Below are 245,825 nucleotides of genomic sequence, written 5' to 3'. Positions count from 1 at the left end.
GGAATTGCTGACAATTTAGAGATGCCTCTATAATTAGCAGCGTCGGATTTTTTCCCTTTTTTATGCAGCGGAATAATGAAGGATTCCTTCCACATAAGGGGAAAGATCGAAGTTTCCAGCGATAGATTAAAGAGTTTAACAAGCGGTTTGCGCAGTGCCTCGGAGCAGTACTTCAGAACACAGCCTGGTACTCCATCAGGGCCTGGCGAATACACGGGCTTAACCTTAAGAAGATCCGATAACACACCACTTTGATCGAAAGATGGGCAAAATATAAGGTTGGCTGATTGGATATTATAAGTGTAAGGCTGAGCTAAACTGCTGCTAGGTGAATAGGTAGTTTGAAAAAACTGTGCAAAGAGATCGGCCATTGCCTGATCGGTGTTCGCATAAGAGTTCTCAAACGTAAGCAGTGGGGGAAAAGATACATGTTTACGCTTAGTGTTTACAAAGTTATAAAACTGCTTCGCATCCTGAGTAAACTGAATCCTGCAGCGGCGAATATAACTCCTATAACATTCTGCGTTATGCACGGTGAAATTGGACCGAGCTACTAAGTATCTTGAATAACTAACTGTACAGCCAGATAATCTATGTTTGTTTAAAAGTCTACTCATACTATTCTTTAAATTTATGAAGTGCCTTGTATACCAAGGCGGATTCGTTGAAGCGGACGGATATTTCCACGGCACGATGCGATGCTTATATCCTCGCATGCCAGTAAATCAGACCAATCAAATTCCAAAATTAACTTATTTAATTTCGTAAAGTCAGCCTTACGAAAGAAACGATCTTTCTGAGATTTAACTGTAGACTTAAGGTCAAAAAAGTAATTATTTTCGATTGAAACCTCAAGAGTGGGATGATATGGATCCTCAGGGTTAGAAAGGGGCAAAGTTCTGGAAAGAGTAATTCCATCAGGATCAGAAACGAAACATAAGTCCAACAGCCGACCTAAAGAATTTCTAACGTGGTTAATTTGCCCCAGTGACATGTCGAACATGCCCTCAGGGAAGTCATGGTGGGAGTTAAGCTGTAAAGACGGTGAATTATCAACATTTGACAACATAAGTTCTGGGATATTAAAGTCACCCAGAGCTATCAGCTGGTCACCATCAGACAGACGATCGAAAACCAAACGAATAGCGGACAAATGTTGCCAGTATGTTGGCGGTTCGGACGAAGGTGGTATGTACGAACAGGTAACATACAAAGATTGATCGGACAAAGTAATTTTGTTGCAAAGAAATTCAATGTTACCAAACTCTTGTGATTTTACCTCTTCAGAAGCGAATTTGGAGTCTACAGAAATTAGCACTCCTCCTCCCCTTCGCAAAGTTCTATCATATCTAAAAGTGGTGTACCTACTAGGAAAAACTTCGGAGCTTAAGATCTCCGGCTTTAACCAAGTTTCTGTAAATACAATAATGTGGGATGCAAAAAAAGAACTATCAGAATACAGTTTGGGAAGTTTACTACTTAACCCTCTTGTATTCTGATAGGTAAGTGTTAATGAAGACATTAGTTTTTTGAGATTGAGGAAGATGAGGTGGAAGGTTGATCAGTGGCCTTAACATGTGGGAGTTTTACACCCACAGGTTTGGTTATCTTTTTTTTCACCGTACTTGGCTGATGTTCTTGGACGAAAATGTTCTCTGGCCAAAAGCTGGCGGAACAGATCGTCTTGAACATCTGCAAGGCACACGTATTTTGAAAGGTGACGTGTGCCTGGTGTAAGAATATTTGAATTTTGTAATATCCACCACCTTTATGTCGGCTTTTGCTTTGGCTTTGATGTAAGCCGAGATATCAATCTCCGAAGTATCAGGGGCAAGCCGGGAAACAAAAATGTGTTTCTATGGTGGGATCACCTGCAAGGGTTTTGGTGCCGCCGTAACTAATACTGCGGCATCAGTGCGTACCGGGGGTCCGGACGGTTTATTACCCTGTTTGGTGACTGTTACAGGAGTTTCAATTATTGGGTCTGGGATCACTTGAAGCGATGCCACAGAGGACATATCGCACAATTGCTCATTGATTCCGAGACATTCGGAAGCCGAATTTTTCTCAGGTCCGGCCCTTGGGGTGGCCAGAGATATAAGCGGCTGCATAGTTGTCGGCTGAGCAGGCTGAAGATTATTCGACCCGAGCACATCACTAAAAGCGGATTTCTTACGCTTTGGAGACTCATTTAGTAGTTGAAGGCTACTAAACTGTGTATCAAGCGCACAGAGTTGGTCATTGATTTTTCGAAAACCACTAATCAACTCCTTGAAACCGCTTTTAGTCTGCCTCATGAACGACCTCATTTCGTCCTGAACAGCACGACAACCATCACAGCAAAAGTGGAGACCAGTCCTACGCGAGATTGCATGCGAAACTGAGGCCGTGAACCCGGCACACTTAGCGTGTAAAACGTTTTCACAGAGCCAGCAATGGATGGTAGGCTGGGAAGACGAGATTGTCTTATTGCAAGACTTTAATGCACAGACCAATTTAAAATCCATAATTATTAAAAATTTAAATAATTAATTTATTAAAAATTATTTAAAATTAAATAATTAATTTATTAAAAATTAAATAATTAATTTATTAAAAATTATTAAAAAAACAAGAAAGGAAAGCTAACTTCGGGCGGAGCCGAAGTTTATATACCCTTGCAGTTGAGTTGCAGTCCGCTAGGTGGCGCCACGCATCTTATATTATTAGATATATAGCGGATCGTATATAGTCGGCCGATCCTTATGAAATTTGGCATATCGAATTATTTTGCCAAAAGAGGAATCCATTGAAACTCCCATCCTTCTAACTTGAAAAACAACGAAGTTATAGCATTCCCGATCAATCAGTTATATGACAGCTATAGGATATAGTTGGCCGATCCTTATGAAATTCGACAAATCAGATTGTTTTTCCCAAAATAGAATCTGTACCAAATCCCATCTTTCTAACTTAAAAAACAACAAAGTTATGCCAATTTCGATCGTTCTATGACAGCTATAGGATATAGTCGGCCGATCCTTATGAAATTTTGTACACAAGATATTTCGGTCAAATATAACATGTGTGGAAAGTCTCAACCCTCCAACTTAAAAAACACCAAAGTTATGGCATTTCCGATCAATCAGTTATATGGCAGCTATAGGATATAGTCGACCGATCCCGGCCGTTTCGACTTATATACTGCCTGCAAAGGAAAGAAGGGTGTGTGCAAAGTTTCAACTCGATAGCTTTAAAACTGAGAGACTAGTTTGCGTAGAAACAGACAGACGGACCGACGGACAGACGGACAGACGGACAGACGGACATGCTTATATCGACTCAGGAGGTGATCCTGATCAAGAATATATATACTTTATAGGGTCGGAGATGTCTCCTTCACTGCGTTGCACACTTTTGACCAAAATTATAATACCCTCTGCAAGGGTATAATTAATAATTAATTTAAAAATATTATTTGATTTTATTAATAAGGAACCTTGAACCACTGTACCAAGGAAACGAGAAGGGGAGATTAAAGAGAGCAGTTAGTGCAAGTTAGTAAGATTTAAAGAAATAGAGATAAGAATCTCTATTGAGCGAGAGTAGAAGCAAAAGAATGGCAACAACACCGTAGGAGATGAAGAAGCAGAGCAGGGCTATGTTTGGAAAGTAAATGAAATAAATTATTATTTTACCTCCAAATATATCACTGCACACGCGACGCGATACGGATCTAAAAAATTGCAATTTGTTTTATATCAGTAAAGAAATAAACACCGATTGTTTATAGAAAGCTTATTGCAAATTTTACAAAAACGGTGTGCACAAAAAAAAAACACGTCCGTCCGCTTTAAGATAAAGAGAGGAAGTATTTTACCGTAAAATCAAACTTAATATTAATTATTTTATTATACAAGGATAAACAATATATTTTACTTTGGGTTCCGCTGACTAAAAAATATTTTTAGATCACACTTCTTAGCTTACTCGCTATCAATAACAGAATAATCTCAATTTGCACATATACTTGTTTCCTATCAAAATCCGACCAGTTTCAGCACATGTTCCTAGAAACGGTACAACGAATGAAGTCCAAAGAGGACCGTTGAATTAGGAGATGTTCATAAAAGATAAGAATACAAAACTGCGTACTTACAAAAACTGTACCGTTAACTTTAGAGAAAATACAAGCAAATTAAAATGTGCACATATACTTCTTTCCCTGAGGTACATCAGATCGTATATACATAGTTGTCCCATCCCTATGTAAATTTCACCATCAAATTTATTATACCCTTGCAGAGGGTATTATAATTTTGGTCAAAAGTGTGCAACGCAGTGAAGGAGACATCTCCGACCCTATAAAGTATATATATTCTTGATCAGGATCACCTCCTGAGTCGATATAAGCATGTCCGTCTGTCCGTCTGTCCGTCTGTCCGTCTGTCCGTCTGTCCGTCTGTCTGTCTGTCTGTCTGTCCGTCTGTCTGTCTGTCCGTCTGTCTGTCTGTTTCTACGCAAACTAGTCTCTCAGTTTTAAAGCTATCGAGTTGAAACTTTGCACACACCCTTCTTTCTTTTGCAGGTAGTACATAAGTCGGAACGGCCGGGATCGGTCGACTATATCCTATAGCTGCCATATAACTGATTGATCGGAAATGGCATAACTTCGTTGTTTTTCAAGTTAGAAGGTTGGGACTTTCTATGGATTCTAATTTGGTCCAACTTATACGATCTGCCAAATTTCATAAAGATCGGTCGACTATATCCTATAGCTGCCATATAACTGATTGATCGGAAATGGCATAACTTCGTTGTTTTTCAAGTTAGAAGGATGGGATTTTCAATGTATGCTTCTTTGGTCAAAATAATTCGATATGCCAAATTTCATAAGGATCGGCCGACTATATACGATCCGCTGTATATCTAATAATATAGATGCGTGGCGCCACCTATCGGACTGCGACTGAACTGCAAGGGTATATAAACTTCGGCTCCGCCCGAAGTTAGCTTTCCTTTCTTGTTAGAAAACAGTTTGGCACTTTCAGTTGTGCCATTTCCGATCGTTCAGTAATATGACAGCTATAAGATATAGTCGGCCGATCCTTATGAAATATGTAATAGATGGAATAAAATTGCCCAAAATGGAATCCATAGAAAGTCCCATCATTGTAGCTCAAAAAACACCAAAGTTATGGCATTTCCGATCAATCAGTTATATGGCAGCTATACGATATAGTCGACCGATCTCTGCTGTTTCAAAGTACATATATACTGCTTGCAAACAAAAGAAGAATGTGTGCAAAGTTTCAACTTGATAGTTTTAAAACTGAGAGACTAGTTTGCGTAGAAACCGACAGACAGACGGACAGACTCAGGAGGTGATTCTGATCAATAATATATATACTTTATAGGGTCAGAGATGTCTCCTTCACTGCGTTGCAACTTTTGATCAAAATTATAATAGCCTCTGCAAGGGTATAATAAATGTAACGACCATATACTGCGCGACACTAGGTTTGCGGCCCCCCGGACATTCAATGTAAAATGTTTTTGTGAACTACTCAACTTTGAGCTACATTATATATATACATGTAACATATACGTTTTCTTTAACCAAAAAACTAAAGTGACGCAAAGTACGCATTCCGACAGCAAAACATCTTCACCCATAATTTCACTTTCTCCATAATTGTTAGATTCCCTTAGTCCAAAGACCAAAACAGATAAAGGCACCATCACCCATAGATTCCTCGGTACACATAAAAAAAAAAAATTAAAAGCTGCTCTCTAACTGCAAGGGTATATAAACTTCGGCTCCGCCCGATGTTAGCTTTCTTGTTTTTTTAATACGTTATATTTTTTAAATAACAACTAAATCGAATAACCTTAGATTTAAATGCACTCAGTCAACTTTGGCAGTTTAAATATGTTTTTATTTAATTTTAGATGTATTATAGACATATTTATTTATTTTTGACAAATTTTAGACATATTTATTGTTAAAAAAGTACATAACAAATTAACTGACAATTAAACTGTTAATAATCAGATAAAAATGTTTTGCCTTTAATACAAAACGCTCTTACTTTATGCCCGAGCGTTTAGTATACTTATATACTTAACGACATTGATTGTTTTGAATATTAGTAGTTTCGATTCTACCTTTCATGTGTCAAGTGCCCGGGTCTTATAACGGGTGAGCTCAAATTTTCTGATTTGCTATTAAAAATTCATAGAAGGTTGTCTTTCCAATAACACGTTTACCTTAAAGTAATAATAAAATAATTGAATATTGTTATTGTTGTTCAGTGCTTAGTCACTTAAAATGTAAACACTCGAAATATTTATTAGTATGTATCTACATATGTACATACATACTTATAAAAGAATACAAAAGCGATTTTTAAAAGTTTTAACTTTACATTTGTATTAACTTAATCAACTTATACAATTCCCAGTAAAAATATGTTATATAATACATTTTTATTTAAGTTATATCATTTACCCTTTCAGAAAAAAAACTTGTTTAGCACATAAGCTTAACCACCGGTTTTTAAGAATGCATGTGTTTAGATTCGTAGCTTGCATTATACTCATCGCGGTGCTCATAATATTTTCGGAGCAAAGTGCCGCTACAAGGCTTGAAAAGTTATTAAGGTAACTAATAATTATAACACTGGAATTAAATATATATTTTTTTAACTTTTAAAAATGAATTTTATACCCTTTTTCAAAAAATTAACATTTTAATCAAACATAAAATGGTTTATTACAACTAAAATAAACATTATAAAATTGCCAGAGTAAATTAAATTTCATATAGATCTATGATCTCAAAAAATTGTAAAATTAAATTGTAAAAAATGGTATTAATATTTAAATAAGTGGAATAAAAAAAATGGTATGAATATTTAGAATCTAGGCTTTCAAAAAGAATTCGATTAATATAGAATTCTTATCCATTAACGGGTTTCAATGGTAAAAATGGAAAGAAGTGAAGATTGAGTATAGAAATATATAACATATATGAAAGCGTTATTTCAATGTACAATTATTTAGGTTTTAGTAAACTCACTCTCATATTGCGTCCACCGTCGAAATCTTTCAGGCTGGCTGCTGCGCTGTGAAAAAATTTAACGCAATAATTATGTAAACTCACTCTGCGTCCAACGTCGAAAGCTTTCGGGTTGGCTGCTGGGCTGAAAATATATGAACAAAATAATATTTTTTCCATCGAACATAAAAACTAACTATTCTTAATGAAAATAGTATTCTCGACACCGATGTGCTCTTGCGGCGAGGTACACCTCATTGCATCCGAACCAGGGATAACACCAAGGATCTCGAAATCCCGCCGCGACTTCGTTGCCTTTGGACCGCAAACCAATCCAGTCCCGAAGCTTTGCCTCATTCGCGTAGGTTTTCTGCCTTTGGTAGCGGTGTTGTCTCGAGCCTAGACAAAGGTACGCGGAGTTAGAATCCACCTCCTGGAGCGTCTGCACCAACCGAACAAATTATAATTATATTTTACACACTTCACTTTAAACTTTTTATGGGACACTATCGTTTTCCCCTGGATCTTAGTTTTTTCGTTTAGGTTTGAAAGGATTAGGTCTGTACCGTTCTGGTCGGTTTCCCGATGGGAAAAGAAAGGTCCTCCAGCCGAGAGTTACGAGAAACCTAGGGCCACCTATCCGGGAGTTATTTACCGAGATTACCCGGTGTTAAATCTCTACAAGTCTTTTAAATTAGTTTGAATAGATTAAGGTATTCAATTTGGCATTTCGACTCTTATGTTACTCACGAAGTTAAAGCATCAAAATATTGAGCGGCAGAATTCGAAAGAACAAAATCAGAACACCGTATGCTTCGGAACTTTATTTGTGACTGAATTTTTTGAAGTTGAGGAAAAAACAGAAAAATTGATATACATGTTTTCTTAATCTCTATTTCTTAAAGCGGAGCAATTATAACTACTCTAAGATCTCTTTCTCTTTCCTATAACTATAAAAGCGTGCATTGTAACATACTAAAATATACAGGGTACCTTATTTTCTCCACCCTTTCTCAATGCAAGCTTGTTTACAAATAATAAACAAGTATAAATATATATCAAAACAAATTAAACATTTTTGTAAGCTCTTCGTGTTTTGTTTTAGGAAGATTTTTGTCAAAATATCTGCTATCATTTCAGTTATACATTTGTATTTCAACAAAACTTTCCTTTCCTTAACAACTTTTCTAATAAAGTGATAACGTATTTCAATCTGCTTTGTTCTGGGATGATGAAAGGGATTCTTGGTTAGCCCCTGCGCACTAGATTATCCCCATAAATGACAATCGGGGTGTTGTTGTCTCCGCAACCTATCTCCATATTTAGCCTTTACATGATTATCGCCTCCTTAAATGCCGTCGATAGTGCCATGTACTCCGCCTCGGTACTGCTTAACGCCACACTTCGCTGCTTTTCCGAACGCCAAAAAATCGGACCACCTGCTAACAGGTAGATGTAACCAGTATAGGACTTCCTGTCAAGCCTATACCCTGCCCAATCCGCGTCCACGTATCCACAGAACGATTGACCACATTGCCGGTAGTGTAGTTTCATGTCAATCGTAGATGAGAGATATCTAAAGATCTGCTTTATTTAGATGTGTTCAGCATGCGGGCTTTGATTCCGTTGTGCCAATTTGGGTGGCACCGAATGCAATATGGGTGGCCTTGTTGTAAGAGCTAGCCACATAAGCTCTCCTACTACGGACTGAAGTAGGATTCACCTTTTTGCATTGGGGGCTTGTGCAATCTATTTGCATATCTATTCTATTTGCATATTCAATCTATTTGATGCTGCAAAACCAGCATCCATAGGGGTCTTCGCCAACTTGCAAAAATCCCTCCCAAGGGTATGTAATAAGTCCTGGATATATTGCGTATGTCCCAAGGTATTGCTCCAAGATCGCTGTCTTGTTTGATTTCCATGCCCAGGAAATGGTTAAGCTGACCCTTGCCAACGCACTCGAATGATCGTGATAACCTTCCCCACAATGTTTGTACAAACATGGCTTGTTATCACAGGCCATATTCCCATATTAACCAACACGCCATTTAGCTTCTCGTACCAGCCCCTTCCTGATTTCTTCAAGCCATATATTGCTTTTGTCAGAAGCAATACCTTGTCAGGATTTGTTTCATCTGAGTACCCTTCCAGCTGCTTCATGTAGACCGTCTTACTCAGATCGCTGTTGAGATACGCGGTGCATACATCCATTTGATAAAGATGTAGCTTGAGCTCCGCCGCCAGTGCTATAATAAAGCGCACACTCTCCAATCGGTATACCGGCGAAAATATTTCTTGGTAATTGACGCCAAACTGCTGGGAGCATCCTTTTGCTACCAGTCGAGCCTTGAAACGTTCTATTTGGCCATCTTTATCACGCTTCACGTTGAACACCCACTTGCATCCAATTTCTCGCTGATTTTTGGGTAAATCAGTGATTTACCAAGTCTGGTTGGCATCCAGAGAATCATGGAACGTTTTCCGAGACAAGGGCGCCTAGAATATTGTACTGCTTCTTTGGGCGTCCAGGTTTTCCAGTCCTGATGATTTTAGGATGACCGGGGCCTCTGCGTGTCTCCTCCACGACATGCTCACCTTTTTCTTCGGCACTCTCGTACTTATCTGTGCCCTCATCGGAGCTGCCGGCTTCGATGGATAAGTTAGAAACGATTTCTGCAACTCCGGGTGCCTACTGCTGGCGGGCCTCCTCCAGTTCCTCCAATTTGATCGTCACAGCATCACCCTTGGATGCCACGTCATGATGTTCATCAAATAACACATCCCGTTTTTCGACCAATTGTCGAGTTGATGGGTCATATAGTCGATAAACTTTTGCTGCCACAGAGTACCCAACTATAATGTACTCTTTCCCCTTAGGTTGAAATGCTGCCCTTCCTCGGACCCTTGGCCAGAGCAAGTGCAAGAGATCCAATAACCTTTAGGTGTTTTACGTAAGGTCTCTTACCCGTTCACGCTTCCATAGGAGTCATACTCTCTAATGCACTGGTAGGGGAGCGGTTTCGCTGATAAACCGAAATGTTGACAGCTTCTGCCCCAAATCTCCCAGTCCCGCCTGGACCAGAAGGCATCTTGACATCTCCACTAGCATACGATTTGTCCGTTCCGCTACTCCATTTTGTTGGGGAGTATACGCTATTGTTAGCTGTCTGTCGATTCCATGTTGCCTCAGACATTCGTCCAACATTCGTGTTTATTGAAAAATTCTCCGCCATTATCACTTGGCAGGCATTTAAGTCTTCTTCCTGTCTGCCAGGTTCACCAGGTTCTTGAACTCGATGAATTTGGGTAGCATCTCGTTTTTGGCTCCCTCTCCTTTTTGGCTTTCACTATGCATTCTCCATCTTGCATCACCTTAGCATTCTCTATGTCAAAGGTCACCTTGCACCTGTTCTGGACACAACTGCTCACGGAATAGAAATTTCCGGTGATCTTCAGAACGTAAAGAACATTTTTTAGTGTCAACATGCACTGGCCTGTCTGTATCTTGACGTCACCTATACCTTCTGCTTGAAGGAAACCAGCATTGGCCAGTCCAATCTGTTCAGTGTGCTTCTCAAACTTTGTGAATAGCTCTCTTGCGCCACACTATGGCTTGTTACATATGGCTTCAAGCACCATGTTGAATTGTCAATGTTGTTGACGTCACAAGCGTGCAGCAGGCTGCTTTGGCGATTCACTACATTTCTTGTTGCCATGCGGTGATCTCCCTCACCCTCACATCGACACCTCACATCGGAGGTTGATAAACCTCCTTCAACTTGGTCCATGCCTCCACAGCCGTCAAACAATTATTAATGTAGGCCAATTGAGATGACTTTACACTCAATGTTATTGTTGCCAACGCCTTACTGTCTAAGGCAGCAAACTTTTGTCCTTCTGGAACATTCGTTTCAGTTAGCTCTCCAGACGTAACACTCCACAAACCGAAATGCACCAATACAGATCGCATCTGTATTTTCCATATATAATAGTTCGTCTCCTCTAACTTATCAATTTTATAAAGAGTACTCATTGTTCTTAATAACGAGTCACACACCAAATAACTTGAATTCTCCAGTGCCTGGGCCCATAACCTTTTGAGCGGCAGAATTCGAAGCGACAAAATCAGAACACCGTGTGTATGCTTCGGAACTTTATTTGTGACTGAATTTTTTGAAGTTGTGGAAAAAACGAAAAAATTGATATACATATTTTCTTATTCTCTGTTTCTTAGAGCGAGACAATTTTAACTACTCCAAGATCTCTTTCTCCTTCCTATAACTATAAAAGCGTGTATTGTAACATACTAAAATATACAGGGTACCTTATTTTCAACACCAAATACAAAATTTAAACAAAAAAATAAAAATCAAGAAAAAAAAAAAAAGATAAAGAGGAGGAAAAGCTAATTTCTTGCTAGCAAAACGATAGTGCGAAGTTTGCTCTTTATATATATATAGCGACATATACTTTGTATGCTATTAATATTTTTTAATAGCGGCCGAGGTTTAGTTCAATTTCCAATATTTAATTTTGGAGTTAAATCTAAACCTAAAACCGCAGCCGCTCAAATCCATTAAAGCTTTTCATTAGAAAGTCAGAACAAGGCATTTGTTTATCATTTCGTTGGCAAGAAACGCATACCAGGGGAAAGCATCCTGGTAGATGAATCTTTGCTTCAACTCGATCAGCTCATTCTTGGCACACATAAAATTGGTGCCAAGAAAAAACACTGACCATATCTGTCCGTGTTAACGTCGCGTACAAATAAATCGTTGGAGCGCGCTCAGAAACGAAGCTGTAATAAGGTCCTTGACTAACTCCAAATGGATTGCCTTTTTACTAACGCAGATCAATACGCTCACATAACTTTGACAGGGCCCTTATTCCGAGACTCCGCCTTGTAGAAAAACGGTCCGAAAAAATCCACACCTGTTACATCAAAGCTTTAGAATCCCTTAACTTTCTGGGTCGGAAGATCAGCCATAATATGCTCCAGTAGACGATGATTATCGCGAAAACAGCGTATGCATTTGTTTAAAATGAGGTGGCAAAATTTGAAAATAAGGCGATATCCTTGGGTGGAGCCGTAGCCAATAAGGTCTTAGCGCGAAGTTCGATGGTTGCCTTTTCGGCAAAATAGCGATAGCTAGGGTCCTGCGACCAAAGCTGGGAATTCAATATCTCTGTCGAAAGAGAACCTCTTGACAGTAGATCGACTGGGTTAAAGGCAGTAGGAACATAACGCCATTTCATTGCCTTGGTGAGCTCCTGTATGGAAGAGACGCGATTAGAAACAAACATGTTAAATCGATCAGGTTCGTTTTAAATCCAGGATAGGTCAACCGAGGAGTCACACCAACAATAATAATCTCCTTTATATGCCATGGCAAATTTTTTCTGCACAGCTTCTTCTTAAGATCATGGTGTCGACAGGACCTACCATGCCCATCGGGTCATAAAACCGAGCGACGGAAGATAGTATAGATCTCCTGGTTGGTTTGGCGGTGGGCTGAAGAAGGATCCCATGCTAATCCAAGTGTCTTTGTGAACGGACTGCCATCGTCAAATTTTAAGTATGACTCTCTATTACCTTCAGGTACGCCTTCCAAAACCTCTGGGATGTTGGAGCACCATTTTCTTGATTGAAACTGAGCCTTGTTCAACAGGCTCGATGTCTGAGCTATTATCTCAATGGCTTCAGTCTTCGTTGGGACACCAGATATGAGGTCGCGAAAAAAACACACATAAAAATCCTGGAGGACAACACGAGAGCCAACTGGAAAACCGGCACCTTCATCGTTAGCCAGCTGGTGCATTGAGCGAACAAATAGAAACGACGCTGGCTTTGTGCCGTACGTCACGGTGTCGAGCTTAAAAACCTTCACGTCATCATGGATAGAATCTCTCCAGAGGATGCACTGCAGCAAACTATCATCCGGAAAGACCCTTACGCAGCGGTACATTTTGCAAATATCTCCAGTCAAAGCTACAAGGTGAGACCGAAACTGAAGCAAGGTATGAAAAAGCTTCGGTTGAATCACAGGGCCGGACATCAGGACATCATTGAGGGAATAACCAGAGGATGTATCAGCTGAACCATCGAACACCACTCTTAGCTTAGTAGTGGAACTGTCTTCCTTCAGGACGCAGTGATGGGGGAGGAAATACTGGCACTTACCTCGCAATTCCTGCGGCACCAGAGACATGTGACCCAGATCGAAGTATTCCTTGATGAAAGACGTATATTGGGTCCTTAAATTCGGATGACGATCCAGCTTGCGGTCAAGTGAATGGAACCGCCGGAAAGCCTGCGCGTAGGATTCCCCTAACAGCTCCACACTGTGCTTGATTGGAAGGCGAATTGAATAAGCACCTGATTCAAGACGGACGTAGTGCATGACGAAGTGGCCTCGCAATCGAGCTCCTCCTTATTAGCTTGAACGATAGGCGCAGTGCAGGCATCCAATTCCCAGAATTGGTGGAGAAAATATTCGTGGCGATCGTCAAAAGGGTTTTGCGGAGTCAGCGGGAATCATCTTACATGAGTCGGCTAAACGAGGTTTTCCTGGGGTGCCACCTCCTCCAGAAACAACCCATCCAAAACGAGTCTTCTGCACCAGAGGCAGACCGTCTCCTAGCTGGATTTGCCCAACTGAGAGCTAATCAAAAAACAGTCTTGCTCCAATCAGCAAATCCACACGCTGAGCTCTGTGGAAGTTCAGATCAGCCAGAACCACATTGGCAGGAACGGTTCAGGTGGAGACATTTATGTTTAGGCCAGGTTGACGCTCTATGATGTGAGCCACAACTGCCTCAATGTGCACATAATACGTGGATAGGCGTAACTTCAGGCGTAGTGAATTCAGCTCCAAGGCTACAAAGCATTTGGACCGATGCAGCTGACTAGATAATTGCTCGCAAGGATGCAATAGAGCATAAGAGCATGATTCAATTGCACGTTGGGCAGCGGGAGGATGAGCATCCGCGGGCTAAGTGCTCAGACTTGAGGCAAACAAAGCACAGGGAAAGACGCCGAACCCCATCGTTTCGTTCCTTAATTGACAAGGCGAGGAACCTTGGGCAAGAAGGCACAGTGTGTGCCAGGATGCCGCACAAGGCACACGAAGCAGGCGGAGCATTCAAGAGCATGCACGATCGATTATTAAATGGCCTAAGTCGACCCGGCTGATTCGCTGGTAAATGCGGAGCTAAGGCCAAATCCACAATCTCAAGGGTACGGCACCTTTGTTCCAGGAACCCAGCCATAGATTGCTAGAGAGTATTCCCACTTGGCCTTTGTAGCAGGGTCCAGCTTTTGGAAGATGATCTGGATGAGGAAGCACCCTCTTCCAGGAGGGGCGCAGAAATCCGGCAACCTCCATCTGGATGTCAACGTGCACGTCCGTAGCCAACTGAGAGAACTTTTAATATAAATGGCTTCCGATCTCGCTATAGTTTACCTCCTCCTGTAGGAAGTAAAGCGCTCGTGCAGACGCTTCGGCATTGACTGGAGGGTTAGAATGATAGAGTCGTCGGTCTGCATCGCAGCCTTGACCTTCCGATACAGGACCATTCCTGACACGTCACTTCTGCACGTCTCGCAGCATCCTCTCCCTACTTGACGCAGCAGATCCAGTAGCTTCAGCTCCCGACTCCATTGTGCAATTAAAAAGCAACTTTGTGACAACAAAAACAACTGCGTTTTGGGGGCACTTTTAATGCTGATCACAATAATCAACCAGGATGAAATCACGCTACCATGAAAATGTTACGCTAATAATATTTTTATATATTTGTTCATCCGTAGAGCGTTATGCGGCCACTACGTCAAACTTGAACTCGCGGGCATAACGGTAGGTCCCGGAGTCGTAGTCAAAGGAACGTATAAAGGTTCTGACTAAATGTACCTGAATTCTGCAAGGGACTGCTCGGGTTGACCAGGTGATTGCAGTGATCAGGCTGGAGTTGATGTGGGGTACTTGAAGTCATGGGCTGGTTCTACTTGTGGTCCGTTTATACAGGAGCCACTCGCAGTAGGCTGGATGACGCGGGGTCTACTCGTGGTCCGTTTCACGGGAGCAACACTCGAATTAGACTGGTATGCCGCGGGTTCTACTTGCGGTCCGTTTACACAGGATCCACTCGAAGTAGGTTAGATAATGCGGGGTCTACGCGTGGTCCGTTTCACGGGAGCAACACTCGAAGTAGACTGGTATCCTGAACCGTTTTACACAGGATCACTCGAAGTAGATTGATTTTAAGTGCCGTGGTTCAGACACTGAGTAACGAGACGATTCACTCTGATTTCGCAACTATCTTTATTTCAGAAGAACAATTCTTATATAAGATGCTAAATTATCCATAATTAAATCTAAGGAAGGTCAATGTTATGGACGTGCTAAAACTAATGTTTATGCCAGGGTCACCCACCTCTGACTCTGCTGACCCAGATTGTTTTTTCATGTACTGCTTGTACATGCATTTCGGCTTAGCTAGCTGGTTTTTTGCTTGCTTCGGTCAGTCGGTCATTCTTCCCGCTGATAATTCTGATTTCAGCTTCTGGCGCCGTCTACTAGTGCTGGGTTGTTAGGTTGGATATTGTTTTGTGCTTATTGCTAATAGGTTAGTGGGTTTGTATATTGCAACATGCTGATGCATATTGATTGGATCAAATTACTAAGTGTGCATATAGGGTAGTAGGTCTTAACCCTAAAACCGCAGCCGCTCAAATCAATGTCAAAAATACAAGTAAATTAAAGCTTAGCAATAGAAATTCAGTATAATACATTTGTTTATCATTTCATTCATTCATCACAAATCATATCATACTGGCTGCTTGGCCCACCATACTTCGAGGGATACTTTGGAATACACCAAACTTCGAGATTTGGTTGGAAAAGATGAGTACCAGGCATAATAAAGTCGGGAAACTCGACTCTTTTTTGTATCTGCGAACCATTTCTAGAGAATTTGTATACTTTTCATTCTGCTTCCCTAATGTGAGACTCTTAGACTAGTTTTAAGACTCTTAATATACTTTGAAAGGATAGTTAGAGTAAAAGAAACTTGACTATAGCCGTCCTTGCTTTATTTTTAAAGCAAGCATTGAAAATTAAGACAACAGCGAGACAACAACGTCGGGTATAACTGTACGAGTACTGTACGGCTCGCTGAGGCCAGGATGAGAGAAGGTTTGCGGGATAAAAGTTGAGGTCCTGCTACGAATGGTTTTCTTAGGGTGTGAGTTCGCTGTGTTTCAGTGTTCCTCTGGTGGGAGCAGCACACTGAGGCTATTACCACTAACCATACATCATATAGAGCACGCATACATATATAAATTAGTTTAATCGCGGGATAACCTTTTTGATGATGCGCTTCTCTGCAACTGAACAACCAAAAAGTTAATTGAGATTATGAGCGTAAGAATGAGAGCAAACTTTTCTCTGGAGCCTGTTGGGGTATGTCGCACTTTTTGCGTCTATTTTCGTTGTATGAAATTATAAGCTTTAGAGATTTTTTTATGGCTGGAATGATGACTTAGTCCGGGCAGGGAGGTGGGCTTTGGAGGGTTTTTTCGGTCGGAAACCTAGGGTTCTCAAAAGACAGCCCGTGTGGATACGGTTGGGGACCGTCTCGGCCGGGCTCCGCTAGCCTTGGTCCTGCTTCGAGATAACCTCGGAAACGCATAGATTAGGTCTAACGTGGGCTTGTGAGGGCAGGCCAGAGCATTAACCATACGCAGAGATTACTTTGGAAGGGCAGTGGTGAAATGCTCGACAGGCACTCGGCTCGTGTCATCGAAAGTTTCTCGTTCTAGCGAGTAGGAGGGCGACTGGATTCATTTGTGACTGGATTCCACTTGCACCTCATGGGGTTCGGACTCCAAAAGCGGATCCGCTCGGATAAGTTCCGTCATGCGCAGAGATTACCTCGAAAACGCAACCACGGGTCTTTGCCGAGTCGTCTCGTGTGGTCAGTCACAGGCATGCAACTCTCCGATAAATATGTTTCGCACTTGAGTTTTCCTTCTGTATTCCTTTATTTCACTGATATGTCTGTTTGTTCTTCCTAAAGCTACCTCGCACCTGTGGTAATCTCTTATGCCGTGATGGTGATCCGGAACTGCTTATTTCCCTTGGTGGCTCAATATCCCGGGTCCGGGCCTTGTCTAGGATCGTATAAGTGCCGTAGGCAACTGCCTCTCATGCGTGTCCACGCGCCATCCATCCGGTGCCTGCACTTAGTGATCCTCGTCCTGCACATCTCCTGCTTCTGGACTCCCCCGCTCTCCTCCTTCTCCAAGTCTTCGTCGGAGCTACGTCGGCCTCCGAGGTAGAGGTCTAATTCCGCCAGTGTAACGCTTCGTCCTCGCCATAGTTCCTCCAGTAGTTGTGAGTGTGGGTGCTTCCTGAGCGGTGGACTACTCGAAACTGCTGCGCCCAGTGCGGGCCCGGAAGGAGTCTATTGCGTGGCGGCGGTTAGGCTTCGGGATAGACTCTCCAGTGTACCCGTGTCTTCAGCTTCGTTATGGCTGTCGAGTCTACGTCGATATTCGTGCCTCCAGCCTCCTCGTCTGCCTCTTACGGATTGTCCTCGGCTGCCTCCATATCGGCGTCGCGTGCTTCCCTTCCGATGTCGTTTGCTTCCATTTCGATGTGTACTACTTTCTCGTCCTCGGCACCACCGATCTCCTCCTCGTTCAGGACCATGTCCTCCACCCCGCTTTCTTTCAATGAGAGTAGGAAGTATAGGGTCCTTCTCTGCGACCCATCCCTAGTTGATTTAAATTTATTACAAATGTTTCTTAACATTACCCTTTGTGACTTGAGGACTTACGTCGTCTTCTAGGTCGTTGTTGGTCATCGCTTGTGGGGGTATTTCTTGACCTCCCCGATACTGGCGGTCCTTCGTCTCTTCGTCTTCTGCTGTTGAATTTGGACTATGTTCGGAAATATAAATTTCAGTACCTCGTAGGGCCCTGCGCACTTGGGAGCAAACTTTGCGTTGAAACCTTTGCTGGCCTTCGAGAGGTGATGCAGCTTGACCATCAACAGGGAACGTGTCTTCTTAGGTTGTTATGTCGCCCCTGTTCGCGGGTTGCTCTCTGATTGGTTTCCATGGCCTTGGGTGGCCCCCGCCAGATGGGGACGTACCTTACGACGTCTCGATGCGTCCCGAGCCAGAAGTGGCGCTGAGTGATTCGTAGTAGCGTCTTCCGGATACCCATATGGCCCGCTGATGGATCATCAGGGCTCTTCTCTAGTTTTCGCAAGGCCCAATCAATGACCAGGGATTCCTTCTTCGTTGGGGAGTAATTTTCCTCTCGTTCTAGTCGTCGGCTTGCGTATTCGATGACCCTTTCGTTCCCGGTCGTGGGTCATGGTCGTGCATTGTGGTCGTGGGATAGCCCTTTGATTGCGGCTACTTTGTCCGTTTTGATCCCGTAGGCGTAGATCAGATGGCTCAGGAAGGTTAGGTTAGGTTAGGGCGGTGATGCAAGGGGGTCATAGAATACCCCCTCGCGTCCACTTGAGCCGCTAGGGCTCCTTGTGCTGCCGCTGGAGCAAGGGTTTCACCGAGATGCTGCAAGTAGCCTGCAAGTAGCCAAGGGTATGCCTACAAGTTCTTTCTCCGGTAGGAGAGGGTTGGTAGTCCCTGCCCTAGCTAGTTCATCTGCAGCACAGTTTCCCTCGTGGTCCCTGTGACCGGGAACCCAAATGAGGTAGATGTCATGCTGTTCAGCCATCTCGTTGAGAGATCTGCGACAGTCATTGACTGTCCTGGAGTTGGATGAGAATCCGTCAAGTGCCTTGAGCGCTGCTTGACTATCTGAGAAGATACATATTGTGCCCCGATTGCCCCTTAGAGCTGGGGATTCAAGTGCTTCCTTAATGGCTACTACTTCAGCCTGCAGTGGTCGGGGAGTCTGAAGGACTCCTTTAGGCTCAGATGCTCGCAAAAGTAACCGCCTCCCACCTGGCCGTTAAGTTTTGATCCATCTGTATAGATATGAATGGAGCCCTCCGGTCCCGGTATCCGGGCATCCCATTCCTCCCTCGAGGGGATTAAGACTTTGTAGTTAGTGGTGGGTTGGTCGACGGGCACACAGTAATCCGTAACCCCCTCAGGCATGAAATGGTGTAGGTCCAGTCTGGTATGACCGAAACTATTTTTGCTCCATAGGTTTGCCTCCCGCAGTCTTATTGCTGCCAGAGTGGCTGTCTTTACCCCCATCAGTTCAACTGGTAGTAGGTCAAGTATAGTGTCTAGGGCATCACTAGGCGTAGTGCGTAGACTGCCTGTTATACAGACTTCCGCCATGCGTTGCGTCTTCCTGAACTTTTCCCTGCATGTGGAGTTGTCCAGGGCGGGCCACCAGACAACGACACCATAGAAAAGAATTGGTCTGATGATCGCTGTGTATAGCCATCTGACCATCTTCGGGGACATTCCCCATTTCAGGCCTACCGACTTGTGGCAGGTATAGAGTGCTATTGCCGCTTTCTTAGTCCTATCAGCGGTGTTCAGCTTCCAGTCCAGTTTCCTGTCTAATGTGATACCTAGGTACTTCGCACTATCACTAAGAACAAGTGTTTCTCCTAGGAGCTTCGGAAGTCTTAGGTTAGGTATTTTGTACTTCCTGGTGAACAGCACGAGCTCTGTCTTGGACGGATTGACTCCCAGCCCGTTCTTTTGCGCCCAGGCCGACAGAACTTCGAGCTTCCCTGTCATTAGGTCTGTGGGAATTTCCTCACGAAGGCAATAGCAACATCGTCCGCGTACGCAATGATCTTACATCCGCCACCCTCTAAGGATCGTAGTAGGCTGTTAACCGCCACGTTCCAGAGTAGTGGTGAGAGTACACCTCCTTGTGGGGTGCCCCTCTTGACGTATCTTCGAATAGTCGAACCTCCAAGAGTAGCCTCGACACTCCTGTTAATCAGGATCTGCCGTATTAGGTGAGTTGATCGATTGTCTATTCCAAGTCCCGTCAGTGCGTCGATTATTGAGCACGGTAAGATGTTGTTGAAGGCCCCTTCTATGTCTAGAAAAGCCACAAGTGCGTATTCCTTGAAATTAATCGCTCGTTCGGCGATCATAGTGATATCGTGCAGGGCTGTTTCAGTTGATCGGCCCCTTTTGTAAGCATGCTGAGAGCATGAGATGTCATTTGGGTTAATGTTAAGTTGTAGATGGAGACTTAAGAGTCTTTCCATAGTCTTAAGGAGAAAGGAAGACAGACTTATAGGTCTGAAGTCCTTGGGGGTGCAGTGGGATGGTTTCCCCGCCTTGGGTATGAATACAACCTTCGTGCACAGCCATGCCTTTGGTATCATACCAGTAGTGAAGACTGTGCTGAAGATTTTCTTAATCCATTTCCTTAGGTTAATACCGGCTCTGGATAACTGAGCTGGTAGAATACCGTCCGGTCCCGGAGATTTGAATGGTTTAAAACTGTCTATTGCCCATTTAAGGTTTCTGTCACTAAGTAGGTAGTTGAGCGAGCCCTGGTGACCCTGGCTACGCATCACCTGGGTTGTTCCTTCCGATGAGCAACCCGGGAAGAGTGCATTGATAAGGGTCTCCAGGGTTTCCAGGCTTGAGGTTGTCCAGCACCCCTCCGTGTTCTTAATGTAACCTGCGATGGGGGCTGTAGTAGAGAGAATCTTTCTTAGGCGGGCGGCCTCTGATGTCTCCTGAATGTTGGTGCAGAAATTGGCCCAGGCAACCCTCTTTGCCTTGCAATTCTTTGTTATATTGCCTAAGTTCAGCTTTATAGGTTTCCCACGCCTCGTCTGTGTTGGTACGGTGCGTGTGGTTGAAGGCCCTACGTGCATTTTTTTTGTACGGGGCTAAAGACGAGGTCCACCACGGAGGCTTCTTCGATCTGTTGCTACCTATTCTTTTTTTGGGGCAGGCCTTGTGGTAAGCTTTTGCACTAGTCGCAATAAGCTTGTCTACCATGGCGTTGAGCCCCTCATAGGTCTCGATGGTCTCTGAAGGCGGTTCACCTAAGGATCTATCTAGTATATTTTTATAGAGCTCCCAGTTTGCCTTTCTAGGATTTCGTACTGCTTGCTTGGTGAAGTTTTCAAAATTTACTACTATCTCAATATAGCGATGGTCTGAAAATGAGTGTTTGTCAAGGACTCTCCAGCTGGTGATTGCATCAGCCAGGGAGTGCGAGAATAATGTGACATCAAGAACCTCCCTTCTGTTCTTGACTACGAAGGTGGGTTCTCAACCTCTGTTACCCACTAGAAGCTTAGAGCTGAGGATAAAATCGAAGATTGACTCACCCCTCTCGTTTGTGTCAGTGCTTCCCCACTGATTGTGATGAGCGTTGGCATCGCATCCTATTATTAGGTCGATGTCCTTCCTTTCGCTGTCTTCCACAAGCCGCCTGAGTAGCGAATGGGGTGGAGGTCCTAGGTGGTCGTGACCCATATATGCCGAGAATATTCTTAGATGGCCGTCTGGGCCCTCTATCGATGCGGCTACGTGATCTTCATTGCTGAAATTTGGTAGCAAGAAGGTATTAAGGCTTTTCTTTGCGAGTATGCATGCTCGCTTTTTACCTGTTACATCGGCTGTGTACAGCCGGAAGTCCCACGCCCCCAGACCGAGAATCCTGTCTCCGTGGATCCAGGGTTCTTGGATGAGGGCCACGTCAGCTCCATTCTCTGCAAGATGGAGAATTAGGGCGGCGGAAGCTACCTTACTGTGATGGAGGTTTATCTGCAGGAATGTCAGGGACATCCTTTAGATTCTCCACCACAGTAACCTCCGCCTCGGTGTCGGAGCCCAGCAATGAGTCCTCCTCCATGCCGACGCCTGGGTGCCGATGGCCCAGGTACGCTGGAAAAACTTTCATTTTCCCGATTCAGTCGCAAGTTGGCTGCTCGGAGTCGGCGGAAGACCTCTCGCTGGTTCTGGGCGTGCTCTTCCTATATTGCTCCGATGTCTATGATGTCGTCCAAATATGCGAAGGCGTACGGGTCCATGGTTGGTCCAGTGACGCTGTCTAAGGCTCGCTGAAACGCTGTGGGCGCTGAATGGAGTCCAGAAGGCGAATGGAGTTCCAAAAGAGTTCTAAGATGTGATAGATGCGCGGAAGTGGGTAGGCTTCCGGGACGGAGTTTGCATTGAATTGCCCGTCCCATAGTAGTTAATCTACTTGTTCGTTTATAATGTGCTGCTTGGCCACGTTCTTGGAGAAATAACGCTGTTCCAATGTTCTGTCGTGTTGCAAGGTAATCGAATGCTCAGTGAGTGTTGTGAAGTTAGTGGGTCCGATGAGTTCCGCAAATAATTTTAGCTCATTCTCTAGAAACTGGAGGGTCCGCGTATCAAGTGGGTCTTCGATATCTTGGAACGGTAGCGGGTCTTCCGGTAATGTGGCTTAATATGTATGAGGGCTTCCCCCTTGTGCTCCGGCGCGAATCTGTATGGCGAAGCGGTTCCATCTCGCTTCTGCTGCATGGTGGTCCTTTCATCTGAATTTGGACGGCGTCGAAAAGGATTGTTTTCCCGTGCCCTGGTGGCGTCTGCTTATGGCTGCAGGCCGTACGTATTCTCCTCCTTCTGTGGTGCGTTGCTGGGGCTGCATGGCGGCGTCGTAGCGTTCTCCGGGATCGGCGTTAGTCGTCTTGGAGTGGGTGAGGGTCCGGCGACTTCCCCTCTGGTGGTCTGCGTTCGTGGTTCTGGAGTTGATAGGACCGTATGTCCAAAAAAGGGTGACCGTAGTGACCGTCTTAGGCAATCCGTCTGCCAGAGAGATCTTCGTAAGGACGTGCTTCGTGTTGGATCCTGAATCTAGAAGACCGGCGACTGAATCGCTGATAAAACTTTTGGAGATGCCTGTGGATATGGTGGCCGAAAAGTCCTTCGATCGTGATCCGTGCTACGATTTTTCCTCCGATCAACTGAAGTGGCACATCTAATACCGCTACTGGTGCTAAGTCTCGGCACTACGACTGAGTTCCCCCTCCCTGGTGTACATGTCTATGAGGGATGATGAGGGTGTGCCGGGTTGGGCCCCGGTCTCGTACATTCTCCATGCGATGGCGGCTACGTCAATGCCGTCACTGTTTTAAACTCGTGTCGGCGAATGAAAAACAGTTTGTACTCAAGTAACAGGTTCTCGTAGATCCGCTCGAGCTCCTGCTCGACTGAGTAATTGGCCCGTTGCATCATCAGCCGTAGGTCTACTACAAATACCTTAAAGGGCTTTCAGGTTCTGTGGAACCCGGCTCTAATGGAATCCTCCTGGTAATATCGTGGTGGAAGGAAAAATTCCAAGAATTCCTTCCGGAAAGTCTGTTCTGGTGATACCGCGCTGGCTGTGACAAATCGTGCTTAGGGCAGTTAGCTCACGTTTCTGGCATGGGCGACGTGGGAAAACTGACCTCTGCAAAACGTTCTCGCATGGCTGGATCGTGTGTGTTCCATCCTATGAATGTGGGCAGGCGTGAGAGTAGTTCCTCGACCGGTCCCATGATATCCAGTTCGAATTCCTTGAGGAGGGCTTGGAGTTCATCCTCGCAGCGGTAACTTACCCAACGAACCCCCATAATCGTGGTCGTATATTTTCCGCCTAGCACGGTCGAAAACTTATCTTCCTCTGGCTGTGACATTGGACCCACCTCGCTGAGAGGGTCGTTCCTCTTTTCAGCACCCTCCGACGCTGTACTAGTTGAGGGTGTGGAATTCCTTAGTCCGCTATTAGCAGGCTTCCCCGTGAAATGTGGGTATTTTAGGTCTGTTGCGTCGTTGGCTTTTTTGGCCTGCTGCGCCATAGGCTTCGGCGTTGGCGGCCTCGTGTGCTTCGCCGTCATAGTTGGGCTTTTGAACCCTACTATACGCAACTCCTGTTGCGCTTTTCACTCCTCCTGTGACGTGGGCTTAGGCGCAGCTAGAAATGTTGCTGTGCTAAAATTTTTTGCGTAGGCCCCTTTTCGATTCTTCGTCGGCAGTGCGCCTATGCAGTGGCGTCGTGGTTTCGTCTGGCTTCGTCCACCGATTTCCGTTAAAATTCCTAGTTCCGAGCGTCCTCATGGTTTTCCTTATTGGCGCTGGTTCTTGGTAACTGCGTCGTGGCTACGGGCGTGGCACCTTATTCTACGTCGTAAAATTTGATCGAATTTTTTTGATGGCAGAAATAATACCTATCCAACCGCTGGGGTGATGACTCACTCCGGCCAGGGTCCTCCACAGCTAAATTCATAAGATTTGTGGGACTGAGTTGGGCTTTGAGAGGGTTTTCCGGTCAAACACTTAGTATTTCAAAAGGCAGTGGATAAGGTTTGAGAGCAGTCTCGGCCGTGGTCCGCTAGCCTTGGTCCTGCAAATAGATAACCTTGGAAACGTACGTTTTCATCCTCACAAACTGTATGTTTTATGGTTAGAGCTATTACGCAACGTACTGGTCCTACTGACGGTTCTTCTCACGGGAGCAACACTCTAAGTAGGCTAGTTTAAAGTACCTTAAATTAATACTGATTTACTAACCAATTACTTCTGTATTCGTAACTGTCTTTATTTTGGAGCATGTGAACTTTTATAAGATCAGATAATTACATATGTTGTGGCTTAACAATGATTAGCTGGTCTATGTTAAAGAAAGTACGTGGTAGCTACTGGGGCTACTGACTCAAACCGCTTGGTATTGGGCTTTTACTGAGCTCGCTGGTGCAGCCCCAGTATAATATTAATGCATAACACATTAATGCACACACAATCCAACCATTTCATTGATCCTTCAGTTAAACATAGATTTTATGTTCTGGGAATTTAATATGCTTTGTTAACTGAACGAAATTGAACAAATAAACGAACACCGTCTATACTGAGGCGGCGCCACAAACTTCATAGATCCGCAACATTTCTTTAAATTCTTTTCGTGCATTCTATGAGAATACTTAAATCAGAGTGTCTGCTATCGGAGCTCACATTTTTGGAGGAAGGAGATAAATTGTTGCAATTGCGACAGCAACTTGTAGGCGGCAAGCACTTCTGTGTAAGCTCCCAAGGGAGATGCTATCAGAAGTAGAGATGTTTCCTGGGGCATCCAGTACATGGTACCAGAATGCTGTTACGGAAACAATTTCCTGTGTGAAAGAAAACTGTGATACGAGAGAGAGCTCACGCTCAGCCCTCTAGATCTATTCTACCAGGGGGTAGGACAACTATCCCACACATATAACGAAGAGAGCTATACCATGCAAGAAGTGAGGTTTTGGTCTAGTGGCTCTCCTACCTGTGCCCATAACTTGAACAACAAAAGCGCAGGGACGTTTAATATGCAGTACTCATGCGCTGTAAATTGCTGAAGTCTAAGGCTAAAATAGTAAGATGACTTAACATGGCGATTATATGGCGCATGTTTGCATTACAGGCAGTCTGCGTACTACAAGCGGCGCCCTAGACCTAATCTTGAGCTACAACCAATTTAATTAATGGGCCGCGCAAACGGCAATACGGCTTCGTTTTTACTGCGTGTTTTTTTGTCTCATGGAGTGCTTCCAATCTAAAGTCATATATATCAGAGAAGCACTTAAATTCCCAGCACTTGCGGCCAATCAGGATACAATATGCATCTTCTCGAACAGTCAGGCAGCACTTAGGGCACTTAACGGCTTCTTATCCAATTCCAGGACAGTCGATGACTGCCACAAATCTGTAACGAGATGGCTGAGAAGCATGAAATCTTCCTCATTTGTGTACCTGGTCACAGGGTCAATGAGGGAAATTGCGTTGCAGACAAACGAGCAAGGGCAGGAAATACCAACCCTCTACTTCCGGAGCAAGAACTCCCCTAGCAGCTTGCAGGCTTAAGGAAATGGACCTTAGGAAATAGAGACCTATATGAACTCGCGCGGTAAAGGCAATCACTGCCACCATAACCAAACCTAACTATCTTAGAGCTATACTAGGCTCAGCTTTAGAAATAACTTCTTTAAAACAATGCCTTCTTTATTCTAGGTTTGGTTTGTTTACAAACTTATGTATTAAAATCGTGTATCGTGTGTACAATCGGTTACTTCTGCTTGGCTCCGCCGTCGAACGCTTGTCCTCCCGGTGTTCACCGGTCATCGTTCCGGGTTGGTGCCAATATACACACCCCCCAAGCTCTCGCCCGGCAGGATGTGTGGTCTTGGTGACTGGCGCCAGTTCGGCAAACGGTTCCCTCAGTTTGGGCTCACGTTCTCCGGCTGCGGAGCCTACGCTGCTCCTCCTCTGCTGTTGCCGACACTGCTTGAGTTCCTGAGCTGGTCACACCTCACTCTCCAGGATCACACTTGGTCGTTGCGATCAGGAAGCGATAAGGCGTACGCCGGACCGATCCATCCCTATTGCTCTGACACCAGGATACCTGCCGTGTCCGGGGAATGAAGCCACCCGATACGTTTCACCCTGGCCTCCTTTTTGTATACTCGCGCTGGACTCGGTTACAGCCGCCGGACTTTCTCACGGGGGCTCCTTGAGCCACGGATCACAGATTCTTTCGCACTGGATCTAATTCTCGGACTTGAGACGGACTTACTCAAGGGCGGTTCTCCAACTCAACAATTCCAGCTTCCCTAGAAGATTCAGTCCCGTTCTCTGAAGTGCCCCGCTTTATATGGCGCCATTGGCACACGTTAATCTCGCTTCCCGCCGTTAATCCTTATTATAAGAAATCACGCAGCACTTCCATTGGCGGGTTCTCTTTCCTCTTCTTCCTGGCATCCCCCTGCTACCTTTTGAACGTCCTGACCGAATTTCTTCTCTTCCGTTTTTTCTATACACAGCCGCCTCCGTTGGTCGTAACGTTCCACGTTGTCCCCGCTTTCGCCTGCTCCTTTTTGAATCAATCGAGCCTTTTCATCGGTCAGATAACTCCCGAAGATCCTGGCTCGACCACCCAAGGCTTATTGAATGACCTTGAAAGATTTAGCGTCGACTACTAAAACTATTACCAAAGATTATAGAGTAAATTAATAGAACAGTTCCTACAGCTGGTTCTTGCACTGGAACTCGCTGGAAAGTGGGGGGTCAACTTTTTTTTTTTTTTTTTAACCTTGCTTTTATTTCTTGAATCTTCTCTTTGGGAGACTAACAAGAGCAAATCTTATATTTTTAACTTAACTAACCGTCATGTTGACTGATACAGAGTAAGGCGGCCCTAAAAATCGATTGCTGGGTTGGAAGGTCGTTGCGTCGCAGGCGGGATCTGCTAGAAACCCGAGTCAATCATTGAGCGAGGGGATTTGGGTGCGAAGACAATTTGTCTTTGTAGGACTCTTTTTGCTTCTGAATTTCGTCTTTCACTGCGAGGATGCCCATATCCCGGTGGATGTTTTTGTTGCGAAAGTCGGAAGTGCTCTTCAGTCTTGGTTTGCACCTTTGTTTCGTGGATATTCCCTTTGATAAGCGGGACAACATGAAAGTTGTCACCGTTCCCGATCAACGCCGCAATTCGGTTGACCAGGGCACTCGAGTTTTTCTCCCTGATATAGATTGGAGGGGCTTGGGTTTTTTGCGGTGTCTGGCGCTGGTTGGTTTTCGTCAACCTCCGCCAGTAGGGTAAATCTGTTACAACTGGATCTTCCTGGTTCTTCGTTGATCTTCTGGACGCGGGTAATTTTTGTTTTATTGCCTGCCGGATAACTCTGCGGGCTGAGCTTGCGCCTAAATTGGATGTAGCGATCCAATCCAGTCTGTATGGCCGGGGCTGTTTTGGCACTTTTCGAAGTTGTTGTTTTTGTACTCACTGTAATCGTTGATGTCGCGATATTTTGAGTTGCAGTGGATGTCGCTGTGGTTGCTGAAATTGCAGCACTGCTTGTTGTTGGTGCGAAATTTGGTTCCGTCATTGGAGGGGGGGCTTTACACTGCGAACTCCATGACGCGGGAGTCGGAGTGAGCAGAGCGGCTAAACAGGACCGTGCCCTATGGGCTTTCAGCGGTCAGTAGAGCCGGCTTGCTCTTAATCGCCGATTTTTCCATTTCGATATCGCGGGTTGAAAAGTAATAGTAGAGGCCGTTTCTTTGATTCACTGAGCTTTTACGCTCGTTCTTATGATCGTTGCTCATTGCGTGGCACTTATTTATTTAAAACAATGCACTAGTTTTTTGTTTTAGCACATCACAACTGTTAGAAAAAGCTTGTCTATTGCTTTTAATAAATTGTGGTTAAGCGTTTTTTCGCATATATTGGGTTACCCCAGATTTTTTTTTTGTGTTGCAGTTTTCCTTGAGCTCGGGCAAAGCACGTCCACTCAGTTCGGTAGTTCGTCGACAACGTCCAAGCAAGCAACAAGCAACAACTTATGTTTGAGAAATTTTTGGCGCAATAACGAGTCATATATAGCCGAGTGGTAGAGTTATCGGCTGGTGAGGCATCCACTTAATTTTTAAATTGAAATTGATTATTATTATATTTAAATTTTTTTTGGTTATGTCAAAATTATGTACATAATATATATATATATAAATAAAAGAGAAATTGAATTCTAACATCCTAAATTGGAGATGGGTCCCACGGCATGTTGTCAGTTCTCGTAGTGGAACCCGCTGTAAAAATTAAAGCGTATGTTAGCGGGTTCCACGATTGAACGCCAGGCTGTTGTGAGAGGAAAAATTATATTTTATATTTTATATTTTATATTGGAACGGTAACTTTGACCCTAGCCTCACAGTGTAATGTCAAAGATATCAGCAATATAGTCAACTATCATTACTTCTTAACTCCATAGGATTCTTCTGTCACTATGACATCGGCCATAAGATAAAATATTTCCAAATTCAAAAATTAGTCAGGGACAGCAAAGCGGTAGAGCATTGGGCTAACTCCCGGTGGACCCGAGTTCAATTTTGACTAGGTGCCCTAGGTTTATAAATTAAATAAACATTTATGTAAAAATGTTTCATTTACTCTCACATAAAAAGCTCTAAAGATATAATCGTATTTAGGTGCGTTCCCCCTCACCAACACTCATTTTGAGCCAGAGCCGACATGGGTATTACGGAATCATTTTAGCGCCTGAGGAGGGACGCTTGGAGATGGTTCAGTACCAATTTATAGATTAATTAATGCAACTAGCTCAAAAACGGCGGAATGGGCGATCACCGCTTAAAAACAAAATAGTAGCGAAGTAGAATACGGTTTGGCCGTGAATTGTATTGTGAGTTATTTTCGCTTAGTGAATTCATAATAGATGATGATAGTCAAAAGAAGATAGAAATAACCTACTCTTTTTTAAAATTTTTTTTTATTTTAAGCTTGATTTTATTTATTGGATCTTCTCTTTATGAGTCTAACAATAAGGTTGCAAATCTTAAAATAATACGTTAACTAACAGTTTAATTTAACTGAATAGAGACTACATGGTCCTAATAATTAGCGCTGGATTGGAAGGTCGTTGCGGTGTAGGCGGGAACTGCTAGAAATTCGCGTGAGGGCTCTCGCGAGATGATTTGGATGTACTGATAGCCTGTTGTAGTAGTTTGTTGTAATTTATGCTATCTCTTCTCTGACGAGTGGTATGTCAAGGTCCCTTTGAATGTTTGCATTCCGAACGTACCACGGTGCCCGGGTGATGGTTCTGAGAATTATTGACTGTGTTCTTTGCATTATATCCATACAGCTGTTACTGGCATTCCCCCACAACTGAGAGCCGTACATCCAGATTGGTTTCAGAAATGTGTTGTATAGGAGTACCTTATAGTCCAGGCTAAGGGGCGAGCGGCTATTGATAAGCCAGTGGAGGTTGCTGGCTTTGAGCTTTAAATGAGTTCTTTTGGCTTCAATGTGGCTGCGCCAAGTAAGACGTCTATCGAGTTGTACGCCAAGATATGTCACTTCATTTGCTACCGGAACCACTGTGTTGTTTGTAATAAGTGGGGGGCAGTCTTGCCTGTTAAGTGTGAACGTTACGTGTTTGCATTTTTGTTCGTTATCTTTGATTCGCCAGTCGGATAGCTATTTCTCCACTGCCACCAGGTGTTTAGCAAGTTGCGCCGTTGCTTGCTTGGGGCATCTCGATCGGCTTAGGATCGCTGTGTCATCAGCAAAAGTGGATGTGGTGAGTTGCATGCTCGTTGGGATGTCCGCAGTGTAGATAAGGTAGAGTGTTGGTCCTAACACGCTGCCTTGAGGAACCCCGGCACTGATGATGTAATCATCGGACATGGCAGCATTACATCTTACTGAGAATTTCCTGTTGTAAAGGTATGACTTCAGAAGTTTATGAGTGTTGGTTGGGAGCATTTCTGTTATTTTGTGTATTAAACCTTGTAGCCATACTCTGTCGAACGCTTGTGATACGTCCAGAAATATCGCAGTGCAGTACTCCCTTTATTCGAATGCATTTCTGACTTCTGAAGTTATGCGGTTGACTTTCTCGATGGTTCCATGTTTTTCTTAAAAACCGAATTGATGGGTCGGGATTTTGTTGTGTGTTCTGAGATGTGGGGTAATATGTGCCAAGAGGCATTTTTCGAAGAGTTTTGATAGACACGTTAGTAAACTAATTGGTCTATATGATGAAGCAATTGTGCGGTCTTTGCCAGGTTTTGGTATCATTATGATGATAGACTTTTTCCATCTCTCTCGGAAGTGTCCATGTCTCGTTATTGCATTGAAGAGTTGGCAAATAGCTCGAACTGCGCAGAGAGGAAGTTCTATAATCATTTTTGGTGATATTAGGTCGCGTCCTGAGGATTTTTTTGGGTTGAGTTGTTCATTTATGATTTTGAGCAACTCGTGTGGTCTGAATACAATTGGATCATACGAAGATGTGTCGATATCTGATGTTGCTGGCAGTGAGATCCCGTTTGATGCTGTGTTGGGCTGAAATACATTTTGAAGATGTTCTGTAAATCTCTCGGCTCTTTCTCCGTCGCTGCGCGCCCAGTTGCCTGTGGAAGTCCTGGTATTGCAGGTTCTATTGGTGCGCTGAGTGATGAGTGTGCTCTCCAAAGTAGGAACTTGGAGCTCGTTGGGGATAACTGCTCTATGAAATGTTTTTGGGACCTTTCTTCTTCTTGACGGAGTGCAGCTGTGAGTCTTCGTGTAGCATCTTTAAACCTTTGTTTTGCAGAAGGTGATCTGTTGGATTGCCAGTCTCGCCGTGAGCGTCGCTTTGCTTGAACAAGCTGTTCTATTTCATTGATTGTACTATTGATCTATTGATTGTACGAGGTTTCTTGCGTTTGTGGGGTTGACATGCGAGCTGCTGCGACCAAGACGGATTCAAGGGCGTTTGTGGATAAGTTGATATCAGCTTCGTCATTCAAACGTGGATTCAACTCGATGTGCGAACTTACATACTTTTTGTACTTAAGCCAGTTGGTTTTATTCGTTGTTAGTCTGAATGGTTTATCTACCGCAACTGGATGTAGATTTAGTTGGAGGAGTGCAGGCGAGTGTTCAGACGATAGATCTGGTAAGGAGTTGGCGCTTATCAGTATGTAGGTGTCCCAGGTGACACACAGTCTAGTTTGTTGCTTGGTTTTATTATTGCATTGCATGGTACAACTGCCTTCCCTTTGGAGTCACCAGTCGAGATCCCCATTGCGTATGCTTGGCATTAAAGTCTCCTGCTGCTATAAATTGTTCGCTCAGAGAGTTGAAGTAGTCCATAAAGTGGGATTCGGATATTGTAAACCGAGTTGACAGTTTCCACACTTTTTGCTGCTGGGATCCTCTTTGTTTTTTTGGGCATTTGTGGGAGTCATGAAGTTCTCCACAAACAACGCATACTGGACGGAGCGTGCAGTAAGTCCTTGTGTGGCCGTATTCCTGAAAATTATTACACTGCACCGGCCCGTTTCTCTTATGCGGCTCTTCTACGGTTATTCTGCGGTGAAGTAGGAACTGTAGAGTAAAAATTGGATCGACTTCATTTTTTTTCTGAGGCTTGGATTTGGTTTCGGGTTCAAGTTATACCTTGAACAGAGGTTGAGGCTTTCTTTCTCTATTAAAAATGTTAGGAACATTTTTAACATTAAAACCTTTTTCCTTCAGTGCGCCTGTAACGTCAGCTGGTGTTACTTCCGGTTCAATACCTTTAAGTACTACTTGCTGGCCTTTACTGCTTTTTAATTGGTACGTGTAGAAGTTTTTATTGTTGTCGTATAAATACTTCGACAAAATTTTGTAATTTACTCCCGTATTAGTCTGAACTTTTGTTTCGTGAATATTTCCCTTTGTTAGTGGAATTATGTGGAAATTGTCGGGTCCGATTAGATTTAGTATTGAGCTTACGAGAGCATTAGAACTTTTCTCTCTAATGTAAATCGGCGACGGTTTTGGCTTTTAATTGTCCCCTACGATGTGTTCAGGGGGTATTTCATCGGATTTATCTGCCAAAATAGCAAATCTGTTTGCTTCTATGGGCTTCTCTGGTGTGGATTGTTTTGAGGTGCCGCGAGTTATTTTGGCCGAATTACCAAGCCTAGAGTTCTGCGGGCTGAGCTTACGTTTTATTTGTATGTACCGATCCAGGTTCCTGTACTGGTGACCGCGGCTAAGCAGGTTGGCATGAGGGAGCGGAATGAGGTTTTGTCCAACAAGAGCGCTGGAAAGCAAGAGCGCGCCCTGCCTAGCGATATTGGATTAAGTTCATTACTCGGGCTTGGAGTTATTGATCGCGGTTGGGTAGTTTTTGTTGGGTTAGCGGTCGCGTTGTCGTGGGTTGACACGAATGAGTGGTATGCGTTGTTTCGTTGCAGAGAGCTTAATGTTTTGGATTTTCTTCTTGGTTATTTACACAAAATGTACGAAGTTCATCGCACTAAGCGTCTTTTCGCCCACTGTGTGTTGATGTTTATAGCTTGCACTTCTTTTATTTAAATTACTTGTAAGAAGATAAGAAAAAAAGAGAAAAAAAATAAACACGTCTGCACTCGCCGACGATCCGATTCCTTCGTTAATTACTTACTTAACTAATAGTATTGAAATAATAATGTGACTCGTGGCGTTAATATCGTAAGATACCTTACGGTTATGGTCTGATTACTGAAAGCTCTTATTAATTATAATAATAAAAATTCCTTATACGTTCCTTATACACATATTATAAGCATAAGCACGTCTTATTGTTATACACATTACACGAGCAATAGACAAACAAAAGATCGAGGCGAGAACAAATGGATTAATTTGGCTAATTTGGAGGCCGGAACCGCACTTAGTAAAGGTCTGAATTCCAAAATTCAAAATCCTTCCATCTCACTTCACAGCGGACAACATGAAAGTTGTCACCGTTCCCGATCAACGCCGCAATTCGGTTGACCAGGGCACTCGAGTTTTTCTCCCTGATATAGATTGGAGGGGCTTGGGTTTTTTGCGGTGTCTGGCGCTGGTTGGTTTTCGTCAACCTCCGCCAGTAGGGTAAATCTGTTACAACTGGATCTTCCTGGTTCTTCGTTGATCTTCTGGACGCGGGTAATTTTTGTTTTATTGCCTGCCGGATAACTCTGCGGGCTGAGCTTGCGCCTAAATTGGATGTAGCGATCCAATCCAGTCTGTATGGCCGTGGCTGTTTTGGCACTTTTCGTAGTTGTTGTTTTTGTACTCACTGTAATCGTTGATGTCGCGATATTTTGAGTTGCAGTGGATGTCGCTGTGGTTGCTGAAATTGCAGCACTGCTTGTTGTTGGTGCGAAATTTGGTTCCGTCATTGGAGGGGGGGCTTTACACTGCGAACTCCATGACGCGGGAGTCGGAGTGAGCAGAGCGGCTAAGCAGGACCGTGCCCTATGGGCTTTCAGCGGTCAGTAGAGCCGGCTTGCTCTTAATCGCCGATTTTTCCATTTCGATATCGCGGGTTGAAAAGTAATAGTAGAGGCCGTTTCTTTGATTCACTGAGCTTTTACGCTCGTTCTTATGATCGTTGCTCATTGCGTGGCACTTATTTATTTAAAACAATGCACTAGTTTTTTGTTTTAGCACATCACAACTGTTAGAAAAAGCTTGTCTATTGCTTTTAATAAATTGTGGTTAAGCGTTTTTTCGCATATATTGGGTTACCCCAGATTTTTTTTTTGTGTTGCTGTTTTCCTTGAGCTCGGGCAAAGCACGTCCACTCAGTTCGGTAGTTCGTCGACAACGTCCAAGCAAGCAACAAGCAACAACTTATGTTTGAGAAATTTTTGGCGCAATAACGAGTCATATATAGCCGAGTGGTAGAGTTATCGGCTGGTGAGGCATCCACTTAATTTTTAAATTGAAATTGATTATTATTATATTTAAATTTTTTTTGGTTATGTCAAAATTATGTACATAATATATATATATATAAATAAAAGAGAAATTGAATTCTAACATCCTAAATTGGAGATGGGTCCCACGGCATGTTGTCAGTTCTCGTAGTGGAACCCGCTGTAAAAATTAAAGCGTATGTTAGCGGGTTCCACGATTGAACGCCAGGCTGTTGTGAGAGGAAAAATTATATTTTATATTTTATATTTTATATTGGAACGGTAACTTTGACCCTAGCCTCACAGTGTAATGTCAAAGATATCAGCAATATAGTCAACTATCATTACTTCTTAACTCCATAGGATTCTTCTGTCACTATGACATCGGCCATAAGATAAAATATTTCCAAATTCAAAAATTAGTCAGGGACAGCAAAGCGGTAGAGCATTGGGCTAACTCCCGGTGGACCCGAGTTCAATTTTGACTAGGTGCCCTAGGTTTATAAATTAAATAAACATTTATGTAAAAATGTTTCATTTACTCTCACATAAAAAGCTCTAAAGATATAATCGTATTTAGGTGCGTTCCCCCTCACCAACACTCATTTTGAGCCAGAGCCGACATGGGTATTACGGAATCATTTTAGCGCCTGAGGAGGGACGCTTGGAGATGGTTCAGTACCAATTTATAGATTAATTAATGCAACTAGCTCAAAAACGGCGGAATGGGCGATCACCGCTTAAAAACAAAATAGTAGCGAAGTAGAATACGGTTTGGCCGTGAATTGTATTGTGAGTTATTTTCGCTTAGTGAATTCATAATAGATGATGATAGTCAAAAGAAGATAGAAATAACCTACTCTTTTTTAAAATTTTTTTTTATTTTAAGCTTGATTTTATTTATTGGATCTTCTCTTTATGAGTCTAACAATAAGGTTGCAAATCTTAAAATAATACGTTAACTAACAGTTTAATTTAACTGAATAGAGACTACATGGTCCTAATAATTAGCGCTGGATTGGAAGGTCGTTGCGGTGTAGGCGGGAACTGCTAGAAATTCGCGTGAGGGCTCTCGCGAGATGATTTGGATGTACTGATAGCCTGTTGTAGTAGTTTGTTGTAATTTATGCTATCTCTTCTCTGACGAGTGGTATGTCAAGGTCCCTTTGAATGTTTGCATTCCGAACGTACCACGGTGCCCGGGTGATGGTTCTGAGAATTATTGACTGTGTTCTTTGCATTATATCCATACAGCTGTTACTGGCATTCCCCCACAACTGAGAGCCGTACATCCAGATTGGTTTCAGAAATGTGTTGTATAGGAGTACCTTATAGTCCAGGCTAAGGGGCGAGCGGCTATTGATAAGCCAGTGGAGGTTGCTGGCTTTGAGCTTTAAATGAGTTCTTTTGGCTTCAATGTGGCTGCGCCAAGTAAGACGTCTATCGAGTTGTACGCCAAGATATGTCACTTCATTTGCTACCGGAACCACTGTGTTGTTTGTAATAAGTGGGGGGCAGTCTTGCCTGTTAAGTGTGAACGTTACGTGTTTGCATTTTTGTTCGTTATCTTTGATTCGCCAGTCGGATAGCTATTTCTCCACTGCCACCAGGTGTTTAGCAAGTTGCGCCGTTGCTTGCTTGGGGCATCTCGATCGGCTTAGGATCGCTGTGTCATCAGCAAAAGTGGATGTGGTGAGTTGCATGCTCGTTGGGATGTCCGCAGTGTAGATAAGGTAGAGTGTTGGTCCTAACACGCTGCCTTGAGGAACCCTGGCACTGATGATGTAATCATCGGACATGGCAGCATTACATCTTACTGAGAATTTCCTGTTGTAAAGGTATGACTTCAGAAGTTTATGAGTGTTGGTTGGGAGCATTTCTGTTATTTTGTGTATTAAACCTTGTAGCCATACTCTGTCGAACGCTTGTGATACGTCCAGAAATATCGCAGTGCAGTACTCCCTTTATTCGAATGCATTTCTGACTTCTGAAGTTATGCGGTTGACTTTCTCGATGGTTCCATGTTTTTCTTAAAAACCGAATTGATGGGTCGGGATTTTGTTGTGTGTTCTGAGATGTGGGGTAATATGTGCCAAGAGGCATTTTTCGAAGAGTTTTGATAGACACGTTAGTAAACTAATTGGTCTATATGATGAAGCAATTGTGCGGTCTTTGCCAGGTTTTGGTATCATTATGATGATAGACTTTTTCCATCTCTCTCGGAAGTGTCCATGTCTCGTTATTGCATTGAAGAGTTGGCAAATAGCTCGAACTGCGCAGAGAGGAAGTTCTATAATCATTTTTGGTGATATTAGGTCGCGTCCTGAGGATTTTTTTTGGGTTGAGTTGTTCATTTATGATTTTGAGCAACTCGTGTGGTCTGAATACAATTGGATCATACGAAGATGTGTCGATATCTGATGTTGCTGGCAGTGAGATCCCGTTTGATGCTGTGTTGGGCTGAAATACATTTTGAAGATGTTCTGTAAATCTCTCGGCTCTTTCTCCGTCGCTGCGCGCCCAGTTGCCTGTGGAAGTCCTGGTATTGCAGGTTCTATTGGTGCGCTGAGTGATGAGTGTGCTCTCCAAAGTAGGAACTTGGAGCTCGTTGGGGATAACTGCTCTATGAAATGTTTTTGGGACCTTTCTTCTTCTTGACGGAGTGCAGCTGTGAGTCTTCGTGTAGCATCTTTAAACCTTTGTTTTGCAGAAGGTGATCTGTTGGATTGCCAGTCTCGCCGTGAGCGTCGCTTTGCTTGAACAAGCTGTTCTATTTCATTGATTGTACTATTGATCTATTGATTGTACGAGGTTTCTTGCGTTTGTGGGGTTGACATGCGAGCTGCTGCGACCAAGACGGATTCAAGGGCGTTTGTGGATAAGTTGATATCAGCTTCGTCATTCAAACGTGGATTCAACTCGATGTGCGAACTTACATACTTTTTGTACTTAAGCCAGTTGGTTTTATTCGTTGTTAGTCTGAATGGTTTATCTACCGCAACTGGATGTAGATTTAGTTGGAGGAGTGCAGGCGAGTGTTCAGACGATAGATCTGGTAAGGAGTTGGCGCTTATCAGTATGTAGGTGTCCCAGGTGACACACAGTCTAGTTTGTTGCTTGGTTTTATTATTGCATTGCATGGTACAACTGCCTTCCCTTTGGAGTCACCAGTCGAGATCCCCATTGCGTATGCTTGGCATTAAAGTCTCCTGCTGCTATAAATTGTTCGCTCAGAGAGTTGAAGTAGTCCATAAAGTGGGATTCGGATATTGTAAACCGAGTTGACAGTTTCCACACTTTTTGCTGCTGGGATCCTCTTTGTTTTTTTGGGCATTTGTGGGAGTCATGAAGTTCTCCACAAACAACGCATACTGGACGGAGCGTGCAGTAAGTCCTTGTGTGGCCGTATTCCTGAAAATTATTACACTGCACCGGCCCGTTTCTCTTATGCGGCTCTTCTACGGTTATTCTGCGGTGAAGTAGGAACTGTATAGTAAAAATTGGATCGACTTCATTTTTTTTCTGAGGCTTGGATTTGGTTTCGGGTTCAAGTTATACCTTGAACAGAGGTTGAGGCTTTCTTTCTCTATTAAAAATGTTAGGAACATTTTTAACATTAAAACCTTTTTCCTTCAGTGCGCCTGTAACGTCAGCTGGTGTTACTTCCGGTTCAATACCTTTAAGTACTACTTGCTGGCCTTTACTGCTTTTTAATTGGTACGTGTAGAAGTTTTTATTGTTGTCGTATAAATACTTCGACAAAATTTTGTAATTTACTCCCGTATTAGTCTGAACTTTTGTTTCGTGAATATTTCCCTTTGTTAGTGGAATTATGTGGAAATTGTCGGGTCCGATTAGATTTAGTATTGAGCTTACGAGAGCATTAGAACTTTTCTCTCTAATGTAAATCGGCGACGGTTTTGGCTTTTAATTGTCCCCTACGATGTGTTCAGGGGGTATTTCATCGGATTTATCTGCCAAAATAGCAAATCTGTTTGCTTCTATGGGCTTCTCTGGTGTGGATTGTTTTGAGGTGCCGCGAGTTATTTTGGCCGAATTACCAAGCCTAGAGTTCTGCGGGCTGAGCTTACGTTTTATTTGTATGTACCGATCCAGGTTCCTGTACTGGTGACCGCGGCTAAGCAGGTTGGCATGAGGGAGCGGAATGAGGTTTTGTCCAACAAGAGCGCTGGAAAGCAAGAGCGCGCCCTGCCTAGCGATATTGGATTAAGTTCATTACTCGGGCTTGGAGTTATTGATCGCGGTTGGGTAGTTTTTGTTGGGTTAGCGGTCGCTTTGTCGTGGGTTGACACGAATGAGTGGTATGCGTTGTTTCGTTGCAGAGAGCTTAATGTTTTGGATTTTCTTCTTGGTTATTTACACAAAATGTACGAAGTTCATCGCACTAAGCGTCTTTTCGCCCACTGTGTGTTGATGTTTATAGCTTGCACTTCTTTTATTTAAATTACTTGTAAGAAGATAAGAAAAAAAGAGAGAAAAAATAAACACGTCTGCACTCGCCGACGATCCGATTCCTTCGTTAATTACTTACTTAACTAATAGTATTGAAATAATAATGTGACTCGTGGCGTTAATATCGTAAGATACCTTACGGTTATGGTCTGATTACTGAAAGCTCTTATTAATTATAATAATAAAAATTCCTTATACGTTCCTTATACACATATTATAAGCATAAGCACGTCTTATTGTTATACACATTACACGAGCAATAGACAAACAAAAGATCGAGGCGAGAACAAATGGATTAATTTGGTTAATTTGGAGGCCGGAACCGCACTTAGTAAAGGTCTGAATTCCAAAATTCAAAATCCTTCCATCTCACTTCACAGCGCACAAATATTAAGAAAAATGGCTCGTATTTTGGCGAGGCCATTATATTATTAGAAATTCCATTTAATTTTATTAAATTAAAATTTCGTTGACAAAGATTGACCTGTATATTCAGAAAGTTTTTTTGTACAGATTGTATGTTGAGGATGTATTTAATATTTTTGTTATGTGTAGGTCATTAAATTGTTTTCACCGTCTTTTAATAAAACCAAGCACCCCATTGCCTTATTAACCATTGAACATATATGATTGGTAAATTTAAGTTTCAAATCTAATAGGACATCCTGATGCGTTAATCGTTCTTAGGCGTACCCATAGAGACAGTCCGTATCCTGGTGAGGACTAGATCGAAAAAAGAAAGGAAAGTTAACTTCGTGCAGAGCCAAAGTTGATATACCCTTGCAGTTAAGAAGCAGCTTATATTATTAAATATATATCGGATCGTATATAGTTGGCCGATCTATCAATTTTCTAATAAAAATGTTGGAAACAGCCCCAAGAATCTTTAAAAATAGGTCGTGCCATATCCAATCGATCAGTTATATGGCATCTATAAATTTAATTTGGCAAATCGGATTACTTTGCCAAAAATTAAATCTGTACCAAGTCCCCTCGTTCTAACTAAAAAAGAAACACCGAAGTTATGCCGATAGCCGATCCTTTTGAACTTTTTTAGATAAGATATTTTGGCTAAATTTATTGTTTTTTAGTTAAAAAGCACCCAAGTTATGGCATTGAGAATCTGTTATATGGCAGCTATAGGGTAAAGTCGAGCGATCCCGACTTATACACCTGCAAGGAAAAGAAGGATGTGTGCAAACTGAGAGACTAGTTTGCGTAGAAATCGACAGACAGACGGACATGGACATATCAACTCAGGAGGTAGTCCTTATCAAGAATATATATACTCTATAGGGTCAGAGACGTCTCCTTCACTACGTTACACACATTTGATCAAAACTATAATACTCTCTGCAAGGGTAAATAGTTTATATTCGTAAATAGTTTATATTTCGATCGATTTTTTCTTCATCGTTTTTGGCTGATGTTTTTGCACGTAAATGTTCTCTGACCAAAAACTGACGGAACAAATCGTATTGAACATCTGCACGGGAACGCGTGTTTTGAAAGATGACGTATGCCATCTTTATGTCAGCTTTTGTTTTGGCTTTGATGCCAGCCGAGATATCAATCTAAGAAGTGTCAGCGGCAAACCGGGAAACAAATATATGTTTCGAAGGTGTTATCACCTGTAATGGTTTTGGTGCCGCTGTTACTAAGACTGCGGCATCAGTTCGTACCAGAGGTTCGAACGGTTGATTACCTTGTGCGGTGACTTTTAAGGGGGCTTGAATTATTGCGTCTGGTGGCATCACTTAAAGCGATGCCACTGAGGACAATTGCCTGTTTATACTGAGATATTTTGAAGCCAAGTCCGGTCCGAGAATTTTTCCAAGTCCGGTCCTTAGGTTGGCCAGAGGCTACATGATTGTCGGCAGAACAATCTGAAGATTATCGCCACAAGCACATCCCTAACTGCGGATTTCTTACTCTTTGGAGACTCATTTAGCAGCTGAAGACTACTAAACTGTGAATCAAGCTTTCGCAAAACTGTGAATATTTTGCGAAAACCGATAAACAACTATTTAAATCAACTTTTGATCTGTCTTATTAACGACCTATTTTCGTCCTGAACGGCACGACAGCCGTCATAGCCGAAGTGGAAACCAAACAACCATACGCAAAATGTCATTCGAAACTGAGGCCGTTAACCCGGAACTCTTATCGTGTACAACGATTTTTCAGAGCCAGCAGTGGTTGGTAGGCAGGGATGATGAGATAGTCACGCATTCAGATAAAGAAACAAAGTTTTGTCAAAAGGTTTCATGTGCCAGATAGTGCCTGAAGACCAAACATTGGTTGGTCCAGACCCCTGGTCTTCAGGCACTATCTGGCACATGCAACCTTTTGACAAAACTTCGTTTCTGCGGCACAGAAAATAAACATGCGCCTTGGTGTCAACTTTTTCATTAAGCTATTTGTAGCTGGGGAGTATAAAATGGATGAATGGACGAGGGCAACCAGTGTTTCAGAAGGTGAATACCCTAAAACCAAGAGGGACTTGCCTCATATATACCCGTAGAACACCGCATTTTATTGAATTTGGTACTTGCATGCATCGTCGTGACATTAGCGGCATGGTTTGACAGAAGCTTATTGGGTGCGCGCTTGAGCTAAAATCAGGTCCGTCGCCCTTGTTGCAATGAAATAAAAAGGAGCATACTGGGTACAGAAACAAATACATAGATACTTTAAAGTGCCGAATGGGTCAAGAAAATCTTCTGATCAATGGACTGTTAGGTCAGAGCTAATAAGCACATTAGACATAAGAAATGATTTGGTGCGTAATGGCAAATTGGCAAGGGGTTTTTAAAAGACTAAACCATCATTAACATGATTTCGTGGGTTCATTTCAACCAGGCTTCAACCACTCTCCGTAAACGAAATGAATTGCTTTTTACTTTAAAAGAAAACTTACAAAGTTTTTAATATTTAGCCGAACTAAATAAGCTACCAAGAAATAAAACTTTAAGGACACAAAAAATTCAGAGTCGATAGAATAGAGCTTATCAGAAAAGAAGGACGATTATCACACGCGAACGTTCCTTACGTCAGAAACATCATTTTTTGGCAGCTTTATTTTAATATCATCATCGATGTAATATGCACATAGAAGCATTTAAGTTTTAAGTGCTTTTTATTTAATTGCTTTTTAAGCAAGGATTGTTATTGTTAGCAAGTATCAGCGGCACTAAAAAGATTTTTTGATCGACGTTGGATCAGAAAGAAGCTATTCTGTATTCGGTATCCAAGAGCCGGATAAAATAGAGCAAACATTGAAATGGTACAAAATTTTATACTCGGATCACCAACAAGTGCAGCCAACTGCAGGTGAAATTTCATATTTTACCACCTAACTGTCTTGTTTTGGTTTCCACTAGAAGTGAGCAATGAATGTCGCCAAACTTTTATAAGTGTGAAAGTAAAATGAAGCAGTGCTTAACTACGAGGAGATAGCGAATGTTATAGTGCAGACTGAAGCCCATATCCACGGGAAACTACTTGTCGTCGGACGAAGAAGTTTTAGAAGAGTATTGGAATTATCAGGCGTCAAGGGCTTGCCCAGCGGACCTTTATCAAACGACCAGTAGGGGCTCAGCCAACACTCTTATTTGAAAGAGCACCCTCGAAACTAAAACCTCTGACTTTGCCGATCAAACAATTACGGAGAATTACATCTCCTGAAGGCAGGCTGAAATAGCAACATATAGAGTACTTGAGTCTTATGAAAGCAGCAGTCGGTTTTATCCAGTAGTCGCGATCCTCAGAGACAAAATAAGAGGACCAGCGTCTGCGTGACAAATTTCCATGCCATACTGGCACGCTTAGACTTCACGTGTGCGGATAAAACTCCGACGCATGTAATTCAACAAGAATTAAGTTTGGTAAGGCAAGGAGATTTGCCTTAAATACTCTGAGGTAGAACGGAAGCAAACTCTTCTAACAAATTAAAATGTTATGATCCATGACGCTTACGCAGCAGCCGTTCTGAACTAAAAATTCAGGACGCCCTGCAAAAGTTCATATCCGGCCAAAAAAAATCATTTAAGGTGGCCGTATTTCCTGCACAACCACAAGATTTGCCATCAGCATTGGCTTTGGCCCAAGAAGCCGAATCGAACAACGAAAGAAGTGCTTTTGCGGAAAGTTTTGCGCGACACAGCGAGGAAAAGGTGAATAGACCAAGCAACCAGCGACAAGCGGGTGGGATGAATTGGCCCACAGACTAAGAACAGAGCCGGAATATGGGGGCAATGCAAAAGACCCCTTACTTTGCCAGAATATCAACCAAGCAATAATCAACCCGGTTCTTCTAAACGAAAATCATATAATAATACGGGAAACGTCCACAGCCAACCAAGGGCGGAGCCAATGGATGTCGATACCTCATCCCGCTTTAGACAGCCGTCGGCATGGGTAGCAGGGCACTCGACAAGGACCCAAAAAAACGACAAATCAACTTCATGCCCGAGGAACGGTCCGGCGATGAAGACTACGATTCCGTTGCGCAGACATGCGCCACAAAAATAGAGGATGATCTGGATGCGTGAGACTCTATTAATTGTTTTAGGGTAAATTAAAAAAAAAAAAAGATTGTAACAAAATAACTAATACAATAAATTTTTTACGAACAAAAATATTACAAAATTATATAAAAAAAAATAATGACTATTACACTTCCTGCAGCCATTTTTATACCCTTGCAGAGGGTATTATGATTTTGGTCAAAAGTTTGCAACGCAAGAGACAAGAAGAAGGAGACATCTCCGACCCTATAAAGTATATATATTCTTGACCAGGATCACCTCCTGAGTCGATATGAGCATGTTCGTCTGTCCGTCTGTCTGTCTGTTTCTACGCTAACTAGTCTCTCAGTTTTAAAGCTATCGAGTTGAAACTTTGCCCACATCCTTCTTTTGTTTGCAGGCAGTATATAAGTCGGACCGGTTAGGATCGGTCGGAAATGCCATAACTTTGGTGTATTTTAAGTTAAAGGGTTGGGATTTCAAATCCAAATTTCATCAGGATCGGCCGACTATATCCTATAGCCGCCATATGACTGAACGACCGGAAATGCCACAACCTTAACTGCAAGGGTATATCAACTTCGGCTCCGCCCGAGGTTAGCTTTCCTTTCTTGTTATTATTAATTCTGACCCATGTCCACGGGCCGCAACCAACACTTTTATTCGAAAGAGCGTCCATGAAACTAGGACCACCGAATTTGCCAATCAAACAATAGAAATGACTCATAAACAACTTCTAGCCTTCCAAAACGCCATGAAAGGCGCACTCGAAAAGCAAAAACTAGAATTTGATGAGAAGGTAGCAAAACTCATTAAAAATCAAAACTCCAGATAGCAAAACGTATCAGGAAGACTCTATTAATTGTTTTAGGGTAAAGTCCCTACTCCCGTATAATACACGTACGCTGGCAGGAAAGGAAATACAGCTTTTAATCGATACAGGTACTTCAAAAAATTATATTACCCCACTCCCGGGGCTGAAAGGCGTCATGGCTGTGGACATCTCTTTAAACTTAAAGTCAATCCACGGCTTTACAACAATTTACAAAAAATGTTTGGCTTTAATATTCAATGTTAAATCACCAATTTTTATTCTTAAAGTTCTGAACAATTTTGACGGTATTATCGGTCTCGACTTACTTAAATAAGTGAATGCGAAACTCGATTTTTACCGGAAATATTTTATATACCAAAGCAGAAAATGTCAAATGATAGGGGAAAAATACAAAGCCTTCGCTAATCCATGCGAGGAACTTCCTTTCAATATAAATACCATTTCTACAATAAAAACAGATGGGGAGACGGTGTACTCAAAGGCGTACCCGAACCCCTTGGGTGTAACTGAGTTCGTCAACGCAGATGTTAAACAATTTCTAGCGGACAGCATAATAAGGCGATCCAAGTCTCCTTATAATAACGCAAAGTGGATTGTGTACAAAAAAGGAACCGACCAGAACGGGGTCAAAAAGAAGCGACTCGTTATCGACTTTAGAAAACTAAACGAAAGAACCGTAGGTGACAGATACCCTATTCCTGCGATTTCGACAATATTGCCAAACCTAGGCGAGTCAAAGTTTTTACAACACTCGACTTTAAAGCCGGCTTCTACCTAATAGAGCTAGCAGAGAGAGACCGACAGAAGACGGCTTTCTCAATAAAAAATAGTAAATACGAGTTCTGCAGATTGTTATTTGGTCTGAAAAATGCTCCGAGCATTTTCCAAAAAGCTATCGATGAAGTACTACGAGATGGAGTTTTAAAGATATGCTATGTTTATGTTATCATAATATTCTCGAAGACAAAAGAGGACGATCTTGATGAAATAAGCTGGGTCCTGGACAACTTTCTGAAGAAAGCATGAGAGTATCTCAAGAAAAATCAAAGTTTTTCAAAAAATATATAGTAACCAATAATACCAATCGAGAAAAATGAGCAATGAAATGAACAAGGAACAGATAGAAACATTTTGCAGAATAAGAAAAATCTTAACATCAGAAGTTGTTTTAGTTTCCTATCCACGACGTGTTTTTTATTGTGCTCCGGGAAAAAATATTCAATTAAATCATAAAAGCGCAGTGACTGGTCTAAGAAATCTACAATAACGCGAAAAGACGCTTTTTGCGATGAAATCGCTAATGTTTATATTGATTAATTAATTAATTAATATAAAACAAAACTCTTAAAACTCAAACTAAATCAACCTCGACTGCAATGAGCTTAAACGACGTTCGCACACAACGTCAACGTGAGCAAGACGAGAGACGGCTCTCAGTACAAAGAAACAACGCGTACTTCTCTTTTAAAGCAACGGAAAACCATGCAAGCTCTGATCAAGCGCGGTCAATTACCCCCAACTTGACCAAATTCTTAAACGTAGAGAGCGAGAGAGCGCGTTCCTGCTCCCCCTCGATACCATCGATGTCTCTGCAGCCAAAGAGTGCAGCAACTAGCACCTCAATTTCTTTGACAACGTCAACAGTAACAACAACAACAACCGCAACTATATCGACAGCGCGTTTAACGACGTCATCAGCTAGCAGCACAAATAGTAATACGTCCGCGCTGCCCGAAAACCAAAACAAAAACAATGACTATATTAAGCCGGCTGTGCAGACTGGCATGGATCGCTACATCCAAATCAAAAGGAAGCTGAGCCCCCTGAATTCCAAACGCAAAATAACCCGTGGCAATGCTAGCCTAGCAGCAAAAGAAACGCCCATTAACTCAAACCGATTTAAAATTTTGGCAGACGCCGATGAGGTTGAGGTGGTCGAATCCACTGAAGTTAAGAAAAGGAAGCCAAAACCTCCGCCTATCTATATACGCGAAAAAAGTTCCAATGTTCTTGTCAACAAAATTATTGAGCTTATTGGTAAGGATAACTTCCACATTGTAAAGGGCAACATTCAAGAAACAAAATTTCAAATGAAGTCTGAAGATAACTACAGAGTATTATCAAAATATCTTACCGAGAATAAAAAGAACTTTTACACGTATGGGCTAAAAAGCAGCAAGGGCCTGCAAGTCGTACTTAAGGGCATAGAGCCCGAAGTAACGCCTGCAGAGATAAAAAAGGCGCTACAGGAGAAGGGTTTTAGCGCCAAGACAGTCTTTAATATCCTTAACAGGGATAGAAAGCCGCAGCCGCTCTTTAAGGTTGAGCTCGAACCAGAAACCAAGCTCCTGAAGAAATACGAAGTGCACCCAATATAAAATCTTCAGTACCTGCTGCACCGCAGAATTACAGTTGAGGAACCGCACAAACGCAATGGCCCGGTACAATGTGCGAACTGCCAGGAATATGGCCATACAAGGTCATACTGTAAACTGCGCCCGGTGTGTGTAGTTTGCGGAGAGCTTCATGACTCCGCACACTGCCCAGCGAGCAAAGATGACAGCAACTCGAAAAAGTGCGGCAACTGCGGTGGCAATCTCACTGCTAATTATAGAGGATGCCCAGTCTATAAGGAGCATCCACCAGAAAGGAATAGCTGCCCGCACCCAAAATGGACAGTTCACGGCGTCCAGATCAAACCCTGAAGTCTTCTTCTCGACTGCAGCCAGATCCTCACTAGGACCCATTAACTCTGACAAAAATGTGACATACGCAAGCGCCTTAAAATCAGGACTGGCGAAACCTGCCTGCTCATCTCTGCAATCAGCATACCAAGAACCGAACACGGCTCAGCAACATCAACCAACAGAGCAGCCAAAAAGCAACTTTGAAGCTATGATATGCAGCCTACAACAAAGCCTGACGGAATTTATGTCGTTTATGCGCACAACTATGCAAGATTTAATGCGAAACCAAAATCTATTGATTCAAATGCTGGTTTCACAACAATCCAAATAATGGCTTTCCTACGGATATCTACGTGGAACGCTAACGGCGTTTCGCAACATAAACTTGAGTTAGCTCAATTCCTACTCGACAATCATATCGATGTAATGCTGCTTTCGGAAACACACCTTACAAACAAATACAATTTTCAACTACGAGGATATTCATTCTACGGAACAAATCATCCAGATGGTAAAGCACATGGTGGGACTGGAATTCTAATCAGAAGCCGCATAAAGCACCATTATCAAAACAAATTTGCTAAAAACTACCTACAGGCCACATCTATAAATATACAACTAAATACCAACCAACTAAATGGCAACCAACTTACACTAGCCGCCGTATACTGCCCCCCTCGCTTCAATATAGCTGAAGATGAGTTTATGCAGTTTTTCAACACACTTGGAGACCACTTCATAGCAGCAGGAGACTACAATGCCAAGCACACACACTGGGGATCCCGTCTCGTGACTCCAAAAGGGAAGCAGCTCTATAATGCAATTATTAAAGCCAAGAACAAGCTCGACTATGTTTCTTCTGGCACACCAACATACTGGCCGGCAGACCCAAGGAAACTACCAGATTTAATAGACTTTGCGATTACCAAAAACATCCCTAAAAATCTGATAAGCGCCAATTGCCTATCGGATCTTTCATCTGATCACTCGCCTGTCCTGTTTAATCTACTGCGACATCCAGGAACATTGGAACAACCATTAAAATTTACCTCACAGAGAACCAATTGGGTTAAGTACAGAAAATATATCAGCTCACACATTGAGCTAAGTCCTCATCTCCACGATGAAGCCAACGTAGACAGCTTTGTTAATTCACTTGAGCCTGTACTCGTCTCTGCAGCTCGAGCCTCAACATCGCAAACTATATATACACAAAGCAATAAAAAGACAAATCTACAAATCGAACAGCTCGTCCTCGAAAAGCGGCGTCTACGTCGCGAGTGGCAATTCCACAGATCGCCATCTGCTAAGTAAAGCTTTAGACATGCCTCACGTCAACTTACTAAAGCCCTTCAGCAAGAAGAAGCTTATGTCCACCGCCGCTATATAGAGCAATTGTCAACTTCTAGTACAAAACACTCACTATGGAGAGCTCACCCAACTCTAAGCTCACCGAAAGAAACCGTGATGCCTATTAGAAATCCCACAGGCGGCTGGGCGCGCAGCGATGCAGACAGAGCCAGCACGTTTGCCAATCACCTTAAAAATATCTTCCAACCAAATCCGGCCACTAGTGCCTTTACTTTGCCGATTTTACCATATGAGCCTCAGCTTCAATATGAACCAATCGAGTTTCGCCCAAACGAAATCGCCAATATCATCAAAAACCAACTAAATCCGAAAAAATCACCAGGCTGCGACCTCATAACTCCCAAAATGATCATTGAGCTTCCATATTGCGCCGTCTGCACTATCACCCAGTTCTTCAATGCCATCGCAAAACTTGGCCACTTTCCAGCGAGATGGAAAAAGTCAATTATAATAATGATAGCAAAGCCGGGAAAAGACCACACAATTCCCACGTCGTATAGACCTATAAGCCTACTTTCATGCTTATCTAAACTCTTTGAGAAATGCATTCTGACTCGAATAAACACATACCTAAGGATCCAGGAAGGAATCCCGTCACATCAGTTTGGGTTTCGTGAAAAGCACGGAACAATTGAGCAGGTCAACCGGATATCAGCAGAAATTCGGAATGCATTCGAAAAACGCGAGTACTGTACCGCAATATTTCTAGATGTCTCTCAAGCATTTGATAGAGTCTGGCTAGAAGGTCTAATGTACAAGATCAAGACAATGCTCCCTTGTAATACCCACAAGCTTTTAGAGTCTTACCTTTACGACAGAAAATTTGCTGTGAGGTGCGACACTGATGTATCTGACGAATTCACTGTTCGGGGTTCCTCAAGGAAGTGTACTCGGACCAACATTATATGTTCTCTACACAGCAGACATCCCGACAAGCACACGACTAACAACATCTACGTTTGCTGATGATACAGCTATTCTTAGCCGCTCAAAATGCCCGATGCAAGCAACTGCGCAGCTAGCTCTTCATCTGGTGGATGTTGAAAAATGGCTATCAGACTGGCGAATTAAAGTAAACGAACAAAAATGCAAGCACGTTACGTTCACCTTGAATAGGCAAAACTGCCCGTCCCTTACGCTAAACAACACCCTACTCCCGCAAGCAAACGAGGTAACATATCTAGGAGTACACCTCGATAGAAGACTCACATGGCGTCGGCACATAGAAGCTAAAAGAACCCACCTAAAGCTAAAAGCCAGCAGCCTTCATTGGATTATCAACGCTCGGTCTCCCCTTTGCCTTGAATATAAAGTCCTGCTGTATAACTCGGTACTTAAACCCATATGGACGTACGGCTCCCAGTTATGGGGGAATGCTAGCAATAGCAATATTGACATAGTCCAGCGAGCTCAGTCGAAGATCTTGAGAACAATCACCGGGGCACCGTGGTACGTTCGCAACGAAAACATACATCGCGACTTAAACATTCTTCCAGTCAAAGATGTGATCGCAGAACAGAAGGAAAAGTACCTTAGCAAGCTATTGTCGCACCCTAACCACCTGGCGAGAGGTCTAACAAGGTTGAGCAACCAATCACGACTTCGTCGCAATGACCTACCCACCCAGCGACCGTCTTGAGGAACGTGCAACCAGAATGCAGTCTTAGTCTACTGTTAGTTAAATGTTAATGTTAAGATTTGAAACTTATTGTTAGTCTCAAAATTAAGAGAAGATCCAATAAATAAAAGCAAAGTTTAATAAAAAAAAAAAGTTTCCTATCTAAACTATAAGAAATCTGCGTGATAACAAAAAGAATTTTGCAGCTAACGAGCGAAAGCTCCTCGCTATAGTTTGGGCATTAAAAAACCTTCCCAATTATTTGTATAGAGTAAAAAATATACAGATTGTTGGGCCAAGCAGCCACCAAAGATTGCATATAAAATAATAATAATATTCTAAGCTGCAGCTGTTGTTATCAGCATGTTTCGTCTCTATTTTGTCCCCAGTTTCGCATGCGCTTTATTGTTATTTGTAGCGTATGCGCTTTGGGGAGCTTTGGTTGAGCTTCTGCGCAAGCTCTTGGTTTGGCGTTTTGTTGTGATTTGGAGTTGATTGGAGCCGCATATATTATGGTTAAATTGAGCCCAAAATAAATATATTGAAACTATAATTTGAAACGCGTATAGTTATTCGGCTGCTATTAAAAACTATTAATAGCTCAACATTTGGTGACCCCGACGTGATTATCATCCCGTTCAATTCTTGTGATCAGCATTAAAAGTGCCACTAAAACACCGTTGTTGTTTTTGTTGTCGCAAAGTTGCATTTTAATTTAATTGCACAATGGAATCTGGAGCTGAAGCTACTGCATCTGCTGCGTCAAGCCGTGAAAGGATGTTGCGGAGACGAGCAGAGGTAACATGTCAGGAAATGGAGGTACTGCATCGGAAGGTCAAGGCTGCGAAGCAGACCGACGATTTAACCATTCTGACCCTCGAGTCTATGGAGAAGCGTCTGTGCGACCGTTTCACCACGCTGCAGGAGGAATTGGAGGAACTAAACTACAGCGAGATCGGCAGCGATTTATATTGGCGATTCTCTCAGCTGGCTACGGACGTGCACGTTGACATCCAGGTGGAGGTGGCCAAGCGTTCTATGCGGGTTGCTGCTCACTCTACGCTGTTGGATGCTACCAATGGTGCTGGGATTTCAAACGCTCCATATAGGCCTGCTCCCTCATTGCCCCCGTTGCCAATGCCAACATTTAGCGGCGGCTATGCCGAGTGGCCGGATTTCTGCGCCCTATTTAGGACAACCATTGACAGCCACCCGCACTTTACCAAGATGGAGAAGCTCAGGTGGCTAATTTCCTGCCTGCGGGACTCAGCCCTGGAGACTGTGAGGGCGCTTGAGATTACCGACGCTAACTATGATGTTGCCCTCGACCTTTTGCGCAACCGTTTCAGCAACCGTCGCTTATTCTTCCAGGCTCACATCAACGAGATCCTGCAGTTAAGGGTAGTTGAGCCGGGATCCGTTGCTACTCTTCGAGAATTAGCTGACCGCTTCAATGGACATATGCGGGCCCTTATGAGTTCTGGAAGGTCGGCCGAAATTCAAGGATGCCTCCTCATCCAGATCATTTTTCAAAAGCTGGACCCTGCCACAAAGGCCAAATGGGAAGACTCTCTGGCAGGAAACACTGATGATAGCCTGCCAACTTGGGAGTCTATGGCACGATTCTTAAAGCAAAGGTGCCGGACTCTCGAAAGCGTTGACTTGTCTTTGGCGTATTCACCAGTTAACCAAGTAGGCCGAGGTAGATCCTCCAATAACCGATCCTCGTGCATGGTTATTAACGCCAGTCCGGCTCTATGCGCCCTGTGTGGTGTTTCGGTTCACGAGCTTCCTGCTTGTCCAAAGTTCAGTGCTTTGCCAATTGAGGAACGGTACGACGAAGTGCGGCGTCTGGCTCGCTGTTTTGTTTGTCTGGAGGATGGCCATCTCGCTCGCGGATGCTCCGCTTCCCGCTGCTCGACTTGCAATCACCGTCATCATATTCTGTTGCACCCTCGCGGGCAGGTTTCACCCGCACGAGTCTCACGTCCCATCGGTGCAGTTGCTGGTGCGAACCCATCCCGCTCAATTAACACTGTTCTGACCCAGGATCGCAATGCTGAGCTAGTGCTCCTGCCAACAGCAAATGTACTCGTTCGTGGTCGATCTGGAACCTTCCTGCCTTGCCGAGCGTTGTTGGATTCCGGTTCACAAGTGCATCTCATCTCGTCGCGGCTGGCGAATGAACTTCAGCTTGGCCGCTCCAAATGCTCCACAACGGTGGCCGGTTTCGGCGGCGCTGGATTTGAAACAGATGGAGCATCCGTTAATGTGTGCTTGAAGTCCCGCCTTAGCACATATTTAGTGGAAATTGAGGCTGTTGTAGCTTCACATATAACGGACTATCAGCCTAGCCAGGACATAGATGCTTCGGGCTGGAAGATTCCTGGCAATATGGACCTAGCTGACCCCAACTTCCACAAAACGCAGCGAGTGGACCTGCTGATTGGAGCCGGCTTATTCTTTGACCTGTTGTCGGCTGGCCAAATCCAGTTAGGTCACGGGCTCCCAATTGCTCAAAACACTCGATTTGGCTGGGTGTTTTCTGGCCACGGTGGACTATCACGGGATGTGTCGGCGCTCTGTGGTAGGGAGGACAACCCATGGAATAACCTCTGCAATAATGTGACTGCTGCCCCTTCCAAAATTCTTATTGAAGGCCCACCCTTCAATGGGGGGAGGATGTTGGGCCAAGCAGCCACCAAAGATTGCATATAAAATAATAATAATATTCTAAGCTGCAGCTGTTGTTATCAGCATGTTTCGTCTCTATTTTGTCCCCAGTTTCGCATGCGCTTTATTGTTATTTGTAGCGTATGCGCTTTGGGGAGCTTTGGTTGAGCTTCTGCGCAAGCTCTTGGTTTGGCGTTTTGTTGTGATTTGGAGTTGATTGGAGCCGCATATATTAGGGTTAAATTGAGCCCAAAATAAATATATTGAAACTATAATTTGAAACGCGTATAGTTATTCGGCTGCTATTAAAAACTATTAATAGCTCAACACAGATCTTTACCGAGCTCATTTGTGGACACGTTCATTCTGTTTTAAGGTAAAGTAAGACATATAGTAAAAGTAAACGGCCGCCTTAACTTACTGAATACCTTGCAAGAAGAGGTTAATGCTGAAGTGGTAAGCGCAATACATTGCTCCCTACCAATCCTGGCCTTTATTTAACACTAACTAGTGTGGTTATTCTAGAACACTTCATTCAAACATTCAAAAAGATTTGTACAACACATAACGGAAAAAAACAAGCAAATAGAAATCATGGTAACCGAACACAATAGAGCGCATTGAGGAGCTAAAGAAAATGTGAAACAGGTCCTAAGAGACTATTTTTTTCAAAAATGTTCCGGTTAGCAACAAACGTAGCATCGAACTGTAAAATCTGTTCCACGGCAAAGTATAAAAGCCATCTATCCAAGCAAGCGGTGGCACAGGCACCGATATCCACTTCCGTGGGGGAGATCCTCTTCATCGACATTTTTTTCACAGACGGAACTCTTTTCCTTACGTATGGGGACAAATTCTCGAAATTCGCCACAGTACAGTTGATCGCATGAAGGGCTATTGTGGATGTGAAAGCTCCAATAATGCAAATAGCGAACTTTTTTCCAAAAGCAAAAACGATCTACTAGCGATCTAGCGATAACGAGAAAACCTTAAATTCCGAGACTATAAAATCTATTCTCTTGTACACCTATAACATTACAGTTTCTAACGCACCACCTCTACACAGCACTTCAAACGGTCAAGTAGAGAGATTTCACTGCACCCTGGCTGAAATAGCACGATGTAGAATTATTATTACAGACCTAGAAACCATTCTTATGGGCCTAACCCAAACAAAATTAAATATTGAAAGTCCAGCCATTCTAGATGGTACCGACGTAAGCGAATTCAGAGATAAACAGCCTCTTAATATTATAACTTCCTCAACTTCCTCTCTTTATCTCAAAGCGGGCGAACGTGTTTTTGTGCGCACTGCGTTTTCATAAAATTTTGATTATCAGCTTTCCATAAACAATCGGTGTTTATTTCTATTTACATAGCCCTGCTCTGCTTCTTCATCTCTGACGGTGTTCTTCTATTTCTATTGCTCCGTTTCTCGCACAATAGAGATGTTTATCTCTATTTCTTCGCATTTTACTAACTCGCACTAACTGCTCTCTTCAATCTTCTCCTTTCATTTCCCTGGTACAGTGGTACATGGTTCATCAATATTATTAATAAATTAATTATTGAATTTTTAACAATTTTTTATAAATTAATTATTTAAATTTTTAATAATTATGGAATTTAAATTGGTCTGTGCGTTGAAGTCTTGAAGACAATCCCAGCCTACCATCCGTCTAACCAGCCTACCATCCACTGCTGGCTCTGTGAAAACGTTCTACACGCTAAGTGTGCCGGGTTCACCGCCTCAGTTTCGGATGCAATCTCACGTAGGTCTGGTCTCCACTTTTGCTGTGACGGTTGTCGTGCTGTTCAGGACGACATGAGGCAGACTAAAAGCGGTTTCAAGGAGTTAATTAGTGGTTTTCGTAAAATCAATGACCAACTCTGTGCGCTCGATACACAGTTTAGTAGTCTTCAACTACTAAATGAGTCTCCAAAGCGTAAGAAATCCTCTTTTAGTGATGTGCTTGTGGCAAATAATCTTCAGCCTGCTCAGCCGACAACTAAGCAGCAGTCACCAAACAGGGTAATTAACCGTCCGGACCCTCCGGTACGTACTGATGCCGCAGTATTAATTACGGCGGTACCAAAACCCTTGCAGGTGAATTTTTGTTTCCTGGCTTGCCCCTGATATTTCTGAGATTGATATCTCGGCTTACATCAAAGCCAAAACAAAAGTCGACATAAAGGTGGTGGACATTACAAAATTTAAATATTCATACACCAGGCACACGTCATCTTTCAAAATACATGTGCCCTTGCAGATGTTCAAGACGATTTGTTCCGCCAGCTTTTGGCCAGACAATATCTTCGTCCAAGAACATCAGTCAAGTACGGTGAAAAAAAAACAAATCTGTAAGTGTAAAACTCCCACATGTTACGGCCACTAAGCCACCTTCCACCTCAGTTTAAAAAAAATAATGTCTTCACTAACATTTACCTATCAGAATATTAGAGGGTTGCGTAGTAAACTTCCCAAACCGTATTCTGATAGTTCTTCCTTTGCATATCACATTATAGCCTTTACAGAAACTTGGTTAAAGCCGGAGATCTTAAGCTCCGAAGTTTTTTCCTAGTAGGTACACCACTTTTAGGTGTGATAGAACTCTGCGAAGGGGAGGAGGAGTTTTAATCTCTGTAGACTCCAAACTAGCTTCTGAAGAGGTAAAATCACAAGAGTTTGGTGACATTGAATTCCTTTGCATCAAAATCACTTTGTCCAATCAATCTTTGTATGTTACCTGTTCTTACATACCACCTTCGTCCGAACCGCCAACATACTGGCAAAATTTGTCCGCTATTCGTTTGGTTTTCGATCGTCTGTCTGATGGTGATCAGCTGATAGCTCTGGGTGACTTTAATATCCCAGAACTTATGGTCAAATGTCAAATGTTGAACATTCACCGTCTTTACAGCTTAACTCCCACCACGACTTCCCTGTGGGCATGTTTGACATGTCCCTCGGGCAAATTAACCACGCTAGAAATTCTTTAGGTCGGCTGTTGGACTTATGTTTTGTTTCTGATCCTAAAGGAACTACTCTTTCCAGAACTTTACCCCTTTCTGACCCTGAGGATCCATATCATCCCACTCTTGAGCTTTCAATCGAAAACAACTCCTTAATTGACTTTATGTTTACACTTAAATCTCATGAAGTTCCTTTCTTCCGTAAGGCTGAATAAGTTAATCTCGGAATTTGATTGGTCTGATTTACTGGCATGCGAGGATATAAACATCGCATTAAAAAATTGTATTTCACTTTAAACTCATTTTTCGACGCTTGCAGTTAGTTATTCAAGATACTTAGTAGCTCGGTCCAATTGGGAATATCCGTCCGTCTCAACGAATCCGCCTTGGTATACAAGGCACCTTATAAATTTAAAGAATAGTATGAGTAGATTTTTAAAAAAACATAGATTATCTGGCTGTACAGTTAGCTGTTCAAGATACTTAGTAGCTCGGTCCATATGTGCATGACGCAGAATGTTATAGGAGTTATATTCCCTACAGCGGCGAATTCAGTTTACTCAGGATCCGAAGCAGTTTTATAACTTTATAAACACAAAGCGTAAGCAGTGGGGGAAAAGATACATGTTTAGTATCTTTTCCCCCACTGCTTACGTTTGAGAACTCTTATGCGAACACTGATCAGGCAATGGCCGATCTCTTTGCACAGTTTTTTCAAACTACGTATTCACTAGCAGCAGTCCAGCTCAGCCTTACACTTATAATATCGAATCAGCCAACCTTATATTTTGCCCATCTTTCGATCAAAGTGGTGTATTTTCGGATCTTCTTAAGGTCAAGCCCGTGTATTCGCCAGCATATCTCTAAATTGTCAGCAATATCAAAGCTCTTTGGAAACCTTATCACTCCATATTTGCAACTACATAGTTGTTCAATAATAACTCCGTGCCATGGCTTCATGAAGCGCCGCTCCACCACTACCAACTTATTGGAGCTAACATCTTTTATCACGGATGGCTTCCGGAATGGCTTACAAACAGACGTCATATACACTGACTTCAGTAAAGCATTTGACTTTGTTAACCATTCGCTTCTTATAAGTAAACTCAGTCTTTTGGGATTCCCAACTGATCTTCTAATCTGGATTTCGAGCTACTTATCTGGGAGAACCCAACGTGTTTTCTTTAAAGATGTTACCTCGCGTTTAGTCCGCGCCACATCTGGGGTGCCCCAAGGAAGCCATCTTGGACCCCTACTTTTTACACTGTTTATTAACGACTTTCCCTTGCCTTAACTAATTCACTTGTACTTATGTACGCTGGTGATGTTAAGCTATATACAGATATTCTTTATTAAGCGAAGACCGTAATAATGAAGTGAATACGGAAGTTCCCAAAGCCAAGCAAAAGCTGCCACCCATTTACATACGTGATTAAAACTGCACCGATATGGTAAACTGTCTCGCTAAGCTAATTGGAAATAACAATTGTCATATAATGCCACTGACCAAGGGCAATATACGGGAGAACAAGCTCCAAGTCTACACGGCGGAAAATCATCGCTTAGCCACGAAATCTATACGACAACCAGAAAAAATATTACACCTACCAATTGAAGAGCAGCAAGTGCCTTCAAGTGGTCATAAAGGGTATTGAATCGTCGGAACCAATAAAAGAAATCATCGAAGCCCTTTCAAGCGCAGGTTTTAAAGTTAAGGGAGCCATTAATATCATCAACAGACAAAAAGTCCCCCAGCCTATGTTCAAAGTTGAGCTGCAACCTGAAACGAAAACAACTCCTAAAAATATGATTCATCCCATATACAAACTACAGTATCTTCTGCATAGAAGAATCGCGGTAAAGGAACCTCATAAGCGCAACCAACCTCTACAGTGTTCAAACTGCCAAGAATATGGACACTCAAAGTCGTACTGCACCTTGCGTGCAGTCTGTGTGGCTTGTGGCGGCCTCCATGGCATTGCCTTCTGTACCATAAATAAAACCGACCATAACTCTAAGAAATGTGGCAACTGCGGTGAAAATCATACTGCCAATTACAGGGGATGCCCAATTTATAAAGAGCTAAAATATCGTATGAATACAAAAAAAACCCTTACAACAACGTTCGTTTGCCATTCACACTAACCACCAAACCACCACGGCATCTTTGACTACACCTGGAGTTTCCTTCTCTAGCGCTCTACGATGGCCAGGACTACTAAATAGTGTAGGTTCAGCACCACTGGATCCTGAAAATATAGGATATCCACCTCCGCTTACGGGTACTACGAGGGAAAGATAAGGCCAAGAATCTGCAACCCCCGAAATAAAGGGTATGCAAAATAATATGCAGGAGCTCATGCAAAACAAAAATCGACTAATGGAGCTTTTAGTCAAACAAAAATCCAATTAGATGGCTTATTTGAGAATCTTTCTATGGAATGCTAACGGCATTCCAAAGCGCAAAAATGAACTTAAGACATTTCTTGATGATAATAATATCAATATTATTCTCCTCTCCGAAACTCATCTAACGAACAAAAACAACTTCTATCTGACGGGCTATATATTTCATGCAACAAATCATCCAGATTGGAAGGCTCATGGAGGAACTGGGATCCTCATAAAGCAGCGCATAAAACACCATTCCCTCCAACGAGTTGCTACAAATTCCTTGCAGTCAACTTCAATACGAATTCAGACCGTGGGAGGTCACCTAAACCTAGCTGCAATATACTGCCCACCACGCTTCTGCATATCTGATATGGGGTTTATGCAGTTCTTTGATACACTAGGCGATTGCTTTATAGCAGGCGGCGACTACAACCCAAAGGGTAGACAACTATACAACGCTTTGATACAGCAAGGACTAAACTAGACTTTCTATCACCGGGAAAGCCTACATACTGGCCAGCGGACCCACGGAAGAAGCCACTTTTGGATGACCTATCGTCTGACCATTCAGTTGTCCTTCTTCATCTATTTCAACATGCCGAATTATAAAATAATCAAATTTATCTCACATCAAAAAGGACAAACTGGCTTAGGTACAAAAAGTACATAAGCTCTCACATAAACATAAGACCGTAAATTAACTGTAGCAAGGACATTCAAGATGCAGTCAACCACCTGGAAGACATGATGACCTCAGCAGCAAAGCTCTCGACTCCTGCGACCACAGAAAAACCTCCATACTCCGCCACAAATTGCTTTATAGAAAATCTAGTCCGAGAAAAGCGGCAGCTCCGCCGTGAATGGCAGGCACACAGATCCCCTTCTTCAAAGGAAAGGCTAAAAACAGCGACACGAAGGCTCACAAAGGTCCTACGGAGCAGAGAAGAACTTGCTCAAAAATCATACATTGAACAGCTTTCCCCAAAAAGTACCAGGTGTCCTCTATGGAAAGCCCATCCTAACTTAAAGCCGTCCATAGAAGCAGATATGCCCCTTCGAAAACCAGATGGATATTGGGCGCGCAGCGATGAAGAAAAAGCAAGCGTCTTCGCTGGTCACCTTTGTAAAGTTTTTACTCCAAATCCAGCAGCCTCTCCTTCCATTCTTCCAGAGCTACCAATTCCAGATCCAATCCCAGCTATAGAATTTCAACCAACTGAAATCACTAAGGTCATCAAAGAGCACCTCAAGCCAAATAAGTCTCCAGGGTATGACCTCATTGCGCCGAAAATGATTATGGAGCTCCCTGCGTGCGCCATCAATTATATAAAAATTCTATTTAACTCTATTACAAAGCTTGGCTACTTCCCCCAACAATGGAAAAATCCATTATAATAATGATACCGAAACCAGAGAAAGACAAAACTTTGGCCTCTTCATATAGACCAATAAGCCTACTTTCATGCTTATCAAAGCTTTTTGAGAAACTTCTACTGCTCCGTATCACGCCTCATATGACTTCGAATAATATAATCCCTGAACATCAATTTGGCTTCCGAGAAAAGCATGGCACCATAGAGCAGGTGAACCGTATCACATCTGAAATTCGAACCGCCTATGAACAGCGAGAATACTGTTCTGCTATATTTCTGGATATATGCCAGGCATTTGACTGGCTGCAAGGACTTATGTATAAAATAAAGCTATTACTCCCACAAAACTGTCATGAGCTGCTCAAAACATACCTGCTTAATCGAGTGTTCACTGTAAAACAAAAAAACTTTAAAACAGAAGAGTTCGAAATTAAGGCGGGCGTACCCCAAGGAAGCGTCCTCGGCCCCACTCTATATCTTCTATATACAGCAGATATCCCAACAGACCAGCGTCTAACTATGTCAACATTTGCCGATGATACAGCCATACTAAAAAGATCTAAATGCCCGCTGGAGGCATCGAGAATCCTCTCCTCTCACCTTGCACTAATAGAAAAGTGGATGGCGGACTGGCGTATAAAGGTAAACGGTGAAAACTCTAAACACATTACCTTTACTCTCAACAGACAAAACTGCCCCGCTCCAACTCTAAACAATACCATAGTCCCCTCTGTGAATGAGGTCACATATCTCGGCGTCCACCTGGACAGGCGTCTTACATGGAAAAAAACATATTGAAGCGAAACGGGATCAATTAAGAACTTTTTTCCAAAAGCAAAAACGATCTACTGCGATAACGAGAAAACCTTAAATTTCGAGACTATAAAATCTATTCTCCTGTACATAACATGTATACCATTACAGATTCTAACGCACCACCTCTACACAGCACTTCAAACGGTCAAGTAGAGAGATTTCACTGCACCCTGGCTGAAATAGCACGATGTAGAATTATTATTACAGACCTAGAAACCATTCTTATGGGCCTAACCCAAACAAAATTAAATATTGAAAGTCCAGCCATTCTAGATGGTACCGACGTAAGCGAATTCAGAGACAAACAGCCTCTTAATATTATAACTTCCTCAACTTCCTCTCTTTATCTCAAAGCGGGCGAACGTGTTTTTGTGCGCACTGCGTTTTCATAAAATTTTGATTATCAGCTTTCCATAAACAATCGGTGTTTATTTCTATTTACATAGCCCTGCTCTGCTTCGTCATCTCTGACGGTGTTCTTCTATTTCTATTTCTATTATCTCTATTTCTTCGCATTTTACTAACTCGCACTAACTGCTCTCTTCAATCTTCTCCTTTCATTTCCCTGGTACAGTGGTACATGGTTCATCAATATTATTAATAAATTAATTATTGAATTTTTAACAATTTTTTATAAATTAATTATTTAAATTTTTAATAATTATGGAATTTAAATTGGTCTGTGCGTTGAAGTCTTGAAGACAATCCCAGCCTACCATCCGTCTAACCAGCCTACCATCCACTGCTGGCTCTGTGAAAACGTTCTACACGCTAAGTGTGCCGGGTTCACCGCCTCAGTTTCGGATGCAATCTCACGTAGGTCTGGTCTCCACTTTTGCTGTGACGGTTGCTGTTCAGGACGACATGAGGCAGACTAAAAGCGGTTTCAAGGAGTTAATTAGTGGTTTTCGTAAAATCAATGACCAACTCTGTGCGCTCGATACACAGTTTAGTAGTCTTCAACTACTAAATGAGTCTCCAAAGCGTAAGAAATCCTCTTTTAGTGATGTGCTTGTGGCAAATAATCTTCAGCCTGCTCAGCCGACAACTAAGCAGCAGTCACCAAACAGGGTAATTAACCGTCCGGACCCTCCGGTACGTACTGATGCCGCAGTATTAATTACGGCGGTACCAAAACCCTTGCAGGTGAATTTTTGTTTCCTGGCTTGCCCCTGATATTTCTGAGATTGATATCTCGGCTTACATCAAAGCCAAAACAAAAGTCGACATAAAGGTGGTGGACATTACAAAATTTAAATATTCATACACCAGGCACACGTCATCTTTCAAAATACATGTGCCCTTGCAGATGTTCAAGACGATTTGTTCCGCCAGCTTTTGGCCAGACAATATTTTCGTCCAAGAACATCAGCCAAGTACGGTGAAAAAAAAACAAATCTGTAAGTGTAAAACTCCCACATGTTACGGCCACTGAGCCACTTTCCACCTCAGTTTAAAAAAAATAATGTCTTCACTAACATTTACCTATCAGAATATTAGAGGGTTGCGTAGTAAACTTCCCAAACCGTATTCTGATAGTTCTTCCTTTGCATATCACATTATAGCCTTTACAGAAACTTGGTTAAAGCCGGAGATCTTAAGCTCCGAAGTTTTTTCCTAGTAGGTACACCACTTTTAGGTGTGATAGAACTCTGCGAAGGGGAGGAGGAGTTTTAATCTCTGTAGACTCCAAACTAGCTTCTGAAGAGGTAAAATCACAAGAGTTTGGTGACATTGAATTCCTTTGCATCAAAATCACTTTGTCCAATCAATCTTTGTATGTTACCTGTTCTTACATACCACCTTCGTCCGAACCGCCAACATACTGGCAAAATTTGTCCGCTATTCGTTTGGTTTTCGATCGTCTGTCTGATGGTGATCAGCTGATAGCTCTGGGTGACTTTAATATCCCAGAACTTATGGTCAAATGTCAAATGTTGAACATTCACCGTCTTTACAGCTTAACTCCCACCACGACTTCCCTGTGGGCATGTTTGACATGTCCCTCGGGCAAATTAACCACGCTTGGACTTATGTTTTGTTTCTGATCCTGATGGAACTACTCTTTCCAGAACTTTACCCCTTTCTGACCCTGAGGATCCATATCATCCCACTCTTGAGCTTTCAATCGAAAACAACTCCTTAATTGATTTTATGTCTACACTTAAATCTCATGAAGTTCCTTTCTTCCGTAAGGCTGAATAAGTTAATCTAGGAATTTGATTGGTCTGATTTACTGGCATGCGAGAATATAAACATCGCATTTAAAAATTGTATTTCACTTTAAACTCATTTTTCGACGCTTGCAGTTAGTTATTCAAGATACTTAGTAGCTCGGTCCAATTGGGAATATCCGTCCGTCTCAACGAATCCGCCTTGGTATACAAGGCACCTTATAAATTTAAAGAATAGTATGAGTAGATTTTTAAAAAAACATAGATTATCTGGCTGTACAGTCAGCTGTTCAAGATACTTAGTAGCACGGTCCATATCACCGTGCATGACGCAGAATGTTATAGGAGTTATATTCCCTGCAGCGGCGAATTCATTTTACTCAGGATCCGAAGCAGTTTTATAACTTTATAAACACAAAGCGTAAGCAGTGGGGGAAAAGATACATGTTTAGTATCTTTTCCCCCACTGCTTACGTTTGAGAACTCTTATGCGAACAATGATCAGGCAATAGCCGATCTCTTTGCACAGTTTTTTTAAACTACGTATTCACCTAGCAGCAGTTCAGCTCAGCCTTACACTTATAATATCCAATCAGCCAACCTTATATTTTGGCCATCTTTCGATCACAGTGGTGTGTTATCGGATCTTCTTAAGGTCAAGCCCGTGTATTCGCCAGGCCCTGATGGAGTACCAGGCTGTGTTCTGAAGTACTGCGCCGAGGCTCTGCGCAAACCGCTCGTTAAACTCTTTAATCTATCGCTGGAAACTTCGATCTTTCCCCTTATGTGGAAGGAATTCTTCATTATTCCGCTGCATAAAAAAGGGAAAAAATCCGACGCTGCTAATTATAGAGGCATCTCTAAATGGTCAGCAATTCCAAAGCTTTTTGAAAAACTTATCACTCCACATTTGCAACACCTATGTAGTTCAATAATAACTCCGTGCCAGCATGGCTTCATGAAGCGCCGCTCCACCACTACCAACTTATTGGAGCTAACATCTTTTATAACGGATGGCTTCCGGAATGGCTTACAAACAGACGTCATTTACACTGACTTCAGTAAAGCATTTGACTCTGTTAACCATTCGCTTCTTATAAGTAAACTCAGTCTTTTGGGATTCCCAACTGATCTTCTAATCTGGATTTCGAGCTAATTATCTGGGAGAACCCAACGTGTTTTCTTTAAAGATGTTACCTCGCGTTTAGTCCGCGCCACATCTGGGGTGCCCCAAGGAAGCCATCTTGGACCCCTACTTTTTACACTGTTTATTAACGACTTTCCCTTGCCTTAACTAATTCACTTGTACTTATGTACGCTGGTGATGTTAAGCTATATACATGTTAAGCTATGAAGTGAATACGGAAGTTCCCAAAGCCAAGCAAAAGCTGCCACCCATTTACATACGTGATCAAAACTGCACCGATATGGTAAACTGTCTCGCTAAGCTAATTGGAAATAACAATTGTCATATAATGCCACTGACCAAGGGCAATATACGGGAGAACAAGCTCCAAGTCTACACGGCGGAAAATCATCGCTTAGCCACGAAATCTATACGACAACCAGAAAAAATATTACACCTACCAATTGAAGAGCAGCAAGTGCCTTCAAGTGGTCATAAAGGGTATTGAATCGTCGGAACCAATAAAAGAAATCATCGAAGCCCTTTCAAGCGCAGGTTTTAAAGTTAAGGGAGCCATTAATATCATCAACAGACAAAAAGTCCCCCAGCCTATGTTCAAAGTTGAGCTGCAACCTGAAACGAAAACAACTCCTAAAAATATGATTCATCCCATATACAAACTACAGTATCTTCTGCATAGAAGAATCGCGGTAAAGGAACCTCATAAGCGCAACCAACCTCTACAGTGTTCAAACTGCCAAGAATATGGACACTCAAAGTCGTACTGCACCTTGCGTGCAGTCTGTGTGGCTTGTGGCGGCCTCCATGGCATTGCCTTCTGTACCATAAATAAAACCGACCATAACTCTAAGAAATGTGGCAACTGCGGTGAAAATCATACTGCCAATTACAGGGGATGCCCAATTTATAAAGAGCTAAAATATCGTATGAATACAAAAAAAACCCTTACAACAACGTTCGTTTGCCATTCACACTAACCACCAAACCACCACGGCATCTTTGACTACACCTGGAGTTTCCTTCTCTAGCGCTCTACGATGGCCAGGACTACTAAATAGTGTAGGTTCAGCACCACTGGATCCTGAAAATATAGGATATCCACCTCCGCTTACGGGTACTACGAGGGAAAGAGAAGGCCAAGAATCTGCAACCCCCGAAATAAAGGGTATCGAAGGAATGTTGTCCACACTTATAAGTTTAATGGTCACAATGCAAAATAATATGCAGGAGCTCATGCAAAACCAAAATCGACTAATGGAGCTTTTAGTCAAACAAAAATCCAATTAGATGGCTTATTTGAGAATCTTTCTATGGAATGCTAACGGCATTCCAAAGCGCAAAAATGAACTTAAGACATTTCTTGATGATAATAATATCAATATTATTCTCCTCTCCGAAACTCATCTAACGAACAAAAACAACTTCTATCTGACGGGCTATATATTTCATGCAACAAATCATCCAGATTGGAAGGCTCATGGAGGAACTGGGATCCTCATAAAGCAGCGCATAAAACACCATTCCCGCCAACGAGTTGCTACAAATTCCTTGCAGTCAACTTCAATACGAATTCAGACCGTGGGAGGTCACCTAAACCTAGCTGCAATATACTGCCCACCACGCTTCTGCATATCTGATATGGGGTTTATGCAGTTCTTTGATACACTAGGCGATTGCTTTATAGCAGGCGGCGACTACAACCCAAAGGGTAGACAACTATACAACGCTTTGATACAGCAAGGACTAAACTAGACTTTCTATCACCGGGAAAGCCTACATACTGGCCAGCGGACCCACGGAAGAAGCCACTTTTGGATGACCTATCGTCTGACCATTCAGTTGTCCTTCTTCATCTATTTCAACATGCCGAATTATAAAATAATCAAATTTATCTCACATCAAAAAGGACAAACTGGCTTAGGTACAAAAAGTACATAAGCTCTCACATAAACATAAGACCGTAAATTAACTGTAGCAAGGACATTCAAGATGCAGTCAACCACCTGGAAGACATGATGACCTCAGCAGCAAAGCTCTCGACTCCTGCGACCACAGAAAAACCTCCATACTCCGCCACAAATTGCTTTATAGAAAATCTAGTCCGAGAAAAGCGGCAGCTCCGCCGTGAATGGCAGGCACACAGATCCCCTTCTTCAAAGGAAAGGCTAAAAACAGCGACACGAAGGCTCACAAAGGTCCTACGGAGCAGAGAAGAACTTGCTCAAAAATCATACATTGAACAGCTTTCCCCAAAAAGTACCAGGTGTCCTCTATGGAAAGCCCATCCTAACTTAAAGCCGTCCATAGAAGCAGATATGCCCCTTCGAAAACCAGATGGATATTGGGCGCGCAGCGATGAAGAAAAAGCAAGCGTCTTCGCTGGTCACCTTTGTAAAGTTTTTACTCCAAATCCAGCAGCCTCTCCTTCCATTCTTCCAGAGCTACCAATTCCAGATCCAATCCCAGCTATAGAATTTCAACCAACTGAAATCACTAAGGCCATCAAAGAGCACCTCAAGCCAAATAAGTCTCCAGGGTATGACCTCATTGCGCCGAAAATGATTATGGAGCTCCCTGCGTGCGCCATCAATTATATAAAAATTCTATTTAACTCTATTACAAAGCTTGGCTACTTCCCCCAACAATGGAAAAATCCATTATAATAATGATACCGAAACCAGAGAAAGACAAAACTTTGGCCTCTTCATATAGACCAATAAGTCTACTTTCATGCTTATCAAAGCTTTTTGAGAAACTTCTACTGCTCCGTATCACGCCTCATATGACTTCGAATAATATAATCCCTGAACATCAATTTGGCTTCCGAGAAAAGCATGGCACCATAGAGCAGGTGAACCGTATCACATCTGAAATTCGAACCGCCTATGAACAGCGAGAATACTGTTCTGCTATATTTCTGGATATATGCCAGGCATTTGACTGGCTGCAAGGACTTATGTATAAAATAAAAATATTACTCCCACAAAACTGTCATGAGCTGCTCAAAACATACCTGCTTAATCGAGTGTTCACTGTAAAACAAAAAAACTTTAAAACAGAAGAGTTCGAAATTAAGGCGGGCGTACCCCAAGGAAGCGTCCTCGGCCCCACCCTATATCTTCTATATACAGCAGATATCCCAACAGACCAGCGTCTAACTATGTCAACATTTGCCGATGATACAGCCATACTAAAAAGATCTAAATGCCCGCTGGAGGCATCCAGAAGCCTCTCCTCTCACCTTGCACTAATAGAAAAGTGGATGGCGGACTGGCGTATAAAGGTAAACGGTGAAAACTCTAAACACATTACCTTTACTCTCAACAGACAAAACTGCCCCGCTCCAACTCTAAACAATACCATAGTCCTCTCTGTGAATGAGGTCACATATCTCGGCGTCCACCTGGACAGGCGTCTTACATGGAAAAAACATATTGAAGCGAAACGGGATCAATTAAGACATAAATCCAGAGGACTGCACTGGCATAAAGCCTATCTGGAAGTATGGCTCCGAACTTTGGGGCAATGCAAGCAGTAGCAAAATAGACGTTATCCAAAGGGCACAGTCTAAAGTGCTCAGAACCATCACAGGAGCTCCATGGTATATTCGCAATGAAGGTATCCATAGAGACCTAGGTATACCTCTCGTCAAAGTCGAAATTTCTCAACTCCAGGAAAAATAGAAAAGGAAACTCTCCACGCACCAAACAATCCCGATTAAGAAGAAATGACCTTCCAGCCCGTTGACATCGGAGGCCCCGTAGTATAGATGTTTACAAAGATAAACTAATTATGTATTAGATTAAGATTTTTAAAATTGTTGTTAGTCTCTTAATAAGAGAAGTTCCAACATATAAAAGATAAAAGTATAAAAAAAAAAAAAATCGGTATAAAATCGGTATTCTTACTTTTGCTCTTAGGGGACTTAATTGGGATGCAAATATTTACCTCCCCTCTTATCGTAGTAGACTTTTACTAATCAACTTACCAGTACGAACAAACCGTAGAACTATGCTGGGTGTCATGTCTCTATATAATCTTATTTATGGAAAGATAGACAGCCAGCATTTACTAACACGCTTAAATTTTAACGTTCCTAGTAGAAGGACTAGAAACTTTCGTCAGCCATTGTAATTCGACATATGCCCAACACGATCCGTTCAGGGTATTATGTTCGGACTACAATGGTCTCTACCACATCTTGTCACTTTGCTCTACTAACAATCTTAAATCACTTATAATAATCGCCTTATCTGTGCCCAACACGATCCGTTCAGGGTATTATGTTCGGACTACAATGGTCTCTACCACATCTTGTCACTTTGCTCTACTAACAATCTTAAATCACTTATAATAATCGCCTTATCTGTGCAACACTCTTCCTCGTGATATGTTTCTCCTACTTTTCGCTTAACTATCTGGGATCTATTCCCGCGATTCGAGTGGTACGTCACGCGGCAGCGTCCCTCGGTCGGTTGGACGGGAGGTGGGCTGTACGTATGCAGTGGGAACCGCGCAAAAATATTAATATTAGTTGGGTAGAAATATTAGAAGTATCTAGCATAAGTGTTTTTCATAATTGTGACATTTTGCATTTCTTTATTTAAGTTCCTAATCCTAAGCTCGTATGTAAGAGAACAACAGTCTACATGGTTCAACGCCATAGTAGAATCCTGAACTTCGATAGCGGAAATTTAGTTGCCGAATGCCCAACAATTAATCTCAATATCGGCGACTGCAAGACAACGGTAGGCGCCGCATTCTGCAAGGAACTAAAAGACGGCACATGTGCTCAGCATCTGGGGTCATCGCGCACTAGGTCACCTAGATCCAGTCACCATTGTGGACTACGGCACCCTCATCATCAACGATGCCAACATACCGTTGAATGACGGCCAGCGGGGAAGCTCATTGAAGAAACCTGCCGTATCGGCAATGACGATAGTATTCGTCACTGCCCACCACAACCGGCTCAGCCTCCCGTTTCTCCATGAGCTTAGCCTATGTAACCTACACCACATTGGGGCCTTAGAGAGACTGACATCCCTGGATCCCGTTTCAACATTTGCCTTATTCTACTGGCCGCCCTTTCACTATGCGCACTCCTGTGGATTGGCCAGTACCACATTAAAGCCAAACGCCGCATGAAATCGAGGGTCGACTACGATGTAGAACATGTGGGTGACCATTTAAGAGAGGAAGGAGCAGAAAGAATTTCGGAAAAGTGCCAAATTGCACGCCGGATCCGGTGGACCGCACGCATAACGAAATAGGTGCTGACCACCCGTTCCAAGGGCAACTGTCCGTAGACCGGCTGGAGCACTTGCGCAACAAGTGATCGTTGCTGGTAAAATCCACGATCGAAGATTTCAATATAATAATAACATATACATTTTTATTTTTCTTCCCTACTGGTTTGAAGCGATTAATAGTAAATTTGTTGCATACTTTTGGAACATTTATGGAAGCATTATTTAGGCACAATAATGCTTCCATAAATGTTCCAAAAGTATGCAACAAATTTTTATTAAACAATCTATAGAGAAAACTACTGGCTTTTTCTTTGCCAAGAAACCTAACTTTATATAGCGGTGCTCTCTTGTTCTCATATATTTTTGTAATAACATTTATTGTTGAGCTATCAGAATTTTGATAGCGACCGAATTAATACACAATCCACAATTCGATTTCAATATTTTTATTGGGTCAATTTAACCCCAAAACAAATTCCGCGGCCGGTCCAAAACAATGCCGAATTACAAGTCATAAAACCTAAGAGCTTGCGCAGAAGCTCCACCAAAGCTCCCAAAGTGCATGCGCTACAAAAGAACAACAAAGCGCATGCGAATCTGGGAGAAACAAAGAATATAATACAGCTGATAACGGGCAATTAGTGGACTGCTGCGGCTAGTTACACTGGAAGAATTAAATTGAAATAATTATGTTATTTAATGCTGGCACAAGTCCCAACATTTATAAAAATAAAATAATTTTCATCTTACAACCTATTGATATTAATTTTATTGTACAAATACAGAAATGTAAATAAATCTGCTAACATTGGTTATGATAAAAACGACTGGACAAATATCAACGAAGAAGTTGACGTGGTAACACCAATGGTGGTTTCACATCTTCATAAGCTTGGAATCGAACATCTTCAGCTCCCAGACATGAAGGAAACGCTAACAATAGTAAGTATTTCCATTTTATAAATATTTGAAATAATGAAAGTCAATATAAAGCAGGGACCGTAAATAATGATTATTGTTATAGTTTGTATTTAAAAAAAAAAAAATCAAAATTAATCTTTATTATCTGAGCGAAAAAGTAAAAATCTAAAATAATAATTATTTGCGGGCTGTGTATGAAGTTTTTCGAACTTACATACATACATGAAAGCATATCTCCATAGATCAGGTATATAGATCCAAATTATCACTGTGGTTTTTCCGCGATTACTCCTCCAAACCATTAAAAATTAAAAAAAACATAAATTCAAGCAATTTTTTAAAATATTTTTTCAATGTTGAAAAATGTTTTAACGTTGGTCTCAGCAACTGCCCCTCGTAGAGGAAATTGTAAGCTAAGGGCCATAAACAAGCTTATTATTTCCTCCAAACATTTCTTCATTGATATAGTTTGAGGATTCAAGTTAAGGGTTTGAGGTGTCTATTGACAAAGTTAAAGTTATTGAAAAAGTCCTCAAATGTTAAAAGTTTTCTCGACATTTGGTATGATGAACGTGTGGACACATCGATAAATGGTTGCGGGAGAGATCTACATTGTACATTCATTACCAATTGAAAAAATTGAGTCAAATAATTTCAATTATATGTGAGAAGAAAAAAAGTATCACCGGTATCCGCAATAATTTTATTTGTTTGCTTGATTCTATACTTTGCCTCTGAGGATAGAAAGAAGAAGGGACGATGCAGGCCATGACACTTGCAATTTGGTCGTCGTGTGTGCAAAACCGAAACTCGCTGTGCTAATACGATGTCGGAAAATAACGGTGCTGCAACATCAAAAGTGGGATCTGGCTCGCTTCCTAATAATTCAGAAGGACCATGGCGAATTTTGATGGAATTACAAAATAAAAACTTGATTGAGCTTATTAAAGCTGTACAATCGGCGACACCTAAAGCAACAAATATAAAATCAATTGTGCTACCAAAATTCAACGCAGACCTTGACGGCGCTGACGCATCGGCCTGGTGTTCAACCGTAAATATAATCCTGGCAGAAAATACTCTAAAAGGCAGCGAGTTGCTAAAAGCTTTGAGTGCATCGTTGGAAGGAAGTGCATCGCAGTGGCTTTCGCAAATATGTTATCCTGAGATAACTTGGGACGAATTTAAAGAACTTTTTATGCAGCGTTTTGGCACTGTAGAAACGCCAGCGGCCATGTTTCTTTTAATGTTGGCTAATTTTCCGACCGATGGCGAATGCCTCTCCAATTATGCTAGTCCTATGGTGACGTCACTTATCACGAAATGGCGTGACATACACGTAGAGGAAATTGCAGTCCCTGTGACGCTTGCGAAGATGGCTCATGTTAATAACAGATTGCAGCGTTTAACCTTTACGTCAAATATGTGAATTACAAACCGAGCTTAAAGCATTGACGTTCAACAAAAGAAAGAAAAATCTACAAGAGGAATTATCGACAACTGACATAAAGCGTTCGAAACTTTCAACAATAAAGTGTCATTTCTGTGGAAAATTAGGCCACAAGATGATGGAATGTCGAGCTAAACAGCAACAAAATCATCCTTCGTCTCATGCTACAAACAGTAAAGGTAGGAGTGTATATGCCCACCATCAAAAAGCGAATGTAACCTGCTTTAAGTGTGGAGAACTTGGTCATATTTCAACGCATTGCAGTAAGCCTAAAGTGGAGGAGTGTATATGCCCACCATCAAAAAGCGAATGTAACCTGCTTTAAGTGTGGAGAACTTGGTCATATTTCAACGCATTGCAGTAAGCCTAAAGTGGACAAGGTCAAGGATACACACCAGACGAAAAGAGTGGAGCTCTGCGAAGTTGTTGAGCCCAAAGGAGAGATGGTTCATCGAGGAGAGACTTTTATAGCGGAATGTTCATTAATAAAACAAAAGATAAGTGACAAATTAGCTGGTAAAAGAATTAACAATGTAGTGATGTTAAAGGGTATTGGTAGTGGCGGAATAGCACATTGTATGTAGCACATTGCAAATACTTAGCAAGGTAAAAATTAACCAACATTGTATTGAGGTTTTGTTTCATGTTTTGGATAATGAGTATTTGAAGAATGACATTATTATTGGTCGAGAAGTACTGTCCCCTGGATTTAATGTTATAATATCACCAGGAAAATTCGCAATTGTTAGATCAAAAACTGTAAACGATTGTTCAAATGATGGGAAATTTTGTAAGCTAAATACTGATATTGTGGGGGAAGATAAAGATAAATTAAAAGATTTTAATCCAATAAAGATTTATTGGAAAAATATTCAAAATCTTTTATTAGTGGAATTCCTTTGACTAGAGTTAGTTTGGGTGAAATAAAAATTAAATTAGTAGACCCAAGAAAAGTTGTCCAAAGAAGACCATATCGGCTTAGCCCAAATGAGAGAGAATTGGTACGAGACAAGATTGATTAATTATTACAATGTAAAATTATACAGCCAAGTGGCTCACCATACGCAAGTCCCATAATGTTAGTTAACAAAAAAGACGGCGCTCATCGTTTGTGTGTTGATTACCGTGAATTAAATTCTAATACAGTTGCAGATAGATATCCCTTGCCCCTCATATCGGACCAGATAACCAGACTTTATGGAGCGAAATATTTTACATGTTTAGACATGGCAAGTGGATATTACCAAATTCCCATGCACAAAGAATCGGTAGAAAGTACAGCATTTGTCACTCCAGTCGGGCAATATGAATTTTTGGCAATGCCTTTTGGTCTCAGAAACACACCTTCAGTATTTTCACGCAGTCACGCAAGCACTTGGAGACCTTGCAAATACGTTTGTTGTCGTTTATATGGATCACGTAATGGTGGCTGCTGCAACAAAAAACAAGAAAGGAAAGCTAACTTCGGGCGGAGCCGAAGTTGATATTCCCTTGCAGTTAAGGTTGTGCCATTTCCGATCGTTCAGTTATATGGCAGCTATAGGATATGTTGGCAAATCAGATTATTTGGTCCAAAATAGAATCTGTACCAAGTTCCATCTTTCTAACTTAATAAACAGCAAAGTTATGCCAATTCCGATCGTTCTTATGAAATTTGGCAAATCAGATTATTTTCAGCCGATCCCTATGAATTTTTGTACATAAGATATTTTGGTCAAATATAACATGTGTGGAAAGTCCCAACCCTCTAACTTAAAAAACACCAAAGTTATGGCATTTCCGATCAATCAGTTATATGGCAGCTATAGGATATAGTCGACCGATCCCGGCCGTTCCGACTTATATACTACCTCCAAGGAAAAGAAGGATGTGTGCAAAGTTTCAACTCGATAGCTTTAAAACTGAGACTAGTTTGCGTAGAAACCGACAGACAGACGGACAGACGGACACGCTTATATCGACTCAGGAGGTGATCCTGATCAAGAATATATATACTTTATATTACTTTGCTTTATACAGCGTTGCACACTTTTGACCAAAATTATACAGTAAAACTCCAATTATCCGATCTCCGACTATCCGAATCGCCGATTATCCGAATCACAAGTCTTGACTTGACTTGTCTTAACTTGCCGTTGTGCCTACACTGACTTCCCCCCGCGATTGTTTGTTTTGATTAGCCAGTGTGCTATTGACCTTGCTCGAGGACACTACTCTTTCGCTACGGCTTACTTTTGTTTGTGCGTGTACAATACTGTATTGTTTTTATACCATGGCTTCGAAAAGAAAACATGTTGTGCTATCGTTAGCGGAAAAACTGAAAATTATAGAGCAACTCGATAAAGGTGTAACGGGTAAGAAGTTGTCTGAGATTTATGGTGTTGGACAAGCAACAATTTCTGACATTAAAAACAGTAAGTCAACACTTTTAAACTTTGTTTCGGTGCTTGAAAATTAAGATGGAAGTTCCTCCAGGAAAACAATGAAGACAGCAACCAACAAAAATTTGGAAGATGCCGTGTTAAAATGGTTTTTGCAGCAACGTTCTATGGGAAATCCGATTTCAGGTCCAATCCTTTGTGAAAAAGCCAAAATCTTAGCAGAAAAGCTTGGTTATTCATCTTTAAAGGCTAGTAACGGCTGGCTAAGGAATTTTAAATTCAGGCATGGTGTACGCGAGTTAGATTTGGCTGGTGAGAAACTTTCAGCAGACTCTGCAGCTGCTGAAAATTTTATTGAAAAATTTAAAACTGCATCAGAATCCTATGATCCGGAGTTTGTTTATAATGCCGATGAAACTGGCCTTGTTTGGAAAGCATTACCAAAAACCACTTTGGCTTCCAAAAGGGAATCTAGTGCCCCTGGACATAAGGTCAGTAAAGAACGTGTTACAGTGCTTAACTGTGCCAACTCCACTGGAAATCATAAACTGACACTTCTTTTGATAGGAAAATCAAGAAATCAAAGAGCATTTAAAAACGTAAAAAAACTTCCACTCTTCTACAAGAGTCAATCCAAGGCCTTGATGGCTGCAGCTTTGTTTACCGAATGGTATGATGAAGTGTTTATTCCTGAAGTGAAAAAGCTCCAAAAATCGGTGGGAAAGAAGGCAGTAAGGTGCTTTTAATTGTTGATAACGCACCCACTCATCCTACAGCAGAACTGTTGGAAAGAGAGAATGGGCAGTTAAAAACGACGTTTTTGCCCCCCAATGTTACAAGTTTGCTGCAACCCATGGACCAGTCTGTTATTGAAACAATGAAGCGCCATTACAGAAGGCAACTGCTGAAAAAACTGCTGATCGAAGGTGCTGAAGATGAAGAATTGGTTTTGGCAAATCATAGCAAAATAAATTTAAAGGACTGCTGTTACATGGTAGCGGAAGCTTGGAGTTTGGTTACGGCAGTGACACTAAGACGTGCGTGGAATAAACTGAAAGGCCTACCGTCTGAGAAGAACAAAAAAAAGAATCTGAAGAAAATGAGAAACAAGAATATGGAGAGGATGATGATAGAGGAAATAAGAAAAATTATTGTAAAAATTCCTGGTTGTACAGAAGTAAGTGTTGAAGATGTAGGAGAGTGGATGGCTTGTGAGACGTCTGCCCCTGGTTTTCAAATTCTCAATGACGATGAAATTGTTGTAAGTGTGAGAGAAGATGTTGAAGTGGAAGTGGAAGAAGAACTTTCTGCTGATGTTGAAGTAGACGCTGGACCAACAGCTAGTGAAGCATTTGCCGGCCTCGAGACTGCTTTGAAGTGGATGGAGCGTCAGCCCGAGTGTGACCACTTGTAACTGCTCACCGTCAAGCGAATGCGTGACCTGGCTGCCCGAAAACGGATGAAGACCGCAAAACAGCTTACATTGACGGAGATGTTTAAAAAACAATGATTTTTATTTCTAAACTTGTACATAAGTACATTTTATTTATATTTAAAACATGTGAAAATTTCATGTTCCTTTCATTTATTTCAATAAAAAAATAGTCCAATATCAAAACGTAGCTTTTATTCTCTCCAATGGCAATTTTTTTTTTTAAAAATCCGATTATCCGAATATTTGATTATCCTAATGGGTCCCGGTCCCCATTATTTCGGATAATTGGAATTCTACTGTAATACCCTCTGCAAGTGTATAATGAGGCTTTGGAAAGGTTGCAAATTACTCTTGATTGTCTCATAAACTCTGGGTTCTCATTCAATATAAAAAAATGTTCTTTCCTTAAGTCAACGGTTCAATATCTAGGATATGAAGTGAGTGCAGGTGAAATCCGTCCGAATTCGGTTAAAGTTACAGCGTTAACTACCTTGCCACCTCCTCAGTCAGTTTCTCCTTTACGCCAATTTATTGGATTAGCGTCTTATTTCAGCCAAATTATGCAAGGATTTTCCTGTTTCTTCGGAGAAGAATGATTTTGTTTAAAAATCGGAACATGAAGAAATTAGACAGAAAGTTATTTCCATTCTTACACAAAAGCCGGTCTTAGTAATTTTTGATCCGAACCATTCTATTGAGTTACATTCCGATGCAAGTTCTACGGGATACAGTGCCATCTTGTTACACAAAATCAACAACAAGTCTTATGTCGTGGAATATTTTAGTAAGGCTGCTTCTCCTGCTGAATCGCGGTATCATTCCCATGAATTAGAAACTCTTGCTGTTGTTTTGTCTATAAAAAATTTTCGCCATTATTTATGGGTAGAAATTTTGTTCCTTCACTGATTGTAACTCACTTAAAGCATCAAGAACCAAACTGGATTTATGTCCCAGAGTGCAAAGATGGTGGGCGTATTTACACTCTTTTACTTTTGACATACAGTATAAAGAAGGTAAATGAATGTCTCATGTTGACTTCTTTTCAGGAAATCTGCCTTCAGCAGGGTTGACTTGCAAAATCCCAGAAAAACGAGTTAATCTGGCAGAAATATCAGACAATCGGCTTTTGGCCGAAAAGCGTAAAGATTCTGAAATTGTTAATATTGTAGATAAATTGAAAGAAAATTCTCCTGCTTAGGACATTGCTAAAACTTACGAGTTGAGAGCAAGAATATTATATAAAAAAATTCAGCAAAATGGTAGAACTCGATCTTTATCAATAGTTCCTCGATCGTTTTAATGGTCCGTAATAAATCAGGTCCATCATGCATTTGGGATGGGAGAAGACCTTAGATAAGGCCTATGACTATTACTGTTTCGATAACATGTCCAAGTATATTCGTTGATAACTGTATTACGTGTTGTAACGAACTGTTTTTGCTATATTTTGTTCGCAACAAACGCCGCGACTAGCTCACAGAGGTTGAGGGTACGTTCCACCGAATTTATAGATTCGACGTGATTGCCCGAGCCCAGAAATAACACGGAACGCTTCTTTTCAATCAAATCCCCTTCATCGTCTTTACTTTACAAAGAATAAGAGAATCTCACCGGCTGTATGGCTCAACCGACCGACCGCTCGCCCTCCCGTTGATCCCCGATCCCCGCTCCGGGTTCGGGGATACACACGCCCTCCCAAAGCTTGCGCCCGGCAGGTCGTGTGGTCTTGGTGGCTGGCACCGAAACGGCTCTCGGTTCCCTTCGTTCGGACTCACGGACCCTGGTTGCGGGGCCTGTGTTGTTGCTGCCGTCTTCTGCGCTGGTCTTCTGCTGCTGCGGCTCGTCCCTCGCCGCCGCTCCCACGTCGTCGCTGCTCTTCTGACGCTGATGCTTGTAGCGAGCACCCTATATATGTATATAAAAATACAAAATACTTGACTCCCTAGGCAGGCCAATATTTCTTACCCTTAGTGTATGGAGAGAGAAGGGAGAAACCAATTTGAAAGAGACATACGCAAAGCCCTGTTACCCACGCATCCACTGACCAAAAGTAGGTAGAAAATCATTCGATCTCACCGTTAGGTTGGGAAGCTTTAGTGCAGCAGGGAATGGCTGTACTCACCCAAGCTCGCAGAAATCATTTCATTCTGATCTTTTGCCGAGTGAAGAGCCTCGAGTACATATTGTGAAATAATAAGAAGATCCCGCGGACACGTGTAGAGAGAAAATTAAACTATACAGTGAAAGCAGTGCAGGCCATTCAGCCAGCATATTTAATACAGTTTAATAATAAAAAGCTGCTTGTGTTTGTGTGTGGGTTCAAAATTCTTAAGGTGAGACCCCAAATAATTGAATTAGTGCAAGTTTAAAAACCTGACCAATCCCTTGTCAGGTAGCCCATTTGACCAGGATCAGCCTGATAGGCTCTCCGTGTGGCAAGTGGCCTCGGATCGGACGTCAGATCAGTCAGGAGGCAGTAGCACCACCAAAGCCACCCCCCCGCCGAATCAGTGGGACGCACATGGGCTTGTAGCCGCATCGTACCATCAGTGCACCGTACCCCGATTCCTATCTTCTCACCGGTTGGCGATAAGGTGTCGTTCAGCAGATGCAGTAGCAACCAACGGATGCCGCCGCCCCCCGATTAGGTTTTCTCGTTGGTTAAGCAAGCTGCCGTCATGATTTTGTGAGCGGCATAGGACCCACATATCCAAATATTTAGTTTTTAAGCACGATGATCATGCCTGCGAGCCTGTATTGGGGTCCATAGTGTACATAACGCGGATTGACGCGAATAATTTTCACGGCGAATCTCGATAGCTGCGCCACAAAAGTATCGACTCCCAACCATAATAACAATTCCCATTATTGTAGTACTATAAATGGAATTTCATAAAGTTATTGCATAGATGCAGTCATTCACGAGTATGAATTAATTAGTGTAGGACCTTATCCTTAAATCTAGTCTCTAAGTGAACCCACCCAGCCTCGAAAGAGAGATCTGCCAGGTCTTTTCCCCATTGTACAATTCTCCAATAGCATTAAGTCCACAGCAAAGATCACCTACGTCATCTTGGGCCCAACGATGGATGCAGAGTCTGTAAAGCTGAGTGAGTAAAGAAAACAAGAGTAATAGTTGAATTCATATAGATAAGTACAATGGGAAATCCCTGTTATGTTCTGCCTTTCTATCCCAAACTATGAAGATTAGTTGTAATCTTAGTTTAGTACCGCTAATTTTGAGAATATTTAATTATGCGAAATGAACATGATATAATATCTTTCACTTGGAGCACTTCGGATCCGAACATTGCAGTTGAACATGGGTAGACCCCCACTGTTTGGTGAAACGTCTACATGGTAGGGTGGGTATAGAAGAAGGACCACAACACCCAGTCTTTCAGGTATCAGGGTCAGTAGAATCAATCACCCAGGATCAGCCTACTTCCTTCGTTCCTTTCCAACTTCCCCATCTCTGTCTACGAGAAAATCCGTAACGTACTTGGTCTAGATTGCCGTGCCATCACCCACGCCCCTTTCGACTGAGCCCAGCCGTCCCCAAGTAGACAGAGGAGGTGCGGCAGAGACCATTCGTGCAGTGTTAAGGACAGTTTACTGTACTTAATAGTTCGACAAAACCGTACGTTCGTTATAGATTTTTGGCGCCCAACGTAAGGGCCGAGATTCGTGTATATTTAACCGAACAACGTGGGTTATACGAATCAGCCCAAAAAGCCCCACTCTTCCCTTTCATCCCTTTTTGAATCCTTTCCTTTGGCCAATTCCCAAATTTGATATATAAAGTAGAGTCAGCGTTTGCGTATGTACACCAGTGGATTGCTGTGACTCTGAGAGCTGTCGGACACAGACCGTAGTTATAAAGTACGCAAAGAAACATGGATTCTAATCGAATCCGAATCAAAAGGCGACTATGACAGGCATAGGATTTTTATCATTGAGCCCAACTCGATGTTATACCATGTCAGCTTAGTTAGTGTCAGCAAAAGTAAGAGTGAGATTGTCTATATCTGGTTCATATCGAAATAGTCCTCCTCTACATCTCATATAGTTGTATTCCGTTTAGTGAAAATAAATCTCTACTGCCCTAGAATATAATAATCAACGCAATTTGAAGATCCGAGGGTAAGCCTCTAAAATTATTATCGAATATATTATTTACGTAGTGAATCTTAAGTAAATCATTTATCGCGAACTTCCGTTAGTATACTTTGTGCGACAATGTCGGTTAGAAGAAGTACCGAAAATATAGCAGCCACTCCGTTGGAGAGTGCGGTACTGTGTGCCATTTGTAATGATACGAGCTCTAATGATAGTATCTTGAAAACTCCTTGTAAGCATAAGTTTCACAAAGCATGTCTGTTAGAATGGCTGGAAAACAATGATACCTGTCCGAACTGCAGGCAAAGCTGTCCTCGAGCTTTGATGATAGATAGACAGTGTACTCCTTCCGAACGTAGAATGCCGAGTAATATACAGACCGACCAGGAATCTAACCCAAATCATTCTGGAACCATTCCACGATCTCGTATGAATACCAGATCACAGGCTTCCAATAGTTCAAATACTAATAATCAGAGAACAAGAACGGGTAGTTCGAACCCTAGACGTGAACTCATTCAGGATAGGATCTCTAGGGAACAAAACTCAATGCAAGAGGAACGTATTCAGAGAATTATTTCCAGTTCATTGGAGAATTATAGAGCAAGTATGACAGCCTCAATTAGTGACCAAATAACTACAGCTATTAGGAATTTAAACATATTCTCTCGAGACCAACAAGAAGAAGCCCAACTTGAATGGGATAACGATATAGCACCTTCGCTACCACGAGTCAGCAATGCCAGCAATGTCAATGCACGCAACAACAGTCAGAGATATAGACCACCAAATGCTAGATCAAATGATATTCAACTAGAACAACCAGATAGGATTTCTAATGTCATTTCCAATTGGCGCATCAAGTTCAGTGGTACGACCAATGACCTTCCTGTCGAAGATTTCATTTACAGAGTCAATTGTCTTACTTCCCAGTGCCTTAATGGTAATTTCCCGTTGCTTAGTCAGTTTGCCCATCTTCTATTCGCTGGACCAGCACTTTCATTCTATTGGCGTATCCATAGAACGTCCGAACACATGAATTGGTACGAGCTGTGCAGTCACTTGCAAGAAAGATACCAGGACCAGAGATCAGATCGTGATATTAAAAACGCTATTAGACGCAGAAAGCAAGGAACAAATGAGAGTTTTGATGAATTTCTTGACTCAATCTTGTCTATATCCGATTCATTGCGCGAACCAATGTCAGATGGCGACATAGCTATTGAGGTTAGGAACAACATAAGACCAGACCTTAAACTAGAACTACTACATGTAGATACCCCAGATTTAGCAAGTTTACGAAAAGAATGTCATAGGCATGAAGAGTTTTACCGTAGTTTTCGTACTCGGTCAACAACACGACCAACTATGCGTAGGAATTTCGTAGACGAACTATGTGCTCAAGAAGAATTTGAGGATACTCCCGGCGAAATCGAAGAGGAATGTCCTGGCGAAGTCTTGGCCATTAGATCACCCGAGAAAGTAAAATGTTGGAATTGCGAGGAGATAGGTCATCGATATCATGATTGCCTTAAGCCACGGCGAATTTTCTGCTATGGTTGCGGCTTGCTCGATACGTACAAGCCAAGCTGCTCTAAATGCAATGCGAACCCGGAAAACTCCGCCAGGGATATCCGCCGCAATCCGAGAGGGGATGTCCGCCAGTAGCCTCGGACCCAGTAGCAACAAATTCCAGTATCACCAGCACACTGAACAGTTCTACAGTCTCTAGACCACTTAAGCCCTACCATATTCGTCTCAAAGAGTACCAGAAGCGCAGAGAAGAATTATTTAGTAACCCCTGTTGTTCTGCCTTTCTATCCCAAACTATGAAGATTAGTTGTAATCTTAGTTTAGTACCGCTAATTTTGAGAATATTTAATTATACGAAATGAACATGATATAATATCTTTCACTTGGAGCACTTCGGATCCGAACATTGCAGTTGAACATGGGTAGACCCCCACTGTTTGGTGAAACGTCTACATGGTAGGGTGGGTATAGAAGAAGGACCACAACACCCAGTCTTTCAGGTATCAGGGTCAGTAGAATCAATCACCCAGGATCAGCCTACTTCCTTCGTTCCTTTCCAACTTCCCCATCTCTGTCTACGAGAAAATCCGTAACGTACTTGGTCTAGATTGCCGTGCCATCACCCACGCCCCTTTCGACTGAGCCCAGCCGTCCCCAAGTAGACAGAGGAGGTGCGGCAGAGACCATTCGTGCAGTGTTAAGGACAGTTTACTGTACTTAATAGTTCGACAAAACCGTACGTTCGTTATAGATTTTTGGCGCCCAACGTAAGGGCCGAGATTCGTGTATATTTAACCGAACAACGTGGGTTATACGAATCAGCCCAAAAAGCCCCACTCTTCCCTTTCATCCCTTTTTGAATCCTTTCCTTTGGCCAATTCCCAAATTTGATATATAAAGTAGAGTCAGCGTTTGCGTATGTACACCAGTGGATTGCTGTGACTCTGAGAGCTGTCGGACACAGACCGTAGTTATAAAGTACGCAAAGAAACATGGATTCTAATCGAATCCGAATCAAAAGGCGACTATGACAGGCATAGGATTTTTATCATTGAGCCCAACTCGATGTTATACCATGTCAGCTTAGTTAGTGTCAGCAAAAGTAAGAGTGAGATTGTCTATATCTGGTTCATATCGAAATAGTCCTCCTCTACATCTCATATAGTTGTATTCCGTTTAGTGAAAATAAATCTCTACTGCCCTAGAATATAATAATCAACGCAATTTGAAGATCCGAGGGTAAGCCTCTAAAATTATTATCGAATATATTATTTACGTAGTGAATCTTAAGTAAATCATTTATCGCGAACTTCCGTTAGTATACTTTGTGCGACAATGTCGGTTAGAAGAAGTACCGAAAATATAGCAGCCACTCCGTTGGAGAGTGCGGTACTGTGTGCCATTTGTAACGATACGAGCTCTAATGATAGTATCTTGGAAACTCCTTGTAGGCATAAGTTTCACAAAGCATGTCTGTTAGAATGGCTGGAAAACAATGATACCTGTCCGAACTGCAGGCAAAGCTGTCCTCGAGCTTTGATGATAGATAGACAGTGTACTCCTTCCGAACGTAGAATGCCGAGTAATATACAGACCGACCAGGAATCTAACCCAAATCATTCTGGAACCATTCCACGATCTCGTATGAATACCAGATCACAGGCTTCCAATAGTTCAAATACTAATAATCAGAGAACAAGAACGGGTAGTTCGAACCCTAGACGTGAACTCATTCAGGATAGGATCTCTAGGGAACAAAACTCAATGCAAGAGGAACGTATTCAGAGAATTATTTCCAGTTCATTGGAGAATTATAGAGCAAGTATGACAGCCTCAATTAGTGACCAAATAACTACAGCTATTAGGAATTTAAACATATTCTCTCGAGACCAACAAGAAGAAGCCCAACTTGAATGGGATAACGATATAGCACCTTCGCTACCACGAGTCAGCAATGCCAGCAATGTCAATGCACGCAACAACAGTCAGAGATATAGACCACCAAATGCTAGATCAAATGATATTCAACTAGAACAACCAGATAGGATTTCTAATGTCATTTCCAATTGGCGCATCAAGTTCAGTGGTACGACCAATGACCTTCCTGTCGAAGATTTCATTTACAGAGTCAATTGTCTTACTTCCCAGTGCCTTAATGGTAATTTCCCGTTGCTTAGTCAGTTTGCCCATCTTCTATTCGCTGGACCAGCACTTTCATTCTATTGGCGTATCCATAGAACGTCCGAACACATGAATTGGTACGAGCTGTGCAGTCACTTGCAAGAAAGATACCAGGACCAGAGATCAGATCGTGATATTAAAAACGCTATTAGACGCAGAAAGCAAGGAACAAATGAGAGTTTTGATGAATTTCTTGACTCAATCTTGTCTATATCCGATTCATTGCGCGAACCAATGTCAGATGGCGACATAGCTATTGAGGTTAGGAACAACATAAGACCAGACCTTAAACTAGAACTACTACATGTAGATACCCCAGATTTAGCAAGTTTACGAAAAGAATGTCATAGGCATGAAGAGTTTTACCGTAGTTTTCGTACTCGGTCAACAACACGACCAACTATGCGTAGGAATTTCGTAGACGAACTATGTGCTCAAGAAGAATTTGAGGATACTCCCGGCGAAATCGAAGAGGAATGTCCTGGCGAAGTCTTGGCCATTAGATCACCCGAGAAAGTAAAATGTTGGAATTGCGAGGAGATAGGTCATCGATATCATGATTGCCTTAAGCCACGGCGAATTTTCTGCTATGGTTGCGGCTTGCTCGATACGTACAAGCCAAGCTGCTCTAAATGCAATGCGAACCCGGAAAACTCCGCCAGGGATATCCGCCGCAATCCGAGAGGGGATGTCCGCCAGTAGCCTCGGACCCAGTAGCAACAAATTCCAGTATCACCAGCACACTGAACAGTTCTACAGTCTCTAGACCACTTAAGCCCTACCATATTCGTCTCAAAGAGTACCAGAAGCGCAGAGAAGAATTATTTAGTAACCCCTGTTCTTCCACAGTAAGTGCAAGATCGTCTCAACGTATGCGCGAATTTTGGTGCAGAAAGAAGAACTTGCGAAGTTTTACCATCTCGTCAATTGTACGAAACGGCGAAGATATTCGACCATTCACTTCACTTACAGTCTTCGGTGAGGAAGTTTTGGCACTGCTAGATAGCGGTGCTAACAAGAGTGTTATAGGAGGAAGCTTAGCACAAAAAGTTATATTGCAAAATCCTTTCCCTAAGAATTTAAAAGGAGTAGTCCGAACCGCGGATGGACAGACACAGTCCGTATTCGGTCTTGTTAAAATTCCGCTAACTTACAACTCAATATCAGCCGAGTTTTCATTTTTAGTAGTACCGTCAATAAAGCAAGACTTAATTTGTGGAATAGATTTCTGGAAACGTTTCGGAATCTCCATCTTACATTCCAGTTTCTTAAACGAAATTAGTGTACCAGATTCCTTACAACCGCCTCTGAGCCTCAAACAACAGTCACAACTAAAGACAGTTATCCTCTCTTTTCCGTCGTTCGAAAAAGAGGGACTAGGATACACGTCGTTAATCGAACACAATATTGAAGTAGCCGACGCGAAGCCAATCAAACAACGCTTTTACCCCATTTCGCCCGCAAGAGAGAAATTGCTTTGTGACGAAATAGATCGCATGCTTGAAATGGACGTAATTGAGGAAGCACCTAGTTCACCATGGTCTTCACCGGTTATGCTTCATGTCAAGCCAGGCAAGGTTCGTTTGTGTTTGGATGCTCGGAAACTTAACTCAGTAACCGTGAGGGATGCCTATCCTATTCCTATAATGGAAGGACTCCTCAGCCGTCTCCCACCGGTTCACTGCATATCCAAGATTGACCTTAAAGACGCCTTTTGGCAAATATGCCTCGACAAAGATTCTCGAGCAAAGACTGCCTTTACCATACCGAACAGACCATTGTACCAATTCAAGCGGATGCCATTCGGACTGACGAATGCACCCCAAACAATGTGCAGGTTAATGGACCTGGTAATTCCGTACAATCTCAAGCAGAACGTTTTAGTTTATCTAGACGACCTGTTGATTCTATCGAATAGTTTCGAATCCCATCTATCACACCTATCTGAAGTAGCCACTCAACTACGGAAGGCAGGACTAACTATAAACATTAACAAAAGCCAGTTTTGTCTTAAACAGGTAGACTACCTTGGTTATATAGTTGGGGAAGGAACCTTACGAGTCAACCCAGACAAAATTGCTGCTGTAAAAGAATTTCCAATCCCTCAGAACCAACGACAACTCAGACGATTCCTTGGAATGACTGGTTGGTACCAACGTTTCATTCCTAACTATTCAACGATCATATTTTCCTTGACCGAGCTCCTAAAAGGAAAATCCCTACAGTGGAATCCTATGGCACAAGAAGCTTTTGAGGAGATCAAGAAGCAACTGTGTTCTGCTCCATTTTTGAGTCATCCAGACTATGAAAAGCCATTCATCGTGCAATGTGATGCCTCTTTATATGGTGTAGGAGCGGTCCTAGCCCAAAAAGATGATTCAGGATCGGAGCGTCCCATAGCATACATGTCTAAAAAACTAAACAAGGCACAGCGTAACTACACTGTGACAGAACTGGAATGCTTAGCCGTAGTTTTAGCTATTCAGAAATTCCGAATGTATATTGAAGGACATGTATTTGAAGTAGTTACAGATCATGCAAGCCTTCGTTGGCTCATGAACCAATCCGACCTGAATGGACGACTGGCAAGGTGGGCTATCAAACTGCAGGGATATGGGTTCACAATTGTTCACCGCAAAGGAAGCGAGAATGTTGTGGCCGACGCCCTTTCAAGAACGTATGAAGGTACGGTCGCAGATGCCATTTCCACTCTCGAGTATGAAACTCTCCCGCAAATCGATTTGGATGCAGAAGCATTCAAGTCACCCGAATATACTTCACTGATAGAAAAGTTCAAAAGCTCTGATCTACCAGACTTTCAAGTCATGGATGGTTATATTTACCACCGAACCGAGTTTTCTGATAACAGCCATGCGGATGATCGTTGGAACCTGTTAGTTCCCAATTCACTGCGTGTCGGAGTTATATATGCAGCACACGATCAGCCGGCTTCAGCTCATTGCGGCATAGCCAAATGCTTAGATCAGATTAGGCGAAGATTCTATTGGCCCAACATGGTAACAGACGTTCGAAATTATATCAAAAACTGTCAGGTGTGTCAAACGACCAAAGTACCAAACCGACCTTTAAAGCCACCAATGGGATCTCGTACAACAACGGAACGACCTTTTCAACGTTTGTACATCGATTTCATAGGACCATTCCCTAGAACAAAAAGAGGTAACATAGGCATATTGATTATCCTCGACCATTTCTCAAAATTTACATTTTTGAAAGCTGTTAAGAAGTTTACCTCAAGGACAGTAATAGATATCCTAAAGGAGGACATATTTACATGTTTTGGAGTGCCCGAAACTATCGTTAGCGATAACGGAACTCAATTCAAGAGCCGCGAAATCACTGACTTCCTTTCTCATTTTGGTGTGCAACAAATCTTCACTGGTGTATATGCCCCACAGTCTAATGCAGCGGAACGCGTAAATAGGTCAATAAACGCAGCCCTTAGAGCTTATATCAAAACAGACCAACGCGAGTGGGATACTTTCTTAAGTAGCATAAATGCCGCTCTTAGAAATTCCATCCACTAATCGATAGGAATTTCACCTTATTTCGCAGTTTTCGCCAACACATGCTTAATCACGGCCAAGATTTTAAGCTGTTACGTAATCTAAACCTCCTATCCGAAGGCAGTGCTAGATTACCCAGAGCTGACGAATTCCAACAAATCCGATCAAACATAGATAAGTATGTGTCGAAAGCCTACGAACGAAATAAACGAAGCTACGATCTGAGATGTCGACCGCGAACCTTTGAGGTAGGGCAAAATGTCATCAAAAGAAATTTCTTGTTAAGCAAGGCAGCTGAAAATTTTAACGCCAAGCTTGCCCCAGTTGGAATGAGAGCTCGAATCAAGAAGAAACTAGGCCAATCTTGTTACTTGCTGGAGGACATGAATGGCAAGGAAATAGGGAAATACCATGCCAAAGATATTTGGTAACTGGGTACTCGCTTAGTGTTATCCAGTTTTAATGCAAGGGTTTCCCTCGATTCAAACTGTAGGGGAGGGGTGTGTAGCGAGCACCCTATATATGTATATAAAAATACAAAATACTTGACTCCCTAGGCAGGCCAATATTTCTTACCCTTACCCTCCTGGGAAGCTTTAGTGCAGCAGGGAATGGCTGTACTCACCCAAGCTCGCAGAAATCATTTCATTCTGATCTTTTGCCGAGTGAAGAGCCTCGAGTACATATTGTGAAATAATAAGAAGATCCCGCGGACACGTGTAGAGAGAAAATGAAACTATACAGTGAAAGCAGTGCAGGCCATTCAGCCAGCATATTTAATACAGTTTAATAATAAAAAGCTGCTTGTGTTTGTGTGTGGGTTCAAAATTCTTAAGGTGAGACCCCAAATAATTGAATTAGTGCAAGTTTAAAAACCTGACCAATCCCTTGTCAGGTAGCCCATTTGACCAGGATCAGCCTTATAGGCTCTCCGTGTGGCAAGTGGCCTCGGATCGGACGTCAGATCAGTCAGGAGGCAGTAGCACCACCAAAGCCACCCCCCCGCCGAATCAGTGGGACGCACATGGGCTTGTAGCCGCATCGTACCATCAGTGCACCGTACCCCGATTCCTATCTTCTCACCGGTTGGCGATAAGGTGTCGTTCAGCAGATGCAGTAGCAACCAACGGATGCCGCCGCCCCCCGATTAGGTTTTCTCGTTGGTTAAGCAAGCTGCCGTCATGATTTTGTGAGCGGCATAGGACCCACATATCCAAATATTTAGTTTTTAAGCACGATGATCATGCCTGCGAGCCTGTATTGGGGTCCATAGTGTACATAACGCGGATTGACGCGAATAATTTTCACGGCGAATCTCGATAGCTGCGCCACAAAAGTATCGACTCCCAACCATAATAACAATTCCCATTATTGTAGTACTATAAATGGAATTTCATAAAGTTATTGCATAGATGCAGTCATTCACGAGTATGAATTAATTAGTGTAGGACCTTATCCTTAAATCTAGTCTCTAAGTGAACCCACCCAGCCTCGAAAGAGAGATCTGCCAGGTCTTTTCCCCATTGTACAATTCTCCAATAGCATTAAGTCCACAGCAAAGATCACCTACGTCATCTTGGGCCCAACGATGGATGCAGAGTCTGTAAAGCTGAGTGAGTAAAGAAAACAAGAGTAATAGTTGAATTCATATAGATAAGTACAATGGGAAATCCCTGTTATGTTCTGCCTTTCTATCCCAAACTATGAAGATTAGTTGTAATCTTAGTTTAGTACCGCTAATTTTGAGAATATTTAATTATGCGAAATGAACATGATATAATATCTTTCACTTGGAGCACTTCGGATCCGAACATTGCAGTTGAACATGGGTAGACCCCCACTGTTTGGTGAAACGTCTACATGGTAGGGTGGGTATAGAAGAAGGACCACAACACCCAGTCTTTCAGGTATCAGGGTCAGTAGAATCAATCACCCAGGATCAGCCTACTTCCTTCGTTCCTTTCCAACTTCCCCATCTCTGTCTACGAGAAAATCCGTAACGTACTTGGTCTAGATTGCCGTGCCATCACCCACGCCCCTTTCGACTGAGCCCAGCCGTCCCCAAGTAGACAGAGGAGGTGCGGCAGAGACCATTCGTGCAGTGTTAAGGACAGTTTACTGTACTTAATAGTTCGACAAAACCGTACTTTCGTTATATGCTCCCTCGTCGATGCTGCTGCTTCTGACGCTGACGCTCCCTCGTCGTCGCCTCTGCTGTTGCTGCTCCTCCTCTATGGGTGCCGTGGACCTTCGGAATCTTTGGCTCGCTGCAATTGCCCTTTCGCCGTGGCCGGCACCTAATCCGTGTTAACAGACCGAGTGGCTCACCTCCCAGGCATACGCCGGGCAGGATATGCTCCTCGATGCTTAGCGGCCGGATCAGGGCTCGAAGGGCCTACCTACCGCACAGGACACGCCCCCGGTCGCGTTCGCCACTCGCCTCCAAACACCTGCGTGCCCACGCTCCGCAGGATCTATGGTAGGCCAGAGGTTTGGGCGTCGCGTCTCCTTTAACTCCAGGTGATACGCTGTGCATACGCTCCAGCGCCTGGATCAGGATTCTACTGATTTTCCCGGGGTGTCCCTGCGTGGTTTTACTTGTGGGCTTGAGTTCCCGAGCTGGCTATCCCTCGCGCTACAGGATCACACCTGGTTCGAACGGACAGGAGCCGGCAAGGCGTACGCCAGGCTGATCCGTCTTTGCCGCTACTACACCAGGATACCTGTTGTGTCCGGGAATAATTCCACCCGATTCGTTTACCCTTGGGCCTCAGTTTTGCCGCGGATCCTTGATCCTTTCCCCTTGCTCCTTGCTGGACTCGCGTACCGCCGCCGGACTTGCCCACGGGGGGTCCTTAAGCTATTAATCGAAGATCCTTGCTCACTCGCTTTAAAGCCCGCACTTAAGACTGTCGGACTTACCCACGGGGGGTCCATCAGCCTGTACTCCTAATTCCTCTAAGGAAACTTTCCTACTTGAATGTCAGACTTACCCACGGGGGTCTTTCACTCAACTCTTCCAGCTTCCCTAGAAGACTCGGTTCCGATTTGCTCCAGGGGCCCTTCTTATATAGTGCCAGAGGCGCCCCTTAATCCTTGCAAATCTACCGTTAGCTTTGCCCAATCCCGCCGTCTTTCTCTCGGCGGGCTTTCTTCATTGCCTCTCCCCCGATTGCCCTGATTGGGCCTCCGATCCGCATTGTTTTTCCGGTCATCGGACTTCGTCCAGATACCCCGCGACCCCCCCCCTGGTCATTCCAAATGCATTTCTGTGTCTTGTGCATTTTCTAAACACAGCTGCGCAGTCGCCGGCCGCTTCGTTCCCCGCCGTCCCGGCTGTTTCCTATGACCTTCGAGCGCGGCCGCGGAGGCCCGGCCGGGACCGTTACGTTCCACGGTGATTCCTCTTTCGCCTTCTTCCGTGCGCGCCGCCGTGTCGGCTCCTCTTGCCCCCGCTGCTGCCCTCGTATGCCGTCTGTGCTCGACGCATTTCTCCCTTTCCGTTTTTCTAAACACAGCAGCGCTGGCCCATCCGACGCTGCCGTGCTGACTTGCTTGCTCCCCCCCGCTGCTGCCCCTCTTGCCACCTGTCTTCTGCCACCCCCTGCCACCCCCCTTCTTCGGATGACGTCAGAGTCATTCTATTTCTCTATTATGTGATATATATATATATAGGTTTTTTTGTATATTTTTTCATAATAATAATTTTTTTTTGTTTACCTTTATTTTTTTTTATTTCTTTTCTATTATATATTTTTTTTTATTATTTCTTTTTTTCTTGTATTTTTTCTTTTCATTTTTTTTCTATTTTTTTATAATATTTTTTCTTATTTTATATGTTTTTAATATATGTATACATATATATATTTTTTTTTTCCGGGTTTTCTGTGCTTTATGCCTGCACCGACTCCTGCGCCTGGGCTTTCAGCTCACTCAGGTGGGCCCTCTTTTCCTTTCTTGTGCCAGCGTGCCGTAGCACAGCAATCACTGGCGGCACAAAGTTCACCACCGTCGTACTTTGGCGCTAACTTTGCCTCGAATCCTTCGGCCGCCTTGGACAAATGGTGCTCTTTTGCCCACACTGTGTCGCCGATCTTCGGGCTCCACTCCCGCCTCCTCAGATTGTAGTGCCGAGCTTGCTCCTGCGCCGCGCGCTCGATGTTTCCCCGCACCAGCTCGAACACTTTCTGTAATTTTTCCGCATTTTCTGAGGGAGTGGCTTGTGCCTCTCCTGTCCCCAATGCCCCTTTGTTGAATATTGCTTTCGGCATTCTTGGCTCTCTGCCTTGGGTTATGAAGCAAGGTGAGTATCCCGTGAAATCTGATACGCTCGAGTTCACCGCCAGCATTAATTCTGGCCAGTGCTCGTCCCATGTTCTTTGGTCCTTGCCTGCAAACTGGACGATCATCGTTCATCTTCACCGTCCTGTTTGCCCTTTCCGTCGGGTTTTCCTGCGGCGTGTATGGTACGGTGAACTGATGACGAACTCCGAGCTCCTCGAGGAATTTCTTGAAGCTCCTACTGGTGAACTGAACACCATTGTCCGTCATCACCTTTGGCACCCCGTATCTAGCGATGATCCTTTCGCGGATTGCCTTCTGCAGCGTATCTATTGTGGCTTTTCGCATTGGAACCATTTCATCATCACTAGTAGCATGGTGTTCCCATGCTTGGACCTCGGCAACGGTCCCACGAAGTCCGCACATACCGTCGCCCACGGCTCCTCTGGGACCTGAGTTAACATCTTCCCTGAGGCCTGCATCTGGCTCGGTTTATACCGCATGCATGTCTCGCATTTCCTGACATAGTTCCTCACGTCCCTTTGCATCCCTGGCCAGAAGTACCTTGCTGCTACTTTCGCAATCGTTTTCCTTCCGCCTAGATGTCCCGCTATTGGAGCGTCGGGGTTCTCCTTCAGCACCTGTTGCCTCATGTCCATCGGCACACATAATTTCCACGATGCCACCTCCTCGCTCCCGGCTCTGTGTGGAACATGTCGGTAAATCAGGCCTGCCTCCTCAACGTATTCCGGATACTTCTGTGGGTTTTCCTTTATCTTCTTCTTCAGTGAGCCTATCCAAATGCATTCCGTGTCTTCGATTGCTGTGGCACTCCTCAGCTTCTCCACAATCGGCTGGCGGGAAAGTGCATCCGCGACTACGTTCAGCTTGCCTTTCCTGTAGCTGATAACGTAATCGTACTGTTGCAATTCGAAGACACATCTCGCGATCCTTCCGAGTGGGCTCTCTATGTTGTTCAACCACTTCAGCGCCATGTGATCCGTTATCACGTCGAATTGGTATCCCTCCAGGTATGGCCTCATTTGCCGAATTGCCCAGATTATTGCAAGACACTCTTTCTCTGTTGCCGAGTAGTTCTTCTCCGCGCCTATTAGCGTTCGGCTGGCGTAAGCGACCACTCGCTCGCCCTCATCCGTGTCCTGCGTCAGAACTGCTCCCACGCCGTAGTCGCTGGCATCTGTTTGCAGCACAAACTTCTTCGTGAAATCGGGGCATGCTAGCACTGGATCCTCTGCTAAACGCGACTTTAACTTTAAAGAGGCGTTCTCTTGGTGTCTTGCCGTCCACTCGCACTTTGTTGCGTAGGAGATCGTTCAACGGCCTTGCGATCCCAGCGAAATCAGGGAGGAATCGCCGATACCACGACACCATCCCGATGAACTGCCGTACCCCTTTCACGTTTGTCGGGAGTTCCAATTCCGTAATCGCTGCGACTTTTCCCGGATCCATACCAATCCCCTGACTTGTTATCCGGTGGCCCAGGTACAACAGCTCTTCCCTGAAGAAGTGGCACTTATCTGTGTTTATCCTTAATTTTGCCGCCTTCAGTCTTCGGAACACTTCCTTCAAATTTGCCATATGCTCCTCCTTCGACCGTCCGATCACTATGATGTCATCCTGGTACGCGAATGCGTGGGGAGCCATGTCCGGGCCTATGACCTGGCCTATGGCCCTTTGAAATGTTGCCGAGGCCGAGTGTAATCCGAACGGCATCACCTTCCACTGGTACAGACCTTTCCCTGGTACAGTAAAGGCCGTGTATTTCCTGCTCTCAAGTGGGATTTGCCAATAGCCATCCTTAAGGTCGAGGCTGCTGAAAAATTTTGCCTCCCTCAATTGCTCCAATATGAAATTTATCCTTGGCATTGGGTACGCATCTTTTACTGATTTTGCTTTGATCTGCCGAAAGTCCACGCACATCCTCCACTGACCCGTCTTTTTCCTCACCATGACAATGGGTGAGCTGTAGGCGCTATTGGACGGCTCGATACATCCCTTCTCCAGCAGCTCTTCCACTTTTTCATTGATTTCCCCCTGTATTATGGGGTTTTTTGGGTAATATCTTTGTTTAATTGGGATGTCGTCCTTCATCGTGATTTTATGCTGGGTTATGTTTGAACAACCCTTCTGATTTGTGAACGCCGCCAGCTATTCTTCGATGAACTGTTTGTCCCGCTCGCGCTCCCATTCCTCCGAGGGTCCAGTTATATCTATGGACAGCCTATCCTCCAGGCATCCGCTCCATCTTTCTCTTCTCGGGATCGTGACTTGGTGGCCTGCGCAGTTGATTCTTGTGCTAAATTCTGCGAGGAAATCGCATCCAAGCACCGCGCTGTCTCCCATGCCTGGCAACACTAACAACACTAACATTCAAATCCTTTTTCTTGTTGCCAAAGCTTACTGTTGTCAGGAGTACCATTTGAGTCTCTATGTGTCTCCCCACTCTTCCCTTTCATCCCTTTTTGAATCCTTTCCTTTGGCCAATTCCCAAATTTGATATATAAAGTAGAGTCAGCGTTTGCGTATGTACACCAGTGGATTGCTGTGACTCTGAGAGCTGTCGGACACAGACCGTAGTTATAAAGTACGCAAAGAAACATGGATTCTAATCGAATCCGAATCAAAAGGCGACTATGACAGGCATAGGATTTTTATCATTGAGCCCAACTCGATGTTATACCATGTCAGCTTAGTTAGTGTCAGCAAAAGTAAGAGTGAGATTGTCTATATCTGGTTCATATCGAAATAGTCCTCCTCTACATCTCATATAGTTGTATTCCGTTTAGTGAAAATAAATCTCTACTGCCCTAGAATATAATAATCAACGCAATTTGAAGATCCGAGGGTAAGCCTCTAAAATTATTATCGAATATATTATTTACGTAGTGAATCTTAAGTAAATCATTTATCGCGAACTTCCGTTAGTATACTTTGTGCGACAATGTCGGTTAGAAGAAGTACCGAAAATATAGCAGCCACTCCGTTGGAGAGTGCGGTACTGTGTGCCATTTGTAACGATACGAGCTCTAATGATAGTATCTTGGAAACTCCTTGTAGGCATAAGTTTCACAAAGCATGTCTGTTAGAATGGCTGGAAAACAATGATACCTGTCCGAACTGCAGGCAAAGCTGTCCTCGAGCTTTGATGATAGATAGACAGTGTACTCCTTCCGAACGTAGAATGCCGAGTAATATACAGACCGACCAGGAATCTAACCCAAATCATTCTGGAACCATTCCACGATCTCGTATGAATACCAGATCACAGGCTTCCAATAGTTCAAATACTAATAATCAGAGAACAAGAACGGGTAGTTCGAACCCTAGACGTGAACTCATTCAGGATAGGATCTCTAGGGAACAAAACTCAATGCAAGAGGAACGTATTCAGAGAATTATTTCCAGTTCATTGGAGAATTATAGAGCAAGTATGACAGCCTCAATTAGTGACCAAATAACTACAGCTATTAGGAATTTAAACATATTCTCTCGAGACCAACAAGAAGAAGCCCAACTTGAATGGGATAACGATATAGCACCTTCGCTACCACGAGTCAGCAATGCCAGCAATGTCAATGCACGCAACAACAGTCAGAGATATAGACCACCAAATGCTAGATCAAATGATATTCAACTAGAACAACCAGATAGGATTTCTAATGTCATTTCCAATTGGCGCATCAAGTTCAGTGGTACGACCAATGACCTTCCTGTCGAAGATTTCATTTACAGAGTCAATTGTCTTACTTCCCAGTGCCTTAATGGTAATTTCCCGTTGCTTAGTCAGTTTGCCCATCTTCTATTCGCTGGACCAGCACTTTCATTCTATTGGCGTATCCATAGAACGTCCGAACACATGAATTGGTACGAGCTGTGCAGTCACTTGCAAGAAAGATACCAGGACCAGAGATCAGATCGTGATATTAAAAACGCTATTAGACGCAGAAAGCAAGGAACAAATGAGAGTTTTGATGAATTTCTTGACTCAATCTTGTCTATATCCGATTCATTGCGCGAACCAATGTCAGATGGCGACATAGCTATTGAGGTTAGGAACAACATAAGACCAGACCTTAAACTAGAACTACTACATGTAGATACCCCAGATTTAGCAAGTTTACGAAAAGAATGTCATAGGCATGAAGAGTTTTACCGTAGTTTTCGTACTCGGTCAACAACACGACCAACTATGCGTAGGAATTTCGTAGACGAACTATGTGCTCAAGAAGAATTTGAGGATACTCCCGGCGAAATCGAAGAGGAATGTCCTGGCGAAGTCTTGGCCATTAGATCACCCGAGAAAGTAAAATGTTGGAATTGCGAGGAGATAGGTCATCGATATCATGATTGCCTTAAGCCACGGCGAATTTTCTGCTATGGTTGCGGCTTGCTCGATACGTACAAGCCAAGCTGCTCTAAATGCAATGCGAACCCGGAAAACTCCGCCAGGGATATCCGCCGCAATCCGAGAGGGGATGTCCGCCAGTAGCCTCGGACCCAGTAGCAACAAATTCCAGTATCACCAGCACACTGAACAGTTCTACAGTCTCTAGACCACTTAAGCCCTACCATATTCGTCTCAAAGAGTACCAGAAGCGCAGAGAAGAATTATTTAGTAACCCCTGTTCTTCCACAGTAAGTGCAAGATCGTCTCAACGTATGCGCGAATTTTGGTGCAGAAAGAAGAACTTGCGAAGTTTTACCATCTCGTCAATTGTACGAAACGGCGAAGATATTCGACCATTCACTTCACTTACAGTCTTCGGTGAGGAAGTTTTGGCACTGCTAGATAGCGGTGCTAACAAGAGTGTTATAGGAGGAAGCTTAGCACAAAAAGTTATATTGCAAAATCCTTTCCCTAAGAATTTAAAAGGAGTAGTCCGAACCGCTGATGGACAGACACAGTCCGTATTCGGTCTTGTTAAAATTCCGCTAACTTACAACTCAATATCAGCCGAGTTTTCATTTTTAGTAGTACCGTCAATAAAGCAAGACTTAATTTGTGGAATAGATTTCTGGAAACGTTTCGGAATCTCCATCTTACATTCCAGTTTCTTAAACGAAATTAGTGTACCAGATTCCTTACAACCGCCTCTGAGCCTCAAACAACAGTCACAACTAAAGACAGTTATCCTCTCTTTTCCGTCGTTCGAAAAAGAGGGACTAGGATACACGTCGTTAATCGAACACAATATTGAAGTAGCCGACGCGAAGCCAATCAAACAACGCTTTTACCCCATTTCGCCCGCAAGAGAGAAATTGCTTTGTGACGAAATAGATCGCATGCTTGAAATGGACGTAATTGAGGAAGCACCTAGTTCACCATGGTCTTCACCGGTTATGCTTCATGTCAAGCCAGGCAAGGTTCGTTTGTGTTTGGATGCTCGGAAACTTAACTCAGTAACCGTGAGGGATGCCTATCCTATTCCTATAATGGAAGGACTCCTCAGCCGTCTCCCACCGGTTCACTGCATATCCAAGATTGACCTTAAAGACGCCTTTTGGCAAATATGCCTCGACAAAGATTCTCGAGCAAAGACTGCCTTTACCATACCGAACAGACCATTGTACCAATTCAAGCGGATGCCATTCGGACTGACGAATGCACCCCAAACAATGTGCAGGTTAATGGACCTGGTAATTCCGTACAATCTCAAGCAGAACGTTTTAGTTTATCTAGACGACCTGTTGATTCTATCGAATAGTTTCGAATCCCATCTATCACACCTATCTGAAGTAGCCACTCAACTACGGAAGGCAGGACTAACTATAAACATTAACAAAAGCCAGTTTTGTCTTAAACAGGTAGACTACCTTGGTTATATAGTTGGGGAAGGAACCTTACGAGTCAACCCAGACAAAATTGCTGCTGTAAAAGAATTTCCAATCCCTCAGAACCAACGACAACTCAGACGATTCCTTGGAATGACTGGTTGGTACCAACGTTTCATTCCTAACTATTCAACGATCATATTTTCCTTGACCGAGCTCCTAAAAGGAAAATCCCTACAGTGGAATCCTATGGCACAAGAAGCTTTTGAGGAGATCAAGAAGCAACTGTGTTCTGCTCCATTTTTGAGTCATCCAGACTATGAAAAGCCATTCATCGTGCAATGTGATGCCTCTTTATATGGTGTAGGAGCGGTCCTAGCCCAAAAAGATGATTCAGGATCGGAGCGTCCCATAGCATACATGTCTAAAAAACTAAACAAGGCACAGCGTAACTACACTGTGACAGAACTGGAATGCTTAGCCGTAGTTTTAGCTATTCAGAAATTCCGAATGTATATTGAAGGACATGTATTTGAAGTAGTTACAGATCATGCAAGCCTTCGTTGGCTCATGAACCAATCCGACCTGAATGGACGACTGGCAAGGTGGGCTATCAAACTGCAGGGATATGGGTTCACAATTGTTCACCGCAAAGGAAGCGAGAATGTTGTGGCCGACGCCCTTTCAAGAACGTATGAAGGTACGGTCGCAGATGCCATTTCCACTCTCGAGTATGAAACTCTCCCGCAAATCGATTTGGATGCAGAAGCATTCAAGTCACCCGAATATACTTCACTGATAGAAAAGTTCAAAAGCTCTGATCTACCAGACTTTCAAGTCATGGATGGTTATATTTACCACCGAACCGAGTTTTCTGATAACAGCCATGCGGATGATCGTTGGAACCTGTTAGTTCCCAATTCACTGCGTGTCGGAGTTATATATGCAGCACACGATCAGCCGGCTTCAGCTCATTGCGGCATAGCCAAATGCTTAGATCAGATTAGGCGAAGATTCTATTGGCCCAACATGGTAACAGACGTTCGAAATTATATCAAAAACTGTCAGGTGTGTCAAACGACCAAAGTACCAAACCGACCTTTAAAGCCACCAATGGGATCTCGTACAACAACGGAACGACCTTTTCAACGTTTGTACATCGATTTCATAGGACCATTCCCTAGAACAAAAAGAGGTAACATAGGCATATTGATTATCCTCGACCATTTCTCAAAATTTACATTTTTGAAAGCTGTTAAGAAGTTTACCTCAAGGACAGTAATAGATATCCTAAAGGAGGACATATTTACATGTTTTGGAGTGCCCGAAACTATCGTTAGCGATAACGGAACTCAATTCAAGAGCCGCGAAATCACTGACTTCCTTTCTCATTTTGGTGTGCAACAAATCTTCACTGGTGTATATGCCCCACAGTCTAATGCAGCGGAACGCGTAAATAGGTCAATAAACGCAGCCCTTAGAGCTTATATCAAAACAGACCAACGCGAGTGGGATACTTTCTTAAGTAGCATAAATGCCGCTCTTAGAAATTCCATCCACTAATCGATAGGAATTTCACCTTATTTCGCAGTTTTCGCCAACACATGCTTAATCACGGCCAAGATTTTAAGCTGTTACGTAATCTAAACCTCCTATCCGAAGGCAGTGCTAGATTACCCAGAGCTGACGAATTCCAACAAATCCGATCAAACATAGATAAGTATGTGTCGAAAGCCTACGAACGAAATAAACGAAGCTACGATCTGAGATGTCGACCGCGAACCTTTGAGGTAGGGCAAAATGTCATCAAAAGAAATTTCTTGTTAAGCAAGGCAGCTGAAAATTTTAACGCCAAGCTTGCCCCAGTTGGAATGAGAGCTCGAATCAAGAAGAAACTAGGCCAATCTTGTTACTTGCTGGAGGACATGAATGGCAAGGAAATAGGGAAATACCATGCCAAAGATATTTGGTAACTGGGTACTCGCTTAGTGTTATCCAGTTTTAATGCAAGGGTTTCCCTCGATTCAAACTGTAGGGGAGGGGTGTGTAGCGAGCACCCTATATATGTATATAAAAATACAAAATACTTGACTCCCTAGGCAGGCCAATATTTCTTACCCTTACCCTCCTGGGAAGCTTTAGTGCAGCAGGGAATGGCTGTACTCACCCAAGCTCGCAGAAATCATTTCATTCTGATCTTTTGCCGAGTGAAGAGCCTCGAGTACATATTGTGAAATAATAAGAAGATCCCGCGGACACGTGTAGAGAGAAAATGAAACTATACAGTGAAAGCAGTGCAGGCCATTCAGCCAGCATATTTAATACAGTTTAATAATAAAAAGCTGCTTGTGTTTGTGTGTGGGTTCAAAATTCTTAAGGTGAGACCCCAAATAATTGAATTAGTGCAAGTTTAAAAACCTGACCAATCCCTTGTCAGGTAGCCCATTTGACCAGGATCAGCCTTATAGGCTCTCCGTGTGGCAAGTGGCCTCGGATCGGACGTCAGATCAGTCAGGAGGCAGTAGCACCACCAAAGCCACCCCCCCGCCGAATCAGTGGGACGCACATGGGCTTGTAGCCGCATCGTACCATCAGTGCACCGTACCCCGATTCCTATCTTCTCACCGGTTGGCGATAAGGTGTCGTTCAGCAGATGCAGTAGCAACCAACGGATGCCGCCGCCCCCCGATTAGGTTTTCTCGTTGGTTAAGCAAGCTGCCGTCATGATTTTGTGAGCGGCATAGGACCCACATATCCAAATATTTAGTTTTTAAGCACGATGATCATGCCTGCGAGCCTGTATTGGGGTCCATAGTGTACATAACGCGGATTGACGCGAATAATTTTCACGGCGAATCTCGATAGCTGCGCCACAAAAGTATCGACTCCCAACCATAATAACAATTCCCATTATTGTAGTACTATAAATGGAATTTCATAAAGTTATTGCATAGATGCAGTCATTCACGAGTATGAATTAATTAGTGTAGGACCTTATCCTTAAATCTAGTCTCTAAGTGAACCCACCCAGCCTCGAAAGAGAGATCTGCCAGGTCTTTTCCCCATTGTACAATTCTCCAATAGCATTAAGTCCACAGCAAAGATCACCTACGTCATCTTGGGCCCAACGATGGATGCAGAGTCTGTAAAGCTGAGTGAGTAAAGAAAACAAGAGTAATAGTTGAATTCATATAGATAAGTACAATGGGAAATCCCTGTTATGTTCTGCCTTTCTATCCCAAACTATGAAGATTAGTTGTAATCTTAGTTTAGTACCGCTAATTTTGAGAATATTTAATTATGCGAAATGAACATGATATAATATCTTTCACTTGGAGCACTTCGGATCCGAACATTGCAGTTGAACATGGGTAGACCCCCACTGTTTGGTGAAACGTCTACATGGTAGGGTGGGTATAGAAGAAGGACCACAACACCCAGTCTTTCAGGTATCAGGGTCAGTAGAATCAATCACCCAGGATCAGCCTACTTCCTTCGTTCCTTTCCAACTTCCCCATCTCTGTCTACGAGAAAATCCGTAACGTACTTGGTCTAGATTGCCGTGCCATCACCCACGCCCCTTTCGACTGAGCCCAGCCGTCCCCAAGTAGACAGAGGAGGTGCGGCAGAGACCATTCGTGCAGTGTTAAGGACAGTTTACTGTACTTAATAGTTCGACAAAACCGTACTTTCGTTATATGCTCCCTCGTCGATGCTGCTGCTTCTGACGCTGACGCTCCCTCGTCGTCGCCTCTGCTGTTGCTGCTCCTCCTCTATGGGTGCCGTGGACCTTCGGAATCTTTGGCTCGCTGCAATTGCCCTTTCGCCGTGGCCGGCACCTAATCCGTGTTAACAGACCGAGTGGCTCACCTCCCAGGCATACGCCGGGCAGGATATGCTCCTCGATGCTTAGCGGCCGGATCAGGGCTCGAAGGGCCTACCTACCGCACAGGACACGCCCCCGGTCGCGTTCGCCACTCGCCTCCAAACACCTGCGTGCCCACGCTCCGCAGGATCTATGGTAGGCCAGAGGTTTGGGCGTCGCGTCTCCTTTAACTCCAGGTGATACGCTGTGCATACGCTCCAGCGCCTGGATCAGGATTCTACTGATTTTCCCGGGGTGTCCCTGCGTGGTTTTACTTGTGGGCTTGAGTTCCCGAGCTGGCTATCCCTCGCGCTACAGGATCACACCTGGTTCGAACGGACAGGAGCCGGCAAGGCGTACGCCAGGCTGATCCGTCTTTGCCGCTACTACACCAGGATACCTGTTGTGTCCGGGAATAATTCCACCCGATTCGTTTACCCTTGGGCCTCAGTTTTGCCGCGGATCCTTGATCCTTTCCCCTTGCTCCTTGCTGGACTCGCGTACCGCCGCCGGACTTGCCCACGGGGGGTCCTTAAGCTATTAATCGAAGATCCTTGCTCACTCGCTTTAAAGCCCGCACTTAAGACTGTCGGACTTACCCACGGGGGGTCCATCAGCCTGTACTCCTAATTCCTCTAAGGAAACTTTCCTACTTGAATGTCAGACTTACCCACGGGGGTCTTTCACTCAACTCTTCCAGCTTCCCTAGAAGACTCGGTTCCGATTTGCTCCAGGGGCCCTTCTTATATAGTGCCAGAGGCGCCCCTTAATCCTTGCAAATCTACCGTTAGCTTTGCCCAATCCCGCCGTCTTTCTCTCGGCGGGCTTTCTTCATTGCCTCTCCCCCGATTGCCCTGATTGGGCCTCCGATCCGCATTGTTTTTCCGGTCATCGGACTTCGTCCAGATACCCCGCGACCCCCCCCCCTGGTCATTCCAAATGCATTTCTGTGTCTTGTGCATTTTCTAAACACAGCTGCGCAGTCGCCGGCCGCTTCGTTCCCCGCCGTCCCGGCTGTTTCCTATGACCTTCGAGCGCGGCCGCGGAGGCCCGGCCGGGACCGTTACGTTCCACGGTGATTCCTCTTTCGCCTTCTTCCGTGCGCGCCGCCGTGTCGGCTCCTCTTGCCCCCGCTGCTGCCCTCGTATGCCGTCTGTGCTCGACGCATTTCTCCCTTTCCGTTTTTCTAAACACAGCAGCGCTGGCCCATCCGACGCTGCCGTGCTGACTTGCTTGCTCCCCCCCGCTGCTGCCCCTCTTGCCACCTGTCTTCTGCCACCCCCTGCCACCCCCCTTCTTCGGATGACGTCAGAGTCATTCTATTTCTCTATTATGTGATATATATATATATAGGTTTTTTTGTATATTTTTTCATAATAATAATTTTTTTTTGTTTACCTTTATTTTTTTTTATTTCTTTTCTATTATATATTTTTTTTTATTATTTCTTTTTTTCTTGTATTTTTTCTTTTCATTTTTTTTCTATTTTTTTATAATATTTTTTCTTATTTTATATGTTTTTAATATATGTATACATATATATATTTTTTTTTTCCGGGTTTTCTGTGCTTTATGCCTGCACCGACTCCTGCGCCTGGGCTTTCAGCTCACTCAGGTGGGCCCTCTTTTCCTTTCTTGTGCCAGCGTGCCGTAGCACAGCAATCACTGGCGGCACAAAGTTCACCACCGTCGTACTTTGGCGCTAACTTTGCCTCGAATCCTTCGGCCGCCTTGGACAAATGGTGCTCTTTTGCCCACACTGTGTCGCCGATCTTCGGGCTCCACTCCCGCCTCCTCAGATTGTAGTGCCGAGCTTGCTCCTGCGCCGCGCGCTCGATGTTTCCCCGCACCAGCTCGAACACTTTCTGTAATTTTTCCGCATTTTCTGAGGGAGTGGCTTGTGCCTCTCCTGTCCCCAATGCCCCTTTGTTGAATATTGCTTTCGGCATTCTTGGCTCTCTGCCTTGGGTTATGAAGCAAGGTGAGTATCCCGTGAAATCTGATACGCTCGAGTTCACCGCCAGCATTAATTCTGGCCAGTGCTCGTCCCATGTTCTTTGGTCCTTGCCTGCAAACTGGACGATCATCGTTCATCTTCACCGTCCTGTTTGCCCTTTCCGTCGGGTTTTCCTGCGGCGTGTATGGTACGGTGAACTGATGACGAACTCCGAGCTCCTCGAGGAATTTCTTGAAGCTCCTACTGGTGAACTGAACACCATTGTCCGTCATCACCTTTGGCACCCCGTATCTAGCGATGATCCTTTCGCGGATTGCCTTCTGCAGCGTATCTATTGTGGCTTTTCGCATTGGAACCATTTCATCATCACTAGTAGCATGGTGTTCCCATGCTTGGACCTCGGCAACGGTCCCACGAAGTCCGCACATACCGTCGCCCACGGCTCCTCTGGGACCTGAGTTAACATCTTCCCTGAGGCCTGCATCTGGCTCGGTTTATACCGCATGCATGTCTCGCATTTCCTGACATAGTTCCTCACGTCCCTTTGCATCCCTGGCCAGAAGTACCTTGCTGCTACTTTCGCAATCGTTTTCCTTCCGCCTAGATGTCCCGCTGTTGGAGCGTCGGGGTTCTCCTTCAGCACCTGTTGCCTCATGTCCATCGGCACACATAATTTCCACGATGCCACCTCCTCGCTCCCGGCTCTGTGTGGAACATGTCGGTAAATCAGGCCTGCCTCCTCAACGTATTCCGGATACTTCTGTGGGTTTTCCTTTATCTTCTTCTTCAGTGAGCCTATCCAAATGCATTCCGTGTCTTCGATTGCTGTGGCACTCCTCAGCTTCTCCACAATCGGCTGGCGGGAAAGTGCATCCGCGACTACGTTCAGCTTGCCTTTCCTGTAGCTGATAACGTAATCGTACTGTTGCAATTCGAAGACACATCTCGCGATCCTTCCGAGTGGGCTCTCTATGTTGTTCAACCACTTCAGCGCCATGTGATCCGTTATCACGTCGAATTGGTATCCCTCCAGGTATGGCCTCATTTGCCGAATTGCCCAGATTATTGCAAGACACTCTTTCTCTGTTGCCGAGTAGTTCTTCTCCGCGCCTATTAGCGTTCGGCTGGCGTAAGCGACCACTCGCTCGCCCTCATCCGTGTCCTGCGTCAGAACTGCTCCCACGCCGTAGTCGCTGGCATCTGTTTGCAGCACAAACTTCTTCGTGAAATCGGGGCATGCTAGCACTGGATCCTCTGCTAAACGCGACTTTAACTTTAAAGAGGCGTTCTCTTGGTGTCTTGCCGTCCACTCGCACTTTGTTGCGTAGGAGATCGTTCAACGGCCTTGCGATCCCAGCGAAATCAGGGAGGAATCGCCGATACCACGACACCATCCCGATGAACTGCCGTACCCCTTTCACGTTTGTCGGGAGTTCCAATTCCGTAATCGCTGCGACTTTTCCCGGATCCATACCAATCCCCTGACTTGTTATCCGGTGGCCCAGGTACAACAGCTCTTCCCTGAAGAAGTGGCACTTATCTGTGTTTATCCTTAATTTTGCCGCCTTCAGTCTTCGGAACACTTCCTTCAAATTTGCCATATGCTCCTCCTTCGACCGTCCGATCACTATGATGTCATCCTGGTACGCGAATGCGTGGGGAGCCATGTCCGGGCCTATGACCTGGCCTATGGCCCTTTGAAATGTTGCCGAGGCCGAGTGTAATCCGAACGGCATCACCTTCCACTGGTACAGACCTTTCCCTGGTACAGTAAAGGCCGTGTATTTCCTGCTCTCAAGTGGGATTTGCCAATAGCCATCCTTAAGGTCGAGGCTGCTGAAAAATTTTGCCTCCCTCAATTGCTCCAATATGAAATTTATCCTTGGCATTGGGTACGCATCTTTTACTGATTTTGCTTTGATCTGCCGAAAGTCCACGCACATCCTCCACTGACCCGTCTTTTTCCTCACCATGACAATGGGTGAGCTGTAGGCGCTATTGGACGGCTCGATACATCCCTTCTCCAGCAGCTCTTCCACTTTTTCATTGATTTCCCCCTGTATTATGGGGTTTTTTGGGTAATATCTTTGTTTAATTGGGATGTCGTCCTTCATCGTGATTTTATGCTGGGTTATGTTTGAACAACCCTTCTGATTTGTGAACGCCGCCAGCTATTCTTCGATGAACTGTTTGTCCCGCTCGCGCTCCCATTCCTCCGAGGGTCCAGTTATATCTATGGACAGCCTATCCTCCAGGCATCCGCTCCATCTTTCTCTTCTCGGGATCGTGACTTGGTGGCCTGCGCAGTTGATTCTTGTGCTAAATTCTGCGAGGAAATCGCATCCAAGCACCGCGCTGTCTCCCATGCCTGGCAACACTAACAACACTAACATTCAAATCCTTTTTCTTGTTGCCAAAGCTTACTGTTGTCAGGAGTACCATTTGAGTCTCTATGTGGCTCCCGTTGGCCAACTTTACTAGTCTCCTTGTTGCTTTCCGTTCTCCGGCGATTCCCGGGTCCTCTGCTAGCTCTTCTGAGATGAAGCTAGCCGTTGCCCCAGTGTCCACCATGACCCTCACTTCTGCTCCTCCGACCTTGATGACTGCCGCCAACTGCTGATCGTCTCCGGTTAATCCTCCAACTAGTTCTGAGAGGCAGCACCTCGCGATCTCCGCCTTCCTCTCTACGGCTGAGATCGCTGCACGTTTCCCGCTCTTTGGCAGCATTCTGTGCTTCTCATCCCGACTGCGCCGCACATCCTGCAGAACAAAATTCTGGAGTTCCTACACTCGCTGGCCCAATGGCCCATGCCTCCGCATCTGTTGCATGCCTGTGCTGGGTTTTCTACATGTCCCTGTCTAGGCGTCGCTGCCCACTGCATGTTCGGCTGCCTTTGGCTTTGGTTTGCTGCCCATCGTTGATACGGCTGCTGTTGCCTTGGGCCTGTCCATTGCTGGCTCGGCTGCTGTTGCTGTGGCATTTGGCGATGCTCCTCAGGCTGCCATCTCTGCCCCCACCCCTGTCCTGGATAACTCAGCTGCTCCGGGGGTTTATGGTGCGGTTCCTCTTTTGGCCATCTTCTGTCTACCGCGGAGGCTTGTCTATTGAAGACCTCCTCTTCCAACGCCAGCTCCTCGAATTCCTCGGCTAGACCCATGACCTCCTCGAGCGATGCACATGCGTATGGTCTCATGAACTTTTTCAATCGCGGCATGCAGTTCTCCACTAGCCTATCAGTGACCTCTTTTGTGGACTTTCCTAAAGGCTTAATTAGCGCCTGAAGGTCCACCATGTATTCTTTAAACGGCTCTCCTCGTTGATCCTCGAAGCTCCTTCTGAACTCCTTCCATGTGGGCCACTCCTCGCCGTTCATTAGGAACCATTTTTGCGCTCTGCCCTGGAGTAGTTCGGGCATCGCTCGCGGGATTGTGTTTATATCCATCCCGTATGTTTTGGCAGACCATGCTACTCGGTCCACGAACTCGAGAGGATCCCCTGTTCCGTCGAATCGGAACGACCACTCTGTACCGGGACTTCCGCACTTGTGGCTTCATGCTCCTCATGCTCTTCATTTCTGGCACTGCCAGACTTTGAATGAGCTTTTCCGATTCGCTCACTGCTCTCTGCCTCGGCGTGGACCTCTGAGCGTATTTCTCCTCGAATCCACGCGTGACCACCATCACTTCATCGTCCTTCGTTTCGTCGACCCACCTTGCCACCAGTGCCCTCATGATCTCAACGGTTCCATCCGCTGCGAGACCGAGCTCTCTGCACACTTCGCACAACTCCTTTTTGCGAAGCGCGCAGATCCAATTTTTCTTCCCCATCTTGAAGCTGTGTTACTCCTAGACTCTAAAGCAATCACGTAGTTTGGGCGCCAGGTGTAACGAACTGTTTTTGCTATATTTTGTTCGCAACAAACGCCGCGACTAGCTCACAGAGGTTGAGGGTACGTTCCACCGAATTTATAGATTCGACGTGATTGCCCGAGCCCAGAAATAACACGGAATGCTTCGTTTTAATCACATCCCCTTTATTGTCTTTACTTTACAAAGAAATCAAATCCCCTTTATTGTCTTTACTTTACAAAGAATAAGAGAATCTCATCGGCTGTATGGCTCAGCCGACCGACCGCTCGCCCTCCCGTTGATCCCCGATCCCCGCTCCGGGTTCGGGGATACACACGCCCTCCCAAAGCTTGCGCCCGGCAGGTCGTGTGGTCTTGGTGGCTGGCACCGAAACGGCTCTCGGTTCCCTTCGTTCGGACTCACGGACCCTGGTTGCGGGGCCTGTGTTGTTGCTGCCGTCTTCTGCTGCCGCGGCTCGTCCGTCGCTGCTCTTCTGACGCTGATGCTCCCTCGTCGATGCTGCTGCTTCTGACGCTGATGCTCCCTCGTCGATGCTTCCTCGTTGTCGTCGTCGCTGCCTCGTCGTCGCCTCTGCTGTTGCTGCTCCTCCTCTATGGGTGCCGTGGACCTTCGGAATCTTTGGCTCGCTGCAATTGCCCTTTCACCGTGTGCATACGCTCCAGCGCCTGGATCAGGATTCTACTGATTTTCCCGGGGTGTCCCTGCGTGGTTTTACTTGTGGGCTTGAGTTCGCGAGCTGGCTATCCCTCGCGCTACAGGATCACACCTGGTTCGAACGGACAGGAGCCGGCAAGGCGTACGCCAGGCTGATCCGTCTTTTCCGCTACTACACCAGGATACCTGTTGTGTTAATCCTTGCAAATTTACCGTTAGCTGTCCCCAATCCCGCCGTCTTTCTATCGGCGGGCTTTCTTTATTGCCTCTCCCCCGATTGCCCTCCGATTGGGCCTCCGATCCGCATTGTTTTTGTGCCGGTCATCGGACTTCGTCCAGATACCCCGCGACCCCCCCCTGGTCATTCCAAATGCATTTCTGTGTCTTGTGCATTTTCTAAACACAGCTGCGCAGTCCCCGGCCGCTTCGTTCCCCGCCGTCCCGGCTGTTTCCTATGACCTTCGAGCGCGGCCGCGGAGGCCCGGCCGGGACCGTTACGTTCCACGGTGATTCCTCTTTCGCCTTCTTCCGTGCGCGCCGCCGTGCCGGCTCCTCTTGCCCCCGCTGCTGCCCTCGTATGCCGTCTGTGCTCGACGCATTTCTCCCTTTCCGTTTTTCTAAACACAGCAGCGCTGGCCCATCCGACGCTGCCGTGCTGACTTGCTTGCTCCCCCCCCGCTGCTGCCCCTCTTGCCACCTGTCTTGGCGTGTGGGAGATCTAATCTCCTCACAGTGTAAAATGTGAAAGTCTTCTTCGGGTAAAGTTCAAGAAAAAGTAAATACACTTTGGCCTTTACTAAATTTGTTTAATTAACCCACACGCTTAAAATTGATGCTGAAAATTGCATAAATGCTGTCACGTCGGTTATTTCTCTGTTTGGAGTACCAAACCGCATGATAGCTATTAATGAAATTCGTAATATTAATGTAAGCACAAGTGAAAAACAATTGTTTTGATCATGGCGTGTAGCGCATTAGATAATATAATTTAAAAGCTGAATGGTTAATGATAATGTAAAAATATGTCAAAGAAAAGAATTTGTATTAGTTAAGAAAGAAAACACAAAAATATGAAGATGTAATTTTTAATGAAAATTATGACGTTAGATGAGAAATGAGAAGTTATATTTGAATAAACTGTTATAAGTTGATTGAATGGTAACAAAACATTTTTGGAAAAATTGCACGAGGTCGACAGTGTAGTGTCGCTGTCGCCGAATGTGGTTCGGTGGTAAGGATAGAAAGAAGTAGTTACGATGCAGGCAGTGACACTTGCAATTTGGTCGTCGTGTATGCAAAACCGAAACTCGCTGTGCTAATACGATGTCGGAAAATAACGGCGCTGCAACATATATAATAATATATATTGAATATATATATACATATATACATATATTGAATTTTTAATAATATATACATGCATATATTGAATTTTTAATAATATTGTTGCCGTCGTAATTTTTGCATAGATTTAAATTATAAGAGAAGTGTGGCAAAATGTTAGAATAAGCTTATAAAATTTATCGATAGCTTGTAACGGCAGAGAAGAAAGAAGGCGTCGACCATCGCGTCTAGATAATATCACCATTAAGTTTTACAGCATAAAGTGGCGACTTAACCCACCCAGACTCGTCCGGACAACAAAAGGTTCGCCATCTTTCAATGGCGAGAGTCTAAGAAACGCATTGATTTGATTATTGACATCAATAATAAAGACTATATAAAAAAATTAAATTGGTGTCCGCTGAAAGAAACATGGATATACATATATTATTATAAATTTTGAAATAGAATTATTGAAAAAAATATTTTTATGTATTTTTAATCTTATTATAAGTACAAAATACTTATTTTTATTTTTGAAGGTACACCAACTTTATCGTTAAGGAAAGTCTAAAACTTTAGCTTGTTAGCTGATTACGGAGTAGGGGTTTAGGGATAAGTTCCACATTGGGCAAGCCAAGAGTGCTGCTTAGGGTCTGTCCTATCATTGGTTTTTTTTGATTAATTAGTCTTAAAAGACGATTTCTTGAATGTACTTGTTTTTTATGACTTTTGATATTTGATTCTATGTTTAGGCATCCAGAATTATTGATTTGGACATGGGAACGTGACTGAATTTGGAGTCTGTATCAATTGCTTAGTCTAAAAGTCTGAAGTTTTATGTTTCATCTTATGCGATTTATTCTTATTCTCAGACATTTGCCTTTATTGCTGAGCCTGCTTGTACAAAGGTGTTCCGGGTGTGAGTAAGATCCGATGATTCTCGAATCTTTGTGGGAAACTGGCTATTAGTAAATGTACTAGGTAAATGGGAATCCATTTCTTAGCGACTGGAATTTTGCTGACCCTTCTTTATGTCGGTAGCTCGTGTCCAGAAGAAAAATACATGAAGCATATGCAAGGCCGCTGATAACCGCCGATTTCGGCAAGCTATACATTTCATTGTTTTCAATGTCAACAATACATTTTCAGTTTTCATTCTGTATGCTAAGGAGAAGCGCAGTGCAACGAGCCATTGGATGCTAAAAAATGCCTCCCAGAATTCTCGGGTTCAATAGAATCTTATGTCTCCTGGAGACAAGCGGCTTTCGCCGCCTAACGTAATTTTAAACGTTACAATGGCAGCTCTAAGTATCCTAAGACATGGAGGTCAAACCACAAGGTGCTTAGAATATTATGGTTGAGGTAAAGCAAAAAAAAATTAACGCTGTTAATGAATAAAGTTAAAATGTTTAATAATCATACGATGGCGAGACCTCTGTGCGAGAAATTCCGCGGAGATGCCTTACGGGTATTCATATCGGGCCTCAAAGGACGCTTCACAGATGTGATTTTTGCGGCAAAACCGGGAAATTTGCCGTCGGCTCTGGCCTGAGCACAGGCTGTGGAGTCAAACCACGAAAGATATGTCCTTGCAGAAAGCTTGGCAAAGAGTCAGGAAGAAAAGGAACGTAAGCCGGTAGATTGGGAGATGTACCTAGCGGAAAAAATCCCAATTTTGTTAGGCAACATAGTTTACAAAGTTTAGGTTCATTTGGATCAAGACGAGAGTAAGTACAGGGATGACCTTAGCTCCAAGCAAGAGCCCATTCAGCCCATAGCTCCAAGCAAAAGGTTCCAGTAAGAAACCATCTCTTTTGAAAGTAATTCAAACAACGCCTGCCATTTCCAATCGTACGTGTAGTCCAAGATAGCAACAGAGGGTTCACCGTATTGCACAAACCGTGGGAACGGGAAGTGACGCATTTCAAAATGTCGCCTCCGAGGCTGCATAGGGAATCGACGTTGATGCCATTTGCAACTACGATTCTGAAACGATTAATTTTGTAGAGGGAAGTCCTTGTTACCTTTCATCAGTTGAAGAGTAGCGGGGATAGACATTAAGTTTCTTATCGGTACGGGTGCGTCTAAAAATTTCATTCAATAGCACTCGGTGCTGAAAAGAGTCCGTCAAGTATCATCTCCATTTTTATTACATTCAATCCACGGTGTGATCCATATTAATCAGGAATGCATTGTCTCGGTCTTCAAAAAAAGGCCACTTTTTTAAATTACTGGTTCTGTCCTCTTTTTTCGGCATGATTGGCTTCGACATTTTAAAACAAGCGAGGGGGCCATACCCAATGGGGTACGGATCTCGAGTTCTCAAATCGCCTTCCACGCCCCGAAGTTAACTTCGTTATTATAGACTGCTCTGACGCACCCCCATTAGTAAAAAATGTATTTTTGAACTGCTTAAGAATGAAGAAGAAGGTTGGGGTTTGGAAAAGTCTTCTTAAGAATAAGGCTTTTGCAGACCCCAACGAGGCTCTGCCATACAACACCTCAGTGGGAACTGGCCTCAGAGTTTAAAGTCTCAGATGTCGATGACGGAAATAGCACGGATGCGTCGATGCTCCGCAGGATGGCTTCGAGTCGAGTCATTGACGAAGACTTCTCGATAACGAAGAGGCCTAGATCACGATGGTGTAGGAGCAGCTGTCAGATGTCCTAACGGATTCTGCAGATAAACCTCCACCATTGTAAAGTAGCCTCATCTGCACTGCTGCCCCATCTGGATAAAGTTCAGATAGAGAGGAGAGGAAAGAGAGAGGATAGAGAGGAGAATAGAGTCGATATTATTGTAGTCCTAGTCCGTGGAACCATAGATAGCAGGAGGAAGGGTTTCTGGACAAGCGACCAGGGAGTACAAGCTAGTAGTAGCTAGCTCTGAAGGTAAAATTAGAGCCTGCATTTTAATTAAAAGGACCTTAGCCTATTTTTGCTCTATAAATACAGTGACGCAGACAACGAGGTAGCTACCGTGGAGTCTCACACGATTCCAATACGGATACTGCCGTCCTACACGGCCTACGAGAGGCCAGAACCCACAGACGAGCTAGTGGAAAAGCTAGGACAAGACAGCGAAAAGGCTTAACATAAGCCTCATTATAGGATGCGACTTCAATGCTCACCATACACTATGGGCGAGCTCCAACACCATTTTATTCTCAAATCTCAGATCAAGGGTATTCATTGACTTGACGCTAGAATTGAAACAGGTACTCAGTCCCGTAACTCTCTAAAAGGTCCTAGACGTACACTCTTTCTTCGGCCTCAGGAACATCGAAAGCTACCTAAATTTTAACATAAACTCAAATTTATCAGCACAGAACCAGAAGTCTTTCAAAACCATAGAAAAACAAACCAAATAACATAAAATCTTATGAAACACTATTGCACCACATCGACCAGACTATCCTTAAACAGTTGAGAGTTTGAACACTGGTGGAAGTTTTCACATAGACCTGCAAAAATTCCTTTTAGAAGGGCGTGTCCAAGAACAAACCCAAATAAGCGAAATAGATCACCATGGTGGTCTACTGCCCTCTACACCGCAAGCAGAACCCTGTTCAATAAGGCCAAAGCCGGAAACCGGTAGACACTCTGGACCAAATTCAAGGTATCTTTGGCCTCTTACAAAAATGCACTCCAAAAAGGAAAGCGCTCCCCATGGATCTCCTTCTTCTCGAGTATCGAAAATACAACACAAGCTGCGAGGCTTAGGAAAATCCTATCCCAATCAGCAATAACTCTAGGCTACCTAAAAAAAATGGATATAATAGTATAAGTGAGGAATCTCTAGCTACTATACTAGACACTCATTTTCCTGGTTGCACCCTTGAAACGGACTCTCCAGAGTTCAGATCTATCCTTCCTGCTTAAGGCGCTAGACAGAGTTCTGGTGGGGCTCATTGATCAGCTGCTAACCTGCAAACAGGGACGTCCTCACTTGGTACTTCCTCTCTAACAAGGGCCGTCAACAAAGGTACAACACAAGGAGGAGTCATCTCCCCTCTCATATGGATCATAGCTGTCAACTTGATTCTATGTAAGATTCAAGAGGGAGGCTGTAAGATAGTGACATATGCCGATGACGTCGCAATCATGCTCACACGCAAATACCCACAGACGCTTTGCAATCTCATGAGCGCGAAACTATAAACCCTAGCCAAATGGACAAGCAGAATAAGCAGGGGGTAAACGCGCAAAAAACAGCCCCTCGTCCCTTAAGGACTAAACAAACAAAGGATCTCCTTCAGCAACAGTGCCAAATACCTAGGGGTAATATTGGATAGGAATCTGAACTGTAACCTTAACAAGGCAGCTATCATTGTGGACGGCAGCCCACGAGGTGACGACCTGCATACCTTGGCGTGCGCGAGGAGACTCTATATATAACCGAAGAATTAAAAATTTTCTGTAAGCAACCGATCTAAATGAATTATATACCAATCGAAAGGTATTGTTTTAATTAGAAAATTTTTGTCCAAACATTTTCCAAAAGTTATTTGGTTTTGGAGAAAGTAGGGTGAAAGTAAAAAAATTTGGAATCACTAAAGTGGGGCTGGTGGACACGCGTAAATACACGTCGATTGGTACCTCAACCGACCCGATCCGACATTTCTTTCAGAAGTTATTCAAAAATTGCATATAAAAAAAATTTTTGTTTGGCACGTGCAAGAAAAACAAAAAAAAAAATTAACCACGTGGCAAATAAGAATATTTTGTATACCTATATAGCATATTTTGTGTCACTAAAATTGATATCAGATATTTTTGGTTTTGCATGCAGGTACGTCACCGGTACTTCAAAAAGTTTCAAAAAGTTTTTTTATATTATAGGATATAGTCTGCTGATCCTTGCGGATAAGGTTGCCCGAAATGGAATCCGTAGAAAGTCCCATCTTTGTAACTTTAAAAACTTCGGTGGAAAGAGTTTGTTGAGATGACTTCTAGAATGGCTAGCTTAGGACTACCAAACGGTTCGCAGGTTGCGGCTAGCGAATGGCTATTTCAGTTAAGGTTAGCTGTGAATAAAGCGAAGTATCTCATAGCAGGACGCTCCTAGGAGATCCCCCTCGCCAAAAAATAGCCCCGGACAGCTAGCGGGTATCCGCACCGTGAGCGTTGCCGACGATGTGCTTGTGTTGCCGCCTCTAAAAAAATAGCCTCCCAAATTTCCCGTCTTCTACACTACAGAACCTATCCACCTCCCATCCCACACACCATCTCACACCGGGCCGGACTAACGAGTCACTCGACCCGTGCCAGTATATAAACTCTGCCCAGTCTCAAACGGAGGGCTCCTTGTTTGAAGGGACCCGGAGTCGGATTCTCTCAAACAACCCACATAACTGGTATTGACTGGTATTGAGGTGCAGCGAAGTCGGTTTTCGTTAACTGTGTGAAAAAATAATTTCCGATAAAACTTATGGGGTTTTTGGAGTCAAAAATCAAAATCAGTGCAGTCTGCTATGTTTCTTATTCTTAAACTTACTTTCTGTATACAAGATTTATCTGCCAATGTTTCTTCAGATCACGGCAATGCTGAGCTTACGGTGTGATTGGGGTTCTGGTAATGCTGACGGCCCGTCTTGACACTCGGTTTCTTGTACTCTCAGGCAGTTGGGTGTAAGAGAAGGACCAGAGAGTCTTACACTCTCTGGCCCCATTTTTCAAAGTGTAAAGCATCTAAGAGAGTCTTACATTCACTGGCCCCATTTGTCGGCAGTTTAACCATCTAATATTCTTTGAAGTAATGAATCCCAAACGCGGAAGCGAAAGAATTGAATTCTTGTTCTCTTCAAGACGTACCGACTGATACCGCATCAGTCGCAGTTCTTTTTGACGCAGTTTATCCAAGGAGACACAATAGTAAAGCGGAGCAGCCTTCCACTCCGATCCTCCAATCCATCGACGATATATTTGACGACATCAATGTCGTCGAAGTTATTTCGCATTGTGATGAACATCACAGGGTCGCATCAGGATCTCATTATTCCCAATTGATCCGGTTTGGAATTGTTTCGCTATCTCCTGATGAGACATTCGGTACTTAAGCACCGATGTGAGTATTGCCCTCGTTTCTTGCTATTACGTGAGTAATTCTCCAGAAAGTATGTTTTTTTCACATATTTTTATATGGAAAAATTTTAAATAATTTAATTTTAATTAATTTAAAAGTATTTTACATTTACTTATAACACATTTTAAAATATGTTAATGCAAAGTCTCAAAAGTGCGAAAGTTCAGTTTTCAACATTTCAGTGGCGTGATTTGTTTTAAATAATTTTCGTAAAAGTGTTAAAGTTCATTAATATTAGTTATTTTAATGTCTAATGTGATAAGAAAAGAATAAAACAAAAATGTAAAAAAAAACTATACTATTGCTAATTATTGCGAATTTCTTAGCAGACTATCAGTTTCTTTCAATGTCGCGTGCGACATTAGGCCAAAAAAAACTTTTTTGTTTAGCTTGAAAACTATTTTATCTACATTTATTTTGTTTTGCTCTAAAATAAGGTCTAATTAAATTGCAATATCCAATTCCCTTTTAATTATTTATAAAGTTCAAAAACAACATAAAAAGTATTATGGAAGAAAATGTATCGTGCGACAGTAAATAAAATTGAATAACACAAAAAAAAAACCAAATATTTTTAAGTAAAACAAAAATAGTTACTAAGATCAATTAATAAATAACGTTTTAAAATTGATTGTAGAAAAAGTTTCCATCAGGTTTCGCTGAAATCAGCTGAAATTAGCGAAATGGGTTTTGAAAAAGTAACATGTCTGTGTCGCGTGCGACAGCCCTAGTTTTTTTGCATATTCGGGTTGGTTTTTGAAAACGGGTGCGTTTTTCCAACTCTCGGATCCTAATACGCACCGACAAGTTATCATCTTCAGAAAACTTCGGAATCGTAATATTCTTTCATGTGAGCGTTAACAGGCATAAGCCGTTAAATACAAGGGCAGCAGAGGCTAACAGTTAATAAAGCACAGAACAGTTAATTTCTATAAATTAAAATAATTTTACAATTCATAGCAAACCGTATCTTAATAAATGCACTTTTTGTCCATTAACCGCAAGTGTTAAAGTAGAAATAAAAGATTAGACACGGGGCTACCGGCTGAATTAACAGAGACTTAATACCCGAGCTTTAACTAGCGATTCTGTAACTCCGACGTTGCCAGATGCCGCTGGAGCAGTTACTTTCGATCGCAACACTCCAGTTGTATATTCTACCAAAGATATACAAAATTATCCTCAAAATATAAAACTGCCATTTTCGTTGCGGGCCTTGTATGCACGCCATATTGGGTTCTAATCGCTGCACTCCATATTTGACCGTCTGGGCTAAGGGTCATCTTCAGGACCCGTCCTTTCGGCCTCTGGCTACGTGCCTGTGGCATACTCTTCTCGCTCTTCTTGAGTTGCACACCTAAAAGTAGGAGCTCCATCGTCGATCGTCTACCAATTGAGCTTTCAAGCAAGAAATTATTGTATGTCAATGACTCTTGGTTTTCGTCTTCCACGGGAATGTATGTTAGGGGTCGAGAGTTGGCAATCATCTCCGCCCTATTGTGGCGGCTCTCAGCAGCTCATCCGGTCGTCGTTTGTCCTGTAGAATTTATTCCAGTGCCATCTTTATAGACGCACTAAGGGCTTCCATGCCCCATTCATGTGGGGAGATACGGATGAAAGGAATTTCCATGCCATTTGGGGTCCAATGAACTTGCGGTAGAGTAGACCTTTGGTTTGTCTAGAATTTTGAACGCCTTTCGGAAATCCGTGGTGGCCCCTTGAAAGTTTGTGCCGTTGCCGCACCAGAATTCCATTCGGCAGAAGTCACTGGTTAATGAATACGCTACCTTCAAATACATTTCTTACATATGTTAAATAGCCGGTAAATAGCATGCCTCGTTTCTCCTGCTTCTGACAGCCCATATCAATCAGAGGTATACTCCCACCTTGCTAAAGGGCCAAAGCTAGCAACCCTAGGATAAGGAAAATCCGCGGTTTAGAACCGATTGTCGGTTTTTAAATTGTTCGTACAAGCTCCGTAACTGAGAAAGGGTGGACCCCATCGTTGGTATCTGTTATCGAGTTTCACACAAAAGACTCTCCGCAGCCCAGAAATCTTCTCGTGATGGCAGATTTTCGATGTCTGATCGCTGTAGGACTTTCACTTCCATCGCCTTAGGCTCCAGATCCCTCTGGCGGTACTCCATATTCTGATGCTAATACTGTATAAGATCGCGATCACGGAACACAAAAAACTGTTTGTTCTTCTTCGTTGAGCTGAAAGCTCCATAATCTGAGCTAACCTTGCTCCAAGTACTGCTCCCATTAGCTCAAGTCTTGGTATGGATATTGGTCTTAAAAGAGCTACCTTGCGTTCAATTTCGTTTTGAAGCCAGCCAAAATTTTATAATTTTGTAACTTTTGAGGCTAACTGCTCTAAGAGGTATTCATTATGTTAAACCATAAAAACATATTATTATATTTTTTCTTATATTTTTTAATATTTCAGCATTATATGTGTTTAGAAATACAATTTAGCTGGTTGAAAATATGATACTCTGCGACTGAATAATAAAGCGCATGCAATAAAGCGCATGCAAAACTGGGAAACAAAAAAAGGGAAGAATACATGCTGATAACAACAGCTGCAGCTAAGCATATTTTGATTATTTTCCATGCATTTTTTGGTGGCTGCTTGGCCCAACAGTGATGTTGCTATCCTGAAACCGACTGACCAACCTAAAGCAACTAAATTTAAATTTTTGTCGGATTAACGAGGCCAGGACTACGGACCTGTTGGAAATAGTTCAATAACGATTTGGAGCTAATATTTGTAGCTATGACATTATAGTGCTACCCTAGCGATCGACTGCAGACTTCGTTTCACCATTCGAATTGTAACTCATTTTCTGTGTAATGATCCTAGTGTCTATTGCACGGAAGTTAGATTTGGTTGATGATTGATGGTTTAAAATTGTAATAAGCAAAATTTTTGGTTGGAAGTGGTGCGTGTGCTAGGTGGCAATATATGTATATTGTGATATGTCAGTTATACACATATGTAAATACATACACGCGATAAAACAATTATAAATTAAATTTCAATATTTACTATTTGGTCAGTTTAACGCTCAGTCAAAGTGCATAACTAAGAGCTTGGAAGCAGAATTGGTTTGGTCAGCGCCTTTTGGATTGGTCAGCGTCAACAGCAAACACCATAGCGGTATCCGGAGTAATGGCAGTCTTCACAGTCTTTTCCGGGATTCTTGACGGAGGCGCACTTGTCGGTTGCAGGATCCTTGGAAGCTTCAGAAAATTAATCGCAGACATCTGCCAGACGCGAAGTGGAAATATCGATCACTGGAGGAGCGGTGGAAAGCGGGGGCATTGATGAGATGAAATTGACTATGTCCAGGATATCGTGATGGTTTTTTTGGTTTCGTTCCACTTTTAAGCCACGAGAAACCCATTGGATGTCGCGGTCCAGCGGGGAATCCTAACATCAGATCACATTTAACCTTCTAGCCGTAATGGTAGGTTCTGTCATTGACTGGCATTGGGACCATTTGTGCTTTCGAGACGAGTGGAGTGTGCAGCTAGCTTCAGGGAGTGCTTGGCCATTCCCACCTGTTGGAAAAACTTCCATAATAAGCCACTCCCAATCGGACTAGAACTTAGTCACTCTAGCTCATCCTTGCGTCACTAAATGTAGCGCTTTAAGCTTTTAGATTTTCAATTACAAAATAAAAGTGCAGAACTATGGACTTGGGCGCAGAAGCTCTACCACAGCTTCCAAAGGGCATGCGCTACATAGAACAACAAAGCGCATGCGAATCTGGGAGAATCAAAGAAAATGGAACTTATGATAACGAGAAATTTAGCGAGCGAAACGAGAAAAAACTTATTAGCGACGATCGCAAGAATTTTTGCTGTCACAAGGTTCAAAAATTGTTGTTGGGACATTTAAACAAATAAATTAAATTAAAGGAAAAATTCTTGTCTAGCCAAAATCCAAAGAAAATATAAATAAAATTAAATGAAAGCTAAAAGTAATAATTTTAAGTAACGAGAAAATAGGTTTGAGTAAAATATTAAATTTGAGCTTACTAGCAAAGCAAGTAACAGAAAAATAAATCAATTAAAAAGTTCGCCGTTCATTTTCCGTTAAAATTTTTTTTCTTTTGAATTTGAATGACACTGACCGGCAAATCAAAATAATCTGATACAACCAATAATTTAATTTAGAAGAACTTCAAAATGACAGAGTACAAAAACACGAAGTAGAAGAAAGACAGGTTCAGAGTTACAATTACAATTAAGGTTCCAGAAAAATAGAAACATGGAGAAATAAAATAAGCAACAATTGCTGGTCATTAGTGAAACGCTAGCGGAACAATTGCCATCTTTGAATCCACGGTTGACCCCCACACGCGGGAACTTCACTGACACTGTAAACCAGGGAATACACCCGCAATATCGTGCGAGTCTCGCAGATCTAGAAAGAATCCCGGATATCTTTAAATGCAACCATGAGTTTGATGGTAACACATCAGAATTTAGCTATAGAATGAAGGGAATAGATAAAAAAATGGAGGCCTACGCAGGTTAGATAGGCACACCAAAATATTTCGGTATATTACATACCATACGGAACAAAATTTCGGTACAAGCAGATAAGGCTATCGATTCCTATAATGTTCCATTAAATTGGGAGGCCATCTTAAGATGGCTAACACATTATTTCGCTGACAAGCGAGATCTGGGTACTCTCGACGCATTCTTATTAGCCACCGAGTGATGAATCGCAGTGACGAATTCAAGGTGTTGGTACTCCATCGGGGCTTGGCAGGTTTAACCTTTTGAAGATCCAATCATAAATTATTTTCAGAAAGAAATGGAATGGATATACGATTTGTTGTTTGAATATTATATGTGTATGGCTGATCTAAGGTTTTAGGAGGTAAATAAGTTGTTTGCAAACATTTCGCGAATAAATCGGCAATGGCCTGATCTGAGGTCGCAGATAAATTTTTAAACGTAAGTAGAGAAGGTAAAGATATATGTTTACGCTTAGTGTTTACAAAGTTATAAAACTGCTTTAGATCCTGAGTGAACTGAATCCGAAAGCGGTGAAGATAATTTTTGAACATTCGGCGTTTTGCACGGTGAAATCTAACCGAGCGATTAAGTATCTTAAGAAATCTATGCTGCTACAGTTTCTTTTATAAATATTTATAAGCCTGTTTATCTCTTTTTTGAATTTTGTGAGGCATCTTGTAAACCAAGGAGGATTATTTGAAGCGGACGGATATTTCCACGGCACACATAAGTCAAAAAATGTATTTAATGTGTATTACAATTTTTCTAAGATGATATTTGTATCGGTGCATGCCAGAATATGGGACCAATCAAAAGTATCAAAAGTATTACGAAAACAACAAATCTTATTTAACACGCGGGAAGACTTCTGATCGACACCAGAAATGGTTTCGATTGAAACCTCAAATGTGAGGTGATATGGACCCACTTCTGGGGTTGGGAGGGGCAAAGCCCTGGAAAGAGTGGTACCATCTGGATGAGATACAAAACATACGTCTAGAAGCCGACCTATCGAAAATTTATCGCAAGCGCAAAAAATAATCACCACCGCCCGCTATGAAAGGCAAGAATGTATTTTAAATTAGTTGTTACGGAGAAAAAGCGCATCATTGTAAAAAGAGTGTATCTAAAAGAAAAAAAGAATTTTTAACGAATAAAGGTTCTGAAACTGACTGACCAACCTAGAGTTAAGGTTAACTCTTATGGATCCACTGCGTTGCACACTTTTGCCTTGCGACGGTAAAAACGCAGTGCCCATAAAAACCACTACCCCTTTTAAAAGAATTGAATGAATTGATGAATCAACGAAAATTTAAATAATAAGTATATTTTAGGTCTTAAAATGTTGGTCAAGGTCGAGAAAAGATACAAAAGGTAAGAAATATCTAATAATTGGGGACTTGTTTAAAATATGTTATGCTATTACTAGTTTTTAATAGCAGCCGAATAAATAGACGCGTTTCAATTAAGATTTTCAATATTTCCTCCAATCAATGCCAAATTACAACCAACACGCCTTGTGTAGAAGCTCCCCAAAGCTACAGCTAAGCATATTATGATTATTTTACATGCATTTTTTGGTGGCTGCTTGACCCAATAAAAAATTTTTCTTTATTTCCCCGCTTACACATAATTTTAAATCATCAGCTATTAAAATATATAACAAGAAAGGAAAGCTAACTTCGGGCGGAGCCGAAGTTGATATACCCTTGCAGTTGAGTCGCAGTCCGCTAGGTGGCGCCACGCATTTTATATTATTAGATATATAGCGGATCGTATATAGTTGGCGGATCCTTATGAAATTTGGCATATCGAATTTTGCCAAAAGAGGAATCCATTGAAACTCCCATGCTTCTAACTTGAAAAACAACGAAGTTATAGCATTTCCGATCAATCAGTTATATGACAGCTATAGGATATAGTTGGCCGATCCCTATGAAATTCGACAAATCAGATTGTTTTTCCTAAAGTAGAATCTGTACCAAATCCCATCTTTCTAACTTAAAAAACAACAAAGTTATGCCAATTTCGACCGTTGACATCGTATGACAGCTATAGGATATAGTCGGCCGATCCTTATGAAATTTTGTACACAAGATATTTTGGTCAAATATAACATGTGTGGAAAGTCTCAACCCAACTTAAAAAACACCAAAGTTATGGCATTTCCGATCAATCAGTTATATGGCAGCTGTAGGATATAGTTGAACGATCCCGGCCGTTCCGACTTATAAACTGCCTGCAAAGAAAAGAAGGGTGTGTGCAAAGTTCAACTCGATAGCTTTAAAACTGAGAGACTAGTTTGCGTAGAAACAGACAGACGGACAGACGGACAGACGGACATGCTCATATCGACTCAGGAGGCGATCCTGATCAAGAATATACTTTAGTAAGAATTTATACTTTATAGGGTTGGAGATGTCTCCTTCACTGCGTTGCACACTTTTGACCAAAATTATAATACCCTCTGCAAGGGTATAAAAATGCAAATTATACAATATTTACATAATTATCTTTTTTTTGCAGAAGCCCTTGTTCGTGACATATGAAGTTGGCTTATATCTTACCAATGGTATTGTGTTCAATGTTTCAGGCATTACTCGGCATACTGATGCGTTTATGACGTATCAAGGAAAATCGTTCATAAGTCGATTTCTATTAAAAATAAATAAGCTACAGGTATGCATATTTTATTTGTGACATATTTATTTTATTAGTAATTGCAAATTGTAACGACCATACTGTGCGACACCCCGTTTGTGCCTCGCTATGGTCGGACTTTCATTGTAATAGGGGCCGTTAACGTATTACGTGATACTTATTCCTGGTTTATTCACCTCCCTCCCCCCCTATAATGATAACGCATGATATGAACAAACCCCCCCTATGAAACACGTGATACATTGAAACACCCCGCCCCCCTTTTTAAATTAAATTATTTTTCAAACATGTAGCTAATATTTGCTAATATACGCAAAGGAATAAAAGTCAGTCAACTTTACAAACGAAATTCCTATTTCCGCACTGTTTGAAATTCTTGAACAGTACATAAAACGTCAATTTATTGAAAAAAGTTATTTTGTGAAAGGAGGATAATATCACGTGACCATGGGCTTCGACCACCTCCCTCCCCCAGTGTGATAGTTTATGATCATTTTGAGAACACCCCCCACCCCCATAAGTGTCACGTAATATTTGAACGTCCCCTAAAATATTTTTGTGGACTACTCAACTTTAAGTTTGTGTTAATAATTTTATCAATATAACTTGGTTAATGCTCGAAATGAAAAGAAATGATTGTATTCAGTTGAAGTTTGAATACATTTTCTTTCATCGAAAAACTAAAGTGACACAAATTACGCACAGATTCTCTAGATAGCCATGACTTTTTGAAAAAATGCCTAGCTATAATTAATTCAATAAAATGAAAAATTTTACTTAAATCCAAAATTTAAAAATTCCATGTTCTACTCATTTCAACAAAAAACAAAAAATGTTCGATTGAAAACTTTTTTGGGATAAATCATAGAAGCACACAAATAAATATAAAAAATTTTCGATTTCAACTTTGAATGAGTATTCCACGCTATCGATTGCAAACTGTGTACTCTTCTTTCTTTTCTTTGCAAGCAGTATATAAATCGGAACGGACGAAATTGGCCGACTCCTGGTCAGGTTCGTGCAACTAAAAGAAGCACTCCCAGTTTCAGCTACCATGAAGGTCAGAGACTGGTCACCCCGGCGACGGGCGAAAACCAGACGAACCTTTACATGCACCTATTCACGCGATCCTGATTCACGCATCATTCATCCCCAACACATCCCGGCATCTATAAATCAACGCATTCGTCGACGACTGTATACGGCCCTCGCAAACACATTCAACTTCTCAATCCTATCGCTCGTGGAAAGCACTTGACTAAACACAATTGGAACGCGACTGGCCCTCAACCATGATGAGCATGTCATGGTTCCGATTCTTGAGTATGGATCGTGTGTCTGGAGCCCTCAATACGCAGTACACCAAGATCACATAGAATCTATACAAAAAAACTTTCTGACTTTCGCTCGTAGGGGACTTTATTGGGATGCAAATCTTTACCTCCCCTCTTATCGTAGTAGACTTTTACTAATCAACTTACCATCATTAACAACCCGTAGAACGATGCTGGGTGTCAAGCATAGCTTGCAAATAACTGTTAACCGATTCGAGCGGTCTCAAAATAAGTGTTTGTCACTGAGACTTTGAGCAAAAAGTCTGAGAGCAACCGATTGAGTTGCTCGTATACAAATTTTGCTCGCGCTCAGTCAAAGCACACTTTTTTCTGTTTTCGTTTGGTCTGCTTATTCTAGGACCGTTTGCTTGCGTTCGACGATTCAAAAAGTCTATGAAAGTATGTGAAGTTTAGTGGGGTCAACTTGTCAATTTTCTTTCTAAATCTCTCGTGTAAACAGTGATTCATCAAATTTATTGAAAATGGGACGAGAACTTAATAAAAAAGTGCATCAATTTTTTATATTTAACAAAATGGACAACAAAGTTGTCCAAAGTTTAGTTGTTAAGCTTAACTCAAAATAAATGAATTTAAAAGGAAACTATTCATTTTTTAATTAAAATAATCAATATATTAGTTTGAAATTGGAAAATTCACGTTTAAAATTTTAATAAGTTTTTTCGTCAAATTTCATGTACCATGTGCCACTGTGCAGCGAAACGAAAACAAATTATTAAAAAGACTTTTTGCGTTGACTTTTTCAGTCAATCTGTCTTTTACTGAGTCTCTCTGTGCGAGTGTCACTCAAATCTCTCATTGAGCGATGTTTGGTAGATGAGAGTTTCATGATTTGCTCATTGTAATTCGTTCAACAGAAAACCGAAACAAAAAAAATCAAAGCCTGCTGCTCAGAGAGGAACCGAATTTAAATTAGAAATGTAGATAGCCAGCATTTACTAACACGCTTAAATTTTAACGTTCTGAGTAGACGGACTAGAAACTTTCGTCCTCTACTCCTCAGCCATTGTAGTTCGACATATGCCCAAAACGATCTGTTCAGGCTATTATGTTCGGACTACAATGGTCTCCACCACATCTTTTCACTTTGCTCTACTAACAATCTTAAATGCCTTATACTAATAGCTTTATCTATGCAATAGGTCGTTACACGAGGAAGACCTCGTGATATCTTACTCCTTCTCTTCTCTTAAACTTTCTCGGATCTATCCCTGCGATTCAAGCCGTACGTATGCAGCACTGTCCCTCATGACAATCTCATTCATTCACTGCACACACGCACTTCGTCGCGAGAAATAACTCCAAAGAGCTACGTCCCGGTACCCACTCTCGTTCAATCTCCAAATCACGATGGCCCAAATTAGGTAATCGAAAGCCCCCTTAAAATCCACAAACACACGAGGACATTATTGGAGTTGCTGGATCTCACAAAGTCCTTAATTCTCCTCCAAGCGTCCTTCACACACGGTCCTTCACGAAAGCCAAACTGCTTATCAGACATCTGGCTTCCCACACGTTCCTGTAACCGATCCATCAGCACTCTTTCCATAACATTTCCAAGAACTGGAATGAGGCTAATGCCCCTAAAAGACCGCGGATTGCTCCGGATCCTATCAGGTGACTTTGGGAGCACACTCACCCTTGAGTGGACTTCCAAACACTTTTAACAATTTCCTCCGTAAACCCATCCATTCCAGGCGCTTTCCAGAGCGAATCTTGGCGAATGCCCACTTAATCTCGCTCATTAGAAGGGGTTCGGCATCACCCACTGCATTAGCCACTGAGTGCTGCCGATCCTCCCTAGGAAAGAATTCGGACAATAGACATTCCACATAGTCCTTCCAGTTTGTAAACTATTGAATGTCGACATTCATAGCACAGAAGATGCTAAACGGGACTTGCGCCGCCGCTTCTCTCACATAATGCCCATGAAGGGGCCAATTCGCTTCATAAAAGCGCCCCCCATTAACCGCAACATTCGCATCCATGGCCACGGTATGTGTCACCACAATCTCGATCGTTCATGCCATGACCCTCCAAATACACTTCACTGAAACACTCTCATCGCTGCCTTATTCACAAGAGTAACATCGATGTCACTCCTCCACATTGGACCGTCGAATGTGTACCACTCACTAGGCTCGTTCACATCCTGAACATTCTGGGTATCCAACCATTTGGCCAGCGTCGCAACCCTATCATAGTTTCGATGGCTAGGTGTTTGTCTGGACATCTTAATAACCATAGAGGGATGACGCGTTCGCGTCGATGCCAAGAATGGATTGCTACTCACCTGGAGTAGTTCCGCCTTCATGTACTAAAGGAACGGATCCCCAGTCGGTAAAGTTCACCGAAGTGTACTCCACGCCAGGATCATTCACAACTACAACCCCTCTCACACATCATCTGCCCCACGTCGCACGTAACAGCGTACAAGCCCTGGCATTTAATTTCCAAGAGTCGATACATGTTAGTATCTTTCATTCACTCATGGCAAAACCGCGCTATAGACAGGGCAGGCCGCCGAGAGCAAGTTTTGCCCCGACGACGAGGGCTATAAAAGAACAGTTTCGGCAGTCCACCGGATTGGTGGACTTCGCCGCTACATGGCCCCCCTGTTCGCACTGCCTGTCCTGTCCTGGATATACGTCCCCCCTGTTCGCACTGCCTGTCCTGTCCTGGATATACGTCCGGACCTAGGACCGAAAGCGGAGGCTGAACCACTTTATATAGACACGACCCGTGTCTAAAGCGGCCAAAGTCTTCTCGCTGACCTCTAGAGTCACGTTCGTTCTGTCTCTCCCAACTACGGTCCACGGCTTCGATTCAAAATCCACCGACTTCTTGAAGTCAGCCAAGGTCATCTCTCTCTGGATGTTGTTCGTCCACAATTCTTGCATGAAGTTCTCCGATGTACGGGGGATCAAAACTGGGGCTACAGGGGCGGCGGCTTGTCAAGCGGCAATGGGGCGTAGCGTCGTCGTCATCGGTGGTGGCATTGTGAGCCGGGTCTCCAGCTTGGCCACACGGGGCATCAATGCTACCAACAGCTCGTCGTAACGACTCACCGTGGCAGACACCTGCTGCAAGTTGCCGCTCAGCAGCACACCGCGAACGGCATGCTGGGTTGCGGACAACTCGGCTAGGACAGCTCGCTGGCTAGCAACAACGGCGGCGTGAGCAGTGACTTGCTCGAGGCCATCTCCGTGCGCTTCGGCTCCAGCTCCATGGAGATGAAGCACTCCCTTGACACTGTTTCTGCTTTTAGAACACGGCCACACTGATTCACAGCTGATTGCCTGATTGGCCGATATGGCAGAAAAAAATCAGCTGGAATAAGCTTTAATCACTTTTCCCACTACGTTGGCAGCACCGACGTACAGCTGTTAAGAATCTTTTTTATGCTTTTCGCGAGGTTGGCAGCGCCAAAGCTTAAAAATTTTTTTTGCTTACACCAAACGTGTCGATTTTTCGCGACGGAAAACACGATTTTCCGCGGAGCTACACAATTCGCAACTAATAGCATCCCAACTCGCACACAAAACGCACTTTAAATTGTTTTAAAAGGCAGCGTATTTCAGCTGATATTAATTTTTCGAGACCATTACATTGACGCACAGTCCACCTAAACACGATGAAGGCATTGACGATTCGAGTAATCAAGCACCGTCTTCGTCCGAAAACTCAGACATTCAGACTCAGACTCTGACACTCAGAAGATATTCGTAAAGCTTAAATTAAACGCCTGTGCAAAACGAAGGGAATTTTACGGCTTTGCTGAGATTCAGAATCGATTCAGGTGACACAACTCTAGAGCATCACCTTGGCTTGAGCACACCTGAGCATTCACCTGTGCACATCTTCAAGAGCGACCTATGAAAAAAAAACGATTCAGAACCAACTGTGAGAGGATGGTTTTCTTAGTGGTCTCATGGGTTTATTTATGTGTGGATATGTTAGATATAGTGCTTTACATAATAATGATTTGGTCTTAATTTATGCGTCGTTTCTGCTCTATTTCTTGCTTAAGACTAACTACTCGCAGCATTATTAACAGTCTCGTTCTACTATTCGATAAATTACATAACAGCTTCTGTTATCCTACATTTGATTGTTGCTCAGCTGTTTACATTCGGCCTTTCCTGATAAATTCTCAGCGTCCTCGCGAGATTGGTAGATGGGGTCGTCCCTCGAGTCATCATCGTCATCTTGGTCATCTTCTGGAAGTTCACACCAGCACTTCATATTGTCGGATGCATAAACCGACATATAATGTCTCTGCTTTCGTTGGGCTTGGGGAATATCTTCGACTAGATAACGGTCGTTCGGCAACACCTTGTTGACAATAAAAGTTCCTTTATAGCGAGGCTCGAATTTTCTTGAAGTACCCGTGCTGCTCGGCTCGTTCTTAACCAGCACAATATCTCCTAGCTTATATGGTGTTGGCTTTGCGTGTTTTGTGTCGTACCATTTCTTGGCTGCAGATCGTTGACTCTAGTTGCAGCGTCTGCTCGTAGCTTATCCAACTCGACATCTATCATCAGCCTCTGCTCTTGATTTTGGATCACGCTGGTCCGGGTGTTCCGGGATATCACTTGGCTCGTATCTACAAAGCTGAAATGGGGAACATTTATTTGTGCTATTTACCATTGTATTAATGCTCCACTGGATAGATCGTAGCATTTCGTCCCATCGCTTATCGTTCTCATTCGAAAGCAAAAGCATGGGCAAAATAATCCGGTTCGTTCTCTCTACATGACCGTTGGCTCTCGGTGTCCTTACAGCGTTAAGGATGTGCTTGATAGTGACTTTCAATATTTTTCGACATATTTCGAAGTAGGGGCGGTACCTCGATTGGTAATGATTCGTCCTGGCATTCCCAAGTAGCTCGTAACTTCTTGCAAGATATCCAAGACTGTTGCTATCCTTTTTGTGGCTCCCAATATAGTAAACTTCGTGAAGGCGTCGACAATATCTAGGATATGCTCATTCCTCTTTGAACTCTTTGGGAAAGGTACTAGGTGATCCATGTGTTCTGTATAAAAGGGGATGGGCTTGATGTCATCGTAATGATACTTTCTTTCTCGGCATCTACCTGGTGTTTTGTTTAGCGCGCAACCTATGTATGATTTTATACAACTCTTGACGAAATTTCGCATTCGGGCAAACCAAAACAAATTAAGAATGCGCTGCATTGTTTTCTTTGTGCTCATGTATCCTGCTTTGTCGTGGCATTTGTGGAGTATCTTAGCTGTTTCGGCACAACCCATAGCAACTTGTTGACGTATTTTCGAAATAGGGGATCTTGCTCTATTACGTACTCATCGATCTCATTTTGCTTCGCACTTGTTATATCCGCAACGATGTTCTGAATCTTCTCATCTTGTAATTGTATTGCGAATAACCAGTCAGCGTCGTCTATCAGGGTTTTGGAAATCTTCAGACATGCAGTCTTCACCTTATGTGCGTTTTCAAAAGGTGATCGGCTCAAAGCATTAACGTGGCACATCAGTAGCTTGATATACTATCTCGATATCATATTCTTGAATCCTTGACCACCATCGTGCAAAACGGGGTATAAGTTCCTTTTTATCCATTGAAGATTTCAGGGCATTACAATCGGTAACTACTCGAACATTTTTAACATAGACATAATACTTAAATCGATCCATAGACTCGACGACGGCTAGAGCTTCCAGCTCGTAACTGTGATAATTTTTCTCGGACTTAGATGTTGCTCGACTAAAATAAGCAATTGGCTTTAGTTGACCCTCCTCCACAGCACTGGCATCTGTGTGTAATTCATGTTCAGCATCTAGGCGATAACTTGTGATAACAGGTCTTGATGATAGGCATCTTTTCAAGTTGGTAAACGTATCCTCTTGTCACTGCTCCCTTTTGAACGTTTGTGTTTTTCGCAACAGCATACCTAATTGGTTCTCTGATATAAGGCTCTGATATAATAGCGTATCCGGCGACAAATTTTCGAAAATAACCTGTGAGTCCTAAAAACTGACGTACTTCAGTGACATTGGTCGGTGTGGGGAACATGGAAATAGTATTCGTCTTTACTTCTCCTGGGCTGAAACCTCCACCGTGAATTTGATGTCCTAGAAACGTAATAGACTGCTCGTACAATTTGCATTTATCCAGACCTAGAGTTAGTCCGCACTCTCGCAATACTGTAAGGACTCTCTGTAGCTTGGCAAACATTAACTCGAAATTATTGCTACCAATAAGAATGTCGTTCATATAGTGAATCATATCTCCTGAGACGATTGAAAATTGCTGGGTCATTCTTTAGCCCAAACGGGAGTCGCTTAAACTCGTAAAGTCCATCCGTGGTGATGAATTCTGTAAACTTTCGGCTGATTTTGATGAGTACTTCAGGGCTGGCATACTCAGACGTAGATTGTTGCCATGACTTTTTGAAAATATGAGATTAAAAACTCCAATTTAATTGACGAAAATATTGTTTAACCCATATATAATTTAAATTCAATAAAGTTATTTCGAGTTTTCCCTTAAATCCAAAATTAAAACATGGTATGATCTACTGCTTTGAATAAGAAAATAAAAATCTTCCATAAGAAAATGTTTGGGGAAAAATCATAGAAGGGGAAAAATCATTTATTTTGATAAAAATCAAAATAAATGTAGAAAATCTGAAATTTCAACTTTGGATGAGTATTCCAAAGATATGGTAACTGCTAGATACCATTTTTTAATTTTAGTTGGTACGCATACATTTAAAAAATGATATGTTCTAGAAACAATGATGGTCATCTTCATTACACGGCCTACATAATTCTTTGTAGGCCTATGGTAAAATTTGATCAATTTCTTCTCTTAGGTGTACCGCGGAAACTGTGGGTGATAGAATCTATGTTTGTTCTGGAGCAGGGGGGTTCAGGGGTTCAGGGGAGCTTAAAGGTTATGGAGCAGGTGAAATTATGCGTGGAGATTTTTTGCTGTTGGCCTGTGTAATTGAACCTATTTTCCACTGGATAGTGGTTGTTCCCAAAAAAATAATCCGAAATAAGCAGGAGAATTCTGTACTATCATATCCAATAAATAAATAAGCAGGAGAATGATAGATTGATTAATCTTTTTCACAAGAACGTTTTTCACAAGAAGTTTTGGATAGTTACTAATTCAGTGTGTTGCTACCAGAAAAACCGAACAGAAGTTTTTCTTCTTGATGGGTGTTTGGTCATTGAGATTTTTCAATGACTTTTATCCAAAATAATAAAAAAAATAATTATTTTTTTCACAACGTTATAAAAATGTTTATTTATTCGCATATGAAATGGAGTGAAAGAAAGCTCAGATTTAGAATGCACTGAGAAAAATAGTACAAGTGAGCCCGCCTTTTAGCATAGGACGGGCGAAAGCTCGTTAACTACCGAGAAGAGTCGGCTTGAGGCGACTAACAAAGCGATGAGAAATTGATTATATGCTAAACTATAATTATTACATTTATATATATGCCCATTTATGCCGTAGCTGCTGCCTGACCCGACAATGGGAAATCTTCTTGATTATGACAAAAGCGTACAAAGGTGAATTACGCTGCTGGCAATGTCATTGGCAGCAGCAAAAAAACAGTTGAAGATAGCGAAATTCCAACTTCTACACTGGAAACATTTAGAAAGTGTGATGTCCACATATTACCAACAGTCCACACCTATCTCCGAGTATTCTGTATACTTCCCGTAAAAAACGCGAGCTCTATCAACAAAGGATATCAACAAAGCGCATGCGCAGGCAAGAATAAATGCTGAACAACCGCTGCAGCTAAACATATTATGATTATTATATCCTTGCAGAGGGTATTATAATTTAGTCAAAAGTGTGCAACGCAGTGAAGTATATATATTCTTCATCAGGATCACCTCCTGAGTCGATATAAGCATGTCCGTCTGTCCATTTGTCTGTTGGTTTCTACGTAAACTAGTCTTTCAGTTTTAGAGCTATCGAGTTGAAGTTTTGCACACATCCTTCTTTTCCTTGCAAGGTAGTATATAAGCAAAATAATAATAATAATTTGGGTCGGCTATATCCTTAGATGCCATATTTCTGAACGATCGGAAATGGAACAACCTTAACTACAATGGTATATCAATTTCGGCTTCGTCTGAAGTTATCTTTTCTTTTTTGTTTTTAAATGGTTTTGTTGGTGGCTGCTTGGCTTAACACTAAACAAACCAGTGTTTGATTTATAATATCTTGATATATAATTATAATCTAATTTTATAAATTTAAAAATCCTTCGCACTTCACGTGTGCGTTGGAGTATTTGGACGTAAATAAATAAATTTGTAAGGCGCTGGTTTGGTGTAAGCCCGCATTTCCTCTTCGGAAATTAATTATGGAGCGCCTGTCTATTCAGATGTGGCTGGTCTTTTGTTCTGAAAATTAGGCGCTTGGTAGGGTTGTCGGAATTTTGACATAGAGGGGTCTACCTCCATGGGTTCTTTTGTATAACTTTCCCTGTTGTTTGTTCTTAACCCTCATTAACCCTCATCATTGTTAATAAAGTCAACTATTTTTTAACTTCATCAAGGTACCCAATTCTTGCTTGATGACGTGCATTAGTCTTTTAGTGAAGTCTAAGCGACCAATAACACTGTGCGACAAAAAAAATGTTTAAGTTGGTTTTTTCTTATTTTTCACAATCAAAATAAGAATGCAAGTTTATGGATTTGTTAATATCAATATTCAAGCAGCTTTTATGCATATTTCACGACCTTATAATTACATATTGGGAAAAATATTTTTTTTACCGTTATAAGCGTTTATGCAAGTTCAATATCTATTATTTAAAAATTATTAAATAAATATACCGTTAGACTTTTATAACGATGCTTAAAAATTATTTCCTTGCTACGCGAGGAGAGGTATCCTAGAGATAAAAAAAAACAAGATTACGAATGATTTCGTATAGGTGGGTCCTACTGGAGGTCCGTTTTACGGGAGCAACAAACGACGCAGGTTAGGTATAAGCACCACGAATTGATACCGAGATTACGAACATTTCATATAGATGAATCCTACTGGTTGTTATACCTACTAGGTAGAATGTAAGTGCTAGGTACTAGTTCTGGGTCTGCTGACTCATATCGCTTGGTATTGGGTTTCTGCTCAGCTCGTTGGGTTTGCTTGCTCTGGTCAGTGCGGAGCGGGAGCGCAAGAAGACCTCAGTTGCGCTCTTGGATGAATTCCACTAGCTTCGCCGCAATAGATAAGCTAGGCTTAAGTGTAACATGAAATATAGATCGAATCGACCTTTAGTACACAAAGATGTGAACATTCCTGTTATCGAGAAATTTAATCAATAAATTTCTTGCCTCTCCGGTGAAGCTTTTGGAACTATCAAGGCATTCCAGGTCACCGAGAGTATCGACTAGTTGTCAAATCTGTGCAAGATCGCTACATAAACTTCTGCATCGATTTACAGTGACTAAAAATAACTTAGCGTTATCACCACCAACAGAAAATCCTCTTCCAGCGTTAACGCATGATGGCCCTTCTACTTCACATGCTTTGCATTCGTCATCCCTAGAATGGGTTTAGTTAGCGACTTCGATCGAAGCATTTCTTGACTCAGGGTCACAAATGTTTTTAATTACTTAAGATCTAGCTCAACGCTTTCAGATACGTAGGGAGGAATCTTTTATCAACTTGTTTGGAATTGGTCAAGCTAACTCACAAGTAAAGAAAAAGATACACACCATGGTGAAGTCGAGAATTAATGGTAGTGATATTCCGTTCGAGTTTTAGATTTTAAAAACAATTTCAAGCAATCACCCTGACCAGTCAGTGAACGTGAAAGATTGGACCCTACCAAAGAACTTGCCATTATCAGACCCATATTTTTATAAACCTCAGCGGATAGATATTTTAATTGGAGCTGAGTCATGTTATGAACTTTTGTCCGTTGGTCAAACAAAGCAAGATCCGAACCATCTCATACTTCAAAAAACGCTCGTTGCTGTTGCCAGAACAGGAGTTGTGTAAGGAACATTATCGGAAGACTACTAGAAGTGCCGATTTGATTCATGTCGATTTGAAGACAAACTTCCATTTAAGTCGGATCCAAGAGTTTTGGGCAACTCATTCGATTTTGCCAAACGCCGTTTTCTGTCGCTCGGGAGAAGATAACATCGAGATCATCGAGTAATTGATATACGAAACCCTAGGTCATACATCCCCTGCATGCAATAATTTTCTTGCTACCCCACACTACGTTATACGCCACCAGTTCAACAATTCAGGAAAAGCTTTACTCAACTCTTCTTCGGTTTCGGCTAAACAAATAGCCAAGTAATGCTAAATGAAGAAGACAGGCGATACCAGTTGATAGTGTAGAGAAAAGACCCATCTGAGTCCTTGAAATTGTGCAAGCTCAAGACCATTAAATTCTTTTGACCATTTTTTTATCTAATTTCAAATCTATAGAGAAATTACATAGTCTGGTGAGGACTAAATTGATAAAAGGACATGAGTTTACACTTCGATCCATTAAACTTCAGGTTAGTTGCTAAACACCCATTTTGAATTTTATCCAAATCGGATTGAAGTCTAGATTGGGCGCTAGCGATTGGACGCATCATCAACGCAACTAAGTACAAATGAATCAGTTAAGGCAAGGAGCAAGTCGTTAATAAACAGTGTAAAAAGTTGGATGGCAGACATCTTGGACACTGATGTCTGCCTTGGGGCACCCCAGATGTGGCGCGGACTAAACAAGTTCTTCCAGATAAGTAGCTCGAAATCCAGATAAGGAGATTAGTGTAAATGACGTCTGTTTGTAAGCCATTCCGGAACCCATCCGAAGTTGGCAGTGGTGGAGCGGCGCTTCATGAAGCCATGCTGGTACGGAGATATTATTGAACTACATAGGTGTTGCAAATGTGGAGTAATCAGTTTTTCAAAAAGCTTTGGAATTTCTGGCAATTTAGAGATGCCTCTAAAATTTGCAGCGTCGGATTTTTTCCCATTTTTATGCAGCGGAATAATGTAAGATTCCTTCCACATAAGGGGAAAGATCGAAGTCTCCAGCGATAGATTAAAGAGTTTGAGGAGCGGTTTGCTCAGAGCTTCGGCGCAGCTCTTCAGAACCCTCTTCAGAACACGGGCTTGACCTTAAGAAGATCCGATAACACACCACTTTGATCAAAAGAAGGGCAAAATATATGGTTGGCTGATTGGATATTATATTACATTCTGGAGTTTTTTAGACAACGGATTCGGATTCAGCGACCCTGAAAACATATAATAAACATGGTCTGACCCACAAACTTGAATATAATTTTTTATGAGGTTTTTTGGGGTTATGTTAGAACCCCTGACGTGCTGGGGTTTTTTTAGACCTCGGATTGGGATTCAACGACCCCAAAAACATATAGTAAACATGGTCTGACCTCCAGACCCGAAAAAATATTTTTTTTTGTGTGGCTGTGTAATTTATGATTATTTAAAAGTCTATTCTTGACGTTCTTTAAATTTAATTGATGCTAACGTAGTTAATTTGCCCGAGTGACATGTCGAACATGCCCGCAGGGAAGTCGGGGTGCGAATTAGGCAATAAAGACGGTGAATTTTCCACATTTGACCACATAAGTTCTTGGATATTAAAGTCACCCAGAGCTATAAGCTGGTCACCATCAGAAAGACGATTAAAAACCAAACGAATAGCGGACAAATGTTGCCAGTATGTTGGCGGTTCGGACGAAGGTGGTATGTACAAACAAGTAACATACAAAGATTGATCGGACAAAGTGATTTTGATGCAAAGAAATTCAATGTCACCAAACTCTTGTGATTTTACCTCTTCAGAAGCGAGTTTGGAGTCTACAGAGATTAACACTCCTCCTCCCCTTCGCAAAGTTCTATCACATCTAAAAGTGGTGTACCTACTAGGAAAAACTTCGGAGCTTAAGATCTCCGGCTTTAACCAAGTTTCTGTAAATACTATAATGTGAGATGCAAAGAAAGAACTATCAGAATACAGTTTGGGAAGTTTACTACGTAACCCTCTAGTATTCTGATAGGTAAGTGTTAATGAAGACATTAGTTTTTTGAAATTGAGGAAGATGAGGTGGAAGATTGATCAGTGGCCGTAACATGTGGGAGTTTTACACTCACAGGTTTGTTTTTTTTTCACCTTACTTGGCTGATGTTCTTGGACGAAAATGTTCTCTGGCCAAAAGCTGGCGGAACAAATCGTCTTGAACATCTGCAAGAGCACACGTATTTTGAATGATGACGTGTGCCTGGGTGTATGAATATTTAAATTTAGTAATATACACCACCTTTATGTCGACTATTGTTTTCACTTTGATGTAAGCAGAGATATCAATCTCAGAAGTATCAGGGGCAAGCTGGGAAACAAAAATGTGTTTTGATGGTGCGATCACCTGTAAGGGTTTTGGTGCCGCCGTAACTAATATTGCGGCATCTGTTCGTAACGGGGGTCCGGCAGGTTGATTACCCTGTTCGGTGACTTTTAAGGGTGTGAATTATTGGGTCTGGTGGTATCCCGTGAAGCGATGCCACAGAGGACAATTGCTCATTTATTCAGAGATATTCGGAAGCCGAATTTCTTTTCCGGTCTGGCCCTTGGGGTGACTCAGTGGCTGCATAACTGTCGGCTGAAGATTATTCGCTACAAGCACATCACTAAAAGGGGATTTTTTACGCTTTAAAGACTCATTTAGTAGTTGAAGACTACTAAACTGTGTATCGAGCGCACCGAGTTGGTCATAGATTTTGCGAAAACCGCTAATCAACCCTTTGAAATCCCTTTAGTCTGTCTCATGAACCATCTCATTTCGTCCTGAACAGCACGACAACTATTATATTTTTTATGATATTTGTCCGTCCGCTTTAAGATAAAGAGAGGATTTTGATTAAAGGAAAGATTCAGTTGCAGGAACTGTGGCTTAATAAGCTAGATTGGGTTGAGTCGATTTCACTTGGCTCATTTGGAATGAGCGTGGAACAAAATTGAGCTTGCCTTGTCACAGTTAGAAGATATCTCAATATGTCACCAATTCAAATTCATGCCATTTCTGTTTATGGAGCTGGCGTCGCTATTCGTTGCAAATCTGAAGAAGGTAAAAAAGTCTCGTTGTTAACTGCAAAGTCCAATAGCAGTTCAATAACACGAGATTAAAAAGATTCGAAAAAACCTGGTTTTTAGCCCAATCCACAGAATCTAAATCCATTTGACCTTGAAGCTTCTCAGGATGGGCTTACCTTTTCGTTGTTGCGGGTCGGGCGGTATTGTTTCCAGTATTGTTGACGAAGCGCTCTCAATTTGTTCAGAACTACGTCGTTACTCGCACGAGTCGAATTTTCATGCAAGTCGTCAAGCATTGGTGAGTCTCTTGCGACAGCGTGTTTGGATAGTAAACGCAAAGGAAGTCTGCAGTCAGATAGTACGGTTATGCATACGCAAGCAATTTTAAATGCAAGACTCATCTGATGACTCAAAGCACGGGAGATTTACCTCTAGATCGAATCCGCGCCCTCCGCCTATTCTCCATATGTGGCGTGGATTTCTGTGGCCCTATTGAGACGACATTGAAAAATCGTGATAGGCCTATTGTTTGTTTTGCGTCCAAGGCAGTTAATTTAGAAGTAGTGTCTGATTTGTCAACTGATTCCTTTTTATTGACATTTCAAAGGTTCGTTAGGCGTGCGAGGATGTCCGCAGATCGTTCACTGCGACATCGACACGAACTTCGTCGGAGTGAGTCGCCACGTTGCGGCACTGCGGTAGCAAATCGAGGACGAAGCGGACGAACTGAGAAATGAGTTCAACCGCCGCGGGCTCCGCTCATTGGCGGACTATGGGAGGCAGGTGTCAAGTCTGCAAAGCCCTACTCCTACGAGCGGTTGGCAGCGCGAGGTTGACCGCAGAGGAGCTGCAGACCGTTCTCGGTAGAGTCGATGCCGTCCTGAACTCTAGGCTCCTGGGCACCCTCAGTCAAGACCCAAGCGACGGCAAGGCGTTGACTCCCGGGCACTTGTTGAGAGGCGGGCCGCTCATCGCCCAGCCAGCACCACGGACTCTGGACTAGCAGGGTCTAACGTGCTTGCGGCGATGGAGGCTTATCTCGTTAATCAAGCAAATGTTTTGGCAGTGATGGTCCCGGGAGTACATCTTGGGCCTACAAGTGCGGTCGAAGTGGCAGCGGGATCAGAATGACATCAAGAAGGGCGAGCTGGTCCTGGTAGAGAATCACCAGCCGCTCAAATAATGGATCACCGCAAGAGTCGTCGAAACTCACGCCAGCGCGGACAGAAGGGTCAGGGTCGCCGTCGTGAGGATTAGCTCCGGAGCTGTTTTTAAGAGGGCAGTCTTCCGCCTCGCTTTGCCGCAATAGATAAGCTAGGCTTAAGTGTAACATGAAATATAGATGGAATTATGACGTAAAGCCGAGTGCACGCATTTGTTTTTCGTCGTTTTTTATATAAATAATTCAAATAATTCCTAGCATCTTCCTTTTTATGGTTGAGTAGTCAACTTAGGTCTCTGTATCATTTAAAGTCCTACTAGCAAAAAAAATTGTTTTTTTTTGCGATGTCAGAACCTTGCGAGCTCCTAGAGTGAAATCATTTTCATCCGTGGTTAGGATGGTTGGTTTTTCGAAGTCTGGGCACAGTAATATTAGTCATAAGTATGTTCCAGAATTCACCAGCCTCTTTAAATTTTAGTGGCTATTTCTAATAATGTCCTGTCCATCATTCTTTTTGGTGTCGATGTCTACTAAGAACCTTAGTGGTTTCCCTTGTACGCACAAATTCAGGCCAGCACAGGTTGGGTCCCTAGTATATCAAGGGTGTTGTCTGCTCTACGAATTATTTGGTTCCTAATTGAAAGTAGGAAAAACTGTCCATAAGGTCGGTTTCTATACTGAGTTTGATGATTTCTTCTGCGATGAAAATTCTTCTGTAATGACAGATCGAGAGCAATGGGCCCGGCAACCCTGCTCTAGGGGTACCTGATCCGTTGCCTAAGTCCATATTTGCTGGGGTCAGTTATTTCCTTATTTCTGGTAAATTAGTAGAGCTTTTAAGACTTAACCGTGTACTAGTTTTGGCTACCAACGTCTTCATGAACATTTGAAAAATATTTCCCTCTTGTGTGGATGATTTAGCTTAGAAGTATATTTCCAGTAAGTTTGTATAATTGTTTAGTTAGTTTCTAACCCTTTTTTTTTTAAAGAGTTGAAGAAATATAAGCTTTAGCTTTTTTGGTAATTGTCGTGATATTACCGAGTTGTGTTAGTGGTGATGTTTTAATGGTGTGCTTATTCTGTAAGTAAAAATTCTTTAGTTTTTGTCTCATATTTTTTATTCGGGTGGTTCCCACTGCATAAGTACAGCCCACCTCCGCTCAACCTCCCGACCGATGGGCGCGTACGGTATAACGCACGGGTCGAATCACAGGAATAAATTCGAGTCAGTAAATGTAAATAAAAAGATTATAGAGTTAATGAGGAAGAATTGATGTGCTCTTTTAGGTAATTTAAAATGGAGGGTTTCATATTTAAAAGAGATGAAAGTTAAATAATGCGATACAGACCATTGTAGTTCGAACATAAAACCCAAAAAGGATCATGCTGTGCATATGTCGAACTCCAATGACCTCAGAATAGAGGACTACAGTTTCTTGTCCTTCTTTTCGGAACGTTAAACTGTAAGCATGTTAGTAAATGCTGGTTATCTACATCACCATTAATAAGGTTGTGTAGAAAAACAAAACCCAGCATTGTTCTACGATTTGCTTAGGAGGCTAAGTTTATTAGTAAGTGTTTACTATGATACGAAGGAAGGTGAGTACTTGCATCCCTGTTAATTCCTCTAAGAGCAAATAATACGAAGTACGTTTGCACGGATTCTATGCGGTCTTGATAAACACCGCATTGGGGACTCCAGACACAGAACCGTACGGACGAAACAAGGATATAAATGAGCTTTTAGTAATGTAAGGGTCGTTAAATTCTTTTGCTCATCTTCTGATAAAACCCAGGACACCTTTAGCTTTTTTAACCATTAAAAAATATGGTGGGAAAATTTGAGTTTTATGTCTAAAGGGACTCCAAAATCATTAATCTGAGTTAATTTTTCCAAAGCAATCCCATAGAGATATGTTCCGCATACAGTAGTACCAGCGAGTTCGTTAAGGATGGGGGCAAGTCATTAATAACAAAAAAGGAAAGCTAACTTCGGTTGAAAATTTTCAATTGCATTTCATTTGTTTTCGCACTATTTCTCAGTTTTTTTTTTATTTTTTGATATTTTTGTCCTGTGATATTTTGACGTACTTATTAGATTTATATACCTAGAATAAATACGTAAAAGTAAAAATCATTTTTGTATAAATGTTAAAATTAAGGAATTGAGCTAACTCAAGTTTGCGCTGTGAGACGCCGTTGGCGTTCCACAGTGATATACGAAGTGGAGCCATTGATTACTTTGTCTGGTTTTGAGCAACAAGCAGCTTAATCAAAACGTTCTGGTTTCGCACAAGATCTTGTATAGTTGTCTGCATGAATGACATGAAATCAATCATACTTTGTTGAAGATTACATATCATTGCTTCAAATTTGTTCGTAGGCTGTTCTCCTGGTTGGTGAGGGGAAACTGATGGTCGTGGCTTGGCGGGGGCGGTGCTTTTCAGGCCCATTTTTAGTGCAGCTGCAAAGCTTTCGGGTTTGTCGGTGAACTCATTATAAGCTGAATGTTTCACGGCTGTAGGGGGGAAGACATCACGCGTTGTTTTCATAGGTGTAATGTGTGAGCGAGCAGTGGTCACTCTTTTCAGTTCCTTATAGGCTGGACAGCCCCTGTAGTTAGCCGTATGGTTGCCTCCACAGTTTCCACACTTTTTCCTGCGGGAATCCTTTTTGTTTTTTGGGCATTTGAGTTTGGGAGTCATGAAGTTCTCCACAAACAACGCATACTGCGGAGCGTGCAGTAAAACCTTGCGTAGCCGTATTCCTGAGAATTATTACACTGCACCGGCCCATTTCTCTTATGCGGCTCTTCTACGGTTATTCTGCGGTGAAGTAGGAACTGGAGAGTACTTTATTCATGAAAAATTCAACGTACATATATTATGCGTATATATTGTGCTTTTGGGCAGCGTTTTTATGTTACATCAACTCAATTCAAAACGGTCACATTGGGTTGTTAATAGTGCGTCGCATTTGTTTATTATTGTGAAATGGTAAGTTTCAAATATTCGTATTTTATTATTTTAATACTGATGAATAAACATTATTTTATTATAACTATGTTTCCAGATCTGGCTGTACTAGAAATTTTGACGTCTCGATTAATATCTTCATTTGTATATATCTTAAATAATTTTTTTATTTAAATTTATTTTCAGCTTTTTTTTATTTATTTTTTTATCTTTTCATTTTGATTTCAAGTTAAGTAAGTTAAGTTTAGTTATTTAAGTTAAGTTAAAGATAAATAAGATTGATAAATAATAAATATAATGAATAATAAATAAATACGATAAAAAACGCATTTTGAATGAAGTAAAAATCAATGGGCATGGTTGGAAAAGCAAAAACAAAAAGCCAAGCTAAAAGCAAGGGAAATTTTTTTTTAACCAGAATTTTCCTAGCCGGTTTGCTCCGCTAGGTGAGAATCCAATCCCAATCGGAATCGGAATGATGGTATTCCGAAAATGAGAGTGCGCCGCGCACATCGTTTCCGAGCGCGGGTTGCCCGTTTGGCAAGCATCAGGCCCGACTGGGTATATTTGTACTTTGTACCAAAGTCTGCCCCCGCTGCTGCCTCCTCATGCCGTCTACATTCAAAACGCATTTTTTTACTTCCGCACTTTCTAAACTCAGCCGCGCTGGCCCGTCCGGAACCGTTACGTTCCACGCCGTCTCCTCTTTCTCCTTTGTCCGTGTGTGTCTGTTGCCCCCTCTTGCCACCTGTCTTGGCGTGTGGGAGAATCTCCTCACAGTCGCTTGTGCATTTCAGAAATTTGATTCAATCTGCACATATTATATATCCACTTAGACATTACTTCAACACCTTTCGAATAATATCCCTTTTTTGTTAGAAAACAGTTTTTTCATGAGATATTACCAAAAAAATAAAAGACGGCCACAAAAACACGATTTTCAATATCTCTGAAACGGTTCTTAAGAAAAATAAACGGACGCCATTTTCGTGTTTTCTGATCCCAAATTACTATAAAAGAAGAAAGGAAAGCTAACTTCGGGCGGAGCCGAAGTTTATATACCCTTGCAGTTAGGTAGCAGCTTATATTATTATATATATATCGGATCGTATATCAGAATTTCACCATCAAATAAATTTTCTAATAAAAATGATGGAAACAGCCCCAAGCATCTTTAAAAATAGCAAGGTTGTTGCAATTCCGATCGTTCAGTGATATGGCAGCTATGGGAATTAGTCGGCCGATCCTTATGAAATTCGGCAAATCAAATTACTTTGTCCAAAATGGAATCTCTACTAAGTCCCATGTTTCTATCTTAAAAAACACCAAAGTTATGCTAGTTCCGATCGTTCTATAATAGCTATAGGATATAGTCGACCGATCCTTATGAAATTTTGTACATAAGATATTTTACAAAAATATATGTTGGGCCAAGCAGCCACCAAAGATTGCATATAAAATAATAATAATATTCTAAGCTGCAGCTGTTGTTATCAGCATGTTTCGTCTCTATTTTGTCCCCAGTTTCGCATGCGCTTTATTGTTATTTGTAGCGTATGCGCTTTGGGGAGCTTTGGTTGAGCTTCTGCGCAAGCTCTTGGTTGGGCGTTTGTTGTGATTTGGAGTTGATTGGAGCCGCATATATTAGGGTTAAATTGAGCCCAAAATAAATATATTGAAACTATAATTTGAAACGCGTATAGTTATTCGGCTGCTATTAAAAACTATTAATAGCTCAACATTTGGTGACCCCGACGTGATTATCATCCCGTTCAATTCTTGTGATCAGCATTAAAAGTGCCACTAAAACACCGTTGTTGTTTTTGTTGTCGCAAAGTTGCATTTTAATTTAATTGCACAATGGAATCTGGAGCTGAAGCTACTGCATCTGCTGCGTCAAGCCGTGAAAGGATGTTGCGGAGACGCGCAGAGGTAACATGTCAGGAAATGGAGGTACTGCATCGGAAGGTCAAGGCTGCGATGCAGACCGACGATTTAACCATTCTGACCCTCGAGTCTATGGAGAAGCGTCTGTGCGACCGTTTCACCACGCTGCAGGAGGAATTGGAGGAGCTAAACTACAGCGAGATCGGCAGCGATTTATATTGGCGATTCTCTCAGCTGGCTACGGACGTGCACGTCGACATCCAGGTGGAGGTGGCCAAGCGTTCTATGCGGGTTGCTGCTCACTCTACGCTGTTGGATGCTACCAATGGTGCTGGGATTTCAAACGCTCCATATAGGCCTGCTCCCTCATTGCCCCCGTTGCCAATGCCAACATTTAGCGGCGGCTATGCCGAGTGGCCGGATTTCTGCGCCCTATTTAGGACAACCAGTGACAGCCACCCGCACTTGACCAAGATGGAGAAGCTCAGGTGGCTAATTTCCTGCCTGCGGGACTCAGCCCTGGAGACTGTGAGGGCGCTTGAGATTACCGACGCTAACTATGATGTTGCCCTCGACCTTTTGCGCAACCGTTTCAGCAACCGTCGCTTAATCTTCCAGGCTCACATCAACGAGATCCTGCAGTTAAGGGTAGTTGAGCCGGGATCCGTTGCTACTCTTCGAGAATTAGCTGACCGCTTCAATGGACATATGCGGGCCCTTATGAGTTCTGGAACGTCGGCCGAAATTCAAGGATGCCTCCTCATCCAGATCATTTTTCAAAAGCTGGACCCTGCCACAAAGGCCAAATGGGAAGACTCTCTGGCAGGAAACACTGATGATAGCCTGCCAACTTGGGAGTCTATGGCACGATTCTTAGAGCAAAGGTGCCGGACTCTCGAAAGCGTTGACTTGTCTTTGGCGTATTCACCAGTTAACCAAGTAGGCCGAGGTAGATCCTCCAATAACCGATCCTCGTGCATGGTTATTAACGCCAGTCCGGCTCTATGCGCCCTGTGTGGTGTTTCGGTTCACGAGCTTCCTGCTTGTCCAAAGTTCAGTGCTTTGCCAATTGAGGAACGGTACGACGAAGTGCGGCGTCTGGCTCGCTGTTTTGTTTGTCTGGAGGATGGCCATCTCGCTCGCGGATGCTCAGCTTCCCGCTGCTCGACTTGTAATCACCGTCATCATATTCTGTTGCACCCTCGCGGGCAGGTTTCACCCGCACGAGTCTCACGTCCCATCGGTGCAGTTGCTGGTGCGAACCCATCCCGCTCAATTAACACGGTTGTGACCCAGGATCGCAATGCTGAGCTAGTGCTCCTGCCAACAGCAAATGTACTCGTTCGTGGTCGATCTGGAACCTTCCTGCCTTGCCGAGCGTTGTTGGATTCCGGTTCACAAGTACATCTCATCTCGTCGCGGCTGGCGAATGAACTTCAGCTTGGCCGCTCCAAATGCTCCACAACGGTGGCCGGTTTCGGCGGCGCTGGATTTGAAACAGATGGAGCATCCGTTAATGTGTGCTTGAAGTCCCGCCTTAGCACATATTCAGTGGAAATTGAGGCTGTTGTAGCTTCACATATAACGGACTATCAGCCTAGCCAGGACATAGATGCTTCGGGCTGGAAGATTCCTGGCAATATGGACCTAGCTGACCCCAACTTCCACAAAACGCAGCGAGTGGACCTGCTGATTGGAGCCGGCTTATTCTTTGACCTGTTGTCGGCTGGCCAAATCCAGTTAGGTCACGGGCTCCCAATTGCTCAAAACACTCGATTTGGCTGGGTGTTTTCTGGCCACGGTGGACTATCACGGGATGTGTCGGCGCTCTGTGGTAGGGAGGACAACCCATGGAATAACCTCTGCAATAATGTGACTGCTGCCCCTTCCAAAATTCGTATTGAAGGCCCACCCTTCAATGGGGGGAGGATGTTGGGCCAAGCAGCCACCAAAGATTGCATATAAAATAATAATAATATTCTAAGCTGCAGCTGTTGTTATCAGCATGTTTCGTCTCTATTTTGTCCCCAGTTTCGCATGCGCTTTATTGTTATTTGTAGCGTATGCGCTTTGGGGAGCTTTGGTTGAGCTTCTGCGCAAGCTCTTGGTTGGGCGTTTGTTGTGATTTGGAGTTGATTGGAGCCGCATATATTAGGGTTAAATTGAGCCCAAAATAAATATATTGAAACTATAATTTGAAACGCGTATAGTTATTCGGCTGCTATTAAAAACTATTAATAGCTCAACAATATAACATGTGCGGAAAGTCTAACTTTACTCGATTTCCCTAAAATTTGCAAACTGGTGCAATTAATGGCATCACTCAAAGTCCAACTGAAACATACAAAGGAACCGTGGATGGTAGCGTTGGTTGCTGCTTTATCAACCTCTTCGTTTTGTCAGATGTTCACATGGCTGGATATTTGATGTATTTGTACACTTAATAACGAAGAGCAATTATATATTTTCCAAAGAATATTCTGGGCAATATAGTTATTGGAGTTGCGACTGCGACTTGCAACCGTTAAGATGGCTACCTTTGCGGAGCATTTGGAGATTGCAAAATCAATTCCTTTTTTAAACGCTGGAAGTTCCGCGGTCATGGCTGACACATTGTTATTAGTATAAAAACTATTTACTGTGTTGGAGCTTCTGAGCCAAACCGAACTGGCAGTGTAGGAGATTCCAAAGTTGATGTTTTTAAATTAATACAATTTTTCATTGAGAAGAGTTTCTGGATAAATAGGAAATAGGCAAAAATGATGCTGCTGGGAGTCTGAACTCAAAAGTTTTGGCCAGTTCTTTAGCCGTGGAAAATTCAATTCTGTAAATAGAGGAGAGTTCAGCAGCCAGTTGATAAATAATATTAATAGGGGTTGTTTTAACAAGATCTACGGCTTTTTATAGATGAAAATAAAATTTGTTAATACTGCTTTGGAAATATCAGCAAATGACGACCTGGCGTACTCATACATGGACCTAATAAAAGTTTTGTAAAAATGAGTGGATTTGATGGGATGAACTCAGAAGTGACAGCCACTGAGCAGGTTGAGGAATATATTTGTTTGACTTTCTGCTCCAATAAAATTTCAGCCAGCAAAAAATCTTTCTTATAGAAAACTAGGAAAAAAAAATTCCAGCGTACTGGAAAAGAGTACTGTCGTAATCGTGCTTAGAGTAGGAAGTTTTGCTGTGTATATAATAAAAAAATTTGGGCTGAGACAGCTGCCCGTCTCACCTGCTTTGCCCATAGTGAGAATTTAATTCTTTTATTAAGAAAACGGACAATAAAATTGTTTAAAGATAAAATATAATACTAGGGTGAATACGAAGATCTGATTATGTTTTGTGTCTCGTGAATCTGGAGGTCATGTGTTATTGAGTGAAGCTTGTTGTAGCGGTTCAATATGCTTCTTAAGAGGAGCCCCTTGTAATAATGGTGTTACTCCAATGAGTTTCGTTTTAAAACTGTTTTTATTTCATACACTTCTCTTACAAGAAAGATACATGAAATCTATACATGAAATCTAATCTATTTAAAACTACTTATCAACGGACTGCACGCTGACATGCTATGTGACCCTTTCTTAAGTGCTTCAAGTGCACCACAAAAATATTTGTTTAGAATGCAGGACATCGTTTTCAAACCTTTCTGATAATCACTTATTCCTATGGGTCCGCTCTCTTGACATTCTATCTTTGGAATTTTTATCGTGTTCAATACTTGAACAATGCTATTCAGTATGCCCGAAGTCTAATTGGGGCAGGGAGTCTAATTGGGGTCTAGGAGGCGAGATTGTTTTCGGTAACCCTCCATGAGTCTGGTCCGAAACGGACCGTCATATGAATGTTGAAGCGAAGTGCGTACAGCATCATTTTGTTGGAATACATGTAAGGTTGTTTTCAATTCCTTAAATATAAATGGTTTGGAGAGTTCATGATGAGCTTTTTGTGCCTTACGGATATCTTGCATGATTTTGTCCAATTCTTTGGCATATTCCGTTTGGGGTTGTATTTTGTTTGATTGGTGAAAAAACTCTCTAGGAAACCTGCTTCGGTTTAAAAGCTGTGCGAAGTCCTAAAAGAATTATTGGAAGTTTCCAATTGATCGGGTTTTTGCACATGATGGAAGCTTTTAAGGTGCGATCGATTCTCAGTAGCATTGTCAGTTTATTGAATAGCCTCGATTAGAATTGTCTGCTTAATCCGTTGTGATTCGAGCTGCTATGTCAAATCTGGAGATCCAGGAGCGAATAAAAGCAGATGCTGCGGTGTCGGCTTGCATGTCTTCATTAGCGATGGCTTCTTGCCAACTCGTGTACCGATCAATGATGGTGAGGCAGTCAGATTATGGTAGTGGTCCAATAAAATCCAGATTGATGTACTCGAATCTTTGGTTGGATAGTGTGAAGTGTTGAAGAGGTGAACGAATGTGATAGGTGATTTTTTATCTTTGGCAAGGAATGCAGAGTTTTACGAACACGGAGATTTCTTTATGCATGGAGGGCCCAAGAATCGTTTTAAAAGTTTTATAGTTGTCACATGCTCTCTCTATCTTAAAGCAAATGGACGTATTTTTTTTTACGCACTGCGTTATTATAAAATCTTTCATTTATTAAATTTAAACAATCCAGTGTTTGTTTTTAATTATTTATGTTTCTAAAAACCAATTTTTACATTTAAAAAGACTTCAAAGTGTCTTCAAAGTGTATGAAATCCTCTTGTATGAAATTAGTGATGTGCCTGTGGCGAATAACCTTCAGCCTACTCAGCCGACAATTATGCAGCCGCTTATATCTCTGGCTAACCCAAGACCGGGCCTGGGAAAAAATCGCCTTCCGAATATGTCAGTATAAATGAGCAAATGAGTATGACCCCTTATGAAGAGTCACCGAACAGGATAATCAAACGGTCGGACCGTCCGCCTAGTACGAACTGATGCCGCAGTATTTGTTACGGCGGCACCAAAACCCTTACAGGTGATCCCATTATCGAAACACATTTTTGTTTTCCTGCTTGCCACTGATACTTCTGATATTGATATCTCAGCTTATATCAAAGCCAAAACAAAAGCCGACGTTAAGCTGGTAGATATTGTAAAATTATAATACTCATACACCGGGCACACGTCATCTTTCAAGAAACGGGTGCCCTTGCAGCTTTTGGCCAGAGAACATTTTTATCCATGTCTATAAAATGTACCTATCAGAATACTAGACGGTTACGTAGTAAACTTCTCAAACTGTATTCTAATAGTTTTTCCTTTGCATCTCACATTATAGTCTTTACAGAAACTTGAATAAATCGGGAGATCTTAAGCTCCGAAGTTTTTCCAAGTAGGTACACCACATTTAGATGTGATAGAACTCTGCGAAGGGAGAAGGAGTGATAATTTCTATAGACGCTCTTCTGAAGAGCTAAAATCACAAGAGTTGACGTTAAATTTCTTTGTATAAAAAAAATTTTGTCCGGTCAATATTTATACGTTACCTGTTCTTACATACCACCTTCATCCGAACCGCCCACCTACTGGCAACATTTGTCCGACATACGTTTCGTTTCTGATCGTCTGTCTAATGGTGACCAGCAGGTAGCTTTGGGTGACTTTTATCTAAAAGGTGCCCTTTTCTAACCTTGAGGATCAATATCATCCCACTCTTGGATTTAAAGCGGAAACAATAGCTTAATTGACCTTAAGTCTACACTTAAATCTCATATGAAGTTAAATAAGTTTATTTTGGAATTTGATTGGTTCGATCTACTGGCATGCGAGGATATAAATATTGCCTTATAAAAATTGTATTACATCTTGAATATATTATATTTGTCGAAGCTTGCGTGCCATAGAAGAATCCGTTTACAAAGCACCTATTAAATTTAATAAAGTAAAAATGACTAGACTTTTAAATAAACATCATTTATCTGGCTGTACAGTTAGTTATTCAAGATACTTAGTAGCCCAGTCGAATTTCACCGTGCATAACGCAGAATGTTATTGGAATAACGCCTTATATTCGCCGCTGCCGGATTCAGTTTACACAAGATCCGAAGCAGTCGTATAACTTTGTAAACACTAAGCGTAAAAATGTGTCTTTTCCCCCACTGCTTACGTTTGAGAACTCTTATGCGAACACCGATCAGGCAATGGCCGATCTCTTTGCACAGTTTTTCAAACTACCTATTCACCTAGCACCTGTCCAGCTCAGCCTTACACTTATAATAGAACCGATGCTGCAAATTATAGAGGTATCGCTAAATTGTCAATAATATCTCCGTGCCAGCACGTGCCAGGATGAGTTCCGGAATGGCTTACGAACATTCGCCATTTACACAGAATTCAATAAAGCATTTGACTCTGTTAACTATTCGCTTCTTATAAGTAAACTCAGTCTTTTGGGATTCCCAACTAATCTTCTTAACTGGATTTCGAGCTACTTATCTGGGAGAACCCAACGTGTTTTCTTTAAAGATGTTACCTCGCGCCACATCTGGGGTGCCCAAGGAAGCCATCTTAGACCCTTTCTTTTTACAGTGTTTATTGACGACTTGCCCCTTGCCTTAACTGATTCACTTGTACTTATGGACGCTGATGACTAGTGCCCAATCTTGACTTAATCTAGACTAAGCTTAATGGATCGAAATGTAAACTCATGTCATATTATCGATCTAGTCCTCACCAGGCTATGTACTTTCTCCATGGGAACGCCTTAGAATCCTTAACTTAGGTTAACGATCAGGCTACCCTATTATACTTGAAACTTAAATTTACCGACCATTTATCCACCATAGTTAATAAAGTAATGGGTGTGCTTGGTTTTATTAAAAGATGGTCAAAAGAATTGTTCATTGGTGTACATTAGAGTATACCGAGATTACATAGAATCTGTAATTCCTGACCTTAGGCGACTTAATTGAGATGCAAATCTTCCCCTCCTCTCTTATCTTAGTAGACTTTTATTAATAAACTTACCATCATTAACAAACCCTAGAACGGTTTCTATATAATCTAATTAATGGTAATGTAGCGTTCCCAGAAGACGGACTAGAAACTTTCGTCCTCTACTCCTCAGTCATTGTAATGCGACATATGCCCAATACGATCTGTACAGGGTATTATGTTGGGTATCATGTTTCTATATAATCTAATTAATGGTAATGTAGCGTTCCCAGAAGACGGACTAGAATCTAATTAATGGTAATGTAGCGTTCCCAGAAGACGGACTAGAAACTTTCGTCCTCTACTCCTCAGTCATTGTAATGCGACATATGCCCAATACGATCTGTACAGGGTATTATGTTCGGACTACAATGGTCTCCACCACAGCTTGTCACTTTGCTCTACTAACAATCTTAAATCCCTGATACTAAACGTGCAATAATCTTCCTCGTGTTATCTTACTCCTTCTCTTCTCTTAAACTATCTCAGATCTATCCCCGCTATTCGAGCCGTATGCGGTAGCGTCCCTTGGTCGGTTAGACGGAAGGTGGGCTGTACGTATGCAGTGGAAACCGCGTGATAGTTTCTTTAACTCTACCGTGTGCAATGTTGTGTAGCTTCTCAATAATTTTGCTTCTAAGTGACTGTGGTATGTATGGCCGTACGCATAAATCGCAAATTATTGAGTGTTGTGTATGAGGAATATTTACTGCTTTGAACTGAAGCGATCTGGTATTGCAATTGAGTAGTTTTCGGAGCTCTGCGCAGCGTAATTGCACATAGCTTATTTCATTAAAATTAGTGCAACCGTCTCCGATGGCTACGATGCGGGAAGGCGTATTTGCAGCTGCGTTTTCGTCCCCTGTTGCGTGGTTTATAAATGTGCTAAATCTAAACTATAAAATTCTCATGTCATGGTGTTAGTAGCTCTACTCCTCCGAAATGGCTCGCGCGATTTTCGTGAAATTTTGCGGGCATATTCGTTAGGGCTGAGAATTGGACAACATATATTTTTCATCCCCCTAAATAGTGAAGAATATTGCTGAACACGGTCAACATTTCAATTCCACGTTAAAAATAAAAGGCCAAGTGTATCACAAAGCGGGTTAATTGCTGCCAATGCCGAATGAATCTCATACATTTTTACAAATCTATTTTATGGGTGACGAGGACTCTACAAGTGCGCCAATCGTGTGGATGAACGTTGCGACTACCATAATCTCAATTCATCGTTTGCCAGGCGGATCATCGGCGAGCTAAACATTCTCTTAAATGAGCACAATGACTTATTGAAATTATTCTAATCAGACATGCATCCTTATTTCGCTACTTCTTGCCGAGATACGATCAAAAAATGGCATCGCATTGGCCGTCCTCTGGCATTGCAAAAACTTTATTAGATGGAGGCAGAACAGCTCATGAGGGGAAAGTTGCTGTACATGAAAATACTTTTATTGTATAAAATTACAAACGGACTTCTGCACAATCGTCGACTCGCAAAATTCTCTCATTGATCACATATTTCCTAATGTACACACACAATATGAAAATCATAAGTGGTTGGCAGAAAGAGCGATTTCATCAGCAAAAAATGTGGACGTCAATGCATTAAATTTACAAATACAAAAGTTGTTGCCTGGGGACATGGTGTCATACAAATCTATTGATGCAGTTTGTGATGGCAATGAAACTGTGAATTATCCAATTGAGTTTTTAAATTCATTGGATGTGCCAGGCATGTCGACATACCATTTACAATTGAAGGTTGGAGCTCCGATCATTCTACTTCGTAACTTGAACCCACCACGGCTGTGTAATGGTACACGATTAGTATTATAATTAAGAAATTAATGAAAACAAGAAAGGAAAGCTAACTTCGGGCGGAGCCGAAGTTGATATACCCTTGAAGTTGAGTCGCAGTTCGCTAGGTAGCGCCACGCATCTTATATTATTAGATATATAGCGGATCGTATATAGTTTGCCGATCCAAATTAGAATGCATCGAAAGTCCCATCCTTCTAACTTGAAAAACAACGAAGCTATAGCATTTCCGATCAATCAGTTATATGGCAGCTATAGGATACAGTTCACCGATCCCGGCCGTTCCGACTTATATACTACCTGCAAAGGAAAGAAAGATGTGTGCAAAGTTTCAACTCGATAGCCTTAAAACGGAGAGACTAGTTTACGTAGAAACAGACAGACGGTCAGACGGACATGCTCATATCGACTCAGGAGGTCATCCTGATCAAGAATATATATACTTTATAGGGTCGGAGATGTCTCCTTCACTGCGTTGCACACTTTTGAAAAAAATTATAATGCCCTCTTCAAGGGTATAAATATCATTGAAGCCAGCATTTTTAATGGGAAGTTTCGAGGAGAAAATGTGTTATTGCCACGAATCCCTATGATTCCTACAGATGTGCCAATTGAATTCAAAAGAACTCAATTTCCAATTCGATTGGCATTCGCTATGACGATCAATAAGTCAGAAGGCCAAACATTATCTGTATGTGGCTCAGATTTGGATTACATTTGGCTTAGATTTGGAAAGCATGGTGTTGCTATTGCAACAAAAGCATGGTTGTTAACAAATCGAAGAACGATGCTTGGTCTCATGTTTCTATATAATCTTATTTCGTTACGTTACGCGGCAGCGTCCCTCGGTCGGTTGGACGGGAGGTGGGCTGTACCTATTAGCTATAAATATAAAGCTATTAAATATTTATATTAATAAAGACTCAGAAACATATTTTGAACTCATGTAAAGAAAAGGAGAAAACTTTTCGTTCAATTTGCTCAAAAGAAAGTTGCGACAACAAACGAGCGGTATATGTACCCTTTGCTTAACTTAATCATTACAGGTTAACATTTTGGTGACCTCGACATAATCCTACAAGCCCTGGATCACTAATCGAACAAACTAGCACGCTATTTAATATGCAGCTATAGCACGCTACAACATAAGATGGAAAGGAAGAACATTGCCCCTAAAATAATAAAAGAGCCCGCCGTTGCTAAGGCGAACGCTCAAAGCCTCATAGATGCCCAGCAAGAAATTCAACTGCAATCCCATGTCGTTGTTCACATGGATAACCGGTTAGCGCCAAATCTGCTTCAAGAAGAACTAGTGGAGTCTGTAAGCGATGCCTTTCGAGAGTTCAAGGCATCCGGATGGCTAACCGGCTAAGTACCATGTGACCTAACAGTAGCAGCACTCGTTAAGTATCAGTTTGGTGAAACAAAAGTTCTGCTAGACCATTAGAAGCATATAATAGCTGACCAACCAGCTCAACCACATACTCATTGAAAATTTTTCATTGCTTACTGAATTGCAAATACCCAATGAGTTTCCATTTTTAGATCCCAAGTTCGATTAGCCTGAAAAGCAAGAAAATGGAAGAGATAGTGCCATGTCACAAAACATGAAGCTTGGTTCGATTGTAGCAGGAAGAATCAGATCCTAAATTCAATCAGCCATATCATGTGTAGTTGGCGTCGTAAGTAACGTGCAGTAACTAGCACCTCAATTTCTTTGACAACGTCAACAGTAACAACAACAACAACCGCAACTGTATCGACAGCGCGTTTAACGACGTCATCAGCTAGCAGCACAAATAGTAATACGTCCGCGCTGCCCGAAAACCAAAACAAAAACAATGACTATATTAAGCCGGCTGTGCAGACTGGCATGGATCGCTACATCCAAATCAAAAGGAAGCTGAGCCCCCTGAATTCCAAACGCAAAATAACCCGTGGCAATGCTAGCCTAGCAGCAAAAGAAACGCCCATAAACTCAAACCGATTTAAAATTTTGGCAGACGCCGATGAGGTTGAGGTGGTCGAATCCACTGAAGTTAAGAAAAGGAAGCCAAAACCTCCGCCTATCTATATACGCGAAAAAAGTTCCAATGTTCTTGTCAACAAAATTATTGAGCTTATTGGTAAGGATAACTTCCACATTGTAAAGGGCAACATTCAAGAAACAAAATTTCAAATGAAGTCTGAAGATAACTACAGAGTATTATCAAAATATCTTACCGAGAATAAAAAGAACTTTTACACGTATGGGCTAAAAAGCAGCAAGGGCCTGCAAGTCGTACTTAAGGGCATAGAGCCCGAAGTAACGCCTGCAGAGATAAAAAAGGCGCTACAGGAGAAGGGTTTTAGCGCCAAGACAGTCTTTAATATCCTTAACAGGGATAGAAAGCCGCAGCCGCTCTTTAAGGTTGAGCTCGAACCAGAAACCAAGCTCCTGAAGAAATACGAAGTGCACCCAATATAAAATCTTCAGTACCTGCTGCACCGCAGAATTACAGTTGAGGAACCGCACAAACGCAATGGCCCGGTACAATGTGCGAACTGCCAGGAATATGGCCATACAAGGTCATACTGTAAACTGCGCCCGGTGTGTGTAGTTTGCGGAGAGCTTCATGACTCCGCACACTGCCCAGCGAGCAAAGATGACAGCAACTCGAAAAAGTGCGGCAACTGCGGTGGCAATCTCACTGCTAATTATAGAGGATGCCCAGTCTATAAGGAGCATCCACCAGAAAGGAATAGCTGCCCGCACCCAAAATGGACAGTTCACGGCGTCCAGATCAAACCCTGAAGTCTTCTTCTCGACTGCAGCCAGATCCTCACTAGGACCCATTAACTCTGACAAAAATGTGACATACGCAAGCGCCTTAAAATCAGGACTGGCGAAACCTGCCTGCTCATCTCTGCAATCAGCATACCAAGAACCGAACACGGCTCAGCAACATCAACCAACAGAGCAGCCAAAAAGCAACTTTGAAGCTATGATATGCAGCCTACAACAAAGCCTGACGGAATTTATGTCGTTTATGCGCACAACTATGCAAGATTTAATGCGAAACCAAAATCTATTGATTCAAATGCTGGTTTCACAACAATCCAAATAATGGCTTTACGGATATCTACGTGGAACGCTAACGGCGTTTCGCAACATAAACTTGAGTTAGCTCAATTCCTACTCGACAATCATATCGATGTAATGCTGCTTTCGAAAACACACCTTACAAACAAATACAATTTTCAACTACGAGGATATTCATTCTACGGAACAAATCATCCAGATGGTAAAGCACATGGTGGGACTGGAATTCTAATCAGAAGCCGCATAAAGCACCATTATCAAAACAAATTTGCTAAAAACTACCTACAGGCCACATCTATAAATATACAACTAAATACTGGCAACCAACTTACACTAGCCGCCGTATACTGCCCCCCTCGCTTCAATGTAGCTGAAGATGAGTTTATGCAGTTTTTCAACACACTTGGAGACCACTTCATAGCAGCAGGAGACTACAATGCCAAGCACACATACTGGGGATCCCGTCTCGTGACTCCAAAGGGGAAGCAGCTATATAATGCAATTATCAAAGCCAAGAACGAGCTCGACTATGTTTCTTCTGGCACACAAACATACTGGCCGGCAGACCCAAGGAAACTACCAGATTTAATAGACTGCGACATCCAGGAACATTGGAACAACCATTAAAATTGACCTCACTGAAAACCAATTGGGTTAAGTACAGAAAATATATCAGCTCACACATTGAGCTAAGTCCTCATCTCCACGATGAAGCCAACGTAGACAGCTTTGTTAATTCACTTGAGTCTGTACTCGTCTCTGCAGCTCGAGCCTCAACGTCGCAAACTATATATACACAAAGCAATAAAAAGACAAATCTACAAATCGAACAGCTCGTCCTCGAAAAGCGGCGTTTACGTCGCGAGTGGCAATTCCACAGATCGCCATCTGCTAAGCAAAGCTTTAGACATGCCTCACGTCAACTTACTAAAGCCCTACAGCAAGAAGAAGATTATGTCCACCGCCGCTATATAGAGCAATTGTCAACTTCTAGTACAAAACACTCACTATGGAAAGCTCACCCAACTCTAAGCTCACCGAAAGAAACCGTGATGCCTTAAAAATCACCTTAAAAATATCTTCCAACCAAATCCGGCCACTAGTGCCTCTACTTTGCCGACTTTACCATATGAGCCTCAGCTTCAATATGAACCAATCGAGTTTCGCCCAAACGAAATCGCCAATATCATCAAAAACCAACTAAATCCGAAAAAATCACCAGGCTGCGACCTCATAACTCCCAAAATGATCATTGAGCTTCCATATTACGCGGTCTGCACTATCACCCAGCTCTTCAATGCCATCGCAAAACTTGGCCACTTTCCAGCGAGATGGAAAAAGTCAATTATAATAATGATAGCAAAGCCGGGAAAAGACCACACAATTCCCACGTCGTATAGACCTATAAGCCTACTTTCATGCTTATCTAAACTCTTTGAGAAATGCATTCTGACTCGTATAAACACATACCTAAGGATCCAGGAAGGAATCCCGTCACATCAGTTTGGGTTTCGTGAAAAGCACGGAACAATTGAGCAGGTGAACCGGATAACAGCAGAAATTCGGAATGCATTCGAAAAACGCAAGTACTGTACCGCAATATTTCTAGATGTCTCTCAAGCATTTGATAGAGTTTGGCTAGAAGGTCTAATGTACAAGATCAAGACAATGCTCCCTTGTAATACCCACAAGCTTTTAGAGTCTTACCTTTACGACAGAAAATTTGCTGTGAGGTGCAACACAGATATATCTGACGAATTCACTGTTGGAGCCGGAGTTCCTCAAGGAAGTGTACTCGGACCAACATTATATGTTCTCTACACAGCAGACATCCCGACAAGCACACGACTAACAACATCTACGTTTGCTGATGATACAGCTATTCTTAGCCGCTCAAAATGCCCGATGCAAGCAACTGCGCAGCTAGCTCTTCATCTCTTCATCGGCACATAGAAGCTAAAAGAACCCACCTAAAGCTAAAAGCCAGCAGCCTTTATTGGATTATCAACGCTCGGTCTCCCCTTTGCCTTGAATATAAAGTCCTGCTGTATAACTCGGTACTTAAACCCATATGGACGTATGGCTCCCAGTTATGGGGGAATGCCAGCAATAGCAATATTGACATAGTCCAGCGAGCTCAGTCGAAGATCTTGAGAACAATCACCGGGGCACCGTGGTACGTTCGCAACGAAAACATACATCGCGACTTAAACATTCTTCCAGTCAAAGATGTGATCGCAGAACAGAAGGAAAAGTACCTTAGCAAGCTATTGTCGCACCCTAACCACCTGGCGAGAGGTCTAACAAGGTTGAGCAACCAATCACGACTTCGTCGCAATGACCTACCCACCCAGCGACCGTCTTGAGGAACGTGCAACCAGAATGCAGTCTTAGACTACTGTTAGTTAAATGTTAATGTTAAGATTTGATGATCAAAATTAAGAAAAGATCCAATAAATAAAAGCAAAGTTTAAAAAAAAAAAAAAAAAAATCATTATTCTTTAAGTAAAAATTTGAGGGATCCATTGGTTAGATTGACGAGTTTTTACCATACTATGCTGAAGTGCAAAGGCTCCATATTACTCCATGAAGTCGTAATACCCTATCTGAGCATCATCGGTCAGTCACCGTTCTAGTGCTAAGAACCTTTTGATGGAAATATCTTTCGACTCCCCCAGTGCTGATAGGTGTTCGGAAAAGGCAGTTCAACAATAAATCTTTGATGTTCTGCTATTTTCAGATTTTGTACAAAGTATTCCTCATTATGTACCTCTGACGGAGATCGTCCACCTTCCATAACCTTTAAATTAATGCGGCAGTTTTTTCACCGACGCCAACTACACATGATATGGCTGATTGAATTTAGGATCTGATTCTTCCTGCTACAATCGAACCCAGCTTCATGTTTTGTGACATGGCACTATCTCTTCCATTTTCTTGCTTTTCAGGCTAATCGAACTTGGGATCTAAAAATGGAAACTCATTGGGTATTTGCAATTCAGTAAGCAATGAAAAATTTTCAATGAGTATGTGGTTGAGCTGGTTGGTCAGCTATTATATGGGGAAGAACAAAGGCTTCTAATGGTCTAGCAGAACTTTTGTTTCACCAAACTGATACTTAACGAGTGCTGCTACTGTTAGGTCACATGGTACTTAGCCGGTTAGCCATCCGGATGCCTTCTTGGAGGAGTTCCGGAGTTCTTCTTGGAGCAGATTTGGCGCTAACCGGTTATCCATGTGAACAACGACATGGGATTGCAGTTGAATTTCTTGCTGGGCATCTATGAGGCTTTGAGCGTTCGCCTTAGCAACGGCGGGCTCTAATATTATTTTAGGGGCAATGTTCTTCCTTTCCATCTTATGTTGTAGCGTGCTATAGCTGCATATTAAATAGCGTGCTAGTTTGTTCGATTAGTGATCCAGGGCTTGTAGGATTATGTCGAGGTCACCAAAATGTTAACCTGTAATGATTAAGTTAAGCAAAGGGTACTTATACCGCTCGTTTGTTGTCGCAACTTTCTTTTGAGCAAATTGAACGAAAAGTTTTCTCCTTTTCTTTACATGAGTTCAAAATATGTTTCTGAGTATTAATATAAATATTTAATAGCTTTATATTTATAGCTAATAGGTACAGCCCACCTCCCGTCCAACCGACCGAGGGACGCTGCCGCGTAACGTAACGAAATAAGATTATATAGAAACATGACACCAAGCATCGTTCTTCGATTTGTTAACAACCATGCTTTTGTTGCAATAGCAACACCATGCTTTCCAAATCTAAGCCAAATGTAATCCAAATCTGAGCCACATACAGATAATGTTTGGCCTTCTGACTTATTGATCGTCATAGCGAATGCCAATCGAATTGGAAATTGAGTTCTTTTGAATTCAATTGGCACATCTATAGGAATCATAGGGATTAGTGGCAATAACACATTTTCTCCTCGAAACTTCCCATTCAAAATGCTGGCTTCAATGATATTTATACCCTTACAGAGGGCATTAGTATATATATTCTTGATCAGGATGACCTCCTGAGTCGATATGAGCATGTCCGTCTGTCCGTCTGTCTGTTTCTACGCAAACTAGTCTCTCAGATTTAAAGCTATCGAGTTGAAACTTTGCACACATCCTTCTTTCCTTTGCAGGTAGTATATAAGTCGGAACGGCCGGGATCGGTGAACTGTATCCTATAGCTGTTATATAACTGATTGATCGGAAATGCTATAGCTTCGTTGTTTTTCAAGTTAGAAGGATGGGACTTTCGATGCATTCTAATTTGGACAAAATAATTCGATGTGCCAAATCATAAGGATCGGCCAACTATATACGATCCGCTATATATCTAATTATATAAGATGCGTGGCGCCACCTAGCGGACTGCGACTCAACTGCAAGGGTGTATCAACTTCGGCTCCGCCCGAAGTTAGCTTTCCTTTCTTGTTTTCATTATTTTCTTAATTACTAATCGTGTACCATTACACTTCCGTGGTGGGTTCAAGTTACGAACTAGAATGATCGGAGCTCCAACCTTCAATTGTAAATGGTATGTCGGCACGCCTGGCACATCCAATGAATTTAAAAACTCAATTGAATAATTCACAGTTTCGTTGCACAAACTGCATCAATAGATTTGTATGACACCATGTCCCCAGGCAACAACTTTTGTATTTGTAAATTTAATGCATTGACGTCCACATTTTTTGCTGATGAAATCGCTCTTTCTGCCAACCACTTATGATTTTCATATTGTGTGTGTACATTAGGAAATATGTGATCAATGAGAGAATTTTGCGAGTCGACGATTGTGCAGAAGTCCGTTTGTAATTTTATACAATAAAAGTATTTTCATGTACAGCAACTTTCCCCTCGCCAATATCTAACAGTTGTTTAGAGAAAGTTTCGGCGGATGGATCCCGAAGCATTTGAACGCGCTTGTTCTTCGTCAGTTGTACTTTTTCAATATTACGCCACAGTCGCGATGATTTTAAGCAAGCATTGATTTCATCAGCGTACGTTGAACGTGGAGTAACGGGAAGAGTTTGTCTGAAATCACTTGAAAGAAGCAACAGCTCTCTGTTAAATAGTTTATTATTGTTTTTTATATCCCTCAATGTCCTATCCAATGATCCAAGCGAATGTTTATGAGCCATAGTACATTCATCCCAAATAATTATTTTACATTGTCTCAGCACTATGCTCATAGACGATTTTTTTTCTATGTTGCACACTGCATCTGGATTATTTTTAATGTTCAATGGCAGCTTAAGTGCTGAATGAGCTGTTCTGCCTCCATCTAATAAAGTTTCTGCAATGCCAGAAGACGGCCAATGCGATGCCATTTTTTGATCGTACCTCGGCAAGAAGTAGCGAAATAAGGATGCATGTGTGATTTGAATAATTTCAATAAGTCATTGTGCTCATTTAACAGAACGTTTAGCTCGCCGATAATCCGCCTGGCAAACGATGAATTGAGATTATGGTAGTCGCAACGTTCATCCACACGATTGGCGCACTTGTAGAGTCCTCGTCACCCATAAAATAGATTTGTAAAAATGTATGAGATTCATTCGGCATTGGCAGCAATTAACCCGCTTTGTGATACACTTGGCCTTTTATTTTTAACGTGGAATTGAAATGTTGACCGTGTTCAGCAATATTCTTAACTATTTAGGGGGATGAAAAATATATGTTGTCCGATTCTCAGCCCTAACGAATATGCCCACAAAATTTCACTAAAATCGCGCGAGCCATTTCGGAGGAGTAGAGCTACTAACACCGTGACATGAGAATTTTATAGTTTAGATTTAGCACATTTATAAACCACGCAACAGGGGACGAAAACGCAGCTGCAAATACGCCTTCCCGCATCGTAGCCATCGGAGACGGTTGCACTAATTTTAATGAAATAAGCTATGTGCAATTACGCTGCGCAGAGCTCCGAAAACTACTCAATTGCAATACCAGATCGCTTCAGTTCAAAGCAGTAAATATTCCTCATACACAACACTCAATAATTTGCGATTTATGCGTACGGCCATACATACCACAGTCACTTAGAAGCAAAATTATTGAGAAGCTACACAACATTGCACACGGTGGAGTTAAAGAAACTATCGCGCGGTTTCCACTGCATACGTACAGCCCACCTTCCGTCCAACCGACCAAGGACGCTACCGCATACGGCTCGAATAGCGGGGATAGATCTGAGATCTGAGATAATTGCACGTTTAGTATCAGGGGTTTACGATTGTTAGTAGAGCAAAGTGACAAGCTGTGGTAGAGACCATTGTAGTCCGAACATAATACCCTGAACGGATCGTGTTGGGCATATGTCGAACTACAATGGCTGAGGAGTAGAGGACGAAAGTTTCTAGTCCTTCTACTAGGAACGTTAAAATTTTAGCGTGTTAGTAAATGCTGGCTGTCTATATATCCATAAATAAGATTGTATAGAAACATGACACCCAACATCGTTCTACGGTTTGTTAATGATGGTAAGTTGATTAGTAAAAGTCTACTACGATAAAAGGGGAGGTAAAGATTTGCATCCCAACTAAGTCCCCTAAGCGCAAAAGTAAGGAAGTTTTTTTGTATAGATTCAATGTGATCTTGGTGTACTCCATATTGATCCATACTCAAGAATCGGACGGACCAGTGATGTATATAACGTTTTAGTTATGTACGGGTCATTAAATTCTTTTGACCATCTTTTAATAAAACCAAGCACACCCATAGCTTTATTAACCATGGTAGATATATGGTCGGTAAATTTAAGTCTCAAATCTATTAGGACACCTAGATCGTTAACCTGAGTTAATCGTTCTAAGGCGTTCCCATAGAGAAAGTACATAGCCTGGTGAGGACTAGATCGGTAAAAAGACATGAGTTTACATTTCGATCCATTAAGCTTTAGGTTATTTGCTAAACACCAATTTTGAAGTTTATCCAAATCGGATTGAAGTCTAGATTGGGCAATAGTGAATTTATACTGAAGGCATAGCTTAACGTCATCAGCGTACATATGTTACAAGTGAATTAGTTAAGGTAAGGGGCTAGTCGTTAAAAAACAGTGTAAAAAGTAGGAGTCCAAGATAGCTTCCTTGGGGCACCTCAGATGTGGCGCGGACTTAACGCGAGGTAACATCTTTAAAGAAAACACGTTGGGTTCTCCCATATAAGTAGCTCGAAATCCAGATAAGATGATCAGTTGGGAATCTCAAAAGACTGAGTTTACTTATAAGAAGCGAAAAGTTAACAGAGTCAAATCCTTTACTGAAGTCAGTGTAAATGACGTCTGTTTGTAAGCCATTCCGGAACCCATCCGTGATAAAAGATGTTAGCTCCAATAAGTTTGTAGTGGTGGAGGGGTGCTTCATGAAGCCATGCTGGCACGGAGTTATTATTGAACTACATAGGTGTTGCAAATGAAAGATTCCTTCCACATAAGGGGAAAGATCGAAGTTTCCAGCGATAGATTAAAAAGATTAGCGAGCGGTTTGCACAGAGCCTCGGCGTAGTTCTTCAGAAAACAGCCTGGTACTCCATCAGGGCCTGGCGAATACACGGGCTTGACCTTAAGAAGATCCGATAACACGCCACTTTGATCGAAAGATGGGCAAAATATAATGTTGGCTGATTGGATATTATAAGTGTAAGGCTGAAGCGAACTGCTCCTGGATAAATACGGAGTTTGAAACAACTGTGCAAAAAAACGGCCATTGCCTGATCAGTATTCGCATAAGAGTTCTCAAACGTAAGCAGTGGGGGAAAAGACACATGTTTACGCTTAGTGTTTACAAAGTTATAAAACTGCTTCGGATCCTGAGGAAACTGAATCCGGCAGCGGCGCATATAACTCCTATAATATTCTGCGTTATGCACGGTGAAATTGGACCGAGCTACTAAGTATCTTGAATGTACAGCCAGATAATCTATGTTTATTTAAAAGTCTACTCATACTGTTCCTTAAATTTATAAGGTATACAAACCAAGGCGGATTCGTTGAAGCGGACGGTTATTTCCACGACACGCAAACGTCGAAAAATATGTTCAAAGTGTAATAAAATTTTTATAATGCGATGTTTATATCTTCGCATGCCAGTAAATCAGACCAATCAAATTCCGAATTTAACTTATGAAATTTCATAAAGTTAGCCTTACGGAAGAAACGAACTTTCTAAGATCAGATTTAAGTGTAGACTTAAGGTCAATTAAGGAATTGTTTTCGATTGAAAGCTCAAGAGTGGGATGATATGGATCCTCAGGGTTAGAAAGGGGCAAGGTTCTGGAAAGAGTAATTCCATCAAGATCAGAAACGAAACAAAAGTCTAACAGCCGACCTAAAGAATTCGAACATGCCCGCAGGGAAGTCGTGGTTGGAGTTGAGGTGGTATGTACGAATAGGTAACATACAAAGATTGATCGGACAAAGTGATTTTGAGGCAAAGAAATTCAATGTCTCCAACCTCTTGTGATTTTACCTCTTCAGAAGCGAATTTGGAGTCTACAGAAATTAACACTACTCTTCCCCTTCGCAGAGTTCTATCACATCTAAAAGTGGTGTAGCTACTAGGAAAAACTTCGGAGCTTAAGATCTCCGGCTTTAACCAAGTTTCTGTAAATACAATAATGTTATATGCAAAGAAAGAACTATCAGAATAAAGTTTGGGAAGTTTAATACGTAACCCTCTAGTATTCTGATAGGTAAGTGTTAGTGAAGATATTAGTTTTTTGAGACTGACGATCTCATTTCGTCCTGACAACCGTCACGAGACCAGAAGAGGAGACCAGACCTACATGAAATAGCATCAGAAACTGAGGCCGTGAACCCGACACACTTAACGTGTAAAACGTTTTCACAAAGCCAGCAGTGGATGGTAGGCTGGGGGAAAGGGGAGATTAAAGAGAGCAGTTAGTGCGAGTTAGTAAAATGCAAAGAATAGAGATAAGAATCTCTATTGAGCGAGAGTAGAAGCAATAGAATAGAAGCGACACTGTAAGATATGAAGAAGCAGAGCAGGGCTATGTTTGGAAGGAAAATTAATCAGATTATTATTTTACCTCCAAATATATCACTGCACACGCAAAGCTATACGGATCTAAAATTGCAATTTGTTTTTTTATTTGTGTAAAGGAATAAACACCGAATGTTTATGGAAAGCGTATTAAAAATTTTATAAAAACGCCTTATATTCCTTATATTACAAATTTTATAAAAACGCGTAACATTGCCCAGGTGGAAAATTAATGAAAATATAGAAAAACGTAAAAATGATAAACTAATAATTTAAAAACTGTGGATTATGTTTGCAATATTTTATCGATTGCATTATATTGGAACATCTGCAGTTCTTGCTGCCGTTCCGGTTTGGCTGTAGTGTTTGGTTTTTTAAGTAATTGTTATTTTCTTGAGCGTATTTAACGCCATATAAAAATATTGTAATTAAACTTGCAGTTTGTTTGATTATCGCTATCAAAAGGCCGGTAACCTAATAGGGTATAGCTAATGACTTAAGTTTTAAAAGATAAAAATGCAAATTTATATCATTTTATCGATCGAGGATTCACCAGGTTAGATCCTTTCTTAAAAGGACTGGCTTAGAAAGATTAACTTATGTTAGGGTTCTTTGGGTCCTATTAGATTTAAAATGTATCTAAAAGCTTATATATATAATTGGTCCGTCCGATATTTAATAACGGTTCCAGCGTCTGAGGTATTAATACCGCACTGAATCTGTAAAAAAAAATTTGTTGTTTGTTCTCAGGAAACCCAATAGATATGCAAATCTGCACCTACCTTCTTATCATTTCAGGCTCTAATAGACGTACCCTCCTTAACAAATCGTAAATCGATGTTGGGTATCGATTTCATACATAACCTTGTTAATGGTGATGTAGATAGTCAGTATATACTGCTACGCTTACATTTTAATGTTCTTTATACGACTTGAAATTTTAGTCAGTTATTCCTTAGCCACTGTAGTAATTACCTCGAGCTAAACGAGCGCTACAGCAATATTTCATTTTTGGGGGCGGAATGGAATGCCACGTGTTTATGCAGGCAGACGGACGGTTGGACAAAAGGTCAGACGGACACAGCTATATCGACTCGGATATTGATGCTTATTAAGAATTAATATAGTCGATGAGGTCTAAGATGACTCCTTCTCCCTGATATATACATATATTCTCATGCATATAGCTTTCCGATGTACCCAAGTTTGAACAGCCTATAAAAATTGTCTAAGGTTTTTATTAAAATTTTGTTAATTTATATTTTATTTTAGTTTGAATACCAATTTTTGCTAAAATTAATGGGTGTTGAAGGACTTGGTAAGATTCTTGGCTCATTGGACCATACCATTGTCTATGCTGAACTTTCTATAAATGTAATTGACTTGAAGCTTGATCTGAATGATTTTCGTATAATGGAATTCAGGTAAGTTTGAAATATTTGAATGCTTGAAATATTTTACCGCAAAATAAATGTGGAAAGACACGAAAATTTTGTCGCAAGAATGGTAAAAAAAGGCGATGCGAAGAATTGGAAGAATTTAGATAGACGAGGTCTAGGTCTGTAGGAAGAATTCTTTGCCTGATTTCGGTATCATTAAATAAATTTTTTTATTTAAATGGAAAGTTTTCAAGCTTAGGAATAGAGTATAAATCCAGGGTGATACTGCCAACGAACTTTTAACACGTCAATAATCATTTTTGTTGTTGGTCACATCAAAGAGAGCTGAATTTAGTTGAAACACATTTTGAAGATGTTCAGGAAATGTGCTGGCTCTCTTCGTTGCGGGCCCAGCTGCCCATGGGATTTTTAAATGGCGCAGCTGCTTCTGTTGGTTTGCTTAGTCTGGAAGTTACCAGACGAGGTCCCCATGGTTTATTCTTTCTTGCAGTCATGAAATTTTCTCCTTGTGACTTATTTGTGAGGTGCGTTTCTGAAAGAAGCATTACGTTAGCATTACATTATTTTGAGAAATGCCAATAGGATTATACGTGGATATTCATAGAGAAGGCATTATTTATTTGGATTTCAGAAAAACTAGTATTTGTATCAAAACATTTGGGTTTCGTATTAAGTCTTGCATAAGCCTCCTCGTGACTGACATGAAGTCTATGAAAAAAGCTTCAAAGTTTTTTTGTTTTGTGTCGAATTCCGAGAGATATTTCAGTTCGTAGATAGGACGTGCAACATTTTTTCTACTATTTTTTGTATTAACAGTAAACTTGTATTAAAATTAGTCATCGCTTAAGGCGCCCCCCTTCGGACCATATACGAAGTGATCGTTGAACGTGTAGGGTAAGACTGGAGGCTTCTGTAGAGAGCCGTATATTGCATAGCCAGGATCACCTTATAGATCGTTATTTTGTTTCGTAAAGACTATTTGCAGGATCCATCTGTTAGCCACTAGAGGCGCCATATCTTGTCCTTTAAGCTGGCAATGACATTCTTAATGTGAAATGCAAAAGTGAGGCGCCTATGTAAGGTAACACACTTTCATTGTTATAGAGTCTTTTTGGAGTGTCTATGTCCCCACTGCCCATATTTTATGGTCGAGGCTATTATTCCATCGGAAGGCACATTTTAAAATTTTTTCAAGAACTTTGGCAGGGTGTTCGTTGCTTTAGAAAAACATCTGCTCCTGACTAAAAAGGGACTGCCATGCGCAATTGTGGCAATCCAATCGATGGCTAGTGAGCAGCATAAGTAATGAACGTTTACAGGATGGGCCCGAGGATGCTTCCAAGGGGAACTACTGCAGAGATAACTTTTGAAGTGGAAACGGTTAGACCACAGAAAAAGTCCTTTCGAAAAGGAAACTGACAAAGATTTTGAAAAGTTGGTGGTGAAAAAGTCCTCTTAGCTTATACAGAAGGCCCTGATGCCATACCCTGTCGAATGCCTGTCGAAATGCCCCTCACGATGCACTTTTTCGGGGTGCCGTGGCCTTTTTTGATGCCAAATTAAACTCCAGAATTGCTTAAACTCCCGAATTAAATAGCAAGAGGACCAGTATGCACCTTTACAACAAGGCGATATTCACGGTTTATCTCGGTATTGGGATATGCTGAAGGCAAGAACAGGAGAGCATGATAAGGTGATATTACTAATCATACGGTTAATGATTCCGTCAGGACAAGGCTTCCTTTATTTTAAGCTTCTTTATAATACTCCCGGTCTCTGGAAGTGAAACAGGACGAAGAGGCAAGAAAAGCTGTAGATTTCTTCACCGTCTCACCCCTGGAAAGCTTTGAAGCGTTCTTTAAGATCCTTAGTAAAGGCCTCTTCACGATCTTGAGGTGAGCGAGCCCAGTCATTGTAAATTGACCTGTTAGCTTCCACAGGCCGAAATTCGTCTCCTTATTGGGAGTGGATTCTTCAAGCTCATTGTTGATGCTACCTTCGTTAAATAACTCTAACATCTTTCGAATTCTGTGGGCAAGCCTACGATAGATCTGGTCACGGAGCCTGTCGTGTATGCGTAGATGTTCATGTCAGATCCCTGCGGATAGCAGGGAGATTACAGGGAGTAGAAGAGCCAGTCAAGGATAACCCGAAAGTAAGATGAAGCTGGTCCGAGCTTAGGTCATGAGTACAGCAATGATCATTTCTTGGGAAAGGAACTCCTGTCAGGAAAGAAAGTTTGTCTCCCAGTGGTCAAAACTTTACAATTTCTGTAAAGCTTTAATAAACAAGCTGCACCTGCAATAGATACGTTTTGAACATAGAACAGTTTTAGATAGCCATGACTTTTTGAAAATATGAGATTAAAAACTTTAATTTAAATCACGAAAATATTTTTTAACCACCTATAATAAATTCAATAAAATTATTTCAAGTTTTCCCTTAAATCCAAAATTAAAACATGGTATGATCTACTGATATCAATAAGAAAATAAAAATTTTTTATAAAAAAATGTTTGGAGAAAAATCATAGAAGACCAAAAATTAATGTAGAAAATCTCAGATTTCAACTTTGGATGAGTATTCCAAAGATATGGTAACTGCCAGATACCATTTCTTTTTTTTAGTTGGTAAATATACATTTTAAAAATGATATGTACTAGAAACAATGATGGTCATCGACATTACAAGGCCTACATTATTCAATATATGGTCAAATTTGATCAATAGCTGTGACGCTTGGAAAAAGACATCATATTCTTGATCCAAAAGGAAACAAGATGTAACCGACCATTAATTAGCTGCAAGAAAACGGTTCCAAACCCATCTTTGGATGCATCGGTATGTAGTTCTGTCCGCAAATCTCTCGCTTATATCTCGCAAAACAGACACTGCTTCAGTTATTCAAATGACGGCTGTTCGGCTGGACCAATATTTTACCATACTTTGAACCATTTTTTAGCAGGTCGAGCAATTTGGGCATAACCTGCGATGAATTTTCTGAAAAATCCAGTGAGACCTAGAAATAACTGTAGAGTTCTTATATTCTTTGAGGAAAACTACCCACGGCTGCCGTCTTCTCCTTTCCAAGCCATATTCTTGAATTTTCAATGGTGTGACTAAGAAAGTGGATGCGATTCTGTAGAGGGCTACATTTCTTCCATATGACCTTTAGCCCACGCTCTTTGATCGTTTCTATAATCATCTTAGTTTTGTGCATTCATTCTTCTGGCGACTTGGCATAGACAATATTATTTAATATATTGAACTCGAACAGCCCTTCTCGGGTAACAAATGCTTTATACGACTTGCTTTGTTTTTCAATCGGCACGCGTAGAAAACCTTTTTCTAAGTCCATGATAGTGAACCATTTAGCTGCTTGCAGTTTTTCAATAACCTCTTCTATTAGTGGAACATGAAAACAGTCCACTAAAACCATGCTGTTGAGTTTTCTATAATCGATGCATACCCGTAAAGATTCTTCTTCACGGCGACTACCCTTCTGGCTTTATTAGATGTTGACTTTCGCACCACCTCTTGTTCAATCCAGTCATCGACCTGCTTTTTAACTGCTTCTGCTTCTGGTGGCACCAATCGTGTAGGTGAAAAATGAAACGGCTGCATTGCCCCATCGGGCACTATCTTTAACTGTATTGGACACTTCTTTACGTTTTGGTTTGAGTCTGTACTGCTGCTCTTGATTAGCTGTTCAACAACCTTGCGATATTGTGGCGGACCTGTAAATTGTAGACTTTCATTAGATATTCTTTTTATACACAGCATATACTCGTGGATTGTCTCTTCTTCTATTTTCTTTCTTCCTTGTAGATGCTTATGTATATCTGTGATATTTACCGTACACTCAAATTCGTCGATCAATAAATTTTTCATATCTTCGTACTCAAATACATCTTCAGTACTTCAGTACATCTTCTTCAATACTTTTGCTGGACCGATCAATTTATTACGAGCTTCTACATATTTTTGTTTATCTCTTACCTCATATGCATCTGCATTTCTTTCGAAAATATTAAACCACTTTTTAATCGGTTTTGTTTTTCCATTGCATTTAATCACAACTTTTTTAAAAGTATTGCTTTCTCGTTTCTCTTCTATTTTCATTTTCAACGTGACTAAATGCTTCATTTGTTCTTTGTCTCAACCGCACTTATTCTGCTCAACTGCGTTTGAAGTATTTGCTATTTATCTTCTTTTATCATCGGCGTCCTGGCTTTGCCCGGCGTGAATGTGGTTTTCGGTATATTTTTGTACTTTATATCGACTGTTTACTGTTCACTACAACCAAGTTACACTTTATTTTGGCTGTTCACTGTTACTGTTCACTAAGGGCAGGACGAGGCCCCTTGTAATTAATGATGTAATTGTTATTAGATTTAATGTAATGGAGATGGAAACATAATCATTATACCCTTGCAGAGGGTATTATAATTTTGGTCAAATAGGTGCAACGGAGTGAGGGAGACCCTATGTAGTATATATTACATATTTGTATACAGCTAAGCAACAATCAAATGTAGGATAACAGAAAATGTTATGTAATGTATCGAATTGTAGAACGAGACTGTTAATAAAGCTGCGAGTAGTTAGTCTTAAGCAAGAAATAGAGCAGAAACGACGCATAAGTTAAGACCAAATCATTATTATGTAAAGCACTATATCTAACATATCCACCCATTAATAAACCTATGAGACCACTAAGAAAACCATCCTCTCACAGACGGTTCTGAATCGTTTTACTTTCATAGAAACTTGCAGAATGTCTGAGTTTTTGGACGAAGACGGTGCTTTATTGCCCGAATTTTCAATGCCTTCATCATGTTTAGCTGGACTGTGCGTCAATCCACGAGGAACCTCGTTTTCTTCTCGATGTAATGTCGCAACGTCTTCAACTAGTTTTTTTAGGCCGTTTTTAGTTGGCCGAGATGGACTTTTGTCGAGATTACTGAGAAAAAATGTTCTGAAACTTTGAACCTTATTCAAAATTTTCATTCTATCACTGTGGACGGAAGTCCACGAGGTGACGACCTGCATGCCTAGGCGTGCGCGAGGAAACTCTATATATAGCCGAAGAATTAAAAATTTTCTGTAGGCAACCGATCTAAATGAATGATATACCAAGCGAAAGGTATTATTTCAATTAGATAATTTTTGTCGAAACATATTCCAAAAGTTATTCGGTTTGGGAGAAATAAGGGTGAAAGTAAAAAAATTTTTAATCACTAAAGTGGGGCTGGTGGACACATTTTAGTCCCCAGATAGAATATTTTTATATGTTCGCATTCTAGAGCTAAATACGCGTCGATTGGTACCTGAATCGACCCGATCCGACATTTCATTCAGAAGTTATTCGAAAAATTCGATTTTTTCTTCTTCTTCAAAATGAAGCCAGTTGTCGGTTTGTCGGTTTGTCTGTTTGCACTATTTTTTTCTTAAAAATCCTAAAAAAAATTGGAAAATATTTGTTACTATCATATGAGCAACTATTGTTCTACAACTTTTTGAAATACCTTAAGCTTACGTCAAAAAATTAAAAAAACTTTGTTAATGAAAAAATTCATAACTTTATAATTAAGAAAGAGCTTTACACCGTTGAAATGGTTTTTTAAATATCAATTTCACTTTCTTTGAGACCAAACGTCTATATAGTACACAAAAAAAAATACACTAAAAATAAACTTTTTTTTAAGAAAAAAAATTATTTTTCAAAATTTGGTCGACTGATCCTTTTTATATTGCACGTGGAGATAGCTTTTGAGATGACGCAACTCTTGATATATCGCTCATATCTGGCAAAATCCGTTAACTCAAGATATAGTCCTGTAATTGCAGCTACCCATTTTGTGCAGCCTCCTGTGAAGCTTGCATTTACTTATACATGTGTGTGTATTTGATTGGCAACTTTGCTTTTTAGAGTCTGCATATATTTGGTCAATACCCTAAAAAATATGGAGTATATCTTTTCAGATTTTAGTTTGTTTAAAAATAATTTATTTAAAAATAAAATCCAAATAAAAAAGGGCTTAAAAAGTAAACATTGACTCAACTTGGACTCGAACCCAGGCCCTCCGTGTTAGGAACCACGACACTCTCCACTCGGCTAACCTCGAACTTTGTTGCTTGATGGCAAATTTTGATGTAATTCTGCTTTATGTTTCAGTGTCTCATGTCTTAATGAGAAGAATGCAAAATTTTATGAGTAGAACGCTTTATATGCATATGCCCCCACTGAGCATATCACTGTGGACGGAAGTCCACGAGGTGACGACCTGCATGCCTAGGCGTGCGCGAGGAAACTCTATATATAGCCGAAGAATTAAAAATTTTCTGTAGGCAACCGATCTAAATGAATGATATACCAATCGAAAGGTATTGTTTCAATTAGATAATTTTTGTCGAAACATATTCCAAAAGTTATTTGGTTTGGGAGAAATTAGGGTGAAAGTAAAAAAAAATTTTATCACTAAAATGGGGCTGGTGGACACATTTTAGTCCCCAGATAGAATATTTTTATATATTCGCATTCTAGAGCTAAATACGCGTCGATTGGTACCTCAATCGACCCGATCCGACATTTCATTCAGAAGTTATTCAAAAAATTCGATTTTTTCTTCTTCTTCAAAATGAAGCCAGTTGTCGGTTTGTCTGTTTGCACTATTTTTATCTTAAAAATCCTGAAAAAAATTGGAAAATGTTTGTTACTATCATATGAGCAACTATTGTTCTACAACTTTTTGAAATACCTTTAGCTTACGTCAAAAAATTAAAAAAACTTTGTTAATGAAAAAATTCATAACTTTATAATTAAGAAAGATATTAAAAAAAGCTTTACACCGTTGAAATGGTTTTTTAAATATCAATTTCACTTTCTTTGAGACCAAACGTCTATATAGTAAAAAAACAAAAATACACTGAAAATAAACTTTTTTTTTTTTTAAAAAAATTATTTTTCAAAATTGACTCGACTGATCCTTTTTTTTTATTTCACGTGTAGATAGCTTTTGAGATGACGCAACTTTCGATATATCGCTTATATCTGGCAAAATCCGTTAACTCAAGATATAGTCCTGTAAGTGCAGCTACCCATTTTGTCCAGCCTCTTGTGAAGCTTGCATTTACTTATATGTACATGTGTATGTATTTGATTGGCATCTTTGCTTTTTGGAGTCTGCTTATATTTGGTCAATACCCTAAAAAATATGGAGTAGGTATATCTTTTCAGATTTTAGTTTATTTATTAAAAAATAAAATCCAAATAAAAAAGGGCTTGAAAAGCAAAACGTAAACATTGACTCAACTTGGACTCGAACCCAGGCCCTCTGTGTTAGGAACCACGACGCTCTCCACTCGACTAACCTAGAACTGTGTTGCTTGATGGCAACTTTTGTTGTAATTCTGCTTTGTGTTTCAGTGTCTCCTGTCTTAATGAGAAGACTCAGAAGATTGGTACTTCAACCGACCCGGTCCGACATTTCTTTCAGAAGTTATTCAAGAAATTCGATTTTTACAGTTTTTTCAAAATGAAGCCAGTGGGTCTGTTTGTCTATATTTTTATACCCTTGCAGAGGGTATTATAATTTTGGTCAAAAGTGTGCAACGCAGTGAAGGAGACATTTCCGACCCTATAAAGTATATATATTCTTGATCAGGATCACCTCCTGAGTCGATATGAGCATGTCCGTCTGTCCGTCTGTCTGTCTGTCTGTCTGTCTGTCTGTCTGTCTGTCTGTCGGTTTCTACGCAAACTAGTCTCTCAGTTTTAAAGCTATCGAGTTGAAACTTTGCACACACCCTTCTTTCCTTTGCAGGCAGTATATAAGTCGGAACGGCCGGGATCGGTCGACTATATCCTATAGCTGCCATATAGCTGATTGATCGGAAATGCCATAACTTTGGGGTTTTTTAAGATAGAGGGTTGGCACTTTCCACACATGTTATATTTGACCAACATTGAACATATTGAATTATTTTGCCCAAAGAGTAATCTGTACCAAGTCCCATCTTTCTTACTTAAAAAACACCAAAGTTTGCCAATTCCGATCGTTGTATGACAGCTAAAGGATATAGTCGGCCGATCCTTATGAAATTTTGCACATAAGATATGTTGGTCAAACATAACATGTGTGGAAAGTCCCAACCCTCTATCTTAAAAAACAACGAAGTTATGGCATTTCCGATCAATCAGTTATATGACAGCTATAGGATATAGACGGCCGATCCCGGCCGTTCCGACTTATGTACTGCCTGCAAATGAAAGAAGGATGTGTGCAAAGTTTCAACTCGATAGCTTTAAAACTGAGAGACTAGTTTGCGTAGAAACAGACAGACAGACAGACAGACGGACAGACGGACAGACGGACAGACGGACATGCTCATATCGACTCAGGAGGTGATCCTGATCAAGAATATATATACTTTATAGGGTCGGAGATGTCTCCTTCACTGCGTTGCACACTTTTGACCAAAATTATAATACCCTCTGCAAGGGTATAATAAAAAAGAGCTTAAAAAAAGTAAAACATAAGCATTTTGCCTCAAGTAGGATTAGAACTCAGGCCCTACCGTGGTAGAAACAACAACGCTCTCCACTCGGCTAATCTCGAACTTTGTTGCTTGATGGCAAATTTTGATGTGTTAATAAGAAGAATGCAAAATTTTATGAGTAGAAAGCTTTATATGCATATGCCCCCACTGAGCATATAATGCATATAAATTTACTTAAATTACGTGTTTCGGTCAAATCATGGATTAAAAGCTAAAAAAAAAACCAGGCAAACCAACTCCGCCAATACTTTTCTAATATTTATTATTTTATATCGCACACCCAAAATAAATTGTTACATTCAACAATTGGTTTAACTAGAAAAACTGGAAAAACGAAATTTCCAGTTTTTTTTTAATTTTTTATCTTTGCGCATTTATTTTAGATATAATACATTTTTATTATATGATTGATCGGATATGCCATAACTTGGTTTTTTTTTTATAAGTTAGAAGGATGGAACTTAGTACAGATTGCATTTTGGACAATCTTATCCGATTTGCAAAATTTTATTAGGATAGGATGGGACTATCTATGGTTTCCGTTTTGGGCAATCTAATCCTATGTTTCATAAGAATCGGCCAACTATATCCTATACCTGCCATATAACTGAAAGATCGGAAATGGCACAACCATTCTATTTTTAAAGATGCTTGGGGCTGTTTCCAATATTTTTATTAGAAATTTTGTTGATGGTGAAATTCTCATAAGGATCGGACAACTCTATAGGATCCGATATATATAATAATAATATAAGCTTCTGCTTAACTGCAAGGGTATATCAAATTCGGCTCCGCTTGAAGTTAGCTTTCCTTTCTAGTTTTTTTTTTATAATTTATTATATAGTGGAAATCTCATAAGGATAGGCCTCTCATCTGTTAATTTGTTAAAACAATTTGGTTTCCCACAACTATGAAACAATTTTGGATTTTAAATACATTTTTGAGCAAATTTTTAATTAAAATTTTTAAACTAACCAAATTCCAAAACCTTTGTAAATTAAAAATACGTATAACTTCAGAGCCACTGAAGCTATCGAAAAATTCTTTACGTCTTTGGAAAGGTTTTTAATTATTCCACCTTCTTGAATGTCAAAATCTATAGAGTTAAGAAAAAAAGAGTTTTGATGTTTATCCTTACAATTAAAGTATTGCTAACTATGTGAATCGCCTGTCCAGAGGTTACTTCCATATACATATATTCTATATATTATGCGTTCTGTTTTAAATAATTGAAGATCAATATATACAAAAAAACAACTGATATCATATAAAAAAACCTCTTGACGAGGTAAAGTACCGGTGACGAACCTGCATGCGAAACCCAAAATATCTGATATCAATTTTAGTGACGAAAATATGCTATATAGGTGTACAAAATTGCATATAAAAAATATTCTTGTTCGGCACGTGCAAGAAAAACAAAAACAAATCAGTCACGTGCCGAACAAGAATATTTTTTATATGCAATTTTGTACACCTATATAGCATATTTTCGTCACTAAAATTGATATCAGATATTTTGGGTTTCGCATGCAGGTTCGTCACCGGTACTTTACCTCGTCAAGAGGTTTTTTTATATGATAATGCATATAAATAAATGCAGCCACCACCGTTCTTGACCAAATCATGGATTAAAAGCTAAAAAAAAACCAGGCAAACCAACTCCGCCAATACTTTTCTAATATTTATTATTTTATATCGCACACCCAAAATAAATTGTTACATTCAACAATTGGTTTAACTAGAAAAACTGGAAAAACGAAATTTCCAGTTTTTTTTAATTTTTTATCTTTGCGCATTTATTTTAGATATAATACATGTTTATTATATGATTGATCGGATATGCCATAACTTTGTTTTTATACCCTTGCAGAGGGTATTATAATTTTGGTCAAAAGTGTGCAACGCTGTGAAGGAGACATCTCCGACCCTATAAAGTATATATATTCTTGATCAGGATCACCTCCTGAGTCGATATGAGCATGTCCGTCTGTCCGTCTGTCCGTCTGTCTGTCGGTTTCTACGCAAACTAGTCTCTCAGTTTTGGAGCTATCGAGTTGAAACTTTGCACACATCCTTCTTTCCTTTGCAGGCAGTATATAAGTCGGAACGGCCGGGATCGGTCGACTATATCCTATAGCTGCCATATAACTGATTGATCGGAAATGCCATAACTTTGGTGTTTTTTAAGTTAGAGGGTTGGGACTTTTCACACATGTTATATTTGACCAAAATATCTTATGTACAAAATTTCATAAGGATCGGCCGACTATATACGATCCGCTATATATCTAATAATATAAGATGCGTGGCGCCACCTAGCGGACTGCGACTGAACTGCAAGAGTATATCAACTTCGGCTCCGCCCGAAGTTAGCTTTCCTTTCTTGTTTTTTAATAATTTATTATATAGTGGAACTCTCATAAGGATAGGCCTCTCATCTGTTAATTTGTTAAAATAATTTGGTTTCCCACAACTACGAAACAATTTTGGATTTTAAATACATTTTTGGGCAAATTTGTAATTAAAATTTTTAAACTAACCAAATTCCAAAACCTTTGTAAATTAAAAATACGTATAACTTCAGAGCCACTGAAGCTATTGAAAAATTCTTTACGTCTTTGGAAAGGTTTTTAATTATTCCACCTTCTTGAATGTCAAAATCTATAGAGTTAAAAAAAAATAGTTTTGATGTTTATCCTTCCAATTAAAGTATTGCTAACTGTGTAAATCGCCTGTCCAGAGGTTACTTCCATATATGTATATATATTCTATATGTTACGCGTTCTATTTTAAATAATTGAAGATCAATATATACAAAAAAACAACTGATATCATATAAAAAACCTCTTGACGAGGTAAAGTACCGGTGACGAACCTGCATGCGAAACCCAAAATATCTGATATCAATTTTAGTGACGAAAATATGCTATATAGGTGTACAAAATTGCATATAAAAAATATTCTTGTTCGGCACGTGCAAGAAAAACAAAAAAAAAATCAACAAGAATATTTTTTATATGCAATTTTGTACACCAATATACCGTATTTTCGTCACTTAAATTGATATCAGATATTTTGGGTTTCGCATGCAGGTTCGTCCCCGGTACTTTACCTCGTCAAGAGGTTTTTTTATATGATATTAAGATATCTGAAGTTGTAAACTTGTTTGAATAACGTCAGTCAAATTTCACCATGCACAAAAATGAACAGTAATATCGAAACAACATCGATACTTACCATATCCAATATTCCAATAAACATTTATTGCAACTTTAGATTATTCCGCTAAGTTTAGCGTATCATGACTCTATTGGATAGTCAAGTTGAGGCTTTTTTGGCGTGATAAACGGATTTACATATATGCCCGCTCCTGTTCTCAGACGCATAAGTTAAGACCAAATCATTGTTATTTAAAGCAATATATCTAACATATCCACACATTAATAAACCTATGAGACTAAGAAAACCATCCTCTTACAGTTCAGAAGTGGGATACTAATGTGTCGGTGTAGTGTAGTGGAGATATAGTCGGAAAATTGGAACAGAATCGTCGGCGTGGAAAGTTGGTAATGGGTAGCAGCCCCAGAGATTACTCGATAATGTCGAGATGAAACAGGACAGCGATGTAAAGACAGCAAAGCCAATAGATTTTAAGACATGTATCAAGTGTAAAGAGTTGGGACACTTTGCAAATTCGTGCCCAAGTAAGAAGCAGAATCACGGAATCACAGTTGTCAAACTGCAAAGGTGATGCGTTTAGGTGCAACGAATCAAGACAAGTTATTCACCAGAATAATCCGCATAAATTCAAAGAGCTGAGCTATAACGCATTTATAGATACGGGTAGCCAAGCTAGTATCATTCGACAGTCAGTTGCGGAAGAATTAAATGTAGATCGGTATGAGTGCTCTATGAGGATTAGAGGCATATGTTGAGGATCGTGTATTCTTTCTGAAGAATATAAGATGCGTGGCGCCACCTAGCGGACTGCGACTGAACTGCAAGGGTATATATACCCTTGGCTCCGCCCGAAGTTAGCTTTCCTTTCTTGTTTTATTTATATTTGTTTGGTTCACTTAGTTGTAAAATATTCAGTTTAACTCCAAATTAAATTTAAACATAAGTTTCAGTAGAAAGTATTAAAGTATATGTCGTAGAATGGTTAGTTTGCCCATTGTACATGTGCGTACAGCTTTGGTGTGGCGACACATTGTCTAGTAGTTGTAGAATGCACAGCAGCTGAAAGGGAAAACGGGATACACTCTGCTGCTGAGCATGGTCTGATCGGAGAGCGCGGACTGAATGCAAGAAACAGAGATGGCAATAGACTTTGCAGAAATGATGAAATTAGAAACAACTCTGTGTTACGCAGGTCAGTTTGGAAGCGTCTCTTGCAACGAGCAGAACTTGCTGTGCAAACTTACTGAAAGCATGGAAACTTTGGAGGGATCTCCGTCATCAGAAGTGGGATCTGCTTTGCCTACTGATCGTGCCACCGATCCGTATTTGTCGGCGTTGGAGCTGCAAAACCGCAACCTACTTGAAATCATCAAAAACATGCAGACACCAAGGGCACCGCCAACCGATGGAAAAGCGTCATATGTAACTCTTCCAAAATTCAATCCTGACAGTGCTGGAGCAGATGCTTCCTCTTGGTGTTCAACAGTGGACCTAATTTTTGCGGATAACGTGCTCGAGGGTAGCAATCTGGTGATCGCTCTAAGCAAGGCACTAGAAGGCGGCGCATCACAGTGGCTTTCCCAAATTTGCTTTGCCGGCATCACTTGGGCGCAGTTCAAGGAGCTGTTTATACAACGCTTTGTTGGAATTGAGACTTCTGCCGCCACGCTATTAAGTGTTTTGAATGGTCGACCAAAGCCGGAGGAGGGCTTCGCTGAATACGGTAGCCGTATTGTGACGCTACTTATGTCAAAATGGAAAACCAAGGATTTGGAAGAAATAGCGGTATCTGTGACTCTGGCTCACATGGCACAAATAGTGAAAACAAACGTGAAAACTCGCAATGAGCTACAACAACAGCTACACGCACACTCTTTCAAAAAGCGCAGTATGGACGACGATTCAACTGGCTCGGAGCGCAAGAAGTACAAGTTTCCGACCCCGATTAAATGTCATTACTGTGGAAAGGGTGGCCATAAATACGCCGAATGCCGTGCTCGCTTGGAAAAGGGCCAGAGCAAAGGAAAAATCCACAGCGGCAGCAACATGACTGGACTGAAGGATCGGTCAAGCGTTAAATGCTTTAAGTGCGACGAATTGGGACATTTTGCATCTGCTTGTCCAAAAGGCCGAACATATGAGAAGCGGGTAGATATCTGCACAGTAGCTCCAACGACTGGAATAATAAGGGTATCCGGTGAGTCTATTCCATTTTGTTTTGATTCGGGTGCTGAATGCTCCTTAGTGAAGGAAAGCGTCGTGGATAAATTTAAGGGAAAAAGAATAAATAACATTGTAAAACTTAACGGTATAAGTAATGATTCCATTTGTAGTACTCAGCAAGTATTATGTAATATAAATATTGAACAATACTGCTTTGAAATTTTGTTACACGAAATTATGGATAAGTATCTGAAATACGATGTGTTGGTTGGTCGTGAAATCCTTAGCTTGGGCTTTGGAGTAACAATAGACGCCGAAAAATTCCAAATTTATAAAACAATAAGGGTAGATGTTTTGACTGTAACTGATTACAAAGATATTTTAAATGCTGATATTGATTTAGTCGAATCCGATAAAATGGCCTTAACAAATATCCTAAAGTGTTACTCTGATTGGTTTATCAGCGGTGTTCCAAAAACTCGAGTCTCGACAGGGCAGTTAGAAATTAATCTAATAGATCCACTAAAGACGGTGCAACGACGTCCTTACAGGCTAAGTGAAGAAGAGAAAAACCATGTGCGTTTTAAAATTAATGAATTATTGAAAGCTATAATAAATTATTGAAAAACGGCACTGATCGTCTTTGTGTGGACTATAGGATATTAAATGAGAACACCGTTGCTGATAGGTATCCGTTGCCCCTTATCGCAGACCAGATTGCCAGGCTTCGCGGTGCCAAATATTTTTCGAGCTTAGATATGGCTAGTGGCTTCTACCAAATTCCAGTACATGAAAATTCAATTGAGCGAACAGCGTTTGTAACGCCAGAAGGGCAGTACGATTTTTTGACCATGCCTTTTGGCTTGAAAAACGCACCTTCTGTGTTCCAGAGGGCCATAATAAGGGCATTAGGAACCCTAGCACACACATATGCTATCGTTTATATTGATGATGTGTTGGTTATAGCCGAAACCAAAGAAGAGGCGTTGGAACGATTGCGTACTGTGCTAGAAACACTAAGTAAGGCCGGATTTTCGTTTAATGTAACTAAGTGCTCCTTTCTTAAAACTCGTATAGAGTATCAGGGGTTCGAAATAAGCAACGGGGAAATTAGGCCAAACGCACGTAAAATAAAAGCATTAATTGATTTACCCCCTCCACAATCTGTGTCGCAGTTATGACAATTTATTGGATTGGCTTCATATTTCAGACAGTTTGTTCCAAAATTTTCGGAAACGCTTAAGCCTTTGTATCACCTAACGTCAAAGAAGATTGCAACTTTCACCTGGCAACCAGACCACGAGCAAATACGAACTAAAATCATATCAGTGTTGACACAGGCCCCCGTTTTGATCATATTCGACCCGCAATACGCAATAGAGTTGCACACTGACGCCAGTTCAATCGGCTATGGAGCTATATTATTGCACAAAATTGACAAAAAACCCCATGTCGTCGAGTATTATAGTAAATGTACGTCTCCTGCCGAGTCTAAATACCATTCTTATGAATTAGAGACGCTAGCGGTTGTTAACAGTGTCCGATATTTCCGTCATTACTTGCAGGGACGTAAATTTGTCATATATACAGATTGCAATTCTTTGAAGGCCAGTCGCACAAAACTTTATTTAACGCCGAGGGTACATAGGTGGTGGGGATTTCTGCAATCGTTTGAGTTCGACTTAGAATACAGAAAGGGTGAACGAATGGCGCACGTAGATTGTCTATCTCGGAATCCAGTGCCTGAGAAAAATAATGATCAAAATAAAATACCTGTAGAAAATAGTGGTCAGAATAGGATACCTGAGAAGCGAATAAATCTGACTGAGGTAACCGACAATTGGTTAATTTCGGAACAACAGCGTGATAGCGAGATTTTAGAAATATCAACTAAATTAAGAAATAATGAATTACCAGATAATTTAGATAAAACCTATGAATTACGTAAAGGTATTTTGCATAGAAAAATACAGCGAAATGGTAAAACTAAATGTCTACCGGTAATTCCAAGGTCATTTCGGTGGGCAATTATCAATCATGTCCACGAATCAATAATGCATTTGGGTTGGGAAAAGACATTGGATAAGGTTTATAGCTATTATTGGATTGAAAACATGTCAAAATATGTGCGTCGGTTCGTAGAAAACTGTATCACTTGTAAATTGTCGAAGCCACCTGTAGGTAAAGTGCAGGCAGAGTTACATTCTATTCCTAAAATAGATATTCCGTGGCACACTGTACATATTGACATAACAGGAAAATTGAGTGGTAAAAACGACTTAAAAGAATATGTTATTGTCTTAATAGACGCATTTACAAAATTTGTTTATTTTTACCACACTTTGAAAATAGATACGGAAAGTTGTGTTAAGGCCGTAAGATCAGTTGTCTCTTTATTTGGCTTGCCTACCCGTATTATAGCGGATCAAGGTCGTTGTTTTGCAAGTTCAGATTTTCGTGAGTTTTGTTCTTCTCAAAAAATGAATTTGCATTTAATTGCCACCGGTGCGAGTAGGACCAACGGTCAGGTCGAGCGAGTAATGAGCACACTCAAAAGTATGTTGACGGCTGTGGAAACCGGTCAGAGGTCGTGGCAGGATGCGTTGGCCGAGGTACAATTGGCAATGAATTGTACGGCGAATAGAGTAACTAAGTTTAGCCCATTAGAATTGTTAATTGGTAAAGAAGCTAGACCTTTTGGCTTACTACCAATAGTTGAGGAAGTTTATGACAAAATAGACAGAGAAAATCTAAGAAAAGAAGCAAAACAAAATATGGAAGACGGCGCACGATATGATAAGCGCAGGTTTGATAGTAATAAGGCGAAAATTGTTAAACATAGTTTACAATTATTCCCATGAATTCTTAAGAGCTTTGGCAAATAATCGGTTAATACACGAAGACAGAGACGGCATGATGGAAAATGCGTCTGACAATGAAGAAAGAGATTCATAAAAAACAAGAAAGGAAAGCTAACTTCGGGCGGAGCCGAAGTTTATATACCCTTGCAGTTCAGTCGCAGTCCGCTAGGTGGCGCCACGCATCTTGTATTATTAGATATGTAGCGGATCGTATATAGTCGGCCGATTCTTATGAAATTTGGCATATTGAATTATTTTTCCCAAAATAGAATCTGTACCAAATCCCATCTTTCTAACTTAAAAAACACCAAAGTTATACCAATTTCGATCGTTCTATGACAGCTATAGGATATAGTCGGCCGATCCTTATGAAATTTTGTACATAAGATATTTTGGTCAAATATAACATGTGTGGAAAGTCCCAACCCTCTAACTTAAAAAACACCAAAGTTATGGCATTTCCGATCAATCAGTTATATGGCAGCTATAGGATATAGTCGACCGATCCCGGCCGTTCCGACTTATATACTACCTGCAAAGGAAAGAAGGGTGTGTGCAAAGTTTCAACTCGATAGCTCCAAAACTGAGAGACTAGTTTGCGTAGAAACCGACAGACAGACAGACAGACAGACGGACAGACGGACAGACGGACAGACGGACAGACGGACATGCTCATATCGACTCAGGAGGTGATCCTGATCAAGAATATATATACTTTATAGGGTCGGAGATGTCTCCTTCACTGCGTTGCACACTTTTGACCAAAATTATAATACCCTCTGCAAGGGTAAAAAAGGGGAGGGGGGGGCATAAATTAACGGATAGAGATATTCCGAAAAAGAATGTAATCCCAGTCGGACCTGGTGCACGCTTTCTTGCTGAAAGCGTGCAGCATTGACGTGCGCCGCGCACTCCCAACATAGGAAACGCATCATTCCAAATTACATTAGCGTGGCCGGGAAATTCAGCACGTGCATCAAAACTTGCGCGTCTCGCGACGAGAAAAAGATGCACTCAGGATGCACACCGTACGCAGCCTTGCTCGAGAAAAAGTGACCGAAAGGCGACAAGGGAAATTTTTATTCAAGAAAAAATTTTTTTTGCTTTTGCTTTTTTTTTTGCTTTTATTCGTTTTTATTTTATTAAATTAAAATTAAATATAAGTTACACTGTTAATTAATACACTGCTAAAATTAAAACTAAAAATTAAAACTAAAAATTGAAACTACAAATTAAAACTAAAAATTAAAAATAAAAGTAAACAATATTTAAACATTCTGCTTAATTTAAATTGTCAAGTAATGGCGGGGAATTTTCTTTGTTTTTTTTGGATTTTTCCTTATAATTTTTATTTTTGGCTCTCCTTATTCCATCCCGGATGGCCCTAATGAAGTCGTCGTAGGTGGAAAAATCACTCCTTGTTGATTCTGTGAAATAAAAAGAAACGTGAATTAAATTATAATGAAAAAACAGAAACAAAAAAATATGACAATGACAAATGACATATTGACAATGCAACTTTTTGCTGATATACATACTAACATACATACATAAACATCAAAACAATGCGACAATTTCTTCTTTATTCTAGTAATTCTACCCACTAATTATAATGAGTATTATTAGTAGCTAGAATGTTACAAATATATGTGTTATAAGTTTAGTTAAATAAGATGAATACTTACATTTCTTTTGTTAAAATGCAATTCAACACGTTCAATTCAACTAAATGCACTAGAATAAATAGAGTGGGGGAGTTGCCATACTTTAAAGCTACTATCGATTCCCGCACTTAGAAAAATATCGCCCACGCGATGGCAACCCTTTCACCCATTTTTTATATTATATTTTTTTGTTTTCTGTATTTACACAATTCACTATTAAGAAATGTATTTATTTTTAAGATTTACATTATTATTCAATTTTTTTTTTTTTGCTTGAGGTGTGTAACTTTTGTTTTTACTCCTTTATTTTTTTTTTTAATAATAAAATTAAACTATTTTAGTTCAATTTAAAATTTTTTGTTTTTATTTTGTATTTAAACAATTTGTTTAAATTGACACTTCTATAACTTAAAAGTATTCAATGAATAATATAAAATATAATATTAATAATTTGGCATGAATAAATTTTTTCTAAGTTAAATGTCCCACGCAAAAATTTTTCTAAGTCCCAAACGAGATGAAAATTTTCTAAGTCCCCTTTTTTTCAGAGCAATTGCTTTGAAAAGGGAAAAAATTTCCTTGATGTCTGCATGCAAGCGGAAAACGGTGCAAAAAAGCGCGCGTCAGGCGACTGCGGCACGATGCATGCACCAAAAAGTCCGACTGGGATGTTATTGTAAAGTGTTAAAGGAACTACACTAATGTTATTTTAACGTGTTAAAGGAACTACACAAATGTTAAAAAGTGTTAAAGGAACTACACAAATGTTAAAAAGTGTTAAAGGAACTACACTAATGTAATATTGTAAGACGTGTAAAAGGAATTGCACAATTGTTAAAATGTGCCAAAGGAAATGCACAAAGGTTTTATTTTACAAAAGAGAATAATGTTATTAAAGAATAACAAAATGAATTAATAAGATTATGTTTAATTGAAGAAATATAATGAATACAGAAGATTTGATATTTATGTAAGTGATTTTTATTTTTGAAAGCTTTTGTCCAATACATGAAGTAAACAGAAAGAAAAAAAATATCTGTTTAAGAATAAAGAAAAGTTTAAAGAGAAATTGAGTCTCGTGGGATTGAAAACAAAACACACGAGGACGTGTGAGTTGTCAGGAAGGCCGTGTCGTACAATGGTTAGTTTACCCATTGTACATGTGCGTACAGCTTTGGTGTGGCGACACATTGTCTAGTAGTTGTGCGTCACGTGCGTACAGCTTTGCTGTGGCGACACATTGTCTAGTAGTTGTAGAATGCACAGCAGCTGAAAGGGAAAAAGGGATACACTCTGCTGCTGAGCATGGTCTGATCGGAGAGCGCGGACTGAATGCAAGAAACAGAGATGGCAATAGACTTTGCAGAAATGATGAAATTAGAAACAACTCTGTGTTACGCAGGTCAGTTTGGAAGCGTCTCTTGCAACGAGCAGAACTTGCTGTGGAAACTTACTGGAAGCATGGAAACTTTGGAGGGATCTCCGTCATATATAAGAACTCCGCCAAATACATAAACGGATTTTATGTAAAATAGAAACAGCTGCGGCGGACTCTGCTAATTCGGCTAATGTGTGAGCGCTTCAAGTTGCTGATGACCACTGAACTTCTCCCTCAAAATTACTACATATGCTTTTGCTTCTCTGTTTCTATTGCCTATCGGGGCAGACGGAACCGCTGATCGGTTTCAGCTTTACTTTTTTGTATCTTATGACAAAAAAATTGGAATAAAGGTAAAAAATTACACAGATTAAAATATTGCTATTCGGTAAAATGAATTATTATTTTATTGTAAAAGATAAAAAAAATAATCTTATGGAATATTAGAAAAAAAACAAGAAGGACGACTATAGTCGAGTTTTCCATCCAAACTTTAATTTACATTTCAATCCTTCTCTTTATTTCAAAGCGGACGGACGAGTTTTATTTGTGCGCACTGCGTTGTCATAAAATTTGCTTATTAGATTTGCATAAACAATCGGTGTTTATTTCTATTCACTTAAAAAAAATAAAAATAATAAAATATGGCAATTCATAGATCCGTATCGCTTCGCGTGTGCAGTGATATATTTGGAGGTAAAATAATAATTTTATAAATTTTCTTCCAAACATAGCCCTGCTCTTCCTCTTCATCTCTTACGGTGTTGCTTCTATTCTATTGCTCCTATTTCTTGCTCAATAGGGATTCTTATCTCTATTCTTTGCATTTTACTAACTCGCACTAACTGCTCTCTTCTTCCCCCTTTCGTTTCCCTGGTACAGTGGTACAAGGTTCATCAATATTATTAATAAATTAATTATTGAAATTTTAATAATTTTTAATAAATTAATTATTTAAAATCTTAATAATTATGGAATTTAAATTGGTCTGTGCATTGAAGTCTTGTAATAAGACAATCTCGTCTTCCCAGCCTACCATCCATTGCTGGCTCTGTGAAAACGTTTTACACGCTAAGTGTGCCGGGTTCACGGCCTCAGTTTCGGATGCAATCTCACGTAGGTCTGGTCTCCACTTTTGCTGTGACGGTTGTCGTGCTGTTCAGGACGAAATGAGATCGTTCATGAGGCAGACTAAAAGCGGTTTCAAGGAGTTGATTAGTGGTTTTCGAAAAATCAATGACCAACTCTGTGCGCTCGATACACAGTTTAGTAGTCTTCAACTACTAAACGAGTCTCCAAAGCGTAAAAAATCCTCTTTTAGTGATGTGCTTGTGGCGAATAATCTTCAGCCGGCTCAGCCGACAACTATGCAGCCGCTTATATCTCTGGCCACCCCAAGGGCCGGACCTGAGAAAAATTCGGCTTCCGAATATCTCAGGATTAATGAGCAATTGTCCGATATGTCCTCTGTGGCATCGCTTCAAGTAATCCCAGACCCAATAATTCAAACCCCCCTAACAGTCACCAAACAGGGCAATCAACCGTCCGGACCCCCGGTACGTACTGATGCCGCTGTACTAGTTGCGGCGGCACCAAAACCCTTGCAGGTGATCCCACCATCGAAACACATTTTTGTTTCCCGGCTTGCCCCTGATACTTCGGAGTTTGATATCTCGGGGTTACATCAAAGCCAAAGCAAAAGCCGACATAAAGGTGGTGGATATTACAAAATTCAAATATTCATACACCAGGCACACGTCATCTTTCAAAATACGTGTGCCCTTGCAGATGTTCAAGATACATACCACCTTCGTCCGAACCGCCAACATACTGGCAACATTTGTCCGCTATTCGTTTGGTTTTCGATCGTCTGTCTGATGGTGACCAGCTGATAGCTCTGGGTGACTTTAATATCCCAGAACTTATATGGTCAAATGTTGAAAATTCACCGCCTTTACAGATTAACTCCCACCACGACTTCCCTTCCCCACGACATGTTCGACATGTCACTCGGGCAAATTAAGCACGATAGAAATTCTTTGTGTCGGACTTATGTTTCGTTTCTGATCCTGATGGAATTACTCTTTCCAGAACTTTGCCCCTTTCTGACCCTGAGGATCCATATCATCCCACTCTTGAGCTTTCAATTGAAAACAACACCTTAATTGACCTTAAGTCTACCCTTAAATCTCAGAAAGTTAGTTTCTTTCGTAAGGCTGATATTATGAAATTAAATAAGTAAATTTCGGAATTTGATTGGTCTGATTTACTGGCATGCGATGATATAAACTTAGCATTACAAAAATTTTATTTCACTGTAAACTCATTTTTTGACGTTTGTGTGCCTTGGAAATATCCGTCCGCTTCAACGAATCCGCCTTGGTATACAAGGCATCTTAACAACTTAAAGAATAGTATGAGTAGACTTTTGAATAAACATAGATTATCTGGCTGTACAGTTAGTTATTCTAGATACTTAGTAGCCCGGTCCAATTTCACCGTGCATAACGCAGAATGTTATAGGAGTTATATTCGCCGCTGCAGGATTCAGTTTACTCAGGATCCGAAGCAGTTTTATAATTTTATAAACACTGAGCGTAAACATGTATCTTTTCCCCCACTGCTTACGTTTGATAACTCTTATGCGAACACTGATCAGGCAATGGCCGATCTCTTTGCACAGTTTTTTCAAGCTACGTATTCACCTAGCAGCTGCTCAGCTCAGCCTTACACTTATGATAGCCAATCAGCCAATCTTATATTTCGCCCATCTTTCGATCAAAGTGGTATGTTATCGGATCTTCTTAAGGTCAAGCCCGTGTATTCGCCAGGCCCTGATGGAGTACCAGGCTGTGTTCTGAAGAACTGCGCCGAGGCTCTGTGCAAACCGCTCGTTAAACTCTTTAATCTATCGCTGGAAACTTCGATCTTTCCCCTTATGTGGAAGGAATCCTTCATTATTCCGCTGCATAAAAAGGGAAAAAATCCGATGCTGCAAATTATAAAGTTATCTCTAAATTGTCAGCAATTCCAAAGCATTTTGAAAAACTTATCACTAACCATTTGCAACACCTATGTAGTTCAATAATAACTCCGTGCCAGCATGGCTTCATGAAGCGCCGCTCCACCACTACAAACTTATTGGAGCTAACATCTTTTATCACGGATGGCTTCCGGAATGGCTAACAAACAGACGTCATTTACACTGACTTCAGTAAAGCATTTGACTCTCTTAACCATTCGCTTCTTATAAGTAAACTCAGTCTTTTGGGATTCCCAACTGACCTTCTTATCTGGATTTCGAGCTACTTATCTGGGAGAACCCAACGTGTTTTCTTTAAAGATGTTACCTCACGTAATTCCGCGCCACATCTGGGGTGCCCCAAGGAAGCCATCTTGGACCCCTACTTTTTACACTGTTTATTAACGACTTGCCCCTTGCCTTAACTAATTCACTTTTACTTATGTACGCTGATGACGTTAAGCTGTGCCTTCAGTATAAATTCACTAGCGCCCAGTCTAGACTTCAATCCAATTTGGATAAACTTCAAAATTGGGGTTTAGCAAATAACCTAAAGCTTAATGGATCGAAATGTAAACTTATGTCTTTTTACCGATCTAGTCCTTACCCGGCTATGTACTTTCTCTATGGAAACGCCTTAGAACGATTAACTCAGGTTAACGATCTAGGTGTCCTATTAGATTTGAGAATTAAATTTACCGACCATATATCTACCATGGTTAATAAAGCTATGGGTGTGCTTGGTTTTATTAAAAGATGGTCAAAAGAATTTAATGACCCGTGCATAACTAAAACGTTATATACATCACTGGTCCGCCCGATTCTTGAGTATGGATCGTGTGTCTGGAGTCCTTAATATGGAGTACACCAAGATCACATTGAATCTGTACAAAAAAAACTTCCATACTTTTGCGCTTAGGGGACTTAATTGGGATGCAAATCTTTACCTCCCCTCTTATCGTAGTAGACTTTTACTAATCAACTTACCATCATTAACAAACCGTAGAACGATGCTGGGTGTCATGTTTGTATACAATCTTATTTATGGAAATATATATATATATTTTTTTTTTTTATTGAAGTAACAATTATCTGTTATTTATATATATAATTTTAAAATTAAAATTTAAAATTAATTAATTATAACTAAGAATTAGGAAAATTATTCAAAAGAAAAACAAACAATTTAGATTTTATTACATCAAGGGATAATTCAGGGGAATATAAATGGGACAATAGATTATAATTTTTAAAAATAACACGAAAAGGATCATGGTCCGCAAAATTTGATCTACAAATTGGTAACCCGACCCTTTTGGTTGACCTATTTGGAACAGAAAATTTCATTTTTTCAAGTAAAAGATTAGAGTCAACTTGACCAAGAATGAGTTTATGAAGGAGCATGGCCCCAGCACAAGTACGACGTACCTGCAATGGTGGCAGGTCTAATAACTTTAGCCGACAACGATATGGTGGAAGAAGACCATCTGAGTCCCAGTTTAAATATTTTAAGGCAAATAAAAGAAACTGCTTTTCTATACTTCTTTGATGAACCATAGACTGCGGACTCCAAACGCATGAACAGTATTCAAGGATTGGACGAACCAAAGAGATATACAACGTTTTAGTGGTAAAGGGACCATCAAACTCTTTTGACCAGCGCTTGATAAATGCAAGTACTCCTCTGGCTTTATTAACTGTTAGAGAAATATGTTCATTAAACGACAGCTTGTGATCGAAAAGAACTCCAAGATCATTCATTAGGGAAACACGATCTAAAAAGTGATTCCCATGTGAGTACGAGATGACATGAGGCGTGCTACGGTTAAACGTCATAACCTTGCATTTTGAGCAGATTAGTGAGAGGAGATTATTAGAGCACCACAAGAATACTTCGGTGATTAACAGAATCGAAAGCTTTGCTAAAATCGGTGTAAATAACATCGGTTTGCATTCGTTTGAGAAAACCATTATGGACGATCGAAGTGAATTCTAGCAAATTGGTTGTTGTGGAACGATTTTTGACAAAACCATGCTGGGTGGAGGAAATTATGCTTTTGCAATGATGTTGCAGTTGCAATGTAACCATTTTCTCCAGCAGCTTGGGAATAGCAGAAAGTTTAGCAATACCACGGTAGTTATCAATAAGTATTTTAGAACCTTTCTTATGAAGTGGAATAATAAAAGATTTATTCCATCTCTTGGGAAGGCATGAAAGGTCCAAAGATAAATTGAATAGGGTAGTAAGAGGATAGCATAGGATATCGGAGCAGTACCTAAGAATACAGCTCGGGACGTTATCAGGACCAGCCGAAAAAGAGATATCCAAGGTTGAAAGAGCATTAGAAACATCAAGATGATTAAATTTAGACAAGTAGATATTGTTTATATACGGAATATTATAAGGATATGTAGAATTTAAATTATAAGAATCGGACGAATAAGTTGATTGAAAGAATGATGCAAAGAGATTTGCAATACCATGATCTGAGGAATCAGAAATATTTTTATAAGATAGTGAAGGAGGAAAAAGACAGGATTTACGTTTCATATTGACAAACGAATAAAAGGAGCTCGGATCATTTCGGAAGTTAGCCTTACAATTTACGATGTAACGCTTATAAATAGTTATGAATATTAGGGACATCAATTAACACCGAAACCAATAGTGTGGGGTGGTGACGTCTTCAGGAAGCGATTGTGGTGAAGACCGATTTACAGTGACAGAGGATATTCTATTACAGAAAATAAGGTCTAGGGACCTGCTAAGTGTGTTAAGGATGTGGTTAATTTGGGAAAGAGCAATTTCAATTAATTCATCAATGAAGTCGTTATGGCAACTAAAATGCAAGGAATTGTCATCTTCACACGGGATCCAGGAGATTTGGGGAAGGTTGAAATCACCCATGATTAGGACAAAATCAGAGTCATTGACTAATGATAAAACGTAATTGATAGCATTAAGGTGATGAAAATATACCGTATCATTAACCGATGGAGGTATATAAGAACAGGTCATGAAAATATGAGACGGACCAACAGTTATTTTTACTGCGATAAACTCGATTCCAAACTGATTCGGGAAAGTGATTAGTTCAGCCGAGTATTTAATACTAACAGCAATGAGGACACCACCACCGAAAGAAGGCCTATCCAATCGAAACACAGTGTAGTTTGGAACAAAAATTTCATAATCAGAGACAGGGGAATTAAGCCAGGTTTCAGTAAGTGCAATAGCATCAAATTCAAAAGAAGCACTCTTAGTAAAAAATTGGCTCAGTTTACCCAGAATACTTCGAACGTTTTGGTAGCAGCAAGAAAAAACATTATTACTCAGTTTTTTGGAGCTGAATCGGCAAAGTTGTGATTCAGAGGGTCTTTAGCTAAAAATTCGTGAATAATACTGTGCTCGGGCCAGGCTGACGGATCAAGTGCTTTTTCAAAGTAGGATTCAGGAATTACAATTTTGAAAGAGGATATGCTACGCTTATGTTTAAAATTAAACTTAAAGACCGCTAAATCATTAGGAGCTACCCTAAGATGTTTTAAGAGGTGACTCCTGACATCATCCACAGTGGCATCCGGCATGAGGCGGGATACAAATATGGCTTTACGAGGTGCAACAGCTCTCAGCGAAAGCCCAGAGGATTTTAACTCAGGCGCCACACCAGTGAGAGGCCTAGGTGACGGAGCCACAGGAACCTGGAGGTTTTCCAACGATGGAGGATCCAGGACAATAGGTGGTACAGGACTCATTGACGATTGCATTGGCAGACTTGGTGAATGGATCACTTCCACAGGAACAACAGGAGGCGATGAAGTATTAGGAGTTAAGAATTTATCCGAATGAATCACATGAGAAGCAGGAGTGCCCAATAGATTGACCGCCATCGGGTTATTATTCGGAATTTTTCTCCTTGGAGATTCACTTAGTAACTTGAGACCAAGAAATTGGGTCTCAAGTGTAAGGAATTGCTCATTAAGTGCAGAAAACTGCTTACGGACATCAAGAAAACCGTTTCTCGTCTGCTTCATGAAGGCATCTCAGACTTTTTTTTAAACCTTGCTTTAATTTTTTGTATCTTCCCTTTGCGACTAATAAGAGGTGTATCAAATCTTATATTTTTAACTTAACTAACAGTCTTAGTGACTGATACGGAGTAGGCGGGAAATCCGAGTCAATCCCTGAGAGAGAAAATTTGGGTGCGAAGACACCTTTTTAGGGCTCTTTTTGCTTCTGGATTTCGTCTTTCACTGCGAGGATGACCAGATCCCGGTGGATGTTTTCGTTGCGAACATACCAAGGTGCCCCAGTTCTCAAGATTTTTGATTGTGCGCGCTGTATGATGTCTATGTTGCTGCTGCTCGCGTTCCCCCACATCTGGGAGCCATTCGTCCAGATTGGCTTTAGGACTGAATTGTAGAGTAGTAGCTTGTAGTCCAGGGACAGTGGCGATGGTGATCCAGTGGTACTTTACATGTTTACACTTTTGTTCGTTTATTTTAATGCGCCAGTTGGACAGCTTCTTTTCGACTATTAGATGATTAGCCAGTTGGTTTGTTGCTTGCGTTGGGCATTTGGAGCGACTAAGAATAGCGGTGAACGTTGACGTTGTTAATTGTGCATTCGTAGGAATATCCGCAGTATACAAAACATATAGACGGCACGAGTGCGCTTTCTCGTAGAACTCCAACTTCGATAATATAGTCGTCCGAAGTAGCTGCGTTGCATCTCACTGAGAATACGTATTGTAGAGGTTGGCTGAGGGGTAGCCTTTGGCTGAATAGCTGTCAGGAGGATTGAATGTGAGGCAGGGTTTGGCTGGAAGACACTTTGGAGATGTGTAGCGAATGTTTCAGCTTGGTCTTCGTCGCTGCGATCCTAGCATTCCGAAGAGTTTCTTATCGGGGTGGCCGTTTCGGTTGGGGCGCTAAGCTTTGGGTGGGCCCTCCACAGGGGATACATTGTGCTTGTTGGCGAAAGATTCTGGATGTACCTCAGCTGTACATTTTCTTCCTGTTGATGAAGAGCCTGGTCGGGTGAACGGGTTGCTTCCTTAAGGCGTTTAAGGCGTAACATAGTCCAGTTTATTTCTCACATTTATATTTGCATTGCACAATTGCCTTCCTTTGGGAGTAACTAGACGTGATCCCCAGTAAGAATGTTTTGGCGTTGTATTCTCCTGCGGTTATAAAACGGTCCCCAAGTGAATTGTCGAGATCCATAAATTGTCCTTCCAAAATTGAGAAACGAGGAGAGCAGAAAACGGCAGCGATTGAAAGCCTTCCGTTTCTTGACTGAATTTGTACCGATGTTTCCATAATTCTTCACGGTACTGTCCTTGTTTGTAGTGCAGTGAGTGGAGTCCCCACAGACTACACAGACAACCCGAAGTGTGCAATATGACTTAGTGTATACTCTTGGCAATTAGTGCATAGCACTGGACTGCGTTTATGTGGCTCTTCAACTGTGATTCTTCAATGCAAAAGATATTGCAGCTTGTAGATTGGGTGGACTTCGTTCTTCTTCAGCGACCTGCTTTCTGGCTCGAGCTCGACGGTGGCGAAGTCCCTTTCTTCAAGGACGTTTTTTACTTCCGTGGTGGTAACATCGGGTAACAGTAACCCTTTACTGCCACTTTTATGCCCTTGCTGCTTTTCAGCTGATACGTGTAAAAGTTTTTCTGAGCATTGTCCAGATATTTGGACACGAATCGGAAGTGCTCTTCAGTCTTGGTTTTCACCTTTGTTTCATGGATTTTCCCTTTGATAAACGAAACAACATAAAAGTTGTCACCGTTCCCGATCAACGCCGCAATTCGGTTGTCCAGGCCACTCAAGTTTTTCTCCCTGATATAGATTGGAGGGGGCTTGGGTTTTTTTCTATCATGGTTAATTTGACCAAGCGACATGCCAAACATGCCCACGGGGGGAGTCATGGTGCTTGTTAAGCAATAAAGAAGGTGAACTATCAACATTAGACCTCATGAGTTCTGGGATTTTAAAGTCACCCAGAGCTACCAGCTGGTCACAATCAGACATCAGATTAGAAACGGATCGAATAGCGGACAAATGTTGTCAGGATGTAGGCGGTTTGGACGAAGGTGAGGGACGCGGTAAACGGCGTAGCAACAAACCTGCGCTTTATTCATAGTGGTCTTTGTGAAAATTATTCTATCTCTTATTATCTCTAAGATCCATGTGTTTTTACGGACAGACGGACATGGCTATTTCCACAGGGCTGTTAATGCTGATTAAGAATATATATATTATAAGGTCCGAGATTCCTTCTCCCTGTTACATACACGATCACAATACACCCTTGGACTTTTCGAGTACTGTATAAAAACTTTTCGAGTTATAAAAAAACAGTCACTTGCCATAAAAGCACAATGTAAACTCAATAAAAATAATACTTAAAGAAAATTGCCAATGTTAATATTGTATATAAATATTTTTATATTCTTTCAGAGGGTACATCTCCGACCCTTTAATTGTTGTGGCTATCGACTTTAAACTTTGCAGACATCCTTATTTTCTATGCAAACAGTATATAAGTCAGAATGGCTGGGATCGGTCGATTATATTCAATAGCTGCCATATTATTGGTTGATCGGAAAGCCATACTTTTAGTGTTTTCTAAGTTAGGGGGATTTTAAGATCGATTTTTATAGATTATATTTTGGGTACTTTGGTTTCGACTGTGTATTATCAAAAATAGATATTATAACTATAACGGTCAACTATAGCCGATATTTGCAATATATATCCTATGTTGCTATTTGACTGCAAGGGTATATTAACTTTGGCGCCGCCCGAAGTTGGCTTTTCTTTCTTATTTTTCAATGCCTTTTAAAGTTTTTTTTCTATTTATTTCATTATCAGGAACATACACGTAGAAGTGGACCAGGCTCGATTAATAAGCCAACTGACTGGAATTATTTTAAGCCCAATAACAAACTTATTTAAAAATCGAATAACTACATCAATTGCCGACAGTCTTAAGACACAAATGCAATTTTTAATGGATGATTTTAATAACGAAGATCCTTTGCAATTAAGAGACTTCACAAAAAAATTACTATCGGGATTAATATTCAACGCTACACAAACATAAAACTTATCTAAAATTCAGCGATATTAAATTTTTTCAGTTTTTAAACTTATTTTTCTGAATAAGCAAAATAATATGCTTGGAAACTTTCAACAATTTTGGTAGACGCAAAAAAAGTGTAAAAATATAAATAAGAATTCATGAGATTTTATTGTTTCCAATATTTATCCCATTACAAGGCAAGAAAACTGATTTTAATAATTTTTTAAGATTTGTGGAGAATAAAATTTTAGTTAGTTTTTAAAAAGTTATTAAAAAAAGGGATCCAATTTTTTAAGTTTGGTAAGATTTTACGAGCGATTCAATTTTTATAAATATGTCAAATATGTCAAAATATTAAACATGTACGAAATAAAAAAGTACCAAATTTACAAAATTACCTGCAAAAGTGGTTCTATTGACATATTTTAGGATAAAAAACTTCTATCTATATATATAAAAGAAAGTCGTGTTAGTTACACCACTTATAACTCAAGAACGGCAGAACAGATTTGGCTGAAAATTGGTAGGGAGGTAGCTTAGAGCCAGGAGACGGACATATGATACTTTTTATCCCTTTCGACAGCGTTCCCATGTGACTTGACATGAAACGTCAGTCACTATAAAACGTGGTATAACAAAAAAGAATCAGACTTGGAATAATAAAACGCAAATGACAGCTATGTAATTGACGTTATCAGGGAAGCAGCAGAAAGGCGTGGAGTCCGGCTTGAAGGTCAACAGCAATAGATTTAATTCGCTCGCAAAGACATGAACACGATAGGGCAAGGTCTGTTGAATTCCGTGCACAGATAACAGTAGATCGAAATCAGCAATTTCTTGCATTTCGATATGATCCATCTGTTGATTATAGCTCCAGTCGCCATATCGTCATTGGCCAGATGAGCCATGTCTGTACTTGCTGCCAGGCTCTGAAGTTCAATAATAAAACGAAAGAAATGTGTTGTTCTGGCGGGAAAATCAAATTACGTCAACTTGAAACACCACCAGAGCCACTGCGAACTCTGCTTGCTGGAACCACTGCTGAATCGAAGCATTTCCTATTAAATACTAGGAAATATAATTCTTGCTTCCAAATGACGTAATTTGGTTCGTAAATTGTAACTGACGAATTCATGCCAACTTTCAAAATCAAAGGGCAAATATATCACGCCCTGGCACCCTGCTCCCGTTCCCAGACAGTGAACATAAATTCCTTCAAATGTTCTTCAACATCAGGAATGGGAAAAAAACTGCGAGCATGTAAACTCATTGTTTGGGATGAATGTACCAAGGCACACAAAAAAGCGTGTCTGTCGTGTTCTTCATTTCTTGATCGTTCAAACACAATACACCACAGAGAAGCGTTTCTGAATAAAAAAATATTATTTTTAGCTGTGATATTCTAGTGCGACAAACGGAAGGAGTGCAACTTAATGTAGGAGAGGAGGAGCGACGGCAGATACAATCGATCAATACGATCAATGGACTGCACGGGTTAAAAAAGTTCGTCCGCTCCTAAGATACGATTTTTGAATCGACTTCTCGTCCTGAGCATGGATTACCGGAACTCCTGGTACAATTTTCGAAAAGTCTCTTAGACCAGTTGCGATCTCCGATTCCAGACGCGATTTCTCTTACTCAGTCAGGCAATGAGGCAAAGCAAGCAAATACACCACCACAACCAGTGGTTCCAGAGGTGGAACCTCTTCCTTCGTGGTGGAACCACTGGAACCACACATTGCAACCTTCAACCTGAGCAATAGGTGCTCGAGATGTATCTTCGTCGATGACCCGACTCGCAGCACTCCCTCGACGCAACGATGCGTCGGTGCTATAGCCGTCTTCGATATCAAAAGCCTCTATCTCTGAGGCCAGTTCCTCTTGAGTAGCGGCTGGATTTGCTTCGTCATTTGAGTCCGATTCATATACCTTTATAAACCGAATTAAAACCGAAGTTCAGCTCCCCATGAGCAGCCTCTTTATGGAAGCCGGGATTCAGATCCTGGCCCTGGGTCGGCATGGAACGTCTGACCATCTTAACGCAATGAGCTTGGCGCCCGTGTAGACTTCGCCTAGTTCGTCTAGCGGCCAGGGTTTATACACCGGGCTCCCAGCCAGGCTGACTCTCGGCACTGGCCGAGTGATACCTTAGTCCGCCCCGGTGTGAGTTGGTGTTTGGGATGGGAGGTGGCTGAGAAATGTGGAAGAACCAATAAGGAAAAGCCCGGTACATCAGCTCATATAAAAAGCGGCAACTAGCAGATACCCATGGAATCAGCAAGCAAGCAGTATATACCATTTACGGTCCCAGAATAGGCATTTCAGTGGAAAAGGCATAGTTTTGGCCTCGTCCAGGTTTCACAAAAACCTCAAAACACATTTAGGAGCTAGTAAAAAAAATTTAATTCAAATGGAACAACGAACACAAACACAAACAAGCCTTCGACAAACTAAGCCAGAATCTACCGAGCGTATTGGTTGGCATGTCTAAACTTCTCCAAAACGTTTATAATTGACACCACAAAAAGACGTCGAAGAAATACATTTGATACAATAAGTCAATTGAAAGTATTCAAAACCAATAATACGATTATTCAGCAACAGAAAGGGAATACCAGGCCATCATCTGCGGCATCCAGAAGATAAATATTTATCTGCAGGGGTAGCAATTTATAGAGGAACCGGAGCATTTGGCAGTGAAGGGGCTAAATTTTATCGAAAGCCCATCAGGAAGGATATAAAGATGGGCCCTCAACAACACGACTACAACCCCACGCGCAAGCAATGGTGGGTCACCCAGGAATACCGAAAACGGAACACAGAATCGTGGCAGTATTTCTTAAAGGTGATTCATAACGATATCAAGAAGCTTATCAGGATATGTGAGTGCTTCTATTAGTAATATTAGTACAAGATATTACAAAACCATCAGCAGTAAAAATGATAACAAGCGATCGTCTATTCCATCAAAACTTTATTTAACTTTTCAAGGTGTAGATTTCCCAACAACATTTTTTGTATGCATACTTTTATATGTAGTAGCGAAGCAGAAATAAGTATTTATTACCTTAGTCCTGTGGACTCATTTAAAACTACCCATCAAAACCCCAATTCGGGTAAGATGTCAAGTTTATGTGTGTCGTAGGTATCCATACGTTTCCCAATTTACTATGCCCATAATTCATTAAGATTTTTTAATGACTCTCTTTAAATCATTTAAAAAGATATAAAAAGAAAAGAAATTAGGTATTCAAAAGTTGTAATAATGTTTATTCGCAGCTAGATGAAATGGGAAAAAGAAAGGAGTTTCTATTCGTATGTGTCACATTCGTCGCATGTGACGAGATGGGAGGCAAGATAATAAAGGTAAGTAAGGCCCGTCGGCTTGTAAACGACTAAAGTGATAATTACAATTGAAAGAATAAGCTTAATACGCTTCAATCTCGCAACGATATATACATACGGTAATTTTACCAAAAATAACCTACGTATTTTTAAGAAGTGGAGACCCTTTCGCCACAAACCGCATCCTTAAAGCTAAGTTGAAAGAGCGCCTCGGGATCCTCCGATCCGCCGGATTCAAAGATGTGAGAACTAAGCGTTATTCCATGGAGCTAGTCAGGCTCTGAATTGTGGACACGCGGAAAACGCTGAACCTAGATGAATCATATCGAACCCATGATAGTGCGACGGTCCAATCACACCAACAAACCTATTTCCCTTCCTATTTGCGCCTAAATTGCAACTAAAGACATGCCGCACATGAAAATGTTTACAAGGCCATATGCATGAACATCTTTAGGGACGGTGGTGAATAGCAGGCGGCTGATGGAAGATGGCAAACAGAGGAGCCAAAGCTGGTCGCGTTGAACGTTAACCAATCTCGTGCGGAAATGGACGAAATGGACGGTCAGACACTCGGAGGCGATTGAGTCTTTGAAGTCGCGGCTGGCAGAGGATCCAGTGCTGCCATGCCCAGATTTTTCGCGGAGATTCGTGCTGCAAACAGACGCTAGGAGGACGGCGAACGAGTAACCCATGCCAGTAGGACTTTTATGGGGACGGAAAAAAACCACTCGGTGACTGAGAAGAAGTGCCTCCCAATAATATGAGCAATTAGGGAAATGAGACTCTACCAGGAAAGGTATCAATTTGACGTAATTACGACCATTGCGCTAAAATGGCTGAACATCATATCCGCGCTAAAATGGTTTTTGAACTGCAAGGTACTGCATATCCTGCCAGGCGTATGCTTGGGTGGTATGTCAATTGGTGACCACAACGGAACAGGTTTCGGCCATAGCGTAAGGACGAGCTCAGAGCAACCAGAGCCCAGAGCAACCACCGACGCACAGCGAACGGCGACGAGGCTACAGAGACGTGTAAGGGGACGAATTAAAGTTCACTACTAAACATAAACAAAAAAGACCAATTCTAATAACGTAAACAAACTTTAGTCGATAGTTAGTAGTCGATAAACATTAGTCGAATAAAATAAGTCGATAACAGATCGCTGTTACAGCCATTTAAATCTGTTAAGGCGAACTATCTGGCAACTCCATATTCTGACAACCGAATACCCGCTCAATCCAATTGTTCTTTTGCGATCAAAACTCAGAAGTGAACAGTTGTCTATATCACAATAATACAGTGAATAATATCACCAAACGTGGAAATTGTTCTAGTACCCAATACGGTACACGAGGGGACTTAGAGTAGCAGCAACGGAGCATTGGCCGTGAATGTGCACAGCCGTTTGCATCTGCACGTGTGTTTGTGGTTGTGGCGGAAAAACCTCCAGGTGAGCCGACCGATATGTCGCCCATTAGGATAATAATAAAAGTGTTCTAGGTAGAGCTCAAACCCCACAATCGTTTGCGTAGTGCCCAACAAAAGACTACGACAAACAACGTATCCCGTTTCGACACAGAGGTATACGGCGGAGCCACCGCGTGTATCATCGGCCAGGCATCCAGGAAAAGCTTTCCTTGATCAGCCCCTAAACGTGCGCGAAACCGGCCCAGACTCGAACCACGATAGGCGAGGTCTGAGGCCGGCGACGTGTGCGTGATTGGGGCCGCAGTGGATCAGGAGCGGTGCTGGAACCTGGCCAACCTGGAGCGTGAAGGTGAACATAACCTCACTTTCTGGCGCAGAACCTCATGTTCATATAAACCGACCTCGACCATGTGATGGGCTAGCTCGACGATCGCGGCGGCAAACATCTCGTCCATAGTGACGATTAAACAACAACAACAACAACCAGGAGAGAAGCGCGACAAGCTGTGCCAGGATTAGCGTATTATTATTAAGTAGAATTTAACTCCTTTTTTTTATTTTTGTAAATTATATTGGATCGAACCAAGACTCATCCTATTTTCCCATCAGGAAGGATATAAAGATGGGCCCTCAACAACACGACTACAACCCCACGCGCAAGCAATGGTGGGTCACCCAGGAATACAGAAAACGGAACACTGAGTTGTGGCAGTATTTCTTAAAGGTGATTCATAACGATATCAGAAAGCTTATCAGGATATGTGAGTGCTTCTATTAGTAATATTAGTACAAGATATTACAAAACCATCAGCAGTAAAAATGATAACAAGCGATCGTCTATTCCATCAAAACTTTATTTAACTTTTCAAGGTGTAGATTTCCCAACAACATTTTTTGTATGCATACTTTTATATGTAGTAGCGAAGCAGAAATAAGTATTTATTACCTTAGTCCTGTGGACTCATTTAAAACTACCCATCAAAACCCCAATTCGGGTAAGATGTCAAGTTTATGTGTGTCGTAGGTATCCATACGTTTCCCAATTTACTATGCCCATAATTCATTAAGATTTTTTAATGACTCTCTTTAAATCATTTAAAAAGAAATAAAAAGAAAAGAAATTAGGTATTCAAAAGTTGTAATAATGTTTATTCGCAGCTAGATGAAATGGGAAAAAGAAAGGAGTTTCTATTCGTATGTGTCACATTCGTCGCATGTGACGAGATGGGAGGCAAGATAATAAAGGTAAGTAAGGCCCGTCGGCTTGTAAACGACTAAAGTGATAATTACAATTGAAAGAATAAGCTTAATACGCTTCAATCTCGCAACGATGTATACATACGGTAATTTTACCAAAAATAACCTACGTATTTTTAAGAAGTGGAGACCCTTTCGCCACAAACCGCATCCTTAAAGCTAAGTTGAAAGAGCGCCTCGGGATCCTCCGATCCGCCGGATTCAAAGCTGTGAGAACTAAGCGTTATTCCATGGAGCTAGTCAGGCTCTGAATTGTGGACACGCGGAAAACGCTGAACCTAGATGAATCATATCGAACCCATGATAGTGCGACGGTCCAATCACACCAACAAACCTATTTCCCTTCATTTGCGCCTAAATTGCAACTAAAGACATGCCGCACATGAAAATGTTTACAAGGCCATATGCATGAACATCTTTAGGGACGGTGGTGAATAGCAGGCGGCTGATGGAAGATGGCAAACAGAGGAGCCAAAGCTGGTCGCGTTGAACGTTAACCAATCTCGTGCGGAAATGGACGAAATGGACGGTCAGACACTCGGAGGCGATTGAGTCTTTGAAGTCGCGGCTGGCAGAGGATCCAGTGCTGCCATGCCCAGATTTTTCGCGGAGATTCGTGCTGCAAACAGACGCTAGGAGGACGGCGAACGAGTAACCCATGCCAGTAGGACTTTTATGGGGACGGAAAAAAACCACTCGGTGACTGAGAAGAAGTGCCTCCCAATAATATGAGCAATTAGGGAAATGAGACCCTACCAGGAAAGGTATCAATTTGACGTAATTACGACCATTGCGCTAAAATGGCTGAACATCATATCCGCGCTAAAATGGTTTTTGAACTGCAAGGTACTGCATATCCTGCCAGGCGTATGCTTGGGTGGTATGTCAATTGGTGACCACAACGGAACAGGTTTCGGCCATAGCGTAAGGACGAGCTCAGAGCAACCAGAGCCCAGAGCAACCACCGACGCACAGCGAACGGCGACGAGGCTACAGAGACGTGTAAGGGGACGAATTAAAGTTCACTACTAAACATAAACAAAAAAGACCAATTCTAATAACGTAAACAAACTTTAGTCGATAGTTAGTAGTCGATAAACATTAGTCGAATAAAATAAGTCGATAACAGATCGCTGTTACAGCCATTTAAATCTGTTAAGGCGAACTATCTGGCAACTCCATATTCTGACAACCGAATACCCGCTCAATCCAATTGTTCTTTTGCGATCAAAACTCAGAAGTGAACAGTTGTCTATATCACAATAATACAGTGAATAATATCACCGTATCCCGTTTCGACACAGAGGTATACGGCGGAGCCACCGCGTGTATCATCGGCCAGGCATCCAGGAAAAGCTTTCCTTGATCAGCCCCTAAACGTGCGCGAAACCGGCCCAGACTCGAACCACGATAGGCGAGGTCTGAGGCCGGCGACGTGTGCGTGATTGGGGCCGCAGTGGATCAGGAGCGGTGCTGGAACCTGGCCAACCTGGAGCGTGAAGGTGAACATAACCTCACTTTCTGGCGCAGAACTTCATGTTCATATAAACCGACCTCGACCATGTGATGGGCTAGCTCGACGATCGCGGCGGCAAACATCTCGTCCATAGTGACGATTAAACAACAACAACAACCAGGAGAGAAGCGCGACAAGCTGTGCCAGGATTAGCGTATTATTATTAAGTAGAATTTAACTCCTTTTTTTTATTTTTGTAAATTATATTGGATCGAACCAAGACTCATCCTATTTTCCTGTAGAGCATTGATCAATTGTTGGCATCATGTACATGAAAACCCCATAATTTGTTTTGAATTTCACCCGTTCACCAAAATCTTGTCGTCAGGCCTGCGGACTTCGATGGATGGTTGCGTGAGTAAATATTTCGACTTGAACATGTAACAGTGCCTCTATAGGAAAACGTATGAGTATATAGTCCATATCCCAATGATTGGTTAGACGTTGTTCTACCTTAACTTCTAATTTACAACAATATATATATTTGTTTATCTACACATTTTTATATTAAATTCCAATTTATTAATTAAGCAGTATTAAGATCATTTAGTAGAATTAGGAACAATTAGGAGTAAGGGCTAAAGTTAAGCATGCAGTCAGAAGAAGAAGCAACCATGTTTTTGTAATGAATTTGGATATTTGAAATGAAGTAAAATTTTAGTTTTATGGGCACCTGAGCAGACCGATTTCACTATATATGGGTAAGGGCAGCAATAATTCGATGTTGATTCTTTACAGGTAGGGCGGGCCAAGCAGAAGAACCTCACCATCTTAGTTCTTCAATAGCAAGGTTTCCTGTCTCGACTTCGTATCCTTCCAAAGGACTGTATCCCCCTCCTAACTCTGTATACCAAATTTTATTGTGTGGCGGTGATGCTGATTAGGAAGTAACCGACCTCCTTGTCTCTTCCCTGAGCTAGGCCGTTCCCGTAGGCAGAGTATGCAACCAAGGTTGGAAAGTTTTTCAGAGACATGGTAGTAGACTTATTGCTCTGTACGATGATAGATTCGATTTTCGGAATCATTGTAGCTAAGTTTTGTGATCCTGTTCAAGATTTTGCGAGTAACACCGAACACAGTTCGCAAGTTTATTATCACAGTTCCAGTTATTAGTTCTGCACCCGGTGCCATTATTGGTTTCAGTCGATCATTGATAATTTTAACAATCTCGGTGGGCCGGAAGACTATTGGGTCCGTTCGGTAAAGCTAATAAATTAGTAATTAAGCTCCGATTCGCTAAGGAGCTTCTTATTTTTTTTTTTATTGGGGGTTTTAATTTCGGTGGGCTAGCCACAGAGGAAACCTTCAGCTGGTCGGTGATAGCATTTCTATATACTCGAGCAGTGCATTTTCATCGTATTGTTTTAATACCTCGGAGAGTTTGCGCAAAAGCTTCCTTGAACAATTTCTTAGGCTCTCTTTTCCATAAAAAGCTTCCCAATTTAAAGTTTATTCGGGTGCGGATTTGTTGATACATATGTCAATCATAATTTAACCCTTTGGTGTTGAACTTTTGGCTGCTGCGACAGTTACTGATTCCAGAGCGATGGTAAAGCTTTCAATGTCCTCTTCGACATTAAGCTGTGGTTTTAAATCAAAGTGTGTACACACATACTTCTTATATTTTGGCGAGTTTGTTGGGTTTGACGTCAGCCTATGGGAATGGTTAATTATTACGGGGTTAAGGAGACGCATTACTTGTAAAGAAGAGTAGTCATGTAAGTGGTCTAGGAGCGACTTAGCGGTTATTATATTGCGTTGAATTTTGTAGTCACACCAAAGTTCAATAGATCAGGCAGTTTTCCAACGTCTGAAGGCCAGTGGGTTGGGCTATACGGAGAAACGTAATCCAGTTTCCATATCGCATTTAGTATTTCTTTGCCGATAGAGTTGAAGAAGTCGTTGAATTGTCCCATCGAGATGGTAAAGCGAGGCTGCTGCGGCTTCATGTTGCTTTAGTAGCTACCCGTAGTAGGATTACTTTGATGGATAGCTGTAGGTTTTCTTGATTTTATGGCGCATCTTTCGAAAATTTTGGACGACCAGAAAAATATATACAAAAAACGCAAGTCAATAAATCTTCAGGCCTTACTGAAGATGTCCCATAATAAAAATTATTGGTATTTTAAAATAATAATAAAACTAAATTAACTGGGGTTGCGATGGAAGCAGCGGCCACGCTACCTGATTCATGATAGATCAATATTTATTTTGAATTTGTATGGTATCATTAACAGTAAAGAAATGACCAACAGTTTTGTAGAAAAACTATAGACCTTCTTCTATTGGTATTGTCGACTCATTAAAATACTTTGCGAGAAAGCAACAGCCATCTTGACTCAATCTCAAGTATTTTACCAACATTAGCTAGTAGCTTTAGAATTGATGGCCAATTTCATATGACAATGCTTGATGCTAAAACCTTCCACGTCATATCGGAGTACACTTTGAAAACATTGGGAATATATAGCACAACAATTAAAAAATGTGAACAATCTGAAATTTTAGAAGAGCTTCTCTATTAATGAAATCCTATTTAAATGTGGCTGTTCAAGTCTTTACGCATAGATTAGGTTTTTCAAGTGTGTTTTGCACATTGTATATAGAACTCCAATACAAAAGACGCAAGCTTGTGGTGCTGACAAGGATGTTGTTCACTGAGATTATTTTATCTCTTCACGAAATACCGAAAGAAAAGGTGTCTGTAAAAATTTAAATAATGCAACTACGAAAATAACGAAAATTACGTGCACTCGCTTCCACTTTAGAAATTCGATTATATTCAACAAATCACTTAAACCTAGCTTATCTATTGCGGCGAAGCGGCACTAATTCACGGGAGAGCGCAAGTGAGCTTTTCTTGCGCTCCCGCTCCGCCCTATGCTAACTTATACTAGACTTCAATACAATTCAAAACTTAATCTTCTACATTAATTCTACATCGGCCCCGTTGAAGGCCTTCATCAAGCTTCAACCACTGGCAACCTCGCCAGCTTGTGGACTGCTCTCCTGAAGACCGCTCCTGCACAAGTCCTGACGTCGGCGACCCTGACCCTTCCGTCCGCGCCGGCGTGAGTCTCGACGATCCTGGCGGTGATCCACCGTTGGGGCGGCTGGTTGTCCTCGGCGACCAGGACCAGATCGCCCTTCCTGGCGTCCTCCTGCTCCCGCTGCCACTTCGACCGCGCCTGTAGGCCCAAGACGTACTCCCGGGGCTATCGCTGCCAAAACGTTTGCTTGATTGTCGAGACAAGCCGCCATCGCCGCAAGCACGTTAGATCCTGCTGGTCCGGGGTCCGCGGTGCTGATGGGGCGATGAGCGGCCCGCCTGTCAACAGGTGCCCGGGAGTCAATGCTTCGCCGTCGCTTGGATCCTGACTGAGGGCGCCCAGGGGCCTCGAGTTCAGGACGGCCTCGACTCCAACGAGGACGGTCTGCAGCTCCTCTGCGGTCAACTTCGCGCTGCCCACCACTCGTAGGAGTGGGTGCTTTGCAGACTTTACACCTGCCTCCCAAAGTCCGCCCATGTGCGGAGCCCGCGGCGGTATGAATGCAAATAGCCATCCTTTTCTTGATGCGTATTGCCGCAGCTCGTCCGCTTCGCTTTCGATTTGGTGCCGCAGTGTTGCGAAATGGCGACTCGCTCCGACGAAGTTCGTCGCGTTGTCGCAGTGCACGATCTCCGGACATCTTCGGTGCCCAACGAACCTTTGGAAGGCCAATAAAAAGGAATCAGTTGACAAATCGGAAACTACTTCTAAATGTACTGCTTAAGACGCAAAACAAACAAACAGGGCAATGTAGGACTTGTATGGTGGCCTACCACGAATTTTCAATGTCGTCTCAATAGGGCCACAGAAATCCACGGAAAAATGGGCGGAGAGCACGAACTCGATCTAAGGGTAAATCTCCCATGAAGTATCGGACGTAGCTCTGAACAAATTGAGACCGCTTCGTCGACAATACTGAAAACTTGGCATCGTACGAAATAGTCGGCCCCCGACCCGCAACAACGAAAAGGTAAGCCCAGCATGAGAGGTTTCATGGACAAACGGACTTAGTTTCTGTAGGCTTAAGCTAACAACAAGATTTTTTCGAATATTTTTAATTTACTCTTGAAACTCGTGCTCTTGGACTATCTGGACAATTTTATTAAAAGCTTCTTGATATTCGACAGGTGAAGGTACATTATCAGAAGTAACTACTCATTTTTTACACTTCTTTATAAAGCGGACCATGTAAACGAACACTCGCAGCAGTTTTAAGTAAGAGAAAAATCCTTCTATCACTTCCAACAAATATGAGGTAGAGACCATTGCAGTCAGTCCGACCGCATTCGTCTTTGCTTCCATCTGCAAAATCTCTGGTGACGGATCAAGCTTCAAGTGAAAGCTCTTCCTGAATTGTTGGACCCACCATCAACAACTCATTTCAACACTTCTGTGTGGATGTCTTGCAGGACGCATCAAAAACGACTCGTTGTTTGGTCGTTTTACTTTGAGGCCGTAAGACACACTGGTGGGGTATAGCGTAGTGTGGAGAAGCAAGAACGTCATTGCTTGCAGGGGACATATGGGCTAGGTATTGGTATTCTTCCATAAATTCCAAATACATTTTCTTTAAATTCGGATCTCGAGATAATCTTCTCTCGAGCGACAGAAATCGGTGTTTGGCTATCTCAAATGAGTTGCCCAAAACGCTTGGATCCGACTTAAATGGAAGTTTAACTTCAAATCGACCTGAAGGCAGTATTCTTGTAGTCTTCCGATAATGTTCCTCACATAGCTCTTGTTCTGGCGACAACTTTTTTTTTAGAAGATGGAACTTCTTCCAACGACCAGAATTTTTTCAAGTTTTTGCCTATTGACTCTAATTTTTCTTCTTTGCAATTCAGGCTAGAGACTGGCTGTTGAGGAGTTGAGGAATTTGCCAGATATTTTCCCGATACCATCCACCCAAGGAGAGTTTTTTGAAGGATGGGATGGTTCGGACCTTGCTTTATTTGTCCAACGGACAACAGTTCGAAAAATGACTCAGCTCCAATTAGCATATCTATCCGCAGATGTTTGTAAAAATATGGGTCTGCGGAAACTCGCTACCATTGACTCTCGACTTCACCACGGTGTGTATCTTTTTCTTTACTTGTGAATTAGTTTGACCAATTCCAAGCAAGTTGATGCACGATTCCTCCCTACGGATCTGTAAGCGTTGAGCAAGATCTTCTGTAATACGATTCATTTGTGACCCTTAGTCAAGTAATGCTCTGGCCAATATGTGCTCAACATTTTTTGTTCGAACGCTTACGATCGACGTTGCTAACAAAACCCTTTCTACAGACGACGCATGCAAAGCATGTGAAGTAGAAGGGCCATCATTCGTTAACGCTGGAGGAGGATTTTGTGTGGGTGGTGGTAACGCTAAGTTATTTTCAGTCACTGTAAATCGGTGCAGAAGTTTATGGTGCGATCTTGCACAGATTTGACACCTGGTCGATTTTCACTTCGCTACCGTGTGACCTTTTCGCAAACAATTCAAACATAGGGAGGCTGACTTAACAAACTCAAACCTTTGCATTACAGCAAGGCGAGCGAACAGACTGCACTGGGCCTAAAAATGGTTGTTAGCGTTAAAATAACTGCAAGCTGGTTTGGCGTTGGTAGAAAAACAAGCCAACGAAGTTCTATTCAGTTGCTGGCTGTTCAAGCATTGAACACGATACAAATTCCAAACATAGAATGTAAGAGATCGGACCCATGGGAATAAGTGATTTACAGCATGGTTTGAAAGACGATCTCCTGCAATCTAACCAAATATTTATGTGGTGCACTTGAAGCACTTAAGAAAGGGTCACGTAGCATGTCAGCGTGCAGTCCGTTGATAAGTAGTTTTAAATAGATTTAAGATTTTCATGTATGTTTCTTGTAAGAGAATTGTAAGAAATATAAACGGAACTTATTGGAGTAACACCATTATTTAAGGGGCTCCTCTTAACATTTGGTCCTTCGAGGCACCCTGACGTTTTCCCCCCTGTGGTAAGAGACTCAGGTTTAAAAAACTGGCACCTATAAGTGACTGTAGAAAAATTAAAATTCTCAGTCCAGGGTAGCTACAAAATAAGGCTGCGATCTGGGTAAAAAGAGCTCAGTTTAAATATTGTAGTCCTCTGTTGTTTCGCCCCAAGAGGTACGGAACTCAGAGAATAAAATAATATAAATGCCAATGAGCATAATTGAATAGAAAGGAAAAACAAAAATAAATAAATATTTTTGTTTCCATCTATCGTGTTTGTTCTGGAACGACACCGGAATAATAAAAAATATATATATTAAAATATATAAAAAATAAAATTTGTGTGTTGGCGTATCCGAGGCCTACATCGGAAAAGTTAAAAAGAAAAAGTAATTGTGAGTAAAAAAAACCAACAAAAATTAAATGGAAAAAAAAAAATAAAATCAACAAAAATTAAATCGGAAAACATCAACAAAACCAAAAAACATCAGCCGTGACTAGCAGAAGAAACATCAGTCACAGCAGCAGTGAACACCCCAAGCAGGAGCACACCAGGAGCAATATCAGCCGAAGCAACAGCAACAGTGACGCAGAAGCAACATCCGCAGCGACACCAACATCAACAGCCACATCAGCCAGCAGCAGTGACAACATTCCAAGGAGAAGCAGCATCAACAGCGCAGCGACAACAAAATCATCAAACCAACAGCAGTAATTATATTCATCCGCAAGTTTGGTCTCTCAATTTTTTGGTCTTAAATTTAATTTTAATTAAAAAACAAGAAAGGAAAGCTAACTTCGGGCGGAGCCGAAGTTGATATACCCTTGCAGTTCAGTCGCAGTCCGCTAGGTGGCGCCACGCATCTTAAATTATTAGATATGTAGCGGATCGTATATAGTCGGCCGATCCTTATGAAATTTGGCATATTGAATTATTTTTCCCAAAATATAATCTGTACCAAATCCCATCTTTCTAACTTAAAAAACACCAAAGTTATGCCAATTTCGTTCGTTCTATGACAGCTATAGGATATAGTCGGCCGATCCTTACGAAATTTTGTATATAAGATATTTTGGTCAAATATAACATGTGTAGAAACTCCTAACCCTCTAACTTAAAAAACACCAAAGTTATGGCATTTCCGATCAATCAGTTATATGGCAGCTATAGGATATAGTCGACCGATCCCGGCCTTTCCGACTTATATACTGCCTGCAAAGGAAAGAAGGGTGTGTGCAAAGTTTCAACTCGATAGCTTTAAAACTGAGAGACTAGTTTGCGTAGAAACAGACAGACGGACCGACGGACAGACGGACAGACGGACAGACGGACATGCTCATATCGACTCAGGAGGTGATCCTGATCAAGAATATATATACTTTATAGGGTCGGAGATGTCTCCTTCACTGCGTTGCACACTTTTGACCAAAATTATAATACCCTCTGCAAGGGTATAAAAAAAGTTAACAAAAGAAATTGTCGACAAAAGAAAAAATTGCTATTATAGAAGACCAGGTGCGTCTCACCCGGCAAGTAGATGCGCTTCTCGCAAAAAATTCATATTTAGAAGAGGATAGGGAGTTACTTAAAAATATCGAGCTTAGAGCCTGTACGAACCATAATCATTTGGTTCAACTTGGTGCTGTAGAGCACGAATATTTTACTAAAAATCATTTCGATAGCATGCTATCAAAATTCAAGTCCGCTAAGGAAAAAATTAAAAATATTATTGGCCAGGATGAGCTCTTTTCTAGGCTTGAGGGTGCTATAAAGAATCTCGAGGATTACCTCGAGCAAACTTATATAGAAATCCAGGAAAGGAAAGCTGAAACCTTTCCAATAAGAATTAAAAAATTAAATATGTTTCTCAGCAGAGTAGAAACAGTGTCCGATTTAATAAATATTGAAGGGCTAAATAATAAATATATGCCAAAAATAATAGAGCTCAGAGAAGATGTTGAAATACACATTGAGCTCATGAATAATAAAATCGAAGTAGGTCGATTAGAAAAGGTAGTAAGGTAGTAATCCTAAAATGGACGAACTACCTACCCTACCAAAAAATGAGGTTCCCAGTTTCTTTGGAAACTCCAAAGATTGGGACCATTTTTATGAGTTATTCAAGGAGCTTGGGCATTCAAGAATGGATTTAAGTCCATCCTTGAAGCTAAGCTACCTTAAAAGTGCTCTTAACCCTCTAAGACTACTTTCCAAAATAATAGAAGTCGGATAGTCGTCGGTTCACCTGTAAGGTGAGAAGAAAGGTAAGCGGGCCTGAAGGCACGCTTGGGGCTTTGAGGTGAAAAAAAACATTTTCAAGTAATGAATATTTATTTTATTTTTTCTTATGCTATTCTTCAAAACAGTTTTTATTTGCTGTGCTGCATAAATAAAGACTGCAATATCTGCATATGCATTGCATTTTTAAAGTTTTACAGTGATTGCAACTTCTTTTCCACTGTTTCGATCCAACCAATGTGGGAAATAGTTTAGGTATAATATCAATTAGGTGATAAAAAAATACGTGTTGCGGCATTCCTAGTTTTTGCTCTGATATGATAGCGTCCCATTAGACCGTGCATGAGATCTACGTCGCCCAGTGAGCATTATACTCATGCACAATTTGGGGACAATCAATTGAAATGTGCGTTTCGCCTTTCTGTCAAAGCGAGAAGCCTTTGCAGTTCCTTCACGAGGATTTGTTTTTTCGAATGTAACTCCAGAGTACATTGGTTATATCGATACCATACGAGGACCCAACGTACTCAGTCAAAAAACTCCTCGGCAATTTGTTGATGGCAATATCGTTTGATAATTTGCAATAGGGGATACGGTTTCCTCGCACCGTGCCAAGGCTATAAATACCTATCGCTCTTAGATAAACCATCAACGGCAAAGATGTATAAAAATTATCAAAGTAAGTTATGCGATTCTAAAATCTTTCTACGGTTTTTTTAAGCGCGATACAATGTTGGCTGAAGCACCAAGATCTGGGTGACCAGGTAAGACCACATTATCCCCTGCACCGCTGTAGATCTCAAAGCGGTATGCGTATACGAATGAATCGCACAATACAAATAGTTATACCGAACCCGGTTTGCCATTTTCTATAATATTTCTAATTCTTTTAAGTAAAATCCTTCCATAAACAGAAACAAACACATAAATTGCAATGAATTGTGAGGTTATCAGCTGGCAACAAAAGTTTTCTTGGATCCCCAAACGGGCCTCAAAACACGTATCGCTCTCTCGCTGTCATAACGCATGCTTTTTATATATTTGTAAATCTTCAACTTAATTTTAAAAGTAAATAAACTTACCTCTCAAGAAAAAAATTATGAGCTGGATACGTTTTATACATTTGCTACTATTCGAACAGCAACACACAACATACCGCCGACCAAATTTTACTCGGGCCGTGTGCCGTTAAGAGCTTCGGAGATCTTTAAAGCTCAAATTTATTATTTAATATGCTTTTTATCAACCGCCAAAAATTATTTAATCGATTAAAAAGCTGTTAGTTTATTTGTTAGGGCCAAAAACGTAATACGTGCCTTCAGGCAGGCTTACGTCTTAGAGGGTTAAAGGGGAAGCACGAAATGTAGTCTCCCATTTATTGCTTGGCTCAGGCAATAATTATAAAAAGGTATGAGAATAATAGAAAAATATTTTCAGACCAATTGAATCGCCTGATTGATCGTCCAAAAATAAATTTGGACTCATACAGGCATTTAAAAAATAAAATTGATTCTATAAATGAATCAATTTATATGATGCGTCTCAAAGCAAATCTGACCGAAGAATCAGATTGCATTTTTGCTCATATTATTATAAAGAAATTTACTATTGAGGCTCTGCAACAATATGAGGGCCAAGTAAAAAAGTGAAATGACATTCAAAATTTGAAAGATGTCATAGAATTTTTAGATCAACGGCTTAGTTCTTTGATATCAGTTGGAAATGAGTTACCAACTAGAAAAATAATACAAAATAATCACACAAACAAGAAAGAAAAGCTAACTTCGGGCGGAGCCGAAGTTGATATACCCTTGCAGTTGAGTCGCAGTCCGCTAGGTGGCGACACGCATCTCATATTATTAGATATATAGCGGATCGTATATAGTCGGCCGATCCTTATGAAATTTGGTATATCGAATTATTTTGCCCAAAGAGGAAGCCATTGAAACTCCCATCCTTCTAACTTGAAAAACAACCAAGTTATGGCATTCCCGATCAATCAGTTATATGGCAGCTATAGGATATAGACGGCCGATCCTTACGAAATTTGGCAGATCGTATAAGTTTGCCCTTAAAATTAGAATGCATAGAAAGTCCCATCCTTCTAACTTGGAAAACAACGAAGTTATAGCATTTCCGATCAATCAGTTATATGGCAGCTATAGGATATAGTCGACCGATCCCGGCCGTTCCGACTGATGTACTGCCTGCAACAGAAAGAAGGGTGTGTGCTAAGTTTCAACTCGATAACTTTAAAACTGAGAGACTAGTTTGCGTAGAAACAGACAGACAGACGGACATGATCATATCGACTCAGGAGGTGATCCTGATCAAGAATATATATACTTTATAGGGTCGGAGATGTCTCCTTCACTGCGTTGCACACTTTTGACTAAAATTATAATACCCTCTGCAAGGGTATAATAATCAAACATGCCCGATGTGAAAAATGCCCGGGCATCAATTAATTGTTTGGTATAAATTAAAAGCATTAAGTCCACAAGAAAAATCAAATATAGTTAAAAAATTGAATGTGTGTTACAGATGTTTAAAGCACAGTTCAAACACAAAATGTACAAGCGAGCTAGTATGATCGTATTGTCAAAAATTACACCATAGCATGTTGCATTTTAAAAAAGAGAATGTAAATACATGCATGACCTCTGAACCAGCGTTGTTGGCCACGGCGTATGTTCAGATTAAAGGTCTAGATGGTAAATTCGGGAAATTTAGAGCATTGATTGACAATGGGTCACAAAACACTCTAATTTCTGCAGAAGCGGCACAAAAACTTTAAGTTGCCAAAAATAAAAGCGTACACTGAAATAAGCGGAGTATCAGCAACAGGTGCCTGTGTTTCAAATCACAAATTAAAATTGACAATCAAGAATAATATTAAATATTCTAAAGAAGTGAGCACAAAAGCAATTGTTTTGCCAAAAATAATGAAAAGTCTTCCCACAAATACAATTTTCATAAACAAAGTCGGATTGGAAAGGATTCTATTTAGCGGATCACAATTTCGACAAACCTGGTCAAATTGACCTGGTAATTGGTGCGGATTAATATCCACAAATTTTACTGCCGGAGATAACCAAAAAGGGTATGCTTCTTGGGCAAAAAACTATCTTTGGATGGACAGTGTCAGGCTGCACGAAATCCAGGGGTAGTAATTCAATCGTAGTAACCAGTATCGTGCTCAAACAAATGGACCGATATTGGAAGGTAGAAGAAGAGGATAGCAATGACATAAAATCAGAAATAGGTGAAACGAATTTTAAAAAAGTTACTAAAAAAGATCCGATAAAGTTAGCAAAAAATTTAGAATTGAAAAATATCTAATTTCATCATGTGTCAGGTCATAGCTCCTTAATTTTGGTAATGATAATCATAACTGTACTTATTATATCCTATTTAAAAAAATTAAAGTCGAGAAGACAATTGATGGCTATAGCATTGCCAACCCCAATACCGAATGTTTAAAAAAAAAATGTTTATTTTATATGTTTATTGTATAATGTAATGGTTTTATACATATAATTGGCGCGGTTCCCACTCCCGTCCAACCGACCGAGGGACGCTGCCGCGTAACGTACGTATTTGCATCCCAACTAAGTCCCCTAAGCGCAAAAGTAGGGAAGTTTTTTTGTACAGATTCAATGTGATCTTAGTGTTCTCCATATTGAGGACTCCAGACACACGATCCATACTCAAGAATCGGACGGACCAGTGATGTATATAACGTTTTAGTTATGTACGGGTCATTAAATTCTTTTGGCCATCTTTTAATAAAATCAAGCACACCCATAGCTTTATTAACCATGGTAGATATACGGTCGGTAAATTTAAGTCTCAAATCTAAAAGGACACCTAGATCGTTAACCTGAGTCAATCGTTCTAAGGCGTTTCCATAGAGAAAGTACATAGCCTGGTGAGGACTAGATCGGTAAAAAGACATGAGTTTACATTTCGATCCATTAAGCTTTAGATTATTTGCTAAACACCTATTTTGAAGATTATCCAAATCGGATTGAAGTCTAGACTGAGCGCTAGTGAATTTATACTGAAGGCATAGCTTAACATCATCCGCGTACATAACTACAAGTGAATTAGTTAAGGCAAGGGGCAAGTCGTTAATGAACAATGTAAAAAGTAGGGGTCCAAGATGGCTTCCTTCGGGCACCCCAGATGTGGCGCGGACTTAACGCGAGGTAACATCTTTAAAGAAAACACGTTGGGTTCTCCCAGATAAGTAGCTCGAAATCCAGAAAAGAAGATTAGTTGGGAATCCCAAAAGACTGAGTTTACTTATAAGAAGCGATTGGTTAACAGAGTCAAATGCTTTACTGAAGTCAGTGTATATGACGTCTGTTTGTAAGCCATTCCGGAAGCCATCCGTGATAAAAGATGTTAGCTCCAATAAGTTTGTAGTGGTGGAGCGGCGCTTCATGAAGCCATGCTGGCACGGAGTTATTATTGAACTACATAGGTGTTGCAAATGTGGAGTGATAAGTTTTTCAAAAAGCTTTGGAATTGCGGACCATTTAGAGATGCCTCTATAATTAGCAGCGTCGGATTTTTCCCTTTTTTATGCAGCGGAATAATGAAGAATTCCTTCCACATAAGGGGAAAGATCGAAGTTTCCAGCGATAGATTAAAGAGTTTAACGAGCGGTTTGCGCAGAGCCTCGGCGCAGTACTTCAGAACACAGCCTGGTACTTCATCAGGGCCTGGCGAATACACGGGCTTGACCTTAAGAAGATCCGATAACACACCACTGTGATCGAAAGATGGCCAAAATATAAGGTTGGCGGATTGGATATTATAAGTGTAAGGCTGAGCTGAACTGCTGCTAGAGCTGATACTTAACATGTATCTTTTCCCCCACTGCTTACGCTTTGTGCTTATAAAGTTATAAAACTGCTTTGGATCCTGAGTAAAATGAATTCGCCGCTGCAGGGAATATAACTCCTATAACATTCTGCGTTATGCACGGTGATATGGACCGAGCTACTAAGTATCTTGAACAGCTAACTGTACAGCCAGATAATCTATGTTTGTTTAAAAGTCTACTCATACTATTCTTTAAATTTATAAGGTGCCTTGTATACCAAGGCGGATTTGTTGAAGCGGACGGATATTTCCACGGCACGCAAGCGTCAAAAAATATGTTCAAAGTGTAATAAAATTTTTGTAATGCGATGTTTATATCCTCGCATGCCAGTAAATCAGACCAATCAAATTCCGAAATTTATTTATTTAATTTCATAATATCAGCCTTACGAAAGAAACGAATTTTCTGAGATTTTACTGTAGACTTAAGGTCTATAAAGTAATTATTTTCGATTGAAACCTCAAGAGTGGGATGATATGGATCCTCAGGGTTAGAAAGGGGCAAAGTTCTGGAAAGAGTAATTCCATCAGGATCAGAAACGAAACATAAGTCCAACAGCCGACCTAAAGAATTTCGAACGTGGTTAATTTGCCCGAGTGACATGTCGAACATGCCCTCAGGGAAGTCATGGTGGGAGTTAAGCTGTAAAGACGGTGAATTATCAACATTTGACCACATAAGTTCTGGGATATTAAAGTCACCCAGAGCTATTAGCTGGTCACCATCAGACAGAATATCGAAAACCAAACGAATAGCGGGCAAATGTTTCCAGTATGTTGGCGGTTCGGACGAAGGTGGTATGTAAGAACAGGTAACATACAAAGATTGATCGGACAAAGTGATTTTTATGCAAAGAAATTCAATGTTACCAAACTCTTGTGATTTTACCTCTGCAGAGTCGAATTTGGAGTCTACAGAAATTAGCACTCCTCCTCCCCTTCGAAAAGTTCTATCACATCTAAAAGGGGTGTACCTACTAGGAAAAACTTCGGAGCTTAAGTTCTCCGGCTTTAACCAAGTTTCTGTAAATACAATAATGTGAGATGCAAAAAAAGAACTATCAGAATACAGTTTGGGAAGTTTACTACGTAACCCTCTAGTATTCTGATAGGTAAGTGTTAATGAAGACATAAGTTTTTTGAAATTGAGGAAGATGAGGTGGAAGATTGATCAGTGGCCGTAACATGTGGGAGTTTTACACCCACAGGTTTGGTTTTCTTATTTTTTACCGTACTTGGCTGATGTTCTTGGACGAAAATGTTCTCTGGCCAAAAGCTGGCGGAACAAATCGTCTTGAACATTTGCAAGGGCACACGTATTTTGAAAGATGACGTGTGCCTGGTGTAAGAATATTTGAATTTTGTAATATCCACCACCTTTATGTCGGCTTTTGCTTTGGCTTTGATGTAACCCCGAGATATCAAACTCCGAAGTATCAGGGGCAAGCCGGGAAACAAAAATGTGTTTCGATGGTGGGATCACCTGCAAGGGTTTTGGTGCCGCCGTAACTAATACTGCGGCATCAGTACGTACCGGGGGTCCGGACGGTTGATTGCCCTGTTTGGTGACTGCTACAGGGGTTTGAATTATTGGGTCTGGGATCACTTGAAGCGATGCCACAGAGGACATATCGGACAATTGCTCATTGATTTCGAGACATTCGGAAGCCGAATTTTTCTCAGGTCCGGCCCTTGGGGTGGCCAGAGATATAAGCGGCTGCATAGTTGTCGGCTGAGCAGGCTGAAGATTATTCGCCACAAGCACATCACTAAAAGAGGATTTTTTACGCTTTGGATACTCGTTTAGTAGTTGAAGACTACTAAACTGTGTATCGAGCGCACAGAGTTGGTCATTGATTTTTCGAAAACCACTAATCAACTCCTTGAAACCGCTTTTAGTCTGCTTCAGGAACGACCTCATTTCGTCCTGAACAGCACGACAACCATCACAGCAAAAGTGGAGACCAGACCTACGCGAGATTGCATCCGAAACTGAGGCCGTGAACCCGGCACACTTAGCGTGTAAAACGTTTTCACAGAGCCAGCAATGGATGGTAGGCTGGGAAGACGAGATTGTGTTATTGCAAGACTTTAATGCACAGACCAATTTAAAATCCATAATTATTAAAAATTTAAATAATTAATTTATTAAAAATTATTTTAAATTAAATAATTAATTTATTAAAAATTATTAAAAATTAAATAATTAATTTATTAAAAATTATTAAAACAAGAAAGGAAAGCTAACTTCGGGCGGAGCCGAAGTTGATATACCCTTGCAGTTCAGTCGCAATCCGATAGGTGGCGCCACGCATCTTTTATTATTAGATATATGTATAGCGAATCGTATATAGTCGGCCGATCCTTATGAAAATTGGCAGATCAGATTGTTTTTCCCAAAATAGAATCTGTACCAAATCCCATCGTTCTAACTTAAAAAACACCAAAGTTATGCCAATTTCGATCGTTCTATGACAGCTATAGGATATGGTCGGCCGATCCTTATGAAATTTTGTATATAAGATATTTTGGCCAAATATAACATGTGTAGAAAGTCTCAACCCTCTAACTTAAAAAACACCAAAGTTATGGCATTTGAGACCGATCAGTCAGTTATATGGCAGCTATAGGATATAGTCGACCGATCCGGGCCGTTCCGACTTATATACTGCCTGCAAAGGAAAGAAGGATGTGTGCAAAGTTTCAACTCGATAGCTCTAAAACTGAGAGACTAGTTTGCGTAGAAACGGACAGACGGACAGACGGACATGCTCATATCGACTCAGGAAGTGATCCTGATCAAGAATATATATACTTTATAGGGTCGGAGATGTCTCCTTCACTGCGTTGCACACTTTTGACCAAAATTATAATACCCTCTGCAAGGGTATAAAAATTAATAATTAATTTAAAAATATTATTTGATTTTATTAATGAGGAACCTTGAACCACTGTACCAAGGAAACGAAAGGGGGAGATTAAAGAGAGCAGTTAGTGTAAGTTAGTAAGATTTAAAGAAATAGAGATAAGAATCTCTATTGAGCGAGAGCAGCAAAAGAATAGCAACAACACCGTAGGAGATGAAGAAGCAGAGCAGGGCTATGTTTGAAAGGAAAATTAAACAAATTATTATTTTACCTCCAAATATATCACTGCACACGCGAAGCGATACGGATCTAAGAAATTGCAATTTGTTTTTATATATGTAAAGAAATAAACACCAATTGTTTATAGAAAGCTTATTGCAAATTTTACAAAAACGTAGTGCGCACAAAAAAAAACACGTCCGTCCGCTTTAAGATAAAGAGAGGAAGTTTCTGCAAACAAGAAAACCCTACATGCAAAAACTGCTCTGATAACACACACACAAACAACAGCATTAAATGCAGGCAGGAACCTAAGTGCATTAATTGCAGGAACAACCACTCCTCCTTAGACAAAAAATGCCCAGACTTCCTTAAAGAACAGGAACTAATAGCTATCAAAATCACTGAAAGGGTGGACCATAAAACGGCACGCTCAATATACCTCGCTCCTCACAATCCCAGTCAGGAATCCTCCTATTCCCAAACCCTAAGGAATACAACACATTCAGCAAGCCCCACTAAAATACTTGAAGTTCAACCCCAAAGCACCCCAGCAAAAGAAATCAAAGCCACCACAAATTCTATTGACGATCTCCTCAAAAAATTAGACAACACAATTAAAAAAAACCAACAACCCACCTAAACGCACCTCTTTAACCTACGAATTATACGATGAAGATGAAGATATGGACCTAATTACTAGCTACGACTCCCAAAAACCATCTACATCAGCTACTCAGAAGCCAAACCAAAGCAAAACCAACCCTCTCAAAAACCCTAAAAGCCAAAGAACAAAAAACAAACCCTACTAGCACAAACACTTTAAAACAAACACAAACAAACCATTAAAATATGTCATTAAAAATAATACAATGGAATATAAGTATTCCATACTAGTACTCATAAAAACACACTCGCCACACATCATCTCACTTCAAGAAACACTTACACAACACACATACAACTACGTAATACTAACAAACACCCCATCTAACAGATTTGGAGGAGTAGCCCTACTAATCCACAAATCTATCCAACTCTCACAAATTAATCAACGACGACATAGAAGCAATAGCAGTGGATATTAAATCAAAACAAAACTTTAAACTATATTCTATCTACATTTCACTCAGCAAATCCTTCTCACGCCACAACCTGAACAACGTAGTTAGCATCAACAACGAAACGGTCATGATAACTGGGGACTTCAATAGCTGGCACCAAAATTGGGGATCTACACACTCTAATTCAAGAGGTAACATAGTTGCTAAATTTATAAAACAATCGCAACTAACCCTTCTAAATGACAACTCACCAACCCACTTCACTACTCACAACACATTCACAAACATTGACCTTAGCTTCTGTTCCCCCTCACTCACCCCATGCACAAACTGGACTATAACAGACAATCTCCATGGAAGTGATCACTTCCCAATTCTAATCACCCTTTTCCCGATCGACACCAGCACTAACAAAAAAACAACAAATTTTAAAATAAACCAAGCAAACTGGGACAAATTTGCAACCCACACCAACAACAACAATAACCTATATCCCCCCTCAACCAACAAAAAAACTGCCCAAATCAACAAAATTATTATGAAAAGTGCACATCTTGCAATATCACAAACCTTACCCCACAGACACACACACACAGTTCCTTGGTGGAACAAAGACCTAGCAGATCAGTTAAAATAAGAAAAAAAGAAGCTATGGAACAATATTTGACGATTTTGCGGGCTAAACCCTGTAAACCAAATACACTGCATAACCAACAATACGTTACAACTAACGACTAACAAAAAATAGCCAACCTACTCGCCCAGCATTGGTCCCAACTGTCCAAGGACTCAAATTTCAGTTAAGAATTCACATCCCACAAATACAACACAACAACACCAAATCAGCTATGGAAATTGATAAACCTATAACCAAATTAGAACCAACGATTGCTCTCCGATTCCTTAAAGGGATAACCCTAGGTATCAATAGAATCTCATACCCCATGTTACAGAATAGCCCACTAGCAATACAAAATAGAATACTTTCCCATTTCAACCATATCTTTGAAAACTATATACCTCAAAGGATAAAACCGGCATAGCTTCATACAGACCCATATAACTTAACTGCTGCGTGGGGAAAACTCTGGAAAAAATAACTGCAAACTGCAATAAACTCCTACACCCACACCAATATGGGTTCAAAAAAGGTAAATCGACCTCAGATAATCTGCTCTACTCAGATCACATCATTACGAAGTCGCATAATACCAGAAAACATACCTCACTCATCTCTCTTGACTTTGCAAGAGCTTTTGACCGAGTAGGTATCCACTCAATAGTCGACCAACTAATCTAATGAAAATGTAGCCACAAAATAATAAACTACATCATAAATTTCACCAAAAATAGAAAGATAGCTGTCCGAATAGGGTCAAGTATCTCAAACTTCTACCCCTTGGAAAATGGAATTCCACAAGGATCGCCAATCGCGGTAGTCCTATTCTTAATAGCATTTAATAAACTTGCCAATATCCTAACAATATACAAAGAAATTAAATTCAGCGCATATGCCGATGACTTTCTTTTATTAGTCAATCTAAAAAATCAAAAAAACACTACCATAAATCTTAATCATATTTTTAGGAAAATATATGATTGGGGAAGCTACTCAGGCGCATCTCTATCTCAAACAAAATGCCAACACCTATACATTTGTAGAAAACACAGATGCAACTGCACAATCACAACACAAAACTCTAGCATAAAAAACGTAACATCACTCAAAATACTTGGACTAGCCATAAACAATAGGTACAACTGGAGCTCACACATGAATTCTCTCATACCATCTCTGTCCAATAAACATACCATTATTAAATGCCTAGCCAGCCACAAATTTAACTGCAACACAAGCACCCTACTTAACATTATTAAATCAATACTCATATCTTAAATCGACTACGCTCTTAACATATACGGATACACCCCGAAAAACTTTCTAAACAAATTAAAAACCACATTAAACGCAGCACTCAGAACAGTCCTAGGCGCCTTTCGCACCACACCAACACACAACCTACTTTATGAGGCCAACATCCCAACAATTGAGCAACAACGCGACCACCTCACAACCAAACTGTTCACAAACCTTACCCGCTCCAAAGATACACCATTACACAAGGACATCCAACCAAAAACCAACAACAAAAAATGGACCTCAACACTAGAACGAACTATAGAGAACTGTTAACTCCATAATATCCCATTGAAACCTATGAAACTATACAAGACCAAACCACCATGGTAACTACCCCAAAACATAATCAACACCTCTCTGCACAACTACAAAAAAACAAACACGTCCTCTGATACATTCCAGAACCTTTTCTTTGAAATCAAAGAAACCTACAAAAACCACACATTTATCTACACGGACGGATCTAAAATAAATTTAAACACTGCCTTCGCTGTAACCACTGAAACAGAAGTTTTGCGGTACGGAATTCTAGCGCCCTGCTCATCCATCCTAACAGGAGAAATGATCGGATTCCTTGAAGCCATCAAGATCTCAACCACCAAAAGAGGGAAATCGGTAATCTGGAGCGATCGAAGCCATTCAAAACCCACTAAACTTAAACAAATATCCAGCATATATTCGATCACTACTACAAACTAAACAACCAAAAAAAAAATATAATGGATCCCAGGACACTCCAATATTAAAGGAAATGATCTTGCAGATAGAACTGCAAGAGAGGCAACAAAAATGCCACTTATATACACGCCTAATAAAAACCTAAAGGACATTAATAAAATGCTAAAAAATATACTTACACAAGAAAAAGAAACTTTAATAAATAAATGCAACACATGGTACAACACTAACAACACTCACATATCAGCACTTTCTAAAATACAACAAAAAGAAATTAGCAGAATTGACCAAATTAAATTTATAAGACTTTGGCTAGGACATACAAGCATAACACACAAGCACCATCAACATGCTATCGCTGTCAATCATCAACCCCCACAAACATGGAACACATCTTAGATTCCTGCCCAGCAATGTCTCAGAACAAGCAAAATCTACTAAAAAATCGGCCAGCCACTGAGTATCTTAAGAACCCAACAGCAGAAAACATTAAAGCAATCATCAAATACCTAAAAGAAACCAACTAATACAACGAAATTTAAAATTAAAATAAATATACTGTCAACTTAGCCAATTATAAACAAAACTAAATAGTTAAAACACGTTGTCGAAGGCCTCGTAGCAAGCACTACACCCCATAAACTGTTAGTCATAGTTTTGTAAACTGTACTATCATATCCAATAAATAAATAAATACTTAGTTTGGTTAATTTGGTGATTTTGAATTTATCTGCGTTAATGTCATATTGTCCGCTTAATCGTTGTTTATTACATGTTTATATATTCCACCATCTTCCGATCCGCCTACATACTGGCATCACTTGTCTGCTATACAGTCTGTTTCCAATCTTATGTCCGATAGTGCCCTCAGGAAATTCTTGGGGACTTTTTTTTTTACCAGAACTCACTTGGTCAAATGCTGAAAATATATCTTTTTTTTATTACTTTCCACCCGTCATGATTTCACGGCGGTCATCTTTGACTTTTCCCAAGGCCAGATCAACCTGGCCTTAACACACAAGCACCATCAACATGCTATCGCTGTCAATCATCAACCCCCACAAACATGGAACACATCTTAGATTCCTGCCCAGCAATGTCTCAGAACAAGCAAAATCTACTAAAAAATCGGCCAGCCACTGAGTATCTTAAGAACCCAACAGCAGAAAACATTAAAGCAATCATCAAATACCTAAAAGAAACCAACTAATACAACGAAATTTAAAATTAAAATAAATATACTGTCAACTTAGCCAATTATAAACAAAACTAAATAGTTAAAACACGTTGTCGAAGGCCTCGTAGCAAGCACTACACCCCATAAACTGTTAGTCATAGTTTTGTAAACTGTACTATCATATCCAATAAATAAATAAATACTTAGTTTGGTTAATTTGGTGATTTTGAATTTATCTGCGTTAATGTCATATTGTCCGCTTAATCGTTGTTTATTACATGTTTATATATTCCACCATCTTCCGATCCGCCTACATACTGGCATCACTTGTCTGCTATACAGTCTGTTTCCAATCTTATGTCCGATAGTGCCCTCAGGAAATTCTTGGGGACTTTTTTTTTTACCAGAACTCACTTGGTCAAATGCTGAAAATATATCTTTTTTTTATTACTTTCCACCCGTCATGATTTCACGGCGGTCATCTTTGACTTTTCCCAAGGCCAGATCAACCATGTTATAAATTCGTTAGGTCGACTTCTAGACTTATGTTTTGTAGCTGATCCAGATCGTATCACTATTTTCAGTACCCCTTTCAACCCCTTAAGATCCATACCATCCCACACTTGAGATTTCAATCGAAATCATATTTAGTGTCTTTCTTCTGAAAGACTTCGTCCCGTAAGGCGACTTTCACAAACTCTTCAACTCTTTGGCCAACTAGGTAGACACTCCGAAAGTAACAAACTCGTGACGGATGTGTAAGTGGTAAGAGGGTAATGTTCTCAAACGGGACTCAGACCAGGGCTAGGATTGGGAGTGCGAGAGACGTATTTATTTTCAAGGGTGACGAGTCTCGCTCAGACTTCAGATGTCCATTGGGTAATGTTGGCACCTAGTGCCAAGACCTACTACCCTATATTCACACTTAGTAATTTGATCCAATCAATATGCATCAGCATGTTGCAATATACAAACCTAACCTATTAGCAATAAGTGGTCAGAAATGAAACTGCTTCTCGGTGGACTGTATATGAATTCTGTGGTGTTTATTGATTGACGGTTAAGAAATAACTGAATAAACTAAATGCGACGCAGCGCATTGATGCCTTAGGTATACATACATGGATTTACATATGTGTGAAAAAGGGAAATTATTAAGTATATAAGAAAATGGCGGCGCGTCGATCAGCGTTGCCATGGTTATTTGTATATAGAACTTCTTACAATATGATTAAGGGGAAATTAGATTCATGTTGCCTAAAACTCAGCAGCATGAATAGATACAAAGTTGCCCAAATGCATTCCGTTCCTCAACATCCCGGCCCGCCCTGAAACATCGTTCCTGAATTTGGTAAAACTGCGATCTTGGTTATAGGGCGAGTTGCTTCTCCTGAAGCAGTTTTCAATTTGACAGCACGAACTCTACCATCTGTTCCTGTGTGAGTTGAGATGACCCTTGCAAGTGGCCAGGCTGCTGGCGGAGTATTCGAATCCTGGATGAGAACAACTGTTCCCAATTCCACATTGGGTTGGGTGGTTCCCCACTTGGGGCGATGCTGTAGCGTAGTTAGGTATTACTGGTGCCTGGTAGTCCAGTCGATTTTCCTGTATGTGGCTCATGTCGCCTTCGGGAATTGTTGTGAATGATCTGCCTATCAACAGGTGTGCTGGAGACAGATATGTGACGTCGGTGTCCGGTGTATAGTACAGTGGTCTTGAGTTTACCACTGCACTTATTTGTGCTAATAGGGTGTGCATCTGTTCAAACGTTAGGATAGTGTTGCCAATGACGCGGCGCAGGTGAAGCTTGACTGATCTTACGGAAGACTCCCACTTTCCTCCCCAGTGAGGTGCGTACGGTGGAATGAAGACCCATTTAATGCCTTCATCTGCCAATGTCTGCGAGACTCGATCCTTATGCTGTGAAGATGCCAGAAGTTGTTGCATCTCGTCCAATGCTCGCCTTGCTCCGACAAAGTTCCTGCCATTATCACTGTAGATTTGTGCACATTTTCCTCGGAGCGACATGAATCTTCTCAGAGCGGCTAGAAATGTCTCCGTGCTGAGATCAGTGGCTAGTTCCAGGTGTAGTGCCGAGGTGACGAGGCACACGAAGAGGCATATGTATCCCTTTGACTTCTTAGCGTTGCGACCCTTTCGATCCTTGAGAGTAATTGGTCCAGCGTAATCACATCCAGAATTGACAAAGGGAAGTGATTGTGTGATTCTGATACTTGGCAAGTCGGACATGAGTTGATGCGTAGTATGGTGTCTTTGACGAAAGCATCTGATACAGTTGTGGGTGACCTTTCTTATCAGGTTGCGTGCTCCAATTATCCAATATCGTTGGCGAACTATTACAAACAGTGCAGATGTGCCTGGATGTAAGTTTACCCAGTGCTCGTGTTCCAGGATTAGCTTCGTAATGTGGTGTGCCTTAGGGAGTAATATCGGGTGTTTGACTTCTTCTGGTAATTAAGATTGCCTCAAACGGCCTCCAACTCGTAGCAGACCATCCTGTCCAATGTATGGGGTTAGCTTGAATAACTGCGACCAGTTTCGCAGTGGTTGATCCTTTTGTAGAAGCCTTCTGTCATCTCCAAAGCACGCCTGTGCGTTCCGCAGGCATATTATTTGTGCTGCCTTGATTTCTTCAAAAGACAGTATCGTGGATTCGACTCGTTTTCGCGGCTCTTTCAGTCTTTCAATAAAATGTAAAACATAGCCCACGGTGTGTACCAGCCTTTTCCAGGATGAGGCGCGGTGGACTAGTTCGACAAATTCTGATAATGAATTGTCCATCTCCTTCAGAGTGAGCATGGCTGTTGTCTTCAATTCGTCTTGTGCATGGGTTTCTGAAATATTCAAAGAGAGTTCTGAGTTTTGCATTTTGACTGTATACTCATCTTCATCGTGTAGCCAAGTTGGTCCGTTCCACCAGAGGTGAAATTCCATGAGCTGTGTAGCCATCATTCCCCTCGATGCACAATCTGCGGGGTTTTCCCTTGAGCTTACGTGATGCCAGGCGTGTCGTGGCAACGTTTCAAGAATTTCCGATGTGCGATTTGCGACGAATGTTTTCATCTTCGATGGTGGGTATGATAACCAGGCTAATACAATTGTTGAATCACACCATGCGTAAACTTGTATATCCTTGTGTCGTAAACCATCCTTGAGTGATCGTACCAGGCGACTTAGCAGCAATGCTCCACAAAGCTCCAGCCGTGGTAGTGATTGTTGTTTCAGTGGTGCTACCATAGTTTTGGCAGCCACCAATGAAACCGAATATGTTCCGTCTTCATGTCGAAACCTACAGTAAACGGCAGCAGCATATGCCTTGGTTGATGCGTCGGAAAAGGCGTGTAGAAATCAGCATTATCAGCGGGACTAATGACCGACTGACAGAGGCAAGCAAAACCCAAGCAAAAAACAAGCAATGCATGAACAGGCAATCTGAGTCAGCAGACTCAGAGGTGGGTGTCCCTGGCACTAACATTAGTTTTAGCACGTCCATAACATTGACCTTCCTTAGATTTAATTATGTATAATTCAGCATCTTATATAAGAATTGTTCTTCTGAAATAAAGATAGTTGCGAAATCAGAGTGAATCGTCTCATTACTCAGTGTCTGAACTACGGCAATTAAAATCAACCTACTTCGAATAATCCTGTGTAAAACGGTTCACAAGTAGGACTCTCTTAAAGCTATCTACTTCGCGTGGCTCCAGTGTAAACGGACCATAAGTAGAACTTTCATCAGCGAACCTACATCGAGTAGCTCCTGTGTAAACGGACCACAAGTAGAGCTTCATTATCTAATCTACTTCAAGTGTTGCTCCCGTAAAACGGACCACAAGTAGAACCCGCGTACCCAACTTACTTCAAATGTTGCTCCTGTGTAAAACGGACCACAAGTAGGAACCGCGTTATCCAACCTACTTCGAGTGTTGCTACCGTGAAACGGACCACAAGTAGGACCGGCCGAAGAGGAATCAGCCGAACCACCATACCATATGTACTTGAGGAGAACCAGCCCAGGACTTCAAGTAGCCCACATCAACTCCAGCCTGATCACAGCAAGCGCCTGGTCAACCCGAGCAGTCCCTTGCAGAATCCAGGTAAATTTAGTCAGACTTTATATGTTCTTTGACTACGACTCCGGGACCTACCGTTATTCCCGCGAGTTCATGTTCGACGTAGCGGCCAGCAAAACGCTCTACGGACGAAAAAATTATATATCGGATCGTATATAGTTGGCCGATCCTTATGAGAATTTCACCATCGAATCATCACCATTTTCTAATATAAATATTTTTGTACAACCCCAAAAGAACCTTCAACAATAGCAAGGTTGTGCCATATCCGATCGTTCAGTAATATCTCAGCTATAGGATATAGTCGGCTGATTCTTATGACATTTGGCAGATCAGATTTGGTTTTCCAAAATAGAATCCGTAGAAAGTCCCATCCATCTAGCTTAAAAAACAACAAAGTAATGCCAATACAAATCATTATGGCATTTCCGATCAATCAATAGTCGACCGATCTCGGTTTCAAGTGGATACCTCTAAAACTGAGGGACTAATTTGCGTAGAAATAGACAGCCGGACAGACAGACATGCCTATATCGATTCAGGAGGAACGATTCGGATCGCACACATCCTATAGCAGCCATATAACTGAAAAATCAAAAATTTCGTAATAGAAAAAATTAAAAGCATTATTAAATAATCAAAATTTAAATTTATGAATAAATATGCTGGCCGGAGTCAAAAAGTATTTAAATTTCATAAAATGTTTCAATTCCAATTTATATCAACAATAACATGGTTACATGTAAACATTCGGTCGAATACAATACACAAGGTCAGGGGTGCTCTAGGTGCTCTAGGGTGCTCAGCTTTAGGTGTATCAGTCTTTTTGACCAGTGTATCCAGTGTAAAATTTACTTTTCGTTGGGACCTGAGATACCTGCGATATAAAGGTAGTTTAAATAAAGTTTCCTTTATTTAAATGTTGTTTTTTTGTATTTTTTTAATTTGTAATTTGTAATTTTTTTTTTTATAATTTGTATTATATTTTATTGGTATTTTTAAGCTATATAAACCGTTGTATCAAATCCGTTTGCTAGCATTTGCTGGTCAATCCAATCCCGCACTATAGCTACGTTAGCATACGCAGCTGGTACCTCATCATTGCAACCAATTCCCCATGCAACAATTCCGCTCTGCGTGTATCGATTTTCAGATGGTATTCCAATGGGGCACACGAGTGGAGCTCCACCATCCCCTTGACAGGTATCAATCCCTCGTTGTCCTCCCGCGCACATAAATGACCTATCTAAAGCAAAATTCGGACCAAGTCGAGTCTTTCGAAGCCTTTCCTGACAAGAATTAAAGTCAACCACAGGCAATGGAACCCTTTTCATGATAACGCTATATTTCCCTTGAGAACCGAAAACATCCTTTCCCCATCCAGTGGAATAACATGTAATAGAAGTGGCCGGGATGGCTCCTTGCTGTGGTAAGCACACCACATTAATATGATCATCTAATGTAAAAGGCTGGTTAAGAATAACAAGTGCAAAATCATTTGCAATGTTTCTACTTTTGTATTGCGGATGCTTAATAATATTTTTCACAGTACGTTCCTGATATGGTAAACGTTCCCTTGTGGTTTGAGAGTCCCATTCTCCTGCTCGAACTATAAAAGTTCCTGGATTATGAGGTTGAACACAATGCACAGCGGTTAAAATCACTTGTGGATGAATTATTGAGCCAGCACAAAAATAGCTAAAATTGGCAGAATGCAAAAGAGCTACCGTCCATGGAAACTCGCCAAAGCCAGCCTCATTTTGCGAAGCTCCAATTAAAGTAAAATCCAATCCAATGTTACGAATGCCACAACCTTTTGGTTGGTTTGGTCTTTGAACCAAAGGGGTCGGATTTAAGGTCTCAGAGCGGGTTTGATTACTAGCGCAGCAAACATCCACAGAAGATGGACAAATAGGGTCATCAGCGTTAAATCGAATATCAATTACACCGTACCCATCAAATGTACCGTCCTCTGTTATACTATTTGTTGACGGATCGCACATATAGTAAGGAACACAATTACATGTTGCCGCTTTACCACTAATAGAATTAAAGTTTGTCGTTGGAATCAAAGAATCTGAAGGCTCGGGGTTAACAATTAAGTCGATTCCTCCGTTTTTTTTCCCCTGATTATTTTGAATGGTATCCAAAGGACTAGGATTGGTGTTATATATTTCTTGAATATTTTTCTCAGCATTCGATTGTAGTTGTGCTTTTCCTTGTGTAGGTACAAAAAAAATTGTCGCAAATATCGATACTGTCAAACAAATATTTTTGAGGACAGTCATCATCTGCAAAAAAAACAAAAGGTTTACTGACAATATTAAAAAAATGAAAGGACAATTAGATATGTATAGTATTTAAGCTAATAATGTTATGTAATTTTGTTTTTCATCACGTTGCGCATAAGAATTTTTCCAAAAGTGTTTTTCAAATGTTTTAAAAATGTTAATCATTCCAGCTTTTCTATTAATAGTGCGCAACAGAAAAAATTCAAATTCATTAAAAGTATTTTTTTTTTACATTTTTATAGGAAAAAATTGTAAATAATTTAAATTTAATTAATTTAATAGTATATTTCGAATTTCTAATCAGACTATCAGTTTTTTTCATTGTCTAGTGCGACAATTTGTTTAGATTCAAAACTATATTTTCTTTCTTTATTTATTTTGTTTGGCTCTAAATTAAGTCATAATTAATTTAAAATATCCAATTCCCTTATATTAATTTATAAATTTCAAAACCAACATAAAAAGTATGATGGAAAAATTTCTCGTGCGACAGTGAATAAAATGGAATTAAAAAGAAGAAAGGAAAGCTATAATATAATATTGAAACCCAAAAAACGTTTAACAATATATAACTTTTAAGCCAATTTATACAAATGAAATTAATAATAAGTTGTTTTTAAATTTTAATTAAAAAAATTAAAATAATTTTTTTGTCTATTATTTTAAAAAATTAAAAATAAAAGTTTTGTAAAAGGTACCCAAAAGTTGAAAATAAAAGATATTTCTTAACATATATTTTAAAACTTAACAAATACAAACAACAAAACAAATTAAATTTTAAAACAAATAACTCTTATAATTTTACAATATATTTTTACAAAGTTGAAAATAAAAGATAGATATCTTGGTTCTAATTTGTAATGAAAAATATTATTTCAATAATAAATTTATGTTATACATTGGAGGGAAGAAGATCAAAATCCCGCGTAATTAGTGTGCATCTTTTTCGTCGTTTTGGTTGTAAAAAGAGCTTCGTATTTGTTTATAATTGCGAAATGTTAAACTAAGTTTAAATTAATTTACAATTTAATTTTTTTTATAATTATCAAACTAATAATGCTTTTATTGAAAACTTAATTCAATTCTGGCCATAGTATAAATTTGGAAGCCTTTTGCCTTGGATATCAGCCTTGGGTAGCATGTATTTTCTGGAGGCTTGAGTGTTCTTATGTAGTTAAAAGCAATATTGAGTTATAATTTAATAAATGCACATTATTTTTTTTAAAATTTATTATAAATATTATATTAAACTATATATATTATATCCACATACTGGTATACATAGTCCAATTCGTTCCAATGCACTGTGGTCCCAAATCCCGATTTGGTGGCATAAAGTCCCAAATTTCATGGAAGAAAATCTGAATTTTTTTTTTATATATTTAAACTAGATACCCTAGATAGAAAGTATCAATAAATATTTTTGTCAAAAATGCAACCTTGCAATTTTTACAGATGTTTAAAGTCAGGTGATTGAGCAGCTGATTTTTGTGACAAAATTGGCGGGAAATATTTAATAACTTTGAGAGCTTGGCAAATCTAAACCAAACAATATTTTTCTATTATTTAAAATGGATATTGAAGTTGGAGGTATGTAAATTACGAATAATAAACACAATTTGTGTGGTAATTTGTTTAACGTTGTATAATTGTGTTGTCCAAGGAAATCAAAAAGCTGACAAAAGTGTTCGTCTTCTGTAGAGGAAAAAAGGTGTTGTGCGTATTTGTGCGTTGTTTAATGTATGTTAAACAATAGTAGACACTTTATATTAAATTTTAATAATAGTTTCGTTTGCGGCTTTTTGCGGCTTTTCCGATGCTATAATTATTTAGATGTGCTTGAATTCTGTCACGCCACGTTGCTGGACGTGTGGATGGACAGCGGGCGCCACTCTTCCGCGCTGACTGAATTTGTATTTGGTCAAATAGATCAATGTACCCTAAGCGACGACAAAAGGAGTGAAATAAATAAAAAAATAAGAAGTTTTGAAATTTTTGTTACGTCAAACCTGCAAAAGTGCAGTCGGAATATGCGAACATTCAGAGAAAAGCATTCACAGTGGCTATTAAAGTCTCTTAAAATACATTTGGAAAATCACTCGGAGATGGAAAATTTAAAGAAGGGAAGACCAAAACTGACTTATGATGAAGGAGGATCAAATTTTAAGAAAACATCACGTATACGTCATGATGTGTATATGGGCTGTTGGAGTAGGCGTGGTCAAACTTACTTGAAAGTTTGCTTAAATATTTAGAGTGGTCTATTAATGAAGTGTGCCAAGTTTCAGCTCGATAGATGCAATATTCGATTTTATGCCACCAAATCGGGATTTGGGACCATAGTGCAATGCTACAACTTTAGTATTTTAAAAGATGATTGGGGCTTTCTCCAACATTTTTTTAAATGTAAAAAATGTAAGTGCGTTTAAGCAAACTTAAAAGCAAAACAATAATTAAATTTTTTTTGGAATAATTTACACCAAGCTGGAAAGTATCGGTTGCCTCCTTGTAAGAATCTTCTTTGATGAGCGAGGCGCGTGTCAGAATAAGCGATAGCTGAATTCCCCGTCAATTGTAATTATGGTTTTCCGCAGATGGGAGTCAGCGCGACCGCCATTGATACGATGGATCCGTCAGCGCCATTTCAGATTGGGTTGTAAAGCACTGCGCTTTCAAAAGCTTGTGTGGCTTAGTGTGCTGAATCTTTGGCCTATCTGGTCATAACTACATAACGATTGCTCCCTTATTAATATATTAACAAAAAAGTAATGATGTTCGTCATTGTTTCACCTATCCTAACAATGTAACAAACAAAAATAACAATTTTTCCTTTTAGCTTAATTAAGATTATTACTGCGTAGCTTTTATACTACTACTTTTATATATTATGAAAGTTAATAAAGATCATTTGTACAAAGGAGATCAATCAATGGTACACTGCAAGATGCAAGAGATACATACTTCGTCCTTTTGTGTTTATAGCAATTTTTTGCACTTAGCCAAAATGGTTGTCTGTAATTATTCTCTAATAAGTGCGGCTTAAAATCCGGTACAGGTTTTTATAAAATATTCAATATTGACATATTGTTTGGATTTATTTTAAAATAGCCAAAATCTTTATTTTGAAATATTTTTTTTTTTTATCAATCTTACATATGTACATATGTACAGTGGCGAACAAAATTGAGTGCATGTTCAGAACTCAGACTTTCGTCACCCACAAAATCATAACCACACAAGATAATCCCAAAATTTTTTTTTTTTTATATTCACTATTTTATTCTTAATAAATTTTAAGCAAAAACAATCATGGCAGAGATAAATTCTAGGAGAATTACAAAAAAAAACGAAAAAAAAACCGCATAAACTCAATTATGCACGTTTCTAGATGTTTTAATTATTAAATTAATATTAATATTTTGTCCAAAGACCTTTATTTGAGATAACTTCCTTTACACGGTTAGGCATGCTCTCTACCAAATTTTCAATTATATCTTTGGGAATACGTCTCCATTCAGCTTCAACACGCTCCCAAAGGATGCCCATGTTTGATGGAGCTGCTTTGTATTGCCCGAGCCGTCTTTTCACGATTGACCAAAGATTTTCAATCGGATTGAGGTCGGGACTTTGTGCTGGCCATTCCATTAATTTAAAAGGTTGCTTTTCAATCCACTCCTTAACAATTTTGGCCGTGTGCTTCGGATCCCCATCTTGTTGAAAAACAATTTCCTTTTCGGGATAAGCACATTTTTCAATAAAATTGGGAAGATTGGTCTGCAATATTTGTAGGTAGTCCTCTTTCCGCATAGTACCTTCTATTAACTGTAGAGGGCCAACATGCCACCACGTGAAGCATCCCCAAACCATAATACCTCCACCACCATGTTTCACAGTTTGTTTTACATGGTGTCTTTGGATACGATCTCCGGGTCTGCGCCAGCAATATTGCTTTCCGTCGGACTGAAATCGGTTAAATTTGGACTCGTCAGACCAAACAACACGTTTTCAATCGTCCACAGTCCAATTTTTGTGTGCCCTTGCAAATTTCAATCGCGATTTAACATTTTTAACGGATACTGCAGGTTTGATTTTTTTCACACATGCAATATACCCAATGTCTCGCAGCGCTCTTCTAGCTGTCCATTCACAAACATTCTTGTTTATAGCCAAGGAAGCACCCTTTGGAGTTAGAAGCTTGTTCTTTCTCATTTCCGACATCATTAGTCGAGCATCTGACTCCTTCAATAATTTCTTGCGACCTGCGACTTGCGCTTTGGGAGTCACATTCCGTCTCTTCTGAATAGCGATTACCGCCGATTGGCTTATACCAAGCTTTTTGGAAATTACACGGAATGTACAACCATTCTCGGTCAGGCTAACTACATTATTTTCAATATCTTCAGTAAATTTTCGCATTTTTATGCTCGCAAATTTCGAACAATTTATTTATAATTACAAGCTAATTGAGTTACACTCTGCTTAGCCTGAAGCACGTTTTAATCTGTGCTACGAACATTAAGAATAATAGAAAATCAAAAATAATTTTGAATCTTGCCGATTTGTGCTGATAAGAGAAGTTAGAAAGCGAAAATAGGCAAAAAAGTGCCTACGTGCAAAATTGAGTTTATGCGGGTTTTTTTCGTTTTTTTTGTAATTCTCCTAGAATTTATCTCTGCCATGATTGTTTTTGCTTAAAATTTATTAAGAATAAAATAATGAATATAAAACAAAAACATTTTGGGATTATCTTGTGTGGTTATGATTTTGTTGGTGACGAAAGTCTGAGTTCTGAACATGCACTCAATTTTGCTCGCCACTGTATGTGTGTATGTACGCTTACAACACAAAAACGTTTTTGAAAAAAATCCATAAAAATATATATGTACATATGTATGTATATATGTACACATAAAAAGCAAAGATTAAATTCACTTACAATCTTTAAACTTATCTTTGTTTAAACACATAAATGTACAAACATACAAACCCTCAACTATTTGCTCAAAATATCACCATACGCGGAATATATTATATACACATATTTCTTGGAAAATGATTTATATTAACGATTTATATATGTATGTAGTTTTGTCTGAATATCAAAAATGCGTATCTATTTTTAAAATATTGTCACTTACAGTGCCTTCCTTGTGTTTTGAGTAATCTTGTGAAAGTGATTATTTTTTCAATAATTTTAATATTGTGACACAGCCATGTATGTATATTCAGATCAGTACAGATACTCAGCCTGCTGATCAAGTTTGTGGATTGCTCACTTGCGTGCGAGAGGGGTTTATGGCATCTTATATTTATCTCTCGCTCACAAAATCTTGGGAAGTTTTCAGTCGAGTGCGAGCGAAAAAGCTCATATTTCTATCCCTGTCAGATGTTAAAGCTTACGGAGAAAAATATGAACAAATAAGCTTTACTTGTGCAGTGTACATTGTATATAGGGCCTATATTATAGGCGCACGAATGAAATTAAACCTAAAATCTCTAAATTTTTTTATATTTTTGTCTACATCTACATATGTACATATGTATTTCTCTCAACGCTATAAGCAAGAATAATGCTTAACGACGTATCAATTTTAATAAATCGGTGATCTCTTATCGGTAGTCTTAAGAAAAGGTTAACAAAGATTAGAAATTATATAAATTTTTATTTAATTTTCACATTTTATATTTTTGTGAATAATATTTTAAATATTATTGTTGGTAAATTTAATTTATTTTTCGGCATAAAATTAAATTTATTTTTAATTTAAATTTATTAAATTTATTTGTCGGCATAAAATTAAATTAAGATTGTTTCAATCAAAACCAGTTTTAGATGTATTTAATATATTTTGAAATACGCTTCAATTGCGGTTTCGATTCTTTAATGAGCAGGGTCAATAACATACTTAATTTACATATGTCATAAGCCTAGTACTCAGATCGTGAACTAAAAACATGTTTAGGAAATACATTTAATTCTTTCCAGTGTGAAACAATTTTATTGTGATTTCAGTCAAGTTTACGTACATACTACAGATTCAACTGTCAATCAGCTGTGCTTGTTGATTTGTATTTAAAACAAGAAAGGAAAGGGCGAACCCGAAGTAGATATACCCTTGCAGTTAAGTAGCACCTTATATTATTATATCTATATCGGATCGTAAATAGTTGGCCGATCCTTATGAGAATTTCACCATAAAATAAATTTTCTAATTAAAATGTTTCAAACAAACCCAAGCATCTTTAAAAATTGCAAGGTTGTGCCTTGCCATTTTGGCATTCCATTTTGGGCAACTTAATCCGATTTGCTTAATTTTATAAGGTATATCCGATGTATATAAATAATATAAGCTGCTACTAAACTGCAGGTGTATATCAGCGTCGGCTGCATCTGAAGTTAGCTTTCCTTTCTGGCTCATTAGAAGATTAGTTCGTGAAATGTACCTTGTAGCGGATCCCTGTTAAGGTAGGCTATTACCGGTAGTGGCCTTTTTTAGATGTTAGATAACAGTCGCTTTCAGGGACCTAACAGCGGAATAAAATTAGAAAGTGTCAAGGAGCAATTAAAAAAGGAAAGGCGAAAGGCGAAAGAGCACTTGTTTTTGTCTCTGGTGAATCTGGTGGTGTTCAGATCAAGTAGTCCCTTCTAATTGAAGTGTTAGTGAAGTTAGTGAGTAGTTAAAAAATGATAAAGTTGTGCCAATTTCGATCATTCATTAATATGATAGCTGTAGATCGGCCGATCCTTATGACATTTTGTAGATAAGATATTTTGACCAAATATACCTTGCGGGGTAAGTCGCAACCCTCTAACTTAAAAAACACCAATGTTATGGCATTTCCGATCAATCAGCTTTATGGCAGTTACAGGATATAGTCGACCGATCCCTACCGTCCCGGCTTATATACTGCCTGCAAACAAAAAAAAGATGTGTGCAAAGTTTTAACTCGATAGCATTAAAACTGAGCGACAAGTTTGCTTATATCGATTCAGGAGGTGATCCTGATTAAGAATATATATACTTTCTCCGCATAAAATCTGCACACCTAATATCACCTGCTCCATATCCTTTTAGCTCCCCTAAAACAAATTCCAAAATATACATATGTTCCATCATCCACAGTTTCCGCGGTACAGATACGAGAATAAATTAATTAAATTGATTAAAGATATGGTAACTGCTAGATGTAATTTATTTATTGTAGTTTTTTATAAAATAAATTAACTTAGATGTCGAATGGCCTTTTCACTTAAGGTTAGCTGTGAATAATGCGAAGGATCTTCTTCACTTCTCGGGGATTCTTCTCGCATATAAGCAACCCCTGACAGCTAGCGGGTTTCCGCGTCGTAAGTGGTGCCGACGATGCGCTTGTGTTGCCGCCTCTAAATAGTTTCTTCACACACTTCCCCTCTCCTTCACTACAATACCTACCCACCTCCCATCCCATACCACACCCCAGAGAGTCAACCTGTGGGCCCGGTATACAAGCTCTGCCCTGTTCTAAGAAGCCTTACCTGGGCGTCCCGGATCTCCGCCTGGGTCGACCGTCTCTTCTTTGCAACTCATCGGGCCACAGTATGGAGCCAGGATCTCCTAAAAAACCCTCAACACTGGCAGTGACGAGTGAGTCCCACCCGTCCGACCTAGCAACCTATGCGGGGTCCGGGCGGACCCCTCCCCCCAATTGGGGTGACCAACGGCAAACCACTCACTACCGCCACCATGGCGGCATCTCCCGGCCCAAGTGTCGTGAGGCCTCCTGCAGGTGCGGGAAAGGGTAACGAACCTGAAGCGGCTAGCAAACTTGGCGCTAAGCTGGCGGGACGTCCCATGTACACCCAGAGCAAGGATCTGGATCCCGGCTTACATAAGGGAACCCAGATTCAGCGTAGCCACAGACGGGCCAAATCAGCCAAAACTCCCACGGAATGGCTGAAGAAGGTGGAATGGGCCGAAGGAGAACCCCAGCTTGGAAGCAGGAGCACATCCCAAAAGGGAGAGATCTCAAGATGTGCCGGGAGAACCAATGGCAAAACGGTTGCGCACACATCCAAAGCGTTCCTTCGTAGAGCTTGCAAAAAGCCGCATCCTGCTCTTGGTTATCGACAGGGGTAACCCTGACGGCAAAGTCCCAAGGGATAAGTGGAGATGGGTCGAAGCAGCCCTAGCAGCAAAATGCTTTGAGCTCCTGGCCAAGGAACCAGGCCCCCCTCCTCCAATGACGCGGGGTGGTTCCAAGGCAGCGTAAAGGCCTGCGACGATGAGTTTCGTAGAGCTATATAAGACGGCGGTAGACCAGCTAGAAGCTGGCGGGACGTCCCATGTACACCCAAAGCAAGGATCTGGATCCCGGCTTACATAAGGGAACCCAGCAAGATCCTTACTATGCCACAAAGATGTAACCCACATCTTCTCACAAATCAGCTATGAGGTTAGCACTAAAATACCTAAACATACACAACTCCACACAAAGAGGAGTCAATATATACATTGATAGGCAAGCGACTATAAAATCGATCAGCTGCAGATCATCTCTCCACGAAATGGCAAACTAGTATGACATAAGCCTCATCTGGGTCACAGGGTCATCACAGGCAACTGCATAGCAGACGAATTGGCTCGCACAGACACCACCACACAGGAGAACTGGAGGGTACCGTTGTACCAATAGCCTCAAACAAGCTCTAACTTAGGGAAGAAAACAAGAAAGAAAGAAAAAGCTGGGACACCGTCACCATCTCTGGCCCGAAATCTCAAAAAAAAATATCATCACAACTTCTTAGGATGGATAGAGCCCGTACCAGCACGGCTATAAGAGTCATTGGCTAGTGGGAACATAGGCGAATGCACACAGGCTAGGTGAATGAATTAACCCCACAACGACTACTGCCGCAGTTGCAGTGGCGAAGAAGGGGAAAAAACTGTCGAGCATCTTCTACGCCACTGCCCATCCCCGATGGACTTCAACACTTGGGTGACAGGTTCCTCAATAACAGCTCAATGATGTCAGATACAGGATAGAAACATTGGGGGATGGGGGATGGGGGAACTGCTAGACCATAAGAGTCCTTGCGCTGCGAATAAAGGGAATTTATATGAACGTGCGTTTGAAAATATGAAAAGACGAACGTGCTATTCTTTTTTTCATGTGTAATAAATATGTTCCTTGACATCCATATATTTATGCTCTATATATTTATGCTCTATGTGTGTACTTTGCGTTAAGTTGCAGTTCAACTAAATCGCTACCTCTCATTGATGGCCTTGGTAGGTTTACCCACACGATCACATGTGCCATATTAGGTTAGATTAGGTTATGATGGTTGTCGGGCTTTAACTCAAAAAAACCCGACACACTTAGGTCGTGACTATGATTCCTGTGATGCCGTATTTGGATTTTCCCATCCCTCGTATAGAAACACGGGATATAAAAATTCCCCCACCCCGACGCATGGATTAATTTTTGTGTCCTATTATTATTTATTCCTGACACCTCCGAGATTTTGGTTAGGAATCTATTACTGAAATGTGATAGTCTGAAAGATTGCACGGCTGACAGTGGTATAGAAGATTTTAAACTTTACCTTCATCGTGGTAGTCGTTGTAGGGTGAATTCAGTCAGGATGCGGGTCCATCCTTAGTAATTGGGATGTTCTGACCCAGATAGGGCGGGTCAACTGGGAATTTGAAACGGGGTCCTTGCTAAGCTGGTTCTTGGATGAGCTGGCGGTACCCTCCATTTCACTTTGGAGCGGTGGTGCCGCAATTCGTCAGCAATGCAGTTGCCGTGATGTCTTTATGCCAAGGGATGAGGCAAATGTCGTACTGATGGACCAAGAGATGTTCTACATGTGATCGAGCTCAATCAATTTAATAGATGCTTGCCTGCAACTTTATATATTGACTTCACTGCATATAAAGCTGTATAGCTTGAGGTATCTGAGTGATTCGGTTATGGCCAATGATTGGCAGCTATGAAGCTGCAGTGATTTTAAAAACGAATGCTTAAGTCCGTGAGCTTTCTTATAATTCAATTTCATGAAAAAATTACATTAAGTCAAGGCAAGAAAACTACTCGTCCAACTCGTCAAATAAGGAGTAGTCTTATCTAGTTAATTAGTAGCTACTGGTAAAAGTGGGCAAGCTTACTTTTATATTGATGTGTACTTATAGTGTACCATCTGACTAGTATACTTTTATCATCTTATTATACCCTTGCAGAGGGTATTATAATTTTGGTCAAAAGTGTGCAACGCAGTGAAGGAGACATCTCCGACCCTATAAAGTATATATATTCTTGATCAGGATCACCTCCTGAGTCGATATGAGCATGTCCGTCTGTCCGTCTGTCCGTCTGTCCGTTTCTACGCAAACTAGTCTCTCAGTTTTAAAGCTATCGAGTTGAAACTTTGCACACACCCTTCTTTCCTTTGCAGGCAGTATATAAGTCGGAACGGCCGGGATCGGTCGACTATATCCTATAGCTGCCATATAACTGATTGATCGGAAATGCCATAACTTTGGTGTTTTTTAAGTTAGAGGGTTGGGACTTTCCACACATGTTATATTTGACCAAAATATCTTGTGTACAAAATTTCATAAGGATCGGCCGACTATATCCTATAGCTGTCATACAACGATCGGAATTGGCATAACTTTGGTGTTTTTTAAGTTAGAAAGATGGGACTTGGTACAGATTCTATTTTGGACAAAATAATCTGATTTGCCAAATTTCATAAGGATCGCCCGACTATATACGATCTTCTATATATCTAATAATATAAGATGCGTGGCGCCACCTAGCGGACTGCGACGGAACTGCAAGGGTATATCAACTTCGGCTCCGCCCGAAGTTAGCTTTCCTTTCTTGTTTTATATTATCATTGATTAAATTTCGTACCTTCTTTCCTAATATATATCAGTATATATTTTTATACCCTTGCAGAGGGTATTATAATTTTGGTCAAAAGTGTGCAACGCAGTGAAGGAGACATCTCCGACCCTATAAAGTATATATATTCTTGATCAGGATCACCTCCTGAGTTGATATGAGCATGTCCGTCTGTCCGTCTGCCGTCTGTCTGCCTGTCTGTCTGTCGGTTTCTACGCAAACTAGTCTCTCAGTTTTGGAGCTATCGAGTTGAAACTTTGCACACACCCTTCTTTCCTTTGCAGGTAGTATATAAGTCGGAACGGCCGGGATCGGTCGACTATATCCTATAGCTGCCATATAACTGATTGATCGGAAATGCCATAACTTTGGTGTTTTTTAAGTTAGAGGGTTGGGACTTTCCACACATGTTATATTTGACCAAAATATCTTATGTACAAAATTTCATTAGGATCGGCCGACTATATCCTATAGCTGTCATAGAACGATCGGAATTGGCATAACTTTGGTGTTTTTTAAGTTACAAAGATGGGACTTGGTACAGATTACTCTTTGGGCAAAATAATTCAATATGCCAAATTTCATAAGGCTCGGCCGACTATATACGATCCGCTATATATTTAATAATATAAGATGCGTGGCGCCACCTAGCGGACTGCGACTGAACTGCAAGGGTATATCAACTTCGGCTCCGCCCGAAGTTAGCTTTCCTTTCTTGTTTTTAAATTGTATTGTTTGTATTGTTGTATTGAGGAAAATGTTTACCTAATTGGTCGATTAAAGTTTTTTCTGGTACTTGGGGTATTCTTGACACAATTTTTTTGGTTTTTTTTTAGTAGTTGTTTTTAGAAATCGGACAAATGTATTTTGGTTTGAAGTAATAAGAATAGTATTTTCAACGCAAATAACAGGTGGAATTTACTGATTTTTGATTAATATGGTATTGAAATGTAACGTTATATTTAGAGTAAAGCTACCAGCAAGGCTTTCTAGAACTCTTTATATATTCAAAATAAATCTCGTGCAGGTTCAACTGGTTTAGGGAGTTTTTAGTAGTTGTTGAAAATATGGGATTAAAAACTTATATTAAATTGAATAAAATGTTGTGTTGAAAATTGGAACTAACTATAACCAATTCAATAAAGTTATTTCTAGTTTTCCCTTAAATCCAAAATTAAAACATGGTATTATCTTCTGAGTTAAAAAAAAATCTTCATTGGAAAATGTTTGTGGAAAAAATCATAGAAGCCTAAAAATAAATGTAGAAAATTGGAGATTTTAACTTTCTATGAATATAGAGATATGGTAACTAAAAGATGCCATTTTTTAATTTTAGTTGGTCAAACTCAATTAGACGGCCTACATAATTCAATATATAGTAAATTTGATCAATTTCTTCTCTTAGGTGTACCGCGGAAACTGTGGGTGATGGAACCTATGTTTGTTCTGGACTTTGGTTCAGTGGAGCCTAAAGTTTGTGGAGCAGTTAAAACTTTGCGTAGAAGAAAAAAAAATTGGAAATTGTCGGCCTGTGTTATTAATAATTAGAATTTAATTGATGCTGGCACAAGTCCCAACATTCTCCGCCCGTTTAAATTTCAACTTTTAACAAAAATTCACAACGGCATGGGACAGCTCCATCAGATAACCTTTTTTATGATACCAAGGACAATCATTCTCGGTTGCAGGTTGTCGTGTCCATCCAGACCGAGAGTCATCCAGCAAGCGCTTAAGCCAGGCGCTTAAAATAACATCCAAGAGTTCATTTGAGACATGGCCAAAACTCGACATAATTGCTGACTGCGATGCGGATTGATGCCGACTGCAAAATCCAAATCCCGGGAGAAGGCGGCCGTTGCCGACACAATCCCGGCAGCGATAGACTTGTTAATGGCGATCTTGGCATCATCCGAAACTAAGGACTTATTGGTTCGGTCAGCCTCATCAGAAAAAACTACGGCGGTATCCGGAGACATGGCAGTCTTCACAAAAAGTGTGGCGAGAGTGATGCAATTGGGCATTGATGAGATAAAGCGGAAAGCTGGGAGTATTTCCAGAATAAGCCACTCCCAATTTCACTATAACTCAGTCACTACAATCCTGGAGCGTGGTGAATTTATCACCAATCAAAATTTCCAAAGGCTCTAGTATCATGATGTTGAAATCCTCCATCATCCACCTCCTCCTTCTGCACTGCAGCCTTGAATTTATAATACATGGCTTTCACCTCCTTCCATCTCCGAAGAAGCCTTTCCCTACTTGCTGGAAGCGAGGTGCGTGTCGAGTCTCCAGACTATGTAGCAATGCAAGGCGGTGGGTATTTCCGAATTATCCGAGGCACCTTTTTAACTATCGCAACAACAAAAGGCGCGATCACGTCGGTTTCACCAAATGTAACGCTACGAGCTTGAATATTTGTTGGGGTGGTGCCATCTTCGGCGTCTGAGACTTCAATCTTGATGGCCAGTTTTGTTTGAGATCTGCGATGTCTTTGCTCTGGAGGCGACGGAGTCCGATCTGTTCACATTTACGGTGACAGAGCTGAAGCCGAATTTAGCTCCCCCCGGCCTCTATGGAAGCTACGTTTATTGATGATTAAGAGTTGGTCCCTCCATTAGTTTCACCTTCGCCACTTGCCAGTTCGTTATGAGAAAGTGCGGATTTTAACACTGGAGCATGATGAGTGTCTAACCCGGCTCCATGATGGATACCGGTATCCAGATGCTCGCTTGGGGCCTACAAGGAATGTCACTCGGGCTCAGCGCAAAATGTTTGGCATCCTAGTAGACCTTGTCTAAATTTTCTACCGCAGACTTGTATAGTTCTATGGACCACTTGTCATCGCAAGTCTATCTGAAAATGCTCTGGAACCACACTACGTCTTGACAGACAGCTGCAGGGCCAGGTTCCCTGGCCAGGACCGCGAAGCATTTAGCTTGGGTGACTTCTACCAACCTCTACATGTCTCTGGGAATCCTTCGTGATTCCAATCCTTGTTCGATAACTCTGACCAAGATGCGGTTTTTTGCGATCTCCCCGTGAGCTCTCTGCATGTCCTATGAGGGTTTTTCGCTTGTTTTGCGTGTTTTCGCTTGGGTACTACTTTAAATTATCTTTCGAAGTATTTTGAAGATTTAAAAAAAAACTGGTATATTTTCTGGGAACAAATGCCGGAAACAAAATGCTGGGAAGAAATGCCGACTAGCTCACAGAGTTTGTGGGAAAATTCCACCTAATTCATTGATTCGACGTGATTTCCCGAGCCCAGAAATAATGAAGATGGCTTAAATATACCTAATGACCGATCCGTTTGTATGCTTCGAGACTGGGCTACCTGTTGTGTTTGGGTAATGGCATCCGCGTTGTCAGCAGAACTTGTTCAGAATCATCAGAAATAAAAATAAAAAAATATGTACTTGTTTTAGTAAAGACAATAAACTAGGTACCGGATGAAAAAAAAAAAGATTTTTGGCAGACGTTTTTATAAAAATTTCTATACATTTTTTTTAATAGTTGTAATTTAAAAAATGTTTTGTTCAAGATAACATTTAAATTATGTATCAAAGACCTGTGTAAAATTTAATTAAGATCGGTAAGTATTTCGCGAGAAATCTTGACAACAGACTTTGAAAATATAGTTTTGAGAAAATCGCGTTCAAAGGTTTAAGAGACAATAAAAGGTCAGGCGATCAACCTGACCTCGAGCATCCACCTTTTCAAGGCTGTACCTCCGAAGCTATCAGTCGGATCAGCTTGAAAATTAAGGATGATATTCTATGTTATAGAATTCAATAATACAAACAAAATGTTTGGAAAACCGTGAAACCCATGTAACCATTTAGAAAAAATCTTTAACTTGATTGTCGGTCTCTCCAAAGGCGGTCCTTTAACTCAAAATTTCCAGCACCCCCAAAAGACTTCTTCTGGGTCGTTTCAGTGGTCCTCCTTATATAGCGCCTGGAGCTTCCGTTAATCCCCTTTGATTCTCTTCCAGCCGTTAATCCTCCTTTCCAGCATCATGTCCCGCTCCCGTTAGCGGGTTCCAACTCATACCCCCTCGGTTCTCCTCTATCATTTACAGTCCTTTCCATGCGGGTGCGCAAATTGTTTAATCTATACATGGTACTTTTTTGATGGTTAACTCTACTTTACTTATTGATATTGAAGAAATATTTTTGTAAGTTTATAAGCTTTGTCTTTGTTTAAGTTACATGTGTCCTTCCTTATTTGCGTAAAATGCGTAACATATAGCTATACAGCCGTTGCTTCTATTCGGGCAAAAATGGTTTCGGTAGATTTTAAAACAATTTTTTATACCTTTGCAGAGGATATTAAAATGTGGGTCAAAAGTGTGCAAAGCAGTAAAGGAGACATGTCCGACTCTATAAAGAATATATATTCTTGATCAGGATCATCTTATGTGTTGATATAAGCATGCCCGTCTGACCGTCTGTCTTTTTTTACGCTAAATAGTCTCTCAGTTTTAAAGTTATCAATAAACTTGAAACTTTGCACATATCTTTTTTTTGTTAGCAGGCAGTATTTAAGTCGGAACAGCCGGGATCGGTCGACTATATCCTATAGCTGCCATATAACTGACTGATCGGAAAGGCCATAACTTCGTTGTTTTTTTTCAGCTAGAATGATAAGACTTTCTATTTTGGCTTTGCATTTTGGGCATCCAAATCCGATCTGCCCTATAAGGATCGGCCGATATATAATAATATAAGCTGCAACATATCTGCAAGGGTATATCAACTTCGGCTTCTTCTGAATTTAGCTTTCCTTTCTTGATTTATCTTAAATTTATGTTAGTTTTAAAAAATAAAAAAAAAATAAATTTGGATCAGCTGGGCGTCGCCGCCCATTGGCATAAATTGCCAATATTTTCTGTCCTGATTTCTAACAGTGTCTAGAGTCCGCACCTGTCGACATTGGACTTAAAGTGAGTACGGCATATCCGCCAGTAAAGTGGGTCAAAATTCTCTAAAAATATTGTCAGTTTAACATATTCGGTACCCGAGTACCGAAAACTAAATTCGAACTACACTTAAAGAAATTAAACTTAAAATCAGAACGTCCAGTTATAAATAATATAGTGCATTAAAACACCAATGATGCCAAAAATAAAATTGAATTTCCTATAATAATTAAATTAATAGTGAATCTTAATCTTGGCTCGAATCTAAACATTTTTTAAGTAAAGTTAATCATAAAAAACACTTTAATATTGATTATAATGTTTTGAATAATGTTTGAAATATATATGTATATTTATTTAATATATTAATGAAAATTTTAAACAAAGATATCTTTTCTGAATTCTAATGAGCATTACATTCTTATGAAATATGTACATCCAAATTTGTTTATGTTTTCATAAGAACATTTCCTGAATTATAACGGTAATGAACATACATTTCGAATATAATATTTTGTTATTCACCTGATGGAATTTTGCGCGCCCTCACAATATTATTTCGAAGTTCTTCTCCTACTCTTTTTTATTTCGATCTACGATTATTCGCATGACGACCATGTCCCATAATGAAGGTACAAAGACCACCCCTTCTTCCCTGAGCACGGCCCTATTAGTAGATCGAAATACCTTTAGGACATGTGCCCAAACTGTTATAAAATAAGTAAGCAGTCACTTACTTGAGTCACTTTTGAGCAATCTCAGCATAAAACGGACAATATCTCAATGTACAATGTGGCAAAGATATGGGCACTCGAAATATGCCCAGTGTAAAGTGAGCGGCCTAATACAATGCAATCAACTTCAAAATTAATAATTCTCCGGTTATTAGTATTTCAGCGTCCCTCTCCAATCCATTAATAATCAAGATCCGTCAGAGTCAAGTCGCGGCAATCGTTTACCTTAACAATAATATAAAAAAACCCAGTGAACACCAACAATAAACATCTCAACACTAAATAAAACTCCTGACTATATAATTAACCAAAATAGACAAAAACATAAACTTAAGAAAATAAGGCAAATCACCAAACATCTAAACGACAAAAAAAAAATTAAAAAAGCATCAAGTGCACTCACATACATCCTTCAAAATTACAAAGACAACCGACTGCAATCCTAGACGACAACGACAACGACAACGACAACATCCACAAACTATTTCTTCTGAAAA

General features: G+C 41.1%; 3 protein-coding genes and 4 long non-coding RNA genes across 15 annotated transcripts; 4 read left to right on the top strand and 3 right to left on the bottom strand.

The window, feature by feature from the left end:
* The first annotated feature begins 6,101 nt into the window (after positions 1–6,101).
* Positions 6,102–196,717, top strand: LOC116654530. Of its 4 annotated transcripts, XM_032449735.2 has the most exons (6): positions 6,102–6,181; positions 6,499–6,642; positions 69,335–69,491; positions 120,993–121,145; positions 163,720–163,871; positions 193,566–196,717. In XM_032449735.2, the coding sequence occupies exons 1-6, from the start codon at positions 6,153–6,155 to the stop codon at positions 193,795–193,797; spliced, it is 867 nt and encodes a 288-aa protein (XP_032305626.1). In that variant the 5' UTR covers positions 6,102–6,152; the 3' UTR covers positions 193,798–196,717. The 4 variants fall into 4 exon arrangements, with proteins under 4 accessions (XP_032305626.1, XP_032305627.1, XP_044570102.1 ...); XM_032449736.2 differs by lacking the exon at positions 120,993–121,145 and having other exon boundaries at positions 6,117–6,181; XM_044714167.1 differs by lacking the exon at positions 163,720–163,871 and having other exon boundaries at positions 6,117–6,181.
* On the top strand, positions 164,435–166,209 carry LOC26515597. 4 transcript variants are annotated; one of them, XR_006506901.1, is made up of 3 exons: positions 164,435–164,741; positions 164,822–165,717; positions 165,788–166,209. It is a non-coding gene; the product is annotated as an uncharacterized LOC26515597 (long non-coding RNA). The 4 variants fall into 4 exon arrangements; XR_006506900.1 differs by having other exon boundaries at positions 164,822–165,742; positions 165,788–166,208; XR_001408461.3 differs by having other exon boundaries at positions 164,436–164,741; positions 164,822–165,742; positions 165,887–166,209.
* LOC26513792 lies at positions 181,948–183,719 on the bottom strand. Its single transcript, XR_001408464.3, has 2 exons — positions 182,302–183,719; positions 181,948–182,043 (listed from the first exon to the last, which is right to left on the bottom strand). It is a non-coding gene; the product is annotated as an uncharacterized LOC26513792 (long non-coding RNA).
* Positions 196,718–197,010: 293 nt separating the features above from the next.
* LOC116654529 lies at positions 197,011–201,091 on the top strand. 3 transcript variants are annotated; one of them, XR_006506903.1, is made up of 3 exons: positions 197,011–198,577; positions 198,628–199,316; positions 199,714–201,091. It is a non-coding gene; the product is annotated as an uncharacterized LOC116654529 (long non-coding RNA). The 3 variants fall into 3 exon arrangements; XR_006506902.1 differs by having other exon boundaries at positions 198,628–199,800; positions 199,934–201,091; XR_004309750.2 differs by lacking the exon at positions 199,714–201,091 and having other exon boundaries at positions 197,011–197,142; positions 197,276–198,577; positions 198,628–199,375.
* A 22,324-nt stretch (positions 201,092–223,415) lies between these two features.
* LOC26515027 (phenoloxidase-activating factor 2) lies at positions 223,416–234,088 on the bottom strand. The gene is made up of 2 exons (XM_014905447.3): positions 233,919–234,088; positions 223,416–228,780 (listed from the first exon to the last, which is right to left on the bottom strand). The coding sequence occupies exon 2, from the start codon at positions 228,778–228,780 to the stop codon at positions 227,488–227,490; it is 1,293 nt and encodes a 430-aa protein (XP_014760933.1). The 5' UTR covers positions 233,919–234,088; the 3' UTR covers positions 223,416–227,487.
* LOC123257008 lies at positions 223,818–224,645 on the bottom strand. Its single transcript, XM_044714193.1, has one exon. The coding sequence runs from the start codon at positions 224,643–224,645 to the stop codon at positions 223,818–223,820; it is 828 nt and encodes a 275-aa protein (XP_044570128.1).
* An 839-nt stretch (positions 234,089–234,927) lies between the features above and the next one.
* On the top strand, positions 234,928–243,084 carry LOC123257025. The gene is made up of 2 exons (XR_006506931.1): positions 234,928–235,246; positions 241,079–243,084. It is a non-coding gene; the product is annotated as an uncharacterized LOC123257025 (long non-coding RNA).
* Positions 243,085–245,825: the final 2,741 nt, after the last annotated feature.

Source organism: Drosophila ananassae, chromosome 2L (assembly GCF_017639315.1).
Source record: "Drosophila ananassae strain 14024-0371.13 chromosome 2L, ASM1763931v2, whole genome shotgun sequence".
Taxonomy (NCBI): domain Eukaryota; kingdom Metazoa; phylum Arthropoda; class Insecta; order Diptera; family Drosophilidae; genus Drosophila; species Drosophila ananassae.
This window is presented reverse-complemented; position numbering and strand designations above follow the sequence as displayed.

Coding starts and splice junctions, on each gene's coding strand:
- LOC116654530 (XM_032449735.2), top strand. CDS start 6,153: ATGTGTCAAGTGCCCGGGTCTTATAACGG. Junction 6,182..6,498: donor GTGCCCGGGTCTTATAACGG/GTGAGCTCAAAT, acceptor TTACCCTTTCAG/AAAAAAAACTTGTTTAGCAC. Junction 121,146..163,719: donor TAAAAATAAATAAGCTACAG/GTATGCATATTT, acceptor ATTTTATTTTAG/TTTGAATACCAATTTTTGCT.
- LOC123257008 (XM_044714193.1), bottom strand. CDS start 224,645: ATGTCCGACTTGCCAAGTATCAGAATCACACAATCACTTCCCTTTGTC.
- LOC26515027 (XM_014905447.3), bottom strand. CDS start 228,780: ATGATGACTGTCCTCAAAAATATTTGTTTGACAGTATCGATATTTGCG.